Source organism: Scyliorhinus canicula, chromosome 1, assembly GCF_902713615.1.
Source record: "Scyliorhinus canicula chromosome 1, sScyCan1.1, whole genome shotgun sequence".
Taxonomy (NCBI): Eukaryota; Metazoa; Chordata; class Chondrichthyes; order Carcharhiniformes; family Scyliorhinidae; genus Scyliorhinus; species Scyliorhinus canicula.
The window spans coordinates 16,217,369-16,505,726 of NC_052146.1; the positions used below are offsets into that span (position 1 = coordinate 16,217,369).

Here is a 288,358-nt window from a genome sequence, read left to right on the forward strand (position 1 = left end):
CCGTCTGCATGGAGCTAATGCTGTCCATGATCTCTCCCAGTGCTAGTGGTGCTTCCAGATCCCGTTTTCTGCCCTCTCCCACGACTGGTATGTCCAGTCCATCAAGAAATCGGTTCATCCCAGCCTTCCCCATAGGATAAAGGGACTATAAACTCACGTTGTTCGGTGCTCCACACCTGGGCTGGTACCTGATGCCAGGAGTGGAGAATTTGTACGGAAAACTGGCTGGAGGATATTCGTTAACAAAGCTTGACATAAGCCATGCTTATTTACAGGTGGAATCCAGGAAATCTGGGCCCATAAACACTCATGGGGGTTATTTGAATACACTTGTCTCCCGTTCCATTGACCCCGACGATTTTCCAGCGGGTAATGGAAAATATCTTGCGGGGCCTGCTGATGGTGGCCGTCTATCTGGACGATGGACACTACGGAGAAGGGGAACATGGACAACCTGCAGGAAATGCTCAGGCGGATTTCCCAAATAGGCGCCCGGTTAAGGAGGAGCTAGTGTGTGCTCCACGCTAGAGCGGTGACATATTTAGGTTACAGGGTAGACAAGGATGGCCTACATTTGGTGGAAGATAAGGTTCCGGCTATAAAACGGGTCCTGACTTCAAAGAACGTCACTGAATTCCAGTCCTTCCTAGGCCTGGTAAATTACTTTGGGAATCAAACCTGCCACTTTATTGGCTCCACTCCAGGTTTTGTTGAAAAAGGACGAGGAGTGGCTGTGGGAGTGCCTCACAGGACAAAACATTCACTGGAGCAAAAAAGCGTCTGTCGTCCAGACGGCTCCTCACTCACTATGATGCAGTTGGCCGTTAATCCTGACATACGATGCCTCTTCCGACTGTAAGGTTCAGCAACTTCATCAGCGGAACAAAAATGAACTGGACAATGTTGGAAAAGGCCAAATTCCATTTCAAAAGGGCAAACTGCTGTACAGACCATGGGCGGGATTCTCCAAAACCCCGGCTAAGTGTTGACACCGGCGTAAACACCTGAGTGCTTCACGCCGGAGTTAACGGACCTCTTGGCTCAGCGATTCAGTGGCCCACAGGAGGCCAGCACGGCCCTGGAGTGCGGCAAGCAGCTCTGGCGGCGATATGCAGGACGGAGAATTGGCGGGGGGACGGCGTGAATCCCGCCCCGCCGCCCCGGCCCCGGGGTTTTGGTGGAGGCAGGAATCACGCTGCGCCGGTCGACGGCCACTGGAAGCAGTCCCTCCCCCAGCGATTCCCCGGCCTGGGATGGGCCGAGCGGCCACCCGTTTCCAGCCGGTCCCGCCAGCGTAAATCAAACCAGGTCCGCACCGGCGGGACCTGGCTCTATGGGCGGCCTGCAGAGTGCTTGGTGGGGCGCGTGGGGATCTGGCCCTGGGGGGTGCCACAAGGTGGCCTGGCCCACGATCGGGGCCCACCAATCCGCGGGCGGGCCTGTGCCGTGGGGGCACTCTTTCCCTCTGCGTCGGCTGCTGTCAACCTCTGCCGAGGCCGGTGTGGAGAAGAATCCCCCTGCGCATGCGCTGGGATGATGCCAGCACACGCTGGCGCTCCCGTGCATGCGCCAACCTGCGCCGGCAGGTGGAGGCCCATCGGCGCCGTTTGGCGTGGCGCCAATCCTGCCGGTGCCAGCCTAGCCCCTGAAGGTGCAGAGGATTCCGCATCTTCCGGGCGACCCGACGCCGGAGTGGTTCACGCCAGTTCTCGGCGGTGGTACGGCCCGCCCCACCGGGTAGGGGAGAATCCCGCCCCTGATCTATGTCATCCTGTCAGCAATCAAGAGGCCCTTGTCCTGGAACTTACCTGTGGCAGGGGTCAGTCCGCTCCATCCAGGCTTTTTGCCCTTAATAATAAGGGACTCTGGAACTGTTTTAACCATCTCCTGTTTGGCGCACATTTCACCTGCTGGGGACAGACCACGAAGACCGGAGTGATACCAGCCACACAGATCACCAGCCACACGGAACACCAGCCACACGGAACACCAGCCACACGGACCAGCACCCACACAGATCACCAGCCACACGGACCACCAGCCACACGGACCACCAGCCACACGGACCAGCACCCACACAGATCACCAGCCACACGGACCACCAGCCACACGGACCACCAGCCACACGGACCAGCAGCCACACGGAACACCAGTCACACGGAACACCAGCCACACAGAACACCAGCCACACGGATCACCAGCCACACGGAACACCAGCCACACAGAACACCAGCCACACGGAACACCAGCCACACGGAACACCAGCCACACGGAACACCAGCCACATGGACCAGCAGCGACACGGATCACCAGCCACACGGAACACCAGCCACACGGATCACCAGCCACACGGACCAGCAGCGACATGGAGCACCAGCCACACGGATCACCAGCCACACGGAACACCAGCCACACGGAACACCAGCCACACGGACCAGCAGCCACACAGATCACCAGCCACACGGACCAGCAGCCACACGGATCACCAGCCACACGGATCACCAGCCACACGGAACACCAGCCACACGGACCAGCAGCCACACGGATCACCAGCCACACCGACACAGCACACACCGACACAGCGCACACCGACACAGCGCACACCGACACAGCACACACCGACACAGCGCACACCGACACAGCGCACACCGACACAGCGCACACCGACACAGGGCACACCGACACAGCGCACACCGACACAGCGCACACCGACACAGCACACACCGACACAGCGCACACCGACACAGCGCACACCGACACAGCGCACACCGACACAGCGCACACCGACACAGCGCACACCGACACAGGGCACACCGACACAGCTCACACCGACACAGGGCACACCGACACAGCTCACACCGACACAGCGCACACCGACACAGCGCACACCGACACAGCGCACACCGACACAGGGCACACCGACACAGCACACACCGACACAGCGCACACCGACACAGGGCACACCGACACAGCACACACCGACACAGCGCACACCGACACAGGCACCACCGACACAGCGCACACCGACACAGCGCACACCGACACAGGCACACCGATCACCAGCGACACGGACCAGCAGCCACACGGATCACCAGCCACACGGAACACCAGCCACATGGACCATCAGCCACACAGATCACCAGCCACACGGACCACCAGCCACACGGAACACCAGCCACACGGATCACCAGCCACACGGAACACCAGCCACACGGATCACCAGCGACACGGACCAGCAGCCACACGGATCACCAGCCACACGGAACACCAGCCACACGGATCACCAGCCACACGGACCAGCAGCCACACGGAACACCAGCCACACGGAACACCAGCCACACGGATCACCAGCGACACGGACCAGCAGCCACACGGATCACCAGCCACACGGAACACCAGCCACATGGACCATCAGCCACACTGATCACCAGCCACACGGACCACCAGCCACACGGAACACCAGCCACACGGATCACCAGCCACACGGAACACCAGCCACACGGATCACCAGCGACACGGACCAGCAGCCACACGGATCACCAGCCACACGGAACACCAGCCACACGGATCACCAGCCACACGGACCAGCAGCCACACGGAACACCAGCCACACGGAACACCAGCCACACGGATCACCAGCGACACGGACCAGCAGCCACACGGATCACCAGCCACACGGAACACCAGCCACATGGACCATCAGCCACACTGATCACCAGCCACACGGACCAGCAGCCACATGGACCACCAGCCACATGGACCAGCAGCCACACGGAACACCAGCCACACGGACCAGCAGCCACATGGACCACCAGCCACATGGAACACCAGCCACACGGAACACCAGCCACACGGAACACCAGCCACACGGAACACCAGCCACACAGATCACCAGCCACATGGAACACCAGCCACACGGAACACCAGCCACACGGAACACCAGCCACACAGATCACCAGCCACATGGAACACCAGCCACATGGAACACCAGCCACATGGAACACCAGCCACATGGAACACCAGCCACATGGAACACCAGCCACATGGAACACCAGCCACATGGAACACCAGCCACACGGAACACCAGCCACACAGATCACCAGCCACACAGATCACCAGCCACACGGAACACCAGCCACACGGAACACCAGCCACACGGAACACCAGCCACACAGATCACCAGCCACACAGATCACCAGCCACACGGAACACCAGCCACACAGATCACCAGCCACACGGAACACCAGCCACATGGATCACCAGCCACATGGATCACCAGCCACATGGATCTTCCTGGGAACGGTGAGCATACTCCCTCAACCCACAGAAATTCCCAATTGGTGCAGATTGTTGAGGTTTTGGGGTGGGTGAGTGGATGTATCTATGTAGCTATGTTTGGGGGCGTTAAAGTAAATTTGTGTAACAATAAAAAATTTTGATGCGCCATTTAAGCCTCTTGGTTTTATACATCGTATTTCATAACCGGTGTTTGTGTGTTATAGTCTGAGTTGTGGAGGACAGAATTCTCTTGAATAAAATTATTTAATTTTAAATTTACCATTGCTGTGGTCTCACCTTCCTTTCACTGGACAATAATTGTCAGGACAGAATTCCGTAGTCAAGGACCCAAAAGGAATCCAAGTGCTTTGAACACGCTCACTCAAGAGAGGCTACTGGTAAGGAATAAACAGTGGTCCCTCTTTCTCTCTCTCTTGTGAAGTTGCCATAGTGGGGCACTTCCGGGTGACATTTCACCATCACAGGAGAGAGACTCACACAGACATAGGTGGCAGTCAAGGTAACTGATGTGGCATAAGGACAATTCCACTGGTTAGGTATAAACTATGAGATTTACATGGAACATAAAAAATACAGCACAGAACAGGCCCTTCGGACCACAATGTTGTGCCGAACTTTTGTCCTAGATTAATTTACACGCCATCATTCAACCGTAATCCATGTACCTATCCAATAGCCGCTTAAAGGTCACTAATGTTTCCGACTCAACTACTTCCACAGGCAGTGCATTCCATGTTTGTAGTCTTGTCTTTGTTTTGCAGTGTGCTGTGGCATTGTCCTTCATGTGCAAAGTTGTACCATGTTGTACAGGTCGTTGTTTCATTGCTGGTGTTTCTGTCTTTGTTGTTTTCGTTGTTGTTCTTGTTGTGTTTGTTGTTGTCTTTGTTAGGCTTCTTGTTGTTTTTGTTGTTGTGCTTGTTGTTTTTGTTGTTGCTGTTGTTGTTCTTGTTTCTGCGGTGCTTCTTGTGGTTTTTGTTGTTCTTGTTGCGCTTCATGTTGTTTTTGTTGTTGTTGTTGTTGTTCTTGTTTCTGCTATGCTTCTTGCGGTTTTTGTTGTTCTTGTTGCATTCAATGAGTATTCCGTGTGGATAATTTGAGTCATTGTCAGTCATTGGTGTGAGTGTCCTTCCCTCTCTCTTGCGAAGTTGTCCCAGTGCGACACTTCCGGGTTGTGGTTTCAACACCTGCAGGAGAGAGACACCCGCAGTTATCTGTGACGTCCAATACCAGCCTGTTGTGGAGTAAAGGAAACCCTTTTCCTTACACTACAACATTGGGGCGGTGATGGCCCACGGATGTAATGATGGCAGAGAAGGCCCCATCGCTTTTGCTTTGAGAACCCCGGTGGACGCTAATCGACATTATGCCTCCGGGCGCTCCGGTTTCCTCCCACTAGCCCCGAAAGACGTACTTGTTAGATGAATTGGACATTCGGAATTCTCCCTCTGTGTACCCGAACAGGCGCCGGAATGTGGCGACTCGGGGATTTTCACAGTAACTTCATTACGGTGTTAATGTTAGCCTACTTGTGACAATAAAGATTTTTATTATTATGTTAATTTACAGTCACCAGGTTTGGAAATTGAAACAGAATTACTGTTTATTTATAACAAGCTTATTAAGGGTGAAATACAGAGCAGATACAGTTAATTAAATATTAATAAGTACCTAACTCCTGCTGTAACCTGTCTCCATCAACCTTATACACACACACACACACAAGACAGACAAACACAGAGGTGTGCAAAGGGGTAAAATTAATAAGGATGAAGGTCAAAAGATAAGGGTCAATCCTCTATCCATGCTAATACACTACCCTCAACACTATGGGGTCTTATTAATAAGTCTTCTATGCAGTACCTAGCTTGGCTATAGTGCCCAGTCTTGGGTACAGAACTTTAGGAAGGATGCAAAGACACTGGAAAGGGTGCAGAAAAGATTAACGAAAATTTTTGCAGGCATGAGGAACTTCAGTTATACATTAGAAATACGTCGTCGGGACTTTGGTGGGTCGGGAGCGGAGAATGGCGGGGCGGGCCTCAAGCAATGGCCGCAAGTGGTGGATACGCAGCGCGGTGTACTCCCCGAGTACACTGCTTTTCAGGGGCAGGAGTATCAAGGAACCAGCGTCGGTCCTGGCCGGAGAAGCTGGATTCTCCAACCCAGCGCTGAACGCGATTTCGGCGTCGCGGTGTGGGGAATCCAGCCCCAGAACACGCTATACCGCAAGGAGGAATTGATGCAAAGAGCGTTGTTGCTGTTCGCAGGAAGCCAGATAAATGCAGCAGAAGGAGAAAGGAATGTGTGGTATCCGAGTGATTGCCGACCACCAGGTTTGAACGACAAGCTTTTATTTGGAATAACTATGGCTGTACACAGAGTTCTGGGAAGTGCGACCGACATCTGCAGCTCCAGGATTGATTCTGCCCGGGAACGCCTGCACACGCTCAGCCCGGGCATCCGTGCTTCAGGGCCCAAATTGGCCAATTTAGTCACATGACCTTTCCCGAAACCCCCCCCCCCCCCCCCCCCCCCCCCCCCCTAAAAAGAGCTCCTGCTACCACAGAATGGAGGATATAGCTGAGGAGTGAGAGGAAGAAGTTTGGGAGAAGGCTTGGGTGTACAATAAACATGGATCAGCTGGGTTGAGTGGGTCAGCTTCCGTACTGTTACTCTGTCTATGTGCGAGCCTAAACCTCCAGAGGCGATCCATCCATTACCCATCAATCCATCCTGAGCCATTTCTCCCGTTGACATGGGCCCTGATGTGGCAGGGGGAAACAAAAACAGGAGAGAGGGACATCATCGAAGACGCTCGGGAGGGCTGTGAAACTGGGAGCAGCAACTCCTGGTCCGCTTGTATCGGCATCAAACTTATTTTCTTGACCAGGCGACTATTTCAATGGCAGCGGCTTGTGAGGCCTCATCTACACCAGGAGAACCTGCACATTCTCTCTGAGGAAGATGAAAGCAGTGTAGTGATATTCAGATATCAATATACATGATCAATGTATGTAAATGTAGTACAGTCATTTCAACACTAGATGGCTCACAGTCAGATACTATAAGAACTGATTTCCCACATTTTCTAAGTCAGATGACATGATGACATCAGAACAGTGAACAAGCAAGACATAGAAAAGCTAGAGTGAGAGAAGTTAGAGCTAGTTTGCTATAAAAGTGTATTGTTATATAGTTATCTGTATTGTACTTTAATTTTTTATTGTTAGTTTGGTATTGAGTAAAAGGACTCGCAGTTTATTATTTTATTATTTATTAAATAGTTCATCTTTCAACAAGAAGACTATTGGTAATTTTATCATCCTGGTGGATTCAAGAGTAATATATATATTTTAGATAAGTAATTATTTAAAATATAACAAGCAGGTCCCTTCTTTATCAGTTGGAATAATAATAATCGCTCATTGTCACAATTAGGCTTCAATGAAGTTACTGTGAAAAACCCCTAGAAGCCACGTTCCGGCGCCTGTTGGGGGAGGCCGGTACTGAATTGAACCCACGCAGCTGCCTTGTTCTGCATTACAAGCCAGCTGTTTAGCCCACTGTGCTAAATCAGCCCCTAAGCAGATGGAGAAGAAGAACAATATGGGTATCTACTTGTGACAATGAACAATTTTCATTTCATTTCATTTTTCACATGGCCAGAGGGTATCGTGCAAGTGACCTTTGAACTAAAAAGCTGGATAGAGCACCCCCTTATTCTCCCAAATTGAATTCTAATGTATTTGAACATTCCAATTTTAATTATTACGCAAACTCTGTCCTTTTTTGATTCCTTCCCGTGCATTCCAAACTGGAGGAGGCTTTGAAAGTTCAATTCATCACACTGGAAAATTAAATTGTTTGTCTTGAAAGCAAGAACAGAGGAGTTTGAGTTCACCGACAAAAGTATTGCATACGAGCGGAATTAAATTCGCTCAATGCATCGGTCTGGTAACAAAATGAAATGAAAATCACTTACTGTCACAAGTAGGCTTCAAATGAAGTTACTGTGAAAAGCCCCTAGTTGACACATTCAGGTGCCTGTTCGGGGAGGCTGGTATGGGAATTGAACCCACGTTACTGGCCTGCCATGGTCTGCTTTAAAAGCCTGTGATTTAGCCCTGTGCTAAACCAGCCCCTAAACATTGGGTTGGTTTAATTCCACATTAAGACTACTGGGGTCCAGATTGTTTGTGTATAGACTCAAATAGATCAGGCTCCATTTTAAAATTCACCATTAGTTCAGTGATTACCTGTTTGTTAGTAAATTAGCAATAATTTGCCTTTATGTTGAGAATCGCTAAATTGAGTGAGGGGGACATCTGATCAATCCAGCTGTCCTGATGCGAATGGTAAGCTGTTTCAAGGATAGTCCATGTTTGTGGGCAGCACGGTGGGGTAAGTGGTTAGCACGGTTACCTCACGGCGCCGAGGTCCCAGCTTCCATCCCGGCCCTGGGTCACTGTCCATGTGGAGTTTGCACATTCTCCCCGTGTTTGCGTGGATTTCGCCCCCGCAACCCAAAGATGTGCAGTGTAGGTGGATTGGCCACGCTAAATTGCCCCTTAATTGGAAAAAATGAATTGCATACTCTTAAATTATATTTAAAAAAAGGTAAGTCCATGTTTCAGCGGGTGGATTGAAAGTTTGGCTGCGACTTCTCTGGTTCAATACACGCTATTTGAAATGAAATGAAAATTGCTTACTGTCATAAGTAGGCTTCAAATGAAGTTACTGTGAAAAGCCCCTAGTCACCACATTCCGGCGCCTGTTCAGGGAGGCTGGTACGTTTCCCTGGGTACAAAAGAGCAAAGGGTTTCAGAAAGAAAGAGAAGGATTTGCCTTTACATGGCGCCTTTCATAATCTCCGGACGTCTCAAAGTGCATTACAACCAGTAATGGATTTAGTTTGAAGTCCGCTGAACCACTCCCATTGTTTCTCTTTCTCATCTAAGTTTAGATATTATCAACTGCAGGAGCCAAAATTGCTCAGAGCAAGCTTCAACAAACACCAGCATAATAACGACTTGATAATCTATTGTTGTGATGTTGATTGAGATTGAAATATTGGCTAGGACATGTGGGATAACTCCCCTTCTTAAAAATAGTTAATGGGATCTTTACATCATCCAATTTAAACTCTCATGCAAAAGACATTGATGGTGCAGCCACTCTCTCATACTGCACTGGAATGTCAGCCTTGATTATATCCTCAAATGCCGTTAAAGCCCCAAACCTCTGGCTTAGAGCCAGGCGTGCAAACAACTGAGTCATGTCTGACACCTAATGATTCAAGCTGTGTAGCATCAAAAGATCTTTTGTGTTGTATAACTTCTTTGGAAATATAATTCTTCACAAGTTTTTTGAAGGCTGCACCTCGGTGTATGTGGAATGACAAACACTGCAGTTGGAGATCAGAGTGTGCAGGCAGGTTGCTTTCATTCATGGCAGGGTGGACCGCGCTGGGTGGGTGTGACGGGGTGGGCCCCGCTGGGTGGGTGGTGTTGTCTGTATGGCGGAGGGTTGGGCGCCCAAGCCACACTTTTATGGAGAAATCCCCGTGTGTGCGCGGGTTTCCTCCGGGTACTCCGGTTTCCTCCCACAGTCCAAAGATGTGCAGGTTGGGTGGATTGGCCATGATAAATTGCCCTCAGTGTCCAAAATTCTATGATTAACCTAGGACAAAAGTTCGGCACAACATCGTGGGCCGAAGGGCCTGTTCTGTGCTGTATTTCTCTATCTATCTATCTCTAAATCCGTCTCCTGCTGGCCCCTCAAAAATAAATGGAAAATTTCCCCTTTTGAGGTCTCTCCAGCTGCTGCAGGCAGGGCCCCAGGTCGGAACAAAAATGGAAACTGGAGGTCCTCTGTACTCATAGAATTTAGAATTTACAGTGCAGAAGGGGGCCATTCAGCCCATCGGGTCTGCACCAGTCCTTGGAAAGAGCACCCTACCCAAGCCCATGCCTCCACCCTATCCACATAACCCAGTGACACCACCTAATCCTTTGGACACTAAGGGCAATTCAGCAGGGACAATCGACCTAACCTGCACATCTTTGGCCTGTTGGTCAGTTGGGCAAGGTGACCAATGTGGCGTCACTTTGACAACAGTGCAACTGGCTACCAGCACCAAGTAAAAAGATGGAATTCATTCCCAATTCCCTGGAGAGAAGTTGGCGCATGTTGCTTTGTCCCAACTGCAAATGTTCTGCCCCTTCCCATTCAATCCAATTCCTTACGTGAACCGCTCCTCCCCCACCCCCCCCCCCCCCCCCCCCCCCCAAGCACCCCATGTAGTACCATTCACTTGGCCCCTGGCATCGTCCACCCTCAACCAATCAGTGACCTGGTATGTCCTTTTACATATTAATGGGCATGCCTCCATTTTGTTTCCCCTTTGACACAACAATTACCCCGATATATCGCCCCTCTAACAATGTAAAATGCCCCAAGCTGCTTCGCAGGACCGACATCAAACAAAAAACCCGATACTGAGCCACACAGGACATGTGAGCAAAGGTGTCGGTTTCAAGGGGTGCCTCAGTGGGGGAAAGGAAGGGGGTAAACATGGAGAGAAAGGTGGAAAGATTTTGACAAGGAATTAAGATGAACGGCAACGGGGCAGTTTTGGGTTGCAGTACATTGTGAACCTCCGATTCGTATGTCAAAGAGAACTGCAGCTAGACTCAGGCCTGGGGAAGATTTAGCTCAACCAGAAACATGGAGCAAAGAGCTATGGCGTAAGTCATTGGTTGCTATTATCAGGGTGTCCCCTTGACTGCCAGGCGGCCGGCCTGAAAATTCATTCCCGCATGCCCTTTATGTAGGAACTGGCCCACTTGTCACGAGAAGAATTTCCCTTTCGTAGTACCAAATAGCAGAAACCTGAGCCGAGAGTCTTCAAAAGAGAAGCACAGAACACATGCTGACAAGTGCCAAAGCTGATCCTCCGCCAAGCAGTGCTAATCCTCGGAGAGGTGACAGAAACTATGTTGAGGAGACAATGTTCTTTTTTGTTAGCCTCTGCAAGCTGCATGTCACAGCTGTCATATGGAGAACCATCACTCATCTGAGTAATAAAATCTCAGCCCGCATTTCAATGCAGCTGTTCACGTTGTAATAATATATAGGAATCAGCACCTGTGTGCAGAAATTCATCATGACCAAGAATGGTGGGACACGGAGAGGCGTTATGGTTGCCTGCATGTTAATTCTTTCGTGATCTCCTTTTATTCACCACACAGGTATACCTATGGAGACAAGAGAGGTAGCGTATCTCAGGTGGGAAGAGAAAATCGGAGTACAAAGCATTCCATACTTTGGATGCACTCTTCATTGTACTCATTGAGTTGGGAAATTCAAAATTCATCACCTACAGTGGATCACCACTACTGACCGAATTGCTCACATCCTGAAGGACAGTCCAGGACTGTTGCAGGTGGTGAGAGAACCAACATTGGCATAGATGGTAAAACAAGAGGAATAAACCTATTTGACCTCCCCCTCACCAACCTACCTGGGGCTGATGCATTAATCGGTGACAGTATTGGTGGGAGTGAGCGCTGCCCAGTTCTTGTGGAGAGGAAGTCTTCACTTCCTTCAGGCTGTCCATACCCCCCATCGTGTTCTGGGCATTATCACTGCGCTACAGGTCTGCCAAATCAAAACTCGCAGTGATGAGGCTCTGTAAGGCTATCAGTAATGAGCGTTATGTTACACTACAGTCTCGTAATATCAAGGACTGGCATTTGCCTCACTCCAGTACGAGCGTCAAGTCAAAGGATCTGATGAGACCTCAATTCACGAGACACGGGCTTTAAGATATGAATAGTGGTTTTAATCTACTTACAACAGAGCCAGCCTGTAACATGATGAACCCTGGATGAACTGGTCGGCTTGCTCTGGGCATCGATCTTTATACAGCAGTCCAGGGGGAGGAGCCGTGGGCGGAGCCAAGGGTGGAGCCCTGTACAAACTCCTATGCATTCCCAGTGCTACTCCCCCTAGTGGTCAGGCAACGCAACTGCGCTTACAATAATATGGTATCATATATATTACAGTGTGAATTACATTCACCACAGGATCAACGTTGGTTCAATGAGGAATGCATAACACTATGCCACGAGCAGCACCAGGCCCACCTCAGAATGAAATGTCAACCTGATGAATCCACAACACAGGGCTACATGTATGTTATACAGTGGATGCAGCACACAATACATTGAGCTAAGTGACCCCACAACTAATGGATCAGATCAAAACTCTGTGGTACTGCCACACCCAGTCATGAATGATGAAACAACTAATGGGAGGAGGAGGCCACACAAACATCCCCATCCTCAATGACGGGGGAGACCAGAAAATGAGTGCAAAAGGCACGGCCGAAGCATTTGTGACCACCTTCAGCAAGTAAGGTCATGCGGATGTCCATCTCGGCCTCCTCCTGAAGGCCTCAGGTTTTCAGCCAAATCAATTCACCCTGTGTCGTCAAGAAATATCTGAGTGTACGGGACACAGGAAAGGCTTTTAGACCCAATAACATCGCAACTGCACAGCTGCTGATTTGCGCTGCAGAACAACATCAGCTAGTACCGCTGCAACACTGGCATCTGCTGAACAACGTGAAAGGTCGCTCAGGCATGTCCTGCCCAACAATAGAAAATACCAGGACAAATGCAATCTGAGAATTAAATTTGCCATCAGTCTACTCTTAATCATTTGGAAAGTGATGGGGAATGTCGTCAACGGTTACTGATCAACAATTCACTGATGCTCATTTCTGCCAAGACCACTCTGCTCCAGGTTTCACGACAGCCTTGATCCAAACATAGACAAAAAAAAAAACTGAATTCCAGAGGTAGGGTGAGAGTGACTGCCCCTGACATCAAGGGCGAGTTAACCAAATGTGGCATCCAAGAGCGTAGTAAAAACGGAAGTCAATGAGAAACGATGAGAATATGCTCCATCGGTTTGTGTCATATCTGGCACAAAAGTATGGGCGGCACGGTAGCACAGTGGTTAGCACTGTCGCTTCACAGCGGCAGGGACCCAGGTTCGATTCCCAGCGTGGGTCACTGCCTGTGCGGTGTCTGCACGTTCCCCCCTGTGTCTGCGTGGGTTTCCTCCGGGTGCTCCAGTTCCCTCCCACAAATCCCGAAAGACGTGCTTGTCAGGTGAATTGGACATTCTGAATTCTGCCTCAGTGTACCTGAACAGGCGTCAGAGTGTGGCGACTAAGGGCTTTTCACAGTAACATCATTGGAGTATTAATGTAAGCCTACTCGTGACACTAATAAAAATTATTATTATTATTGTTATTAAATAGGCAGTTGTGGAGGATAATCATCTCAGCACCAGGAGGGAGACTCCCAGCTGCTTTATCAATGATGTTCCCCCCATCATAAGGTCAGGAGTGGGGATGTTCGCTGATTATTGCTCAGTGTACTGTTTCATTTTCGAATCCTCAGTTAATGGTCCAGTCGGCGGTGTACACATGCCACAAGAGGTGGATAGCATTCAGGTTCGGCTGCTAAATGGCAGGTAATGTTCACGCTACACAAGTGCCAGGCAATGAGTATCACTAATAAGAGAGAATCTAACCATCAATGCAATGTTAGCATTCATGTCAAGAGGGGGCTGGAATACAAGACCAGGGATGTACTTCTGAGGCTGTATAAGGCTCTGGTCAGACCCCATTTGGAGTATTGTGAGCAGTTTTGGGCCCTATATCTAAGGAAGGATGTGCTGGCCTTGGAAAGGGGTCCAGAGGAGGTTCACAAGAATGATCCCTGGAATGAAGAGCTTGTCGTATGAGGAACGGTTGAGAACTCTGGGTCTGTACTCGTTGGAGTTTAGAAGGATGAGAGGGGATCTTATTGAAACTTACAGGATACTGAGCGGCCTGGATAGAGTGGACGTGGAGAGGATGTTTCCATTTGTAGGAAAAACTAGAAGCAGGCGACACCATCTCAGACTAAAGGGATGATCCTTTAATACAGAGATGAGGAGGAATTTCTTCAGCCAGAGGGTGGTGAATCTGTAGAACTCTTTGCCACAGAAGGCTGTGGAAGCCAATTCACTGAGTGTCTTTAAGACAGAGATAGATAGGTTCTTGATTAATAAGGGGATCAGGGGTCATGGGGAGAAGGCAGGACAACGGGGATGAGAAAATATCTGTCATGATTGAATAACGGAGCAGACTCGATGGGCCAAGTGGCCTAATTCTGCTCCTGTGTCTTATGGTCTTCCGGTCATTCAATGGCAGGGCAATAACTGAGTCCCCCGCTATCAAAATTCCTGGAGGTTGTCATTAACCAGAAATTTAATTGGGCCAGCTATATAAATACAGTGGGCCCAAGAGCGGGTCAGAGGCCGGGAATTCTGGGATGAATAATTTACTCCCTGACTCCCCAAGAACTTTCAACCATAAACAAGGCATAAGTCAAGGATGCAATTGAATACTAGCCACTTGTCTGGATGAGTGCAACTCCAACAATTCTTAACAAGTTCAACACCTTCCAGGACTAAGCAGCCTGTTTGATTGGCACCACCTTAAACATTCGTTCCATCCACCATTGACGGACCGAGGCGGTAGTGTGCATCAGCCACAAGATCCACTGCAGCAAATCACCAAAGCTCCTTCAACAGCACCTTCCAAATCCATCGGCAGATATTTTGAAGTTGCCTGCAGTCAACCTCACCCATCAAGATGCCCTGCCCTTCAGTCAATGCTTTTGAGATTGTAAGGCAAGTAGGGCTGAACCATCTCTGGCTGCAAGGCGGGCTGGAAAGTGTGATGTACCATATCCTTTTTTATTCACTCCATACAGAACAAGCACGCAAAGCAATCCCTCTGTGCCTTTCATTCGATCTGTTACCTTGCCAACACAGATTGTTTTTCAGGTCGACAATGGGGAGGGCATTTTAGCCCACGAGGAGATATCCTACCTTGGAGATGTACTGCATTTTGAGAAATCGCTTTGCACTCGTGGCCGACAAAGAGAGGCAGACTCCTCAAGAGCTCGGAGCTCTACACGTTTCAAAGAGGCGGCAAACAAAAAGGGTGAATTTGTCGATCTTTCGACTCCTGCAGGAGGTGCTTTTGAAGGGTTGCTGCGTTGTTTGGTTGCCTTGTCTGCGATCCGCACTGACACGGAGTAGATTGCTGGCAAGAGCAAAGGTGAGCCAAGTACCTGCAATTACAGTGGGTGATATCGGTGGGCTCAGTCTTGACACAGGTCAGACAAACATGGCTGTCATTTTAACACGAGGGGTGTAGTGTGAAGCGTTAACATCAGAAGCATACATGCTGCGTATGTAATAATAGTGTCAGATCACAGGACTGAGAAGTAAGCAACATCTTGAAAGGAGCAAAAAGCCTTGTGTGGAGGCCCAAAAGTGCAGACACTTGCTGTAAATAAATATCTCTGGTTAAAACGCTATGGACTCGAGCACGAGACATTTGGGAAACTAGACAATCCCCAAATGCCAACCAAACCCCAACCAAACAACAAAATAAAGGTCAATCCATTTATTTTAAATGGTTTGTCAAATCTGCTAAAATATTAAGCAGAGAAGAATGACGTTGGCACATTCAATAATATCATCAACAGTGAATTTCCAACAACATTACCTCATTGGATCCAGCACGTTGATGAAATTGTAAGGAACTGGCTAAATCCAGTGTCTGTTTCGTGTTTCTCTGTTTAATCCCTTTCCCTGCAACATTGCAGATTTTGCTTTAAATTGCAAGCTTTGGCCAAACTGAAAACACCCCTGGTCTAACGTACTGGCCCAGGCCTCTCCCTTGATGCTCTGCGGCATAGCTCGTGATGTCATTTTGATGGACTTGGCTGGCAACAAATTAACTCCATTGCAATCCCGGGCGAAGCAGATCCTGGGTGCGGATTGGTGCTGTTTATTCTGGAATGCCCTGCTGGCTGACTCTCTGTGTGTTTGATCTCAGTTTTGTTTTTTGGGGGGCAGAGCTAAAGAAGGCTTTAAGTTCTCTCTCCCAGAAGAGAGTCAATCTCTGTCTATAACCCCAGTTGAGGGCTGTGTTTGCTCCTCGGCTGAGCTGAAACGCTTGAATCCTCTCTCAAATACCAGCTGGAACTCCCTTCAGCTAAACGGAGTCATTAGTGAGCATTCAAAGCCTGAAGACAGAGCTGGGGGAGAGGGTTATTTCTGGATTCCTCGCCCATTAAAGGCACCAGATTAGTCCAAGGCCTTGTGAAAACTGCTGCTCTGATATTATGTTGAACTGAGACAAGCTGTTGGTGAGTCTGCTGAAGCTGACCACATATCAGAAACCGAGCAGACCTGAAGGTCATCTTCCAAGGGTAAGACCCAGCTCAACACAAGTTAGAACGTATACCTAGAGGGGATCCCAGAGTTTGAGTATCCAGCCTGCTTGGCCCAGCCTTAAGTTCCTAACCCACTGGCCGTTCAGCACCACGCAGTCTGAAGAGATTCCCACCTACAAAGACCTCAACCCCAGCAGCGAAGATCCTCAAATATCTCACACCCAGTTTAAACCCCATTATTTGGACCCTGCCCCTGTCCCCTATGTATCTGGATTGTGGGCATGTGAGTGGATGGCGGGACGGTGTTTGGAGAATAGTTAGAAGAGAAGTACATTGTTCCAGTATTTTCATTAAATGCCTATCTTTAATGCTTGTTATAAATAACCAGTTTTTTAATGTTTTACTTACAAATCTGATGCTGGGAACATATTGGAGCAGTAAAGGGTCAAAGATCCCGGGAAAATACATGAATTGTTGGGGAATTCACTTATGTTGGGACTCTGGGGTCTGTGGGACTGGAACTGACTGCGCAGCCACCCAGGGTGTTGTAACAAAATAAACATTCAACTTGTTTAACTGCATCTAAACATTGTGAACATGTCTTGCTCAGTGAGCATGTGTTATTGTAATGGCTTTCTATTGTCCACATTGTCAGTATTGTGTACTTACTTCTGTCACAGAGGCTCCTACATCATATTCACTTATGTTGCAACTCAACTCAATAAACTTGAGCCTTCAAGTAGACGGATAATTGTTTTGATATATAATTCATGTCCAAACTAACATTTGATATGATTTTGTGTGGAAGCCATTGCTCACTTTGCACAATTCTCATGGCAAAGAATCATTTTCACAGTGCCTTTACTAAATAAAATGCTCCAAACTGCTTCACACAGGAGAGCAAAGACATTGAACTGTAATAAAAGTGCTGGGTAATATGATTTGGGGAGAGAGGACAAAAGGCAAGGGGGAGAGATCCAGGAACCGGGTTTTTAAATGCCCGGGGTGGGAGGGGGAGGAAGAGGGTTGGGACCTGGGCAGGGATACGGTTTGAAGAGCACTGTCCATGAGGTTGTCCCAGGGTTCCAATACCCCTGGGACAGTTTGAAATGTTCATACGATAAGCTGGGGATAAGAAGTGAAAACGTACCGCCAATGTTTTCTAAAATTCATTTACGTGATGTGGGCGTTGCTTGCCACGCCCAAATTTATTACCCATCCCTAGTTGCCCTTAGAAAGGTGGCGATGAGAACAAAGAACAAAGAACAAAGAAAAGTACAGCGCAGGAACAGGCCCTTCAGCCCTCCAAGCCTGCGCTGACCATGCTGCCCGTCTAAACTAAAATCTTCTACACTTGTGGGGTCCGTATCCCTCGGAGTTGTCATCTTGAACCCCACAGTCCCTGTACACGCACAGTGCTGTTGGGAAGGGTGTTCCAGGATTTTGACACAGTCACCCTGTCGGAATGGCAATGTATTTCCAAACCAGGATAATGAGGGGAACCTCCAGGTGGTGGCATTCTCAGGTGTCTGCTGCCCTTGTCCTTCTAGATGGTAGTGGTCATGGGTTTGGAAGGTGCAGCCGAAGGAGCCTTGGTGAGTTCCTGCAGTGCAACATGTAGATGGTGCACACGGCTGCCAGAGGTCGCCATTGGTTGGAGGGAGTGAATGTTTGTGGAAGGGATGCCAATCAAGCGGGTTGGATGGTGTTGAGCTTCTTGACTGTATTTGGAGCTGCACTCATCCAGACAAGTGGAGCATATTCCATCACGCTCCTGACTTGTGTCTTATAGATGGTGGACAGGCTGTGGGAAGTCAAGAGTAGAGATACTCGCCACAGGATTCCCAGCCTCTGACATGCTTTAGCAGCTGCAGTATTTGTATGACTAGTTTTTGATCAATGGTAACCCCCAGGTTGTTGATTGTAGGGGACTCAGCGATGGTAATGCCATTGAATGTCAAGGGGTGAGGGTTGGATTCTCTTGTAGGAGATGGTCATTGCCTGGAATCTGTGTGGCACAAATGTAACTTGTCACTTATCAGCCCTAGCCTGGATATTGTCCAGGTCTTGCTGCATATTGGGTAGTCATCAGCAAAGATCCCCATTTAGAACATGGAACATAGACCATACAGTGCAGAAGGAGGCCATTCAGCCCATTGAGTCTGCACCAACCCACTTAAGCCCTCACTTCAACCCTATCCCCTTAACCCAATAACCACTCCAAAACCTTTTGGACATGAAGGGCAATTTATCATGGCCAATCCACCTACCCTGCACGTCTTTGGACTGTGGGAGGAAACCGGAGCACCCGGAGGAAACCCACGCAGACACGGGGAGAACGTGCAGACTCTGCACAAACAGTGACCCAGCAGGAAATCGACCCTGGGACCCTGGTGCTGTGAAGCCACAGTGCTAACCACTATGCTACCATGCTTCTGGCCTCTCTGCTCCTTTCGGAGTTTTCCGAGGGCCCTGTGTGGTCAGGAATGAAATTTTTAGTCTTCATTTTGGTGAACCGTACAGTCTGATGCACAGCCATTGGGTTCACCGAGGGACCAAAAGAAAATACATCTCGTGTCAGAGAAGGTTATCTGGCCCTCAGGCCATCATTGCAGGAATGTGAGGCAGGCTCTGGTTTAGCCCGGTCACCTTCCAGAACAATCATTTATCCTTACGGCTTTCTAAGGAACTGCCTGCTCAACTCAGCAAGGCACCAGCATTCCCAAACATGGCTGTCGTCTGCCTTTGTCACTGGTCCCAGGCAGGCAGCTCCTGCCTCCTTGAGGTGCTTGGTGCCTCGAAATGGACATTGTGGTCACCTCCAGGTCAATCGGTCATTTACATTTGGGAATTGCATCATAAGCGTGATGCTGTTGTGGTGCAGGGTCAAGATCCCGAATTAATCCAGTCGTTGGGTTCCCATCAAAAATTTGATCCCGGCCAAGCCTCGAGGTTGAAGGTTGTGCCATTGATGGAGCATCAATGGAAATAGTTAATGCAGAGAAAGCCGACATTAGAGATCGAGGATCAGGTTAAAGGGTGTTCAAGCTGATCAATTTTCTTTCCACTTTATTTCCTCTATCGTGAGTTAGTTAATTAAGGTCAAGTAGGGGCAGCACGGTGGGGGGCAGCACGGTGGCCTAGTGGTTAGCACAACCGCCTCACGGCGCTGAGGTCCCAGGTTCGATCCCGGCTCTGGGTCACTGTCCGTGTGGAGTTTGCACGTTCTCCCCATGTCTGCGTGGGTTTCGCCCCCACAACCCAAAAATGTGCAGAGTAGGTGGATTGGCCACGCTAAATTGCCCCTTAATTGGAAAAAATAATTGGGTAATCTAAATTTTAGAAAAAAAAAAGAAAAAAAAAATTAAGGTCAAGTAAGATTCTAACATATGAACTTGACGGGCATACCCCAATACCACAATGAATGAAAATGAAAACCGCTTATTGTCACGAGTAGGCTGCAATGAAGTTACTGTGAAAAGCCCCTAGTTGCCACATTCCGGCGCCTGTCCGGGGAGGCTGGTACGGAAATTGAACCGTGCTGCTGGCCTGCTTGGTCTGCTTTAAAAGCCAGCGATTTAGCACAGTGTGCTAAACCAGCCCCAATGGCTGGATTATCAAGATTAGATGCACTTCCTCCCCCCCTCTCCCCCACTCTGATCACCCCTACCTCTCCACTCTCACATCATCCCTACACCCACAACCAAGTATCTTCCTGGGAAAGGTAAAAGGCCCCAGGAAAAACCCGGGACCAATAAAAGGCAAAGATAATCTGGGAAATTCCTGTCTGACCAGATCAGCGAGAGGCAGAATGACAGAGAGGAAACTGGCCACACTGGAGATGAATGTTTGAGTAACCTGTTCATTGCTGCACATTTTTCATTGTGATTTTCGACACTGAGCGATTATCATTTTTCATTTTCATTGGATCGTCAAAATGTAGATTGATACAAGGCAGGAGCAGGCCATTTGGCCCAACATGTCTGTTCTGCCTCAATGAAAGGACGATTCAATTAGACTTGACGCACTTGCTCAAAAGCAGAAGATATTTTCTCTTTACTGTTTTGGGGACATTGAGGCCACTGATCTAAACTCCACTGTTAAGGCAGCTTGATTCTGTTAACACAATCCAGAGCAAAGGTCCAAACTTGGACCCAGTCCACATTCTATCTAACTCAATCTCACATTATGGGTGAGTTTACCCATTGAGGACACTCTTGTGATGTTTTAAACCTTTTAGGGTTTGAAATTAAATGAAATGAATGAAATGAAAATCGCTTATTGTCACGAGTAGGCTGCAATGAAGTTACTGTGAAAGTCCCTAGTTGCCACATTCCGGCGCCTGTTCAGGGAGGCTGGTATGGGAATTGAACCGTGTTGCTGGCCTGCCTTGGTCTGCTTTAAAAGCCAGCGATTTAGCCCAGTGTGCTAAACCAGCCCCTTTTCATCCTCGTTGCCAGTCAGCTCCTCTGAGGCGTGGTATTGTTTGAATTCTTCAACAGCACAGCTGTCTTAGAATAGCTCCCTCACTATCTACACCGGCATGGTCATGGTGCGGCCATTAGTTTCCCATCTACTCGCAAGAATCAACTCATTTTATCAAGGCTTTTTTTAAAAATAAATTTAGAGTACCCAATTAATTTTTTCCAATTAAGGGGCAATTTAGCATGTTCAATCCACCTACCATGCACATCTTTGGGTTGTGGGGGCGAAACCCACGCAAACACGGGGAGAATGTGCAAACTCCACACGGACAGTGACCCAGAGCCGGGATCGAACCTGGGACCTCAGCGCCGTGAGGCGGTTGTGCTAACCACTAGGCCACCGTGCTGCCCATATTTTATCAAGGCTAACGGGAATAGGCAAAACGTCCTCTTTGAAGGGAATCAGAAGTGAGCAGTCTTGTGCCAGTGAGGAATTTTAGAACCAAGCATTTTGCTGCACACTCCGACAGTGACGAGATCGCCTTGGTCACGTCTCCGAGTGCTGTCAGCCACAGGGCAGTGTGAGTGCTAGAGCCAATTCCAATGGGTCGCAAACCTGTCGTTGTGCTTAATTAATCACCAGGTTTAACAAGAGGAAAGTAATCTGATACTCTGTTTCTCGACGGAGAGTGTGAATCATGGCACAGAATCATAATCACGTACCTCTACAAGGCATAGATTGGAAAGTAAATAGAGGGGATGATTTTTCAGGTCACTTCGCCAAGGGTGCAAATCCCCTCGTGACCTCAAAATGTCATGAGAGGATCATAACGGGAGGAGGGACAGGGAAGGTGCAATGAAGGGAGGAGGAACGGAGAGGTTGTGAGCGATGGGGAACGGGGTAATACATGGTGGGGGGTGGTATGGAGAGGTGGGACAGGGCAGCAGAGCTACCAATGGCCAGGCCTGTTAGTTGGCAAATCGTGAGTTGATGAGGATGTTCCGTATGTGGCGGCCTTGAAGCACACATTGGGCATTCTGCCCTGCCCGCCCAAGCTCCGCGCCAGGTTATTGCTAGACATCCTCTTCATCCTCCTTGCCAGTTGAGGCCTGCCGTTCTTCTGCCTCCTTCAATGGGTCCACCTTCTGCTGCGCGCGGGTCTCAGCTGGCAGCACAATGTTAGAGGCCCTCCTGGGGCTATATTGGAGAGCCCCACCAGAACGGTCCAGGCATTTGAAGGACATTATGAGGACTGTGAAGCTCGGCTCAGTGATGCTCCTGGTTGCTGCATGGGCGTCATTACACCAAGTCTCCATTTCGGTCTGGGGCCTCCGGACAGGCCTTAGCCAAGTCTTTAGTGGCTAGCCTTTTTTCACCCTAGAACCAAACCCTCACACGAGGGAGCGCCTCGAAGGTGCCGGGAACCTCAGAGTGCGTCAGGATGTAAGTTCCTGTGCGCTGCCTAGATATTGGGCGCAGATGTGCAGCTGGTGGTCACACACCGACTGCACATTCAGGGAGTGGAAGCTCTTGCTATTAATGAAGAGCACCCCCTGATGAGCCAGTTCTCGTAGGAGGACATGCGTGCCATCAACCATACCCTGGACCGAGGGCATGCTAGCGATGGCAGCCAATCCTGCTCGCTGTGCATTCTGGTGTGCTTAGTCCAGAATGAAGTTTATATAGTCCACTGCCCGGGTACAGAGGGGATCCATACCAGCACAGATGCACCTCTGTGTTTGGAAGTCTGCGAGACCCCAGATACGTCCCTGCTCGACCTTTGTATGGCACAGATGGTGCATGGTTTCCCTGTTTAACCAAAGTTGGGAGCAGCACATAGAGTCACAGAATCATACAGCACAGAAAAGGCCCTTCGGCCCATCGGGTCTGCACCGGTCATACAGTTCGGCAGCTCCTCGGAGGTCAGCCATCGATGATTTACACGGACCCTGACGTGGTGCCTCCTTTTTACCTCTTCGGCCTGTTGGATGGCAGGCACTCAAGCTTCACCAGCTGGCTCCTTTGGGCACCCCCTGCCTGATCACCACTGCACAAATAATGCCAGATTGGCATCCTGGCAGTGCCAACCTGGGCACCTTGGCAGTGTCTGGCTGGCATGCACCCAGCATACCACCCAGCCCAGGGGGCAAGCACATAGGGGCCTCCACTCCCCTGCGAGACCACCATGAGTATCAGTGGGCGGGATTCTCCGACCCCCCAGGATTCGGCAGGGGTGGGAATCGCGCCGCACCGGTCGGCGGGCCCCCCGCAGCGATTCTCCGGCCTGTGATGGGCCGAAGTCCCGCCGCTGACAGGCCTCTCCCGCCGGCGTGGATTAAACCACCTATCTGACTGGCGGGATTGGCGGCGCAGGCGGGCTCCGGGGTCCGGGGGGGGCGCGGGGTGACCTGACCCCGGGCGGTGCCCCCACGGTGGCCTGGCCCGCGATCGGGCCCACCAATCGGCGGGCGGGCCTGTGCCATGGGGGCACTCTTTTCCTTCCGCCCTGCCATGGCCTTCACCATGGCGGAGGCGGAAGAGAATCCCCCCCCTGCGCATGCGCCGGTATGACGTCAGCAGCCGCTGACGCTCTGGCGCATGCGCGGACTTACACCGGTCGGCCATGTCCTTTCGGCCCCGGCTGGCATGGCGCCAAAGGCCATTCACGCCAGCCGGCAGAGTGGGAACCACTCCGGCGCGGGCCTAGCCCCTCAATGTGAGGGCTTGGCCCCTAAAGGTGCGGAGAATTCTGCACCTTTGGGGCGGCCCGACGACGGAGTGATTCACGCCACTCCAACACGCCGGGACCCCCTGCCCCGCCGGGTAGGGGAGAATGCTGGCCCAGTTTTTCTTTCAAAAAATATACTTTATTCATAAAATTTATAATAAACCTAACAGAACATTTCAAATTGTCTTGACTGTACATTTCCATCAAAGTTACACATTCACTTTCAATTGGGATGACATTACACACATATCCCGCTTTACGTTACAGTTCTTTCTTAAATATTTACATTGTCATGTTTCTTTTATACATTTGAATGCTAATGACCCAGACCGAGGGGTTTTACACTGTTACCCACCCCTCGGTGTACAATTGCTGGTCAGACCTTACACAGTGGTCTTTCCCCATTGCGCCTTGGCAGCAGCTGCCCCAAGCTTGAGTGCGTCCCTCAGCACGTAGTCCTGGACCTTGGAATGTGCCAGTCTGCAACACTCGGTCGAGGACAATTCTTTGCACTGGAAGATCAGCAAGTTTCGGGCAGACCAAAGAGCGTCTTTCACCGAGTTGATGACCTTCCAGCAGCAGTTGATATTTGTCTCGGTGTGTGTCCCTGGAAACAGTCCGTATAGCACAGAGTCCTGAGTCACAGAGCTGCTCGGGATGAACCTTGACAAATCCCACCGCATCTCTCTCCAGACCTTCTTTGCAAAGGCACATCCCACAAGGAGGTGGGCGACCGTCTCATCTGCCACACAGCCACTCTGAGGGCAGCGTGCAACAGTGCTGAGACTTCGGGTGTACATGAAGAATCTGACCGGGAGGGCCCTTCTCACCACCAGCCAAGCTGGGTCTTGGTGCTTGTTTGTAAGTTCTGGTGATGAGGCGTTCTGCCAGATGACTCTGACAGTCGGCTCAGGGAACCATCCAACGTCCTCCACAGTCTCCTTTTCCCTGAGGGCCCCGAGGACATTACGTGCTGACCACTGCTTCATTGCCTTGTGGTCAAAGTTGTTTTTCTTCAAAAATGTTTCCACGAGGGACAGAATCTCGGCCCAGTACTGATCAGGGCACACGCGAGGTCTCTGAGGTGAAGGGGATAGATCCCAAAGCCTTGGGTGCCTTGGGAAACTTCATATTTCAGTGAGAGCTGTCTGGCTCTCATATGCAGATTTGCCAAAAAAGTGATCACGAGGCAGCAGTGCTAACCACTGGGCTACCATCACGGTTATGGGTGATGACAAAATATAAAAAGGCATTAAATATATTTTTAGAATGGCTGTTTAATTTGAAAATAACTAGGTTTCCGATGGCGGTTTTGGCTGGAAGAATAAGGATGCGCACACTGCTTTGACAATAGAGATGTGACTGGGGTACACAAAAGAAAAAGAATCTGGAGTACAGACACATATGTCATTAGAAGTAGTGTGTGGGCTAATAATGCCACTGAAAAACAAAACCAAGCATTGGGTTTATTTTGAGAAGGATATAATTGGAACGCAGGGTAAAAACCTTGGTTAGATCTTGGAGTATTTGGAATACTGTGCCCCATCCTGGTCTCCACGTTATAAAATAGGTATATGAAATAGGTATACAGGCATTGTTGAAAGTGCAAGAAAGATTTACAAGAATATCGCCTAGCTGAGGCTTCAATTTAGCCAGGAAAGACGGAAAACGCTGGAAATCTTTGCATTAGCACGGAGAAGGTTGATAAAGGTTTTTTGAAATCATTAAGGAATTTTAATAGACAAAACGATTGGGCTAGATTCTCCGTCTCAGCGGCTAAGTGCCGGCTCAAACAGAGAATTCGCGGCCGTTTTACAACCTGAAAATCAGACGCAAAATCCTTACCGATTCCGGGACGGGTGAGGGGCTAGCAGCGGTGCCGAGTGATACTCCTGGCTCCCACACCGCAAACAGCCGGAGAATGGCGGGGTCCGTGGCTGTGCATGCGCACGGCTGACAATCTGCAGCGGTCGCACCGTACAACATGGCGCCGGCCGTGCGCGGACCCGGCCCGCCATGCACGACCCCACAGGCCACCCTCTGGCCACCCCCCTGGCCATCGCCCACCAGTCCCTCCAGCCCTCGTGGAAGTCCCCCCCCCCCCCCCCCCCATCAGCGGTACGGGTCCCAGCCGAGTGAGGCGGCGCTGGACAGCAGGGCTCCTGACCGCCCAGACTACACGTCCCCCCGCGCGCTCGGTAACCCGTCCCATTGGGGGCGGAGCATCTCGGGAGGGCCTGCCAATGGCGTGCCAACGCCTTTGCAATGCCGTGCAGCGCTCAACGCGATTACGCCACTTCCAAGGGGGTCGAGCATGGCTGACTGGCATCAAACCAGCGCCAGCCCTGATTTGGGTTTCGGAGTGGATTCTCCGCCCCATCGCCGATTACGATATCGGCGTCGGGCAACGGAGAATCCCGCCCAATATGTTTCCACTTGTAAGGGGCTTAAAAACTAGGAGCCATAAATAAAAGATAATCACAAATTTATCCAAATTGACCCAAAGGGCGAGAAACCTTTGCACAGGGAGTGGTGAGATTGTGGAAGTCAGTACCCAAAGAAGCAGTTGTGGTAAATAACATGGATTTATTTAATGGAAAGCTGAATAAATACATGAGGGAGAAAAGAATAGAAGGATACCAAAGGGACGAGTCTTCGCAGGAACATGATCAGGTGGAACATAAACTCATTCACTGTTCAGCCTTGTTTTTGTGCTGTAGATCTATATAATTCAATTTAATGTTTAACCTTGATAACAGGAATGCATTTTGGTCCTCAATTCTCATGAAGTACAAAATTCTGCCAAGTTACATCAGCTAACCATTCATCCGTATGATCCATGTTTAAAGATCAAGGTACCACAAAGGAATGATTTTCTGAATCTAATTATTCCCCTCAGGTACTAAATATGCTTTCAGCAAAAAAAAGTATCCTTATTTAGACTTCGAAAAGATGCGGAGCTGATTTAGGAGGTTGTTGGCAGGGATGAGGGACTTGAGTTCTGAGGAGAGGTTGGAATTGCTAGGACTGGTCTCCTTGGTGCTAAGAATGCCAAGAGGTGACCTAGGCCAGAAAACTCCGACCGCGGGAGTTTCCTTGTGACGTGGGGTGGCTTCAATGACAATTCCCATTGACAGCGACGGGAGCAGGGAATCTCACCGCCGGCGAACGGCGCACCGCGTCCCACTGCCAAGAAACACGCGGCTCGGAGGCCTGAGAGTCCACCATAGTTGAGATATTCAAGATGGTCCGAGGGTTTGATGGAGGAGACGAGTAACAGATGATTCCCTTTGGAGAAGGCTCAATAGCTCGTGGTCATAGTTTCACAATTGTTTAGAAGTGATCCAGAGAGACGATGTGGGAAAGTTTGTTCAGAGTGCTCTCGGGTTCTGGAACATTCTACTGAACAGCTGGCGGAAACTGACTGCGTGAATAATTTAATGGTGGAGGAGGATGAGGGGTACTTGAGAATAAGGAATTTACAGGATTAAGAACAAAAATGGGGAATGTGGGAGTATTGATCTCCGGTTTCTCAAAGAGCCATCGCAGGTTCGATAAGTCGGATGGCCTCCTTCTGAACTGTAATTTTGATTCTACGGCTCTCTTAATACTGAAGTAAAGGCTGATTGAGTAGTGATAGGAAAAATGAGATGGCACATCATAACAGAGCGTAAAATGGCTCTGGAATTAGTGAATACCTGTATATTACGCGTTACTTCAAAGTGACAAACTTAAGCTTCTTCGCATGAGGACAACTGGTTATTGGAACAGAGTGGCAGCTATTGTAATGTAACGAATGATGTTGCACACTCGCACAATTAATACCACAGGAAGACGGAGCTCCATGATTGATGGAACTGTTTATGGTTGATGAGTCCCCTTCAAAAGTGAAATGATGCTCAAGTTTATAGAAAAATCAAGCACAGACATTGGAGGGGCGAATGCAATGGTGGCGGTCTTATGTAATCTCACCCGTTCCATAGAGAAATGAGAGTTAATGCTTCAGGTCAATGACCTTCTGTCAAAACTGGAAGAAGTTAGGTACTTATCAGATTAGAAGTATAAGGCATGGTAGCAAGGGGCAGCAGGGTAGCATGGTGGTTAGCATAAATGCTTCACAGCTCCAGGGTCCCAGGTTCGATTCCCGGCTGGGTCACTGTCTGTGCGGAGTCTGCACGTCCTCCCCCTGTGTGCGTGGGTTTCCTCCGGGTGCTCCGGTTTCCTCCCACAGTCCAAAGATGTGCGGGTTAGGTGGATTGGCCATGCTAAATTGCCCGTAGTGTCCTAATAAAAGTAAGGTTAAGGGGGGGTTGTTGGGTTACGGGTATAGGGTGGATACGTGGGTTTGAGTGGGGTGATCATGGCTCGGCACAACATTGAGGGCCGAAGGGCCTGTTCTGTGCTGTACTGTTCTATGTTCTATGTCCATGTTCTATCTTCTAAAACGTTGAAGATGCCGGGGGCTGGAGGAGAGATGAAGAAAGGGGAAGGTCGGTATTGAGTGAGGTGGAGGATAGGTTTTGTTAAATGACAAAGGAGATGCAAGGCAAAATACAACTTTCTGAAGGCCGTAAACAACAATAAAAGCGGAATCCAGAGGACAAATGAATGGTAAAAGCAGAAACATTACCCTGACCCAAAATTTGAGACGGTGGGAGTGGCGTTCGTGATTTATAGTTGCCGGAAGTTTAACAAGCTAATTCTCTGATCATCCCAGTAGTTAATTTATCAGCACCGCCTGCTTTCTTTTTTCAATTTTATGCACCTGCTTTTGTGAATTTTTTTCTTCTTGTTGCACTGAAAGTTAAGATGCATATTTGCAGGCGAATCAACATGATTTTTCATCTATTGATACCAAGTGCAGCATGCGCTACATGTATAATTAACCTGACTTTATGTTGCCTCAATAAATGCTGAACTTCAGGGAAACGTGACCCAAATGCATATGTGCGAAATTGTAAATCAACACACCAGGAAGTGTGGGTTATTGTGAGGTTGGCTTCAGAGATGTGCTGACTCATTTTGTTTTATTTTGGGGGGGGGGTTCACTTGCTGGGTGATATTTATAGCACTCTTGTTAACCGCTGTAGAAGTTCCTGTCAGCGTGAATTTATTGCTCATTGTGGAGCTGAGCCCTCAATACCATTTTGCTATTCATTCATGGGATGTGGGTATTGCTGGCTAAGCCAGAATTTATTCCCATCCCTAATTGCCCCTGTGAAGGTGGTGGTGAGCTGACTTCCTTGAACCGCTACAGTCTCTCAGGTGCAGGCACACCCACTGTGCTGTTAGGGAGGGGCACCCACAGTGACAGTGAAGGAACGGCGACATATTTCCAAGTCAGGATGGTGAGTGGTTTGGAGGGGAATTCACAGGCACAGGTGTTCCCATGCATCTGCTACCCTTGCCCTTCTAAATGGGTTTGGGAGGTGCTGTCAAAGGTAAGTTTCTGCAGTGCATCTTGTAGATGGTACACACTGCTGCTACTGTGGGTCAGTGGTGGAAGGAATCAATGTTTGTAGTTCAAGTGCCAATCAGACAGGCTGCTTTGTCCTGGATGGTGTCGAGCTTCTTGAGTGGTGTTTTTGGAGCGACACTCATCCAGGCAAGTGGAGAATATTCCTTCACACCCCTGACTTGTCCCTTGCAAATTGTGGACAGGCGTTGGGGAGTCAGGTGGTGACTTACTTGCTGAAGGATTCCAGCTGCTGACTTGCTCTCGTAGCCACAGTATTTATATGGATAGGTTAGTTCAGTTTCTGGTCAATGGTAACCTCCAGGATGTAGATAATGCAGGGATTCAGTGATGGTAATGCCGTTGAATGTCAAGAGGTGATGATTTGATTCTCTCTTGTTGGAGTTGGTCATTGCCTGGCACTTGTGTGGCTCGAACATTACTTGCCACTTGTCAGCCCAAGCTTGGATATTGTCCAGGTCTTGCTGCATTTGGATACGGACTGTTTCAGTATCTGAAGAGTCACAGATAGTGCTGAATATTATGCAATCATCATCAAACATCCCCACTTTTGATTGACATTGATGAAGCAGCTGAAGATGGTTGAGGAATCCCTGCTGTGATGTTCTGGAGCTGCTATGATAACAAGTCCCGAAAGACATACTGTTAGGTAATTCGGACATTTTGAATTCTCCCTCTGTGTACCGAACAGGCGATGGAATGTTGCGACTAGGGGCTTTCACAATAACTTAATTGCAGTCTTACTGTCAGCCTACTTGAAATGAAAAATGAAATGAAAATCGCTTATTGTCACGAGTAGGCTTCAATTAAGTTACTGTGAAAAGACCCTAGTCGCCACATTCCGGCGCCTGTCCGGTTATTATTATTTTAAAAAACACAGCCATCTACTTTTGTGCCAGGTACAACTCCAAAGAGAGGAGGGTTTCCCCCTGACTCCCATTTGATTCAGATTTGCTGGGAATCCTTGATGCCATACTCAATCGACACTTGATGCCAAGGGCAGTCACTCTCATAGAACCCATAGAACCTTATGGTGCGAAGGAAGCCATTCGGCCCATCGAGTCTGCATGATCTTCGAAAGAGCACCCCACCTAGGCCCTATATCCCGTTCTATCCCTGTAACCCCACCTAACCTTTGGACACTAAGGGATCATTTAGCTTGGCCAATCCATCTAACCTGCGCATCTTTGGACTGTGGGTGGAAACCAGAGCACCCGGAGGAAACCCGCGTAGACATGGGAAGAAAGTGCAAACTCCACACAGTCACCAGAGGTCAGTATCAAACCTGGGTCCCCGGCGCTTTGAGGCAGCAATGCTAACCATGCCATCAAACCTCTCGCCTCACCTCTGGATTACAGCTCTTTTGTTCATAGTTGAACCAAGGCTGTAATGAGCTGAAGAGCTGGGTGACCCTGGAGTAACCCATACTGAGCATCAGTGAGCAGATTATTACTGAGTTAAATGCCATTTGATCGCACTATTGATAACCCCTTCCATCACTTTGCTGATGATCAAGATGGGAGAGGTGACTGACTGGATTGGATTTATCCTGTTTCTTGTGTACAGGACCCTCCTGGGCAATTTTCCACATTGCCGGGTATATGCCAATGTTCTAGCTGTACTGGAACAGCTTGGCGAGGGACACGTGATAGATTCCGGAGCACAAGTCTTCAGTACTATTGCCGGGATATTGTCAGGGCCCATAGCCTTTGCAGTATCCAGTGTCAGGGCCCATAGCCTTTGCAGTATCCAGTGTCAGGGCCCATAGCCTTTGCAGTATCCAGTGTCAGGGCCCATAGCCTTTGCAGTATCCAGTGCCTTCAGCCAGTTCTTGACATCACATGGAGTGAGACGTATTGGCTGAAGACTGACACCTGTGATGCTGGGGAGCTCCAGAAACGTCTGAGATGGAGTACCCATTCAGCTCCATTGGCTGAAGTTTGCAGCACATTTGACTTGCACATTTGGTGTTGTTAATTCAGAGGTAAAATTCACAATGTAAACCCAAATGCAATGAGGAGCAGGGCCTCAGGCTCAGAGGTTAAAGGATAGTTTAACTTATTTTGCATGGAAGCTGATGCTCGCTGGGGCAGTGATGGCAGGTGATGGTGAGAGCTAGAGTGGAGTCAGATAACAAACTTAAGGGGGTCCTGTTAAGGAAATCAATGAACACCTATCTGAGGGTCAGTGCAGTATGAAAAGGGAAGACTGAGGGGCGATCTGATAGAGGCCTTTAAGATTATGTTTGGAATTGTCCCACACTCCCAACCCCTCCCCTTGACACTGGTGGGAATCGTGGTGGGCGGGGTGGGGTGGGGGACAATCATGCTGGAACTGTAAAATCAGTTTCCCGACAGCGGGAAAGTACGGCTGCAACATTGTGGTCCCGACAACCACGCTGATGCGACCATCAATTCAACCAGAGACACGAGTTGGAGTAAACTGTGGCTTTAATCGGCTTACAACTGAGCCTGCCTGCGACTATGCTGAACTGAAAGCGGACTCGCAGGACTGCAGCACTTATACTTCCTGAAGGGGGTGGAGCCGAGGGCGGAGCCCTGTACATGCTCCTCATCTCCCCCTGTGGGCAGAGCCACCCAACGGCTCACAGATGGAGCCCACAGGGACACAGTAATGTACAGTGTGAATTATAGTGGTTACACATTCACCACACACGCGGGATAATTACAGGTCACCATTACTGCCAGTGACCATCAGGAAGACCTTTTGTGTATTAATGTCGGGGTGCAAATGACCCCTCGACTGGAATTGTCCCCCACCGGCCATTGTCCCTTTTCCCACTTCACCCGCGCGATTTCACACCAGTCCAGAGCATGGCCAGACCAGTGCCGATGCCAGGATTAACTGGATGGAAATCTGGGGCAGCTTCCAGAGATTTAAAGAGATGGAGGCCTCCAGCGACCTTGGACCTGGAAGATGACCTGCTGCAGTGGGTGGGTGGATCCTCGAGCTGCAGGTGGTTCCAGGACATGTCTGGGCACCTTGACATGGGCAATTTCCTGGGCTGGCTCCTGGGCTGGGGCATCCTTTTTTTTCCTATTACGTAGAGTTGAATCATCTGTGAAGAAATGTTTAATGAATCCCAGTGCGATGGTGATTGTTTATAGAATTTATTAATACTCAGAAGGTGTGGACTTTCTGCCTGCAGCGCAGAGGGCAACCGCTATCAAAGATGCCTCTGTTCTTTTTCTGACCTCAGTGAAAATTGCCATGCCAGTGCAGGAAGAGATTGGGGCCCCATTTGTAAATGCCCCTTTGATCTCTTGAAAATCCCCCTCCCCCCCTTGACACCCCAGCTCCACCTCCGGCCCCCACAATGCCCCAACGTACCTGTAACAGGGTCCTTGCGTCCTTCCTCACCCCACCTCATAAGGGCAAGGCAACCCTGGGCGATCCCTGGCATGGGCAACCTGGCACCGAGATCGTTGCACTGCCGACCTGGCACTCTGGCAGTGCCCCTACCATCCTGTCAGTGCCATTGGGCACCTGGGCGCTCCAAGCGATGCATATCTGGCGAGAGGGATTTAACGGTCTCGTCATGGGAATGAGTTGGGTGCGATGAGGTCATTCGATCGCACTCATGGGCAGAAACCCACAGGATAAAACAAAATGATAACATTGTTGGGATCAAAACATTGCAGCAACTAAGCTTGCTTTTGATTTGTACTGCATCAGTTTGATCACTCCAGTACAACATCATAAGCAGAAAAGTTCAACGCAATCCAGCAGCGAGCAGCTCTTTATGGATTCAACCTCCCTGCATGTGATCAAAAGCTACGTTGACTGCGAGCATCGAAACTGGCACAAATATGCGAACAAAATTGTCAAGTAATTGTCTCACCATAGAAAGCCGCATAACCCAGTGTCCAACCTTAATTATTTATTGCAATCTTGCTGCAGGGTTTCTGCAGACCTCTGTCGTTCAAAAGAATCTCTCGCTGAGGTAGGGGTTCCAGGGCGGCTGTGGGGTGGGAGGGAGAGATTTATCTTCGATCTGCCATTCTTAATCCAACCAACTCACTGTAACCGAAGCACGGGAGGGGGCTCTATCAGTCCAGATACTTAGAAGGGAATCACTCCGTCAGAGGCAAATTGGATGCCAGGATTAAGTTCACCTGTAACCCTCTGCCTTCATTCCATACCCACACCTATTCCACAAAGCCTTCTATGTTTCAAATACTTATCCAATTTGCTTTTTCGTGACGCTACTCTCTCCGCTTCAATCCTCATTTGTGGAAGCGAATTCTGTGTTCCAATAACTCTCTCAGTGTAAAGGTCTTTCCCTCCTTTGCTCCCAATCCTGAGGCTACACCCCCCTCCTCAATCGCAACACAATCACAATTTAGGTGAGAGCCGTGGCCCAGCACGTGTCACTCTTGCCTCGGAGTCAGAGGTTTGTGGGTCCTGAGTCCTACTCGAGAGACTTGAGCACCGAACCCGTGTTTGACGCTCCAACTAGGCACCGAGAGAGAGCTACACTGTTGACGGTGCCATGTCATGGATGAGACATTAAATCGAGGCCCTCTCTAGCCCCTCGGGTGGATGTGAAAGATGTTGAACTACTTCCATTGGCTGTAACGTTCTTTGGAACATCCTGAGGGCGCAAACGCTGCTACATAAATGCAAGCCTTTCTTCCTTTCACAATGACTTTCTCCCGGCTGCCCTGTCAACTTGCTCACATGACTAAACTAAACTCAAAGAGCCGAAGAAGATAAAAAAAATAGGAGCATGAGTAGTCCATTCAGCCATGAATCCCACTCTACAATTCAGTGAGGGGATGGCTGATCTTTTATTTCAACATCATTTTCCTGCACTCTCCCCACATCCCTTGACGTTTTTAATATGTTGAAATCTATTGATTCCAGTCTTGAACTTCCAAAACTTTAAAAATAAATAGTGAGGGTACTTTTCGAACTTTCTGTTTTGCAAAGCCTGCAGCTAATGGCCCAATTGGCTGATGAAATATAGTTCCGGCACAGTGGTTGGCACTGCTGTCTCACAGCGCCGGGGACCCAGGTTGATTACAACCTCGAGTGACTGTGTGGAGTTTACGCTTTCTTACCGTGTCTGCATGGGTTTCCTCCGGGTGCTCCGGTTTCCCCTCTCAGTGCAGGTTAGATGGATTGGCTATGCTAAATTGTCCCAAGGTAGGGTTGTGTTGGGTGCTCTTTCAGAGGGTCGGTGCAGACTTGATGGACCGAATGGCCTCCTTCTGCACTCCAGGGATTCCATGGATTCTATGGAAGATTACTCACAAAGTAACAGTGAGGTGATACCAAGATTTGTTTTTTGTTTAAGATCTCCGAGACCATCGAGAGAGGGGAATATTGAGGGAGGTTTAAAGGTCTCCGGTTCCTGTGAAACAAGGCGGACGGCTTTCCACTCACTGTCAGAGTCTAAAGCCACGTTATGGATTGACTGCCTATCATAATGACCATCCAGTCCTCATTTGTATTGATTTTGAATTGCAAAGTTATCCTAATGAGTAAGAACAGGCCAGGAAGGGCCTGATGAGTAGTGACAATGAATAAATAAATTGCTGATTTCGCTGCTGTGGGCATTAAACTATTCAAAAACCAGGTGAAAGAAATAACCTATGCGGACATCGGAGCAGGAGTAGCCCATTCAACCTGCCCTCCCATTCAAATAGATTGTGGCAGGTCTGTGTCATAACTCCGTACACCTATGTTGGTTGTTTTAATACACTTAACGAACAAAATTTGAACAATTCCATTTTGGGACCTGGAGTGCTTTTCATGTCACAGGTTGGTGTTTTATGTTCCGGTCACAAAGGGGCTGGGGGCCGGAAATTGCTGCGGGCTGTTTATTGACTTCAGCGGCATGGTACATTCATACATGTAAGAACTGTAAGGGTTACTGCCACTTGAGGGACCGAGACTGTCATGTGGGAATCCCTTTCAGAAAAGTGTGTTTTATCAAATGGCTGCAGTGATATCATTGTGTCGGGGGAGCTGGAATGTGTCGGCTTTTTACTTTCGTTTCGAGCTGGAAGCTCTTTTTGGCTCTGTGTTTTCATTTTGCTTTCAGTTGGAGAGCTGCACTCAAACAAGAAGGTGTATATCCCTCTCTCTCAGGGCAGCACGGTGGCGCAGTGGTTAGCACTGCAGTCTCATGGCGCCGAGGTCCCAGGTTCGAATCCCGGCTCTGGGTCACTGTCCGTGTGGAGTTTGCACATTCTCCCCGTGTTTGTGTGGGTTTCGCCCCCACAACCCAAAAATGTGCAGGGTAGGTGGATTGGTCACACTAAATTGCCCCTTAATTGAAAAAATGAATTGGGTACTCTAAATTTTTAAAAAATCTTTCTCTCTCTAAAGAATGTCTCCAGATCACTTGATGATTTCAAAGTAATACCTGTTTCTGTAAGGAAAGCAAACCTACTGTCTATGTTAAAAAGGGTTTGTTGACTTGTGGATGTTGTCAGGAAAGTTACTTAGGGTTACCTGTGGAGTACTGTATCATTGGGGACAGAGTATTTGTGTTGATAATTCATAAGATGTTTACTGTGTGTTTATAAAATGTTAACTGGATTCATAGAATAAACATTGTTTTTGTATAAAAATATTTAGTTGTCTGTTGCATCACACCTGTAACGTGGGCCCTTGTGCTCCCCATAACCAAAATCTATTGAAAATTGTGGGTCAGGTGAACTCCATGGCCCATAATAAATGTTGCAAGTATATAAGACATTGATGCTAAGCCTTGTGGGGAGTTAGCTAGAGCATAGATTGAAGGAAAGATAGTGTGAGTAAGGGAAAAGAAAATGCTGGAAAATCTCAGCAGTTCTGGCAGCATCTGTAGGGGGAGAAAAGAACTAACATTTCGAGTCCGGTGACTCTTTGTCAAAGCTAACAGACAGAGAAATTGGGAAATATTTCTACTGTGGAGTGAGAATGAAAGATGAGTCATAGCCACAGAAACGCAGGGAAGCAGGGTGCTAATGGCCACAGAAACAAGGAGAAAGAGTGCTAATGGCATTCCCCAGAGAGAACAAAAGCTGTGAAAGGCCAAACAGCAGAGAAACTAACATCAGAGGGTGAACTGTAGATGTGGGGGGAGGGGAAGGGGGAAGCAAAGAGGAGAAAAGGTGGATAAGATGGGGGGGTGTTTAAATATATATTAAGAAAGACAAGAAAGAAAGAATTGGTAAAAGACAGTTAAAATGAAATGGGATGAAAACAAATGGGTCAAGGTGGGGTAGAGCTAATAGTGTGAGTGAGAGCAGATCATAGTTTATTACAGTGTAGAGATTAGTTGTAGATGAGTGTAGATTATTTAGTAATTATCAACTGTATTATTTAGGAGTACGCGTTGAATCCAAATTAGCAGTATTAATAAATGTATAACTTTGTTCAAATTGAAGCTATTTTGTGGTCTTTGTGAACACTATGCCAACCATTCTGAATTTAACAACATAAAGAACACCACAAGCGGGAGAGAAAGATACCACCAGTGGGAGGGACCATAAAGTTCCACCTTGGGTCATTTTGAAGTGTACAGTTATTCTGCAGGCAAATTCAGAAGCTAATACCCTGCGAGCAAGTGTTATGGGAGCGGCGTTTTCAGAACCCCAAAATGTATCATGGAGTTCAACCAACCTCTCACTTTAATGGATTGTTGCTTTTGAAGCACACGGCTTGGTCTCCAGGTGTGGTATTACAATTATGGACATTTGGGTTTTTAAACACAACACAATGTTTATTCCATGAATTCAACTTAACCTTCTTAAATAAACATTGGATCCCTTAACACCCCTTACTTAAAACAATACAACACTAAATAATCCCTCAAAATGTTCCTTCAAACCTCCAAAAGACTTAACACCTTTAAACAGAAACACATCAGGTTAAAGACATTACTATTATGAGTTTAAATCACCCAAATCAATCAGAGATATTCTTTCCTGGCAAAGATCACAGCAGATCCAGCTCACTGCAAACACAGACACACCCAAGCTCTTTTCCTCAAAACTGCTTTCTCCTTGCAAAACAGCTCACAGCCAACCAGCCAGGCACTTTTCAGCTGCTTTCTCAAACTGAAACTAAAAGCAGAAAAAGCAGAAGTGATCTCAGCTCAGCTCCCCCCCTCTGACATCACTTCAGTAATATGAGCTGCCCTATTTATTAAAGGTACATTGCTTAAACATCCATTTCTTAAAGATACTCTCACTTGACAGCAAGGTCCCACCAACAATGAGATGACCGATCAGTTTACCTGCTTTGGGTGGGACTCATTGAGGAATAAATGTTGAGCAGGACACGAGAATAAGCTTCTTGCTCCTCTTTGAATTGTGCCATGGAATTCCCACAGTTATCCGAACAGGCAAACAGCAAGTCAGCTTAACTTATGTTCTGAATGTCAGCACTGAAATGTGTCAAAAGCAAATGACTGCAAACGCTGGAATCTGAAACAAAAAAAAACGGAAAATGCTGGACAATCTCAGCAGGTCTGACAGCATCTGCGGAGATAGAAGGGAGCTAACGTTTTGACTCTTTGTCAAAGCTGAAAGTGTCAGCCTGCATTATGTGTACAAGTCCTGGCAGTGGGACACAAAGCCTTTATCTTCTTCCCAAAGGCAAAAGTGCGATTGCTCAGAATAAATTGACACTAATTGGTGTTGCATACCATGATTCTCTCTGACCCTGTCGCAGAGTTACATATATTTCAGCCCCAAATTATCTGTTCTGCCTCAAGCATTGGACTCCACTGGCTGGCAAGGGCTTTGATGATAACAATTGGAGGGTCCTTGACTTTGTACCTAGTGGCTTGTGATTCTTCTGTCAACTCATTTTGATGGATGAAAAACAATGGGCTGGCAAGCCGAGAAACAGGAAAGCCCGACCGACCATTTTCCAAGCGGACTAATCCTTCACTCACGACAGAGAATGGAATTAATCTGGATATTGTTTTTTTATGTCTCTCTGGATCATTGTTTTGGCCTGGAACACATCGCATGAAAGGGGAATAGAAACAGATCCAATAGAAAATTGCATATATATTTGAAAAGAAATACATTGCAGAGTTATGGTGAAAGAGTGGGGCTGCAGGACTAATTAGATCGCTCCTCAGAAGGGCTAGCACAAATGTGATGGGCTGAATAACCTCCTCCTGTGCTGTGTGATTCTTTGTGATTTTACATGCTGTTACATATTTATAATAGGATGTGTGCACAGATAAAACAGTTGCACTGAGCCTACAGCACAGTTTAAAGAATAAATTGAGGGAGAGGAATATTGGGCGTGACTCAACAGGAAAAAAGAATCCATTTTTGGGCGTATTTAGTGGGGTGTTTTTCAGCGACTGCTGTGTCGAGAAACACCCCACTGTTCAACGCCACTTTACCGTTTAGTTGGCCTCAATGAGGAATGCCCCATGGAGGCCGCACTTACATCACTGACGAGCTCAGTTCGGGGTGAGACCTGACACCTGGTCAGTGCTCCTGCCAGCCTAGCAGTGATAGGGGGGGTCCTGCCAGGGTGTGAGGGTGGCATTTCCTAGGTGCCTGGGTGCCCAGTGGGAGCGCCAGGGTGCCCCATGCCCTATCACCTGACCACCCGTGGGGTGTCCAATGACCTTGGAGACCCCTCCTCCAACTGCCATTACGACTGACCCACATTTGTATGGGCCAGTGCTAAATGGCGCCTGGTCAAGGCCTCGCTGGGGAGGCCGTTAGTTCCTGGCGTCAGGAGAATAGGGCGAGCACATATTTAAATGAGCCGAATGGATCATTAAAAAGCTTGGTTGATGTCTCGCGAGATTCGGTTGAATCTCATGAGACGTCTAAAGCGTCGTGAGAGGCCTCTCGCGAGATTCAACGGCGTCGTGTCATCACCAAGGCTGGTAAATCTCACCCTGAAAATGAAGATGGATCTCCAGGAACATTCTGAGGCCTGGGCACGGTCCCCAGGACATATAACCTGGAACGTTCACCTGCATGTGCACCCCCCCTCCCCGCCCCCGACCCACTGTTCCAGGGTCGAGCGCTATGTCGCCCTCCATCCTGAACCCTGGAGGCAGACCCAAGCATTGTTCAGATGAATCCCGACATCTGCACACCACGTCGTTCCGAATGTATTTCACACCGGCGTGTTTGCCTTCCGGCACCGCGGGGAATCCACCGTGGGGCTTCGGGCTTTCATTTCTACCCAAATGAGATTCACGCCAGCCTCTGGGAGCATTTCCAACCCACCATGGAGGGCAGCAGTGAAAGATTCCACAGGAAATTCACACTGTCCTGAAAATGGTTTCTGGGCCTCCCGCCATATTCTTCCCTCACACCCGCCATCGTAATTGCCAGCGGGTACTTGGGTGAAATTTGTATGTTGGGACGGCTTCAATGTTGTTATGTTGACCAAGTAGGGGCACATAAATAATTGCTGCAGGAATTTGGGTGGTGCACAGTGCCATAACAATGGTCTTTCAACTCAGGGACAATGGTCGAATTCAGCCGAGATCGCCGGGTTGAAGACATCTTCAAGGCTTCACGTAAAATCAGTGGAGTGCTGGCCCATTCCCACTCCAAAGTCATGTGTTCTAGGGAGGAGATGCTCAGGCTGATTTTGCAATCCTGCTCTTGGTCTGTAACATTGTAGATGAGGAACATACCAGCCATGATAGAATGGTGGAGTAGACCCGATGGGCCAAATGGCCTAATTTTGCTCCTATAACTTATGAACGATGCACAAATTGGCTCAAATTGCGGACTTTTTCTAATATAAAAATTTAGCGCACCTAATTCACTTTTTCCAATTGAGGGTTAATTTAGCATGGCCAATCCACCTACCCTGCACATCTTTGGGTTGTGGGGGCAAAACCCACACAAACACGGGGAGAATGTGCAAACTCCACACGAACAGTGACCCAGAGCCGGGATCGAACCTGGGACCTCGGCGCCGTGAAGCAGCAGTGCTAACCAGTGCGCCACCGTGCTGCCCGAGCTCAAATTGAGGATTGATTACCCAAGCAGTTTCATTTCTCAGTTGTCGCGTTCTCATCTTGAGGGAACTAGTTTGTAAAATAACCATTGACATGTTAATTGATACTTCTGGAAGAAACAGTTTTCCCTTGTTCAGCCACCATCCTCATCCTCTTGTCCGCAACTATTTCTTTTTTTTTAAATTAAGGGGCAATTTATCGAGACCAATCCACCTAGCCTGCACATCTTTGGGTTGTGGGGGCAAAACCCACGCAGACGCGGGGAGAATGTGCAAACTCCACACGGACAGTGACTCAGAGTCGGGATCGAACCTGGGATCTCGGCGTCGTGAGGCTGCAGGGCTAACCCACTGCACCACCGTGCTGCCCCATCCACAACTATTTATTGCAGTGAAACAATGTTTGCACTACGTTTAGAACATAGAACAGTACAGCACAGAACAGGCCCTTCAGCCCTTGAGCAATGATCACCCTACTCAAACCCACGTATCCACCCTATACCTGTAACCCAACAACCCCCCTCAACCTTACTTTTTTAGGACACTACGGGCAATTTAGCATGGCCTATCCACCTAACCCGCACATCTTTGGACTGTGGGAGGAAACCGGAGCACCCGGAGGAAACCCACGCACACACGGAGAGGACGTGCAGACTCCGCACAGACAGTGACCCAGCCGGGAACCGAACCTGGGACCCTGGAGCTGTGAAGCATTTATGCTAACCACTATGCTACCGTGCTGCCCTAATGCTACCGTGCTGCCCTATATTCATTAATACTGAAGAAAGATCTGACAAAGTGATGTAACGCGGACTGGCCAGGATCCACTTGCAATCAGCGGGAGATTATTGTACACGGAAGTCTACCTCTAGGACTTTGCAATTCCTATAATTTCAATGTCAGAAGAAAACATGAGAAAGATCTTCTCACCCCATCGAATGTTATCCATCTGGTACATTCATTCTCCCATTGTGGCATCTAATTGTATTCTGAATGAACTTGGTCGATTGTTTGAAACATTTTGTGAAGAATATTGAAATGAAATTAAAATCGCTTACTGTCACGAGTAGGCTTCAATGAAGTTACTGTGAAAAGCCCCTAGTCGCCACATTCCGGCGCCTGTCCGGGGAGGCTGGTACGGGAATCGAACCGTGCTGCTGGCCTGCTTGAAAAGCCAGCGATTTAGCCGAGTGAGCTAAACCAGCCCCTAGTATTGTCCCAGTATCTATTTTAAATTTTACTTCGAACTCATTTCCATTTCGTCCTCTAGGCTGGTTTAGCTCACTGAGCTAAATCGCTGGCTTTTAAAGCAGACCAAGCAGGCCAGCAGCACTGTTCGATTCCCGTACCAGCCTCCCCGGACAGGCGCCGGAATGTGGCGACTAGGGGCTTTTCACAGTAACTTCATTGAAGCCTACTCATGACAATAAGCAATTTTCATTTTTCATTTTTCATTTTCTTACTTCTTGGTATTTTTTTCTATTAATGTGGGTTTATCTATGCAATGCAATATTTTGTAGGCTTCAGTGAGATTCCCCTTTAACCACCAAAATTCCAGATTATAAAACCACAGCCTAGAAGCTTCGGATTTCAGATAAACACATTTGAGGTCAAAAGGCAGGCAAATCATTGGCCCGGATTTTCGTCTCGGATTTGGGAAGCTCATTCCTGACTTCCAAAATCCGAGAGCCCACCAAACCCAATTCCCACCATATTTTCCCTCACTGAGAGATAGGAATGGGAAGGGGGTCGGGTATTATGGGCCTTGATGTAGTGCGGGAGGAGTGTGGGTGCAGGGGTGAGCTGGTAAGAAGGAAAGGTCTGTTCCCGGGGAAACAATCCCGGCTTCCAACATTGCGCTTGTGCGCTCATAGAATCCAACTCTCACCCTCCCTCTTACCCGCTATCTACCCTATGCCCACTCCATGCCACCTCATCCTCCCCAAGTCCCCTCCATGCTCTCTCTATGCCCCCCCCCCCCCCCCACCACCTCCCCCCATGTAGTCTCCAAAGCCACTCACTCAGCATCCACCATGGACAAACATAAGGAGCCATGGGTAGAGTTTAATGGTGGCCAGGCGGGCACTCCAGACTGGAAGACGTTAAGAAGACGCGGGCATGCATTCCGTCACCATTGTTGCACTCGCACAATATTTCAATATTCAGTCCCAGGCGAGGGAGGGACATGTACCCGCTGACAATTAGAGATATAATTGAGGGGATTGAAACACCAATTGACCGGAATTTCACGCCGCCCGCGTGGTTTTACGCCCGCTGCACAGGCAACGTGAGCAGGTGGGCCATCCGAATTCAGTCTTTTCTCATTCAAGGGCGGGACAAAAAGACTTGCTGAGGAGTTAGGTGTTTGTAGGGGTGAGATGAGTTGGTGTTCTGGAGTGTTGGTAGAGGATTTTCCATGTTGGGTACATCAGAGTGTGGAGCTCGAACGAGATTACTGTTATCTGGCACCGGAGGTTTGGGTCTCTCTATCACCCTTTGTGCCCGGGTGAGTCTCAATAGGCAGCCTGCTGATGGGTCCTGCCCACTCAGCAGGGAGCACTGCCTCTGAGGAGGAGAGGGAACAAAGATTGAAAAGGTCTGGTGGTCGCAGGCGTCCCTCTTGGGGGCAGAGGCCCAGGCACAGGATGATCAGGGCCAGCAGAGAGGGCAAGGAAACTGCCCGAGAGCAGACATCTCTGCTCGCTACCAGGAGTACAGGCAGCGGTCAAACTGCCTTGACATGACCGATGTCCAATGTTGCAAGAGGCTCTGGTTTCAGGTGGAGCCATGACAAGCATGTGGCAGGTATTTCCTATCCTCTAGAGGAACACCCAATGCCTGTGACTCTGAAGGTCGCAGTGGCACTAAACATTTATACTTCCTGATATTCCAGGGTGCTGTGGGTGATCTTTGTGGCACCTCACAGTCAGCTGCACACAGCTGTGCCAAGCTGGTCACTGACGCCCTGTTCAGGCATGTGAGCAGACTCAGGACCGGCCAGGTCAGTCAGGTCAAGCAGGCCAGAGGATTTGCAGCCATCGCAGAGTTCCCCTGCATTCAGGGTGCCATTGATTGTGAGGGGTTTTTGCTAGATGAACGTTTTGGACTGTGTGTGACCACAAGACCAGGTGTGTGCAAGGTACCTGGGCACCTCGCATGATGCGTACATTCTTCGCCATCCACAGTCCGCCAGGGTCTTCGCTGCTCCAGCTCATCTAGATGGGCGGTTGATTGGCGGCAGGGGTTCCCCACTGAAAAGGTGGCTGTAACGGATTCCTGGAGACTAAGAACAGATGCTGAGGAAAGATACAACCACCGCCAGAAGAGGACTATTGGGCTGCTGAAGATAAGGTTCAGGTACCTTGACTGATCCAGGGGGGCACCCTGTAGTAGATGCCAGATTGAGCATCGCTCATTGGGGCTGCCTGCTGCGCTCGTCACAATCTCGCGCTCTCCGTGGGGGAACCTCTTCAACAGGAGGAAGATGATGCTGTGTTACCTGCCTCAGGCTTGGACACTGACTGTCTCAAATGCTGATGCCGGGCAGCCAGAGCATGAGGATGGCGAGGATGCAATGTAGATCCTGCAGGGGGTTATGGACGGACTGATTCAGCGGTTCTTCAGATCGGTTGGCATGCCATGCCTTCCCACGCCACCAGTGGGAAATACCGTCATCCCAGACAAATGTTACCCATCCATTCCATGAGGCCAATCCCACCAAATATAGTTTGAAACTCTGGGTAACTCTGAACAGGCAATGATTAGCCTGACACCAATGTATAACAACTGGAAGACATTAAGAACATTGAGTTGTAGGTATTGCAACATTTCAGGGTTAAAAGCCTGGGGTGAGAGTGTGTTTGACTGCGGTGGTCATGTTTTTTCAAAATTCCATTTTGCAGGGCTTGGGTCTTTTAGCAGCCAGAAGGTGAAATTCTTTTTCGTTCTGGGCTATTGGACTATGGCTTGATTGAGGAAGTCCCTGAGGAGTTAATATGCTTTGCAGCCAGCAGAGATCATTTGATTTACAGCTTGGGGAGATGAGGTCATCGCTGGGTGGAACCAAGGAATGCCGAGAGACATTTTGAAAAGTTTTAGAGAGGCAGTTTTTGGAGAGCGTCTTGGAGAGAGGAGTTGAATTCTGATCTGCCTGACACTGAGTCCACAAATCTCCCTCAGTAAGATAGATTGAGAGCTGTTTGTTTCCTTTCTTAGTGTTTAATGGAAAATTGAGTAGTAGTGTTTAAGGTGTAAACTGTAAGCTGTATTTTTTCAGGTGTGAATTGAAAAAGTTTATTATTGTATTCATAATTAAGTTTTGTTTTTATAATAACCAAGCCTTATTTCTTCACGCAGTCACTCCTGGAGTGAATTATTGTTTCCACACAGTATTTCAAATAAACTAAAAGATTGAGGTTACAGCCCAGTATCCCTAGCCTCGGTTGGGGTCTGGTCTGGGATTGTAATAAATGCAACACACAGGAGACATCTAGATTGAGCCGAGGATATTTAAAGTGATAAATTTAGAGATACACTAAAAAAAAGTTCGATCCACCTGGATCATAAACAGAACTTTTGAATTTCCAATTAATCAATAGCACCCATTGTAGGATTAAGCAGTGACTGGGAGGGAGATGGAGGGGCTGGTGCCCTCATCCGGGGCTCCGCGAGAAGAGTCCACGCAGATGACAGCTGCCTCGTCCACCATTTTAAGGTCAGTCTTCACTTTACTTCTCACCAACGAAGGATGGGCAACCATGGGTGATACTGGTTGGCGCCTCTTTCTCCCATTGACCGCCTGAGGTCAGTGCCTGTGTGAAGGCTTGCAGATCCAAGCGCAACCTCAGTAATGCGCCATTGTGCCCCCCCCCCCCCGGGGCTGTCTCTCCATTACATTCACCACTCTCTCAATGTAACAACCACATACTTGTTTGTAGCCATGGTGGCCACCTTCCTCAGTACCCCTTTCAGCAAACACCCATCCAGTTGTTGTCCCTGCCAAGCAGAGAATGTCACTGACCCTTACCCAGCACTGGATCCAGGTTCCCCGGACAAGGTCATGCCCATTGACCTCCGCTGCCACCTCGGTCCATGCCTTCTTTGTAAGGTGATTTGGCCCCCTCCTCCCACCCCTCGGCATCAGCACATCCATCCTGGTGGAGGTAGCATGAAAATGAAATGAAAATTGCTTATTGTCACGAGTAGGCTTCAATGAAGTTACTGTGAAAAGCCCCTAGTCGCCACATTCCGGCGCCTGTCCGGGGAGGCTGGTACGGGAATCGAACCGTGCTGCTGGCCTGCTTGGTCTGCTTTAAAAGCCAGCAATTTAGCCCAGTGAGCTAAACCAGCCCCTACCCAGTGACTACCTCCACCAGAGCTTGGAGACAGTCGTCCGGCAAACGGGCCGTTTGCTGGCTGCCCCCAACTTCCCTCCCACCTGCTGTTACCTTCCGCTGCTGTCATTGCTCTTACAGGCATCCTTCTGCGACCTGTGGAGGCCACTTTTAAAGTTCACAGTGGGCACAGCGCCCGTCCGCCCCTGCCAGCCCCGCTTGACCAATTCAGCCGCACTGTGTCAGCCAGCATAATATACAAAGTTTCAATTGGATTCAGGCGGGACAGGGATTCGAGGCTGCTTCCACATCAAGGGCAAGATTTCACCCCATGGGGAAAAAAATCTGTTGTAAAAAAAACCTAACATTTCATCATTTATGACATCAAAGATAACTAATCCTTTAATAACCACTTTAACTGATCAAAAAACTACGAACACAGCCCCTTCCTAAGATAAGTGGTTCTGGGACTTTTGAAACTCAGCCAGGCATCCATATTAGCCCCAGCTAATGAAACAATCCCTTGGATGTAAACCATTTTATCCATTGAAGAAGAAAAATGGATGGCCTATTTCTCTGAGCTACAGATGGTGTATTTTAACGTCAAAGTAGATTGTCTGGCGATCAATAGAGCTGTTGCCTTTTTGGTGTTCCACTGCAGTCTAATTAGGCCTCTTCTGGTTCTCAGACAATAAAGTATCTCAATATTAGAAGCTAGTTTCTGTCACATGATTCAAGGCTATTGTGTAACCAGAATGGTTTAAAGCTGCAAGGCCACTGACATTCAGCGACAGGAAATAAATGGAAGCCATTTTCACGTAACTTGTCGGTAATTGGTATCTTCAGCATTCTTTTGCTGAATTGCAGTCCTGGAGACATAAATTACATAGGAGGGATTTTCTGGCCTTTCCTGTGGCAGGATCCTCCAATCCCGTCAAAGTTGATCCCCTTTGATGGGCAACCTGGCAGTGGACTGGACCATCATGCAAATTGTTATTGATTTTCATGGGATTGGAATATTCCGCCAGTGGGAAGGGTCAGAATGGGGCTGGTTTAGCTCACTCAGCTAAATCGCTGGCTTTTAAAGCAGACCAAGCAGGCCAGCAGCACGGTTCAATTCCCGTACCAGCCTCCCCGGACAGGCGCCGGAATGTGGCGACTAGGGGCTTTTCACAGTAACTTCATTGAAGCCTACTCATGACAATAAGCGATTTTCATTTCATTTTTCAGACAATAGAGCTCATAGTGTCTATGGGGGGGGGGGGTGAATGTCTGCCCCCATTTTCAGAAGACATGAATGGCAGAGGGGGTGGAGAATCAAGGAGGAGTCCCAACAAGGCTTTTACGTCAACAGGATTTCTGCGCTCGATTGTCCCCCATCTCTCCACCAGTGACAAAATGGAAATGCCAGGAAATCAATTTGAATACACTTTAATAGAATTAGTGGGCCTCCGTTGAAAAGTGGCAGACACCGAGAAACACTCCGCTAAATGCGCCATTAGGCGGACTTTAACTCATGTCCGCTGAATCGCACCGTGTATTTTGAGTAAGCTTTGGACAATGGCAGACATGAATTCCAAAGACAACATTTGTCTTGGTATGTCTATTGAAGGGGGGGGGGGGGGGGGGGGCTCCCATGCTTTTTAAATTCACAACTTTGCCATAAGTTTGATGGTCTGTGTTAAATACGCAAAGGTCATCTGACCCCCTTGGCAGCCATCTTGATAGTTCATCATTTGTCCTTTTTCAATAAATACAGAACAGTTGAATAATCTTGTATATGAGCTAAGTCCATGTGTAAAGGTGTGAATGTGACATGCCTTTACCGGCATGACCAGACCCATTAAAATTTTGAAGGACTCCAAGAAATCTCAAGCGTAGCTTCTGCTCTGAGAAAAAACAATCCGACCTTCTTCAGTCTCTCCAAATAACTGAAGTCCCTTATCCGTGGTATCATCCTCACAAACCTCCTCTTCACTCACTACAATGCTAACCAGGGATTTGCAAACGTTTTGCATAACTGACTTGTTGTGTATTTGTTATTAGGTAGCACAGTGTTTAGCACTGTTGCTTCACAGCCCAGGGTCCCAGGTTCGATTCCCAGCTTGGGTCACTGTCTGTGCGGGGAGTCTGCATGTTCTCTCCGTGTCTGCGTGGGTTTCCTCCAAGTGCTCCGGTTTCCTCCCACAAGTCCCGAAAGACGTGCTTGTTCGGTGAATTGGACATTCTGAATTCTCCCTCTGTGTATCTGAACAGGGACCGGAATGTGGCGACTAGGGGCTTTCCACAGTAACTTCATTGCAGTGTTAATGTAAGCCTACTTGTGACAATAATAAAGATTATTATTATAATAATCACTTATTATCATAAGTAGGCTTCAATGAAGTTACTGTGAAAAGCCCCTAGTTGCCACATTCTAGCACCTGTTTGGGGAGGCAGGTTCAGGATTTGAACCCATGCTGCTGCCTTATTCTGCATGACAAGTCATCTATTTAGCCCACTGTGCTAAACCAACCCCAGTCTGCCCTTACTGCGGGCAGCACGGTAGCATAGTGGTTAGCACAATTGCTTCACAGCTCCAAGGTCCAGGTTTGACTCCCGGCTTGGGTCACTGTCTGTGCGGAGTCTGTACGTTATCCCCGTGTGTGCGTGGGTTTCCTCCGGGTGCTCCGGTTTCCTCCCACAGTCCAAAGATGTGCAGGTTAGGTGGATTGGCCACGCTAAATTGCCGTTAGTGTCCAAAATTGCCCTTAGTGTTTGGTGGGGTTACTGGGTTCTGGGGATAGGGTGGTGATGTGGGCTTGGGTAGGGCGCTCTTTCAAAAGAGCCGGTGCAGACTCGATGGGCCGAATGGCCTCCTTCTGCACTGTAAATTCTATGATTCAGTCCTTACGTTCCAGCCCCAGTACTTACATATTATTACAAGAGGTATCGTATAATTTTCATACCCATATTCCCGAAATTTAATTTCTCAAAGCTCATTTTTGACTTCGAATCAGTCTGGTGAAAAAAAGAGAAAACGATTTACATTCATGTAGCACCTTTCCCGGGCACCAGACATCTCAAAGGGTCATTGTTGTAATGCAGGAAACTCAGCAGCCAATCTCCGAACACCAAGCTCCCATAAACTGCAGTGGGACAGTGACCAGATTATCTGTTTTTGATTGGCCAGGACACCTTGGGGAACTCCCCTGCTAACCTTCAAAATGGTGCCACGGAATCTTTCACCTCCACCTACCAGGGCACACAGGGCCTCAGGTCAACGTCACATGCAAAGGACAGCACCTCCCAACAGTACAGCACTCCTTCAGACTTACACTTGGAGCATTAACTTTACTCACCTGGAACCTGGAACCTTGTGACCCAGGTACCAGCGTGCTATGAGCTGAGCATAGCTGAAGCAGTTGGATGAATCTTTGACTTCACCACTCGGGCAGTAGACAGGCAGAGCCGACTTGTTATAGAGCCAGCTTGATGTTCGTACCTTACTGGTTTCGAGCAGTGGAAGTGAAAATTATCCATCGATTTCTTTTTTTCTGCATCCTTTCCAACACAGATGCATCTTTATTCATTGCAACCGTCAAAACTGAACACAACAGTGGTTCAACCTGGAGGTGACAGAGGTGTCTTCATTTGAATAACGAGCCCAATCTCCCAACAGGGTTTTGGCCTTGTGCCAGCAATGAGTTCAATTGAGGAATGTGCAAACATTCACTTGGCAGCTCATATTGAAAGGGAAATGGATGCTTAAAGATAAACGTGGCTTTATAAAGCTTCAAAATGAATTGCCATTATTTGCCGGATTTTACCAAAACTGGGAATGTTGAAACCCACACTAGAGAAAAATGAAAGTGAAAAGGAAAATCAATGCTGGAGAATAAAATGGAGGATGTGGGCACCTGATGGATCAGTCCATCTCTCAACAACGATGGCTATCACTCCAGTCTGATTGTTGCTACAATGAGAATTCTGTTGAATGAAGCTGATGCAAGGAAATTATCCTGTTTGGCATTTTGTGCAACCTCTTACCATAGAAGCATAGAAACACTACAGTGCAGAAGGAAGCAATTCGGCCCATCAAGTCTGCACCAACCCTCTGAAAGAGCACCCTAACCAGGCTCCCGCCCTATCCCTGCAATCCATAACCCCACCTAACCCACCCATTCCTGGGCACTAAGGGCAATTTAGCATGGCCAATCCATTTAACCGGCACATCTTTGGACTGTGGGAGGAAACCGGAGCACCAGGAGGAAACCCATACATACGCGGGGAGAATGTGCAAACTCCACACAGTCACCCGAGGCCAGAAACGAACCCGGGCCCCTGGCGCCGTGAGGCAGCAGTGCTAACCATTATGCCGCCGTGCCATCCTTTCGAGTTTGAAGCGGCTTGCCTGCTTAGAGTCTGCAGCTGAGATTAAAGGCCTGTGCAATTATTGAAAGCCATCAACCCTTCTTCTAGTGAGAAACTTACGTTGCCCTTGCAAACTCTATTTCATGCTTGATACATCTGTCGGCAAGCGACTAAATCAGAATGCAGCACAGCCGGTGGCTCGACAGCAGTTTAAAAGGGGGGAAACACGCTTACATCTATAAAGTACTTTTCACCACATCCCAAAGTGCAACAACAGGATTGGATTCTGTTGCAAACTGTGCAGTGCCAAAACTCTGTCATGCACAGAAAGCCCAAAAATCACCTACGAAGTCAAGATGTGGAGATGCCGGCGTTGGACTGGGGTGAGCACAGTAAGAAGTCTTACAACACCAGGTTAAAGTCCAACTGGTTTGTTTCAAACATGAGCTTTCGGAGCACTGCTCCTTTGAGCAGTGCTCCGAAAGCTCGTGTTTGAAACAAACCTGTTGGACTTTAACCTGGTGTTTTAAGACTTCTTACTACGAAGTCAAGACTGCAAGACACAGCTTTTTGGTGTGAGGATAAAGATCTTAGTTTCTCATTCTGGAATGTGGACACTTCAGTCAACAGGGATTGAACACATTTTAAATTAGACACAGACGACGGCATAACAGACCTACTGGACAAGGAATCATAACTAAAAGACCTCTGGCTTTGAACAACAGACACACGATTCCATAGTCCAAGAGGAATCGAAATTCCAATCATGATTCTGGAACGACCATGGTGCGGCGTCAAACAAATCTTTGAGGTAACGTGTCGTCCTTAACCAGTCTTTCGCTCTGTTGAGCCGAAATACCGGTGTAGCCCTGTATTTCCTCAAAATGGCAGAAGATCTACAAGCAACCACTGTCATTAATCATACAGAACTGCAAGTTCCTATGTACTCAAACAAAAACAAAAGAGCATCCTGACGGGGATACAACTCTGAACTGTCTTTTCTCTTTGTGGAGGAGGTTTGTCCATTCTTGTTACAGGCACTGGAAAACCTTCAATGGTCAGACCAGCCAACAGTCCAGGAAGTAACTGCAAAGCTTCCAGTGGTGGAAGGAAAAGAGAGCGACCAGAGAGGTCCAATGAGTTTCGACCTCAGCTCCTCCATACAGCAGGTCAACACTGCAATCATAGCGAACGGTTACAGCTCCCAACCAACATGCCGAAGCCACAGATGTTGCCCTGACCCACACTGTGATGGAAGAAGTGGAAGAAATGACAAGGAGACAGATAGAATGTTCGTCCATCCAGCAAGAATAGACTCAGAGCAGCAACCACTGATCAACGATATAGCCGAACCGAACAAGTGCAGTTCGACATGTGGGAATGGGAGAAAAGGCTGAAAAGGGACCCAGATGCTCGCTCAACCCTCATACAAACAGGAAGGACCAGCGACGACTGAGTCTGTGACTCCCCCCGACGTAGTACAATGAGATATGGATGTGTTGTAAAGCCTCCAGGCTGCCGGACCCTTTGAATTCAGGGACTTGACGAGGAGAGATGTGGTGGTGATAATGTAGTAATACTGATAATGTAGTAATAACAATGTAGAAAACATGAAGAAAACTAGTACAGGAAATTGGATGAAAACTTGGGTGAGGTGCAGTATAAGGATCTGGCATGTCTTGGGTTAATATGCGATTGAGTGTAGCCCAGCCCATACAGTGACGTAAGAGTACATGGTCCACAGCTCGGGGGTAGTGTGGTATCGGACAGAGCCGTGTGTACCAGCAAACATGGAGCCAGCTCTCAATATATACCCTTTACTTTATATTTTTAAATAGTTCTAACACTTAATAAAGTCTAATATTAACCCGCTAAAGATTATGAATCCTTAATTAAACTGACCGAGATGTAAACAACATTAGCCAACCTATTTGTATTTTACGTGCCGTCCACTGAAAACACGCTCCATGGGGGGGGGGGGGGACATCAAATCCAACCCATTGGCTATGACACCAGGTCGCTGACGTGAACTGTTAACTCTGTTTCTCTCTCCACAGATGCTGCCTGACACACTGAATGTTTCTCGCACCTTCTTTTTTCAGATCTTCCGGCAGCACGACATTTTGCTGCCTCGGTAAAATAATTTATTTTCTGGTTCTGAGGGGAAGGTTGGAGAGAGACAACTGACCTTTTGAAATAATCGAGGAAGTGAGCTCCACAATAGGCCATCATGCTTTGGAACATTCGCATGAGCTCAATCGTCATTTTTTTTATTATTATTCGTCTCCTCTCCCCTCCTGGGTGTTAGGTTTAGAATATGAAGAGGAGACAGACAGAAAAAAAACGTCGCGAGCTGTTATCACACATTGTGTTTCGAAGATAATTGAGATAGATCCAGTTTGTTACCATATCACGACACACCATCTAGCCTGTAAATTACAGCAATTATATACAGCAATGAAAAACGAATTCACCATAATTTGTGATCATTAAACTAATGATAAGTGAGTTATGACTAAATTAGAAACTTTAACAAGCCACAAGGAAGATGTTGGTTTGAATCTGAAGATTTCAATATATTTGTGATGGTAGAGGCCCAGAAAGCAGTGACAGTAATTCAACATGAGTGCTTTATAAAGGGAGGAAGATTTGTATTTCTACAACACCTAGAAGAAGTCTGAAAACATGGGGCAAGATTCTCTGGCCGCCTCGCGGTGTGCTTCTTGGGAGGCGGTCAGCCATGGGCCGGATCATCTGGTTGCCCTGCTGTCAATGCGATTTCCCATTGAATCCACCCCACGCTGCCGGGAAACCCATGCCAGGGGGTGGGACCAGAAGATCCCGCTTGCGTGAACAGCCGGAAGATCTTGCCCACAGTTACTATTGGTGGTGCGGTAGCAGAGTAGTTAGCACTGTTGCTTCAGAGCGCCAGGGTCCCAGGTTCGATTCCCGGCTTGGGTCACTGTCTGTGCGGAGACTGCACGTTCTCCCCGTGTCTGCGTGGGTTTCCTCCGGCTGCTCCGGTTTCCTCCCACAAGTCCCGAAAGACGTGCTGCTGGGTAATTTGCACATTCTAAATTCGCCCTCCATGAACCCGAACAGGTGCCAGAATGCGGCGACTAGGGGCTTTCCACAGTAACCTCATTGCAGTATTCACGTAAGTCCACTTGTGACAATAAAGATGATTATTATTATAATGAAGAAAATTCAGTTGGAAATTTGCACACACTGACAACCCACAAACAGCAAAAGTGATAATGACTAGCTAAACTCTTCATAGTGATATTGGGTGAGGAATGCACATTGGCCTGATTCTTCTTCAAAACAGTGCCATCCGATCTTCTGCTTCTCAAAAGCTGTGTTGCTGGCCCGGTGCCAGGGTTAAGGACATATTCTCATGTCTGGAGAGGAACTTGGAGTGGGAGGAAAACGATCGACCTCCCAGGGTCCACATAGACAACACAACATGGATAGGATTAAGAATTAACCCTGATAAGCGTGAGGTGATTCATTTTGGAAGGACAAATTTGAATGCAGATTACAGGGTCAAGGGCAGGGTTCTGAAGAATGTAGAGGAGCAGAGAGATCTTGGAGTTCATGTCCATAGATCTCTGAAAGTTGCCACCCAAGTGGATAGAGCCGTGAAGAAAGCCTATAGTGTGTTCGCATTTATTAACAGGGGGATTGAGTTTAAGAGCTGTGAGGTTATGCTGCGACTGTACAAGACCTTTGTTAGACCACATTTGGAGTATTGTGTGCAGTTCTGCTCACCTCATTATAGGAAGGATGTGGAAGCATTGGAAAGGGTGCAAAGGAGATTTACCAGCACACTGCCTGGATTGGAGGGTAGGTTTTATGAGGAAATGTTGAGGGAGCTAGGGCTTTTCTCATTGGAGCGAAGGAGGATGAGAGGTGACTTAATTGAGGTATATAAGATGATTAGAGGGATAGATAGAGTGGACATTCAGAGACTATTTCCTCGGGTGGATGTAGCTGTTACAAGGGGGCATAACTATAAGGTTCAGGGTGGAAGATATAGGGGGATGTCCGAGGTTGGTTCTTTACTCAGAGAGTGGTTGGGGCGTGGAACGCACTCCCAACTGTGGTACCGGAGTTGGACACTTTTGGAACTTTCAAGCAGTTATTGAATAGGCATATGGAGTACACTAGAATGATTGGGAGTAGGTTGATTTGATCTTAGTTTCAGACTAGTTCGGGAAACATCGTGGGCCAAAGGGCCTGTACAGTTCTATGTTCTATAAAGAGGTTCTGCTGAGGATTTATGAGCAGCTAGCGGTTGAGCTGATAAAGCAGCCAGAAAGGTAATTGTAGCCTGGATCACCACCAGGAGCAAATTGGCATATTCATAGAATTTACAGTGCAGAAGGAGGCCATTCGGCCCATCGAGTCTGCACCGGCTCCTGGAAAGAGCACTCTACCCAAGGTCAACACCTCCACCCTATCTCCATAACCCAGTAATCCCACACAACACTAAGGGCAATTTATCATGGCCAAACCACCTAACCTGCACATCTTTGGACTGTGGGAGGAAACCGGAGCACCCGGAGGGAACCCACGCACACGGGGAGGATGTGCAGACTCCGCACAGACAGTGACCCAAGCCGGAATCGAACCTGGGACCCTGGAGCTGTGAAGCAATTGTGCTATCCACAATGCTACCGTGCTGCCCCATAGGGGCCAGAGAGATTGACGTGGAAGATTCATGGGGCACTGTATATGGAAAGAGGAAATTGTGCCATCAGTGCTGCCTTTATCTGAACCACATGAGGACCAGTCTCTCGCCGAATCGTGTAATTTGGGCCGTAGTAAAGGCTTTAAACTTAACAGTGGTGAGGGATGTTCAGGTGAGGGGAGATTTGGAAAGTTAAGGAGGGAAGGCAGGAGAATGGGGATGAGAAAATATCAGCCATGATTGAATAGCGGAGCAGACTCAATGGAGCTGAGTGGCCTAATTCTGTTCCTATGGTTTATGGTCATATGGAGACCAATACTGCTGGGTAGTGATACGAGCAATGATAACTGGAGTGTGACAGAAAGGGACAGAGTGAACAGATAGGAGACTACACCAGCAAGTAAGGTGAGAGCAGGGACAACCTCTCTCTGAATGCACACAGGGACAACCTCTATCTGATTGCACACAGGGACAACCTCTATCTGAATGTACACAGGGACAACCTCTCTCTGAATGTACACAGGGACAACCTCTATCTGAATGTACACAGGGACAACCTCTATCTGATTGCACACAGGGACAACCTCTATCTGAATGTACACAGGGACAACCTCTATCTAAATGCACACAGAGACAACTTCTATCTAAATGCACACAGAGACAACCGCTATCTGAATGTACACAGGGACAACCTCTATCTGAATGTACACAGGGACAACCTCTATCTGAATGTATACAGGGACAACCTCTATCTGAATGTACACATGGACAACTTCTATCTGAATGTACACAGGGACAACCTCTATCTGAATGCACACAGAGACAACCTCTATCTGAATGTACACAGGGACAACCTCTATCTGAATGTACACAGGGACAACCTCTATCTGAATGCACACAGGGACAACCTCTATCTGAATGTACACAGGGACAACCTCTATCTGAATGTACAAAGGGACAACCTCTATCTGAATGCACACAGAGACAACCTCTATCTGAATGCACACAGCATTCATAACAAGATGGATGGATTGAGAGCGTAAACATAAATAAATGATTATGATATGGTTGCCATTACAGAAACATGGGCCAGGGCTTTCTGGCCACATTGTGCAGTAATGCAGGCGAGCCAGCCCTAAGCCCATTGCCTTCGGTGGGATGGCAGATCCCGTCCTATTACAAAGTGACCACGGCTGCGAGCTGTAAGTTCAAGAGTATTTGCCAATTTGGAGGTCCAGGAAGAAAGGGAAAGGGTATGGGGTAACTTTGGTAATAAAGAATGAGAGCCATACAATAGTGAGGAATGATCTTGGTTCAGAGGACCAAGATGTGGAATCAGTTTTGGTGGAGATAAGAATTGGCAAAGGAAAGAAGACATCGGTGGCAGACGCCATGCTGTAAGGCACAGTATAAATCAATGTATAATGAGAGTGTGTAAGAAATGTATTTCAATATTCATGGGAGAGTTTAATCTTAATATAGATTGAATGACTCAAATTGGCAAAGGAACAGGAGGATGAGTTGATAGTGTATTTGGAAGAATTTCTTGCAACAATACATTCTAGAAACAGGAAACAAGCTATTTTAGACATGGTAATGTGTAATGAGTCAGAATTAATTAACAATAATTGCTTATTGTCACAAGTAGGCTTCAATGAAGTTACGATGAAAAGCCCCTAGTCACCACATTCCGGTGCATGTTCAGGAATTGAACCTGCGCTGCTGGTCTTGTTCTGCATTGCAAGCCAGCTGTTTAGCCCACTTTGCTAAACTAGTCCCTAATGGTCTCAGTGAAGGATTGTATAGGCAAGAGTGATCATAACATAATAGAGTTTCACCTTAAGTGTGAGGGTGAGGAATGTGGGTTTGAAAATAGACTGTTGGAAAATATGAGTTTGTTCACTTCTGCAGAATGAATAGAAAAGCAGAGCAGTATTCAATTGAGGGGACTAAAGAATACTGCTGCAGACAGGGATCTGCGTGTCTTTGTATATAAATTACAAAAAGTTATGATCTGGAGATGCCGGCGTTGGGCTGGGGTGAGCACAGTAAGAAGTCTTACAACACCAGGTTAAAGTCCAACAGGTTTGTTACAAACACCGAGCTTTCGGAGTCTTGCTCCTTCCTCAGGTGAACATACCTCTTCATTCACCTGAGGAAGGAGCAGTGCTCCGAAAGCTAGTGTTTGAAACAAATCTGTTGGCATTTAACCTGGTGTTGTAAGACTTCTTACTGTACAAAAAGTTAGCATGCAGGTCCAGGAGGACAAATGGAATGTTGTAATTTATTGCAAGGGGAGTGGAGTATCGAAGTAGAGAAGTTGTGTTACAACTGTGCCGGGCATTGGTGAGACTGTGCTAAAGTACAATTTTAGTCTCCTTACTTAAGGAGGGATATGCTTACATCGGAAGCAGTTCAGAGAATGTCCATTTGTCTGATCCTGTGATGAAGGTTGGACCTTACGCTTTGCAGTTTAGAAAAACACAGAGGTAATCTGCATCACAAGCCAGCTGTCTAGCCCACCAGCCCCTTAATAATCTTTATTGTCACAAGTAGGCTTACATTAAAACTGCAATGAAGTTACTGTGAAAAGCCCCTAGTCACCACACTCCGGCACCCGTTCGGATACAGAGGGAGAATTCAGAATTCTCAGCTGGTACGGGAATTGAACTCGCGCTGCTGGCCTTCTTCACCTATTGCTAATCTTATTGAAACGTAGAAGATTTTGGAAGGGCTTGACATGCTGAGACAATGTTCCGCCTCATGGGATTCCTGGCTTAGGTCACTGTCTGTGCAGCGTCTGCACGTTCTCCCCGTGTCTGCGCGGGTTTCCTCCGGGTGCTCCGGTTTCCTCCCACAAAGTACCGAAAGGCGTGCTTGTTCTCCCTCCGTATCCAAATAGACGCAGAGTGTGGCGACTTGGGGATTTTCACAGGAACTTACTTTCACAGTAACTCATTGCAGTGTTAATGTAAATCTACTCGTGACACTAACAAAGATTATTATTATTATTATCCAGAGCCGGGGTATTTAGAGGGGCTGATCCATTGCTTAACCGGTAAAGTTTACTCTGTGGCCAATGTCAGTTGCTAGCATTGGCCCTCCAGGAACCTAACCTGCAACACAATCAATGTAAATAAGGAACTTGATAACAGTGAAACCGGGAGTTCATGGCCTGCTGGAGTTCAAAGTAATTTAGCTCCAGGCTTTGTCAGAGGCCCTGCTGGTTATTCTGCTTCTGAAGAGGCTAGCGTATGACTAGCTGACAAAATGCATGTCACTCACACCCCGGAGGGTTGATGTGCAAAAGCAGAGAGCTCACTGTAACCATGGGGATGTGAATTTAACTGGTTTTATAGAGTCGCCCTATGTCAATGAATATTAACGAGCCTCTGAAGAAGAGGAACAATCTCAGGGGTGGGCGCCAGCATTTGGGAGGAAATTGAGGTTTTATTTTTCAATTCGTGCTTGGAGAGATGATAATATGGAATATATAAATATACCGTGTTCCTTCTTTTGATTTAAGCAATAAAATAATAGTTTGTCACGAAGTCTGTCATTAAATTGATCGCAGAATTGCCACCAGTTTTAGATTGAACAGAAATCTCTGAAACATGATTTTTTTTTTGCTTCTGTCTTCAGGAATCGTTCTTATGAAACGCATAAGAATGTGTTTCACTGAGAGTAAAGAAGGCACCAGAACCTATCCCCTTCTCCCCACTCCACCTCCCCACTGTCCACTTTCAGAAACAGTGGCATCTAGCTTTGGTCTGAGTAATGTGTCTACTATAGAGGGTACAGAGGGATATGACACAAGGGAGTGCTGAGGGTTCTAGCAAAGGATGGCATCATGACCACTACAGGCTTGGAGGGCCAAAAGGCCTGTTCCTGTGCTGTATTAGTCACTGGGCAGAATTCTCTGACCCTGGCCGGGTCGGAGAATCGGCGGCGGGCCGCGCGAATCGAGCCATGCCGCCCCGATACCGGAGAATCGGCGCCATTGGGGCCAGCGTGGTCAGCACAGCAGTGCTCACAGTATGCGCCGATTCTCCAGCCCGAAGCGGCCGTCAACAAAAAGCCGAGTCCCTCCGGAGCCGTTCTAGCATCCACAGAGCCGGCGGGACCTCGGCGTTGAAGGGTCCGGGCTCATCGATTGGCGGGCCGGCCTCTCTGTCGGGGGGGGGGGGGGCTCCTTTCCTCCACGCCGGCTCCTGTAGCCCTGCGTCATTTGGCGTTGGGGCTGGCGCGGGGAAAGAAGGCTACTGTGCATGCACTAGTTGGCGCCGGCCCAACTGCGCATGCGCGGACCCCGGGGTTCAGGCCAGGATCAGCAGCTGGAGCGGGATAGGTCGCTCCAGCGCTGTTCTATCCCCCTGTGGACCGCAGAATGGGGTCCTGGAACGGGCTCCAACGTCGAGTAAAACACTCCCATTTTTACTTTGGGGTCGGCACTTAGCCGCCCGATGGGAGAATCCCGCCCACTGTTCTTCATTGGAGTTTAGAATAATGAGAGGTGACCTTATTGAGACATTATAGTGTTATGGGAGCGGCGTTTTCAGAACCCCAAAATGTATCATGGAGTTCAACCAACCTCTCCCTTTAATGTATTGTTGCTTTTGAAGCACACAGCTTGGTCTCCAGGTGTGGTATTACAATTATGTACATTTGGGTTTTTAAACACAAAACAATGTTTATTCCATGAATTCAACTTAACCTTTTTAAATAAACATTGGATCCGTTAACACCCCTTACTTCAAAGATAACCCCGAAAATAATACAACACTAAATAATCCCTCAAAATGTTCCTTCAAAACCTCCAAAAGACTTAACACCTTTAAACAGAAACACATCAGGTTAAAGACATTACTATTATGAGTTTAAATCACCCAAATCATTCAGAGATAGTCTTTCCTGGCAGAGATCACAGCAGATCCAGCTTACTGCAAACACAGACACATCCAAGCTCTTTTTCTCAAAAACTGAAACTAAAACTCCCAAAAAGCAGAAGTGAGCTCAGCTCAGCTCCCCCCACCCTCAGACATCACTTCAGTAATATGAGCTGCTCCATTTCTTAAAGGTACATTTCTTAAACATCCATTCCTTAAAGGTACTCTTACATGACAATAGGATTCTCAGTGGGTTTGACAGGGTAAATGCTGAGAGGATGGTTCTCCCTGTGGGAGAGTCTGGGACCAGAGGGCATCATCTCAGAGTAAGGGAGTCGCCAATTTAAGACCGAGATGAGGAGGAATTTCTTCTCTCCGAGGGGAGTGAATCTGTGGAATTCTTTACCGTAGAGGTTGGGCGATTAGGTATGTTCAAGGGTAAGTGTCATGTGAGAGTGCCTTTAAGAATTGGATGTTTAAGAAATGTACCTTTAAGAAATGAGGCTGATCATATTACTGAAGTGATATCACGAGGGAGCTGAGCTCACGTCTGCTTTTTGGGAGTTTTAGTTTCAGTTTGAAGAAAGCTTGGATGTGGCTGTGAGCTGCATTGCTGGTTATCTCTGCCATGAAGGACTATCTCTTCCTTTGGTGAAATCGGAATTGTAAAAAGGTCTCAGTATTGAATATAAATCTAATGTGCTTCTGTTTGAAGGATTTGTTAAGTCTTTTGGATGTGTAAAGGAACAGTTTGCAGGATTGGGTAGTGTTGTATTATTTTCGGAGTTATCCTTGAAGTAAGGGGTGTTAAGAGATCCAATATTTATTTAAAAGATTAATTTGAGTTCATGGAATAAACATTGTATTGTTTTAAAAACCACGTGTCCATAATTGTAATGCTACACCTGGGGAACAAGCTGTGTGCTTCAAATGCAACAATTCATTAAAAGTGGGGGTTGGTTGAACTCCATGATACATTTTGGGGTTCTGAAAACACCTCTCCCATAACAGTAAGATAGACAGATTTTTAACCAGTGAGGGAATCGAGGGTTATGGGGACAAAGCGGGAAAGTGGAGTTGAGGATTATCACATCAGATCAGTCATAATCTCATTCAGTAGCGGAACCGGTTCGATGGGCTGAATGGTCTGTTTCTGCTCCTACGTCTTATGGCCTTGTGTTACATAGGAGCAGAAGAAGGATTAAGGAGTAGGCCATTTGGCTCTTTGGCCTACTCAACCATTCATTAAAAGCATGGCTGATCTGATTGCAATGTCAACCCCACTTTCCTATATGTCCCATATTTCCTCCCTTATCTATGAAAAATTGTAAAAATTCTTCCAATGATCCAAACACTAAGGTTAGGAATTAAGATGTTATAAATCTTTTGTTGCAGTGCAATGGTGACAAAGACACATGAAGCCTTGATATGATAAGAAGTTTGTGTTAGATCTTGCAAAATGCACAGTAACTTATGCAAACATTTGCAGATGCCACTTGTCCTGCTTTCTCCCTTTCCACTTGTGGGTCGGTATCGAATTGAAGCCACGTGGTTCTTGCCCATTGGCTGGAGAGTTGGTGAGACCTCCACGTCACCTACTTTCAGGAAAACCTGTTGGAACTGGGCGTTGGCGGGGCTTCAACAGGATCAAGGAGCCTCAGAGTGGGAGGAGGGTCCTGCTGACTGAGAGCTCCAGCCAATCAGAGATAATGCACCCGCCGGAGGACCAGGATCATCAAGGATCCGGACCACAGTTGAATGATAGCGGGAGGGGGGATCACAGGGTCCGAGCAAGGGGAGGGAGCAAGGACAGGTGTTTGTTTCAGTAGATAGCCGCCAGAATCCACCCCCCCCACCCCCCCCCCCCCCCCCCCCCCCCCCCACCCTTCCCGATACCAGGTTCTACACCCGGGCCTGAGTGTCCTGAATGAGGGTCACCCAGAGACCCAGCAACAACCCTGAGAGGATTTGCTTTTCAGGCTTCCCGTATGGCAGCCTGCTGTTGGCCATTGGGTGGACACCAGAGATGATGAGTTGAGGCCTTTAAGTGGGCACTTAATACCCATTTCAATGCCTATATTGGTGGCAGTACGGGCAGGCTGCCCACGGGTGTCCTGCCACAGATTTAGTTACACGGAGGCGGAGAGGTGGCAAAGTTTCCACCCTCCATCCTCCTCATCTGAGGTCCATTTACCCTCTAAACTCACCATTTTCTTCATGGGTAAGGGCAGAAAGGTGAGAGAGGGAGGTGACTGGATGGCAATGAAACAGAGTCCTGTGTCGGGTGCGTTTAGCCAGGTGTTTCCCAGCGATTGCAGCGTCGAGGAAAACCCCGCTCTAAATCGGGACTCTGCTTCATTCCAGGACCTCGGTGAGGAACGCCCCTCCGAGCCTGCCCTCAGTCCCATTTCCTGCATGAATGAACTCTGCTCACCAGTGCAGGAAGAGATCCAGGCACCATTTTTAAATGGCGCCCCATTCTCAGTGGCCAATGGATTTAATAACTAATCTATCAGGGAGAAGTTTAATTGTTCAAGCTCCACACACTCACACCCCATGCTTTCCAAATTGCATCATTTAAAGAAAGGGCGGTACAGTAGCATAGTGGAGAGCACGGTTGCTTCACAGCTCCAGGGTCCCAGGTTCAATTCCCGGCTTGGGTCACTGTTTGTGCGGAGTTTGCACGTTCTCCCCGTGTCTGCGTGGGTTTCCTCCGGATGCTCAGGTTTCCTCCCATGGTCCAAAGATGTGCAGTTTAGGTGGATTGGCCATGCTAAATTGGCCTTTCATGTCCAAAAAGAAGGTTAGGTGGGGTTGCTGGGATACAGGGATCAGGTGGAGGTGTGGGCTTGGGTAGCTCTTTCCAAGGGCCGGTGCACAGTCAATGGGCTGAATGGCCTCCACCTGCACTGTAAATTCTATGATTCTATGATACTATGCACAGATTTACCACTTCTGAGTCCTTCTCTGCCCTGTTTAGTTTTCTTCCTGTCATGTTGCAAATCAATGCCCGGTTCCAGTGAGTTCCATGGTTAAAGAGGCACCGTACATATGGCTGCAGACACTCAAGTACAGATCTCTGATGCTGTCCGATCTCTGGAGGTTAGGTATATTTAAGTGGGCGGTGAACAGCGGAACTGTCTTGTGTCTGCTGCAATCCATCAAGGTGAAATGGCCTCTCATTTAACCAGCTGCATTCTGTCCATGGTTCTCGGTGCCAAATAAGAATTCTGTTAAAGGTAGGGCACAAAAGGAGGCCATTTTTTGCTTTACCAGTCAGACAGTAACATGGCCGAGTGGATCACCCGTCCTTTGTAAAAACACAGCCAATTTTTGACTTATTGATTTCAACTGTGAAAACATGAATAAAAGGCACATAGAACATACAGTGTAGAAGGAGGCCATTCAGCCCATCGAGTCTGCACTGACCCACTTAAGCCCTCACTTCCACCCTACCCCTGTAACCTAATAACCCCTCCTGACCTTTTTGGTCACTAAGGGCAATTTATCATGGCCAATCCACCTAACCTGCACATCTTTGGACTGTGGGAGGAAACGGGAGCACACGGAGGAAACCCACACAGACACGGGGGAGAAGGTGCAGACTCCGCACAGACAGTGACCAAGCGGGGCATCGAACCTGGGACCCTGGTGCTGTGAATCCACAGTGCTATCCACTTGTGCTACCGTGCTGCCCACACGTGCTGCATGATCATGTTTTATCAACAAGTGTAACACCTTGGTTCATCGAATTTTCAAAGCGGGTCGTACTTGTAGGGAGAGCTTTAACCTGAACTGCCCATTGGAGAAGCAGAAAATTTGGGGAAATGTTGGTTTTATACCTCCTACTATTTAAGTCTGCATTGAAATCAAAGAGATTAATCTTGGCTGTGGTATAATACTGGGCTTGGGCCCAACCCAGTAGGAGTCATCTGTAAGGGGCAACAAAAGGACCACAACGAATTGCAGAGAAAATCAACATGGCTGGATTCTCCCAAAATGTCCCCCCGCGGCGAAAAACTCCAGAAATTCCTAGAAACACGTTGAGCTAAATCAATGCCCTGCAGGGGGCGAGCAGGGACTCGGAGTAAATCTCGCAGATTTAGCTGCGGATACGGGCCCCCGCATTTCCGGTTTGGAGTCCGCGCATGCGCAGGGCGGTGGCCTCCAGCGACCGTGCCAAACGCCATGGCGGACTCGGACCACGGAGTCACACACAGAAAGGAGACCTCTCTCCAATCGGCCGTGCGCTCGAGCACCAAACCGCGCACATCTAACCCCCAGCCGTCTGTAAGGCCCCCCCCCCCGGTGTCCAATCCCCCCCGCCCCCGACCAGGGCGGCTGCGGGCTGAGTCCGCAGCCACTACGCCAGCATCCCAACCAGCAGTAGGTGGTTAGTTCCACGCCATGGGGAACTCGCCCTGTCAGGAGTGGAGGTTTGCTGGGCGGGCCTCTATCAATGGGCCCTCCGCTGCACGGCGTGCTCCACGTTCACGCTGATTTTAGGGTCCCGTAGAATCACCGAACCGGCGCTGGGCCCGATTACAGCGTGAAAGTGGATTCTCCGTCCCCGTGCTGGCCGCGATTTCAGCACGGGGCCGCGGAGAATCCAGCCCAAGAATTTTTATTTAACACGTTAACTATATACACAGCTGCAGTACTTCCTGACTGGGTCTTCTCTAATCGTTGCCTGACTGGACAACTCTATTTATACAATGGTACATTGCCTTAGTTAAGGGTCCCCTGCTCCCTTATTGGGGGAATTTGTATTCTGCAAGCTCCATGGGGTAGTGGATCATTCCGACTACCCTGTGTTTGTTGTAACGTGTTCAGTTAAAATTACCAAGACTCCTTCAACAGCCCCTTCCAAACTCCCAACCTCTGCCACCCTGAAGAACAAGAGCACAGGCACAGTGGAGCAGCACCATCTCTAAAGACCCTCTTAATCACACAATACCATGAATTGGAAATATACCAGCGTTCCATCACTGTCGCTGACTCAAAGTCCTGGAACACCCTCCCTAACAGCACTATGGGTGTACCTAAGTGCAAGGACTGCAGCAGTTCAAGAGAGTGGCTTTTCAAGGGCAGTTAGGGATGGGCAATAAATGTTGACCTTACCAAGGACACTCACGTCCAGTAAATGAATAATAAAACTTTGTCTATCGTTATTTATTTTAATGATTAAAAAGTTTATAACTTACATTTATTTTTAGAATAAAAATACTCCCACAATCGTTGGAAAATCAGTTCAAATAAATCACAATCAACATCCTGTCCATTTGAATGGTTACACATGAATGCTGGAATGACAAAAGGCCATTTGTCACATCGAAGTCTGTCCTCCACGACATGGGTGTCATGTCATTGGAAACCTTCCTCACAGGACAATAAATGAATTATGGTCCAGGTACTTGGCAGCAGCACAGCCCTGAACCAGACAAGCCTCAAAAGACCGAGGCTCAAATCTCGGACTGCGTTGAATTGTGTAAACCTGCCTTAAGCCGGGGCAGCATTCCTGGGTTATGTGGTGATTGTGTAACCACTATAATTTACATTGTGCATTACTGTGTCCCTGTGGGCTCCATCTGTGAGCCGTTGCGTGGCTCTGCCCACAGGGGGAGATGAGGGGCATGTACAGGGCTCCGCCCTTGGCTCTGCCCCCAGCAGGAAGTATAAGTGCTGCGGTCCTGCGAGTCCGCCCTCAGTTCAGCACAGTCACAGGCAGGCTCAGTTGTAAGCCGATTAAAGCCACAGTTTGACTCCAACTCGTGTCTCTGAGTGAATTGATGGTCGCATCAGGTTACAGGGGGATAAAGGTCGGCCGATGTTTCATCTCGTGAACTGCGACCTCTTTCGAATGTCCACCAGTGCCGGTTCTGTGGAGGAATGGAACCAGGCTTGCACGTACTCAGAGCCTGAGCTCCTGACTGTTTGAGAAGGTACTGCGGATTCACAGGTACCAGTGACGACAGCATCTTCCTGACAGCTGGGGAGAAGAGGGAGAATGTTGGAAAGAAACAAGAAGCATTATTTTCGTTTTGGGACCTGTATATAAGGGCCTGTGTCCAAAAGGAAGACAGTGAAGATCCAATAGGTTGGTTCTTGTGATTAGGAGATTGCCCCATGAGGACAATATTCTCTGGCATTTAAATGAATGAGAATTGAACTAATTGAAAGATGTAAAATTCTTAAAGGGGCTTTGAGAGGGATGATGCTGATGAAATTGATCCCCTGGCTGGAGAATCGAGAATATGGGAGTCACAGGGCTGGATTCACCGATTTGGAGGCTACGTGCTGGCGTGGGAACTGTGGCATTTTACAACACCAAAATCGGCGCCGAACGTTCACCGATCCTGTAACTGGTGAGGGGCTAACAGCCGCGCCGGGAATACTCCCGGCTCCCTCAACAAAACTGGAGAATGGCCGGGTTCGTGGCTGCGCATGCGTGTGGCGATGACCTGCAGTGGTCGCGTCGTAAAACATGGCGCCGGCCGTGAGCGGACCCGATCTGCCAAATACTGTCCCCTTGGCCACCCCCTGGCCACCCCCCACCAGTCGTTCCAGCCCTCGCGGAACCGCTCCCCCTCCCCACGGCCTGCAGCATGGCTCCCGGCTGACTGTGGAGGTGCTGGGCACAGTTCGCTGCCGCCACCCCGGGATCCCGACCGCTGAGACCACACGCCAACCGCCGCCGTCGCGAACGCGGCCCATTGGGGGTGGAGCATCAGGGGAGGGCATTCAGGTGACGCGCCAACTCCACTCCAACGGCGTGCGGTGCGCATCGCAATGATGCCATTTCAGAAGGGGTGGAGGAGAGAAATCCGGCGTCAAACCAGCGGCGCCCACGATTTGGCCGCCGGAAGGGATTCTCCGCCCGATCACCGATTACAATATCGGCGTCGGGCAACGGTGAATCCCGTTCACAGTCTCTGAATAAGGAATCAGTCGTTCAGGACTGAGATGAGGAGACATTTCGAGTAATTCTCTTTCTGTGATTGCTCAGTCACTGAGTACACTCAAGGCAGAGCTTGAACGATTTCTGGACATTTGGGGAATTAAGTGACGTGGGGTTGGTGTGGGAAGATGAACATTATGCGGAAAATCGGCCAAATGCAGCTTCCGAATTTCTGTGATTTCATGTTTCTTGTATGCCCTTGACGAAAGAAAGGATTAGTTTCCAAATGACATTGCTAATGAAACTTTTCATAAGTAATTTATGAAAATAACAAAATTCAAAGTACCCTGAAGCAAGGTTGTTGAAACAATAATAGACACCGCAGGGCGTCTGTGCAAAGATAATGATGTTCGAGAGCAGTGAAATATGCTGAGGTGCAATTAAGGCATTTATCATTGGGGAGCCAGATTTACACTGAACGTATTAACCCCCATGGCAACTGTTATTGTTATTATGTGCTACCTATCCAAAATAGAATTTTTCATCTTGTAATAGTAACACTGCGTTGTCTATAGCAACCTGTGGAGGTAGGTTGTTTGGGAATAAGGTAGCAATGCTATTAAAGGGGGAAGACAATTCAGACCATTTCATAATTACACCATGTTTCTCATTAAACTGGCGATTTCTCCTTCTGGCCTTCCCGTCGCAGACACTGCCTTGTGCTGAGTTCAGAGTTCCAGCTGTCAGCCGTAAATATGCTGCTTCATAGGATAAACTAACGTTTTTGAGTCCTTTGTCAAAGCTGCAGCTAGCTCATTTCCCTCTCTACAGATACTGCCAGACTTGCTGAGATTTTCCAGCATTTTCTCTTTTGATCTCAGATGCAGAAGCAGTCCCTGTCCAAATGCAGCAAGACCTGGGCAATATCCGGGCTTGGGCTGACAAGTGGCAAGTTGCATTCGCGCCACACAAGTGCCAGGCAATGACCATCTCCTACAAGAGAGGATCTAAACATTAACCTTTGGCATTCAACGGCATTGCGATCGCTGAATCCCCCACAATCAACGTACTGGGGGATACCATTGATCAGAAACTGAACTGGACTAACCATATTAATACTGAGGATACCAGGACAGGAACAAAGGCTAGGAATCCTACAGCGAGTAACTCACCCCCTGACCCCTCCGTGTCGGGAGCACGGGAGTTCTCCCCGGAGTGCGGTGAGACACACAGCACGGAAGAGCTGCTCAATGTCCCTTTTAGGACTGAGTTTAGGAGGAACTTCTTCATCCAAAGGGTTGTGAATCTATGGAATTCCATGCCCAGTGAAGCAGTCGAGGTTCCTTCATTAAATGTTTTTAAGGTAAAGATAGATAGTTTTTTGAAGAATAAAGGGATTAAGGTTTATGGTGTTCGGGCCGGAAAGTGGAGCTGAGTCCACAAAAGATCAGCCATGATCTCATTGAATGGCGGAGCAGGCTCGAGGGGCCAGATGGCCTACTCCTGCTCCTAGTTCTTATGTTCTTATTGTTCTTATCCTTGTAATAATAATCTTTATTATTGTCACAAGTAGGCTTACATTAATACTGCAATGAAGTCATTGTGAAAATCCCCTTGTCGCCACACTCTAGCCCCTGTTCGGGTACACTGAGGGAGAATTCAGAATGTCCAATTCTTCTAACTTGTGGGAGGAAAAGGAGCCGCCGGAGGAAACCCACGCAGACACGGGGAGAACTTGCAGACTCCACACTGACAGTGGCCCAAGCCAGGAATCGAACCTGGGACCCTGGAGCTGTGAAGCAACATTGCTAACCATTGTGCTACCGTGCCGCCCTAATAAGTCCCTGATTGCCAGTCATTGCAACCCAGTACTTTCTGCAACAGCAATGTTGGGGGAATATTGGATCCTTCAAGTGTGAGGTCGCTGGAGGTGTGTGGGGCAAGCGTATCTTGGGGCATGGAGCTATGATCAGCAGGCGCAATTGATGTTCAGATCAGGCATGATCCAACTGTATGGCGGAACAGGTTCGAGGGGCAGAATAGCCTCCTTCTTTTCCGTTGCTCGTAAATAAGTACGTGGCATGTTGTACCATCAATAGTCTGCGAGCTCAGTGCTTTCTGTTCACATCTATATTTGAGCAGGAATGGAGAGGCTGAATGTCGAGGCTTGTTGAACAGTGGTTTGAGGGCTGGAATACACAGGTTCTGCAAGATTAGTCACTTCAGGGAACTGAAGAATAAATATGTGTTTACATGTACCCCCTGGCTGACAACTAATTTGTTTTGCAAATTTTCCAGACAGGAAGGTGATTAGCCCATAGCTGCTGGTGGCATGCAGCAGGTCCGTGGTGTTGCTCTGAATTCCTGAATGAATGATCACTTCAATGTAGTTTCTCTGCAGACGCCATCGCACGGAGCAAGCTTCGAGATAAATGCCGCCTTGGTGCTCCTTTCTCTGAGAAATGGAAATATTTTCTCCGTCTCCCCATCTGGAAATCAGCAGGAAATGTGAGAGGCCACAAACGCGGGCTGGAGCTGAGCCTGAGAATAAAACCATTGAAATGGAGCACTCACCTTTTGAGAACTGCTTCATCCCCGGGATGAAGCAACACTTAGCTTTTTGGGGGGCTCAGTTTAGTTGGATATATTTTCAGTCTCCCATTTTTCACCACATTGGGCGGAGTTCTCCATTTATGAGACTAAACGCAGTGTCGGGCGGTTTCAGCAACGTCCGACCTTCTGGTTGAAATAGCAGGGAACCCGCGTCCGATTCAGCGCTTGGAAGCGCATTAATTATCCACAGGCGAGTATCGGGCCCAAGGAGCCGGTGTGTCCGCAGCTGATTCGGCTTCCTGTCGTCAGTTGGCGAGTTCAAATGTCCGGGCGCCATGTTTAAGCGCCAAGCCTGTGCAAACACGTGACTCTCTCCCACCCACCTGTCTTCAGGAAGCCGCCGCAGGTGCCTGGCAAGCAGAAGACTCGGGCGTGCGCCCCGCTTCACCCAGCGGGCCCTGGAGGCCCTGATCACAGGGCCGCGACAACACGGGCGGATCCTGTATCCCGGGGATGGTTCCAGGAGCCACACCAACCTTATGGCGCCGGCCTGGGAGGCTGTCGCAGAGAAGGTCAGCTGGCCATGCCTGCAGCGCTATCCAGTGCCGGAAGGGCTGAACGATCTCGCCCACTTGGCCATGGTTAAGTCGTCCTCCAGCTCATGCAGCCAAACGGCCACTCTCCTCATGGCTCTCCCCTTGACCAATTGTGAACATCTGGGGCCTCACGGTAGCATGGTGGTTAGCATCAATGCTTCACAGCTCCAGGGTCCCAGGTTCGATTCCCGGCTGGGTCACTGTCTGTGTGGAGTCTGCACGTCCTCCCCGTGTGTGCGTGGGTTTCCTCCGGGTGCTCCGGTTTCCTCCCACAGTCCAAAGATGTGTGGGTTAGGTGGATTGGCCATGCTAAATTGCCCGTAGTGTAAGGTTAATGGGGGGATTGTTGGGTTACGGGTATACGGGTTACGTGGGTTTAAGTGGGGTGACCATTGCTCGGCACAACATCGAGGGCCGAAGGGCCTGTTCTGTGCTGTACTGTTCTATGTTCTATGTTCTATCTCACTGTAATCTCACTGTAATGTCACAGTAATTGCTGCGGTTTCAAACACACACGATTTGGACCCCGATTTATAATAACCATCGGTTTGTATCGGGTAGGCTAGATGGCGGATTCCGGAGTTAGCAGAGGGCAGGAATTAGAAGGATGAGGGATCTATTTATAGATGGGAGCTTTCCCAGCTTGAAAGCTTTGGAGGATAAATTTAAATTGCCAGCAGGGAATGGTTTTAGGTATTTGCCGATGTGCGACTTCCTGAGAAACCAATAACTCTCTTCCTCTACCACAGAGGGCATCACGATTGCCCACGAGACGGACTATCAAAGAAAGAGACAAGGAGATGAGCACCATGTTCATACACCTCGCAAGAAACGAGCAGCAACCGCTGATCAATGCAAATGCCAAACCGACCAAGTGCGGTTCAACATGAATGAATGGGTGAAAAGGCTGAAAAGTGTCTGAGATGCCAGCTCAACCTCTAAACAAACCAGAAGATACAGCGACAGTGAGTGACAACAGATCGTACCACTCCCCTGACAAGGAGGACAGGGAAGGGTTCCAAGGTTCCCTAGGGCCACGTAAGCCTTTATGTTCACAGAATCATAGAATCATAGAATTTTCAGTGCAGAAGAAAGCCATTCAGCCCATCGAGTCTGCACTGGCTCTTGGAAAGAGCACCCTACTCAAGCCCACACCTCAACCCTATCCCCTTAACCCAGTAACCTCACCTCACCTTTTTGGACACTAAGGGCAATTTATCATGGCCAATCCACCTAACATGCACGTCTTTCGACTGTGGGAGGAAACCGGAGCACCCGGAGGAAACCCACGCAGACACGGGGACAACGTGCAGACTCTGCACAGACAGTGACCCAAGTCGGGAATCGAACCTGGGACCCTGGAGCTGTGAAGCAACTGTGCTTACCACTGTGCTACCGTGCTGCCCACAGAGTGGATAGTCAAGGACCTGAAGATGTAAAGTTCGGGTGATGATAATGTAGCTATACTGAGAATGTAGTAATAACAATATAAGACATGACATAAACTAATAAATATATTGGACAAAGACATGGGAGAGGTGTAGTATAAGGATCTGGTACATATAGAGTTAACGTGTGACTAAATACAGTTCTGCCCATGCTATGATGTAAGAGACCACATGATCTAAACCCTGGGTCAGTGTGGTATTGGTAGAGCCGTATGCAGACCCAGACGTGGGGCAGCTCCTAGAACAAACAAAGGAAAGTACAGCACAGGAACAGGCCCTTCGGCCTTCCAAGCCTGCGCTGACCATGCTGCCCGTCTAAACTAAAATCTTCTGCACTTCTGGGGTCCGTATCCCACTATTCCCATCCTATTCATATATTTGTCAAGATGCCCCTTAAACGTCACTATCGTCCCTGCTTCCACCACCTCCTCCGGCAGCAGGTTCCACGCACCCACTACCCTCTGTGTAAAAAACTTGCCTCGTACATCTCCTCTAAACCTTGCCTCTCGCACCTTAAACCTATGCCCCCTAGTAATTGACCCCTCTACCCTGGGAAAAAGTCTCTGACAATCCACTCTGTCTATGCCCTTCATAATTTTGTAGACCTCTATCAGGTTCCCCCCAACCTCCTTTGTTCCAGTGAGAACAAACCAAGTTTATTCAACCTCTCCTCATAGCTAACGCCCTCCATACCAGGCAACATCCTGGTAAATCTCTTCTGCACCCTCTCTAAAGCCTCCACATCTTTCTGGTAGTGCGGCGATCAGAATTGAACACTATGCTCCAAGTGTGGCCTAACTAAGGTTCTATACAGCTGCAACATGACTTGCCAATTTTTATACTCAATGCCCCGGCCAATGAAGGCAAGCATGCCATATGCCTTCTTGACTACCTTCTCCACATGTGATGCTCCTTTCAGTGACTGTGGACCTGTACACCTACATCTCTCTGACTGTCAATACTCTTGAGGGTTCTACCATTCACTGTATATTCCCTACCTGTATTAGACCTTCGAAAATGCATTACCTCACATTTGTCCAGATTAAACTCCATCTGCCATCTCTCCGCCCAAGTCGCCAAACGATCTAAATCCTGCTGTATCTTCTGACAGTCCTCATCGCTATCCGCAATTCCACCAATCTTTGTGTCGTCCGCAAACTTACTAATCAGACCAGTTACATTTTCCTCCAAATCATTTATATATACTACGAACAGCAAAGGTCCCAGCACTGATCCCTGCAAAACACCACTAGTCACACCCCTTCAATCAGAAAAGCACCCTTCCATTGCTACCCTCTGCCTTCTATGACTTAGCCAGTTCTGTATCCATCTTGCCAGCTCACCCCTGATCCCGTGTGACTTCACCTTTTGTACCAGTCTGCCATGAGGGACCTTGTCAAAGGCCTTACTGAAGTCCAGATAGACAACATCCACTGCCCTACCTGCATCAATCATCTTTGTGACCTCCTCGAAAAACTCAAAAAACTCGAAAAACGAAAAAATCGAGTTAGTGAGACACAACCTCCCCTTCACAAAACTGTGCTGCCTCTCGCTAATACAAGCTTGTAACCTTTACTGTATCTTTGTAAATAGTTCTAGGAGTTAGGGATGGACAGACATGGTGGCCTAGCCAGCAATGCCCACATTGTGTAAAGGAATAAAAAAACTGAAGACGTACAGTTAACCGGTATATGACTGTGAAAATGTCTTCAGATCTGCCGAACTGTACCCAATAATCTATAACAACTGCCACCCCCCACCTGCCAGCCGATCCTACAGTGATCCTGCCCTCTTACTCACTTACCTTCCCCCTGGAACTTTTCAAAGATGCTTTGTGGCAGTTCAACACCTACTTAGTGGAATATGGCAGCTAGTAAAAAGAGGGTGTGGCCTATGCGCGATTCCCTTGCTGATGTCCCCTAGGTTTCCTGCAATGACTGAGTTCTGCAGGATCCTCCATTGGAAGATTGGCCAGAAATATCTGAGGCAGGAAAGTGGGCACATTCCTGCCCCACCAGAGGTTCTGACTCGCATCGATGTTTGAGCCTTAACGTTCACCTCTGGGTTCAAATCCATTGCTAATTGATGCATTGAAAGTATGGTACAAAAAGAGCTTCAAAGTTGAAAGGTATGGATCGCAATAAATATGAAGCAAGCGTTTCGCCTGCAACACTTGGAATGAGTTTGAAAAAAATGAAATGAAAATCGCTTATTGTCACGAGTAGGCTTCAATGAAGTTACTGCGAAAAAACCCTAGTCGCCACATTCCGGTGCCTGTTTGGGGAGGCTGGTACGGGAATTGAACCGTGCTGCTGGCCTGCCTTGGTCTGCTTTCAAAGCCAGCGATTTAGCCCAGTGTGCTAAGCAGTCTTAGTCTAGTTCCGAGTGTGCATGATCACAGAGCAAAACTGCCCTAATTTGACACAAATTTGTGATGTCACTTAGACAGGCTTGGGGTTAAAAGGTAGATTCTTGTAAGTTTGGGGGCAGGGGAGTATATCTAGGGCAGGGAACTTGACTCTGCATCTCGCTGTGCGTGTCCATGACCACTGGACAGAGACACTAACAGTCCTTACCACAATGAGCGCAAAGGTGGCAAATCTGAAGCACGGATGTCCGGAAATTGAAGAGTGGCAGGATGGTGTGGGAGGAAGCATAGGTTCAAACCAGGATAGATTTCAGGAATTGTCCATCCGATACAACAGTGGAAGCAAAAACAACTTCTTAAAGAACAAAAGATACTTAATTTGGAGAAAACTAGCATTGATCAAAGGGAACTGAATAGGTTATGAGAACATAAGAACTAGGAGCAGGAGTAGGCCATCTGGCCCCTCGAGCCTGCTCCGCCATTCAATGAGATCATGGCTGATCTTTTGTGGACTCAGCTCCACTTTCCGCCCCAAACACCATAACCCTTAATCCCTTTATTCTTCAAAAAACTATCTATCTTTATCTTGAAAAAATTTAATGAAGGAGCCTCAACTGCGTCACTGGGCAGGGAATTCCATAGATTCAAAACCCTTTGGGTGAAGAAGTTCCTCCTAAGCTCATTCATAAATCTACTTCCACTTATTCTGCCTCAAAATAAGATAATCAGATTATCTGTGACAATCTAAAAGAGTGTCAAAATTACAGAAATATTGCTTGATTTAGCTCTTCCCAGTGTGAAACATCTAGTCACACTATGGGCTATTTCAGTGGAAATTGACATTATCACTTACATTGCCATCATCATCCAAATCCGAGTGTCCCCTGTGACTAGTAATGTCATCTGTGTGCTGCAGTAAGTATATTTTATTAATTATCTCACAAGTGTAATACTCACCTTCAGGAAGAGTCACCTTTAGACTTTTGCTAAGATCATCATTTTTTGGCTTTGTTGTCACCAGGGTACGATGCCACATTCGTTAGCAGATGTCAAGTACTTCAAGCCCATTCTCTGAGATCAATCACTCAAATCATTCAGAATCACTTGACCTCTTGGCCAGTTGTGAACATCTCACTGTAATGTCGCAGTAATTGCTGCCGTTTCAAACACAGTCTTCATGGGTAGACAGTAAGTTCATGCAGTTCGCATCGCGTAATTGCTCGGCATGCAAGTTCAAAGTAAGCTGGGTAATTACAATTTAGCGATGTTTGATGAGACTGGTCGATACCACTCACCACTAACCAGCACTAACTTGGTAAGCTTGATCAGAAGAGCCACATGGTCGCCTGGGGTGAGGAGCAGGTGTTGCACTGGTGCAATAAAGGTGGCGAGGTTGGCTACAACGGTAATTATCAATTAATAATTAATTATTATTACTGTGGGGGGAGCAGATGAGCTCATAACTCTGCCCCTTATTGGAGCTGATCTGAGAGAGCTTGATGCTGACAGTGGCAGAAAAAAAATGTTTGTTTCCCAACATAGCTCACTCAGTGTCTTCGCTTTGCAACCCCTAGTTTAGAGGCAGGTTTAGCACCAATATTATTCAGTCGCAGGTCACTCCTCAGCTATTCATATCGGAAAGAGTACACAGCATATTGCTCATTATGGATGGTTTCCTGCAGTGTCTGTAAAAGTAACATAATGAAATGAAATGAAATGAAAATCGCTTATTGTCATGAGTAGGCTTCTGTGCCTTTCTCATTAAACAGGGGCATTTTCTGAGTTAAAATAATGTATCATTTATAAAGTGTCTCCTACATTGCTGAACCAAATCCCTAATTGACAGTCCCAGATGACCATCGGCTGGGGAGTAGTTGGCTGGTGGTGATTTAACCTGAGTATCGTCACACCTCAGGCGAGGGGCATGGTTGAGAAGGCGGGGCCTTTGTGAATAACCTCAGATGGTATGGGGAACCAGCTCACAGAATCAAAGAATCACAGAACTGTTATGGTGCAGAGGGAGGCCATTTCATAATAATAATAACCTTTATTGTCACAAGTAGGCTTACATTAACACTGCAATGAAGTTACTGTGAAAAGCCCCTAGTCGCCACATTCCGGCGCCTGTTCAGGTATGCAGAGGGAGAATTCAGAATGTCCAAATGACCTAATAGCACGTCTTTCGGGACTTGTGGGAGGGAACCGGAGCACCCGGAGGAAACCCACGCAGGTACGGGGAGATCGCGCAGACTCCACACAGAGAGTGACCCAAGCCGGGAATCAAACCTGGGACCCTGGCGCTGTGAAGCCATAGCGCTAACCACTATGCTACCGTGCTGCACTCTGTCATGGTCCATCACGTTTGCACAGACTCTCTATGTAGAGATGTGAGAATCGGTGCACGCATTTCCTGCAGGCCTGTGGTCTTAGTCTGTTGAATAACCCCCTTAATTCTACATTATTCATGCCTCTCGCCATTTTAAAGGCTGGCATCACTGGCTTTGCTTAATCTTCTTTCCCCTCCAAGTAGCAGTTCTGTGAATCTCTGCTATTGGTAAGTTAGATCCTTAAAATTTGCTATCACTCTTGTTGGACTTTATTGAACACATTCCTGTGTTCCTTTGAAGAAAGGATGCCCAAAATTGCATATAATTTTCCAACTGTGTCTTTTGTGAGGTTCCTTCCTGTTTATTCCCTTACTTGCCCTCGCTTTTATTTTGTCGTTATCATTTTTGATCCATGGGTTATTAATGGACATGTGTCTTTAAGTCAAGCAGCAGAGAGAATGAGGAATTCCAGAGGTTACAGGGGAGAACCCTCTGCTAGTTTGAACGGGAGCTCAGGTTGAGTCCTAGACACAGAAATACAAGGACCTGCTTTTCCCTCCCTCCCCGGAAAGGCTGTGAGTGCTGTATTCCTGAAGCTGCAGAGAGCTTGAATGAATGAATCTACAGGAAAACCATTACAGGCCGCAAACAAAGGCCTGGACCTGCTCTCTCTCTCCAGAAAGGCTGTGAGTGCTGCATTGCTGAAACTATCGACACCTGAATAAATCTACAGTAAAACCATTGACTGAAAGCAAAGTCTGAAGAGGAGCAAGGTTCTAAAACAACCAACATCTGAAACAAAGACTCTTTATTCCTTTTACTTATGATTTTTTTTTAACCCTCTTCTTCCTCTCTGTGTTTGCCTGTCTTGTGTGTGCGTGTGTATAGAGGGTGGCGGGGGTGGGGGGAGGGGGGAGATTGGTTAAATTATGGAACTAGGAATTATATAATAGTTAGCCGGTTGTATTTGCTACATATTTAATGATAGTTCTTGTGATGAATAAAATATTAATAATATAACAATAATAGTAAAAAAGTAAAATAATAATTTTTTTTTAAGTAATTGTGTTTACGAACCTGGTGAATGTAATTATTGGGCAGCCAAGGACCAAAGGCTACAGGTATTTGTCTCAGAATTGTTAGTTAATTCAGCTGTGTTGTGACTCTGGGTCAAGTGGGGCTGGGATTGACCGCGAACTTCGTAACACTTTGTTGATGAGAACTGTAGCTCAAAATTACATGTTTGGAATCATCAAACGCCCTTGAGTACTATTCGTTAGCCTTGTTATTAACAGCATCATATGACACAGGTACTTTGAGTGAATAACCAATAATCACAGACAAATCATTGTCATTCGTCAGTTTTTCTGATACGAGACCTGCTTAATTTGTAAATACTTCAATAACAACTCACATTTCAACAGCGCTCTTCAAGGTCAGAAGAACATCTGAGAGCCACCCAGTCAAAGGATGGTATCTAAGGTAAGGATTGAGGAACATGTCCAAAGAAGGCTTTTGCTAGCAGGAAAGAAGGAATTTAAATACAGCGAGATGAGCTTTCAGAGGATAAGAGAGAGGTGCTTGAAGATTCTGCCCCCAATCATGGACTAGAGGAAGCATACCATTTAGCATGCCAACATGACTAGGATTTCACATAAAGGCTCAAATTTTAACGGAGACGAAAGGGCCCTGCACCTTCGTCAAAATGGTGCCTGTACCCTAAATCCCACTCCTGTAGCCGGCGCCCACCAGGGGAACAGGGGCCGGGAGGTATTTCACACATCTGCGATTCATGGAGGCAGTGGCAATTTTTAAAGTGCGGCTTCCTTTGAGCAGAAGGCATTTTGGTCACCCGGGTGAACGCGACTCGTGAGCTTTAGAGATTTGAGCAGACGATCTAAACGTACATACATGGTGGCACAATGGTTAGCACTGCTGCCTCACAGCGCCAGGGGCCCGGGTTCAATTCCAGACCCGGGTGACTGTCTGTGTGGAGTTTGCACGATCATCCCGTGTCTGCGTGGGTTTCCTCCGGGTGCTCCGGTTTCCTCCCGCAGCCCAAAGATGTGCAGGTTAGGTGGATTGGCCATGATAAATTGCCCTTAGTGTCTAAAGGTTAGGTGGGGTTACTGGGTTACGGGGTGGGGTGGAGGTAGGGCTTAAGTAGGTGCTCTTTCAAGGGCTGGTGTAGGCTCTATGGGCCGAATGGCCTCCTTCTGCACTGTAAATTCTATGATTCTATGTACCCGTGTTGTGGGGTTCTTAAGAGTAGAAATGAATGTGCATAAAATGTGGATAAGGTCTGTGGAACCGTCAATCTGTCAAGTCATTTAAATCCCTTGCTTTTTCAATTAACAAAAAAGCCTGCTGAATCTCTCAGTTGAACAATCAGAGCTTGCAATTTTAATAGATGTTTGTTGATATAATCCTGAAAGATATCATTATAGTAATACTGCTGCTTGTCCGCTGTCACAACCTGCCAATATCAGAGCAGGTTGGGGGGAGGAGCTGTAAAACCACAGTTTGATTGACAGCTCCAAGTGGTTATAAAGGGGGTGACTGACTTTGAGGTGCCGTTGATGGGGGCATGGGAAGTGTGTGCGGTGAAGGAGGGCTAGAGGGCTAGAGTTTTTATTATAACTTTTATTATAATTGGAGCACCAAGAGCTCCAAGGTAAGCCTTGTATCCAGCCCCCTCAGCGCTCAGCAGTGCCTGTAGCTGCCTGTTTCCAGGGACGACAGGTCTGACGCAAGTTAGCCCTCACATTGCCTCTAATGGGAGAAGTAAATACACTTACAGCAAACCTACCACCCAAAGATGGCTTCCAAACCCATAACATTTTGCCCATTTGTTTTTCCCTATCAATGCATGCATGGATAATCAAGCATAAATGGACATCCAGGGTAACACATTCTTTGCTTCTGCACACTACTGGGGGCTCGTTTAGTTATTGAAATTAGTTCAATGTAGAGGCGGCACTGTGGCGCAGTGGTTAGCACTGCTGCCTCACGCCGCTGAGGACCTGGGTTCGATCACACTAAATGGCCCCTTCATTGGAAAACAAATGATGTGGAGATGCCGGCGTTGGACTGGGGTGAGCACAGTAAGAGCACAGTCAGGCCTGAGGAGACTCCTGAGGAAGGAGCAGTGCTCCGAAAGCTAGTGTTTGAAACAAACATGTTGGACTTTAACCTGGTGTTGTAAGACTTCTTACTTGGAAAAAAAAATAATAGGATGCTCTAAGTTTATTTTTAAAATTGATTAGTTCAATGTGATCTTTAACTTGATCAGGCTACAAAATGGCGGATGCTTTCAGGAACTAAAAATGTCTTCTGTGCATACACTTTGGAAAATGTTTCGCCATCAATGTAATTAGGATGTAACTTGTTCCATAGTATTGTTTTTGCATAAGAACACATCTCCAGCATCGATAGTTTAAGTCTGGAAACTTTACCTGAGGTTAAACTACAGCAGCAAACACTGGGCGTGATTCTCCGCTCCCGCGCCGGGTGGGAGAATCGCGGGAGGGCCGCTCTGGCACCCCCCGCGATTCTCCCCCCCCCCAAAATGGCGTGTCGCGTTTTGCGACATGCCACTCAGAGAATCGTGGGCTGCCGTTTTTCACGGCGGCCCGCAATTCTCCGACCCGGATGGGCCGAGCGGCCTGCCGTTCCCGACCGGTTCACGCCGGCGGCAACCACACCTGGTGGCTGCCGGCGTGAACATGGCACCGACAGCTGTTTTGTGGCTTGTGGGGGGTGGAGAGGGGAATGAGCACCACGACCGTGCTCGGGACTGGCCCGCGATCGGTGCCCACCGATCATCGGGCCGGCGTCTCAAAGGGACGCACTCTTTCCCCTCCGCCGCCCCGCAAGATCAAGCCGCCACGTCTTGCGGGGCAGCGGGGGGAAGACAGCAACCGCGCATGCGCGGGTTTGAGCCGTCATCCGGCGTGACGTCAGCCGCGCATGCGCGGGTTGGATCGGCCAACCCGCGCATGCGCAGCTGACGTCATTAGGCGCGTCGGCCGTGTCATTCTCGGCGTGCCGAGATTCATGGCCCTCTTAGCCCCCCGGCGGGGGGAGAGTAGGGGGCCAGGAGCAGCCTCCGACGCCGTCGTGAACCTCTCCGGGTTTCACGACGGCATTGGGCCTGGCGGAGAATTCCGCCCACTCTTTGTGGATGGTGGAAATTGACTGTATGGGGTTAACTCACTATTAGCATTTTAAACTGTGAATTTGAGGTGCAGAGAGGGCAGAATGCAGTTTTGTTTTCATTTCTGCGACCTGTGTTGAATCTAGTATGATAGCTTCCTCTCCCTGACAAGTGTGGGTCCCCAGTGAAATGAGTTTGACCCCATTTCAACCCAATTCCTAGCAAGTGGAGCTACAATGCACAAAACGTCATAATTCACGGCAGAATTTGACAATGGATTAAAAATGTAATTCAGAGGGGCTGGAGAGGTAGCTGGCAGGAGAATGGAAATGCCACTTTGGTGCAGTCATCAGGTGCTCTATAAGGGGATGTACATCTTGCATTTACGCCATGCTCTCTCTGACCTGCAAGTGCTTGATGGAGCGGAGCGCAGACTGGAAAGTAGAGAAGGGTTCCATTCTCCTATAACTGTCATCCTCAGCTGGATGAGGACACAAATTGCATCTGCATCTGCCTTAAGAATATCTGTCGACTGTGAATCTGCATGGCCAAATGAATGAGGCGCACCATGGATATAATTATACACAGATGACACTCGTTCATTCGATCTAACAGGCTGAGGCACATTTCACCAGAAAAGAGAAGATGAGGAGAGCCCTGATGGATTATAGAACATAGAACATAGAACACTACAGCGCAGTACGGGCCCTTCGGCCCTCGATGTTGCGCCGACCTGTGAAACCATCTGAAGCCTATCTGACCTACACTATTCCATTTTCATCCATATGTCTATCCAGTGACCACTTAAATGCCCTTAAAGTTGGCGAGTCTACTACTGTTGCAGGCAGGGCGTTCCACACCCCTACTACTCTCTGAGTAAAGAAACTGCCTCTGACATCTGTCCTATATCTCTCACCCCTCAATTTAAAGCTATGTCCCCTCGTGTTGGTCATCACCATCCGAGGAAAAAGACTCTCACTGTCCACCCTATCTAACCCTCTGACTATCTTATATGTCTCTATTAAGTCACCTCTCAGCCTTCTCCTCTCTAACGAAAACAACCTCAATTCCCTGAGCCTTTCCTCGTAAGACCTTCCCTCCATACCAGGCAACATCCTAGTAAATCTCCTCTGAACCCTTTCCAAAGCTTCCACATCCTTCCTATAATGTGGTGACCAGAACTGCACGCAGTACTCCAGGTGTGGCCGCACCAGAGTTATGTACAGCTGCAGCATGACCCTGTGGTTCCGAAACTCAATCCCCCTGCTTATAAAGGCTAGCACACCATATGCCTTCTTAACAGCCCTATTAACCTGGGTGGCAACTTTCAAGGATTTATGTACCTGGATGCCGAGATCTCTCTGTTCATCTACACTACCAAGAATCTTGCCATTAGCCCAGTACTCTGCATTCCTGTTACTCCTTCCAAAGTGAACCACCTCACACTTTTCCGCATTAAACTCCATCTGCCACCTCTCAGCCCAGCTCTGCAGCTTATCTATGTCCCTCTGTATCCTATAACATCCTTCAGCACTATCCACAACTCCACCGACCTTCGTGTCATCTGCAAATTTACTAACCCATCCTTCTACACCCTCTTCCAGGTCATTTATAAAAATGACAAACAGCAGTGGCCCCAAAACAGATCCTTGCGGTACACCACTAGTAACTGAACTCCAGGATGAACATTTGCCATCAACCACCACCCTCTGTCTTCTTTCAGCTAGCCAATTACTGATCCAAACCGCTAAATCACCTTCAATTCCATACTTCCTTATTTTCTGCAATAGCCTACCGTGGGGAACCTTATCAAACGCCTTACTGAAATCCATATACACCACATCAACAGCTTTACCCTGATCCACCTGTTTGGTCACCTTCTCAAAAAACTCAATAAGGTTTGTGAGACATGACCTACCCTTCACAAAACCGTGTTGAGTATCGCTAATCAACTTGTTCTTTTCAAGATGATTATAAACCCTATCTCTTATAACCTTTTCCAACATTTTACCCACAACCGAAGTAAGGCTCACAGGTCTATAATTACCAGGGTTGTCTCTACTCCCCTTCTTGAACAAGGGGACAACATTTGCTATCCTCCAGTCTTCTGGCACTATTCCTGTCGACAAAGACGACATAAATATCAAGGACAAAGGCTCTGCAATCTCCTCCCTGGCTTCCCAGAGAATCCTAGGATAAATCCCATCTGGCCCAGGGGACTTATCTATTTTGACATTTTCTAAAATTGCTAACACCTCCTCCTTTTGAACCTCAATTCCATCTAGCCTGGTCGACTGAACCTGAGTGTTCTCCTCGACAACATTGTCTTTCTCCAGTGTAAACACTGACGAAAAATATCCATTTAATGCTTCCCCTATCTCCTCTGATTCCACACACAACTTTCCACTACTATCCTTGATTGGCCCTAATCTTACTCGAGTCATTCTTTTGTTCCTGATATACCTATAGAAAGCCTTAGGGTTTTCCTTGATCCTATCCGCCAACGACTTTTCGTGTCCTCTCCTCGCTCTTCTTAACTCTCCCTTTAGGTCCTTCCTGGCTAACTTGTAACTCTCAAGTGCCCTAACTGAGCCTTCATGTCTCATCCTAACATAAGCCTTCTTCTTCCTCTTGACAAGTGCTTCAACTTCCTTAGTAAACCACGGCTCCCTTGCTCGACAACTTCCTCCCTGCCTGACAGGTACATACTTATCAAGGACACGCAGTAGCTGTTCCTTGAAAAAGCTCCACATTTCGATTGTACCCATCCCCTGCAGTTTCCTTCCCCATCCTATACCTCCTAAATCTTGCCGAATAGCATCATAATTGCCTTTCCCCCAGCTATAATTCTTGCCTTGCGGTATATACCTATCCCTGCCCATTGCTAAAGTAAACATAACCGAGTTGTGATCACTATCACCAAAGTGCTCACCTACATCTAAATCTAACACCTGGCCGGGTTCATTACCCAGTACCAAATCCAATGTTGCCTCGCCCCTTGTTGGTCTGTCTACATACTGTGTCAGAAAACCCTCCTGCACACACTGCACAAAAACTGACCCATCTATAGTACTCGAACTATAGTATTTCCAGTCAATATTTGGAAAGTTAAAGTCCCCCATAACAACTACCCTGTTACCCTCGCTCCTGTCAAGAATCATCTTTGCAATCCTTTCCTCGACATCTCTGGGACTATTCGGAGGTCTATAGACAACTCCCAACAGGGTGACCTCTCCTCTACTGTTCCTAACCTCGGCCCATACTGCCTCAGTAGACGAGTCCTCAAGCGTCCTTTCTACCGCCGTAATACTTTCCTTGATTAACAATGCCACACCCCCCCCTCTTTTACCATCTTCTCTGTTCTTACAGAAACATCTAAATCCTGGAACCTGCAACAACCATTCCTATCCCTGCTCTACCCATGTCTCCGAAATCGCCACAACATCGAGATCCCAGGTACCAACCCATGCTGCAAGCTCACCCACCTTATTCCGGATGCTCCTGGCGTTGAAGTAGACACACTTCAAACCAGCGTCCTGCTTGCCGGTGCCCTCTTTCGAACTTTTAACCCTATCCCTGACCTCACTACTCTCAACATCCTGTACACTGGGACTACAATTTAGGTTCCCATCCCCCTGCTGAATTAGTTTAAACCCCCCCGAAGAGCACTAGCAAATCTCCCCTTCTATGTTTGAATCATAGAATTGTTGCGGCGCAGAAGGAGGCCCAATGGGAAACCAGGGAACGAGGACCATAGCACCCTCCGAGCTGATGCTAAACCAATTTCTCCCTGTAGGCGGAGGGAAATCCCCCACCCACTCTTGGGCAAAATTAAGGGTGAAATCGAGAACCTGCTACAGCAAGGGGTTATCCCATCCGTGACCATGCCAACTTTCCGGAATGGGCACAGGCCCAAAACCAACCGGCTCCATATGTGTCTGAAAGGATTTAGATCAACTAAACAAATTTGCGGAACATAGGATCCAGCCAAAGGCCTCAGCAGATGAGAAACTTGTCAACCAAGAAAGAATACTCAGTAGACCTTGGCAGTTGCCTCTGGACAAAGAATCTAGTATATGGCCACATTTATAATGCCATCGTATCAGTATCATTTCAACAGATTGCCATTTTGAATCGCGTCCAGTCCCGAAATTTTCCAAGGCACAATGGGCCGGATTCTCCGACCCCCCACCAGTCGGAGAATCGCCGGGGGGGGGGGGGGGGGGGGGGTGTGAATCCCACCCCCGCCGTTTCCCGGAGTCTCCGGAACCAGAGACTTGGCAGGGGTAGGAATCGCGGCGCGCCTGTCGGCGGACCCCCGGCGATTCTCCGGCCCACGATGGGCCGAAGTCCCACTGCTGTCATGCAGGTCCGCCGGTGGGAATCAAACCACCTTCCTTACTGGTTGGACTGGCGGCGCGGGCGGGCTCCGGGGTCTGGGGAGGAGGGGCGATTTGGCCTTGGAGGTGCCCCTACGGTGGCCTGGCCCGCGGGGGCACACTTTTCCTTCCGCGTTGGCCATAGCTTTCACGATGGCAGACGTGGAAGTGACCCCCCCTCCCCTGCACATGCGCGGGGATGACGTCAGCAGCCACTGACGCTCCGGTGCATGCGCGGACGTCCGCCGGCTGGCGAAGTCCCTTTGGCCCCGGCTGGCATGGCGCCAGCCGGCGGGGCGCCAACCACTCCGGCGCGGGCCTAGCCCCTCAAGGTTAGGGCTTGGCCCCTAAAGGTGTGGAGAAATCCGCACCTTTAGGGCGGCCCGACGCCGGAATGGTTCATGCCACTCCATCCCGCCGGGTACCCCCGCCCCGCCGGGTAGGGGAGAATCCCGGCCAATGTCTCAAAGTCTAATAGGCATGGAAGGAGTGATATGCCATATGGATGACATTCTTATACATGGCTCCGCGAGTGGAATGCATGGTCGCAGAGTCAGAGCAATGGGAATCTTACAGGATGCAATACGGAATGAAAACCGTGCATTGGCCAAACCTAGGATTACATTTCGAGGTCACAAAGTACAAGCCACTGGAATCACAGTTAATTCCCACAAAACAAAGTCATCAGAGAGCGTCCACAACCCAGGAACATTACTGAGTTTCAGAGATTCTTCAGAACGGTCAACCAAATACGGAAGTTCCGACCAAATTTGACAGGTCAATGAGCCTTTTTTAATAATCTTTATTATTGTCACAAGTAGGCTTACATAAACACTGCATTGAAGTTACTGCGAAAATCCCCAAGTCGCCACATTCCGGTGCTTGTTCAGGTATACTGAGGGAGAATTCAGAATGTCCAATTCACCCAACAGCACTGGCGGGATTCTCCAACCCCCGCCGGGTCGGAGAATCCCCGGGGGGCGGCATGAATCCTACCCGGTCGCCCCGACGCTGGCTGCCATATTCTCCGGCGCCATTTTTCAGGCGGGGGCGGGGTTCACACCACGCCGGTCAGAGACTGTTGGCAGCTGCCCCCCCCCCCCACCCCGGCAATTCGCCAGGCCCCGATGGGCCAACCCCATGTCCGTCTTTGGCCGGTCCCGCCGGCATGGGTTACGCATGGTCACACACGGCAGGTAAGTCGGCGGGGGCAGTCCTCGGGGGTGCGCAGGGTGATCCGACCCGGGGGGGGGGGCCACGGTGGCCTGGCCCGCGATGGGGGCCCACCAATCTGCAGGCGGGCCTGTTCCGTGGCGGCACTTCTTCCTTCCGCGACCGGCCATTACGGAGCCCTCCAGGGGCCAGCGCGAAGAGAACCCCCCGCGCATGTGCTAAAATACGCCGGCCAGTCTGCACATGCGCGGAACAACGCGGGCCCTTCGGCGCATGCTCGAACTCGCGCTGTCTCTTCGCCGCTGGCTGGAGCAGCAGCAAACCCTCCGGCGTCCACCAAGCCCCCAAAAGTGCGGAGAATTCCACATATTCAGGTGCTGTTGACGCCGGAGTGGTTGCGCCGGAGTGGTTGGTGCCGGTTCTCCTGCCGGCGTCGCAGAAGGGAGAATCCCGCTGTATATCTTTTGGGATTTGTAGGAGGAAACCAGAGCACCCAGAGGAAACCCACGCAGACACAGGGAAAATGTGCAGACTCCGCACAGAGAGTGACCCAGCGGGGAATCGAACCTGGGACCCTGACGCTGTGAAGCCACAGTGCTAGCCACTTGTGCTACCGTGCTGCCGATAAAGAAATGTTGTCAGCAAAGTGCTCAGGTGAAACATTCTCAGCCTCTGTGATGTAACAGCAGTTCAAAATTGAAACTGACTAGAAGCCACTAGTCAATCTTCTGAACATGATAGACATTGCAAAGATTCTGACTAGAGTCCAATGGTTCAGATTAAGGTTAATGAGATATGACTCCATAACAGAGTATGTTCAAGAGAAGTATCAAATGACAGCAGACATGCTGTCAAGAATACCATCAGAAAGAACCAGCCAAGAGGATTTAACCTTTGTCATGGAAGTGGAAGCATATACATCCCCGCTTACTGAACATTTACCAGCTACCGTAGAAAAGTTGCAGGAAATAAAAGTTGCAGGAAGTAAAACAAACAGAGCAGCCAAATGTGGAGTGCCCTGAGATAAGAGAATATCATCTGGAAGAATGACCGGAGTAAATTTCCAGTAATCCAGGAATATGCCAATACTTTGAACGGTGCAAGCATCTCACTTCAGCTTGATATTCTTTGAAGACTTGGTGGGCTCTCGCATGACTATTCTGAAGTGAAAGTCTGGTGGCCAAGCATTATGTCTAATTGTCTGACATGTGCAGTAAACAGCCATGAGCAAAAAGAACCACTATTACCGTCTACTTTTCCATGGACTTTGCGAGCGCCAGGGAATGGACTTACTTTATTTTAAGGGAAACAGGTTCATTCTTGCCATTGATTATTGCTTAAGATGGATGGAAGTAGGGGCAGCACGGTGGTGCAGTGGATAGCACTGCTGCCTCACGGCGCCGAGGTCCCAGGTTCGATCCTGGCTCTGGGTCACTGTCCGTATGGAGTTTGCACATTCTCCCCGTGTTTGCATGGGTTTCGGCCCCACAACCCAAAGATGTGCTGGTTAGGTGGATTGGTCACGCTAAAATTGCCCCTTAATTGGGAAAAAAATGAATTGGGTACTCTAAATTTAAAAAAAAAGATGGATTGAGGAGTTTGCATCGCATTACAGCAGAAGTGATCATTCAATCACTGAAGAGAATTTGTGCAACACATAGAATTCCAGACATTCATAGAATTGTGGGATCCCTGCAGTGCAGAAGGAGGTTTTTTGGCCCATCGAGTCTGCACCGACATGCTAAGAGAGCACCCTCCCTAGGCCCAGGTTCTTACATTATCCCCGTAACCTAGTAACCCCACCTAACCTTTTGGACATGAAGGGGTAATTTTAGCATGGCCAATCCACCTAACCAGCACATCTTTGGACTGTGGGAGGAATCTGGAGCACCCGGAGGAAACGCACAAAGAGAATTTACAAACTCCACACGATCACCCAATGCTGGAATCGAACCCGGGTCCCTGGTGCTGTAAGGCAGCAGTGCCGACCATTGTGTTACCGTGCCGTCTTACCGTACCACCATGCTGTACTGTGACACATTGTGGTGTCAGACAATGGACTGCAACTTCCCAATGAATTATTCAAAGTTTTGAAAAGGAATACAGATTAATTATTCATTGTGTTATTCCCGAACAAATGCAGGAGCGGAGAGAAGAGGTTTGAACCATTAAAAATTTGTGAAAGAAGAATGACGACCTTAATCTAACCAAACCTCGCCATTTGTCACCATCAGAGTTATTGAAGGAGATGGTGAACATAACGTTTGTTTCTAACACGGAGGGTGCGATTCACCGGGAAAATGTCTTTGTCCGGTTTCGGGTACGTTTAGTGCGGTGTTTTAACCAACGGCTCCAGCACCGAGAAACAGCTTGCCGTTCAATGACACTTTGCCATTTCTTTTGGCCTTGAGGCGTTTCTCCTCACTGAGGCCTCAGTTAGAGTGATTTCCTGATGGTGAGGTGAAGCTCGCCAGCAGGAAAGGCTCCTCGCAGATCGGGACTGTCCCAATCTTTCCTCCCCATCTCTGTTTTTGACTAACCCTCATCCCCCTTATTTTGGGTAGGCCACTGGGTACTACTCCTTACCCCCCTCTACCTACCTGGTAAGGCCCCTCCGGCCTGATTCCTGGCATTGCCAACCTGGCATCAGGCACCCTGGTTCTGCCAGTCTGGCACCTTGGTAGCCCCCCCTGACAACCTGGCAGTGCCACCCAGGCACCCTTGAGAATGCCAGGGTGCCTGGGTGGCACTGCCTGTGCCTGGGTGCCACCCTGCCCTATCCCAACCACCCGGAGGTCACCAATGGCCTGGGACACCTTTACCCGAGGTGCCATACGCCTGGTCCACATTTGTGTGGACCAGTACTAAACAACGCCCTGGCGTGGTACCCCAGGTGTGGCTGGTGAGTCCATATGACTCATTTAAATATGCTGACCCGAGTCACGTCCAGTGAGGGCGAGATCCAGATCGCGATGTCTCGCCCGATTCTGTTTCGAGTGACGCAGATCTCGCAAGAGGCCTCTCGCGAGTTTCAATGGCCTTGTCCCGACACCGAGTCAGAATCGCGCCCAGAATCCGAAACCCAATATCACCACAAACAAGCACGGGAGGGTAAAACAGCACGGAGAAGAACAGACTTTTAACCACAGGCACAGAGCACCTGAGTTACCCAGAGCCCAGGGAGACAGAATGGTTACAGAAACAACAAAGTTCAGGCACAATCTTTGAAAGAACTCTGCAACCAAGATGGTACATGACTGAGATAGACCAGGGTAAAATAAGGAAAACCTGCAGCATCCTAATATCCTTGGAAAGAAAGCCATCGCTCACGACTCAGATAGGAACATTGGAGTAGATGTAGGCCATTTGGCCCGTCAACTCTGCTCCATCATTCAATCATTCACATCTATGCCATTTTTCTCCATTATCGCCACATCCCTTTAATGTCATTGGCATCCATAAATCTATTTCTGTCGTGAACATGCTCAATGACTGAATATTCACTGTTCTCTGGGGTAGGGAATTCCAAAGATTTGCCACCCTGAGTGAAGAATTTCCTCTGAATCTTAAATGGTCTGACTCTTACTCTGTGACTGTGCTGTATGTGTTATCAGCCAGGGGAAACATCTTATCCACATCGACCCTGGGGGAATTCTGCAAGTGTCAACGGGATCACCTCGCATTCTTCGAAAATCTATAGAACACAAGCCCAATTTCCTCAATCCCTCCTCACAAAGTAATTCTGCCCGGTCAACCTCCATTCCATTCCCTCTATGGAAAGTGTATCCTTCCTGAGCAAAGGAGACCAAAATTGTACACAATGCGCCAAGTGGGGTAGGGCCAAGGCTCAATACCAATTGTAGCCAATGTTGCAGCAGAATCATAAAGAGAAAGAAGAAGTGAGACAAAGCTCTATTGCCACCCAGGAGAAGACACGCACCAACAGAAGGGAGGGTACAAATTGGGCGGGATTCTCCGTTTGGGAGGCTACGTTCTCCCACTAGAGCTGAATCATATCTGATTTGCATTCACGCTGGGAGCGCAAATCAGGAAGCGAGTCCCAATCCTTAGCCATGCAGTTTATGCATGACGAGGATTGCAAGGGATTGGGGAGCCCGCTATCAGGCTGCCATTTTGTGTGGGCAGCCTAATAGCAAGGCCCAGAAGATCGGCCCTCTCAACCTCCCATAATGCATCTTCAGCCCCCCCCCCCCACGGGATTGTTTGGGTCACTGCCCTCCCTCCCTCATCACATATGAAGGTGACCCGACCCCCCTCCCACCAACCCCCCCACCAGAGACCCCCCAATTAGAGAGAGACTCACCAGAGACCCCCTAATTAGAGAGACCCCTACCTTAGACCTCGTAACTAGAGAGAGCTCCCCCAGATTCCCTACTTAGGGACACTCCTGTTTGGAAGCCCTGCATAAGAGAAACCATGCATAGCAGATCTCCATAAGAGAGACCCCTGCTTGGAGCTATGGAGCAGTCCAGACAGAGGCTGTGGAAAAAAAATCACTGCTTTTAACTCACCTGTGCAATACACCTGCTGGGTCAGGCAGAGGAAACAGCACCTGTAAATTACCTGAAAGAGAAAACCAGTCGGCTCTGTTTAAACCCCGTCAGATCTTTGATCTGCAAGCCATTCATTCATATCTCTGTGAAATTGCTTTCACCAGGCTGAAATTGACAGCGTCCACACACTCTCAGCTGTCTTCATTATTTCATTCATCTTCTTTCACTTTTCAGTGGCTTTGAAATACCCAGCGGTGAAACTAACCACAATGTTTGTAGACATCTCGCAATGACTGACAGATCCTGGACCATATCGAACACAGTTAAGTGTTTTCTGCAAAGGAAAAGAGGAAATGAGAGCACTCAACTGCCACCATGATGGGAGGAGAGGTCGCCCTCCGATGGATTTTGGGGACAACTTCCTTCAAGAGTTACCCCCTTGGCCCACCACGAGGTCCATTGCGTCAGGTCCATGTTTGTCAAGACCTGCACCAATTCTTGCCCACGTAATTCCTGGAGGATGGAGAATCACATGGGCACGGAGAATATTGGGCGGGATTCTCCAACCCCCCCGCCGGGTCGGAAAATCTCCGGGGGTAGGCGTGAATCCCGCCCCCACCGTCCTCCAAATTCTCCGCCCCCCCCCCAAAAGTCTGCCCTGCGTGAATCGCGCTGCCCGCCTCGGAGAATGGTGGGGACTGGCGCGACTCAATGGGCCCCAGGGCTGCCCGAATTCTCCTGCCCGCGATGGGCCGAAGTCCCGTCCGCTTTTTCCCAGTCCCGTCAGCGTACATTGGAGTAGGTCCTTACTGGCGGGACCTGGTGGCGCGGGCGGCCTCCGGGGTTGTTGGGGGGGGGGGCGCGGGGGGATCTGGCCCAGGGAGGTGCCCATACGGTGGCCTGGCCCGCGATCAGGGCCCACCGATCCGTGGGCAGGCCTGTGCCATGGGGGCACTCGATTGTTCCGCACCGGCGGCTGTCGCAGTCTGCCATTGCCGGTGCAAAAACAAAGCCCTCTGAGCACATGCTGGCGCTCCCGCGCATGCGCCAACTCGCGCCGGCTGGCGGAGGTCCTTTGGCGCTCGTTGCCGGGGCGCCAAGCCCCTTTCCCGCCAGCCAGCAGGGCGCAAACCACTCCGGGGTGGGCGTAGCCCCTGAAGGTGCGGAGGATTCCTCACCTTTGGGGCGGCCTGACGCCAGAGCGGTTCACGCCACTCCGTCCCGCCGGAGTTGCCCGCCTCGCCGATTACGGCAGAATCCCGTCCATGGTGTCTGGGCACCCATTCTGTTTTTTGCCCGTTGCTGAATTCTCCGCTGCATCGGGAACTCCGTTATGGTGCCGGGCAGCGGGGAATCCAGCCCATATCATCAACCTCAAAAGGAGATCAGATCAAGATCAGTGACTTTGGTCATGTCTAACCCTGGGAAGTCTGAGGCTTTGCAGGGGAAATGGAGGAAGATGTAAATATGATAGGGATAAAGACTTGGGTAAATGTAGAATAAAGGGTCAACGTCAGAAGCACACGATGCTGATGTAAACGTGATGTGACATCACATGATTGTGTAACAGATATCTGGTTAGACGAGAAGTTCCGACCTTGTGCAAAATTTCTAGTATGTACATAGTAGATGTAAATAAAGAGTAAGTTTACTGTCAGAGAATAGACCAGTTCCAAAAAAACTCTCTCCAGACCCTAAACATATAACAAAACACATTAACATCCTGCAAATGGTCGATTCCAGGGAGCTTACAATGGATTACATATTTGGGTATTTGTCATGTATTTCCCGAAACTTATCGGAGGCAAAGAGATTCACCTCTGGTCCAAGCTTTCAGCATTCAAAAATAAATAAATTTAGAGGACCCAATTCATTTTCTTTCCAATTGAGGGGCAATTTAGCGTGGCCTATCCACCTACCCTGCACATCTATGGGTTGGGGGGGTGGGGAGGGGGAGGAGGGGGTGAGACCCACGCAGACACAAGGAGAATGTGCAAACTCCACACGGACAGTGACTCGAGGGCGGGTCCTCGGCGGCGTGAGCCAGCAGTGCTAACCACTGCGCCACCGTGCCGCCCAAAAGTTCAACATTCGAAAGATAATCCCCAAAGTTATTTGTGACGACTCCATCTGTCTCCAATGTGTGCTGGACAACCATCTCAGTAATGAGCCACAAAGCCAGCCTTAAGCAAAAGCGTTGACCTACAAAGAACTATTATATTTGCACGGGATGACATTACATATCGAAAGCCGTGCACCTTTGGGTCAAACACTTGATTCCTTCCTGTACCTTTGCCGCACAGTCTGAGTAATTTAAAAGAAACAAGTTATTTACTGGAAGCCACTTACTTGGTGTGTGTTTCTGGTATAGTGGACTTGGTTCAAGCAGAAAGTCTGATCCCCATTTGGCAGGAAGTCAATATCCCCAATAGGTACTCACTTTATCCGACAGAATAAAGGTCACTCTTTATTTTTTTTCCCTTTATTCTTTCATGAGGTGTGGATGTCGTTGGCTGGGCCAGCATCTGTTCTCCATTCCTAATTGATCTTGGACTGAAAGACTTGCTGGGCCATGTTCGAGTTAAGAGTCAATCACATTGCTGTGGGTCAGGAGCCACACTGACGTTGATTGAGGTGGAAATATTGGATGGAACTTCCCTGCTCCTCTACAAAAGAAGGCACAAAATATTTTGCTTCCATCTTCAAGGGCAGCTGAGACGTCGCTCTAATGAACCATGTGGAAAATGGCATCGCCAACAGGGCAGTGCCAGGATTGCAAACCTATGTCGGCGAATTGGAATTAGTGGGCTGAATCCTCAGGCGCAATCTACCAGCCGCTTCCCGCCGGAATCGTGATGGGTCATGACCGGCAGATCCTGCGAGACGCCTCTTCCGGCATTCCCGACGGTTATTCCTAATGGGATCTCGTGAGACGTCGCAATCTGTAACGCACCCACAATGGGCGGGACCCAGACTTGCAGAGTTAAGTGAGATTAAAAGCTCATTTAACTCTGCCGACCGACAGCAGATCAAACCATCCAGCGGCCTCACTGAGGAGACCCCAGCACAAATGGGGACCAGGCGGAACGGCACTTGGAGGGGTGGGGGGCTCCCAGGTGATTGGAGGCCTCCAGGTGGTTGGTATCTGGGGACGGTCACAGCCTGGCACTGCCAGCCAGGTACCTTGGCAGTGCCAGCTTGGCACCATGGAAGACTGCCCAGGCAGCTTGACAGTGCCACCCGAGTGCTGGCCTGGCACCACCAGGGTGTCCAAGTGGCATTTCCAGGCTGGCAGGGGGAACTGCCAGGGCGCCAGGCTGGCAGTGCCATGGTGCCAAGGTGGCATTTTGCCCACGCCGGGGATCGGGACCGGAGTGCCCTACCCGCCTGAGGTGGGGTGCGAGGGCTTGAAAACCCCCCAACAGGTGAGTTGGGGTGTTGGGGGGTCTGCTGGGGGTTGCGTCCGGAGGGGGGGGGTGGGGGGGGGGGCTGTCAAGAGATCAGGATGTTATTTTAAAATGCCGGTCCGATCTCTTCCTGCGCTGGCGAGCGGAACTCCTCCATGCAGGATATGCGACTGATGGCAGGGGTATGCGACTGTGGGCAGCACGGTAGCATAGTGGCTAGCACTATGGCTTCACAGCGCCAGGGTCCCAGGGTCGATTCCCGGTTTGGGTCACTGTCTGTGCGGAGTCTGCACGTTCTCCCCGTGTCTGCGTGGGTTTCCTCCGGGTGCTCCGGTTTCCTCCGACAGTCCAAAGATGTGTAGGTTAGGTGGATTGGCCATGATAAATTGCCCTTAGTGTCCAAAATTGCCCTTAGTGTTGGGTGGGGTTACTGGGTTATGGGGATAGGGGGTGTAGCCACCTGGATTGGCCACTTCCCAATTCCAAAATGGATGCCCGCAAAGAATACAGGGAAAATTGACCCAAAAAACAAGCAGGTGCAAGGTTTCCTGTGTATTAAGACTTGCAGAACCCAGACAGAACCGAAACCAGTAGCCATCTACATATTAATGAGCAATCCCCAGGAACAATTAGAAACATTGAAGCAATCGGGACCAAGACAGACTCCCCGATGCCAGCGGGAGCCAGGACAAAGGAAGGCCAACGGACACATAGGAACCGCCCAGCGATCAGGGAACAGCTCCAGTATTGGAGAAATCGATTGAAACGATTGGGACTTGGTCCAATCAATTGGGACCAGGTCCGGGGTCCGCCCAAAAGAGCACGAAACCCCTGGGGACTATAAAGTAGAGTCCCCAAGGACAGTTCGATCTTCTTGGCAGGTTCTCTTAGCAGCTCTAAGGAACTCATGACCGTGACTCTCAACAAGGAGAGACCTGCCTAGCAGCTGCACCAACTAAGTAAGTCTCCAGTCAACGCACGCTACGAGATAGGCGCTCCTAACTACTATTCCATACCAGCTTGAAGCCAGCAGATTAGACCCGGACAAAGGCCATTGTTCCTCTGACCTGGTGGGCCATTTGAAAGCTAAAACAGGCCTTTAGTTGTAGTGATAGCCTAGTAAGTAGAGTTTTATGCATGAATAGTGATTGACTGTGTGTATAATAAATGTGTTTTGATTTGAAACTTACTAACTGGTGTATCGAGTTATTGATCAGCACTTGGCTTTAAACCTCATGGTGGTATCAGAAAGATACCTGGTGACTCTAGAGCAAAGGTTATTAAAACAGAGCAATTAAGTAAAAGCACACCGAGCAACAGGGGGAGGTGTTGACCTTGGGTGGGGTGCTCTTTCCAAGAGCCAGTGCAGACTCGATGGGCCGAATGGCCTCCTTCTGCACTGTAAATTCTATGATATCAGCCATGATTGAATAGCGGAGCAGAATCAATGGGCCGAATGGCCTAATTCTGCTCCTATGGTTTATGGTCTTATGGAAGGGCACAGTGTACTCATTAATCATTAATATTTCACTGACTGTGAAGTTTTTTATGAGGTTGTGTAGGGCGCTATGTAAATGTAAGTTTTTGCTTTTTCTCTTACCATTGCACAATGAATCATTGCGATTTTTATATCTAAATAAACATACCATAACGCATGTGCAGTGTTACTCTATTTAAATCAGGGACACATTAACTAGTTTAGTTTTTGTTTTTAATTATGAAACACATTTTCCATTGAAATAGTTGTCAATGACATCCTTGGCTTGTGAGACTTTGCCATAATCCTTGACAACAACATAAGTGCAGCCTACAACCTTGCGAGATTATCCTTCTCGGTCTATTTTGCACAGGCCCACCCATTCACCAGGTTTTTTTTGTTGTCATCAACCTTAACCAGGTTGATCCGATACTCTGCATGGCCTCTTAACATGCTGTGCCTCATCACAATTGCCTGCCAGGTTACACAAGTGACGCTTGTCCAGCACCTGGACAGCTTCCCGGAGACCACAACACAAGCCATCATGGATGGATGCAGTTTTAAGCACTTCCTGAAGTGACGTGTTAACATCCATGACACGGCCTGCATTTATGCATTCCTCGGCCTTTGTACTGCTTACTGCCCCGGATCAGGGGGGTTTCCTGCACGAGCCCGAGGACGGGGACACATTAACAAATGGATCACAGTATCCATTTACCATGGTCAAAGGGTTTGTGAATGGAGGGTGCAGGCTTTGAGGTTCAGTGTGAAGAGCACAGTTCCCTCATGGGGTATAAATGCAGTCAGCCATCATTGTACCGTCGAGTCAGGGAACAGACTTCAGCTGGTGCTGGGTCTGCCACACACAGAAGCCAGAAGCAAGACTGTGCCAGGAGTTCATTGAGAGGCTGGATCTCTGACTGGAGCCAGGAGTTGGAAAGGAGATAACAGCTGGAGCTTGGGGTGGGGATGAGGGAGAACGAGAGAGAGAGAGACCACCAGACACACAGTTAGAATTTTTGATTTAAAAAAAAATTTAGAGTACCCAATTCATTTTTTCCAATTAAGGGACAATTCAGTGTGGCTAATCCACCTAGCCTGCACATCTTTGGGTTGTAGGGGTGAGACCCACGCAGACGCGGGGAGAATGTGCAAACTCCACACGGACAGTGACCCAGAGCCGGGATCGAACCCGGATCCTCGGAGTCGTGAGGCAATAGTGCTAACCATTTTGAAAATGAAATGAAAATGGCTTATTGTCACAATGAAGTTACTGTGAAAAGACCCTAGTCGCCACATGCCGACACCTGTTTTTTCGGGAACTGCAGTATTAAAGGGTTAATAAAGTGCAGGGAATTTGAAGTTGCAGAAACCTAGGACGGAAGGAGGACACTTTCCGACCTTTGACATGCTGGCTGAGATGATTACTGAAATGTAATGAAGCAAAACATAGGTATTCATTTGAAGATTAAGTGCTTTATTCCCTTTTTAGAGAGGGCAGGCTCAGGGTTAAGGCCAGCACTGTCCACACCCACAGTTCCTTTCTTCAGCCAGCTCCTGTGCCACAGAGATATAAGAATTGCCGCAGCGTCAATCCTCACACAATGCCATGTGTATTTGAAATTCTGGAAATCGAGTTGCGAAAAGCATTTGTGGATAAACCGTTTAACCGTAGTTAAATGGCTTTACCTGCAGCTTCATTATGTCCCTGAAGTCTGGTCGTAACAAAGCCGGGCTTTGGACTTGCGATTTCCTCGTTTGAATGGCTTTTGTCTTCAATCTTTGTTTTGTGATTTTACGATCATGTCAGTGAAAGTTGATTGACTCCAGTTTGTTTACACGTAGACCTGCACCGTCAATCCCTTCCCAAGTCTTCAATCTATCCACGTGAACCCAGGTAGCAAACATAGAACATAGAACAGTACAGCACAGAACAGGCCCTTCGGCCCTCGATGTTGTGCCGAACAATGATCACCCTACTCAAACCCACGCTATACCCGTAACCCAACAACCCCCGCCCCCCCCCAAACCTTACTTTTAAGGACACTACGGGCAATTTAGCATGGCCAATCCACCTAACCCGCACATCTTTGGACTGTGGGAGGAAACCGGAGCACCTGGAGGAAACCCACGCACACACGGGGAGGACGTGCAGACTCCGCACAGACAGTGACCCAGCCGGGAACCGAACCTGGGACCCTGGAGCTGTGAAGTATTTATGCTAACCACCATGTTACCGTGCTGCCCCGTCATCAGGTTAATGAAGTTCCATTGCGATGTTAAACTGAGCCTACCTGCCTCATGCTCAAATGGATGTAAAAGATTCCAGGGCACAATAAGACCATAAGACCATAAGACATAGGAACAGGATTGGGCCATTCGGCCCATCACGTCTGCTCCGCCATTTAAACATGGCTGATATTTTTCTCATCCCCATTCTCCTGCCTTCTCCCCATCATCCCTGATCCCCTTATTGATCAAGAACCTATCTATCTCTGCCTTAAAGACACCCAATGAAATGGCCTCCACAGCCTACTGCGGCAAAGAGTTCCACAGATTCGCCACCCTCTGGCTGAAGAAATTCCTCCTCATCTCTGTTTTAAAGGAAAGTCCCTTCAGTCTGAGGCTGTGTCCTCAGGTTCTAGTTTTTCCTACTACTGGGAACATCCTCCCCCCAAATCACTCTATCTCGGCCTCGCAGTATCCTGTAAGTTTCAATGAGGTCCTCCCTCATCCTTCTAAACTCCAACGAGCACAGACCCAGAGTCCGCAACCGCTCCTCATATGGCAAGCTCTTTGTTCCAGGGGATCATTCTTGTCAATCCTTTCCAAGGCCAGCACGTCCTTCCTTAGATACAGGACCCAAACTGAGAGAGAGAGAAAGAACACTGAGTTTGTGGGATCATATCGAGTCAAGATAGAACACTGTGTAAAAAGTAACTCACCACACACACATATATATATATAAAGATTTCAACAGCCCAGTTAAATAGACTACGTTGAACAGGTAATTGAAACTTTTTACACAGTGTTCTATCTTGACTCAATATGATCCCACTCACTCAGTGTTTTCTCTCTCTCCCTGTAACTGAAAACATACAATGGAGAGTGTGTTTGGCATGTCGGAGAGGGTTCAGAGAAGGGCAACTTCCATCACTCCAGGTTGCAAAGCTCTCAATTACGATGGGGATATTGTGTTTGCTTTCCAATCTCACATTTCACTTTGTAACTTTAATACCCGTGTCCTCCAGTTCTGCCTTCAGTTCCAGTTCACTAGCACCTATTCCTTTCAGCAATTTAACAACACGGATCACGCAGCCTATCTCCTCTTAACCGCCTTCGCCCCAGCGGGCATAAGGTCAGCTCTGTCGGCACTGACAATAGCAGCAACTGGCAATGATACACTAAATCTAACCCTGCACAGCATCGCGAGCTGCTTCACAGGAGCACTGGGCTGAGTTTTTCTGGGTCCCCCAAGCGGTGGTGCTGGGAAGAAGTGACGGTGCTCCATCGGGGTGGCTATCTGAATCAAGTCCGCCATAGGGAAATTCCCCAGGGATGAGCAAGAACCAGGATCGACTGCCCGCCCCACTGAGTTGACGGGGGCCTCAGTTTAACATTTCGTTTATACGTATCGTCACAATAATTTCTGGGGTTTCGTAAAATATTCATAGAATCCCACAGTGGCGTTTAAGGGGCATCTTGACAAATACATGAATAGGATGGGAATAGAGGGATACGGACCCAGGAAGTTTAGAAGATTTTAGTTTAGACGGGCAGCATGGTCGAAGGGCCTGTTCTTGTGCTGTACTTTTCTTTGTTCCTTGTTCTTTGTTCTGGTGCCCATTCGGCCCATCGAGTTTGCACTTGACCCTCCAAAGGGGCGCCTCGCCCAGGCCCCCTCCCCCACCCTATCCCCGTGAACCCAACTAATCTTTTGGACACTAAGGAACAATTTGGTATGGCCAATCCACCTAACCTGCATATCTTTGGACTGTGGAAGGAAACCTGAGCACACGGAGGAAACCCAGATGGACACGGAGGGAACGTACAAACTCCCCACAGACGAGGCCGGAATCGATACCAAGATGTATTGTTAAACTCTCTTAACCTGCGGTATTTTATGAATTAGGGTTGATTCAGAGGGTTCAGTTGCGTTTCGCCACTGGTGGAACTGCCACCCCACTGCATGTGGAGGCCACCAGAGGGCAGTAAGCGTGTGACAATGGAGGAAGTCATTGAAGTCCATCCTTCACGGAGGAGGCTGTGGCCAGGAAATACAGTCCCCTACGGTCTCAACTATCAAACTTAATGGATTTCCTCACCGCGCCAAGGAGCCTGCCAACCTTTGACTTAACAATTTAATTTTACACTTTTGAGGGCACTACCATTTTGAGCTCTCTCTCTCTCTCAAGGTCTCCAACCTGCCTCAGCAGTGGCCACTTCACCTGGGGTGTGTCATAATATCCACTCATTTATATAATGAGATGCAGACAGGCAGTGATTGACACATAGGATGACCAATGAACACACAACACAGAACAACCAATCACCAAACAAGACACCACCACTATAAAGCCCACAGGGCATTAAGACTCCCGCTCTTTTCGGGACCCAGACACACTGAGACAGTCAGAGTGCACAAGTCAGTGGACATTATTGTCATGTGGTAGCTAGTAGGTCTGGTCGAACCAGTAAGAGATCGTCAGTAGGATTAGTAGGGTGTCAACCCACAGCTGAACATGTACAGCCGTTCCCGTACCAGCCTCCCCGAACAGGCGCCGGAATGTGGCGACTAGGGACTTTTCACAGTAACTTCATTTGAAGCCTACTCGTGACAATAAGCGATTTTCATTTCATTTCATAGTTTAAATAAAACCGTGTAGGATCATCTCCGGTGTTAGACGTTTGTTTCTCGCTTCCCTGCATCCAGTTGCAGTCAACGTCAAACCAACCCGCCTCACACATCAGTGGGATGGCAAATGTTGCAGAGCTGGCAGCGCTCTGCGTGTGTCTGGAGCTTTTACAGCACAGAAGGAGGTCATCCACCTCATTCTGCCTTTGCTGATTCTGTGATCGTATTGAATGGCAGAGCAGGCTCCTGAGGCTGAATTTCCAACTCCTGCTCCAAGTTCTTCTGTACCATATAGCCACCCAATCAATCCCACTCCTATAATCCTGGAAATGTGTTTATCTAATCCTCTGCTGAATGTGACCAATGAATCTCTACCATCAAGCCGTGTGTTCCAGACTGTATCAACATTATATGTTAAAACAAAATTATATCAAGTCACCATTGGTTTGTTTGCCAATCACCTTAAATTTATGTTGACAGGAATCCCCTGCCACTGGAAAAAAATTGTCTTTATTTACTCTATCAAAACCATTCGTAATTTTAAACACCTCTATCAAATCTCCTCTAAAGATTCACTGCCCGAAGGAGAATACCCCTCACTTCCCCAGGGGTCTTTGCCGAACTGATTCCCGAGTCCTGGCTATCCCCATTACCCCAATCCCCATCATTCAAATAAATCTCTAAAGCCTTCCTAAAGTGCTGCGCGCATTATTAAGTTTAGTATACTTCAGCCGATACCTGACCGGCATTTCATAAATGTCACCTTCTTCATATTGTTGTTGTCTCTCTCCTCACACCTATGGGTTCACACGGCAGGCTTCTGTCCATTCCCAGGTCGCTAGGTTGTCACCAGAGACTTATAGCTTGAGGGACACCATAGATCATAGAATTTACAGTGCACAAGGAGGCCATTCGGCCCATCGTCTGCACCGGCTCTTTTGAAAGAGCACCCTACCCAAGCCCACACCCCTACCCTATCCCCATAACCCAGTAACCCCACCCAACACTAAGGGCAATTTTGGACACTAAGGGAAATTTATCATGGCCAATCCACTTAACCTGCACATCTTTGGACTGTGGGAGGAAACCGGAGCACCCGGAGGAAACCCACGCAGACACGGGGAGGATGTGCAGACTCTGCACAGACAGTGACCCAAGCCGGGAACCGAACCTGGGACCCTGGAGCTGTGAAGCAACAGTGCTAACCACCATGTTACCGTGCTGCTAATTCCGCATCAAATGTGGCTGACCAGGTATCTCTCTCGCTCTTATCTCAAGCCGCTGGCATACCGGCAGGATTTTGCAGGTTGATACTCAACCTGTCGGCTGCGTTAAGGCCCGATCCTTCCCCGTGGCACTGCCAGGAGCAGTGCCGGGGGGGCAGTGACCGGAACCTGCCAGCAAGCAGTGCTGGGACCAATACTGGGAGGGGTACGCCTGTTGGGGAGGTTCGGGGTGGCCATTCCTTGGCCACCAAGTCCTGGGTTGGGACTCAAACTGGAGCTTCTGACGGGCCACCGCCCATTGTGTCACATGATCTTTATATTAGAAGCCATTTTTTTCAGTAACGTCACCCTGGAGCATCTCATAGTGACTGGAATTCTCCGCCGTTGGCTGGCGGTGGGATTCTCTGGATCCTCCAGCAGCGCACCCCCTCCCACCTGTTTCCTGATGGCGTGGGGGGGGGGGGGGGGGGCTTCAAGGGGAGTTCCCATTGACAGCGGCACTGTGTCTTTCTCGATCAAAAGGGAAATGGTAGCAAATCGATAGCGTTCAGAGGCTGATGATCCAGAGGCCTGAGGTCATGGCCTGGAGACATGGGCCAGGATTTTATAGCCCCTCCTGCCTGGCGGGCTATTATATTTCCACGAATCTGAACGGGAATTTAAATGGCCTGCTGCATTCACGGGCTGGGGCGGGGGGGGGGGGGGGCGGTAAGGGCATGCGAGCCGCGGTAATTCTGTACAATCCTGGCCATGAGTTCAAATCCCAGTGTGGCAGCTGGTGGAATTTGAATTCAATTAGTTGATAAATATGGAATAAAAAGCTAGTCTCAGTAATAGTAACTATGAAACGACTGAATTGTCATAAAAACCCATTTGGTTCATTCAAGTCCTTCGGGGAAGAAAATGTGTGTCCTTAATGACCTGCCCTGGCTGATAGAGGCTCGCAGCAATGTGATTGACTCTTAACGGTCCACAAATGGTCAAGCAAACCATTCAGTTGTATCAAACTGCACTGCGGCCAGATGGACTGCCGAGAGTTGGGAAGGTGGCACACCACAGACCACATCCTGGAATCAGGATGGACAATAAACACCCAACCTGCCACTAATGCTCACATCCCTTGAACGAATAAAAAAACATAACTGAAGTTATTTTTTGGTGCAGGTCTGCACACTTGCCAATTGAGACAGCAGTGGAGTGCACTCTCCTGGAACCTTTAGACATCTTTCTGGCACATTACTGAAGACGAATTGCATTCTACCGAATTGTCAAGCAATTCCACCGACACACAGTGGAAGCAGTGTGCACCATCTACAAGATGCACTGCAGTAACTCCCTCCACCACCGACACACAGTGGAAGCAGTGTGCACCATCTACAAGATGCACTGCAGTAACTCCCTCCACCACCGACACACAGTGGAAGCAGTGTGCACCATCTACAAGATGCACTGCAGTAACTCCCTCCACCACCGACACACAGTGGAAGCAGTGTGCACCATCTACAAGATGCACTGCAGTAACTCCCTCCACCACCGACACACAGTGGAAGCAGTGTGCACCATCTACAAGATGCATTGCAGTAACTCCCTCCACCACCGACACACAGTGGAAGCAGTGTGCACCATCTACAAGATGCACTGCAGTAACTCCCTCCACAACCGGTACACAGTGGAAGCAGTGTGTACCATCCACAAGGTGCACTGCCGTAACTCCCTCCACCACCGACACACAGTGGCAGCAGTGTGCACCATCTACAAGATGCATTGCAGTAACTCCCTCCACCACCGACACACAGTGGAAGCAGTGTGCACCATCTACAAGATGCATTGCAGTAACTCCCTCCACCACCGACACACAGTGGCAGCAGTGTGCACCATCTACAAGATGCATTGCAGTAACTCCCTCCACCACTGACACACAATGGTAGCAGTGTGCACCATCTACAAGATGCATTGTAGTAAATCCCTCCACCACCGACACACCGTGGAAGCGGTATGCCACTACAGTGTCCTACAAGATGTACTACCAAAATTCACCCAGGTTCCTTCAACAGCATCTTCCAAACCTGAGACATCTACCACATAGAAGGACAAGGACAGTAAATGCAAGGGAGCACCTCTGTCTGCAAATCCCCCTCCAAGTCACACTCCGTTCTGATTTGGAAATGTTTTATATTTTATTTCTTTTTTTTTCATTAAAAAATTTAGAGTGCCCAATTCATTTTTTTTCCAATTAAGGGGCAATTTAGCGGGGCCAATTCACCTACCCTGTACATATTTGGGTTGTGAGGGTGAGACCCATGCAGAGGGTGAATGTGCAAACTCCATACGGACAGTTACCCAGGGCCAGGATTGGACCTGGGTCCTTGGCGCCATGTGGCAGCAGTGTTTAGCACTGTGCCACCTTCCTGCCCATATGATTTGGAAATATACCATCCGTTCCTGCACTGTCGCTGGGTCAAAATCCCTGAACATAGAAACTAGGAGCAGAAGTAAGCAATTCAGCCCTTTGAGCCTGCTCTACCATTCAGTCAGATCATGGCTGATCTCTTCCTGGTCTCAAAGCCACCTCCCCACCCGTTGCCCATTAACCCTTTAAATATATCTATCTCCTTCTTGAAACCATTTAATGGCTCAGATTCCACCGCAGTATGGGGCAGTGAGTTCCACAAATTCATCACCCTCTGCGAGAAGTAGTTCTTCCTCATCTCAGTTCTAAATCTACCGCCTCTCAACCTATATCCGTGACCTCTAGTTCAAGATTTTCCTACACGGGGGAATATTTGGTCTACATTTATTTTATCAATTCCATTTAGTACTTTAGACATCTTGACCAGATCCCCTCTCATCCTTCTAAACTCTCTCCCTAACAGCACGGTGGGTGTACCTACACCAGATGGATATCAGTGTTTCAAGGAAGTAGCTCACCACCACCCTGTCAAGGACAATTAGGGATGGGCAATAAATGCTGGCCTCACATCGCATGAACAAATGAGATTTAAACATCCGGCTGAGAGGCAGATGGGGCCTTAGTTTATCTGGTCTGAATCTCACAGGGCACCTCCGGCAGTGCAGCACTCCCTTCGCACTGGAATGTCTGCTCAGATTTGATGCTCAGGAACCTGGAGTGGGACGTAAATCCACGGCTTTGCAACTCAGAGGTGAGATATTCACACTGAATCAAAGTTGAAACTTCAACCGTGAAAGTCTGAAGGGGAAATTTACAGATTTAATCAGAACTCAATCAATACTTGTTCCTGATCCAACCCAACCAACTCGATCAGAGTGTGTTGTGGCACAGACAATTCATGGGGTCTGAGATGGGAAAGGAAACTTTTATCACCTCAATTGCACAGGAGGATACTCATGCGTTCATGTGAAACTTCATCCCACCGTCATTGACCCGTTTACATTTTCTGTAAAATCGTGAAGAGAAATTTCGGATCGACACATTAGAATTCAAAAAGCAAAAAAATTCCAAGGCAAGGAATTCAAGTACAAAAACAAGCGGCGGGATTCTCCGTAGGCCGACGCCAGAAACGCGATTAGACGGAGAATCGATTTTGATGCCAAAATCGTGGTGGACACCAGTTTTACACCAAATCGGAACTCGCTGTCGCCACAACAGCAGCGTCAATGCGCCACTCTACACATACAGTAAGCGGCATTGGCATATCATTCGCAGGCCTGACCCAGTATTGTCCAGGGCCTCCCCGATTCTCCGCCTTCACCGAGGGGGCAACTCCCGATGGAGATGTTCACTTGTGCTTTTAAAAAGCGTGAAACAGGCGCCGTGTCTGCTGAGGGAGAGAGAGGGGGTACGGAAAGTGTCCAACATCGCCATAGTTTGCTGAGAGTTGTGCCGCTCGCCGGGGCTGGGGGGAGTACCGGGGAATGGCTAGGAAGTGGGCAGTGGGGTCAGAGTGGACGGGCACGGAACACCATTGTCACAGCCGGCACGGCAGCCATGCAGCTATGCACGTTGCTACGCACAGCACACTGTTAACTTAGGGTCATGGGTCATATGGGCGTCCCCCCAATCCATCCCCATTAGGTACCCTCTGGCCCCAGCCGACCCCAATGGAATGGGCACACTCCAGCACAGCTAGCGCTATATTGTTGGCTAGGATGAGTGTGTGTGGGGAGTACAGCGCTAATATGCGGCTGCAGCTTGTCAGCCTATTGAGTACTAATCCCGCTCCTGGCGAATCCATTTCTCATTGGAATCTATCGTGTTCCACGTGGCATCAGTGCCAGCCCCTTAACGGTCGGTGAATCAGTCCAGGTACGGCACCAGTTTTGATGTCGTAGAATTCCACTAATCCTACCCAGGTGTCAACACCTCAGGAACGGACAATCTGGCCCAAGGAAGTTATGCTAGACTCTTATAAGACACTGGTTATAATGCTCTTTATTGTCACAAGTAGGCTTACATGAACACTGCTATGAAGTTACTGTGAAAAGCCCCTAGTCGCCATATTCCTGCGCCTGTTCGGGTACACGGAGGGAGAATTCAGAATGTCCAAATGACCTAACAGCACGTCTTTCAGGACATGTGGGAGGAAACCGGAGCACCCAGAGGAAACCCACGCAGACACGGGGAGAACGTGCAGACTCCGCACAGACAGTGACCCAAGCCGGGAATCAAACCCGGGTTCCTGATGCTGTGAAGCAACAGTGCTAACCACTGTGCTACCGTGCTGCCCGTAGGTTAGACCTCAGCTGGAGCTTTGTGTCCAATTCTTAATCATCAGAATTTAAGAAGAATATCAGGCCCTTGGCGATGTTGAAGAAGTGATTTATTGGAATGCGTCCTGGGATGAAGGGCCTCAGTCTTGTGGAGAAATGAGAGAGTAGAATGGTTCCCCTCGGGGCTGAGGAGATTTAATCAAGGTATTGAAAATGATGACGGGTTTAGCAGGTAGATGGGTACAAAAAGGATGCAGTTTTAAGAAATTGATTCTGGGCTAATGAGGAGAAATGTGTTTTCGCAGCAATGTTGTACTGGATCGCACGGCCTGTAAGGTCACGGAAGCAGATTCAATAATCACTTTCTCAAGGGAGTTGGATAAATACCTGAAGGGGAAATCTTTGCCGGGCTATCGTGAAAGGACAGGAGAATTAGATGAAGTGGAGAGCTCCTGCAAAGGGCTAGCACAGGCTCAATGGGCCGTATGGCCTCTTTCTGTGCTGCATCAATGTGTGATTAAACAACCGTGTAATCTTAGGGGCCAAGCTGTTTGGCCAAAGTTGTCAAGGGCAGAAAGTATATTGCCAGCTCCTTCTGCCGCCCTAGGCCACGGGAAAGGTTGGAAGTGAATTCTGTTGAAGCAGATTGAACCTTCAACCCACTCATCTGTAAAGATATGGGCCGGGATTCTCCCCTACCCGGCGGGGCGGGGGCCGGCGTAGCCAAGTGGCGCCGACCACTCCGGCGTCGGACCTCCCCAAAGGTGCGGAATTCTCCGCACCTTTGGGGGCTAGGTCCGAACCAGAGTGGTTGGCGCCACGCCGACTGGCGCCAAAACCGGCGCCAGCGGCCTTTGACACACGTCAGCCGGCGTCGGGGCTGGCCGAAAGGCCTTCGCCGGTTCACGCATGAGCCGGTGCGTCAGCTGCCGCTGACATCACCACCGACGCATGCCGTTGGGGGATTCTCTTCCGCCTCCGCCATGGTGGAGGCCGTGGCGGCGGCGGAAGAAAAAGAGTGCCCCCACAGCACTGGCCCGCCCGCCGATCGGTGGGCCCCGATCGTGGGCCTGGCCACCATGGGGGCACCCCCCGGGGTCCGATCGCCCCGCGCCCCCAGGACCCCGGTGGCCCGCTCGCGCCGCCAATCCCGCCGCCACCAGAGGTGGTTGAAACCATGGCAGCGGGTGAGGCCTCTCAGCGGCGGGACTTCGGCCCATCGCAGGCCGGAAAATCGCCGCAGGGAGCTTGCCGATCGGCGCGGCAGGCACGGCAATCGGCGGGGCCTGATTTCCGCCCCCGCCAATTCCCGGGTGGTGGAGAATTTCAGCCACGGCGGGGGTGGGATTTTCGCCGGCCCCGGGTGATTCTCCGACCCTGCGGGGGGTCAGAGAATTTCGCCCATGGGCCAGAATTCTCCGGTCATTGGAATTCACTTTTCCCGCCGGCAATGCGGGTTTCCTGGTGGTGTTGGGTGGTTGCAATGGGAAATCCCATTGACAAGTGGAGGGAAGATAAAATCCCGCTACCATCCCACGAATGGCATGCGGACAATCCCCACCCTTGGCTTCATTTAGTGCATTGTGTGAATGGGGCAGGTCTCCTGTTGAAAACACAGCAAACGTTCACTCACTTGCCCCTCCTGGTGGCTGGTCTCAAAGCTGCATGGACATCTACCTTCCACTTCCCGCGATTAAAATAAACCTTGAAACATTTCACAAAACCTAGGCCGGCACTCCAGTGCAGTGCTCCCTCAGTCAGAACTTCCATCTTTTAGATGAGGTGAGTGAGCCTAATGTATTCCAGGACACTCTTTCAGAGGAGATCCAAAGGCCTGGCCAATATTTATTCCTCAGCCAACACCACCACTACTTTTGTCATTCCAGAAGTAGGGGTCCCTGTTTAAAAATAAGGGGTTGTCCCTTTAAGAGAGGGATGAGAAGAATTGTTTTTTCTTCGGGGGCAGTGAGTCTTTGGAAGTCCTTTCCTCAAAAAAGCAATGGAAGCAGAAGGGGCCCTTCCCACCGGTGGGAACTTGCTTGAGTCGACCAGTGCCACAGCCACTGGCGGCCGAGCTTGGCAAAACATAGTACATAGAGTAAATAGAACATACAGTGCAGAAAGAGTCAAGTCGGCCCATCGAGTCTGCACCGACCCACTTAAGCCCTCACCTCCACCCTATCCCCGTAACCCAATAACCCCGCCTAACCTTTTTTTTGGTCACTAAGGGCAATTTATCATGGTCAATCCACCTAACCTCCCACTTTTGGACAGTGGGAGGAAACTGGAGCACCCGGAGGAAACCCACGCAGACACGGGGAGAGCGTGCAGACTGTGACCTAGCGGGGAAGCGATCCTGGGACCCTGGCGCTGTGAAGCCACAATGCTACCCACTTGTGCTACTATGCTGCCCTTAAACACCGTTGATTTCGCCAGGACAGGCCTACAGAAATGGTGAGCGACCTCCTCCACGGGAAACTCGCCACGTGGGGCGGGGCTGGGAGGGGGCTGGAAAATTTCAGCCGGTGTCTTAGAATGTTTTTAAGGCAAAGCAAGATAGAATGCAGCAAGGGGGGGGGAGGTTATCGGGGTTAAGCGGGGGGTTACGGTCGTATCAGCCATGATCTTAATGAATGGTGGAGCAGGTTGGAGGGGACGAGTGGCCTACTCTTGCTCCTGACCAAGATGTACGTATGTTCATATGTATGACAGGAAATGTTTGGATTTTATGTTTTACTTTGGATATCCATTCAGTCCAACATCACTAAAACAGGTTACACCATCATTGTCACAGGACTGCTCATGGGGCCTTGCAGTGAATAAATTGTTTCCTCCATTACAATAGCAAGTGCACTTCAAACGTGTTTCATTCAATGTCAAGGATGTCCTGAGGTTCTGAAATGCACCATATAAATACAAGTCTCTTTTGCCTTCAGATGTAATATTCAGCACACTCTCCTGTCTTGTTCCATCTATATCCTCAAGAACATAATGCTGCCTTCCTTTGCAAATCATTGCAAATCTGTTAAACAAAGATACGCAGTCACAACAAGGACAGGACTGGTGACCTTTTAGTGTGCTTGGCTACAAAAGATATGTCACGGATAACAGCTCTCTTATTAAACTTCAAATTAGTCTCAATCTTTCAGTCTTACACAGAAAACCACTCATCCGAGACCACGAGCTGAGCTTGGAGAATGTCGCTGCAAATACTGTTTTTCGTAAATCCTGAATAATTGACCAGAGGGCAGCTCATACCACAGGAATGAAATGGAAGAACAAGCTCTTTAGTCAAATCAAGAAGCGATTTAACACCTTGGCGCCCAGCACCTGGAGATTCCCAGACAAGGAATTGCCATAATGGTCAGGGCGCAGATGGCACTACTATTGACTACTAAGCACTTCACCTTCTGTCAGTAGTACTATTTGTACTCCGGTACCTGAGCCATCTCTGTATTGTGGCATGATTGGCAACTGACTGGCCTTTCAGAGGTATTCAAGGACAGTGCCCAATCAGCGTTGGCTTTGTTGGTCGCACTTTGACCTTTGAGTCAGAAGATGTTGCGTTGGAGTCTCACTGCTGAGACATGAACGTGTAATTTAAGCCGACAGCCCTGTGTAGGATTGAGGAAACTCCGCGGCACTGTTGGACCTTCAGAGTTTCAGGGAAAAGATTCAACCCATGTCTGCCCTCCTGAAAATGAAATGAAATGAAATGAAAATCGCCTATTGTCACAAGGCTGGCTTAGCACACGGTTAAATCGCTGGCTTTTAAAGCAGACCAACGCAGGCCAGCAGCACGGCTCAATTCCCGAACCAGCCTCCCCGAACAGGCGCCGGAATGTGGCGACTAGGGACTTTTCACAGTAACTTCATTCTGGGGCTGGTTTAGCTCACTGGGCTAAATTGCTGGCTTTTAAAGCAGGCCAGCAGCACGGTTCGATTCCTGTACCAACCTTCCCGGACAGGCGCCGGAATGTGGCGACTAGGGGCTTTTCACAGTAACTTAATTGAAGCCTACTCGTGACAATAAGCGAATTTTCATTTCAAGTAGTCTTCAAATGAAGTTACTGTGAAAAGCCCCTGGTTGCCACATTCTGATGCCTGTCCGGGGAGGCTGGTACAGGAATCGAACCGTGTTGCTGGCCTGCCTGGTCTGCTTTAAAAGCCAGCGATTTAGCCCAGTGAGCTAAACCAGCCCCTGGGCAGCACGGTTCCATTGTGGATAGCACAATGGCTTCACAGCTCCAGGGTCCCAGGTTCGATTCCGGCTTGGGTTACTGTCTGTGCGGAGTCTGCACGTTCTCCCCGTGTGTGTGTGGGTTTCCTCCGGGTGCTCCGGTTTCCTCCCACAGTCCAAAGATGTGCAGGTTAGGTGGATTGGCCATGATAAATTGCCCTTAGTGTCCAAAATTGCCCTTAGTGTTGGGTCCAAGTCCAAGAGCCGGTGCAGACTCGATGGGCCGAATGGCCTCCTTCTGCACTGTAAATTCTATGAATTTAGCGTGGCCAATCCACCTAACTTGCACATCTTTGGATTGTGGGGGTGAAACCCACGCAAACAATGTGCAAACTCCACACGGACAGTCACCCAGGGCCTGGATTCGAACCTGGGTCCTCAGCGGCGTAGTCCCAGTGCTTTCCACTGCGCCACCATGCTGCCCTATAATGTGCCCTCATGATGCACACAGAGAGCTTGCTCCAGGGTTCTGAGGCAGCCACATTGAAGCAACAATGATGTAGTTCCAGGTTAGGATGGTGTGTGACTTGGAGGGGAACCTGGAGGGGGTGTTGTTCCGATGTGAATCTTGTGGAGGTGACAGATTTGAAAGCTGCTTTTGGAGAAGCCTTTGGCAATTTCTGCCGTGCATCTTGTAGACAGGAGACACGGCAGCCATGGGGCACTGGTGGTAGAGGGAATGAATGTTTATTACTTAACCAGCCATCACTAAAAAAAAGATTATCTGGTCATTGTCACAATCCTGTTTAATTAATGCTGCTCATCAGTTCACGCTTACGGAATCAGATCTATCTCAAAACTTAATTGCCTTTCCTCAATGCTCGGAATATTGGAATTATAATTTTACTGTCAATTTATGGGGCTCTCTGGCTATTGGTTAAAAGCAATCATCATCCTTATCAGTCCGGATTTTCATGAAATTACAGCTTTGAATAATTGACGCAACTTTTTTGTCAAACTTAAACTTAACTTTTGGAGACGCGTTTCATTAATTTTCAAATGCCGGATGGGATTTGCACAAATCTACGTAAGCTTTCAGAAACTGAACATTTCAAAAGGATTGCATAATGTATATTTAGGCAAGGGTGCAGTCACACAATGCCAGCTTGAGTCAGTCGCTAATCTTCTTGTCTCTCAATGATAAAGTTGTAAGGCTGGATTTTACAGCCTGCCAACGGACGTGTTTCTGGCAGAGAGGTGGGTGTACATCACATGTGGTTCGCACTGCTGCCTCACAGTGCCAGTGACCCGGGTTCAATTCCAGCCTTGGGTGGCTGACCGTATGTAGTTTGGAAGTTTTCCCCGTGGGTTCCCTCCGGGTGCTCTGGTTTCCTCCCTTAGTCCAAAGATGTGCGGGTTAGGTGGATTGACCATGATCAATTGCCCCTTAGTGTCCAAAGGTTCGGTGGGGTTACTTGATTATGGGGATAGGGGCTAGGTGAGGTGCTCCTTTGGAGGGTCGGCGCAGACCTGATGGGCCGAATGGCCTCCGACTGCCGTGCAGGGATTCTACATAAAACATGAGGGGTGCCGAACCCACCACCTTCCCGCCAGCCAATTGGGTGAGATTGCTTACGGTGGGCGGCCCGGTAGCACAGTGGTTAGCACTGTTGCTTCACAGCACCAGGGTCCAAGGTTCGATTCCCAGTTTGGGTCACTGTCTGCGCGGAGTCTACACATTTTCCCCGTGTCTGCGTGGGTTTCCTCCGCGTGCTCTGGTTTCCTCCCACAGTCCAAAGATGTGCGGGTTAGGTGGATTGGCCGTGCTAAATTGCCCTTAGTGTCCAAAAAATGTTAAGTGGGAGTTACTGGGTTACGGGGATAGGGTAGCTTGGTGGGCTTCAGTCGGGTGCTCTTTGTAAGGGCCGGTGCGGACTCGATGGGCTGAATGGCCTCCTTCTGGACTGTAAATTCTATAAATTGGACATTCTGAATTATCCCTTAGTGTACCCAAACAGGCGCTGGAATATGGCAACTAGGAGATTTTCACAGTAACATCATTGCAGTGTTAATGTAAGCCTACTTGTGACAATAATAAAGATTATTATTATACAGTGCCGGACAATGCATGGTGGAATTTAAATGCAATTAATTAATGCATCTGGAATTGAAAGTTAGCCTCAGTAATACTGAGCATAAAACTATCATCATAGAACATAGAACAGTACAGCACAGAACAGGCCCTTCGGCCCTCGATGAGCCATGATCACCCTACTCAAACCCACGTATCCACCCTATACCCGTAACCCAACAACCCCCCCCTTAACCTTACTTTTTAGGACACTACGGGCAATTCAGCATGGCCAATCCACCTAACCTGCACATCTTTGGACTGTGGGAGGAAACCAGAGCACCCGGAGGAAACCCACGCACACACGGGGAGGACGTGCAGACTCCGCACAGACAGTGACCCAGCCGGGAATCGAACCTGGGACCCTGGAGCTGTGAAGCATTTATGCTAACCACCATGCTACCGTGCATGGCGCACGGAATCAGTTGTCATTATATTGTTCACTAATGATCTTTTGAGAAGTTCTGTCATTATTACCCAGTCTGGTCTATTATGTGAATCACGTCGACAGCAATGCCCTGTGAAATGGCCAAATAAGCCACTCAGTTGTGAGAATTAGGCCCAAGTAACAAATGCTGGCCTTACCAGAGATGCCCACACATCTCTTCCCCACCTCAATTTGTCTGCTGCGGAAATCCTTGCCCATGTTGGGTTTTTTTATCTCTGGTTTGATGATTGCAGACCTCCCACCTCCTACTCGGCATAAGCTTACTCGCACCTGGGGCGGTATTCTCTCAGCCCGGGGCTAGGCCGGAGAATCCCAGAGCGGAGAATCGCGGCGCGGTTGGGGGCCGCTCTACGCGGCCGGCCCGCCGATTCTCGGCCCGGGATGGGCCGAGCGGACGTCGTAAAAACGGCAAGTCCCGCCGCCGCCGTCCATACCAGCTCTCAGCCAGCGGGAACTCGGTGTTGAAGAGTCGGGGGGGCCGGCCTGTGGGGGGGCGGAGGGGGATTCCGACCCAGTGGGGGGGGGCTTCCGATGTGGCCTGGCCCGTGATCGGGGCCCACCGATTGGCGGGCTGGCCTCTCCGCCTGGTGGCCTCCTCTCTTCCGAGCCGGCAACCTGTAGTCCTGCACCATGTTGAGTCGGGGCCGACACGTTGAAGGAAGTCACTGCGCATGCGGGCGTCGGTGCCGGTGCCACTGCGCATGCGCGGATCCCGCGGCGCCCAGTTCGCGCCGGGATCGGCAGCTGGAGCGACGACGTTTCCAACGGCGTCAACACTTGTCCTCTGGATCACAGAATCCCGCCCCAGGCCCCTGGTCATCCTTGACTGCTCAATGACCTACATTGGATCAGTGGCACATTGATCTTCAAATTCTCACCCTTGTTTCAAATCTCTCCGTGGCCTTATTCTCCCCCGTCACTGTAACCTCCTCCAGCCCTACAACCTCCCTCGATCCCTGCATTCCTCCAATTATGGGGGAGCGGTGCATCCCCCATTTTTATTCCTCCCACTTTTGGTGGACGTGCCTTTAGCTGCCTGGCTCAGGAATTTCCTCCCTAAGCCTCTCCACCTCCCTACTCTCTCGGTTCCCTTTGTGAGACTCCCGAAAACCCAATCTTTGACCAAACTGTGGGTCACTTGTCCTAATGTCTCTCCATGAGACTGACTGTCAAATTTTGTTAACTAATGCTCTCGAAAGGAAACTTGGAATGTTTTACTTTGGTATAGGCGCTATATAAATGTTGCCGTGAAGGGTGCTCCACTGACATTTGCTGGAATAATCTGAAAGGTGGCTATTAAGAAACAGCAATCAACAAATCTGAGCAAGAAGAGATCAGGGTCAGTAATTAATTAATCAAAATGAGAAACTGTCTGCAGTTCGCACCTTCTCCCCGTGTGTGTGTGGGTTTCCTCCGGGTGCTCCAGTTTCCTCCCACAGTCCAAAGATGTGCAGGTTAGGTGGATTGTTCATGCAAAATTTGCCCCTTTAGTGTTCAAAGATATGCAGCTTAGGTAGGGCTACGGGGATATTGCGGGGGGGGGGGGGGGGGGGGAAGGTATGGTGCTCTTTCAGAAGATCGGTGCAGACTCGATGGGCGGAATGGCCTCCTTCTGCACTGTAGGAATTCTATGAAATACAAATGCTGAGGAGATCAGTTGATGTACAAGGGGGCACAGAGGTTAATGGACGAATTGTTCAAGGAAGCAAAGGATTTGACATTCCCGCTGAGCTGATGAGTAGACGCGGAGAGGTAGCACCTATCATTAACTCTTCAGATAATGAAGCAGTCCACGTGCAAATGCAGCAAAACCTGGACAATATCCAGGCTTGGGCTGACAAGTGGCAAGTTACATTCGTGCCACACAAGTGTCATCTCCTACAAGAGAGTATCTAACCACCGCCCCTTGATATTCAATGCAATTACCATCGTTGAATCCCCTTCAACCAACATCCTGGGGGTTACCATTGATCAGAAACTGAACTGGACTAGCCATATAAATACTGTGGCTACAAGAGCGGGTCAATGGCTAGGGACCCTGTGGTGAGTAACTCACCTCCTGACTCCCCACTGCCTGTCCACCATCTACAAGGCACAAGGCAGGAGTGTGATGGCATACTCTCCACTTGCCTGGATGGGTGCAGCCCCAACAACACTCAAGAAGCTCAACACCATCCAGGACAACGCAGATCACTCGATTGGCACTCCTACCACAAGCATTCAACCCCTGACCACCGACACACAATAGCAGCCGGCTGTACCATCTACAAGATGCACTGCAGCAACTCACCAAGGCTCCTTAGTCAGCACCTTCCAAACCCATGACCACTACCATCTGGAAGGACAAGGGCAGCAGACACATGGGAACCCCACCACCTGGAGGTTCCCTTCCAAGCCATTGACTGGGAAATATATCGCCGTTCCTTCATTGTCGTTGGGTCAAAATCCTGGAACTCCCTCCCTAATAGCGGAGAAGGCTTACCTCCACCACAGGGACTGCAGTGGTTCAAGAAGGCAGCTCACCACCACCTTTTCAAGGGCAATTAGGGATGGGCAACAATTGCTGGCCTAGCCAGTGACATCCACATCCCATTACAAATGAATTTTAAAAAAACTAGGGTGTGAAGCAGGGATGTGGTGGGAAACAGCGTGGGGCACGGGGGCATGGGGGTGTGTGGATTGAAAAGCTCTGGAAAGTTGTCAAGGTGTGACTTTAGTGGATGCAAGGTATTTTCCCACTAACCACTAACCTGCCCACGATGTTGTGTCGAACTTTTGTCCTAGATTAAGAACAAATTAACCTACACCCCATTATTCTACCCTAATCCATGTACCTATCCAATAGCAGCTTGAAGGTCCCTAACGTTTCCGACTCAACTACTTCCACAGGCAGTGCATTCCATGCCCCCACTACTCTCTGGGTAAAGAACCTACCACTGACATCCCTCTATATCTTCTACCATTCACCGTAAATTTATGTCCCCTTGTAATGGTTTTTTCTACCCGAAGAAAACGCCTCTGACTGTCTACTCTATCTATTCCCCTGATCATCATATAAACTCTATCAAGTCTCCCCTCATCCTTCTCCATTCTAATGAGAAAAGGCCTAGCACTTCACCTTGGTGAGTTGGGCAGCACGGTAGCATGGTGGTTAGCATAAATGCTTCACAGCTCCAGGGTCCCAGGTTCGATTCCCGGCTGGGTCACTGTCTGTGCGGAGTCTGCACGTCCTCCCCGTGTGTGCGTGGGTTTCCTCCGGGTGCTCTGGTTTCCTCCCACAGTCCAAAGATGTGCGGGTTAGGTGGATTGGCCATGCTAAATTGCCCTTAGTGTCCTAAAAAGGTTAAGGGGGGGGGGGGGGGGTTGTTGGGTTACGGGTATAGGGTGGATATGTGGGTTTGAGTAGGGTGATCATTGCTCGGCACAACATCGAGGGCCGAAGGGCCTGTTCTGTGCTGTACTGTTCTATTCTATTCTACCCTCAACCTTTCCTCGGAAGACCTACTCTCCATTCCAGGCAACATCCTGGTAAATCTCCTTTGCACCTTTTCCAAAGCTTCCACTTCCTTCCTAAAATGAAGCGACCAGAACTGCACACAGTACTCCAAATGTGGCCTTACCAAGGTTTTGTACAGCTGCATCATCACCTCAGCTCCCGTTGAACGGCAGCAAGTTGGGTGAGAGCTCACACAGTGTCAGGCTAATGGCCATGGATAATGCCATAACACCAGGGTATGTCTTCAAGAGAGGACAAGGTGTGAGAAATGGAAGAGAAAACAGTGGAAGTTGCGGCTCATGCCGAAAGTGCCGCCGTAATGAACCACCACCACACCGACTGCCAAAATAACTTTCTTCTTGTCGGAGCAGCCTCTGTTTAAAATGCTGATGCCTTCATGTTTTCAACTTAAGTCAGCTTCTGCAGCTTTTTGGACACTGCCAGTTTTCCTACAACAAAGAATTCGACTGATCTTAGCGAGTGGGGGGAAAAAAAAATCACATCAATAGCAATTCATTAACAGATGTAATGGTTTGCTAACATGCCTAAACTTTGGCATTTGCACCTCAAGCTAATTTAGCATTAGCTGATCTGATTAAATGTTATGGTACCACCAAGTCTATGTTATTCTCTAAGTCTGAATAAAGATTGTAGACTTCCAGTTAACATAAAGGGCGAGATTCTCCGCAAATGCGGAGAATCGTAAAGGCTGCCGTAGGACAGGCCGTGACCCACGGCAGCCTTCACGCCCACTTCCGGGGCTGATTCTCCCCCCCCCCCGGGTGGGACTAGGAGCGCGGCCCTGTGCATCACGGTGGCGCAGCCTTGATGACGGTCGTCAAGGCCGCACGTCAAGCGTCACGACGGCTGACGCGGCCGATGACGTCAGCCGCGCGTGCACAGGCTGGACAACGGCAACCCGCGCATGTGCAGTTGCCGTCTTTTCCCTCAGCCACCCCGCAAGGCGTGGTGGCTTGATCTTGCGGGGCAGCGGAGGGAAACGAGTGCGCCCGTTACGGACACACGGCCCGCGATCGGTGGGCACCGATCGCGGGCCTATGCCCCCGTTGGCATGGCCGTGGTACGGCCGTGCCAATCGGGCCCCCAGATGCCCCAAACGGGCATCTGGCGCCCGTTTCACGACGGCAGCGAGCAGGTGTATTTGCTGCCATGTTGAAACGGGCGTGAAGGCCCAGCCGCTCGGGCCCATCGGCCTCGGAGAATCGCCGCTCGCCGTAAAAAACGGTGAGCGGCGATTCGTGCCGTGGGTCGGGCGTGGGGGGGGAGAATAGCGGGAGGGCATGAAAAATGTCGGGAGGCCCTCCCGCTATTCTCCCACCCGGCGTGGGGGGGGCGGAGAATCGCACCCAAATACTTTATTCAATGGGTTTGTTCTGTTTACAGAGCTTGACTAGGTATAATACAGTCAAGAGGTATGACCAGTGAAGTTAAGGTAAACTGCCTATGCTGAGCTGTCTCTGTCTGCTGCTGCTCACCAACCCTGTGCTTCTGAAAGAGGCGGATCCTCCCTTGGGCTGGACCCGTCTCTAGTTATAATCATTGAGGTGGGATGTTTTGGTCCGCCCCATCCCCATTTCCTTCACCCCACCCCCCGTGACGTCTTTTGAGGTGGCAGAGACAACCCCGCCACCCCCCCCCCCCCCCCCCCCACCCCCCCACCCCCCCCAGCAACCAGGACAGGAGTATCCTGACATTGTCAACAGGGTTTACTGTTGTTTGCACCCTCTGCCACTGGGGAACCAGTGGGGGTAGGGAGGGGGTGGGAAATCCCGCCCACTATTTAATGGCGGCAAGGTAGTACAGTGGTTAGCACTGTTGCTTCACAACACCAGGGACCCACGTTCGATTCCCAGCTTGGGTCACTGTCTGTGTGGAGTCTGTACGTTTTCCCCGTGTCTGTGTGGGTTTCCTCCGGGCGCTCCGGTTTCCTCCCTCAAGTCCCGAGAGACGTGCTTGTTAGGTGAATTGGACATTCTGAATTCGCCCTCTGTGTACCCGAACAGGTGCCGGAGTGTGGCGGCTGGGGGATTTTCACAGTAACTTCATTGCAGTGTCAATGTAAGCCTACTTGTGACAATAATAAAGATTATTATCTGGGAAATGCAGCGAGGCCCTACAACCCTGGTGGAAACTCTAGATAAACAATGTAAATATTATCATCACCAATCTTCCGTTCAATTCCTCGTATTCTGGACCAGTGGGCAACCTGTGACCCGGGTTGAGGGGGGTTGGGGGGCATGAGACCCATCTGGGTTCTGAGTGCGACCCACGAGACATTTTGTTGACCGTCGCCCATGTGCGGGGTTGCCACATACCGCTGGCATCCATCCGTGTGGCTGAAGCGATTCTCACTTAACGCGAAGGCAAGTGAAGTGAGGTGTGTGCTGATTGCTCACAACACTGACTGTGAGAGCCGTGCACTTCCTCTGCATCCAATCAAGCGTAAACATTGATTTTGCTTTTACCACTTGGAGCTGATGACAGTTCTACTAGTACATAAATGATTAAACATTTTCTACAACTCGTTATGAAATACTCGGAGTGTATTCAATGTATTCAATCCTGTTCAAGGAGCCTTGGATAGTGGACATGCCCGAATTCAATCTTGCAGCACACCCAGCTGCCGATCCCTGTTCCGGGGCTGTGCTTTCTGAGCTGTACTGTTAGAGTACACGTTGTCGAAGGTGTGCTCATAAAACAAGCTAGTTGGCCAAGCTTTTGGTCAGCATCCCTTTACGTTGCTCAGTGTCAAATTTTGTTTGATAATCATTCCAGTGCGGCCCCTTTCATAAGAACAGAACATAAGAACTAGGAGCAGGAGTCGGCCATCTGGCCCCTCGAGCCTGCTCCACCATTCAGTGAGATCATGGCTGATCTTTTGTGGACTCAGCTCCACTTTCCGGCCCGAACACCATAACCCTTAATCCCTTTATTCTTCAAAAAACTACCTATCTTTCATTATGATGAGGATGCTATATAAATGCAAGTTATTGTTGTTGATTATTAAACCGTTTGTGGGGACGCAAAATATCCCGAATGCTTTATTTTTTAAAAAAGGAACAGGGAATTTCCGCTGGTGCCCTGACCAATCGTGCGGCACGGTAGCACAATGGTTAGCACTGTTGCTTCACAGCACCATGGTCCCAGGTTCGATTCCCGACTTGGGTCACTGTCTGTGTTGAGTCTGCACGTTCTCCCCATGTCTGCGTGGGTTTCCTCCGGGTGCTCCGGTTTCCTTCCACAAGTCCCGAAAGACGTGCTGTTAGGTGAATTGGACATTCTGGATTCTCCCTCCGTATACCCGAACAGGTGCCGGAGTGTGGCGACTAGGGGCTTTACACAGTAACTTCATTGCAGTGTTAATGTAAACCTATTTGTGACACCAATAAAGGTTATTATTGTTGTTCATCCCTCAACTCACAGCACGAAAAAAGACCCCATTGCTGTCTGTGGAGCCCTGCCCTGTGCAATATGGCTGCCGAATTTGCCCGCGAGAGACCAGTCGCTCTGTTCCTGAAGTAAATCTTTGCCTGCAAAGCACTGCGAGACACCCTTGGGATATGAGAGACTGTGTGAATGTCCGTGCTTCCTTATTTTTCCATAACAGTCACAGCACTTCAAAACTAATTAATTGCTTGATGTGATTTAGGATTCCTTCTCTTCAAGTTACTTGCTCCCGCGTGTGCATAATTGAAATGTAATTCTCTTCCCCGTTTACTTGTGTCCTGGGCGGGATGAGAGCTATTGGATATTGCTTTCACTCTGTCGCACAGAACGTCAGCCGTCGCAAAGGGAGAGACACTTGGGAAAACCCTTTGGAGGGACGTCTGAATCCGTGGGCTCCGAACCCCAGCTGGTCAGGGGAGAGAGTGGGAAAGATTCATCCGAATCTATCGATCTTTGTTGCCAATACATTTAGGAGCTGCTGAGAATAATTGCACGACAGCAGATGGGCATCTTCACTCGATTCGTGCTCTGTGAATTGCAGCAAGGCAAATAAGCGATGGTTTGTATTCAGAAACGTAGCGGGATTCCGCATGAGTCTCATTCAGAGTCAAGAAAGCTGACAAACCGTGAAGGCCACATTCTCCTTCCCTCCAGATAAGATGCCGCGTGTCACACGTGTAATGCTTCCTCTTACACTTAGACGCCGTGTCGAGTTGATACACCCGTGAGATTACCCAGCTTCTTGTTTCAAACGTTTAACCTCACTCGTCACAAAGTTCGGGAACATTTCCAACATTGTCTACAATTTGAAATACTTCACTGGCTGTGAAGTGCTTTGTCGGCATCCAGTGGTGGGGAAAGAAGCAGTTTTGGTGTCCTTATCTGAGGAAGGATGTTCTCGCCATGGAGGGAGTGCAGCGAAGGTTTACCAGGCTGATTCCTCAGATGGCGGGACTGTCAAGTGAGGAGGGACTAAAACATTTAGGATTATATTCATTGGAGTTTAGGAGAGTGATAGGGGATCTCATAGAACTTACAAAATTCTAACAGGGTTCGACAGGGTAGATTCAGAAAGAATGTTCCCGGTGGTGGGGGAGTCCAGAGCTAGGGGTCATAGTTCGTGGTTAAGGGATAAACCTTTTAGGACTGAGGTGAGGAGAAATTTCTTCACCCAGAGTGGTGATTGTGTGGAATTCACTGCCACAGAATGTTGAGCCCAGAACGTTATATAATTTCAAGAAGGAATTAGATATAGCTCATGGGGCTAAAGGGATCAAGGGATATATATGGGGGGAAGGTAGGATCAGGGTATTGAACTTGATGATCAGCCATGATCATAATGAATGGCGGAGCAGGCTTGAAGGGCTGAATGGCCTCCTCCAGCTTCTATTTTCTATGTGGCCTGTTCTGTGCTGTACTGTTCTATGTTCTATGTTCTATGTATGTTTCTATGTGTATCAATTTAAGTTAATCGTGGCTCTGATAAAACATAGCTGCACAGGCATGGATTTTAGCCTTGAGATGAGTTCTGCGTTTGTGGGGGTTGGGAGGTGAGTTTGAGAAATACAGGAGCGGGTTTCACAAGGGTCCCCCCCCCCCCCCCAATTAAACTGAAAAGCCTCTGTGATTCTACCATTCTTGGGTCCCTGCCCACTTTCGACCCGAATGACAGATGGAGGCCTTTAGGGCAGGGAGCCTGTTCCACAAGGCCAAACTCTACAAGCCCAGCAAAGTTTATTTGGGGGAATAAAAAAGGAGCTGAATTATCATGGTGTTGGAGCAGGGTAGGTCAATCCGGGGGAGTGGGGAGTGGTGGGGGGGAGCTGATCATGCTCAGATCAGAGATTAGATTTTGAGATTGGTTGGGTTTTCTCAGATGCAGTGGTATTCAATGTCTGCCAGGAGGGAATGGACAGGCCATGGGGGGGGGGGGGGGGGGGGGGGGTGGCTTACTGGCCTTTTTGTAGGGATGAAGGAAAATGTTCCTTCTGGCCCACAAATAGTTCTGCAAAGAATTAATTCAGCTCTTCTCACCTTCATTTTAGTGTCCCAAGGCCTGGGAATGTGGCTGAAGATACAGGGCACAAATCTCCCCCAAAGTTTTGAAGTGTGGTTCCTGGCAGGGATGCACAATTCAAATCGCAATCCATCCATTCATAGAAATGTCTTTGGACGATGAGGTGACTTGAAAATGAAAATCGCTTAATGTCACGAGTAGGCTTCAATGAAGTTACTGTGAAAAGCCCCTAGTCACCACATTCCGGCGCCTGTCCGGGGAGGCTGTTACGGGAATCGAACCGTGCTGCTGGCCTGCTTGGTCTGCTTTAAAAGCCAGCGATTTAGCCCAGTGAGCTAAACCAGCCCCTCACATCTTGCGCAATTATTGGGTTATGCAGGACCTAAAGCAAGACTCCTCAGAGATTGGGGTGCCTATTTTTAAAGTGTGCCCTGATCTTAAGGCAACCCCACAGGATCCCTCCCCCATTTTCCAACAAAGACCCCTACAATCTCTGTTATCAAACCCACCCCCATACTATGGGGTCACCAAAGGGCACCCCCTCCACTGCTTTTCAGGACCCCCTCCTCAGTAACCTCCCCTTCAGGTCCCTCCCTTCAAACCCCCTCTTCAGTTCCCCCCCCCCCCCCCCCAACTCCAGGCCCCCTCTTTGAAGCCTCCCCGTCAGTCCCTCCTTCAGGCCCCACCATTTGGCAGTGCCAACCTGGCACTGCACCCAGTGGATACAGCCAGGTTGGCACTGCCAGGGGACAGTGCCAGGGCCCTTTCCAACCACGTCCTTGACCACCCGGGGGGCTTCATTGGCCTCCGAGCAACCCCCTGGTAATGTCATCACATCCGGTCTCCATTTTTGGAGACAGTAGTGATTCCTGCCGGCTTCACATTGCGCCAGTGGGTGGGAAAATTGAAGGGGCCTGGTGAAGTCAGCTTTAAGTCATACTTTAAGTTTAAGCTTTAAGTTTAAATCTGCATACTTAAATTACAATGTAAATATGCTAATCTGCTTCACACCGAGCGAGGGCATGAAACAGATTACATTGCCGGCTGGGGGAGGGGGATGAATCTCAAAATGCGCTCTCGCTGGCGCAAATTGCATTGTGGTCCTCCCGCAAGAGCCTGCGGCCTAGCATGCGAGCGGGGCTAGAGAATCACTCCCATGATGTCTGCGAAAACGAAAGCGGGCAGTTTAGTTAGAATAATTTACTGGCCGACGTACTTGCGGCAAGTGAATCGGTTTCTTGTCCCGCGTCCCTCCCTGTTAAAACCAGACGAGGGGGTGTTCGAAGAGAATTTTGTTTGCATTTTAACCTGCGACATGACCACAGCTCAACCAGGGTGATCAGGTTAAGTCCACTAAGGGTGAAAATCCGATGCTGCCTGTGCTGGTCTGAGCTGAAATTTTTCGAAAGGATTTCCGTAATGCCAACTAAAGCCAACAACTTGATCATACACAATGGAGGAATTGTTGTGTTAATTAATATACAGAGACAGGATCGCTTCTGCAGTCTGGAATATTTCATCCTGTTGTGAGGAAGGCAGCAAGTGGGAATGACAGCTCAACGGTTTGAGCCCCTCCCTCATTGGCTGAGCACTGGGGAGGTGCATTTGGGAAATGGTGAGGATCCAAAGGATTTAGCCTCGTTCCAGTCTCTGACAGCGAATGGTCCGTGTCTGATAACAGTACCAAGTAGTCACATTGGTTTTAACAAACTGAGCCAGGTTTGCTTTGAGACACTCACCTCGCATCAGTCAGCCCATGGTTATCGAGTTATCCTGCTGCATTTTTGTATTATTAACAGAATACAGAGGAATTGATTCAACTCACTGTGAAAATTGTAGACTTCTCATTCCTGTCATTATATGTCAACCACATGATGCTTTTTGACATTGTCTCACCCCCTTAACGTTGCCAGTTTTGCATTGGCAGAAGGATTCACATGGGGGTGTGCCCTATATCAGTAGCTGGCGTCCGGAGGCAGCATTCCCTGGAATGATTTCCGGAGTTACTTGGACGTTGACAGACAAAAGGTTAACCCCGGATTGTCACAGCAGGTCAGTTTACCGGAGTGACCAGTGGAATTGAGCCCAAGATAATGAGCTGCGGAAAAAAAAGAAAGGTTAGGGGGTGTTGTTTGGGTCTGTATTATAGTTACCCAGAAGTTAGAAGTTTAATTCTTCTAACTTTTTCTGGGTAAGCATTGATGCCACACGACCGCAACCATTCAAAGTTTGCTGTTGAAGTCACATTTTCGGAATGTTCCCAGTTCAGGACAGTTGCCCAAGGAACGTTTGCACTTCCAGGTAATTACCATGCAAATGCTTACCTGTGAACCTCCCGAGGGGGGATTCCCCAGTGCATCTTTGGCGTATTCCACCCCCCTCCCCCCCCACCCCAGCAACACACCCCCTCCCCATACGACACCCTGGAGCTCAGAGATTACAGCCCAATGTGAAAGTGCTGATCAAGTAGAGTCGGTCTGAAGGCTGGTGATGTGGGCAGCACGGTGACACAGTGGTTATCACTGCTGCCTCACAGCGCCAGGAACCCAAATTCAATTCCAGCCCTGGATTATTGTCTGTGTGGAGTTTGCAATTTCTCCCCGTGTCTGCGTAGGTTTCCTCCGGGTGCTCCGGTTTCCTGCCACTGTCCAAAGATGTGCAGGTTAGGTGGATTGGCCATGATAAATTGCCCCATAGGGATGATCATGTGAGGTGGGGTTATTGGGTCACGGGGCTAGGGCGGGGGAGTGGGCCTAGGTAGAGTGCTCTTTCAGAGTATCGGTGTAGACTTGATGGGCCGAATGGCCTCCTTCTGCACTGTAGGAATTCTAACTGCCGCTTATCTATTTTCTCAAAAGCATAATTAGAAAATTCTTTCCATGCAGCACTTTCATATTGTGACTATTACATTATATTATAACCAAGATGGTGGTCGATAATTACCAATCCATTTGAATAAAAATGGTCCCTGAACCAAAAAAGTTTGAAAACCACTGCTGTACAGAAGAGCTTTTTAATTTATTCATGGGATGTGAGCATTCCTCACATTTGTTATCCTTCCATAATTTCCCTTGAGAAAATGATAATGAGTTCCCTTCTTGAACTGTTGCAGTCCATGTAGCAAAGGTACACCGACACTGCCGTTATGAAGTGGGGTCCAGGATTATGACCCAGTAACAGTTGAAAGAATGGAAATATATTTCCAAATCAGGATTCTGTGTGACTTGGAGGGGAACTTGCAGGTTCCCTTTGGAACACACACTGGGCTTCACAAATAAGCTATGTTTTAAAATGTCTCCTTTAACTGAAGGTGAGACAGTGAGTTCTGAAATCACCCCAGCTCAGGAGACATGCTGATATGATCTGGTCGCCATGGGGAAGAAACTCAAACAGAAACCCATTGAAATATCAAGCAACAGTTTCCACAATGACTCACAGTGAAGGGACAAGTGGGGTTTTTATCGATACAGAAGAAGAGTCAAAGCAGATGTTGTTGTGCGGAGGAACAAAGAAGGCGGAGAAGCAGGATGCTTTCGTAAGTTGGTTCCCTGTTTGAAAATAAGGGGTCAGAACCACCAGGACTTTTGGGGGATTTAAGGAACAAGGATGTCGCTGAGATGGACCTGGTTGGTGAAAGATCTGGGGGACTTAGGCTGAGTGGAACGACTTTCGAAGGACACTGGAAGTTTCAGTCTAGCACAGCAGGAAGAAGGGACATGTGAGCCTGCTTGAGAGTGGGGAGTAACATTGGACTCGCTCTTGCAATGCTACATTTCTGCCAAAATTGTGGGACATGGAAGAAGGGTTGTAAGACATATCTTGATTGTGTTAGTTCATGCAAAAGTACCTTTTCTTGAGTTCAATGTATTAGTTCCCTGTTAAGTAATGTTTGTTTTTTTGGTGATTTTATTTCTCTGTTACAGTAATAGTCATAAAACGTAAAATATTGCACTTTGGTTATTTCTGTTGGTTGATTGGGAAATTATTAGGAACATAGGAACATTCAGCCCATCGAGCTTGCTCCCCCATTCAATGCGATCGTGGCTGATCAGATACTTCAATGCCTTTTATGCCTACTATCTCCATAACCCTTTAAGTTAGAATATAGAACAGTACAGCACAGTGCAGGCCCTTCAGCCCACAATGTTGTGCCGACCATTTATCCTAATCTAAGATCAACCTAACCTACACCCCTTCAATTTACTGCTGTCCATGTGCCTGTCCAAGGGTCGCTTAAATGTCCCTAATGACTCTGACTCCACCACCTCTGCTGGCAGCGCATTCCACACACCCACCACTCTCTGTGTAAAGAACCCCTCTGACATCTCCCCTACACCTTCCGCCAATCTCCTTAAAATTATGTCCCCTTGTGACAGCCATTTCCACCCTGGGGAAAGTCGCCGGCTTTCCACTCTATCCATGCCTCTCATCGCCTTGTCCACCTCTATCAAGTCACCTCTCTTCCTTCTTCGCTCCAGTGAGAAAAGCCCCAGCTCCCTCAATCTTTTTTCATAAGACATGCTCTCCAGTCCAGGCAGCATCCTGGTAAATCTCCTCTGTACCTTCTCCAAAGCATCCACATCCTTCCTATAATGAGGCCACCAGAACTGGACTCAATATTCCAAGTGTGGTCTAATTCGGGTTTTATAAAGCTGCAGCAAAACCTTGTGGCTCTTATGTTATTGTCAATCAGAAATCTATCAATATCTGCTTTAAACATACTCAATGACTGAGCTTCCACATCCCTCTGGGGCAGAGAATTGCAAACATTTACAATCCTCTGCATCAAGAAACTTCTCCTCATCTCTGTTCTAATTGGAATCGTCCATATTATGAAATTGTGCTGCCTGGTTTTAGACTCCCCAGCCAAGGGGAACATCTGCATCTACCCTGTCTGTTATTTTCAGTATTTTGCAGGCTTCAGCGAGACCACCTCTCATTCTTTGAAACTCTAGTGAATACCGGCCCAGTTTACCCAATCTCTCCTCATCGGACAGTGCCACCATCCCCGCCAACCTTCATTGCACTCCCTCTGCGGCAATAGTATCCTTTCTTTGGTAATGGGACGAAAACTGCTCAAAGAACTCTCGGTGCAATCTGATCAAGCTCATTTACAATTAAAGCAATTCATCTCATTTAAAAAGTTAGCGATCTCTATGGAAATTGTAACACCATGCATTTGCTACCGCTGTACCTCTAGGTGCAGGAGATGGGTTTGGAAGGTGCTGTTTTAGGAGCCTTGGTGAGTTGCTGCAGTGCATCTTGAGGATGGCCCACAGTGCCAGCAATGGGGGAGGGAGCGAATGTTTAAGGTGGTGGATGGGGTGCCAATCAGGATGGTTGCTTTATAAAATAAATATCATGAATGTTGTGCAGGTACTGGGGCTGGTTTAGCACACTGGGCTGGCTTTGAAAGCAGACCAAGGCAGGCCAGCAGCGCGGTTCAATTCCCGTACCAGTCTCCCTGAACAGGCGCCGGAATGTGGCGACTAGGGGCTTTTCACAGCAACTTAATTTGAAGCCTACTTGTGACAATAAGCGATTTTCATGAATGTTGTGCAGGTAATGTTATTAAAAACCCTGGAGTGTCAGCTAAAGCTGTAATGAACGAGCCATAAACGGTGAGGTAACGATTGATTCCAACCACTTGCTTGCTTACAGATAAGAGGCTAATGGAAGTGTTTTTTCCGGAGTTTGCACGCATCCACTTCCAGTCAAAAATGTGGTATCCCTTTGACCCCTCTTGTTTGTTCGCGTTTTTTTTATATCCATTTACGGGGTTTGAACATGGCTGTTTTTTTATATCCATTCATGGGACCTGGACATTGCTCATCCCCAGTTGCTCTTGAGAAGGTGGTGGCGGGCAGCCTTCTTGAACCGCTGCAGTCTCTGTGATGTAGGTACACCCGCAGTGCTGTTAGGGAGGGAGTTCCAGGATTTTGACTCAGTGAGAGTGAAAGGGGGAATTCAGAATGTCCAGTTCAGCTAAAAGCACGTCTTTCGGGACTTGTGGGAGGAAACCGGAGCACCCGGAGGGAATCCACACAGACACAGGGAGAACATGCAGACTCCCACAGACAGGAACCAAGCCGGGAATCAAACCTGGGACCCTGGCGCTGTGAAGCAACATTGCTAACCACTGTGTCGTCTGTTTCAAAGGATCTCAGGGGATTTTATGTCCTGTATGCTTCACCCGATGCCGGTGTTTATGTAGTTACATTGTGTACCTTGTGTTGCCCTATTATGTATTTTCTTTTTTTTTCATGTACTTAATGATCTGTTTGAGCTGCTCGCAGAAAAATACTTTTCACTGTACCTCAGTACATGTGACAATAAACAAATCCAACCATCCACTTAACGTTGTTGAAGGGGCCAGCAGCTGTCAATCATAACAAGAATGTTTATCAACATTGCAGTTGAGATCAATGGGGGGCACTTCAGTTGCATTCAAGCGTGAAGGGAAAGATAAATAAATAAACCTTCTGCCAGTTGTGGTTCAACCATTAATCTGCCAATCAAAGGCCAGTGAAAGCCTTTGTGAATTGAATGAATAATAATAATCTTTATTGTCACAAAAAAAGGGATGGTGTAGATGGAGTCAATGGATGGGAGGCAGGTTTGTGTGATGGACTGGGCTGTGTTCACGACTCTCTGTAGTTTCTTGCGGACCTGGGCCGAGCAGTTGCCATACCAGGCTGTGATGCAGCCAGATAGGAAACTTTCTATGGTGCACCGGTAAACGTTGGTAAGAGTTAATGTGGACTTGCTAAATTCCCTTAGTTTCCTGAGGAAGTATGGGCACTGTTGTGCTTTCTTGGTGGTAGCATCGCCATGGGTGGACCAGGACAGTTTGTTGGTGAAGTGCACACCCATGAATTTGAAGCTGTCAACCATCTCCACCCCGACCCCGTTGATGCATGCAGGGGTGTGTACAACACTTTGCTTCCTGAAGTCGATGACCAGCTCTTCAGTTTTGCTGACATTGAAGGAGAGATTGTTGTCATTGCACCACTCCACTAGGTTCTCTATCTCCCTCCTGTATTCTGACTCGTCATTATTTGAGATCGAACCCACTATGGTTGTGAAGTCAGCAAACTTGTAGATGGAGTTGGAACCAAATTTTGCCATGCAGTCATGTGTGTACAGGGAGTATAGTAGAGGGCTAATTACGCAGCCTTGTGGGGCCCCGGTATTGAGGACTATCTCAAGAATCTCAAGACTATCGCAAGTAACTTCAGAGAGTCGTGAACACTGCCCAGTCCATCACACGAACCTGCCTCCCATCCATTGACTCCATCTACACCTCCCGCTGCCTGGGGAAAGTGGGCAGCATAATTAAAGACCCCTCCCACCCGGCTTACTCACTATTCCAATTTCTTCCATCGGGCAGGAGATACAGAAGTCTGAGAACACGCACAAACAGACTCAAAAACAGCTTCTTCCTCGCTGTTACCATACTCCTAAACGACCCTCTTATGGACTGACCTCATTAACACTACACCCCTGTATGCTTTATCTAATGCCGGTGCTTATGTAGTTACATTGTATATCTTGTGTTGCCCTATTATGTATTTTCTTTTATTCCCTTTTCTTCCATGTACTTAATGATCAGTTGAGCTGCTCGCAGAAAAATACTTTTCACTGTACCTCGGTACACGTGACAATAAACAAATCCAATCCAATCCAATCCAATCATGGAGGAGGTGTTGTTGTTTATTCTTCCTGATTGTGATCTGTGGGTCAGAAAGTCGAGGACAGGGGCAACATGGTAGCACAGTGGTTAGCACAGTTGCTTCACAGCTCCAGGTCCAGATTCGATTCCCGGTTTGGGTCACTATCTGTGCGGAGTCTGCACATTCTCCCCGTGTGTGCGTGGGTTTCCTCTGAGTGCTCCGGTTTCCTCCCACAGTCCGAAGATGTGCAGTTTAGGTGGATTGGCCATGATAAATTGCCCTTAATGTCCAAAAACGGTTAGGTGGGGTTACGGGGATAGGGTGGGGGTGTGGGTATAGGGTGGAGATGTGGGCTTGGGTAGGGTGCTCTTTCCAAGGGCCGGTGCAGACCCGATGGGCTGAATGGCCTCCCTCTGCACTGTAAATTCTATGATCCAGTTGCAGAGTGAGGAGCCAAGTCCTAGATTTTGGAGTTTTGACGTGAGCTAGGCTGGGATTATGGTGTTGAAGATGGACCTGTAGTCAATAAATAGGAATCTGATGTAGTCCTTGTTGCCGAGATGCTCCAGGGATGAGTGCAGGACCAGGGAGATGCTCAATGCTTCACAGCTCCAGGGTCCCAGGTTCGATTCCCGGCTGGGTCACTGTCTGTGTGGAGTCTGCACGTCCTCCCTGTGTGCGCGTGGGTTTCCTCCGGGTGCTCCGGTTTCCTCCCACAGTCCAAAGATGTGCGGGTTAGGTGGATTGGCCATGCTAAATTGCCCGTAGTGTAAGGTTAATGGGGGGATTGTTGGGTTACGGGTATATGGGTTATGTGGGTTTAAGTATGTTCTAAGTAGGGTGATCATTGCTCGGCACAACATTGAGGGCCGAAGGGCCTGTTCTGTGCTGTACTGTCCTATGTTCTATGCTGTGGACCAGTTGCGACGGTATGCGAATCGCAGTGGATGAAGGCATCCTGGGAGTATGGAGTTGACGTGCTTCATGACCAACCTCTCAAAGCACTTCATTACGTTTGATGTCAGGGCCACTTGGACGGTAGTCATTGAGGCACGTCGCATGGTTCTTCTTTGGCACCGGCATGATGGTAAGTACTTTCTGCGGTAAGAAACGATAAAGTGAAACCAACTGGCTGAAGATGGAGGGGCCTGGGGAGGAGGCTGGGAGTGTGCTGAGGGGGAGGGGGCTGAGAGGGAGGCAGCGCGGTTCGGGTGGAGGGAGAATTGGGTCACCGCCATGCTTGCGTGGAGTGGGGAATGACCCAATATTCCTGTGGTGGGTGGGGGAGGGAGGATGCCCCTCCTTGCTGAGGGGTTGGGAGTGCTCCCCTTGTCAGGGGGGGGGGGAATCAGGGGGGCGGTCCACATTTGCATTGTGGGGGAGGAGGGGGCCTGCTGCTGGATGCTGGGATTAGGCCACCCATTCAAAATGGTGGCCCGAGACTGGGAAGAGAAATCGGCACATTTGCCATCATGGATACATTCGCATGGCACTTAGATTCCTGGACAAAGAATCCCCCCCATGGAGAAGGTGTTTACAATTGTGGAGCAGAACAAAACTAAATTAGTATTCACTCTAAATCATTAATAAATCCAACAGGGATCTCTGGAGAAACATCTCTAAGTCGAGATCAGTTGGAATATGGAACTATAAGATGAACAGCATAGATGTATGTAAGGTTAAAGTAGACAAATATATGAAGGGGAAAGGAATAGAAGGATATGTTGATCAGATTGGGACAAGGCTCTTGGTGGACCAGCAGGGACCAGTTGGGCTGAATGGACTGTTTCTGTGATGTAAATACAATGATTTATCAAGACCATTATCACCCTGGCAGAACAATGTCCAGCATTGCTATACATAGATCCCTGAAAGTTGCCACCCAGGTTGATAGGGCTATTAAGAAGGCGTACGGTGTGTTAACTTTTATTGGTAGAGGAATTGAGTTTCGGAGCCATGAGGTCATGTTGCAGCTGTACAAAACTCTGGTGCGGCCATATTTGGAGTATTGCGTGCAGTTCTGGTCGCCGCACTATAGGAAGGATGTGGAAGCATTGGAAAGGGTGCAGAGGAGATTTACCAGGATGTTGCCTGGTATGGAGGGAAGATCTTATGAGGAAAGGCTGAGGGAATTGAGGCTGTTTTCGTCAGAGAGAAGAAGGTTAAGAGGTGACTTAATTGAAGCATACAAGATAATCAGAGGATTAGATCGGGTGGACAGTGAGAGCCTTTTTCCTTGGATGGTGATGGCTAGCACGAGGGGACATAGCTTCAAATTGAGGGGAGATAGACACAAGACAGATGTCAGAGGTCGGTTCTTTACTCAGAGAGTAGTAGGGGCGTGGAATGCCCTGCCTGCAACAGTAGTGGACTCGTCAACATTAAGGGCATTTAAATGGTCATTGGATAGGCATATGGATGGTAAGGGAATAGTGTAGAGGGACTTTAGATTGGTTTCACAGGACGGCGCAACATCGAGGGTCGAAGGGCCTGTACTGCGCTGTAATAGTCTATTGTCTATTGCGCGTCTCTCAATCGGCTCACTTATTCAGAGAATCATTTGTGAAGGTTATTCGTTCAAATCTATGGATTGGGGCTTCAACCCACAACTTTCTGGGTCTGGGACAGGGGGCCGGAATTCTCTGGTCCCACCCATTCCCACCCAAAGCCAACAGACTTTCCAAATTCTCCTATTGGGCCAGGATTGTTACAGAGTCAGGCAAAGCTGACACCTGAGTATACAGTGCAGAAGGAGGCTATTCGGCCCATCGAGTCTGCCATCCTTTGTTTCAAACCTTTTAAACTTGAGGCAGTGGTTTGGTCTCTTTTTAAACATTACTTATTGAACAAAGACCTTTGAGGCAGCCAACCACTTTCCAACCCCATTTCAGAGGGAAAAAAAACAGGTGATTTAGATTTGACTTACCTTTCTAAAATAAAACTGCCCGCTTAATGTGAGTGTCTTACTCTTTGGGCAGCACGGTAGCACAAGTGGATAGCACTGTGGCTTCACAGCGCCAGGGTCCAAGGTTCCATTTCCCGCTGTCTGTGCAGAGTCTGCACGTTCTCCCCGTGTCTGCGTGGGTTTCCTCCAGGTGCTCCCGTTTCCTCCCATTGTCCAAAGGCGTGCAGGTTAGGTGGATTGGCCATGCTAAATTGCCCCTTAGTGTCCAAAAATGTTAGGAGGGGTCATTGGGTTTCGGGGATAGGGTGGAAGTGAGGGCTTAAGTGGGTCGGTGCAGACTCGATGGGCCGAATGGCCTCCTTCTGCACTGTTTGTTCTATGTTCTTTCCATCCTTTGTTTCGAACCTTTTAAACTTGAGGCAGAAGTTTGGTCTCTTTTTCAACATTACTTTAATTGTTGGACCCAGTGAACCATTGTGGGAAGAAAGGAGCAAAACATTCTGAAATCCCAGTCTAATATTTCAAAGTTGGTTCACTTGATGTCAAAACGTGCCTCTTCCTGTTGAAAGATAAAAGCTTGAACAGTGCAACTGCCCTCATCAAAAGCGCGCCTCTTGAAGGATTCACACCATCCCAGAGGATGTGAAGAAGAGGTAAACACTCTGGGGCTTCTCGAGAAAGTTCAAGGCTGAATCACAGCCTGAAATGCTTCACTGAGTAAAGTCATTATCTGGCTGTTACTGAGGGTTCTAAAAGGACCTATTTCCAGCATCAAAATTCTCAGCCTGTCTTCTGCATAGAGCACCATGAACTCTTTCCCTCCTTCTATGCTCCGCTCCACTACTCAAGGGGCAGTCTTCAAGCTTCTTGGACCCGATCATTGGAACCTGTTGCAATGTTGGTTTGCAAGGGGATTCAGCGTTCCTTACACACGCATGGCAGGAAGTTAACATGAAGATCGATCAAGCCTTTAGGAAGGGGAATGGTAAGGTGGCACGGTGGCGCAGTGGTTAGCACTGCTGCCTTACGGCGTCGAGGAACCCCGTTCGACCCTGACCCCGGGTCACAGTCCGTGTGGAGTTTGTACATTCCCCCCGTGTCTGCATGGGCCTCACTCCTACAACCTAAAGATGTGCAGGGTAGGTGGATTGGTCACGCTAAATTGCCCCTTTTAATTGGAAAAAAAACTCTAAATTTTTTTTTAAAAGGAAGGGGATGGTGAGTTATCTTTTATGGCAAGGAGGTTGCAACAGTAAAAGGAGGCTTTGCTGCAATTGTGCATAGCTTTGCTGAGAACATAGCTGACCACCTCCCCCAGCGGTTGGGGTGGGGGTAGGGGGGGTAGGGGGGGTGGGGGGTGGGGGGGGGGGGGGAGGCAGTATCAATCAGAATATCAGGATTCCCATCTGCTGGTTTCTATCCTGTGATTCCCTTGGAAATTCCTGGACATCTGGATGTCAGGCAAGGAACACAATGACGCTCCTCCAACATTGAAAAGCCGCCAATACTCACTGGGCAGGATTTTCCGACCATTCTTGCCAGTGGGCTCACCCCCCCCCACTTTCATGGACCCCTTTGTGGCTGGTGCCAAATGTTGGGAGAATGGCATTCAGTTTGAGTGGCAGTGAGGCTCTTAAAGAATCAAATCAAAATAGATCAAATGGAAAGTCAACATTTTTTTTACAGGCTGACATCAGGAAAGTGAAGAGTCTGGATTGGAACAAATTGTTCCCTTTGCCTCATTTGTCCCTGCTTGCAGCAACATTGACTAATCACTTCATTAGAGGCCCTGTTTGTCAGTTGATTAGCGATTGATACCTGGTAATGAGGTTTAAAATGACTTGGCCAGTTGCTTGATTGAGGCAGGAGAGAACCACCCTGATAGTATCTGGCGCTGAATGGTGATAACAACCCCCCCTCCCCCCCACCCCCAACTTTCTGCCCCGTCTCCCACCCTCTCCCCCTCCATCATCTATGGACTGATGAAGGCAGCACACAATCGATTGTGGTGCTCAGCAAAGCCTTGTACCTGCCTTGATCATCTGCTCCTGTTCAATATGAGCCGGCAATACCACACAGCAGCTAATTAGCACAGTGGTTGCACAGCGCCAGGGTCCCAGGTTCGATTCCCGGCTTGGATCACTGTCTGTGCGCAGTCTGCGCGTTCTCCCTGTGTCGGCGAGGGTTTCCTCCGGGTGCTCCGGTTTCCTCCCACTAGTCCCGAAAGACGTGCTGTTAGGTGAATTTGACATTCTGAATTCTCCTTCTGCGTACCCGAACAGGCGCCGGAGTATGGTGACTAGGGGATTTTCACAGTAACTTCATTGCTGTGTTAATGTGAGCCCACGTGTGACAATAATAAAGATTATTATTATTGCCTGATATTTTCCAACACGAAAGTTCAAGTTCATAATCTGAGATGGAAAGAGGGAGAAATAATTAATACATTTATATATTTCATTCCTCATTCTGGCTACGTCCCGGAGTAAGAATGTGACATGCATTGAGTAGTTGTGAGGTACCTCTGCTTCTCAGGTGATTTGGCACGACAGTGAAAAGTAGCTCCCGAGAGGGCGGGCACTATTTTCTGCTCAGGTGAGGTCTCCATCCTGCTAACCAGTGATGCCAGGCTCTGGCATGATGGGCAGAATGGAATCCTGCTGTGACGCTTCATCCTACGCTACGATGTCGCTCTCCTGTGGCCCCTTTAAGCAGCTGGGACATGAGCAGTAACAAAAGAGAAGGAATCCTGCTCACCTTAACTTACAGAATGAAAGAGGGGAAGAGTTGTTGCTCTGTAAAACCAACTGGAGCAGTTTGTAGAATCCGCTAAAGCAGCACGCATTAATCAGGCAGGTTTATATAAGCCTACTTGCGACAATAATAAAGATTATTATTATTATTGCCTGATAGTTCCCAACACGAATGTTCAAGTTCATAATCTGAGATGAAAAGGGACTGGGGCTGGTTTAGCACACTGGGCTAAATCGCTGGCTTTGAAAGCAGACCACGGCAGGCCAGCAGCACGGTTCAATTCCCGTGCCAGCCGCCCCGAAAAGGTGCTGGAATGTGGCGACTAGGGGCTTTTCACAGTAACTTCATTTGAAACCTACTCGTGACAATAAGTGATTTTCATTTAATTTCATTTCATTCAGGTAGAAAACCAAGGTTATGTTTATTCATGATATTGCACTCTGAAAGGTCTGCCTCCCTGATCTGCTCCCAGGTCGGGGTTTTTATACTTGAGGTGTGATTAAGGGGGAAACCCCTCCCTCCCCCCCGCCTCCCCTCATTACCGGGGAGCTCATATCCAGAGGGGGTCACTAGGAATCTAATTGTCCTGATACCGTGACCTCCTTGAGGGTTATATCATCATGTTACTTGTTTTACTTGTTCCCTCTCTCCTAAGCAACAAGCTTCCTTATAGGTCGCACCTTTGACAATGTGGGGCTGGCTATTAAATGCCCTCGCTTAGCGTAAATGAGATGGCAATGGAATGAAAATGGCGTTGAGTCACTGGCGCTGTTTCCAATGGCACTCTGTCCACTGGCATTTTGAGTGGTGTCCTCTGTTGGGCCATCTGCCTGTTTCCGACCACAAATGGCTGACCTACGATGTATAACAACAATACAGTAAAATGTTTTCTGTTTATGATGCAATTAGGAGCTTCGTCATACAAAATATGATATGGTGCCACAGAAGGAGATGTGAGGTCAGATGAACAAATGTTTGGCGCCAAAGTGGTAGTGCCATGTGAGAGTCACTTTAAGAAATGGGTGTTTACTACTGCAGTGATGTCAGAAAGTGGGTGGAGCTGAGCTGTCTAGGGTTTAAGACCCAGACAACTGAAGGAATGATCACCAATGGCAGAGGGATTAAATTCGGAGATCTCAAGAGACCAGAATTAGAGGAGCGCAACTCAGAGAGCTGTGGGGCCTTGAAAAGATTCAAGACAGGGAGTGAGTAAGACTGAGGAGGGATTTGAGGCGGGAATTTTAAAATCAAGCCACTGTTGACTGGGAGCCAATGTAGATCAGCGGGCACAGGGATGATTGGTGATCAGAACTTGATGTGAGTTCTGAGAAGGTCAACAGTATTTTTGCTGACCTCAAGCCAGCGGGGGCTGGTTTAGCTCACTCAGCTAAATCGCTGGCTTTTAAAGCAGACCAAGCAGGCCAGCAGCACGGTTCAATTCCCGTACCAGCCTCCCCGGACAGGCGCCGGAATGTGGCGACTAGGGGATTTTCACAGTAACTTCATTGAAGCCTACTCGTGACAATAAGCGATTTTCATTTCATTACGGTCAGTAGAATGTGGAGGAACAGACAGAAGTGGAATAATCGCGCCCAGGAGTAACCAAAGTATGAATGAAGGTTTCAGCATCAGGTGAGTTGGGACAGGGTGTGACATTATGTGAAATATTCAGAATACAAAGGATTCATGTCATATCATAATTAACCACTAGATGGAGCTAGATGCAGAACTATATAAAGCACTGACTCACAGGCTTCTGGGAGAAGGCTGGAGAGAGTGCAGAGGAGCGGTCGAGAGAGTGTAGAGTACAGTTATCTATAGAGTGTGGAGACTCATGTTAGTAGAGTGCAGATTGTAGATTACTAGATTATTGTTTACTGTAGGAGTAAGTAGTCGAGCTTTGATAAGTAGTGTAAGTAAATGTTCGCTTTTGTTAATGAACTTAGCTTCTGTGGTCTTTGTGAACAATGCAACATCCATCCTGATTACAGAATCACAAAGAATACCACACAGGGGTGAAGGCAGACAATGTTACCGAGGTGGAAATAGGTGCTCTTAGCAATGGCACGTGTATGTAGTTGGAAGCTCACTTGAGGGTCAAATGTGAGAGCGAGGTTGCAAATGGACTGATGGATTCACAGATTGTTGCCAGAGAGAGGGATGGAGTCCGCAGTTTAGGAATGATGTTTCGAGCAGGGTCCAATAAAACAGGAGGAATTTGATGCTCGCCCGATACTAGATGTCCACGAAGCAGTCAGATAGTTGGTGGAGGATTGAAGAGAAGCAGTGGTGGGGTAGAGCTGGGTGTCATCAGTGTACATATGATGACGAGCACAACGCTTTTGGATGATGTCACCAAGGCGCAGCATGTGGATGGGACATGAGAGGGTGGGGGTCAAGTGTAAATCCTCCGGGGACACTAGAGGTACCAGTATAGGAGTGGGAAGAGAAGCCTGTGACGATTGGGTCGATGCGAATGGAACCACACGACTGCAGTCCCACCCAGCTGGACGGCACTGGAGACGTGTCGAAGGAGGCTGGCATGGCAACCCGTGCCAGAGGCTCACACAGCTCTACAAAGACGAGGAGGGAAATCTATCATTTGTCACATTCACGTAGAATGTAATTTGTGACTCTGATAAGAGCCGATTCGGAACCGTGATTGGCTACGTAAATTCATTAGTTCCCAGTTTGTAATTCTGAGGTGAAAATGGCAGGTGTACAAGAACATTAGCTTGCATTTATAGAGCACTTTCTAAAGAGCACAAGCAGCCACGCCGGAGTATTATCAGATGAAACTGGACATCGAGCCACAAAAGGAAATATTCAGAAAGGTGACCAAAACGTAGGTAACTTAAAGGAGGAAAGGGGGAGAGGCAGGTGGAGATATTTAGCGAGGGAATTCCAGAGTTTTTGACCTTGGATGGTGAAGGCAGACTAACCGTTTTACCTGTACATATATATATGTCAGTGTTGAGAAACCATACCAGCAGTCCCTAGACGCTCCACTGCAGGATGCTCAAAACGCACAGAAATGTTCTTTTTTCTGCATTCATGTGGTCAAGAGCAGAGGAATAACTACTCCCGCTCCCTAAAATGCAACTCCAATACCCTGCAGCCTTCCCCTGCCCCACCCTGACTCCCTCAGGCAGGCAGGCCCCGCTGGGTATGAAGGAGCCAATTTAAGTCTGACCAATTGGCAAGCCACCATGGAGGGCCGGTTTAGTACGTCCAGTCGTTGCCTGTGTGTGAACAAGGACCTGGGCCTCAAGAGTGGCCCAGACCTCACGGCAGTAGCAATAGGCAGGCAACAGGGGGAGATGTACTCTTCAGCATGGCCCAATGCACTCAGGACAAGAGGAAGAGAGGGGCCAAAATAGGCAGTGGCTGTAGGCATGGGGAAGCAGAGGAGAAAAAAACAGTCTCTGACATATTGTAAACAATGCAAAGCGGTTGACAGAAATGCAGATTATTTTAACAGGGTAATTTTGGAACTCTAATAGCATTGAAACCACTGAACTTCAATTTAATTACTGCCTTGTATCTCACTGACAACCATTGGAAAAGAATAACATTTACATAATACTTTCCGTAGCCCTAAAGCGCTTCAGGCGAATGAATAATTTTTGATGTATTCCGCGCTGGACAAACTTGGCAGCCAATTTGTGCACAGAAAGATCCCACATTGAGTGACCAGTTAATATACCTTGGCTGAGTTAATTGACCAGGTCAGTGGGAGACCTTTCCCCCTCTTAAAGATAATAAAATATCCACACAGACACCTCATCCAAAAGGTAACCCCTCCAACAGTCCAACATTCCTTCCGTGTTGCTCTGAAGCACCAACTTGTGTAACGCCTGGGGTAGGGCTTGTACCCACAACCTTTTGAAGGAGGGACAAGGCTAATCCGAAGTGGAACTCAGTTTCTTGTTACATGTATTTGCAGTGAAGACTGGTCCTATGCATTATAGCAGCAGGAAGAAGAGATGTCTTGCTGTTCCCACTGCCTCAGCTAGATAGTTATTCAAAGTGGGTATTGGCACTATTGTGTCAACCATATAAATGGGAGATGGAGCGAGATTTGCGCAGGACTTACTGTAGCAAACAAAGTGTATTTACTCAGCAAGCAGCAAACAGAAGCTATTTGAGCAGTCTTTACAAACTATGGCTAAACTAAAGCAACAGCAAAGATTGGCAGTAACAGCAGGGGTATTTTTCAAGCATATTGAGGAGATGGTGATGCTGTGGCAATGTACCATAGAATCCCGGCAGTGCAGCAGAAAGCCATTTGGCCCATCGAGTGGGCAACAACTCTATGAAAGAGCACCCTACTTAAGGCCCACTCTCCCACCCTATCCCCGTAAACCACGGGCGCGATTCTCCCAAAGGGGACAAAGTGCCGACGCCGGAGTGAAAACAGGAGTGTTTCACTCCGACGTCGGAGGCCGCTCCTCGCCCCCTATTCTCCCACCCCCAGGGGGCTAGGAGCGGCGGTGCATCAATCTCGCGTGCCGGGCCTTGGCGCCCGCATCAAAGTGGCGCCGCCTGAATGACGCGGCCGGTGACGCCTAAATTACGTCACCCGCGCATGCGCGGTTGCCGTCCTCCCCTCTGCCGCCCCGCAAGACATGGAGGATTGATCTTGTTGGACGGCGGAGGGAAAAGTGTACGTCTTTCAGAGACGCCGGCCCGACGATCGGTGGGCACTGATTGCGGGCCAGACCCCTCCTGAGCACCCCCCTGGTACTCGACCCTCCCTCCACCCCCCACAGGCCCCACATGCAGCGGTCGCACGCTGTTCACGCCGGCAGTGACCAGGTGTGGTTGGCGCCGGCGTGAACCGGTCGGATTAGGCAGGCCGCTCGGCCCTTCCGGGCCGGAGAATCACCGCTTGACCGGAGCGGCAATTCTCTGAGCGGCCTGTCGCAAAACGCGACATGGCATTTTGGGGGGCGTGGGAGAATCGCGTGCGGGTGCGGATATATATTTGAATTACCCCAGATCAATGTAGAGATTATTTTTTTTTAAATTTTTTTTTTTTTATAAATTTAGATTAGCCAATTATTTTTTTTAATTAAGGGGCAATTTAGCGTGGCCAATCCACCTACTCTGCACATTTTTGGGTTGTGGGGGCGAAACCCACGCAGACACGGGGAGAATGTGCAAACTCCACACGGACAGTGACCCAGAGCCGGGATCGAACCTGGGACCTCAGCGCCGTGAGGCGATTGTGCTAACCACTAGGCCACCGTGCTGCCCTGAATGTAGAGATAAAGCCAGATTCTAAGTCCAGGTTTGCTAGCCCCGCACAGCAGGTTGTCCCACAGTAATGGCTTGCCATTGTCCGCCGGTGGCATCTTCCAATCCCACCGAGGTCAACGGCATTGTGCATGGATCGCCAACCTGCCGCCGGAAACCGGGTGTCACCGTCGGTGGGACTGGAAGATCTCGCTGTGGAAGGGCCAGGAAATCCCTCCCCCTTCTGTGCAATAGGCTTACTTACCATGTTTTAAAATATCTCCACCATCACAAAGTGTCTGCACTCATACTTGTCCCAGCTCCAGTTTCCAGGTTTTTCGATTTACTTTGTCTCTGAGTCATCACCCAGGCTCAACCAATCAAGCACAGTGAGCGCAGATCAGTTAGCCAACTCTCATCATCAAAAACAGGTCAATTGAACAATTTAACGCTACAACCATATAGTGGAAGATTGCATTTTGTCTGTCTCATTCAAGAGGCAATCATTGCTGTGGATATGGCATCACATGGATGCCAAGCATTGCAATCAAGCCAAGCTTTACTATCAGTGGCAGCGGAATTCAATACCTTGAATTTGTTTTTTTCTGCACTTGACAGATTTCCCAATATTAAATGAGCATTTAAACCTTACCCAATGCATTACAATCTATCATGAAGCAATGTTAATGATTTTTCTCTCTGACACTGCTGTATGCTCATTTGCATTTTACTGTTATTGCCTCAGTTCTGAATGGACCAACTCTAAGCAGCCGCTTGGCACTGTAACATTTTGGCACAGTCCAAGTCGTCTGTCAACGTTGGGGCTACTAAAGCATGGTTTTCCCTTTCAGCCATTGTTAATCTGTCCAGACATAAGCTGCACCCATTCTGACCCGGAGCTGCACATTTCAAGTTACCTAGGCAAGCGGGGTTGTTCTCCTTATAACAGTGATGGTTAATTTAATAATTTACTTTCATGGGATGTGGGCATTGCTGCCTGGACCAGCATTTGTTCCAACGTCCCTAATTACCCTCAACAGAGGGCATGTCTTGCCACACCATTTCAGAAGGGCAGTTAGGAGCCAGCCACATTGCCATGGGTCTGGAGTCACATGTAGGCCAGACCGGGTAAGGACGGCAGATTTCCTTCCTTAAAGGGCATTGGTGAACCAGATGGGTCTAACTAAATAATCTTTATTGTCACAAGTAGGCTTACATTAACACTGCAATGAAGTTACTGTGTAAAACTCCTCGTCGCCACATTCCGACACCTGCTCGGGTACACAGAGGGAGAATTCAGAATATCCAATTCACCTAACAGCACGTCTTTCGGGACTTGTGGGAGGAAACCGAAGCACCCGGAGGAAACCCACGCAGACACAGGGAGAATGTGCAGACTCCACAAAGTGACCCAAACATTTTTATGACAATCGACAATGGTTTCATGGTCATCATTACAGAGCTGTGGAGATGCCGGCGTTGGACTGGGGTGAGCACAGTAATAAGTCTTACAACACCAGGCTAATGTCCAACAGGTTTGTTTCGAATCACTAGCTTTCGGAGCACTGCTCCTTCCTCAGGTGAATGAAGAGGTGGGTTCCAGAAACATATATATAGATAAAGTCAAAGATGCAATATGATACTTTGGATGCGATTCTTTGCAGGTAATTAAGTCCAGACGGAGCAACTGGAGAGAGGGATAATCACAGGTTAAAGAGGTGTGAAGCCAGGACAGTTGCTAGGATTTTGCAAGCCCAGGCCAGATGGTGGGGGGTGAATGTAATGCGACATGATTCTCAGGTCCCGGTTGAGGCCGTACTCATGTGCAGAACTTGGCTATAAGTGTCTGCTCGGCAATTCTGCATTGTCGTGCGTCCTGAAGGCCGCTTACCCGAAGATCAGAGGCTGAATGCTCTTGATTGCTGAAGCGTTCCTTGACTGGAAGGACTCGGAAAGATGCCCTCGTACGAACGCGATATGGCGCTCGACTCATCGATCAACAGTTCCAGCGCGCCACAGCAAAAAACCGCACTGACCTCCTCAGAAGACAAACACGGGCCACAACCGACAGAGTACCCTTCGTCGTCCAGTACTTCCCCGGAGCGGAGAAACTACAACAACATCTTCGCAGCCTTCAACACATCTTCAATGAAGATGAACATCTTGCCAAGGTCATCCCCACACCCCCACTACTTGCCTTTAAAAAACCGCGCAACCTCAAACAGACCATTGTTTGCAGCAAACTACCCAGCCTTCAGAACAGCGACCATGACACCACACAACCCTGCCATGGCAATCTCTGCAAGACGTGCCAGATCATCGACATGGGTGTCACCATTACACGTGAGAACACCACTCACCAGGTACACGGTACATACTCTTGCGACTTGGCCAACATTGTCTACCTCATACGCTGCAGGAAAGGATGTCCCGAAGCGTGGTACATTGGCGAGACCATGCAGACGCTACGACAACTGATGAACAGACATCATGTGACAATCTTCAGGCAGGAATTTTCCCTTCCAGTCGGGGAACACTTCAGCAGTCACGAGCATTCAGCCTCTGATCTTCGGGTAAGAGTTCTCCAAGACGGCCTTTCGGATGCGTGACAACGCAGAATCGCCAAGCATAAACTTATAGCCAAGTTCCGCACACATGAGTACGGCCTCAACCGGGACCTTGGATTCACTTCGCATTTCATTCACCCCCCACCATCTGGCCTGTGCTTGCAAAATCCTACCAACTGTCCTGGCTTGAGACAATTCACACCTCTTTAACCTGTGATTATCCCTCTCTCCAGTTGCTCCGTCTGGTTCTGTAATGATTTAATTATCTGCAAAGACTCGCATTCAAAGTACTGGCTTGCATCATTGACTTTGTCTATATATATGTTTCTGGAACCATCATTCACCTGAGGAAGGAGCTGTGCTCCGAAAGCTAGTGATTCAAAAACAACGTGTTGGACTTTAACCTGGTGTTGTAAGACTGCTTACTATCATTACCGAGGCTAGACGGCTGGTTTAGCTCAGTGGGATAGACAGCTAGTTTGTAATGCAGCTGCGGGTTCAATTTCTGTACCGACTGAGAATTCTGAATTCTCCCTCTGTGTACCCGAACAGGTGCTGTAATGTGGCGACTAGGGGCTTTTCACAGTAACCTCATTGCAGTGTTAATGTAAGCTTACTTGTAAATAAAAAGATTATTTATTCATTAACTTTCAATTCCAGCTTGATTGCCACTATCTCCCCCGATTATGCAGAAATTTTTCAATAGAAATCATGAAGGATTTTGAAGGAGGGGCTGTTTGCATTGACAGGAGGACCTGTAGCCAGAGGACACCAGGAGAAACAGAGGGGAGATGAAGGGATTTTTTTTTTTCAGCTATGAGTTGATATTGTCTGAGATGCATTTGAAGGGTGGTGGAAGCAGATTCAATAGTAACTTTCCACAGGGAATTGAATATTAAAAAAAAATGTTTTTATTGGAGTTTTCCGTTTATGACAGGCAAATTTAACAAACGAATAGTTAGAACATAGAAAATACAGTGCAGAAGGAGGCCATTCGGCCCATCGAGTCTGCACCAACCCACTTTAAGCCCTCACTATCACCCTATCCCCAGAACTCAATAACCCCTCCAAACCTTTTTAGACACGAAGGGCAATTTATCCTGGCCAGTCCAGCTAACCTGCATGTCTTTAGACTGTGGGAGGAAACCGGAGCACCCGGAGGAAACCCACGCACACACGGGGAGAACATGCGGGCTCCGCACAGACAGTGACCCAGCGGGGAATCGAACCTGGGACCCTGGCGCTGTGAAGCCACAGTGCTAGCCACTTGTGCTACCCTGCTGCCCTATGTTCAATTACATAGTTGCCTCAATCTTAACAGTACGTTATAAATGAATTATACCATTTCACCGTACATACCCGAGGTGTGTTACAAATTTACACTTGTGTTTAAAAAAAATTTACAAAAGAGAAAAGAGACAAGTGATCTATTTTCATTGTTCCAACAATTTCACTTTCTCCCCGCTCTAGTGTGGCTGTTCCCTACACCACCATACAATCTCCTCCCCCCCCCCCCCCCCCCCACCCCGTCGCCTTGTCCCTTTTCTGACTATTCTCCCCCTGCCACCACTCACCGCCCCTAGTTGTTGGTCACGAACATGTCTTCCAAGAGGCCGATGAATTGCTTCCATGTGTAGTGGAACCCTTCCTCTGATCGCCTGATGCCAAATTTTATTCTTTCTAGCTTTAGAGAACTCCGCTAGGTCAGATAGCCAGTCCAAGGCCCTGAGTGGCGCTGCCAATCTCCATCTGAGGTCCAGGAGTCTCTGCCGGGCAATCAGGGAGGAAACCCACGCACACACGGGGAGGATATGCAGACTCCGCACAGACAGTGACCCAAGCTGGAATCGAACCTGGGACCCTGGAGCTGTGAGGCAATTAAGCTATCCACAATGCTACTGTGCTGCCCAAACTGATGGAACACCTCTGTTTTTGAACACTGCGAGTCAGAGAATCAGTGTCACGATGTTCTAGGTCTATCTCCAACCTATGGTGCATTCAAGCAGATTCCCTCGTTGGGAAGTTAGACGCTTTCGCCTCTTATCAAGCAGAAATATCACACCCCAGACAAGACATTTTTTATTCATGCTAAGGTTGTGGGTGGATGACGTGGGTGGGCTGGCATTTATTACCCATCCTTAATTTCCCTTGACAAGGCAGTGGTGAGCTGCCTTCTTGAACCTCTGCAGTCCATGCAGTGTCGGTACACCCATTGTGCTGTTAGAGGGGGTGGGGAGTTCCATGATTTTGACCCAGCGACAGTGAAGGAACGGCCATTATATTTCCGAGTCAGGCTTACAGGGAAACATCCAGGGGGTGGTGTCCCATGTATCTGCTGCCCTTGTCCTTCTAGATGGTAGTAGTCACGGGTTTGGAAGGTGCTGTTGACAAAGCCTTGGTGAGTCCCTGCAGTGCATCTTGTAGATGGTACAGACTGTTGCTGCTGTGCATTAGTGATGGAGGGAGTGAATGTTTGCGAATTGGTGCCAATCAAACGGGCTGGTTTGTTCTGGATGATGTTGAGCTTCTTGAGTGTTGTCGGAGTGCACCCATCCATGTAAGTGGAGAGTATTCCACCACACTCCTTTTTTTAAAATATAAATTTAAAGTACCCAATTCATTTTTTCCAATTAAGGGGGCAATTTAGCATGGCCAATCCACCTACCCTGCACATCTTTGGGTTGTGGGGCCGAAACCCACGCAAACACGGGGAGAATGGGCAAACTCCACACGGACAGTGACCCAGAGCCGGGATCAAACCTGGGACCTCGGCGCCGTGATGCAGCGGTGCTAACCACTGTGCCTCCGTGCTGCCCTCTATCACACTCCTAACTTGTGTCTTGTAGGTGGTGGACAGGCTTTGGGGAGTCAGGAGGTGAATCAGTTGCTGCAGAAGATTTTTCCAGCCCAGGGTGGCAGACTCTGGGGCCTCGCAACTGGCAAAACAGTGTAGAGTTGCCACTGCTTTCCCGCCAGGGGGAACGTTTTGCAGAGGTGGGCCTGGAATGCGGATAGCCACCAGTTGAAGAAAGGCAGACAGACAATCTTTTCAATTAAGACCACTCTCAGGGGCAATTTAGAGGGCCGACCAGTGATTTGATGATGGTGGAGTGGACCCCGTGGGGAGGCTGCCACCTCACTTGGGACCTCGTCACTGAGACTGTCTGGGGTCCATGGAAACCCGAGGCCCCATCCCCCAAAGAGAGGCTGCCAGTGGCAAAGGCCACACTCATCGATGGGCCGCCTAGGCTGTAGCATTCCCGGCGCTGTGATTGGGACTGCAGCATCAAGTGAGCATCAGCACCCTTAATTAAATGGCAAGTGAGAAGGTGGACAATCAAGAGGCAAACGCCAGGAAAGTAACTCTCAGGGCAGCACGATGGCGCAGTGGGTTAGCCCTGTGGCCTCACGGCGCCGAGGTCCCAGGTTCGATCCCGGCTCTGGGTCACTGTCCGTGTGGAGTTTGCACATTCTCCCCGTGTTTGCGTGGGTTTCGCCCCCACAACCCAAAGATGTGCAGGGTAGGTGGATTGGCCACGCTAAATTGCCCCTTAATTGGAAAAAATGAATTGGGTACTCTAAATTTATTTTAAAAAAAGGAAAGTAACTCCCAGTCTCGCTGCTGGAACAGGCAGGCCTGGAACCTCCAAATGCTCCTGACATTGGGGTCCTAAAACCTGTGGTTAAATCCTGCCCAAACACATTGAAAACAACCAGAGAGTAGGAATAGATATGGGCAGGTTGTTTCCACTGGCGGTTGAGAGCAGAATTAGGGGGCATAGCCTCAAAATAAGGGGAAGTAGATTTAGGACTGAGTTTAGGAGGAACTTCTTCACCCAATGGGTTGTGAATCTATGGAATTCCTTGCCCAGTGAAGCAGTTGAGGCTCCTTCATGAAATGTTTTTAAGATAAAGATAGATAGTTTTTTGAAGAATAAAGGGATTAAGGGTTATGGTGTTTGGGCGGGAAAGTGGAGCTGAGTCCAAAAAAGATCAGCCATGATCTCATTAATGGTGGAGCAGGCTCGAGGGGCCAGATGGCCTACTCCTGCTCCTAGTTCTTATGTTCTTATGTAATAAAGAGCAATTTTTGGATTAATGGGCTGTAACAAGTGAGGTACCAGAAGGATCAGTGATTGGGCCATAACTATTTACATTCCATATTGACTTAGATGAGGAGGCTGAGTTTATCATATCAAAACTCGCTGACGAGACAAAGCTAAATGGGAAAGTGAACTATGAGAAGGGGGCAGAGGGACATCGACAGATTAACTGAGGAGGCAAGAGTTTGGTGAGATGGAATATTTACTGAAGAAATGTAGAGTTATCCATTTTGACCAGGAAAATAGTGAAGCAGAATATCTCTTGGGGCAGCACGGTAGCACAGTGATTAGCACAATTGCTTCACAGCTCCAGGGTCCCAGGTTTGATTCCCGGCTTGGGTCACTGTGCGGAGTCTGCATGTTCTCCCCGTGTGTGTGTGGGTTTCCTCCGGGTGCTCCGGTTTCCTCCCACAGTCCAAAGGCGTGCAGGTTAGGTGGATTGACCCTGATAAATTGTCCTTGGTTTCCAAAATTGCCCTTAGTGTTGGGTGCGGCTACAGGCTAATGGGTATAAGGTGGAGATGTGGGCTTGGGTAGGGTGCTCTTTCCAAGAGCGGGTGCACTCGATGGGCCGAATGGCCTCCTCCTGCACTGTAAATTCTATGAAAATTTCTTGAAGATTAGGAAGCATTTCATAGAATCATAGAAATTATAGTGCAGAAGAAGGCCATTCATCCATCAAGTCTGCACCGGCCCTTACAAAGAGCACCCTACTGAAGCCCACATATCTACCCTATCCCCGTAACCCAGTAACCCCCACTTAACATTTTTTGGACACTAAGGACAATTTAGTACGGCCAATCCATCTACCCACACATCTTTGGACTGTGGGAGGAAACGGGAGCACGGGAGAACGTGCAAACTCCACACAGACAGTGACCCAAGCCGGGAATCAAACCTGGGATTCTGGAGCTGTGAAGCAACTGTGCTAACCACGATGCTACCGTGCTGCCCATGGAAGGAGGCCATTCAGCCCATTGAGTCTGCACCAGTCCTTAACCCCACCCTATCCCTGTAACCCAGTAACCCCACCTAACCTTTTTGGACACTAAGGGCAATTTATCATGGCCAACCCGCCTAACCTGCACATCTTTGGACTGTGGGAGGAAGCCGGAGCACCCGGAGGGAACCCAAGCAGACATGGGGAGAACGTGCAAACTCTGCACACTTAAAGAAGGGTATACTTGCTATAGTGACCCAGAAGCCCCGGGAAAGAACGTTCATTTTAGTTTATTATAAACTTGACAATTAAGGCCGCTACCACAACATACAACGATAGGGTCCCAATGGGGTACTAGCGAAGCCCTGGTCCCCGTATTTAAAGGACTAAGTAACAAACCCCAGCTGGGCAGACCTCCGCCCACTAACGGGGAAGCTTGTATTCTATGAGCCCCACAGGGAGTGTAAGGTTCATTAGATAATAAAATAATCTTTATTAGTGTCACATGTAGGCTTACATTAACACTGCAATGAAGTTACTGTGAAAAGCCCCCAGTCGCCACACTCCGGCGCCTGCTCGGGTACACGGAGGGAGAATTCAGAATGTCCAATTTACCTAACAAGCCCGTCTTTCGGGGACTTGCGGGAGGAAACCGGAGCACCCGGAGGAAACCCTCTCAGACACGGGGAGAACATGCAGACTCCGCACAGACAGTGACCCAAGCCGGGAATTGAACTCAGGAACCTGGCGCTGTGAAGCAACCATGCTAACCACTGTGCTACCATGTCGATTGACACCTTGGGTGAAGGGGTTGTGCTGGAAGACAGATTGAGAGATTCCCTAGATTTAAAGAAAATAGAGGTGATCGCATCAGTTCCCTGGAAGAGTCCTATTGATCTCTTGTTGAGTTTTTCCAGCGCTTTCTGTTTTTAATTTTAACGCTCAGCACCTGAGTTTCTTTCAGCTGTTGGACATAGTTACTGTGGTCATAGGGCGTGACCTGTAGGCCTCGTCGCACCCAGCTCGGGACGTGTTAATGTAAGCCTACTTGTGACACTACTAAAGATTATTATTATTATTATTGGGAGTAAGACCATGGAGAGATTGATACTAGGAAAGATGCACACAGACTTTGGAAGATACCCTCTACTCAGCTGTAAGGAGATATTTCCTGCTTCAGTCTCTCAGGGTTCTCTGAGAGCACCACAGCAGAAAATCGTCCCTGTAGCCTTTTGCATCTCTGCGTCTGTCCCCATTGCAAACTTCAGCACAGTTCCCAGAGGTACGGTGTGTCATGGCTGATCTTCCAGCTGAACTGCCCCCCCCCCCCCCCCCCCAGCCCACCACCACCACCACCCCCCAGAGCCAGGAGCTGAAATGTGCTGTCCGTTTTTTGTCCAGTGAATGATCATGAAAAATTCAATGTAAACTTGTTTAAAAGTGTTTGATCTGCTTTAACAACTCCTGGCTCGCTCAGCTTTTCTGCTGGCAGTACCCGTTGTGAAGTTAACGGGGCACCGATTGTACTGAGCCCACCCTGCCAACCTCTAAAATGTGAGTTTTAGCTGGCTCAGCACATACATCGCCCCAGTCTGAGGGTCGTTAAACAAAAGGCATTAACGCAAGTTTAGAATGGCCGTTTTAAAGCTTCTCAGCTCAGCATTAAACCTGCCCACGATTTTGTTTTGTGCAGACCAACTAAATTTAGGTTTAGTTTTAAATTTATTGTCACGTGTACCGAGGTACAGTGAAGAATATTGTTTTGTGTAAAGTCCAGACAGAAAATGAAGTGTTAGATAGCCAGACACATGCAGTACAGGGAGTGGGTGGTTAGTCTCCTCAGTGGCCAGGGCACCCGGCCATGGCGGCCGGTATGGGTGCCGGAATGTGGTGCAGGGTGGGGTTCGGTCGCCCGCTGGGCGGGGATCAGCTTCGGGGTGTGCAGGATAGGCGTTGGGGTCAAGGGGCACCCTGGCCGCCCTGAGGAGGCGGTGCCGTTTTGTTTGGCACTGCTGGCCGGTCTGGATGGTGTGGCTCACAGCGCTCACTGCCACCTGCGCCCAAAGCACGGTGAACGGCGACGCCTGGCAGCGTCCTTCCCGGGCTAGGATACAGGGTGGCCCGCCTTTTCTCCACGGCATCCAGGAGGGTCTCCAACTGGGTATCCGTGAAACGTGGGGCCGCGCAGCGTGCTGCCATCTTGCTGGCTGGGTTGGTGTGTGTGTGGGGAGTCTGTATATGCGGCTGCAGCTTGTCAGCCTCCTGAGTGTCAATCATGGACCTGGCGAATCCGGTACCGTTTCTCATTGGAATCGATCGTGTTCCACATGGCGCCGGTACGAGTCCCTTGACAGTCGCTGAACCGGTCCGGGTGCGGCACCAATTTTGCTGTCATGGAACTCCATAAATCCTGACTCGACATCAACACTTAGCCTCAGGAACGGAGAAACCCGCCGGGGGTGCTTTCTGTGGTGCATCTGTAAAAATTGTTAAGAGTCAGTGCGGACATGCTAAAATTCCTTAGTTTCCTGAGGAAGTATAGGCGCTGTTTTTCTTTCTTGGTGGTAGCGTCGACGTGGGTGGACCAGGACAGACTGTTGGTGAGGTGCACAGCTAGGAATTTGAAGCTGTCAACCACCTCCACCTCAGCACCATTGGTGCAGACAGCTAACAGATGTTAGGCCAGATGACAAGCAAACCTGCATCGATATAACATATTTCCCAATCACAGATCTCCCAAGAGCACTTTGCAACTAAATAATTAAACTTTTTGAAGTCTCGTCAGAACGGTAATGTTGGAAATCGGTGTTGGTATTTTAACTGTGGTGTAAACTGTTTGGGTGGAATTTTGAGATGGCGTTAGCCGTCAGCGAGAATGACGACAGGGGCAAAAGATATGGTGAGAATTGGGAAAAGCGTTTCTCAGGGCGCCATCACCCTCCAGGCTGCCGGTCACAGAGGGGCAACTGAAAGAACACGGAGTATCCAGATCATTTCAACCGGGGGAGGGGGGGGGGGGGGGGGGGGGGGGGGGGGGTCAGTATCGACATATCGGGGGTTGGGTTCGCTCGCAGACCTTAGCGGCCTTTCATTGCTCTCAGCTATTAAATTTAAAGGAGTTTGGTGGCTGGTTTGCAGGCACCCTTATCTCCGTGCTGGGCTGGTGGTGATATCACCGCTGAGGGGTTAGCCTTCCAGAGTGGCAACTGGAAAGTGGGTGGGAGGAGGTGAGAGCACAGGGTCAACATTGGGGGCGACTGGGAAGATCATGAGCAGAGCGGGGTCCCGTGAGATGCCAGGCGACATGGGCAGAGTGGGGGGGGGGGGACTCTGAGAAGGGGTGTTTTGCAGCTTCATGAGGCCTGGAGACCCGAACACAGTGGGGAGGACATCCGCAATGAGAATGAGCCCTCACACTCAGGCAGCCAGGGGGCGTGTGATGCCTGGAAGTATGGAGGCCAGGCTGTCAGGGATCAGTGTCTGGGTGGCTGGCTTTTCAAGTTAGATGGCTCGCTTAAACTGAAGCCCTTGAGAGCTGGGCAAAATGAGGGCGCCCTCTAAGAATGAAGTTGAAATGCTGATTTCAGTCTTCACACACATCAGGTGTGCCTGACTAGCAACGAGGGGGAGCCAGTTGCCCCATCAGGTCCCTGACCCTTCCTTGATGAGGCAATTCAGTCAACATTGCAATACTTGAGCGTGCCACCCAATTATTCAATAGCTCAGTTGGGAGAGTGTTATACTGAAGATCTAAAAGTCTCTGGTTCAATCCTAGGTCTTGGCACAAAGCTGCATGTGGATTTTCCCTGCCATCAGCTAAGTAGTTGGAAGCATTGAGCAGTGCCCTATAGAGGAATGGGGAGGCTGGGCCCTTTGCACTTCCGTGGGCAGAGCTGCAGATGGTGCTTCATTCACTTGAATCCTTTACAGATCCTGAGGAGTGTTTGTTGGCAGCTCTAGCTCCTTTTCCTCTCTGTTTTTTTTTTTCGGAGGCTTTAATGATAATCTGAAAGTGTTGTTGCCGGTTCTTTCTCTACACATGCCTGGCATGACGTTGGTTCCGTACTGGGGTGCGGTATATATGTAACACCCCTTTCGAACTGGGCTTCTCACGTATTTTCCTTGTTTGAGCATAAAGAATCTGTGGTTGGTTCCTGCATGGGTGCAGACGGGGTTGGCATCCTTGGAGATGAGTCTGTGGTGCATCATTGGCGCCTCTGGTACTGCAGGAGTTGAGGGAGATATACGTTGGTGCGCGTCCGAACATGCCGGGGAAGATTTATCCTAAAATCTAGTGGTAATTGCGAGCAGACGGGTGGTGGGAGGGAGGGTGCAGCGTTTCACTGTGTTTTCATTGCTGCATCGTGTTCCTCCATTGGTCTCTGCTGGGGCCTATAGAGCATCTAGCTGTGTCTAATGATTAAGCCAGGTGCAGTATTGTTCTCCTGTTCCCCTCTGTATTCATGTGTTAAGCCGTTTTTCTCCTGGCTTACTGCGATGTATTTATTTTGTAATTTTGTTGCGCTGTTTACAGAAACCTAAAATCCAAATAAATATGCTTTAAAGAAAAATTACAGGGTGCGTTTTTCTGTCGCCAGCTCCGATGTGCTCACCTCTAGTCTCCCCACCCCACAAACGGCTAACATGTCATCCTAAAACATTCCTAGTCCTCATTTGCCCCCCCCCCGAGGACGCAATCCTTCGCATGAAGACAGCGTTCAGATGTAGGCTGACGATGCCCAGCTGGGCCTCCCTGATCGCCAATCCCGCAGCTTTCGCTGCACTGTCACACTTCCAGCCTCCCCGAACAGGCGGCAGAATGTGGCGACTAGGGGTTTTTCACAGTAACTTCATTTGAAGCCTACTCGTGACAATAAGCGATTTTCATTCCATTCAGTTACGAATGAGCTGGGATGTCTCACAGCAACAATGTCTGAGACCGTCCCCTCTGGGCCCGGCCGGAGCCCACCGTCCCTCCCCCCCCCCCCCCCCTTAGCCCGGCATTATCATTGCCTCGGTGTCCTGCTCGACCCTGAATTGAGCTTCAGACTCCGAACCAACGTGGCCTGTCCACCTCCAGTTGCAGATAATCCCCCTGCCCCCAAGTTGCCTCATCTTCTCATTCCAATCGTGCTGTTGAAAACCAAGGATTTATTTCAAACAGTGCGCAAATTATTCTCACTGAGGCATAAGATCATCAGAATTATGAGTGGGATTAGGCCATTTGGCCCATTGAGCCTAGTCCACTATTCAATAAGATCATGGCTGATCTTCTACACACTACTTTTTCACACTATTCCCATATCCTTTGATAACCTGTGGCATGGGATAGTGATACCGCGATTAAATACTTTTCCATGACCACTACCAAGCTTTGACCAGTTACAGATGTCATCTTTTTTTTTTAATAGTCTTTATTATTGTCACAAGTAGGCTTACATTAACACTGCAATGAAGTTACTGTGAAAATCCCCTTGTCGCCACCTTCCGGCGCCTGTTCAGGTACACGGAGGGAGAATTCAGAATGTCCGAACAAGCACGTCTTTCGGGACTTGTGGGAAGAAACCGGAGAACCCGGAGGAAATCCACACAAACACCGGGAGAACGTGCAGACTCCGCGCAGACAGTAACCCAAGCGAGAATCGAACCTCGGACCCCGATACTGTGAAGCAATAGTGATAGCCACTGTGCTACCGTTCGATAGCAAATAAGGTTGGCTCCACTCTGGCTCAAGCCCGACCACAGAAGATGTAATGACGCACTTTCAGAGACTTCATTAATGAAGAGCAAAAGATTTACTTACAAGGACCTACAAGGGCAGCAGTACGTCTGCCGCTAGTTTTGGAATGCCTCCGCTAAGAGAACTCCTCCCCTGGGGGGAATCCCAACTCTAAGTCCCGATTGGTCACCCAGGCCAGGTGACCCTTACTCTGCTGTGTTGCCCTTAAAGAGACAATCACCATGGAGGAGCAACCATTGCATTACAAAACGACCGTTCAACTTCCATGCAAAAGCTTATCCATGTGGCCTCCTTCAGCAAAATTGCTTAAGTTGAAAGACAGTCTCACACCATGTCAGGACGCCTACTGGAAAATGGTTACCGCTGACAAACCTACAGCTGACAGAGAGAGGCAACTTACAGCCCAGCAGTCAAGGGCCCCGAGAAGGAGGGCGGCATGGTAGCACAGTGGCTGGCACTGTTGCTTCACAGCTCCAGGGTCCCAGGTTCGATTCCCTGCTTGGTTCACTGTCTGTGTGGATTCTACAAGTTCTCCCTGTGTCTACGTGGATTTCCTCCGGGTGCTCCGGTTTCCTCCCACAAGTCCTGAAAGACGTGCTGTTAGGTAATTTGGACATTCTGAATTAACCCTCAACGTACCTGAACAGGCGCCGGAATGTAGCGACTAGGGGATTTTCACAGTAACTTCATTGCAGTGTTAATGTAAGCCTACTTGTGACAATAAAGATTATTACAAACATGCACCAAATAATGATACTGAACGACTTCATCTAGCAAGAGTGGCAAGTTGAGAACAAATTAAAAAGAAGAAAGACTTCATTCTGCTATATGCATACAGCAATGTCCCAAAAATCTTCACAGCTAGTGAAGTAATTTTTAGATTGTAGTCACCGTTGGGATGTATAAAATGCAGCATTCACTGTGCACAGTAAGATCCCACAAAGTGCAATGAGATAATGACCAGATAGCCTGTTTTTAGCAATATTGATTCAGGAATAAATATTGGCCAGGACACCCAGTGAAACGGTCCCACTCTACTTAAGAAACATGTTTATATCTGCGTGGGAGGGCAGGTGGAACCTCTCCATGTCATCCCATCTGAAAATTGGCACCATCAATCATGCAGCACTCCCTCAGTACCGCACTGGAATGTCCTGGAGCTCAAACCGACAACCTTTGGACATGGTGGCACAGTGGTTAGCACTGCTGCCTCACAGCGCCAGGGACCCGGATTCGATTCTGGCCTAGGTGACTGTCTGTGTGGAGTTTGCACGTTCTCCCACTGTGTGCGTGGGTTTCCTCCGGGTGCTCCGGTTTCCTCCCATAGTCCAAAGATGAGCGGGTTGGGTGGGGTTACAGGGTTACAGCGGGGGGAGTGGACCTAGGTAGGGTGCTCTTTTGGAGGGTCGGTGCAGACCTGATGGGCCAAATGGCCTCCTGTACTGTAGGAATTCTGTGAAATACAAATAGGGCATCACTGGGCCCAATCTCCACGGTGCAGAAAATGGCAGCTTGGCACTGCTAGATGATAATGCCACCTGGACACCTTGGTAGTGCCAGGCTGGCACCCAGGTGGCACTGCCAGGGTCCCACCCTGCCCAGAGAGCAAGCTCCTGGGGCCTCCAATCCTCTGGGAAACCCCCACAAGTGCCGTTCCATCTGTTCGTGAAGACCAGCACTGAATGGCCCTCGCCCGAGACCTCCAAAGCAAAGAGCATAGATCCCAATGTCTTGGTTACCTCATGGAACTGCACATTTGAGTGAGGTTAACTGTCTCTGGGCCACTATCCGTGTGGAGTTTGCACATTCTCCCCCAGTTAGCGTGGGTTTCACCCACACAACCCAAAACGATGTGCAGGCTAGGTGGATTGGCCACGCTCAACTGCCCTTTAATTGGAAAAAATGAATTGGGTACTCTTAATTTATAAGAAAAAAAGAAAATCCATATCAGAACAGTGGGAGTCATTCAAACAGGAAATAGAGAGAGTACAAAGCCAACATGTTCCCGTAAAGGTTAAGGGTGCCATGAAAGGTAAAGGGACCATTAGAGACCAAAGTGGCAACCTGTGCATGGAGCTGAAAGACATAACTGAAATAGTAAATGAGTATTTTGCATCTGTGTTCACTGTGGAGAAGGACCATGTGGGTGTAGAAAGCAGGGAGACGGACTGTGATATAATTGAGTTTAGCATTGAGAGAGAGGAGAAGTTAGCGATTCCAATGGGCTTAAAAGTGGATAAATCCCTAAGCCTAGCTGAGATATATCTGAGGTTGTTGTGTGAGGCAAGGGGGGAGATTGCAGGGGCTCTGATGCTAATTTTCAAATCATCTCTAGCCACAGGAGAGGTGCCAGAGGACTGGAGGATAGCTTTTATTATTTTTTAAAAATAAATTCATTGTGCCCCATTCTTCTTTTTTCCAATTAAAGGGCAATTTAGCGTGGCCAATCCCACCTACCCTAGGGTGTGGGGGCGAAACCCACACAAAAACGGGGAGAATGTGCAAACTCCACACGGACAGTGACCCAGAGCCGGGATCGAACCTGGGACCTCGACGCCATGAGGCAGCAGGGCTAACCCACTGCGCCACCCTGCTGCCCTCACTGCTCCCATTTCTTATGTTCTCACATTCTAACTGTCATGGTAGAGTGCAGAGTTTAGTAGCATGGTGTGGTGAATGTATTCACCAGATAGGTGATATGCCTTTAAGGTTTGGTGTGACATGCCTTTAAGGCTTGGGTTGGAACCCCGGTGGGCTCCGCCTCTGGCTCCGCCTCCCCGGGGCTGTATATCATGTTGCGTCCAGTGGGTGGCGCTCAGTTTGTACTGAGGTCTCTGGCTAGCCACGTTCTTTGCGTATTAAAGCCTTCATTCACTTGATCTCACTCTCGTGTCGTAATTCACATGGTAGCAGGGTAGCATGGTGGTTAGCATAAATGCTTCACAGCTCCAGGATCCCAGGTTCGATTCCCGGCTGGGTCACTGTCTGTGTGGAGTCTGCACGTCCTCCCCCTGTGTGCGTGGGTTTCCTCCGGGTGCTCCGGTTTCCTCCCACAGTCCAAAGATGTGCGGGTTAGGTGGATTGGCCATGCTAAATTGCCCGTAGTGTCCTACAAAAAGTAAGATTAAGGGGGGGGTTGTTGGGTTACGGGTATAGGGTGGATACGTGGGTTTGAGTAGGGTGATCATGGCTCAGCACAACATTGAGGGCCGAAGGGCCTGTTCTGTGCTGTACTGTTCTATGTTCTATCACATGGTAATAGATGTATTTTGTCAATGGCACATAACGATCCAAAGTGTCTTTCAACTCAATTATTTAAACAAAGGACATCTTTCCAACGTGTTTTTCCTTGATCCTATTACATCTTTGAGACCACCGCACATTCTGTCTGTGTCTTTGCACCAGTGTTGGGGGCAGGGATAAACATCGCTGATGTACAAGACTGTAAACCGAAGTCTCCTTTAGCGGAACTAAATAACAAAACAATAAATATACATATCAGTGGATTGTCACTATATGCTCATTAGCATTTTAATAGCACTCTGCAAGCATTCAAGGTTTCCTCAGGTTTAGCTTCTGGAGATTTATGCCCTACAAGTCACTTAGCTTTTTGTGGTAATTTGCAATCTGATGTTTTTATCTATAAAAGAGGAAGAATTCAACTGGCAAAGTGTCTTCCTTCCAGCAAAGATTTACAGATAATTAACGAAGAGATCGCCCAACTCATCCACAATTTGAGGACAACATTCTCATCTATATTTTAAAATGTGCACCCATGTATCTTCTTGCTTCTGTTCATTTTGAGTCAGAGATTATTGTGGTGATATGATCTGCATACTCGTCTGCCATTGGGCCAGAACGTCGGCTTACCATTGGCCCTGGTCGGTCATGTGCCTCTCGACCGATTGGCCGAGAGGCTGAGTTAACCACGCCTCTATTAACGAGGTATAAATGGTCAGACGCCTGACGATCGTCCTTTCCATTGTAGACGATCGCAGAGCTGTGTTCTAGTCAATTAAAGCCAGACTTTGGTAAATCACTCGCCTCGCGTACAATTGATGGTACATCAATTATTTGAAAGGTTTACGCCAAATCAGGGCCTAAAGCTGTCACCGAATCCTCAACAAATCGGGCATCAGCTCATACCTTTGGCACTTTGCCGAGTCCTCACTCCTCGGTTTGGAGGGTCTGAAACTCTTGTCACGTCCAATTTCTCAATCAAAGTGAAGGATGATAAGTGAAATGATGAAAGGGTTTAATAGGACAGGTCTGCAGAAAATGTTTCTTGTGGGGGAGGCCACAATTAGGGGCCACAAATATCGGACAGTCACTCAATTCCATAGAATTTACAGTGCAGAAGAAGGTCATTCGGCCCATCGAATCTGCACCGGCCCTTGGAAAGAGCACCCTGCTTAAGCCCACACCTCCAGCCTATCCCCGTAACCCAGCAATCCTACCTAACCTTTCTGGACACTAAGGGGCAATTTAGCACGGCCAATCCACCTAACCTGCACATCTTTCACGACTTGTGGGCAGAAACCGGAGCACCCGGAGGAAACCCACGCAGACACGGAGAGAACGTGCAGACTCCGCACAGACAGTGACCCAAGCCGGAAGCGGACCTGGGACCCTGGCGCTGTGAAGTAACAGTGCTACCCCTGTGCTACCGTGCCACCAAGTATATCCAGAAGGGATTCCGGTGAAACTTCTTTATCCAGAGAGCGGCCAGGACTTGGAACCTACTCCACAGGGGATGAGCATAGATGTACTTAACAGGAAACTAGATCAGTACAGGGAGAGAAAGGATTGGAATGATGGAGTTAAATGAAGGATGGGAGTGGGGAGAGAGTTTGGTGTGGGGCAAACACTAGCATGGACTCTGATGGGCTAAAGACCGGTTTCTGTGCTGGTCTGTGACTTGATATCGTGGCCAGCTGTAGAATTAGAGGAGAATGCTGTATGGTAGAAAGTACTGCCCTTCGGATGTGCATCAACTAAGGATCCAGGCTATTCATTCTGTTGATACAAGTGGATGTTGAAGACCTTGATACAAAAGTCTGAGAACACGCACGAACAGATTCAAAAGCAGCTTCTTCCTCGCTGTTACCAGACTCCTAAACGACCCTCTTATGGACTGACCTGATTAATACTACACTCCTGCATGCTTCACTCGATGCCAGTGTCTATGTATTTATATTGTGTACCTTGTGTTGTCCTATTATGTATTTTCTTTTCATGTACTAAATTACCTGTTTGAACTGTACACAGAACAATACTTTTCACTGTACCTCGGTACACGTGACAATAAACAAATACAATCCAATACAATCCAACCCCTCTAAGGGCCATGCCAACATTCCTTCTTTAACCAGCGCTTGAGGAGATACAAGATGCTGGACAAATGCCAGTCCGTTTTTTTTTTAAAGCTCTCTTTATTTTACTTTAATAATGTGGCTACTTCCTCAATCTCAGAAAAGAGATTCACTGATGTGTCAGTTTCCACGATATCTGTGCCAACAGCCTTTGCGAGTTGAAATTGCGAATATTATGCCACTTCACGCTGAGATGTGAGTATTTGTATGCTGTGGCCGCGTACGCGCTCAAAACTGAATTGACTGCCCAAAGCCATTTCCCCTGAGGTTTGGACAGCTGGAGAGACAGGACTGGAAGAGGCACTCACCTTATCAGCATGGTAGCACAGTGGGTAGCACTGTTGCTTCACAGCTTCAGGATCCCAGGTTCGATTTGCGGTTTGGGTTACAGTCTGTGCGGAGTCTGCATGTTCTCCCTGTGTCTGCGTGGGTTTCCTCCGGGTGCTCCAGTTTCCTGCCAGAAGTCCCGAAAGACGTGTTGTTAGATGAATTGGTTATTCTGAATTCTTCCTCTGTGTACTGTCATGTGAGCGTACCTTTAAGAAATGGGTGTTTATAAATGGGTGTGTATATAAATATCTGTAATGAGAGTACCTTTAAGAAATGGGTGTTTATTACTGCAGTAATGTCAAAGGGTGGGTGGAGCTGGGCTGTCTGTCAGCTTTTTACTTTTGCTTTAGGCTTTTTACTGCAGGGTGGGTTTCAGTTTAGGTTTGGAGAAGCTGCAATCACAGTAGGCTGTGTGTAAATCTCTGCCAGCTTATGAATGTCCATTTGCTGATTTCAACATGGTAACTGTTCTCAGTAGTGAAGTTAAACCTGAGGTGCTTCTGTTAAAGGTTTTGTTTTTAACTCCTGTGGATGTTAAAAGGAAAGCTTAAAGGATTACTTAGTGTTGTATTCTTTGGGGATTGTATGTGAAGTAATGGTTGCTAAGATTTTCACTGTATGTTTTAAGAAGGTTAACTTGAGTTCATAGAATAAACATTGTTTTGTTTTAAAAAATACTTTTCCATTTCTGCTGTACCACGTCTGTAGAGTAGGCCGTGTGCGCCCCATACCACAATCTATTAAAAGTTGTGGGTCAGATGAACTCCATTATACACTTTGGGGTTCTCTAAACCCTGGCCCATAACAGTACCCGAACAGGCGCAGGAGTGTGGTGACTAGGGCATTTTCACAGTAACATCATTGTAGTGTTAATGTAAGCCGACTAGTGACACTAATAAAAATTGTTATTATCAATCTTGACTGGACTCAACCCCGGGATGCTGAGGTGAAATAGCAGGGCGCCAAACCACTGTGCCACACCAGCATTGATATATATATAATACAGTCGCTTATTGTCACAAGTAGGCTTCAGTGAAGTTACTGTGAAAAGCCCCTCGTCGCCACATTCAGGTGCCTGTTCGGGGAAGCCGGTACGGGAATTGAACCTGCACTGCTGGCCTTGTTCTGCATTACCCCCTGTGCTAAACCAGCCCCAGCTCATGAAACCACGGTTAAATTGTTAATGAAGTGCTGGGGCAGCAACCGATTTGCCCTGTGCCAAAGAAGACAGCTCACCTCCAGTGTACCCCTGGTCCCGCAGACTGCCAGCCGTAATAACGGAGCTGGATTTCATTGAGGAGCCAGTCCAAGAGCACCAGTCACCCAGCGCAAGTGGCGGTCAAAGCAGCATTTTGTGTTTGTGAACAGTGCGGCGGGATCACAGTTGGCTCGAGGAAACAAATCTCGATTAATCTAAGTCCGGAACCTCACCACTGATTGGTGTTTAGCGGTGGCCACTGAGGCAAATAAAATCGAGGAGGTTATGAACTGTGAAAAAGTCAAAAATAAAAGTTGAAGAAAGCAGCAGAATGGGGGGGGGGGGGGGGGGGGGGGGGGGGGTGGAATCCTGAACCTAATCTTGTAAAGGCAGCCAACAGTGCTGGTAGCACATTACATCAGAGATGCAGTGTGCCCAGGAAACAAGCCCCCAGATGCTATTTGACTGCTTGAAGCATTTGCAATAACACTTCAATTTCTTTTCCATTTCAATCCAGAAACATTCCAGCTCAGTTGATTTCCCCTGATGCTGACAAACCAGTTGATAAGATTGAGGAGGTGGAACAGTTTGCAAGTCTTTAACACCAGTAATTTCAGAAGATGAACACAGTTACACTTCACAAGCTCCCGGAACATCGCTGGCTGATCGCTCCATTCATTCCACCCCCACAAAGTCCTGCGCCAGATCCTGCCACTCTCTGGCCTCTCGCTAATTCTTTGTCCTTCAGTGTGAAAGATTGGAGGAATCCAGCTGGGCTTGTCCGAGATACACAACGAAAATCTGTCCCCGAGTAGTCATCATCTGAGGAAACAGCAGTGCTCCGAAAGCTAGTGATTTGAAACAAACCTGTTGGTCTTTCACCTGGTGTTGTAAGACTTCTTACTGTGCTCACCCCAGTCCAATGCCGGCATCTCCACATCATTGCTCTCAAATGTACACGTCGGCTCAGGCGTAAGGATAGGTTTGCTGCCTTGTAAAGGGCCTCGATATGAACTCAGAATCCTTTATCCGACACTTTCAACGCAGTCAAACATTCTAAGACTCTTCACAAGAATGGAATCAGGCAAAAACTAAACGTTCAGCCAAGTATGGCATTAACTTTTTAAAAAGTGGGGGAAGCAAGGTGCAACTTCATCCTGCGGAGCTCACATAATGTTGAGGAAATCCAGAGTCCAAGGTTTCTAAAGACTAACCTCACAGGTTGAAGGTCATTTGAAGAGTAAGATTTTGAAGATGAAAGATTATGGCTGGCATGGTTCCCTTTTTTGAATTTTTTAAAGACTTCATAAAATTTGGTGGTGCTTGTGTTTAATTGTAATCATTTGGCCGCAAGGTCCCTTTACGGAGACTAATCCCCGGTCTGGTAATGCGTGAGATAAATGAAGCATATTCTTAGATCTGTTTCCTGTAGCTTGATTTTCCTGAACAAGTCACTAGCCCAAAGATAAAGCTTGAGGAGCAGCACTCCACATAAAGCATGGCCGACTAGGGGACACGCTCACTCTTATGGCCGTCCCACGTATGTTGACAATCAGCCTCCTTGGCAACATTAATAATGATATAAATAATAATAATCTTTATTAGTGTCACAAGTTGACTTACATTAACATTGCAATGAAATAACTGTGAAAAGCCCCTAGTCGCCACATTCCGGCGCCTGTTCGGGTACACGGAGGGAGAATTCAGAATGTCCAATTGACCGAACAAGCACGTCTTTCGGGGAGGAAACCGAACCACCCGGAGGAAACCCGCGCAGACATGGAGAGAACGTGCAGACTCGGAATTGAACCCTGGTCCGTGGCGCTGTGAGGCAACAGCGTTAACCGCTGTGCTACCATGAACATATATCCTGTGACCGTCACGTCCTGGCTTCCCAGCCTTTTGGCTAAGATCAAGCGTAGGATCAAGCCCGAGGTCAGGTGTAATGCCCGCTCTTGCCAGCTTCGATATGGTGTGTTTCTAACCTGCACATCTTTGGGTTGTGGGGGTGAAACCCACGCAGACACGGGGAGAATGTGCAAACTCCACACGGACAGTGACCCAGGGTCGGGATTCAAACCCGGGTCCTCAGCCCCAGTGCTAAACACTGCGTCATCGTGCTGCCCCAATTCAATTTGAATTTGTATTGGTTTCTTGAGCAAGGACGTAGATGGATTAAGGGATTGCCCCGTCCCCTCTGAAGCCTCTGGGAGGATGTTCAAGAGATGCTGAATCCTTTCCTACTGGCCCCACATGCAAGTGGGGTAACCAAAGAATCACTTTGGAGGATATGGTCCTGGTGTAGAGAGGCGTGACCTCTTCCCGAAAGCAACTGTACCAGCAGGCGCCAGTAACTTCACAACAATATTTGAAGGCCTGTTTAACCCTGAAACTTGATGGTTCTTCTTGACCACCCCTGACACAGCAAGCCCTGCATTATTTAGCCCTGCATGAAAAAGGTCCTGTCTAGGTGGTCAGGAGCCCAAATGTTCTGATTGGTTCTCAACCGGCAAGAATGCATGAAAAATGTCGGGAGCCTTGGATGACAAGGGATATTGTGAACTTCGTCAAAAAGGAAAAGGAGACTTTTGTATAGTCTAGAAGGGTGGGGGCAGTCGAAACCCTTGAAGAATATAAAGAAAGTAGGAAGGTACTGAAGCGGGAAATTAGGATGGCTAGGAGGGGTCATGAAAAGTCCTTGGCAAGTAGGATTAAGGTGAATCCCAAAGGTTTTTATTTGTATGTAAGAAGCAAGAGGGTGGACAGGGAAAGGATTGGACCACTTAAGGAAAGTGGGGGGAATCTATGTGTTGAGCCAGAGGAAATGGGAGAGGTACTAAATGAGTACTTTGCATCAGTGTTCACCAAAGAAAAGGACTTTGTGGAAAATGATTCTTGGGTAGGGTGTGTGGACAGTCTGGGTCATGTTGACATTGAAAAGACGGGGTTATTGGGTGTTTTAAAATATATTAAGGTAGATAAGTCTCCTGGGACGGATGGGATTTACCCCAGAATACTGAAGGAAGCAAGAGAAGAAATTGTTGGGGCCTTGACTGACATCTTTGTATCCTCATTGGCCGAAGGTGAGATCTCAGAGGGCTAGAGAATAGTTAATGTGGTACCGCTGTGTAAGAAAGGTAGCAGGATCGCTTAGAACATAGAACATAGAACGATACAGCGCAGTACAGGCCCTTCGGCCCTCGATGTTGCACCGACATGGAAAAAAAAACTAAAGGCCATCTAACCTACACTATGCCCTTATCATCCATATGCTTATCCAATAAATTTTTAAATGCCCTCAATGTTGGCGAGTTCACTACTGTTGCAGGTAGGGCATTCCACGGCCTCACCACTCTTTGCGTAAAAAACCCACCTCTGACCTCTGTCCTATATCTATTACCCCTCAATTTAAGGCTATGTCCCCTCGTGCTAGCCACCTCCATCCGCGGGAGAAGGCTCTCGCTGTCCACCCTATCTAACCCTCTGATCATTTTGTATGCCTCTATTAAGTCACCTCTTAACCTTCTTCTCTCTAACGAAAACAACCTCAAGTCCATCAGCCTTTCCTCATAAGATTTTCCCTCCATACCAGGCAACATCCTGGTAAATCTCCTCTGCACCCGTTCCAAAGCTTCCACGTCCTTCCTATAATGAGGCGACCAGAACTGTACGCAATACTCCAAATGCGGCCGTACCAGAGTTTGGTACAGCTGCATCATGACCTCATGGCTCCGGAACTCAATCCCTCTACCAATAAAGGCCAACACACCATAGGCCTTCTTCACAACCCTATCAACCTGGGTGGCAACTTTCAGGGATCTATGTACATGGACACCGAGATCCCTCTGCTCATCCACACTACCAAGAATTTTACCATTAGCCAAATATTCCGCATTCCTGTTATTCTTTCCAAAGTGAATCACCTCACACTTCTCCACATTAAACTCCATTTGCCACCTCTCAGCCCAGCTCTGCAGCTTATCTATGTCCCTCTGTAACCTGCAACATCCTTCCGCACTGTCTACAACTCCACCGACTTTAGTGTCGTCTGCAAATTTACTCACCCATCCTTCTGCGCCCTCCTCTAGGTCATTTATAAAAATGACAAACAGCAACGGCCCCAGAACAGATCCTTGTGGTACGCCACTCGTAACTGAACTCCATTCTGAACATTTCCCATCAACTACCACTCTCTGTCTTCTTTCAACTAGCCAATTTCTGATCCACATCTCTAAATCACCCTCAATCCCCAGCCTCCGTATTTTCTGCAATAGACGACCGTGGGGAACCTTATCAAACGCTTTACTGAAATCCATATACACCACATCAACTGCTCTAACCCTCGTCTACCTGTTCAGTCACCTTCTCAAAGAACTCGATAAGGTTTGTGAGGCATGACCTACCCTTCACAAAACCATGCTGACTATCCCTAATCATATTATTCCTATCTAGATGATTATAAATCGTATCTTTTATAATCCTCTCCAAGACTTTACCCACCACAGACGTTAGGCTCACCGGCCTATAGTTACCGGGGTTATCTCTACTCCCCTTCTTGAACAAAGGGACCACATTTGCTATCCTCCAGTCCTCTGGCACTATTCCTGTAGCCAATGATGACCTAAAAATCAAAGCCAAAGGCTCAGCAATCTCTTCCCTGGCTTCCCAGAGAATCCTAGGATAAATCCCATCCGGCCCCGGGGACTTATCTATTTTCACCTTGTCCAGAATTGCCAACACTTCTTCCCTACGCACCTCAATGCCATCTATTCTAATAGCCTGGGTCTCAGCATTCTCCTCCACAATATTATCTTTTTCTTGAGTGAATACTGACGAAAAGTATTCATTTAGTATCTCGCTTATCTCCTCAGCCTCCACACACAACTTCCCACCACTGTCCTTGACTGGCCCTACTCTTACCCTAGTCATTCTTTTATTCCTGACATACCTATAGAAAGCTTTTGGGTTTTCCTTGATCCTACCTGCCAAAGACTTCTCATGTCCCCTCCTTGCTCGTCTCAGCTCTCTCTTTAGATCCTTCCTCGCTTCCTTGTAACTATCAAGCGCCCCAACTGAAACTTCACGCCTCATCTTCACATAGGCCTCCTTCTTCCTCTTAACAAGAGATTCCACTTCTTTGGTAAACCACGGTTCCCTCGCTCGACCCCTTCCTCCCTGCCTGACTGGTACGTACTTATCAAGAACATGCAATAGCTGTTCCTTGAACAAGCTCCACATATCCAGTGTGCCCAACCCTTGCAGCCTACTTCTCCAACCAACACATCCTAAGTCATGTCTAATGGCATCATAATTGCCCTTCCCCCAGCTATAACTCTTGCTCTGCGGGGTATACTTATCCCTTTCCATCACTAACGTAAAGGTCACCGAATTGTGGTCACTGTCTCCAAAGTGTTCACCTACCTCCAGATCTAACACCTGGCCTGGTTCATTACCCAAAACCAAATCCAAAGTGGCCTCGCCTCTTGTTGGCCTGTCAACATATTGTGTCAGAAAACCCTCCTGCACACATTGTACAAAGAACGACCCATCCAATGTACTCGAACTATATCTTTTCCAGTCAATATTAGGAAAGTTAAAGTCTCCCATAACAACTACCCTGTTACTTTCGCTCTTTTCCAGAATCATCTTCGCCATCCTTTCCTCTACATCTCTAGAACTATTAGGTGGCCTATAGAAAACTCCCAACAGGGTGACCTCTCCTTTCCTGTTTCTAACCTCAGCCCATACTACCTCGGAAGAAGAGTCCCCATCTTGCATCCTTTCTACCACCGTAATACTGTCCTTGACTAGCAGCGCCACACCTCCCCCTCTTTTGCCCCCTTCTCTGACCTTACTAAAGCACCTAAACCCCGGAACCTGCAACAACCATTCCTGTCCCTGCTCTATCCATGTCTCTGAAATGGCCACAACATCGAAGTCCCAGGTACCAACCCATGCTGCCAGTTCCCCTACCTTATTTCGTATACTCCTGGCATTGAAATAGACACACTTCAAACCACAGACCTGAACACTGCCGCCCTCCTGCGAAGTCAAAACTGTGCTCCTGACCTCTCTACTCTCAATCTCTCGCACCCCAAAACTACAATCCAGGTTCCCATGCCCCTGCTGAATTAGTTTAAACCCCCCCAAAGAGTACTAACAAATCTCCCCCCCAGGATATTGGTGCCCCTCAGGTTCAGATGTAGACCATCCTGTCTATAGAGGTCCCACCTTCCCCAGAAAGAGCCCCAGTTATCCAGAAATCTGAATCCCTCCCGCCTGCACCATCCCTGTAGCCACGTGTTTAATTGCTCTCTCTCCCTATTCCTCATCTCACTATCACGTGGCACGGGCAACAACCCAGAGATAACAACTCTGTTTGTTCTCGCTCTGAGCTTCCATCCTAGCTCCCTAAAGGCCTGCCTGACATCCTTGTCCCCTTTCCTACCTATGTCGTTAGTGCCAATGTGGACTACGACTTGGGGCTGCTCCCCCTCCCCCTTAAGGACCCGGAAAACACGATCCGAGACATCACGTACCCTTGCACCTGGGAGGCAACATACCAAACGTGAGTCTCTCTCGCTCCCACAAAATCTCCTATCTGTGCCCCTGACTATTGAGTCCCCAATTACTAATGTTCTACTCCTTTCCCCCCTTCCCTTCTGAGCAACAGGGACAGACTCCGTGCCAGAGGCCCGTACCCCATGGCTTACCCCTGGTAAGTCGTCCCCCCCACAAGTATCCAAAACGGTATACTTGTTACTCAGGGGAACGACCGCAGGGGGTCCCTGCACTGACTGCTTCTTCCCAGTCCCTCTTACAGTTACCCATCTATCTCCAGTCTTTGGTGTAACTACTTCCCTGAAGCTCCTATCTATGACCCCCTCTGCCTCCCGAATGATCCGAAGTTCATCCAGCTCAAGCTCCAGGTCCCTAACACGGTTTTTGAGGAGCTGGAGTTGGGTGCACTTCCCACAGATGAAATCAGCAGGGACACTGACGGCGTCCCTCACCTCAAACATTCTGCAGGAGGAGCATTGTACTGCCTTCCCTGACATCCCCTCTAGATTAAAAAAAAAACAAGAAAAAGAAAAAGAAAGGAAGAGCTTACCTGATATTACCTCAAACCCTGATCCCGCTGAAAGGTAAGCAAATTTAAAGGCACTCACTCACCTTCACGACAGGCCCCTGCTCCCGCTTCCCAACCACCGTGGGGTGGGGGGGGTTGGTTAGAGGAGGAGGTAGGGTGGGAAACACTCACAAAGTGTTTCGGGTTTAACTGTCACTTGCCAACAGCCCCTCCACAAACCACCTTCAACTTAGGCTGACCGCACTGCACGTATGCAAATTTCCCCAGAACAGCTGATCAGTAGCTCTGCTTCTCGGCTTTTGGCTAAGATGACTGTGAGGCCAGGATCTGGATGTCTCTCTTGTGGGGACCATGAATTGGATTTAATTTGAATTGTTTTTAGAACAGGCAAGGAGCAGGATTAGGGGTTTGTCTCTGTCCACACTCTGAGCTCTGGCTTTGCAACTCTGATAAAGTAAAAAAAAAAATAAGAATGGTAGCAGGGATGATCCAGGAAACTATAGGCTGGTGAGCCTCACGCCGGTAGTAGGTAAATTATTGGAGCGAACTCTCAGGGACAGGATTTATGCCTATATGGAAACAAATGGACTCATAAGTGATAGAAAGCATGGGTTTGTGAAGGGGAAGTTGTGCCTCACTAACTTGATCGAGTTTTTTGAGGACGTGCCAAAGATGATTGAGGGAGGGCGGTGGATGTTGTTTACGTGGACTTCAGTAAAATCTTTGACAAGTCGCCTCATGGCAGACTGGTACAAAAGGTAAAGTCATTGAAGTCAGAGGTGAGGTGGCAAGATGGATACAAAACTGGCTCAGTCACAGAAGGCAGAGCGTAGCAATAGAAGGGTGTTTTTCTCAATGGAAAGTTGTGACTAGTGGTGTTCCACGGGGATCTGTGCTTTGGCCTCTGTTGTTCGTAGTATACATAAATGATTTGGAGGAAAATGTAGCTGGTCTTATTAGTGAATTCGCGGATGAAACCAAGATTGGTGGAGTGGCTGATAGTGTTGAGGATTGTCAAAGGATACAGCAGGACATAGATAGGTTGGGGAATTGGGCAGAGAAATGGCAAATGGAGTTTAATCCGGTCAAATGTGAGGTAATGCATTTTGGTATGTCAAACATAGAGGGGAAGTATACAATAAATGGCAAAACTCTTAGGAATATAGAAAATCTGAGAGATCTGGGCATGCAGGTCCACAGATCTTTGAAAGTGGCAACACAAGTTGTTATGGGAGAGGTGTTTTCAGAACCCCAAAATAATACAACACTTCCCAATCCTGCACACTGTTCCTATACACATCCAAATGACTTCACCTTCACAAAAACAGTAACACCAGGTTACAAGTTAATATATATTTTCTGTTGGAAGGCAAAGATATATCAGCCTGCAGTCCCAGCACATTTTCATGCATCAAACAGCCAACACAGGCACTTCTCAAAATGCTTTCTCAGGACTGGCTTTCTCCTTTCAAACAGCTTTCAGCAAAACACACAGACGCTCCCAGCTTTCTCCTCAAACTGAAACTTCAAAATGGCTGAGCTAAAGCCCAGCTCCACCCACACTCTGACATCACTGCATTTCTTAAAGGTATATTGCTTAAACATCCATTTCTTAAAGGCACTCTCACATGATAAAGTGGACAAGGTAGTCAAGAAAGCATACGGAATGCTTGCCTTCATTGGACAGGGCATCAAGTATGAAAGCTGGCAAGTCATGCCACAGTTGTATAGAACATTGGTAAGGCCGAACTTGGAATATTACGCACAATTCTGGTCGCCACACTACCAGAAGGAAGTGGAGGCTTTGGAGAGGGTGCAGAGGAGGTTTACCAAGATGTTGCCTGGTCTGGAGGATGTTATCTATGCAGAGAGGCTGAATAGACTCAGACTGTTTTCATTAGAAAGACGGAGATTGAGAGGTGACCTGATAGAGGTCTGCAAGATTATGACGGGCAAGGATAGAGTGGATGGGCAGGCACTCTTTCCCAGGGTGGAAAGGTCAGTCACCAGGGGTCACAGGTTTAAGGTCTGTGAGGCAAAGTTTAGAGCAGAGGTGCAAAGCAGATCTTCTACACAGAGGGTGGTGAGTGCCTGGAACGCGTTGCCAGGGGAAGTTGTGGAAGCAGATACATTAACGGCGTTCAAAAGGCAACTTAACAAACACATGGATCGGGTGGGTATAGAGGGATACGGCACAAGGAAGTGCTGAGGGTTTTGGCCAAAGTTGGTATCATGACCTGTACAGGCTGGGAGGGCCGAAGGGCCTGTTCCTGTGCTGTATTGTTCTTTGTTCTTTTGTCTTTGTTCCTCCAGCTTTCAAATATGCCTTCAGTTGGCATCGAAAAGTGGTTGACTGCAAAGCTGCTCCAAAATCCGCCCATGGATTCACGACTGCGCCTCAGAGCTTCCAATCCCCTTCACTTGTGCCTGCCACTTCTTCATTCCCAGTCCCTTTAGGCCCTGACGAAGGCCTGCCAAAGAGCAGCGATCCTTTCTGAAGCTCCTCCAAAAACATTTTGATCTTTCTTTCATCTGTCCATTCCCTTTAATTGTCGCCAGCACTTTCAAGTGGAATTGCACTTTCCCTCTCCCTTCACTTGAGTCATCTCTGCACCAGATGCCGCAAATAATTATGCAAATAACTTTAGACTAGAGCACTGACTGCTACATTTCCTTTTTTTCTTTTGATGGGACTGTGTAGCCCTTAAGCTCTGTGGATGGAAGTGTAAATTCTACTGATGGTGTGAAATGGGTCATTGGAGCCCATTAAACATGCTGGCCCATATAAAGTCATTGGGAAGGGAAGCGAGCTGTGGTGTATAAAAGGCAGCTAATTGCACATTTTACCTAACTCCCCATCGGGACTGGTTCAGCCTGAATTCAGCCCCCTGATGGTCTGGTAATATTTAGTAGCAGTGGTGTTAAACACCGGAGTAGTACAAAGCGGACAAAGCTTTACGGGGCCGGATGTGCTGACCCTCAATGGAATACATAGATACATAGAAGATTGGAGCAGGTGGAGGCCTTCTGCCAGGCATTGTCCAACTCACAACCTTAAATGCCCTTGGCCTATTGCAGACACAGCACTTGTGGGTTAATGAAGTAGTCCGGTTTAATCAAGCTGAACTGCTGTTGATTATTTCCTCTCAGAACATTCAAATTGGGGCTTATCTTCCCAATGATGCTGTCAAAACTGCTCGGAGAAGCTGATGGCTTATTCCTTCCTCTGTCACCTAATAAATTTAAAGTACGCAATTCATTTTTGCCCAATTAAGGGGCAATTTAGCGTGGCCAATCCACCTACCCTATGCATCTTTGGATTGTGGGGATGAAACCCACGCAAACACGGGGCGGATGTGCAAACTCCACGCGGTCCTCGGCGCCATGAGGCAGCAGTGCTCACCACTGCGCCGCCGTGCCGCCCCTACCTAAATCACTTTCTCTTAACCCCGCAGCCAGAGGCGGGTTCACAATGAAGCGCGCCCTGCGGCGGTACGGGGCTCCCAAAAGAGAGGGGGGGGAGGCTGCAAAATGAGTAGGCGTTGAACTGTTGGACGTGGGATATTTCAGCTGAGATGCTGCACTGTGCACGGAAACCCTCCTGGATGTTTCCCCCTCCATCGCCTCTTTTTATGAACCCTTTAGGGGCTAGGTGGTGCGAGTCCTGAAAATGAACGAATGTTAATTTAATACGATGTATCATTTCATGCAACCCCCGATAGGAAATTATTGTGCTAAAGAATACTTTGCATTGCACGTCAAACTGTGTAAGCTTTAAAATCTTAAATAGGTGATGAGCAAAATTCTTCATTTGAATTCTCGGACGGGGTAGATCAGAAAGTAAAGTTGGCCCGTTTTCTGCATTGAAGAGCCCCGCCCGCTGTATCTCCTCAGTGCAGCGAGAGATGCCCCGAACCCCCCCCCCCCCCCCCCCCCCCCCCCCCCCCCGGCCAAGCCCAAACTCACCATAAGGGGGTCCATAGGCTCCCCACTCACCCCAGACCCACGCACTGCCCCTCCCCTACCCATCACCATCACGTGAACAAAGCCAGCTTGGCAGCACCAGCCTGCCACACTGGGAGTGCCACATGGGCACCTTGGCACTGCCAGGGTGCCAAGCTAGCAGTGCTATGGTGCCCAGGTGCCACCAGCAGTGTCAGGGTGCCACTCTGCCCAGGGGGCATGCACATGGTGGCCTCCAATCCGTGCGAGACCCCCCCCCCGTGTGTTTTCTTTTCAAAATATATACTTTATTCATAAAATCTATAATAAACATTACAGAACATTTTGGATTGTCTTGACTGTACATTTCCATCAAAGTTACACATTCCCTTGGCATTCTTCCATTCAGTTGGGATGACATGACACATATATCCCTCTTTGCATTACAATTATTTCTTAAATATTTACATTGTCATGTTTCTTTTATACATTGGAGTGTTAATGACCCAGACCGAGGGGTTTACACTGTTACCCACCCCTCGGTGTACATTTGCTGGTCAGACCTTACACAGCGGTCTTTCCCCATTGCGCCTTGGCAGCAGCTGCCCCGAGCTGGAGTGCGTCCCTCAGCACGTAGTCCTGGACCTTGGAATGTGCCAGTCTGCAACACTCGGTCGAGGACAATTCTTTGCACTGGAAGATCAGCAAGTTTCGGGCAGACCAAAGAGCGTCTTTCACCGAGTTGATGACCTTCCAGCAGCAGTTGATGTTTGTCTCGGTGTGTGTCCCTGGAAACAGTCCGTAGATCACAGAGCCCTGTGTCACCGAGCTGCTCGGGATGAACCTGGACAAATCCCACTGCATCTCTCTCCAGACCTTCTTTGCAAAGGCACATCCCACAAGGAGGTGGGTGACCGTCTCATTTCCCCCACAGCCACTCCGAGGGCAGCGTGCAACGGCGCTGAGCCTTCGGCTGTACATGAAGAATCTGACGGGGAGGGCCCTTCTCACCACCAGCCAAGCTGGGTCTTGGTGCTTGTTTGTAAGTTCTGGTGATGAGGCGTTCTGCCAGATGACTCTGCCAGTCTGCTCAGGGAACCATCCAACATCCTTCACAGTCTCCTTTTCCCTGAGGGCCTCGAGGACATTAAGTGCTGACCACTGCTTCATTGCCTTGGAGTTAAAGGTGTTTTTCTTCAAAGATTTTTCCACGAGGGACAGGTGGTACGGCACGGCCCAACTACTTGGAGCGTTCCACGGCAATGAGGCCAGGCCCATCCTTCGTAACACCGGGGACAGGTAGAACCTCAGTATGTAGTGACACTTGGTGTTTGCATACCGGGGGTCCGCGCACAGCTTGATGCAGCTGCACACAAAGGTGGCCATCAGGATAAGGGAGACATTGGGTATATTCCTCCCTCCTTTATCCAGAGGTTTGTACATGGTGTCCCTTCGGACACGGTCCATCTTGGATCTCCAGATGAATTTGAAGATGGCCCGGGTGACTGCTGCGGCGTAGGGTCGGGTAATGGGCCAGACCTGCGTCACGTACAGTAACACCGAGAGTACCTCACACCTGATGACCAGGGTTTTACCCGCAATGGAGAGGGTGCATTGCTCCCACCAGCCCAGTTGGTGTCTTACCTTGGCAATGCGCTCCTCCCAGTTTTTGCTGCAACGCCCCAGCCGCTCCGAACCATATACCCAGCATCTTCACGTAATCTGATCTGACAGTGAAGGGGACAAAGGATCGGTCGGCCCAGTTCCCCAAGAACATGGCCTCGCTCTTGTTGCAGTTTACCTTGGCTCCCGAGGCCAGTTCAAACTGGTCGCAGACATTCAAGAGCCTGCGTACAGGCGCGGGATCCAAGCAGAAGTACTGAACTATACTCGCCTGAGCTCTCCAAGGTGGAGGGATTAGATCCCAACGCCTTGCTTGCCTCGGGGAACTGCACATTAGAGTGAGACTAGCTGTCCCGCTCAAAAAAGCAGATTTTCCAAAACGTGATCCCGCCCAAAATGGTTGGGCTTCACATCGAGACATCTCGCGAGATCGCGTTAGACCCGGCTTCGATTCCCGGCTTGGGTCACAGTCTGTGCGGAGTCTGCACGTTCTCCCCATGTCTGCATGGGTTTCCTCCGGGTGCTCCAGTTTCCTCCCGCAAGTCCCAAAATATGTGCTTGTTAGGTGAATTGGACATTCTAAATTCTCCCTCTGCGTACCCGAATAGGCGCTGGAATGTGGCGATTTTCACAGTAACATCATTGCAGTGTAATTGCATTGCAGTAAGCCTACTTGTGATAGTGATGAAGGTGATTATTATTATAGTTCTTGCGAAGCGCACTGTCACACACTCTCACACACTGTTTTCGAGGACGACCCCAGGATGACGGGTTGGTCTTGGGGGATTAGGGGTACCGACTCAAGTCCTGGCTGATGACGCCAGTGCGGAGGGCCGGAGACCATGGCGGAGCCTAGTCTGAGGAAGAGGAGGAGAAGTCAGACCAGGATGGGTGGAGAACAGGCATGGGAGGAGTTGCAGCAGGAGCAGGAGGATAGAGGACAGGCAGCGGCAAGGGTCCAGCATGCCCAGGGGAACAGGGAGACCCTCATCTTTGCCCGATTCTCATTGGACAAAGCTTTCTCCATCAGCACACCCCCTCCCCCCCCACAATCAATCTTTCCCCCGAATCCTCTCCTCCCCCCTTCATTCCTTCCACCAATACCCCCCTTCTCCCCAATCCCTCCAGCCTCCACATCCCACCTTTCCCCAATCCCCCTCTCTCTAATCCCTCCTTCTATTCAATACCCCTCATTCATTCCACTCCTTCCTCCCCATTTCCCTCCTACCCCCAATTCTCCAGCCCTCTCACGCATCCCACCTGCCCCACACACTTCCCCGCCTGGCTATCCTATTCCACCCTGCAAGATGTAACATCAGCCCAGGATGATGGGCCTGTGACGACACTGTCAGCGGGTGAATATACAAGGCCGGGGTGTGGTGATCGCCTGCTGAGGTAAGCTCTGGTGCTCCTCATTCTTTGCCAAAGTCTGACTCCCAGCTTTCTGCTGAAACAGGTTCACCACCATCGGAGTGAAGAGATTTCTCCTCACCTCAGTCCTCAATGGCCTACCCCGGATAGTGAGACTGTGACCCCTTGTTTCAGACTCCCCTCCCGCCAGAGGAAACAGCAACCCGGCTGTGGTAGTATGACTAGAGGTACTACAGTACCTGGGAGTGTGAGCCACCATTGGTGGAGAAGGCTCGCTGCTCATTGGCCCAAGTGTTTGCATTTCATTGGCCGGAACGTAAGGTAGCTCCGCCCAGTGAGGCGGGGTATAAGAACCCGTGTGTCCCAGCAGCCGGCCTTCTTTCTGTACTCGAGCTGCTGGGGAAACATCTTGTTGATTAAAGCCTTCAATTCGGACTACATCCTCGTTTCAGTAGTTATTGATCGCGCATCACCGGCATCCAGTCTGTCCCACCCAGCCAGGGTTTTATACGTTTCAATTAGATCCCCTCGTATTCTTCTGAATTCCAGTTACTATTGGAAAAACCCAACTTCTCCTCATACTACAATCCTGCCGTCCCAGGAACCTGCCTGGTGGACCTTCGCTGCACTCCCTCCATGGCCAGTATATCCTTTCTTATGTAAGGGGACCAAAACTGCACACAGTACTCCAGGTGTGGTCTCCAGACAGTTCTATTAATATATAATAATTAAGCATTTTCTGCAACTCATTAGGAACTATTCGGCATGTATTAAATGTGTTGAGTCTTATTCATGGGGACATGGTTAGTGAACAATCCTGATTTTAATTTTACGGCCACTGAGGTGAAGAAGGGCTACTCATGCGGCCCATTGACCAGCCGAGGTTGTAATTCTAGTTCAAGGACAACTGTGAAGGATCCATGTGGGACAAGGTTTAAATGCTGCAATTTCCAAAATAACCAATGCCCCATAGTCTTGGGGTTGTGTCTGGGGTGGGGTGAGGCACGATACAAATCTAGGTTGTTGCTGTTCCACTCAATTCTGATTGCTTGACCACCTCTCGCCCGCATTCAAACTGCAACCCCCACCAGACCCCTTCAACCGTGCTTTTGGTTACCTCGGCAGCCTCTGTATTCCCTATCCCCCTATCCCCTGCCTGGTGTTACCCTTTTCCTTCTATTCTTACCACAAGGGTTTAATGAAAATTGACATTGGTTTGATGGTCATCATTGGACTTCGACATGGGTGGCACGTTAGCGCAGTGGTTAGCACCATTGCCTAACAGTGCCAGGGTCCCAGATTCGATCCCGACTTGGGTCACTGTCCGTGCGGAGTCTGCACGTTCTCCCCGTGTCTGCGTGGGTTTTCTCCGGGTGCTCCGGCTTCCTCCCACAAGTCCCAAAAGGAATGCTGTTGGGTGAATTGGACATTCTGAATTCTCCCTCAGTGTACCCGAACAGGCGCCGCAATGTTCAATTCTGGTCGCCACACTACCAGAAGGATGTAGAGGCTTTAGAGAGGGTGCAGAAGAGATTTACCAGGATGTTGCCTGGTATGGAGGGCATTAGCTATGAGGAGCGGTTGAATAAACTCGGTTTGTTCTCACTGGAACGACGGAGGTTGAGGGCGACCTGATAGAGGTTTACAAAATTATGAGGGGTATAGACAGAGTGGATAGTCAGAGGCGTTTTCCCAGGGTAGAGGGGTTCTATTACTAGGGGGCGTAGGTTTAAAGTACGAGGGGCAAGGTTTAGAGGAGATGTACGAGACAAGTTTTTTACACAGAGGGTAGTGGGTGCCTGGAACTCGCTGCCGGAGAGGGTGGTGGAAGCAGGGATGATAGTGACATTTAAGGGGCATCTTGACAAATACATGAATAGGATGGGAATAGAGGATACGGACCCAGGAAGTGTAGAAGATTTTAGTTTCCTTTTTTTTTTAAATAATTTTTATTGGAATTTTTTGAAATTATATATCAACAAAACAATAATAACAATAACAATAATAATAATAAACACCCCCCGGCACCCGTAACAACACATATAACAAACCCCCCCACCCCCCCAACCCCAATAAACAACAGAATAAATTAACAATAAGCAAATTAACTTAAACACTATCCCCCTAAACCCCCCCCGCCCCCTGTTCCCCCCTTCCCCCCTGGGTTGCTGCTGCTGCTGACCTAGTACCTTATCGTTGAGCCAGAAAGTCGAGGAAAGGCTGCCACCTCCTAAAGAACCCTTGTACCGACCCCCTCAGGGCGAACTTAACCCTCTAATGAATCCCGCCATGTCATTAATCCAGGTCTCCACACTCGGAGGTCTCGCATCGTTCCACTGCAGCAAGATCCTCTGCCGGCTACTAGGGACGCAAAGGCCAAGACATCGGCCTCTTTCGCCTCCTGCACTCACGGCTCCACCCCAACCCCAAATATCGCGAGTCCCCCAGCCTGGCTTGACCCTGGATCCCAGCACCCTCGACACCGTCCTCGCCACCCCCTTCCAGAACTCCTCCAGTGCCAGGCATGCCCAGAAACATATGGGCATGGTTCACTGGACTCCCCGAACACCTGACGCAACTGTCTTTGCCCCCAAAGAACCTACTCATCCTAGATCCGGACATGTGGGCCCGGTGCAGCACCTTGAACTGGATGAGACTAAGCCTCGCATATGAAGAGGAGGAATTCATGCTCTCCAGGGCGTCCGCCCATGTCCCCTCCTCAATCTGCTCCCCCAGCTCCACCTCCCACTTAGCCTTCAGCTCCTCTACCGACGCCTCCCCCACCTCCTGCATTACCTGGTAGATGTCAGACACCTTCCCATCCCTGACCCACACCCCCGAAAGCACCCTATCCCTTACCCCCCGCGGGGGCAGCAAAGGGAACCCCTCCACCTGTCGCCTAGCAAAGGCCTTGACCTGAAGGTACCTGAACATATTCCCCGGGGGGAGCTCAAACTTCTCCTCCAGTTTACCAAGGCTCGCGAACCCCCCGTCAATAAACAGGTCTCCCAGCTTCCTGATGCCCGCCCTGTGCCACCCCAGGAACCCGCCATCCATGTTCTCTGGGACAAACCGGTGGTTCCCCCGCAGCGGGGCCTCCACCGAGCCCCCCACTTCCCCCCTGTGTCGCCTCCACTGCCCCCAGATTTTGAGGGTGGCCGCCACCACCGGGCTCGTGGTGTACCTCGCTGGAGGGAGTGGCAACGGAGCCGTTACCAGTGCCTTCAGGCTCGTGCCTCCGCAGGACGCCATCTCCATCCTTTTCCATGCTGCCCCCTCCCCATCCATTACCCACTTGCGTACCATCGAGACATTAGCCGGCCGAATAGTACCCAGAGAGGGTTGGGCAGCGCCAGCCCCCCTCTATCCCTGCCCCGCTCCAAAAAGACCTTCCTTACTCTCGGAGTCCCATGCGCCCAAACAAATCCCAGAATGCTGCTGTTCACACCTCCTAAAAAAAGGCCCTCGGAACGAAAATGGGGAGGCACTGAAACAAAAACAAAAACCTCGGGAGCACCGTCATTTTAACGGACTGTACTCTACCCGCCAACGACAGCGGCAGCATGTCCCACCTTTTAAATTCCTCCTCCATCTGCTCCACCAACCTAGTAAAATTGAGCTTGTGCAGAGTCCCCCAGCTCCTAGCCACCTGAACCCCCAGGTACCTAAAATTCCTCACTGCCCTCTTTAGCGGGAGCCTACCAATCCCCTCCTCCTGATCTCCCGGGTGTACGACAAACAGCTCACTCTTGCCCAGGTTCAACTTGTAGCCCGAGAAACTCCCAAACTCAGCAAGAATCTCCATCACCTCCGGCATTCCCCCCACCGGGTCTGCTACACACAACAGCAAGTCGTCCGCATACAGCGACACTCGGTGCTCCTCCCCATCTCGCACCAAACCCCTCCACCCCCTCGACTCCCTGAGCGCCATGGCAAGAGGCTCTATTGCCAGCGCAAAAAGCAAGGGGGACAGGGGGCACCTCTGCCTCGTCCCACGGTGGAGCCTGAAGTACTCGGACCTCCTCCCATTTGTCGCTACACTCGCCATCTGGGCCTCGTACAGCAACCTCACCCATTTAATAAACCCACCCCAAACCCGAACCTCTCTAACACCTCCCACAAGTACCCCCACTCAACCCTGTCAAAGGCCTTCTCTGCGTCCAATGCCACCACAATCTCCGCCTCTCCTTCTGCTGCCGGCATCATTATCACATTTAACAGCCTTCGCACGTTAGTGTTCAGCTGCCTCCTCTTCACAAAACCCGTCTGATCTTCATGTACCACCCCCGGCACCCAGTCCTCTATTCTAGTGGCCAAGGTCTTCGCCAGCAACTTGGCATCTACATTCAGCAGTGAAATCGGCCTGTATGATCCGCACTGCAAGGGGTCCTTATCATGCTTCAGGATCAAGGAGATTAATGGCCGAGACATCGTCGTGGGCAGAACACCCCCCTCCCATGCCTCGTTGAAGGTCCTGACCAACAGGGGGCCCAGAAGGTCCGCATATTTCTTATCAAATTCAACTGGGAACCCATCCCGCGATGTACCGAAGTCCCGCCGCTGTCAGGCCTCTCCCGCCGACGTGGTTTAAACCACCTCTGGTGCCGGCGGGAGCAGGCGTCGCGAGCGGGCCCCGGGGTCCTGGGGGGGGGGGGGGGCGCGGGGCGATCTGACCCCGGGGGGGTACCCCCACGGTGGCCTGGCTCGCGATCGTGGCCCACCGTGCCCACAGCCCACGGCCTGTGCCGTGGGGGCACTCTTTTCTTTCGCCACCCGCCACCCGCCTCCACCTCCAACGCGCATGCGCCGGGGTGACGTCAGCGACCGCTGTCGCTCCAGCGCTTGCATGGACTCACGCCGACCGGCGAAGACCTTTCGGCCAGCTGTGGCACCGGTCGGTGGGGCACCAAAGGCCGTTCGCGTCGGTCTGCGGAGCGGGAGCCACTCCGGCACCGGCCTAGCCCCTAAAGGTGCGGTGATTTCCACACCTTTGGGGAGGACCGACGCCGGAGTGGTTCTCGGCACTCCGGTACGCCGGGACCCCCCACTCCGCTGGGTAGGGGAGAATCCCGGCCCAGGTTCACCCTCCATCTTCTGCAAATGGATCAGAACAGACTATTTTCAGACTGGCTTTGCAGAGAATCCCCCCCCCCCCCCCCCATTCCATTACCACCCCCCCCCCCCTCCCCTAACACACACAGACAATTTTATTGTGTGTCACCAATGTTTAGATGATTAATAACCAGCAATGCATTTCGGATTTAAATTATTGACATTTAAAATCTATTGCAATGTGCAGCAAATCGAGGCGGAGAAGATATTATCCATCTCTCGAGTTACGGGTAACGGATTCAGAGCTTTCAATAATGGTAGACGTAAGGGCTGCAGTAACATAATGGAAAATGTAAGGCCCATGCAATTAAAGATCCTGGCCTTCAGCATCTATTCCACTTTCAAGGTGATAAATAAATCAGCATCATCCTACGGTCAAGTGGTCATTTCAAACTTTTATTGAATCCAATCCCTTTTATCAGGGAACAGACAATTTGAGAGAGAAAATTAAAGATAGAGAATAAAGATGTGGTGGCAATCGGAACTAATAGTCTCAGAGTGGCCCACAGTTCTTCGCAGGCAATTAAAATGCTTGAAAATTGCTGCTTCTTAGGCAAACGCAGCAGGCCCACGTCAGGAAGGTTTCTCGCGTGGGAAATGGAAAGTTTCACTCAAGGGTCACAGGAGTTGTTTTATCATGAGGTGAAAGTTCAGGGTAAAATCCATCTCGGGCTGGGGGGAGAGAGACAGCTGCTTGTTTACACTCCACCAGACTGTCTTACCTACTTTGATGACAATTTCACCCTCCCTGTCACAGCAATGGGGCTTCAGTCTGGATCTAGCCGTGAACCTTTACAATACATTGCCCTTTCCCCAATGTTTGGGATTTTGGCAGATTTTATTGCACCTCACGGCACAGATTCTAGGTTTTTCTTTAGTTACAAGCGATACGTAAAAGAGATTGCAGCAAATGCTAATTCACACAATGAGATGGGCCTGTTCCCTCGCCTCTCCATCCAGACCCTCCACCCTCCATCCAGACCCTCCACCCTCCATCTAGATCGTCCTTCCCCTCCATAGAGACCCTATCCCTCCCCATACAGACCCTCCTTCCCCTCTCCATCCAAATCCTCCTCCCCATTCCATCCAGACCTTCCTCAACCTCCATACAGAACATCCACCCTCTACTCTCCATACTCCATACACACCCTAATCCTCCCCATACAGACTCTCCCTCCAGACCCTCCTACCCCTCTCCATAAAGACCCTCCTCCCTCCATACAGGCCGTCCTCTCCCTCCACCCAGATCCTGCACCCACTCCGTCCCGACCCTCGCCCCTCCATACAGACCCTCCTCCCCACTTCATCCAGACCCCCCTTTCCATCCAGACCCTCCCCCTCGCCATCCAAACCCTCCCTCACTCTCCATCCAGACCCTCCCCCTCTCCATCCAGACCCTCCCCCTCTCCATCCAGACCAGGGGTGGGCAAACTTTTCCGTGCAAGGGCCACATTCAGAAATTCACAATTTTAAAGGGCCGCATAGTATATTAATTAATAGTCCCGGTTGCAACCAATTAGCGTGCGGCATATACCTCAGCGCTTCCCCCGGCGGCATCCTGCCTTTAGCCCTCTTTTTCTCTACTTTTCAGAAATGGCGCTTCACCCGGTTATGATTCTGGGCGCCTCATATAGAACATAGAACAGTACAGCACAGAACAGGCCCTTCGGCCCTCGATGTTGTGCTGAGCAATGATCACCCTACTCAAGTCAACGTATCCACCCTATACCCGTAACCCAACAGCCCCCCACATTAACCTTATTAAAAAAAAATTTTTTTTTTTAAATGTTTTAATTTTTTTTATGACTTGATCTTGGTGGGCCGCATAAAGACCTTTGGCGGGCCGCATGTGGCCCGCGGGCTGTAGTTTGCCCACCCCTGATCCAGACCCTCCCCCTTCATCCAGACCCCCCTCTCCATCCAGACCCTCCCCCTCTCCATCCAGACCCTCCCCCTCTCCATCCAGACCCCCCCTCTCCATCCAGACCCCCCTCTCCATCCAGACCCTCCCCCTCTCCATCCAGACCCCCCTCTCCATCCAGACCCTACCCCTCTCCATCCAGACCCTCCCCCTCTCCATCCAGTCCCCCCTCTCCATCCAGACTCCCCCTCCCATCCAGACCCCCCCTCCCATCCAGACCCTCCCCCTCTCCATCCAGACCCTCCCCCTCTCCATCCAGACCCCCCTCTCCATCCAGACCCTCCTCTCCATCCAGACCCTCCCTCTCCTTCCAGTCCCTCCCCCCCTCCATCCAGACCCCCCTCTCCATCCAGACCCTCCCCCTCTCCATCCAGACCCTCCCCCTCTCCATCCAGACCCCCTCTCCATCCAGACCCCCCTCTCCATCCAGATCCCCCTCTCCATCCATACCCCCCTCTCCATCCAGAGCCCCCTCTCCATCCAGACCGCCCTCTCCATCCAGACCGCCCTCATCCATCCAGACCCCCTCTCCATCCAGGCCCCCCTCTCCATCCAGACCCCCCTCTCCATCCAGACCCCCCTCTCCATCCAGACCCCCCTCTCCATCCAGACCCCCCTTTCCTTCCAGACCCCCCCCTCTCCTTCCAGACCCTCCCCCAGTCTCCATTCAGACCCCCCTCTCCATCCAGACCCTCCCCCTCTCCATCCAGACCCCCCTCTCCATCCAGACCCCCCTCTCCATCCAGACCCCCCTCTCCATTCAGACCCCCCTCTCCATCCAGACCCCCCTCTCCATCCAGACCCCCCTCTCCATCCAGACCCCCCTCTCCATCCAGACCCCCCTTTCCTTCCAGAACCCTCCCCCTCTCCTTCCAGACCCTCCCCAGTCTCCATTCAGGCCCCCCCTCTCCATCCAGACCCTCCCCCTCTCCATCCAGACCCCCCTCTCCATCCAGACCCCCCTCTCCATCCAGACCCCCCTCTCCATCCAGACCCCCCTTTCCTTCCAGACCCTCCCCCTCTCCATCCAGACCCCCCTCTCCTTCCAGACCCTCCCCCAGTCTCCATTCAGACCTCGTTGGGAAATGTTAGCGGTCAAGCTTTTGGAGCACCATCTGGTGAGCACTATACTGCTGCCAACCCTAAACCCCAGACAAGGCAGCGGTCGGCAGCCTGCTGGATACCAGGACCCAGCTGGGTCCCAGCCTGATGCTGAGCCTGTGGAAGAGGTAATCCCAGAGCTGATGGAGATGATAAGGAGCACTCAGGACATTCAGAGGGAGATGTCAGTGACACTCCAGCAGATCCAAGCCCGATTGGAGGAGTTGCAGAGGCTTTGGGTGCAGGAGATGGCGCTGGCAATACGTGGCACTGAGACCAACACTGCTTGAGTGGCGACAGCAATGAAAAGCCTGGTGCACGATGTCGGCACCATTAGTGAAGGGTCCAAGGCGTCCTACAGTCAGTAACGGCCATGGCTGAGGGTCTCTGCAGAATGTCTGACTCAGAGGGAGATTAGGGTCACCCAGTTACCAGGCCGACCTTGATGAGGTTCTGTGGGACTTGTCCCAGTCGCAGGTGGGCATTGCCGAGGTGCCGCAGAGCACGGCCCAGTCACTGAGGAGCATTGCCGAGGGCGTCGACATGATGGTGCAGACCATGGGCAGAGCCAAATGATGAAATGAAATGAAAATCCCTTATTGTCACAAGTAGGCTTCAAATGAAGTTACTGTGAAAAGCCCCTAGTCGCCACATTCCGGTGCCTGTTCGGGAAGGCTGGTACGGGAACCGTGCTGCTGGCCTGCCTTGGTCTGCCTTAAAAGCCAGCGATTTAGCCCACTGTGCTAAACCAGCTGGCCAGGGCTCAAACCAGCTACCCCTCCGTTCCAAGGTCAACCCCAGGGCCCTATGGGAGGAGGGGGCACTGGGTGCGAACCTGGATCCGTCCCATGGAGTGGTGACAGTGGCCACCAGCTCCCCCAAGTTCCTCCCCGCTGATGAGGATGTGTCTCACAGGCAACACCCGGAACAGGGTGACACGGCTCTGCATGTGCCACCAACAAGTGCGCCAAGGCCCTCCGCCCTAGAGCTCCCAGAGGACGGCAGGCAGGGGCATCGAAGGCCACGGAACGAGGTAAACAGCTGGCTGCCCCCACCTCTGATGTGCATCCTAGGGACACACGTGGGTGTCGCGGTAGAGCTAGGAAGGCAATGCACAATGGATTGGATTGGATTGGATTTATTTATTGTCACGTGTACCGAGGTACAGTGAAAAGTATTTTTCTGCAAGCAGCTCAACAGATCCTTCAGTACATGGGAAGAAAAGGGAATAAAAGAAAATACATAATAGGGCAACACAAGATATACAATGTAACTACATAAGCATTGGCATCGGGTGAAGCATACAGGGTGTAGTGTTAATGAGGTCAGTCCATAAGAGGGTCGTTTAGGAGTCTGGTAACAGCGGGGAAGAAGCTGTTTTTGAGTCTGTTCATGCGTGTTCTCAGACTTCTGTATCTCCTGCCCAATGGAAGAAGTTGGAAGAGTGAGTAAGTCGGGTGGGAGGGACCTTTGATTATGCTGCCCGCTTTCACCAGGCAGCGGGAGGTGTCAATGGAGTCAATGGATGGGAGGCATTGAGGATCACCGAGTGCACCGAGGGTGGGGGACACCATCAGGAGGGTGGGACATTGTCAAACACAAAAAACACCCTTGTGCACAACCAGTATGACGTCTCTGTCACTTTCTTCCCCCAATGTGGCCCGACCTCTGAACCCTTGGTACATCTCTCCAGCCATCCCTCGGTCCCCAGGCACAATACGTGCAGGTGATGGGTGTGAGCAGGCACTCAACAGACAGGTAGGAGTCAGACTGTGGCATGGATTGAAGAGCACCAGCACTCAGCTCTCTGCGAGTTATTATCAACCCTCTTCCCTCGACAGTGACCCGCTGACGGTGCCGACACAGTCCCAGCACCCTGGAGTGATGTGACACAGAACCTGGGAGAGTGGGAGATGGGAATGGGGGGATGGGGAGGGTGAAGGACCAGGCCCCTGTCCCACGTGAATTGGGAGAGTGAGGGTCTCTCTGGCCCTCTGGGCTTGCCGGAACTTTGCCGCTGCCGTTTATCCTGCAGCCTCCGGCTGGTCCTCCCTGGTCTCACCTTCCAGCCCCCGCTGGTCCGATGCCACCTCATTATCCTCATCCTCCTCGGAGGGTTCCTCATCACCGACCTCCAGACCGTCACCCCGCTGCTGTGCGAGGTTATGGAGCCTGGCGCTGTGAAGCAACAGTGCTAACCACTGTGCTAGAGAGAGAGAGAGAGAACTCCTCCTTCTTTGAAGGTCTAATAACTTCTTTCCTCCTCTCTCAGAAGCACAGGAACTAAACAGTGACTGTTGTCAGCCAGAGCACTGTCCCTGTCCAACTCATAGGTTTCCAGCCAGCCAGCCAATCAAACCGACTTCCTCCAAGGCTGGTTCTTAAGATGCATCCACTGCCGACAAATCTGTTTTCACCTCTCCAAAGTGCAAAAGCCTAGGAACACACTGTCCTGACGAACAGGCTGCATTCGTGTGAGCCCACTGTTTAAAGGCAAATAGCAATTCTGGGTCCACAGGCCGAAAAAGTAAAATGAAATGAAAGAAATGGGAACAAAGGAGAATCAAAAGGAAGGATTCTAACAACTTAAAATAACAGGAGGGGAGGACGATGATGGGGTGGAAAGCGGGAGATAATTCAGCGACAAAATGATGAGGGTCCAAGTTAAATGGAGAAAGTAAAGAAACAAAAGATAGCTCGAGGGGAGGTGTAAATGGCAGGATCATTACAAATACTTATTGTCTGGACAGAGCAGAATATGATAGCAATTAAATAAAAATATTTGTTAAAAAATGCAGGTGATTGTTGAGAATCAGGGTTAGTTGCAAAGACTAGGCCACTGCAGTTTAATATGATTTTTCTCTCTCCCGTCCAGCAAATCTGGCTCCATCTTTGGTTCAACTAAACTTGTTATTGTACCTGTTGAAAGAGTGGTGTAAGGCGGAATTCCACAAGCGGAATGCCAAACCATTGCAACACCCCTGTAATCATTTGGAGACACACTTTGAAAAGCAGCAAATGCCATGTGAATGTCAGGCCAGACGAGATAATCTATCCGGTGGGGTACATCAGCGAGCAGAGGCTCTGCATGTAAAATTATATCAAATCTTACAAAATCAATTCCTTTAACATTGAATGTTTTTTTTTAAATTTTAGAGTCCAATTAAGGGACTTTTTAGCATGGCCAATCCACCTACCCTGCGTACCTTTTGGGTTGTGGGGGCGAAACCCACGCAAACACAGGGAGAATGTGCAAACTCCACACGGACAGTGACCCAGAGCCGGGATCGAACCTGGGACCTCGGCGCCGTGAGGCAGCAGTGCTAACCACTGCACCACCGTGCTGCCCTTTTTAACATTGAATGTTGAATTGAAATGAATTCTAAAACAAGCTCAACATTAAACCAACACTGTCCTTTCCATAACTCCAGATTTCATATTTTTATTCTTTCGTGCGGGCAAGTTTCGCATTTATCGCCCCTCCCTAAGTGCCCTTGAGAACCAACTACATTGCCGGAGATGTGGGGTCGCACGTTGGTCGGACCAGCCTGTAGGGGCATTAGAGAACCAGATGGGTTTTGACAACAATCAATGATAGTTTCATGGCACAATTACTGAGACCAACTCTCAATTTCAAATTTGTTTTAAAAATATATTGATGGAATTAAAATCCTGCCAATTGCCGTGGTAAGGTTCGAACCCATTAAGCCTGCGATTCTAGGTTACTATTGTGTGATCAGAGCTCCACTCGCAAAGAAGCATTTTTAAAATTCAAAGCTGCTTTCATCTACCGTGACTGCAACCATTAAATTTGGTCTTGGAATTTCTAATGACCCTGTATTTGTTAATGTTTTTTAATCTATAATGAGAGAGAAGTGTGGCGCCATCGATCTTAATCTTTCACGGGTCATATAATTTTTTGCTCTCTCTCACTTATTACTTTTCCTTCTTCATGTTTGATTCTAATCAATACCCTACCACTTCTCAATGACAAAAGCTGCCATTGCTCCTAATTTATAGCCCTTGTTTTCCTCAAATCAATACAAACTTATTCTTAATCTTAAAGGATGTAAAGTAAAAATGACAGCAGGTACCTCTTAATGTTTGCTGGATTTTGACTCTCTCTCTCCTTTTCTCCCCCACCCACCATCCTCCCCCACCCCCCAACATCCGCTTCCCCCCCCCCGCAAAACCAGGGGCTGGTTTAGCAAACTGGGCTAAATCGTTGGCTTTAAAAGTAGACCAAGGCAGGCCAGCAGCGCGGTTCAATTCCCGTACCAGTCTCCCCGAACAGGTGCCGGAATGTGGCGACTTGGGGCTTTTCGCAGTAACTTCATTTGAAGCCTACTCGTGACAATAAGCGATTTTCATTTTCATTCATTTCATTTTCATTTCATTTCATTCACCACTCCATGGCCATGCGCCATCTCCTCTCCCAACAACTCGCAATTATCTTGCCCCTTTCATGTAGTGACGTACAAGCAGACGAACAAGGAGCAGGAATAGGCCATTCTCCCCTCAAGTCAGCTCCGCCGTTTAATAAGGCATTGATCGATAGTAACCTCAGTTGTGTATCCTGCACTATCCACCGCTGCCTTTAAAGTATTCAAAGACTCTGGCCGGGATTCTCCTAGCCCGCGCCGGGTCGGAGAATCGGCGGAGGGGCGCGTGAATCCTGCCACGCCGCTCTAACGCCGGGCCACCGATTCACAGGCAACAGGAGAATCAGTGCCAATCACGCCGGCGCGGTCGCCACGACGCTGGTTGGGGGCCATTGAAAGCGGCCCCCGTGGTGATTCTGCACGCTCGATGGGCCGAGTGCTCGCCGAGTTCCACCGGTGTCGTTTGCGTAAGGTCCCACACAGCGGAAACGACACGGTAGCACAAGTGATTAGCACTGTGGCTTCACAGCGCCAAGGTCCCAGGTTCTATTCCCGGCTTGGGTCACTGTCAGTGCGGAGTCTGCACGTTCACCCCGTGTCTGCGTGGGTTTGCTCCGGGTGCTCCGGTTTCCTCCCACACTCCAAAGACGTACAAGTTAGGTGGATTGGCCATGATTAATTGCCCTTAGTGACCAAAAAGGGTTAGGAGGGGTTATAGGGTCACGTGGATAGGGTGGAAGTGAGGGCTTTGGTGGGTCGGTGCAGACTCGATGTGCCGAATGGCCTCCTTCTGCACTGTATGTTCTATGTTCTATGAGGTTAGACCGGGCAAGTGAACAGGCCGTGCGTCCCAAAGGTCAGCCAATTGGCAAAAGTGGGTCCCGGGGGAAAAAGTTTGAAAAACACCGTTCTAAACGCCAGCGCATGCAAACCTAGCCCGAAGTAAAAATTCCAAAGGTGCTTCACAGCAGTGTAATGAGGTAAAAATTGTCATCGAGTCAAAAAAGGAGGAATTCAGTCAGGTGACTAATTGTTCGATCATAAGAGGTTTCTTGAAGGGCTTCAATTGAAGAGAAAGAAACATGCCGTTTAGGGACGGAATGTTAGAGCGGTCGGCTTAAACAGCGGAAGTCAGGGTCACCAATGATGGAGTAAAGTGAGCCTCTCTCTCTTCCTTTTTCTCAGGCCCTTTATAGGTGCCGACAACAACACGGCAATGAAACTAATCTCAGCGCTCAAGGTTTTCCTTCATCGTGTGGACAAGCATGTTCTTTCTCTTTCCAAAACGCTGATCATAGATACTTGGGGCTGTTTAGCACACTGGGCTAAATCGCTGGCTTTGAAAGCAGACCAAGGCAGGCCAGCAGCACGGTTCGATTCCCGTAACAGCCTCCCCGAACAGGCGCCGGAATGTGGCGACTAGGGGCTTTTCACAGTAACTTCATTTGAAGCCTACTCGTGACAATAAGCGATTTTCATTTCATTGTATCATCCTCTCGTTTCAACCTTTCTGGCAGAAGGTTCAGACATAATCCGTGCCAATGTTACCATCAGGTCATTCTGAATGAATCTTTCCAAGTTCTAGGCAAGGCATAAAAGATGGCAATAACAATCCAGTGTTGTAAATTAGTTCATAAGCGTGTGATTCTCCGGCTTCGTTGCGCTCTTTCTCGAGTGAAACGAAGTCGGTGAATAGCGGGAGAGGCTGAAAAAGAGAAATGCACCAGGAGCCAGTTTGTGATGCCCACTCCCGAAGGCGAAATCGGGATCTCACCGTAGCATGGCGAGAAATTCATTATCACAACTTAAGCCCAATTTTCATATCCAACGTCCTCCCGTCATTCAGCTGTTATGGGAGTGGCGTTTTCAGAACCCCAAAATGTATCATGGAGTTCAACCAACCTCCCCCTTTAATGTATTGTTGCTTTTGAAGCACACGGCTTGGTCTCCAGGTGTGGTATTACAATTATGGACACGTGGGTTTTTAAACACAAAACAATGTTTATTCCATGAATTCAACTTAACCTTTTTAAATAAACATTGGATCCCTTACCAGCCCTTACTTCAAAGATAACCCCGAAAATAATACAACACTAAATAATCCCTCAAAATGTTCCTTCAAACCTCCAAAAGACTTAACACCTTTAAACAGAAACACATCAGGTTAAAGACATTCCTATTATGAGTTTAAATAACCCAAATAATTCAGAGATAGCATTTCATGGCAGAGATCACAGCAGATCCAGCTCACTGCAAACACGGACACACACAAGCTCTTTTCCTCAAAACTGAAACCAAAACACTGCAAAATGGCTGAGCTAAAAACCCAGCTCCACCCACACTCTGACATCACTTCAGTAATATGAGCTGCTTATTTCCTAAAGGTACATTGCTTAAACATCCATTTCTTAAAGGTACTCTCACATGACACAGCGGCCTTTCCAGCAAGTGGTCACGCTGGCGCCGATTAGTACTCCTTTGGAAAAACGTGAACCAGGCTGAAGGGAGTCTGTGGGGAGCTGAGGAGGTGAGTAGCCACCTTTGCTCAGGCAAGGAGCCCGGGGGTGCTGAGCTTGCCACCCCACTGCTCAGCGGGGATTGGGGGACCCTTGGCTGCAGATAGGGCACCCTTCGTAGGGGTGGGCCGCCATGGGCGGGTGGGAGGGAAGTGCTGGGGGAGCAACTGGGGAGCAACCATGCGCATCACCGGCATGCCAATGTGTACCCATTCCAGGGGCAACCCTTGTCCCTGCCCGTCTGCCCCATCAACCATCCATAAACCCCGCCGACTGCCGAAGCCTCTGGCGGTGGGAATAGGCAACTGTGATTAAGTGAGCATTTCTCACAACCCAAGTGGAGCCTCGTGGGCGGGCAGGCATGTAGTGTGTGGGAACCATTGCCTAGCATCCCAATCAGACCATGATTCCTGGAATCATGCCTAAAAACTGTGGGAAGCAACATCACACATGCAGCAGCTAACATCTGAACACCCAGGGGATGGGACAGAGCTCTGGGAACATATCCACGATCGGAGGGTGGCTGAGTGCTACAGGGAGGGGATGAGTGTCCGGTCCAGGTGACGTTATGAGATGGTGTCCAGGGTCCAGGGTCTGGTGTCTGATGGGGGGGACCCGCTGCGGCAGGGAGTGCATGGGCAGGGCGTTGCAGGTGGAGGGGGGGGGATCAATTGGGGAATGGAGGGTCCCGGAGTGGGGGCCACTGCTGTCTGTCTGTCTGCATGGTAGCATTGTGGTTAGCACTGTTGCTTCACAGTGCCAGGTATGCGGGTTCAATTCCCAGCTTGTGTTAGTGTCTGTGTGGGACCTGCACGTTCTCCGCGTGTCTGCGTGGATTTCCTCCGGGCGCTCCGGTTTCCTCCCACAAGTCCCAAAAGACGTTCTGTAAGGTGAATTGGACATTCTAAATTGGCAGCAGCAGTGTCTGGGGATGCTCGAGGCGACGGCCTATGAGCCGGATCCCGCTCTACACCTTGAGGACCCGGCCAGCTATCATGCCAGGGTGAGACCCAGAGGGGGAGTCCCACGATGAGTCCCGCGATGGCCCGGGGGTTCAGGCATCGCTGGTCGTTTGAACAGATGATGGACAGCGCGTGCCGCAGGAGGCTCCGCCTCAACAAGGTGACGGTGCGACACCTGTGCCACGCCCTCACACACTTGGCACCACGTGGAGGAGGAGGACACCTGCTCCCAGTAGCCGTCAAGGCCCTGAGCTTTTACACTTCAAGCTGATTACAGGGCTCGAGCAGGGACCTGTGTGGCATCTCGCAGGCCATCAGCCCAGAGGTGTATCCGACAGGTCACGGACGCCCTGTTTGCCCGGGCGGGAAACTACATCAACTTTGACATGGGCCAAGCCCAACAAATGCCCCAGGCAGCAGGTCTCTCTGCCAACATCGGGATGCCCCAGGTCCAAGGGTAATGGATGCCACGCATGTTGGCCTGCGCTCACTTGACCATCTGGGGGCTCCCTATGTTAACAGGAAGGGGCTCCACTCCCTCAACATACAGCTCGTGTGTGACCACCACATGAAGATCATGCGCCTGTGTGCACCCTTCCGGGAACGTGTCCACGTCAGCCTCATCCTGGGGCAGACGGTCATCCCCAGCCTCTTCGAGGAGCACCCCAGGATGGGCGGCTTGGTCTTGGGGGATAAGGGGTACCCGCTGATTACCTGGCAAATGACGCCAGTACGGAGGCTGGAGACTGAAGCGGAGACCCGGTACAACGAGGCACATGTGGCCACCTGGGCTGTGATTGAGCGGCGCATCAGTCTGCTCAAAATGCGGTTCTGATGCCTCGATGGCTCTGGTGGTGCCCCCTGCAGTACACAATCCGGAGGATCCACACAGACAGTCACCCAAGGCCGGAATTGAACCCAAGATCCTAAAGCTGCCATGATTTGTCCCTTCACAAATGTGAAGCGGTTATTATTCAGGCTGCCTTTCCAGTTGCACATTGTGGGCAGGATTTATTTTAAAGCGGGTGGCTATTTTGAAGCATCCTTGAGCATTGTAGGTTTGCATAAGAATGGTGGCCTGCTTAGAGTTTGGATGATCCATGTCTTAAAACCAAGAAGGCGTCATTGGCAGAGGTCACAGAATTATAGAATGATACAGCCAAGAAGAAGGCCACTCGCTCCATTTTTCTAGGTTCTATCTCTTTGGTGGAGATATCCAATAGTCTTGCTCTCCAGCTCCCAGCGTCTCCAGTGCCTCCCCATCTGAAGACCTTCATCCCGAGTACCACTTCTGCTGTGTGGCAACATTTAACTCCAACAATCTATAAGTTTGCGGATGATACGACTGTGGTGGGCCGCATCTCAAACAACGACGAATCAGACCACAGTAGGGAGATAAATCACTTGGTTGCATGGTGCACCAAAAACAACCTCTCTCTAAATGTTGCCAAGACCAAGAAACTGATCATCGACTTCAGGAAGCGTAGCATGACACACACTCCCGTCTGCATCAATGGCTCCGAAGTGGAAATGGTCGATAGCTTTAAGTTCCTGGGGGTCACCATCAACAACAGTCTGTCCTGGTCCACTCACGTTGATGCAACAGTCAAGAAGACTGCAGACTGTGTGGTGAACTCAGCGCAACGCATCCCACAAACTTGCCACCCCCACATTGATTCTGTCTACATCTCTCGCTGCTTCAGGAAGGCAGACAGCATTATCAGAGACCCCTCCCACCCAGGCATTGCCTTCTTCCAGACCCTTCCATCAGGCAGAAGGTACAGAAGTCTGAAGACTCGCACATCCAGACATAGGAACAGCTTCTTCCCCACAGCTACAAGACTCCTCAACGACTCCCCCTCGGACTGATCTGTTCCCTGTAAGAACACCATTCACGACGCCCTATGCTGCTCTTGCTCATGTATTTGCTTTGTTTGGCCCCCTTGTTCCGCACTGTAACCAATCACTGTTTGTCGATGTACCATTTGACAATGTACCCTGTTGATTATCCTTATGTCTACTATGTACGTACTGTGTACATTCCTCGGCCGCAGAAAAATACTTTTCACTGTACTTCGGTACGTGTGACAATAAATCAAATCAAATCAAATTCCGCCAAATCTCGATCATCTCCACCCCACAAAGGCCTCGACAGCCTTCCCCAAGTCTCGCTTGCAGAACAGAACTCAATTCCTGCGAGGCTGAACCAGTGTTATATTTAAAAGGTCTGGCTTCCTCACACTCTGTTCCTCTATTAATAAAACCTGGGCTCCCATATGTCTTTTTAACAGCCTTTTCAAATGGAGAAAATTGGAGAGAAAAGTAAAGACCTTAAGATGCCCGCGCTCTTCACGGCAATTTGTCAGCTCATTCAAAGATGCTGTAATCCAATGAAAGTGTTACAGCCCCCTGCATCTTCACACTCGCAGGTCAGCTACTTAAAAGAAAATGAACCACGATCCTTGAGTTGTACACTCTCTCACTGTTAATTATTTGAAATAAGCAGTTTGGTAAAATTGCATTCAGGAGATCCAGTCAGTTCACAGTCAGGGATTAAACACTTTGGGGCAAAGCAGCAGTTTCCAAGGAGCTGCGAGACAATGTTTCAATTGCTGCTTATGGTCTGCTTACTCACACCATAACCGACAGTAATTTCGTTGCTACAGGGGCTGCTGTTTCCACTGTAATGTGACATGGAGTTAAATACTCATTTCTTAAAAACAATTTTCGCTAATTTTATCATTAAATGGGCAAAGGCACATAGCTCTACATCACCACTTTATTTCAAAAATCTGTTATTTTGCTAACAACAGCTTGCATCGATATATTGACTTTAACATGCTGACATCGTCACAGATTATGTACTGTACCGAGGTATTTCCCAGATTTGCCTGAGTGTATTGGTGACGCGTTTTTGAAAAAACGTTTTTTTAAATTTAAAGTGCCCAATTATTTATTCCAATTAAGGGGCAGTTTAGCATGGCCAATCCACCTAGCCTGCACATCTTTGGGTTGTGGTGGTTTGACTCACTCAGCCACGGGGAGGATGTGCAAACCGCACACGGACAGTGACCCGGGGCTGGGATCGAACTCGGGCCCTCGGCAGCGTGAGGCAGCAGTGCTAACCACTGCCCCACCGTGTCGCCGCATATTGGTGATGGGTTAACAAGGGGAGGAGGCAATAACTTGGCTCAAGAAGGTGGTAGACTTCCTATTTGCGAATCACAAGGTAGTGGGTTCAAGTCGCACTCCAGCATAGAGTCTCGGCTAACACTTCAGTGTGAAACTGAGGGAGCGCTATGTTAATGATAATAAAACAAAGGCTCTGATTCAGTTAAGGTGGACATAAGTAACGCACGGAATGAAGAATGGGGAACTCTCCCAGTGTCCAAGCCATCAGCACTCTCTGCACGGACAAACCCAAATGAACTGGTTCATCATTTATCTCAATTCCATCCTGTGTACAAATTGTTTACGGCATTTATTCAAGTAACACCAATCAGCACACATCAAGAAGTTGTTTATTGGATATGAAGTGCTTTGAGAGATACGAAAAGGTGAGATATGAAAGTACATTTTTCATCATTGCTGTGGCATTGAGCAATGCAGACAAGAAATGGCCAGATCAGGGCAGCTCGGTGGCGCAGTGGGTTAGCCCTGCAACCTCACGGCACCGAGGTCCCAGGTTCGATCCCAGGCCTGGGTCACTGTCCATGTGGAATTTGCACATTCTCCCCTTGTTTGCCTACGTCTTGCCCCCACAACCCAAAAAAGATGTTCAGGATAGGTGGGTTGGCCATGCTAAATTGCCCCTTAATTGGAAAAAAATTAATTTGGTACACTAAATTTATTAAAAAAAAAAGAAATGGCCAGATCGACTCTGGTACACTCCACTGATCTCCACAAGCGCACCATTTGGGAATTCTTTCCAATAGTTCACACGGTGGAGTAATGACCACCATCAAGAGCTCCTAATCCTGAGTTGCTTCCAGTGACACTGAAAGATGCCTATGGGCCTGAGTCACGAGGTCAGGGCAAAGTTCATGTCCGGCACCCCATTGTGGTTGGCCGACAAGACGCACGTGAGAACAGTTAACCAGTTGGCTGGAACATCAGAGGCCAATTGGTTCTTTTGAATCCAGAACCTCTTCAACATTCAACACCTTCCAGAAAGGGGGAACGTTTATTTTGTGGAATAATAATAACAACTTAAATTTAGATAGCACCAGTGGTAATAAACCATCCCAAGGCATTTTAAATGACTTATAAAACGAAACACAACACTGAGTCAGATAAGCAACTGTTAGGTGAGGTGACCAAACCCTTGGTCAAAGAGCGCCTTAATTCAAACTCCACACGGACAACTGGGACCTCGGCGCCGTGAAGCAGCAATGCTAACCACTGCGCCACCGCGCTGCCTTCGGGATGATATTCCTCAGCAATTAAAGGTGAAGGCACAAATGGTGGAGCAATTAAAGCACAAAGATGAAGACATTCACAACCAGTTTAACAATATCAGCAGATGCCTCGCTCTTAATTTTTGCTAATTATAGAGACCATTCGTCCCCTCCCCACACTCCTCCACCACAAGCTGAGTGGGATCCCCGTGCTGACTAAAGACAGTGTTATATTGGTTGATGCCGAGTTGAGTAACTCAGGCCTGGTCCATATTAATATTGGGGTCAGTTTTGGGCTATTTCCCACCTTGCCAGCATGAAGAATCAGCATGGGCAGCACGGTAGCACAGTGATTAGCACAATTGCTTCACAGCTCCAGGGTCCCAGGTTCGATTCCCGGCTGGGTCACTGTCTGTGTGGAGTCTGCACGTCCTCCCCGTGTGTGCGTGGGTTTCCTCCGGGTGCTCCGGTTCCCTCCCACAGTCCAAAGATGTGCAGGTTAAGTGGATTGGCCATGCTAAATTGCCCTTAGTGTCGAAAACTGCCCTTAGTGTTGGGTGGGGTTACTGGGTTATGGGGATAGGGTGGAGGTGTTGGCTTGGGTAGGGTGCTCTTTCCAAGAGCCGGTGCAGACTTGATGGGCCGAATGGCCTCCTTCTGCACTGTAAATTCTATGATAATCTATGATTAATCTTGGACAAAGGTCAGGCACAACATTGTGGGCCGAAGGGCCTGTTCCGTGCTGTATTTTTCTATGTTCTAGAACATGTGTGACCAATGTTTGCCCTCGACACAATCAGCGTACAATCCAGAGCGAGGAGAAGCCCTGAGGCTAATTTAAGTTGGCCACAGAGCCGAAGCCTTGCCCCACCTCGAGACCTTGGCCCTAATGAGGTGCAAACCACTCAATCTTCCCACATCATTTGAATACAATTACGATATCAAATTATTCACAGGATGCCTTTTACGAGGCGCCATCAGACTATCAACTTTATGGTATAATAACAGTTAAATTACAGCACAGAATTCCATTACAAAGCATTCCATTTTGCCTCTTTTATCTCACCCACTTGCCTCGCAAAACATATAAACACACTTGGTTACCCAGACGAGACCAAACATTGAATGTTTCAATTCTGGATCTCATAAATCTGGTGCCAATCTCATTTGTCTTTCGCCCTGCTAAAGCCTTAAATATGACAGTAACTAATAGAAGTTAAAGATGATGACTTGCCTTAAAGTTGGCCGGTGTACACGACGTGCAGGTATGAGACGGCGATAAATCAAGTCCTTCAGGTGAAGCACCAACATATTTAGCTTGTGATTGCACATTCACCTTTCGCGTCAATCAGATGAGCAAGTGGCAGACAACAGAACCGAAGCTTCTGCCTCCTGCTCCCCTAATGGCGTGTCCTCTGCTTGGTGAGCCATGGCTCAGTCAATAGCACTCCTGCCCCTGGGTCAGAGGGTTTCAGAGGCGTTCAATTCCAATACGGGGACCTGAACACAAAATCTGGGCCCACAATCCAGTACAGTGCCTTAGAGTTTAAAATATATATTCAGGAAACTGCTATCTTTGCCTGTTCGTTGGTTGGTGCTATCATCCCCTCAGAATATGGACTGCCATGCGCCACCACTTCTGTCTGTCCTGTACGTCCGTGGTACAAACGTGTTACTACTGGCTGGGAAGATCGCAGAATGGAACCCTGGCTCAAAAGAACTTCTGTTTAGAAAATGTGGAGCTACAGGGCTGCCTGTTACATTTTAACAATAAAAGAAAATTCTTCACACGTGTGCACAGATTTTAAGAATAACACAGCTCACAAACGCTACCCTCTGCTGTGATGTTCTCAGTGAACACACAGTCCCTGTAACCCAATAGGCTATCCGTGGTCAGGTACACCCACTCCTAAACCAAGCGGCAGGTGCCACCCAATCGATCTTCTGTCGATTTGCCCTCAAATCCCTCCCAGATGATTATTACACCGTGAGCCAACTGATCTCACTGAACTCTCACTGAACTCCGCATGAGCGATTCCAAACCCCACTCTTGAACAGATAAGCCTTAGAATCTTCTTTCCAACAATGTTTTCCCTCAGCCGTTTTCAGCAAGGATCTGCCTCCAGGATTTCCAACTCTCTTTTCAGTGTTCCTTTGTCCTGAATAGCCATAAGTGTTCAGGTTTTTCACACAATCTCTCAGGTAGTTAGTTGGCAGCCGAATACTATTGCTCCAAAAACTGGAATGTGGACACCAGCCTTCTGATGGCTTCAGATATCTCGCTTTTCTCTCGACAATTTCACAGAGTCTGCCTTTTCTAGGTCTGTCAATGAGCAGTGCCCTGTTCCAATTCCAGTTCCTGTTTTCCTTTTTACTTCAATCTTCCTGGAAAATTATTTTCGTTCTCTAGTTTACAAAACTGACTGCACTTCAGTTTCTGGGCTTGCTTTGTTGCCCATTACCCCATGGTATGACTTTTCTTATAGCAAAGATGAGAGAGCTGTTCCCTCTCTAGTTTCCCAGCTCCAAAACTATGATGGGTTCAGTTAAATGCAAAACACATGGGGTGCAATGTTCCCAAAATTGCAGTGTTGGATCGGGCAGGAAAAGCTGTGTGTAAACTGCCGGCTTCACAGCTGCCTTTTCTCGCCTGATTTAACAGCACTGTCAGCAATTTCAAAGGACTGGCGTGGATCACACAGCTGGAAGGGCGGGGCTTAAACACGCTGACAACACACATTAAATTTCAGGCTCCCACATCAACAGATATAGGGACCACCTGTCGAATAAGTGAAACATGCTCTAAACCACACATGTAGAAGGGGAATCACTGAGTGGAGGCACTGCCAGGGGGTACTGTTATGGTACCTGGGGTAATGCCTAGGCATGTCTTTCAACCCTCAGTGGTAACAGGCATCTCTGCACTCCCAGCATGTCCATCCAGATTGCTTTAAGCTTTTGATAACCAGCAGTGATTTGTAATGGTGTGACATCACGGTGTGGTGACCAGAATTGCACACAGTACTCCAGCTGTGGCCCCACCAAAGTTCTAAACAACTCCAACATAACCTCCCTGCATTTGTAATCTACGCCTCAATTGATTAAAAACAAGTGTCCCATTTGCCTTTTTCACCACCCTATTAACCTGCCCTTTGTGGGCAGCACGGTAGCATTGTGGATAGCACAATTGCTTCACAGCTCCAGGGTCCCAGGTTCGATACCGGCTTGGGTCACTCTCTGTGCGGAGTCTGCACATCCTCCCCGTGTGTGCGTGGGTTTCCTCCGGGTACTCCAGTTTCCTCCCGCAGTCCAAAGAAGCTCAGGTTAGGCGGATTGGCCATGATAAATTGCCCTTAGTGTTGGGTGGGGTTACTGGGTTATGGGGATAGGGTGGAGGTGTTGACCTTGGGTAGGGTGCTCTTTGCAAGAGCTGGTGCAGACTCGATGGGCTGAATGGCCTCCTTCTGCACTGTAAATTCTATGATTCTATAAATTCTATGATTCTGCCTTCAGAGATCTATGGACAAACACACCAAGGTCCCTTTATTCCTCGGAATTTCCCAGTGTCAGGCCGTTCAATGTTGTCTGAGGAGCCTCATTGAGTTTCTGCAGTGCATCTTGCAAATGATGCACACGGCTGTTACCGTACATTGTTGATGGCGGGAGTGAAGGCTGGGTTGCAATCAAGTGGGCTACTTTGTCTTGACTGATGTTGAGCTTCTTGAGCATTGTTGGAGCTGCATTCACCCAGGCAAGTGGAGTGTATTTCTCACACTCCTGACTGGCCTTGTAGATGGCGGCTTTGAGGAGTCAGGAGGTGAGTTACCTGCCAGAGGATTCCTAACCTCTGGCCTGCTCTTGTTGCCATGGTACTTAAATGGCTAGCCCAATTCAGTTTCTGGCCAATGGTAACCCCCAAGGTGTCGATAGTGGGGGATTTTGCTCCTCCTCGTGTGTCTCATCTGAATCTCTCTGGCAAAGATGCCTACCAATTGAGAGGCAATGGGCGGAATTGTCCGCAAACCGGCGGGGCGGGCCACTCCGGCGCCAAGGAGTGGCGTGAACCACTCTGGCATCGGGCCGCCACGAAGGTGCAGAATCCTCCGCACCTTCAGGGGCTAGGCCGGTACCGGCGTGTTTGGTGCCGCGCCAGCCAGCACAGAAGGGCTTGGCGCCATGCCAACAGGCGCCGAAGGCCCACTGCCGGCCGGCGCATGCACAGGAGCACCAGTGTGTGCTGGCGTCATCCCAGCGCATTCACAAGGGGGTTCTACTCTGCACCGGCCATGGCAGAGGTTGACAGCTGCCGGTGCAGAAGGAAAGAGTGCCCCCACAGCACAGGCCCGCCCGCAGATCAATGGGCCCCGATTGCGGGCCAAGCCACCGTGGGGGAACACCCCGGGACCAGATCCCTCCATGCCCGCCCGAGGACTCCAAAGGCCATCCATGGAGCTGGGACCCGCTGAAAATAGGCGGCCACTCGGCCCATCGTGGGCCGGAGAATCGCCGGGGGGCCGCTGCCAACAGCCACCGACCAGCGTGCCGCGATTCCAGCCCCCGCCAAAACCCCGGCGTCGGAGAATTCGGCAGTTGGCGGGGGCGGGATTCACGGCGCCCCCCCCCGGTGATTCTCCGACCCGGCAGGGGGGGGGTCGGAGAATCCCGCCCAATTTGTGTGAAAGTAGGGGTTCATATTTTGCTCAGCTCTTGCTTACCAATAATATCAAGCCATTGCTGCATGCCTTTTGTGAGGGTCATGAAGAGTCCAGCACAAGTCTGTAGAGTCAAACGGGAAATATTATTACCTACAACAATATGTACACCGGGCCAATAGTTCACTATTGGTTCCCTCACTAGCCGGTACCACATTGGCCAGCTCTATTTATACAGCTGTACTGCTAATGATTGCCCCATTCCACCCCACTGCCCCCCCCCCCCACCTCCGACCACCACTACCACCACATTGAGGGAGCTCATAGTCCACAAGGAACATGGGGTAACCAATTGTCCCCAGCCAATATAACCGGGCAGATTATAACAATGTCCGTTGTAGCTGTCATATATAGAATACATGGAAATATTTACAGCACAGAAGCAGCCCATGGGCTGAATAGGGTTTTGCATATGTTTATACCCCAGACATGCTTTTTCCCATCCTACTTTATTTCATCCTATCCATTAATTTCTACCCCGGGTACCGGCTTCCCTCTAAATGGATCATCGCTATCGCCTCAATCTCCACACATTGTTGTGAGCTCCACAGTCTCTCTGACTGAAATTCTTTATTGGGTTTATCAGCGACTAAGCCCATTGTGGGATATCCTCAGGTTGCAAAAGGTGCTAAATAAATGCAAGGCAAGAAACCGTCAGAAAAAATGACAGGTGGGTGCAACCCATGATTTCATTTTTAACAAAATGAAGACTCAAAATGTCTCAAAGTCCTTCATCTGCAACAAAGTGGCTTGAAGTGGAGTTATGTTCAATAAGCGAGCACAGCATCCATTTTGGATCACCGAAGCTTACGCAGAGAGCGATGAGATGAATGATGAGAGGAATTATTTTAGCTGGTATTTGGCAAGAATTTCCTTCAAAGTCTCCCTCAAAGTCTTAAATGCTGTCATTAATGTTTTGAACTATGGAATGAGCAGACTTCAGATTAATATCCTAAATCATCCTGAAGGCGCTGCCTCGGTAGCGTACCACGTTTTCAGGCTCAATTATGTTCTCCAGTGCTGTGGGAATTGAGGCTCAGAACTGCTTACATCAGACTGCAGCCTTTGAAGCACATCCATCAATACACGCTGCTCAGTTTCATGTGAAGTTCTTCTGTTCTGTTATTTTCTTTTCTCCTGTTTCCTCCCTTACTGTCTGGGCGGCACGGTAGCACAGTGGTTAGCACTGTTACTTCACAGCGCCAGGGTCCCGGGTTCGTTTACGGCTTGGGTCACTGTCTGTGCGGAGTCGGCGTGTTCTCTCCGTGTCTGCGTGGGTTTCCTCTGGGTGCTCTCGTTTCCTCCCACAAGTCCCGAAAGACGTGCTTGTTCGGTGAATTGGACATTCTGAATTCTCCCTCCGTGTACCCGAACAGGCGCCGGAGTGTGGCGACTAGGGGATTTACACAGTAACTTCATTGCAGTGTTAATGTAAACCTACTTGTGACAATAATAAAACATTATTATTATCAAAGCAACAACTAATGTTAAGGTTTCAACAATGTCTCGGTTATAAGATTCTCAAACTTGCTCAAATTCCTCCATGGTCTCACTCCTCTCAATCTCAACAAACTCCTGCAGCCTACAACTCTGCAAGACATCTTTGCACTTCCAAATCAGGGCCTTGAATTCATTCTTCCCTCGGATGTGGGCATTGCTGGCACGGCCTGCATTTGTCACCCATCCCTAATCCCTTAGGGGCTGGTTTAGCTCACTCGGCTAAATCGCTGGCTTTTAAAGCAGACCACGCAGGCCAGCAGCATGGTTTGATCCCCGTACCAGCCTCCCCGGACAGGTGCCGGAATGTGGCAACTAGGGGCTTTTCACAGTAACTTCATTGAAGCCTACTCGTGACAATAAGCAATTTTCATTTTTTTTAATTGCCCTCCTGAGTAGCTTGCTGAGGCTATTTCAGATGCTAAGTGAATGGTCAATCACATTGCCGTGGGGCTGGAGTAACATGTAGGCCAGACCTCGTCGGGAAGGTCAGATTTCCTTCCCTGAAGGACATTTATGAAGCAGATGGGTTTTTACGAAAACTTATGGTCATTATTACTGAGACTAACATTTTTGCATATCTTCAATTATATTCACTCCACCATTGACCGCCTGGGCCCTGAGCGCTGGAATACCCTTGCTACACCTCTCCACCCCTCTTTCCTCTTTAAAGACTTGCCTTAAACTCAAACCCTTTGACCCAGCTTTTCATCAACTGCCTTGATGTCTCTTTATGTTGTTTGACACCAACAGTGGTTTGATAACCCTCCTTTGAAGCACTTTGGGATGTTTTACTTTGACAAAGTTGTTGTACAGATATAAGGGTCAGATTTCTCTAACCCCCCGCCAGGTCGGAGAATCGGCACGGCGCGGCGCAAATAGCAGTTGGGACGCAATTCTCCGCAGAACCCGGGCCCGAATGGGCCGACACGCCGATTCTCGTGCTCGGATGGGCCAAGCGGCCATCATAAAAAATCCGAGTCCTGCCGGGCGCCGTTCTAACATCCTCTGAGCCGGCGGGACCTCGCCGTTGAAGGGTCCAGGGGCGGCCTGTGGGGAGGGGAAGGGGGTATCCGACCCCGGGGCAAGCCTCCATAGTGGCCTGCCCCACGATCGGGGCCCACCGATCGGCGGGCCGGCCTCTCTGGCTGGGGGCCTCCTATCGTCCGCGCCGGCTCCTGTAGCCCTGCACCATTTGGCATCAGGGACGGCGCGGGAAAGAATGCCACCGCGCATGCGCTAGTTGGCGCCGGCCCAACTGCGCATGCGCGGACCCTGTGGCACCAGGTTCACGCCGGGATCGACAGCTGGAGTGGCATGGTCCGCTCCAGCGGCGTGATAGCCCCCTGTGGCTGGAGAATGGCGTCACGGAACGGGCGCCGACGTCGGAGTAAAGCACTCCCGTTTTTACGTCGGCGTCTACACTTATCCGTCCAATGGGAGAATCCCGTCCAACATGTTGTTCACTTTCTCCTGATTCCTCCATCAGGTGACTATTCGTCTGTATGAGTCTACACAATGAGTGTTACTAATCGATGTTCAACTGTGGTAGGGGGGCAGCATCCCCAACATCAAGCTTCTCCTCCCCCACGCTCACATAGCTTAAAACAGTAGTCACTAAATAACTTTCAGCAACAAGATGGCCTTGCCCAAAGGCGCCCAACTGCAATCCACAAACTCAGTCTAGGCCACAGACTGATCCTTGGAAATTTCTGGTGTGTTGGCCTCTGTATCTCACTGAACAGTGCACATGGGAAATTATACAACACTGTTGGGGGAATAAAGCTTTTAAATAACTCATAAGTGTGCTGATGATTGCAAAGAATTTAGCTTCAATTGTTTTGAAACTTTTATTGGCTATACAAATGCAACGTTTTACACTTCTTGCGGCACGGTAGCCCAGTGGTTAGCACTGTTACTGCACAGATTCAGGGTCCCAGGTTTGATTCCCGGGCCACTGTCTGTGCGCAGTCTGCACGTTCTCCCTGTGACTTTGTGGGTTTCCTCCGGTTTCCTCCCACAAGTCCCGAAAGACGTGCTTGTTAGGTGAATTGGACATTCTGAATTCTCCCGCCATATACCTGAACAGGCACCGGAATGTGGCGACGAGGGAGTTTGCGCAGTAACTTTATTGCATTCTTAATATAAGCCTACTTGTGACACTGATAAAGATGATTATTATTATTGTCTTTAACGCGAGATGGTCCTTATCACTCGTGTTTCTCTCTTTGCTTTTTGTTCATGAGTGCTTTGTCATTTATGCATGCCGCTGGATTGTCAATGCTAGCGTCATAGGCAGCACGGTGGCGCAGTGGGTTAGCCCTGCTGCCTCACGGTGCCTAGGTCCCAGGTTCGATCCCGTCTCTGGGTCACTGTCAATTGGATATTCTAAATTTATTTTTTTGAATGCTAACGTTATCAACCGGCAGTTATTGGGTTGCCAGCTACATCCAATGTTCATTATATTGTGCTTCATCCAAGATAAGGATTACAACAGAGCAACGGTTTACAGTTGTAATCTATTTCTTTTCATTGTCTTGAATCCGTCCCGACTTTCCAGGTAGCCTGGGTTGATTGATTTTGAACACAAACACAAAATAAATGTTCCATTGCAATAAACAAGACACAGTCTAAAGGATATTGCAATTTTAACTCCTTCTCAACGAGTTACCTGACGTGGTGATTTATTGGGATCCCTTGAAATGATGTGTGTGTGGAGCACAATACTTTATTTTGGGTGTGAATGCTTCATTGCAAGAGGAGAGTGCCGTCCATATGGTGCTCACTGATTTGATTTAATTTGATTTATTATTGTCACGTGTATTAGTATACAGTGAAAAGTATTGTCTCTTGCATGCTGTACAAACAATGCATACTGTACATAAGGAAGGAAGGAGAGACGACAGAATATAATGTTACCGTTATAGCAAGGTGTAGAGAAAAAATAAACTTTATACGAGGTAGGTCCATTCAAAAGTCTGATGGCAGTAGGGAAGAAGCTGTTCTTGAGTCGGTTGGTACGTGACCTCAAACTTTGGTATCTTTTTCCTGACGGAAGGAGGTGGAAGAGAGTATGTCCGGGGTGCATGGGGTCCTTAATTATGCTGGCTGCCTTTCTGAGGCAGCGGGAATTATAGATAGAGTCAATGGATGGGAGGCTGGTTTGCGTGATGGACTGGGCTACATTCACGACCTTTTGTAATTTCCTGCGGTAGAACATAGAACATAGAACAGTACAGCACAGAACAGGCCCTTCGGCCCTCGATGTTGTGCCGAGCAATGATCACCCTACTTAAACCCACGTAACCCGTATACCCGTAACCCAACAATCCCCCCATTAACCTTACACTACGGGCAATTTAGCATGGCGAATCCACCTAACCCGCACATCTTTGGACTGTGGGAGGAAACCGGAGCACCCGGAGGAAACCCACGCACACACGGGGAGGACGTGCAGACGGGCAGAGCAGGCTCCATACCAAGCTGTGATACAACCAGAAAGAATGCTTTCTATGGTGCATCTGTAGAAGTTGGTGAGGGTCGTAGCTGACATGCCAAATTTCCTCAGTCTTCTGAGAAAGTAGAGTCGTTGGTTGGCTTTCTTAACTATAGTGTCGGCATGGGGAGGCCAGGACAGGCTGTTGGTGATCTGTACACCTAAAACTTGAAGCTCTCGACCCTTTCTACTTCGTTCCCATTGATATAGACAGGGGCATGTACTCCACTACGCTTCCTGAAGTCAACGATAATCTCCTTCGTATTGTTGACATTGAGGGAGAGATTGTTGTTGTCACACCAGTTCACCAGATTCTCTATCTCATTCCTATACTCTGTCTCGTCATTGTTTGAAATCCGACCCACTACAGTGGTGACATCAGCAAATTTGAAAATCGAGTTGGAGGGGAATTGATAGGTGTATAAGGAGTATAGTAGGGGGCTGAGGACACAGCCTTGTGGGGCACCGGTGTTGAGGATGATCGTGGAGGAGGGGTTGTTGCCTATCCTTACTGATTGTGGCCTGTGGGTTAGAAAGTTCAGGATCCAGTCGCAGAGGGAGGAGCCGAGGCCAAGGCCACGGAGTTTGAAGATGAGTTTCATCGGAATTATGGTGTTAAAGGCTGAGCTGTAGTCGATAAAGTGGAGTCTGATATAGGTGTCTCTGTTATCTAGGTGTTCCAGGGTAGAGTGCAGGGCCATGAAGATGGCATCTGCTGTGGACTTGTTGCAGCGGTAGGCAAACTGTAGTGGATCAAGGCAATCTGGGAGGCTGGAGTTGATTCGTGCCATGACTAACCTTTCGAAGCACTTCATGATGATGGATGTCAGAGCTGGGGAGCTGAGACCGGGACTGTTCTCGGTAAAGTGGGGCGGCGAGGGTGTTGCCGGAGTTTGACATTGTCTGGCTTTAAAGTTGCTCAAATAAGGACAAGTCGATTACACAGAATCAACCCATAGCATCCTGCAGCAAAGAAAGTGGCCATTCGACCACCAGCTCTCCAACAGCTGTCGGCTCTGTCCCACTCCGCTGCCGTTGTCCAAATGTTCATCCACTTTCTATCTAAAGGCAATGTTTGATTCTGCTTCCCCCGGTGTTTATGGTGGGACGTGTCCTCTCAAATAGCTGCATAAAAACATAAGAAATAGGTGCAGAGTCAGCCATGGGGCTCCTCAAGTCTATTCCGCCATTACATAAGATCATGATAGACCTTCAGACTCAACTCCACCTTCCTGACCTGTCCCTAAATTCCTTAACTTCCTTAGTGTTCAACAACCTATCGGACCCTGCTCTCTCGGATGGAGAATTCCAAGAATTCACAACCCTCTGATTGAAGACATTTCTCCTCATTCCATTTGGTCCATCGAGTCTGCTCCTGACTGATCTGAACTGATAATCTTCAAGTCCACTTTCTGGCCTCTCTTCACAATCTCTCCCCATGGCACAGCCCTCACTGCCCAGGGATCAATCTAACAAACCTTTGTTGTGCTCGCTCAAAGGTATCTCCTTCTTTGGCAAATTATTGACAGAAGTTAATTTGAACCGGTGTGATGAATTGTATGATGAAGAAATGTTATATTTTATGTTTGATGCAGTAATGTTATTTACGATGCATACAACCAGTCAATCTGCTAAAGCTGTGACCAAAGGGGTTGTCAAAGTGAGGCATTCGTTGATTTTAACCATTTACTTGTTTACAGATATTGGGCGCATGAAATATTGTCTTGGGTTTTGGAGGATCCCCGGAGTGTAGATAATTTATGAGGGATTGTGTTTTGATACTGACTAACCAGACCATGGGACATCTTGTGGGGGGAGGCAGTAGAATGCCCGATGCTTAGGGTAGAGACGATGAAATTAGGGGGATGAGCCAGGTCTGGCAGTAGTATCAGTTTGCCATAGGATTATAAATTGAACAGAAGTGTCTTGAGTTTGCTCCTGAAATGTTCTCTTCAGGGTCCCGGCGCAGAGAAAAGCAAGTAAACCCGATTGTTAACTTTATTTATAAGTGATCTTTGAACTATATTGACTTGTTAAATTGGAATGTAGTTGTAGGAGGTAAGTTAAAGTTTTTCCTTTTATTTAAGAAGTGTGTTAACTGTTAAATATAGAGCTATTACTTTGTTGCTGATGATGTGGAGATGCTGGGGTTGGACTGGGGTGAGCACAGTAAGAAGTCTTACAACACTAGGTTAAATTCCAACAGGTTTGTTTCAAACACTAACTTTCAGAGCACAGCTCCTTCCTCAGGTGAATGAGGAAGGAGCAGTGCTCCGAAAGCTAGTGTTTGAAGCAAACCTGTTGGACTTTAACCTGGTGTTGTAAGACTTCTTACTTTGTTGCTGATGTGATTGGTTTTGTGTTTAAGACAAAGTTTGTTTTAACACAGAAGGTACCTATTGGTCAGTGTTATCACTCCTGCAGTGCAATCGCCTTTCCTCACAGTTTAGCATATTGATAATAGTTGTGCACTCATCTGGGATCCTAACCCAGTCAAATGAATAGTTGGCAGAGAAAAGGATTGGTGGCTATGACAGCATGAATGGGTATTTAAACTTTGGGTCTTGTGACATAAATTACATTCTGTGAATTCCTACTTACCCCATCAAACAAAACAAGGTGCATTCTAATGGCCTTGGATTAATCAAATCAGCAGTAGTTAAGATTAACTAACTCCGCAGGAAGGTCTCAAGGTCTTTGTCCAACTTTGTTAAACACTGTTATTTAAATATAAGGCAAGTTCATATCTTTCCATTTCTTCATTCACTTCTCATGCCTAGTAAAGGGATGGATAGATAACCTGCCCCAAGGCCTCATCCACAAAATCCCAGACTCGCAGGATGGTAATAGCATCAAAGGAAGCCATTCAGCCTATCGTGTCTGTGCTAGCTCTATGAACAAGCCTTCCCCCCGTCACCCTGCACATTCCTCCTTTCCTGTTAATAATCAGAATCCCTCTTGCGTGCCCCGATTCAATCTGCCTCCAGCACATTCTCAGACAGCGCATCCGAGACCTTAACATTCGCTTCTTGAAAATGTTGTCCCTCATGTCTCCATTGCTGTTCTTACCAGTTATCTTAAATCTGTGCCATCTCATTCTCACTCTTTCCCCCAATGAGAACAGCTGCTCCCCCTCCACTCTGTCCTGACACCTCATTATTTTGAAACTTCTATGAAATCTCCTCCCGACATTTCTGTGCCAAGAAAAACAGCGCCGGCTTCTCCGCTCCATCTCCGTAACTGAAGTTCTTCATCCCGGTAACCATTGTCATGGACTTTCTCTGCACTCTAATATCTTCACTTCTTTCCTGAAGTGTCGTCCACACTAATCACAATACTCGAGCTGAGGCCAAACCAGTGTTCTAGCCAGGTTTAACATGACCTCCTTGCTCTTGTACTCCATGGGCGGGATTCCCCGACCGCCCACCGGGTCGGGGATTCTCCGGGCCCCGATGGGCCGAGCGGCCATCCATTTTAGGCCAGTCCCGCCGGCGTGAATTGCTCAACTCACATACCGGCAGGACCTGGCAGGTAAGCCGGCGGGGCAGTCCTCGGGGGGGGGGGGGGAACCGACGCCGGGTGGGTACCCCCACGGTGGCCTGACCTGTGATCGGGGCCCACCGATCTGCGGGCGGGCTTGTTCCGTGGGGGCACCCCTTTTTTTTTAATATATAAATTTGGAGTACCCAATTTATTTTTCAAATTAAGGGGCAATTTAGCGTGGCTAATCCACCTAGCCTGTACATCTTTGGGTTGTGGGGGCGAAACCCACGCAGACACGGGGAGAATGTGCAAACTCCACACGGACAGTGACCTAGAGCCGGGATCGAACCTGGGACCTCAGTGCCATGAGGCAGCAATGCTAAGCACTGTGCCACTGTGCTGCTTGGGGGGGGGGGTGGGGGCACTCTTTCCTTCCATGCCGGCCCCTGTAGGGCTCCACCATGGCTGGCATGGAGCAGAGAACCCCCCGCGCATGCGCCAAAATACGGCAGCCGGTCTGCGCATGCGCGGAATCGCACCGGTGGTTCCGTGCATGCGCGAACTCGCGCCGTCCCTTCGCCGCCAGCTTGTGCGGAGACTTTCGGAGGCTGTTGATGCCGGATTGGTTGGCGCCGGTTCTACCGCCGGCGTGGGGATTTAGTCCCCAGAAGGGAGAAACCCGGTCCATGTCCCTGTTAATACAGACTAGGATACTGTATGCTTTATTAAGTGCTTCCTCAACCTGCCCTGACACCGTCAATGACTTATGCACAGAAGCACCCTGCTTCTGCACCCACTTTAGAACTTAGAAAATCCGATTTGAAAGGGACCACCAGGAGAAACAATGGGGTGGCTCTTCAATTAACATTTTTCTCCCTATGAAGAAATAGCTGCTGCATCATGAGGATGGTCTTGGGAGGGAAGGTATAAAGCAGAGACTCCAACACTATATCAGTGCAATATCCTTAGAATAAAAATAATGTAACATGCGTGACGGTTGGTCCAGTGTTCTGGTGGGATTCTCCGAGCCTCTACCGGGTCAGAGAATCGCCGGGAGTGGGGGGGGCTTTGGCGGTGGGGGGGGGGGCATGAATCCTGCCCCGTCCGGCTGCCGAATGCTCTGGTGCCGGGGATTTGGCGGGGGTGGGAATCGCGCCGCGCCGGTCGGGGGCCGTTGGCAGCGACCCCCCTCGCCCCGGCGATTTCCCCACCCGCGATGAGCTGAGTGGCCGCCCATTTTCGGCCATCCCGCCGGCGTAAATTACAACAGGTCCTTACCAGCGGGACCTGGCTCCACGGGTGACCTCCGGGGTCCTCGGTGGGCGCGGGGGGAATCTGGCTCCAAAGAGCAGGAGCAGCAGCAACATTGAGAAATGCAGAAAAGATGCTTAATCTTGATCTGCCAAAAAATTACCCATCTATTAGGCTTTTGTCAATAAACTAATAGATGTTAAAAGCAAAATGTATCTTCTTGATTGTTGTCGTAAATTTATAAATTGGAAGTCTGCAAGACGAACATTGCAGTCAAACTACTCTGTAATTATCTGACAATAGTGTTCTGACTCATATCCCTCGAATTTGTGCGTTCTGTTGATTCATAAACACAAGAATGGAAGGGAACAACAATTACCAGTTCATTAGGAAAAAGGACAAACCAATTAGACAGCGGCAACAAAGTGCTTGGACCTGGCTAGCAGGCCAGGCTATCGCCAGAAGGAAGTCAATTTGAGTCAGTTGAGACTGACGTGCGCCGCAGGGTGCCAGGCAAAGGGAACAGAATTTTGCTGACCCTTCGGAGGCAGAATGGGAAGGCTGGAAAACCCGTGAGCAAAAAGGGGTCGGGAGGGAAAGCTGTGCCTTGCCCAAGCCACGACTTATTGTGAAAGGGGTGCACAGCAACAGCTCGAACGCCTGCCCACCAGAGGCCAATTCAAGTATTCACCCGGTCTGTTAAAGTCCATTTCATGCTCCTGCCAGCAGTTTGCAGGCATCGGCACAGCCACCTCTGTCATGTGGGCACGTGGTCAGGAACGTCCTTGGGACCTCCAACTGACCTCCTGGTGGCGGGGGGGGGGACTCTGAATCAAAATGGCTGTTAGGGCTGGGTTAGCTCAGTTGTCTAGACGGCTCGCGCGTGGCTCGGAATAAGGCCAACAGCGTGGGATTCAACCCCCCATTCCGGCTGAGGTCGACTTGGTGCCTGCCTCCTCAGCCTACCCTATACAAATCACAGCATGAGCTACTGGCAGCCCTCGAAGAGTCGAGGATGCCGCCTGAAGAAAAAGAAGGAAACGGCTGATGGCATCGCCATCACAGAGATTGCCTGTGCCCGGCTTAATGGGCTCCGATTACTGCCGCTACCTTTGGCAGAAAGCTCAGCAACTCCTGCTGAAGTGCGGTGGCGTTCACGCCCCTCTGCTCTGCCGGGTTGAGGTTTGGGATTCCGGCTCGGAATATTCATCGTCTGCCGAATCCTCTGCACCCTCCTTTCCGAACAATCTCTCCAGCCGTTGTGGCTGCCTCTCCGGCTGCTGCTTTCCCTTTTCAAGTGGCAACCCACTTGAGGAGACGATGGTTTTAGTGGTAGTGCTGGCAGCCCAGAGGCCCAGGCTAATTCTCTGGTGACGTGAGTTCAAATACCAGCATAGCAGTTGGTGGAGTTTAATTTAATTAATAATAAATCTGGAATATTAGGATAGACTCTGTAATGGTGACCATGACAACTATCTTATTGTTTTAAAAACCCAAGTGGCTCATGACTGTCTGTGCGGAGTCTGCACATCCTCCCCGTGTGTGCGTGGGTTTCCTCCGGGTGCTCCGGTTTCCTCCCACAGGCCAAAGATGTGCAGGTTAGGTACATTGGCCATGATAAATTGCCCTTAGTGTCCAAAATTGCCCTTAGTGTTGGGTGGGGTTACTGGGTTATGGGGCTAGGGTGGAGGTGTTGACCTTGGGTAGGGTGCTCTTTCCAAGAGCCGGTGCAGACTCGATGGGCCGAATGAACATAGAACATAGAACAGTACAGCACAGAACAGGCCCTTCAGCCCTCGATGTTGTGCCGAGCAATGATCACCCTACTTTAAACCCATGTAACCCGTATACCCGTAACCCAACAATCCCCCCATTAACCTTACACTACGGGAAATTTAGCATGGCCAATCCACCTAACCCGCACATCTTTGGACTGTGGGAGGAAACCGGAGCACCCGGAGGAAACCCACGCACACACAGGGAGGACGTGCAGACTCCACACAGACAGTGACCCAGCCGGGAATCGAACCTGGGACCCTGGAGCTGTGAAGCATTGATGCTAACCACCATGCTACCGTGAGGCCTCCTTCTGCACTGTAAATTCTATGAATGCCCTTTAGGGAAGGAAACGCCGTCCTTACCCGGCTTATGTGTGACTCCCGGCCCACAGCAATGTGATTGACTCTGAACTGCCCCTCTGAAATGGTCCAGCACGTTACTCAGTTCAAGAGCAATTAGGGATGGGCAACCAAGTGAGCGATGTCCATATCCCAGGAAAGAATAAAAAATGTTCCCCTTTACATGTTAGTGCTGAAGCTAACGATGGTTAGAAACCACTCAAAATCAGTCCTTAGAGCAATGAAGGGCTCAAGAACAAAATAAAAATGTGTGGTGGGCTTCTCCATCCGTTCACGCCAGCGGGATTCTCCCTTCCCGCGGCAGTGGATGGGAGATTTGGCTGAGCGCCAAATTCCCCGTCCTCGCGAACAGCGGCGGCGGGGCGGCCTCGCAAGTGGAAAATCCTCGGCCATGAATGGCCCAAAAGTACTGGCCTTAAAGCAGTTGCCAACTCTGGCTGGGCGTATTCTGGACGCGCAAGGTGGAAGCGACATCATAGAAGGTGCGAGTGGGTTCCAAGGGAGATGCGAAAGAGCAAAACCAACCAATTTAAATGAGGCAAATGTGATGAACTTGCAGCGAGGACATCGCTCACTTTGTTGCCCATCCCTAATTTGCAGCGATTGAAGGTTGGAGGAAAGAAAAACCTTTTCTCACTCTTAAGTTTCTCGACGCAAAGTGCAATACCCTGCTTTCAAACAGGGATATTAAAAGATATTGAAAGATGCTAGAAATTATGCAGAAAAGAATATTTTTTTCTCTCTCTCCATCCCTGTGTTTTATTGAAATGAAGTGGGCAGAACCCCTATTCATGCCTATCACACTCAGATTCATACTTGTTCTTTGAGCACAAATGTCGTGTTATGTACTCTGGGATAACACAGGCTGCAACTGGATGCAGCTTTAACCAAAAGATACTCCAGACATTGAAGTTAGTTCAATCTGATTTATTGAACCAGTTCTCTATAAGTTTGACTCTCTGCTAACCTAAGTTTGGTTACTCTGTCTGACTGAACCAGACTAGCTCTTAGCCACGTGCTGGAGGTGTGATACTGTACATACACCCTGACTCACTCTGTAGGTGTTCATCAGTGGAAAGAGGCGGAGTGTGTGTGCCTCATGCCTTTTATAGTGAGATACCATCTCTGAGTGTCCTGCCTGCTCATTGGTCATGTCCTGTTCTCTGTGTTCATTAGCTGCCTGTCTGTGTATCATTATCTGCATCTCTGCATATCATGACATCTCCCCCCCTTTTTTAAAATTTTTTGTTGGCACATGGGAACATACTTACATGAGGTGGCATATATTAACATATTTACATGTGAAGACAGCTGTCTAATGTGAGAAAACAGAACATAGCAAACAAAACAAATGTTCATAAGTCCAGTCTCTGGGGCTTGCGTCTGATCCTTGTCGACCGCCAGAGAGGTGGTAGTGGGGACGACGGCGCCTTGGCAGGCGGGATGGAAGCCTGATTCGTGGCCTCGTAGTTCGAAATATCAGGAGGTGGCAAAACAATGGACGGAAACGGAGAAGAAAGCGGAAGCGGGCAGGCAGCTTTGCGTAGTGCCCGTCTGTTTCGTCGCACAACAGAACCATCAGCCATACGTACAACATACGAGCGGGGCGCAGCCTGTCGAACAACGACAGCTGGAGCAGACCAGCCACCATCCGGCATCTTGATCCTGACAGTGTCTGCCGGGGATAACACGGGCAAATCGGTGGCATGAGCATCATAGCCCTGCTCTTGCTGGTTTTGGAGCTGCTGCACCCCAGTACCGGGAGGTGATCCAGGTTGGGCAAGTGTATGGCTGGAAGTGTCGTCCCTGTTCATCAGGAGTTGAGCCGGCGACATGCTAGTGGACAGTGGGGTCACCCTGTATGCAAGCAGTGCGAGGTAGATGTCAGAAGCAGAATCCGCGGCCTTGCAGATGAGCTGTTTCACAATGTGCACCCCTTTTTCAACCTTCCCATTGGACTGCAGATAGTGTGGGCTGGAAGTGACATGTTTGAAATGGTATGACTTGGCAAATATAGACCACTCGTGGCTGTTGAAGCACGGGCCATTATCACTCATGACAGTGAGTGGAATACCATGCCTGGAGAACGTCTCCTTACAGGCCTTGATGACGATCCGAGATGTGAGATCTGAGAGCTTCAGGATAATTGGAGAAATAGTCAATAATCAACACGTAGTCTCGACCATTCGCACAAAAGAGGTCGATGCCAACCTTGGACCATGGGGAGGTCTCGATTTCATGCTGCTGGAGCATCTCCTTGCTCTGCACTGGCTTGAAGCATTGATAGATCGCACAGTTGAGGACCATGTTCGAGATGTCCTGGCTGATACCGGGCAAGTAGACAGCCTGACTGGCTCTGCGTCTGCACTTCTTGACGCCCAGGTGTCCCTCATGGATTTGGCAGAGCACCAAGCTCTGGAGACTGAGTGGAATGACAATCCGGTCCAGCTTGAGGAGGATACCATCAATCGGCGTCAGGTCGTGCTTTACATTGTAAAATTGAAGGCATTGCCCTTTCTGCCGGCCATTGGCGAGGTGGTGCATGACACGCTGCAAGAAGGGGTCCTTGGCTGTCTCCTCGCGGATACCAACCACCTTCTCATCAGACACCGGGAGGGTGCTAGCACACAGCTGCACCTGTGATTCAATTTGCCCGATGATTTCCAGCGGTTCATTAGGCAATGTGATGGAGCGGGACAATGCATCACCGATGATGAGCTCCTTGCCAGTCGTACCTTCTGAGTTTGAGGAGGATGCGCTGCAACCGAGGCGTCATGTCGTTCAGGTCCTTGTGGATAATGTGGACCAGAGGCCTATGATCCGTCTCGACAGTGAATGTCTGCAGGCCGCAGACATAGTCGTGAAACTTGAGAATACCAGTGAGAAGACCCAGGCATTCCTTCTCTATTTGCGCATACCTTGTTTCGGTGGGTGTCATGGCCCTCGATGCGTAGGCTACCGGTGCCCAGAATGAAGTGTCATCGCGTTAAAGCAGCACCGCACCGATGCCATCCTGGCTCGCATCTATTGAGATCTTCGTCTCCCTGTCTGGGTTGAAAAATGCCAAGACTGGTGCTGTGGTGAGCTTGGCTTTCATCTCCAACCACTCTGCTAATGTGCTGCCTTCCACTCAAAGGCAGTGGGCTTTTTACTAGGTTTTGTAGGGCCATGGTGTGTGAGGCCAGGTTTGGGATGAACTTGCCCAGAAAATTGACCATGCCCAAGAAGTACAACACCGCCTTCTTGTCTTCAGGGACTTTCATGGCTTCGATGGCCTTGGCCTTGTCTGTGTCCGGGCGCACGCCCTGCTGAGACATCTGGTCACCTCGGAACTTGAGTGTCGACATGAAAAAAGCAACATTTGGCCCTGTTCAGCTTCAGGCCATTGGCATGGACACGGCGGAATACCTGCTGGAGACGGGAAACATGCTCCTCAGGGGTCGTGGACCATATGATGATGTCGTCCATGTACATGAACCCCTTCAATGCCCTCCATCATCTGCTCCATGATGCGATGGAAGATCTCCAAATGGCATGCGATTATAGCAGTATCTGCCAAACGGTGTGTTGAAGGTGCAGAGCCTTCTACTGGACTCTTCCCGCTGGATTTGCCAAAATCCATGTGACGCATCTAACTTGGTGAAAAAATGTGCGTGTGCCATCTGACTGGTGAGTTCCTCCCGCTTCGGGATGGGGTAGTGTCTACCCATTATATTCTGGTTGAGATCCTTGGGATGAATGCAGATGCGCGGGTCTCCCGAAGGCTTTCTAACACATACCATCGAGCTGACCCAGTCAGTTGGGTCGGTTACCTTGGAAATGATGCCCTGTTGCTGAAGATCCTTGAGCTGTGCCTTCAGGTGCTCCCTCAGCGGAGCTGGGACCCAGCGTGGTGTGTGGACCACTGGCTTGGCATCAGGGCTGGGATTCTCCCCTACCCTGCGGGGCGGGGTGTCCCGGCGTGTCGGAGTGGCGTGAACCACTCCGGCATCGGGCCGCCCCAAAGGTGCGGAGGTCTCCTCACCTTTAGGGGCCAAGCCCTCACATTGAGGGGCTAGGCCCGCGCCGGAGTGGTTTCCACTCCACCGGCTGGCGTGAACGGCCTTTGGCGCCACGCCAGCCGGGGCCGAAAGGACTTCGCCGACCGGCGTAAGTCCGCGCATGCGCCGGAGCGTCAGCGGCTGCTGACGTCATACCGGCGCATGCGCAGAGGAGGGGGTCTCTTCCACCTCCGCCATGTTGCAGACCATGGCGAAGGCAGAAGAAAAAGAGTGCCCCCACAGCACAGGCCTGCCCGCCGATCGGTAAGCCCTGATCACGGGCCAGGCCACCCCCCAGGGTCAGATTGCCTCGCGCCCCTCCCAGGACCCCGGAGCCCGCCCGCGCCGCCAATCCTGCCGGTCAGGTAGGTGGTTTAATCCACGCCGGCGGGAGAGGCCTGTCAGCGGTGGGACTTCGGCCCATCGCGGGCCGGAGAATCGGCGCGGGGGTCCCGCCGACCGGCGCGGCGTGATTCCCACCCCTGCCAAATCTCGGGGGGGTAGAAAATTCGGGTCACGGCGGGGCGGGATTGACGCCGGCCCCAGGCAATTCTCCAACCCGGCAGGGGGTCGGAGAATCCAGCCCCAGGTCGTAGCAGAATCTTGTATCGATATGGCAGCGTGCCCATCCCATCGAACACATCCAGATGTCGTCAATGCCGGCGTGAAGATCCACATTGGAGGATGTCGTTGTGTAAACCCGCTGCACGAGGTTCAGCTGCTCTCAGGCATGCGCGCCAAGTAGGGATGCTCTGTCTGGCTTGACAATTTCAAAACGTAACCGTGCATGGGTGCCCCGGTTGGAGATGAGTAGATGGCAGGATCCCAGTTCCGTGATGGCATTTCCGTCGTAGTCCAGGAGCCTGCAGGCTGCTGGAAGGACATTGGGGGGCTTCTTGATGCGTTTGAAATCTGCCTGTGAGAGGAGGTTGGCAGACCAGTGTCCAGCTTAAACTGTGCACACAGACCGAAAGTCTTGTGACTTAGTGCCATTCCCCTGAATTTTCCCCACATGCCTGCACATTGTTTCTATTCAAGTAATCATCGAGTGCCCCCTGGAATGCCTCAATGGAACCGGCCTCCACCACAGTTCCAGGTAGTGTATCCCAGGCGAACCCCTCGATGTGACTGATGACGAATTATGGGGCTGATTTGTTCAGAGAACCCCTTTAAAATATCCCACGTCAGCACGGTGGCGCAGTGGTTTGCACTGCTGTCTCACGGCGCTGAGGACCCGGGTTCGATCCTGGCCCCAGGTCACCATCCGTGTGGAGTTTGAACGTTCTCCCCGTGTCTGCATGCAGAGGCTTGTCTCCTCAACACTGGGGAGACTAACCACTTTGCGGGACATCTTCACTCAGTCCACAAGCATGACACCGACCTTCCTGTTGCGTGCTATTTTAACTCAGCACCTTGCTGGCATGTCCACATGTGCATCCTCGACCTGCTGCAAAGCTCCAGTGGAGCCCAACGCAATATAATAAATGTTAGTGTCACAAGTCGGCTTACATTAACACGGCAATGAAGTTACTGTGAAAAGCCCCTGCTCACCACATTCCGGCTCCTGTTTAGCTTCACAGAGGGAGAATTCAGATTTTCCAAATTACCTAATCTGGAGGCGCAGCGTCTCATCTTCCGATTGGGCACGCTACAGCACTCAGGACTCAACATTGAGTTCAACAACCTTAGACTGTAATCTTTCTCCAACATCTTTTCAAAAAGGAATTCCATATGTTTATTGTTTCAATGCATAAACCCTCCCCTAACCCCACACCGGGCCATCTGCCTGTTGTTCTTAAGGTTGCTCCACCTTGCTGCCATCTCTCCCAGCTACTGTTTACTATCCAGCACATTTTCCCTCTCTTTAGTCTTTAGGTCTGGTGAAGGGTCACGTGGACTGGGAACGTTTTCTCTGTTTGCTCTCCCCTCAGATGCTGGCAAAAATGCCGAGTTTCTCCCGCGCTCTCTGTTTGTGTCTTCACGAGAGACTTAGCTGATTACAACCGATGGTCCTTTCTAAATACCGATACTGCAGCCTTCCTCCCAAATTTCACAGGGTGGGGTGGTGTTAGGGGCCGATAAACCATGTGTCCCCCCCCCCCCCCCCCCCACCCCCCGTCCCTCCCGTCCCCCCCCCACCGACAGTAATTCCACAAATTCAGGCGCAGAACAGCTTATTACTACACTTTAATGAGGCCAATTTCAGGCCGTTGCCAGGGATATCGAATGAATATCCAAACCAATATGGTGACACCATAAACTTTAACCTCACCCCCTCCCATTATAATCCCCTGCCACCGCCCCCCCCCCCCCCTCCCCCCCCCTTTAGTTTGCAGTAAACAGAAATAAGTTTTTTAAAAATGTATTGCCAATTTTTAGAAAGGTAAACTGAGGTTTAAGAATAATGTTTCTTTTTTTATGACGGCACGGAGACGCAGTGGTTAGCACTGCTGCCTGTTGGCGCCGAGGACCCGGGTTCGATCCCGGCCCCCGGGTCACTGTCCGTGTGAAGTTTGCACATTCTCCCCGTGTCTGCGTGGGTCTCACCCCCACAACCCAAAGATGTGCAGGGTAGGTGATCGGCTAAATTGCCCATTAGTTGTAAAAACACAATAACTGGGTACTCCAAATTTATAAAAGGAAAAAAAAAGAATAATTTTTCTTTACTTGTGGCATAAATGCCCAGACACAATCCTTGGGGGAAACAAACCGATCCTTCCAGAATCGGGCAGTCAGAAATCGTGCTTCGCTGTGCGTGGGCAAACTTTACTCTTCGCTAGCATGTTTGCACAAGACGTTCCCCCCACCCGCCCCCTCACTCCCCCGCTTCAAACCCTGGGAGATGGGGGGAAGGGGGTGGGCGTAGTTGGAGGGGATCAGTCTCCGCATTGCACATTACAGACAGGCAGGAGCTGGAGATTGACACATTTGAAGTGTTTCTCGCAGCGAGACATCACTTGTATCATTCTCTGCCACCATCAAATATTTAACAGCCCAGGGAAATTGGTCTGACAGAGAAGGGCGAAGGGAAAACAAAATTAAATGGATTTCTCAGTCATTTGCTGATTCCCTTGAAAAAGAAAAGGCCCCCCCCCCCAACCCCCGCCCCCGTCGTCCGACCTTCCCTAAGGGTAGGGAACAAAAGAAAATATTTTCTTTCAACAGACCAGATCTGCACTCATTATTCCCGGAGCTGCTGTCAGTAAGTTTCAGAAGGAGACATGCCGAGCGAGACTCTCCAGTCTTCAAAGATGAAGAGTGGATTTGAAAGGGTCTTTATTCTTTCTTTTACCCCCTAGCTCTTAGCGAGAAGAGTCATTGAGGGCGCATGGCAAAGTCACTAAATTAATTTAAGACGAATTTCATCCCTCCAATCACTGGGAAAATCTGAAGGCGCATTTAATGGTCAAAAGAGTTTGGCTTATTTTGTTCCTATGGACTGATGGTTCTGTTTGTAGCTGGGCAAAGTTACAGATCAAATCAAGAAGTTCTAAAGCGCCTTCCAGCACAGAAGGAGGCCATTCGATCCATCATGTCTGGGCCAGGCCACTTCGAACAGAGCCTGTTCCAGTTGTCCTGGGATCTTACAGGACAGGACGTTGCAGTTCAGTCCATTTTCCTGTGCCACTACTTCAGTAGAATTATCCAATTAAACCCATTCCCTTACTGTAATGACCCCCAGGAGACCAATGGGGATGACCTTGATCTCCCCTTACGCCTCGTGGATCCCCTGCTGAGGGGCAGAGTTCTATCAGCGGGGCTCATTAAAACCCATCGATTAGGGCCTACCAGGAATGGAACCAGCATCTTCGGATGGTCCCAGCTGGAACTAGATGTATTTTCCGTCACTTCCCCCCCCCCCCCTGCGGATCCAGAGAAGGTTCACCAGAATGATCCCTGGAATGAAGAGCTTATCATATGAGGAGCAGTCAAGGAGTCGGAGTCTGTCCTCGTTGGAGTTTTGAAGGATGAGGGGGGATCTTATTCAAAGTTACAGGATACTGCGAGAGTGGACGTGGAGAGGATGTTTCCACTTGTAGGATAAACTAGAAGCAGAGGACACCATCTCAGACTGAAGGGACAAACCAGTTAAAACAGAGTCGAGGAGGAACTTCTTCAGCCAGAAGGGGGTGAATCTGTGGAACCCTTTGCCGCAGAAGGCTGTGGAGGCCAAATCTCTGAGTGTTTTTAAGACAGAGTTAAATAGGTTCTGGATTAATAAGGGGATCAGGGGTTATGGGGAGAAGGCAGGAGAATGGGGATGAGAAAAATGTCAGCCATGATTGAATGGCGGGGTAGACACGATTGGCCGAGTGGCCTACTTGTGCTACTATGTCTTATGGTCTTTACGGCTTTGCTTTGGCTTTTTTAATAAACCTATCTGTTTGAATCCTTTTGGCACTGCTGTGATTGTAATACTGGCGATGAGGAAAAATGAACTACAGGGGGCGATTCTGCATTCTGGATTCTCGTTACATAGGAGCAAGGTCAGAACAGATCAGAAATGCCGCTCTTCTGGAGGCTCGATGCTTTTGACTGAACAAAGAACAAAGAACAAAGAAAATTACAGCACAGGAACAGGCCCTTCGGCCCTCCCAGCCTGCGCCGATCCAGACCCTTTATATAAACCTGTCGCCTATTTTCCATGGATTTACTTCCCTCTGTTCCCCGCCCGTTCATATATCTGTCTAGGTGCATCTTAAATGATGCTATCGTGCCCGCCTCTACCACCTCCGTAGGCACCCACCACTCTCTGCATTAAAAACTTTCCACGCACATCTCCCTTAAACTTTCCCCCTCTCACCTTGAAATCGTGACCCCTTGTAATTGAAACCCCCACTCTTGGAAAAAGCTTGTTGCTATCCACCCTGTCCATACCTCTCATAATTTTGTAGACCTCAATCAGGTCCCCCCTCAACCTCCGTCTTTCCAACAAAAAAAATCCTAATCTACTCAACCTTCCTTCATAGCTAGCACCCTCCATTACAGGCAACATCCTGGTGAACCTCCTCTGCACCCTCACTAAAGCTTCCACATCCTTCTGGTAATGTGGCGACCAGAACTGCACACAGTATTCCAAATGTGGCCTAACCAAAGTCCTAAAGAACTGTAACATGACCTGCCGAATCTTTTACTCAATACCCCGTCCGATGAAGGCAAGCATGCTGTATGCCTTCTTGACCACTCTATTGACCTGCGTTGCCACCTTCAGGGTACAATGGACCTGAACTCCCAGATCTCTCTGTACATCAATTTTCCCCAGGACTCTTCCATTGACGGTATAGTCCGCTCTTGAATTTGATCTTCCAAAATGCATCACCTCGCATTTGCCTGGATTGAACTCCATCTGCCATTTCTCTGCCCAACTCTCCAATCTATCTATATTTTGCTGTATTCTCTGACAGTCCTCCTCGCTATCTGCAACTCCACCAATCTTAGTATCATCTACAAACTTGCTAATCAGACCACCTATACCTTCGTCCAGATCATTTATGTATATCACAAACAGTGGTCCGAGCACGGATCCCTGTGGAACACCACTAGTCACCTTTCCCCATTTTGAGACACTCCCTTCCACAACTACTCTCTGTCTCCTGTTGCCCAGCCAGTTCTTTAACCATCTAGCTAGTACACCCTGAACCCCATAAAACTTCACTTTTTCTATCAACCTGCCATGGGAAACTTTATCAAACGCCTTACTGAAGTCCATGTATATGATATCTACAGCCCTTCCCTCATCAATTAACTTTGTCACATCCCCAAAGAATTCTATTAGGTTTGCAACACATGACCTTCCCTGCAAAAAACCATGCTGCCTATCACTGATGTCTATTTTCTTCCAAATGTGAATAGATCCTATCCCTCAGTATCTTCTCCAACAGTTTGCCTACCACTGACGTCAAGCTCACAGGTCTATAATTCCCTGGATTATCCTTGCTACCCTTCTTAAACAAAGGGACAACATTAGCAATTCTTCAGTCCTCCGGGACCTCACCCGTGCTCAAGGATGCTGCAAAGATATCTGTTAAGGCCCCAGCTATTTCGTCCCTCACTTCCCTCAGTAACCTGGGATAGATTCCATCCGGACCTGGGGACTTTTCCACCTTAATGCCTTTTAGAATACCCAAAACTTCCCCCTTCCTTATGCCGACTTGTCCTAGAGTATTTAAACATCCATCCCTAGCCTCAACATCTGTCATGTCCCTCTTCTTGGTGAATACCGATGCAAAGTACTCATTAAGAATCTCACCCATTTTCTCTGAGTCCACGCATAAATTCCCTCTTTTGTCTTTGAGTGGGCCAATCCTTTCTCTAGTTACCCTCTTGCTCCTTATATATGAATAAAAGGCTTTGGGATTTTCCTTAACCCTGTTAACCAAAAATATTTCATGACCCCTTTTAGCCCTCTTTATTGCACGTTTGAGATTTGTCCTACTTTCCCAATATTCCTCCAAAGCTTGATCAGTTTTAAGTCGCCTAGATCTTATGTATGCTTCCTTTTACATCTTAGCTAATCTCACAATTCCACCCGTCATCCATGGTTCCCTAATCTTGCCATTTCTATCCCTAATTTTCACAGGGACATGTGTGTCCTGCACTCTAATCAACCTTTCCTTAAAAGACTCCCACATTTCAAATGTGGATTTCCCCTTAAACAGCTGCTCCCAATCCACATTCCCTAGCTCCTGCCGAATTTTGTTACACTTGGCCTTTTCCCAATTTAGCACTCTTCCTTTCGGATCACTCTCGTCTTTGTCCATCAGTATTCTAAAACTTACTGAATTGTGATCGCTATTCCCAAAGTAATCACCGACTGAAACATCAACCACCTGGCCGGGATCATTCCCCAATACCAGGTCCAGTATGGCCCCTTCCCGAGTTGGACTATTTACATACTGCTCTAAAAAACTCTCCTGGATGCTCCTTACAAATTCTGGAGGACGGGGCCCAGAATGCTGAGTGAATGCGCTACTTTCTTAAGGCGGCACTATTGTAGGGGGTGATCACCAGAAGGCGATGCTCCTGACCGCCTGTGGGGCTCCGACCTTTATTTTGACTTTATTCTTTCATGGGTTATGGGCACCCACCATTGTTGCCCATCACTAATTGCCCTGCAGCCAAGTGGCATTTTCAGAGTCAACCACATTGCTGTGAGTCTGGAGTCACAAGTCGGCCAGACCAGGTAAGGATGGCAGATTTCCTTCCCCAAAGGTCATTCGTGTACCAGATGGGATTTAACAACAATCGACAATGGTTTCACAGCCGACATTAGGCTTTTAATTCCGGATTTGGATTTGGCCAATTCACCCAACATCTTTGGATTTGTTGGAGGAAACCGGAGCACCCGGAGGAAAACCCACGCAGACACGGGGAGAACGTGCAGACTCCACACAGACAGTGACCCAGCGGGGAAACAAACCTGGGACCCTGGAGCTGTGAAGCCAACAGTGCTAATCACTGTATTACCGTGCTGCCCACTTTCTAAAGTGCAGAAGGAGGCCATTCAGCCTATTGTTCTGCCACCTTCAAAGATTTGTCTACATACACCCCCCAGGTCTCTCTGTTTCTGCATTTTGAATTGGCCAATGTACTTAATATTGCTTCTCCTCATCCTGCCATTCAAAATGTATCACTTCAGACTTTACTGCATTACATTGCACCTGCCACATCTGCTCATTTCACAGTCCCCCTTAAGTCTAGTCTAGATTTAGATTTATTGTCACATGTACCGAGGTACAGTGAAAGGTATTGTTCTGCGTACAGTCCAGGCAGTTCACTCCATACATGAAAGCATAGCACATACGATAAATACACAATGTAAATACATAGACATAGACATCTGGTGAAGCATATGGAAGATAGAGCTACAATTGGTTTACAGGTGCAACAGGTGATTAAGAAGGCAAATGGAATTTTGTCCTTCATTGCTAGAGGGATGGAGTTTAAGACTAGTGAGGTTATGCTGCAACTGTATAAGGTTTTAGTGAGGCCACACCTTGAGCATTGTGTTCAGTTTTGGTCTCCTTACCTGAGAAAGGATGTACTGGCGCTGGAGGGTGTGCAGAGGAGATTCACTAGGTTAATCCCAGAGTTGAGGGGGTTGGATTACGAGGAGAGGTTGAGTAGACTGAGACTGTACTCATTGGAATTTAGAAGGATGCCGGGGTGACTTTACAGAAACATATAAAATTATGAAGGGAATAGATAGGATAGATGTGGGCAGGTTGTTTCCACTGGCGGGTGAAAGCAGAACTAGGGGCAGAGCTCAAAATAAGGGAAGTAGATTTAGGACTGAATTTAGGAGGAACTTCTTCACTCAAAGAGTTGTGAATCTATGGAATTCCTTGCCCAGTGAAGCAGTTGAGGCTCCTTCATGAAATGTTTTTAAGATAAAGATAGATCGTTTTTTGAAGAATAAAGGGATTAAGGATTATGGTGTTCGGGCCGGAAAGTGGAGCTGAGTCCACAAAAGATCAGCCTTGATCTCATTGAATGGCGGAGCAGGCTTGATGGGCCAGGTGGCCTGCTCTTGCTCCTAGTTCTTATGTTCTTATTATGGAGAAGATGTGTAGAAATATCAGTTCAGTCCATAAGAGGGCCATTCAGGAACCTGGTAACAGCAGGGAAGAAGCTGTTTTTGAAACTGTGTGTGTTCTCAAACTTTTCTATCTTCTGTCCGATGGAGGAGGTTGGTAGGGAGAAAAATCCAGGTGAGAGGGGACTTTGATTATGCTGCCCACTTTCCCAAGTCAGCTGGAGGTGTAGACAGAGTTAATGGATGGGAGTTGGTTTCACATGATGGACTGGGCTGTGTTCACAACTCTCTGTAGTTCCTTACAGTCTTGGGTCGAGCAGTTTCCATACCAGGCTGTGATGCAGCCAGGTAGGATGCTTTCTATGATGCATCTGTAAAAATTGGTAGAGTCAATGTGGACATTCTGAATTTCCTTAGTTTTCTGAGAAAGTATAGGTGCTGTTGTGCTTTCTTGGTCGTAGCGTCGACTTGGGTGGACCAGGACAGATTGTTGGTGATGTGCACACCTCAGAATTTGAAGCTGTTAACCACCTCCACTTCAGCACCATTGATGCAGACAGGGCGTGGATGACACTTCACTTCCTGAAGTCGATGATCATCTCCTTAGTTTTGCTGACATTGAGGGAGAGATTGTTGTCGTTGCACCATGCCACTCGGTCCTCTTTCTCCCTTCTGCACTCTGACTCATCGTTGTTTGAGATCCGACCCACTAGTCGTGTCATCAGCAAACGTGTAGATGGAGATGGAGCAGAAGTTTGCTGCACAGTTGTGTGTGTATAGGGAGTATAGTAGGGGGCTACGTACGCAGTCTCCTAACTGCTCACTACATTTCCAAGTTTAGCATCACTTTCATAGAACATAGAACAGTACAGCACAGAACAGGCCCTTCGGCCCTCGATGTTGTGCCGAGCCACGATCACCCTACTCAAACCCACGTATCCACCCTATACCCGTAACCCAACAACCCCCCCCCTAACCTTACTTTTTAGGACACTACGGGCAATTTAGCATGGCTAATCCACCTAACCCGCACATCTTTGGACTGTGGGAGGAAACCGGAGAACCCGGAGGAAACCCACGCACACACAGGGAGGATGTGCAGACTCCACACAGACAGTGACCCAGCCGGGAATCGAACCTGGGACCCTGGAGCTGTGAAGCATTTATACTATTCAAATTATGTCCTGCATGCCCAAGTCTTGGTCAATAATAAATATCATAGAAAAATATCCAAAGGTACTTCATTGGAATGTCATCAGACAAACTTTGACAAAATAACCCCCCCTTTGCACTTTGGAGTAAATTCCAGACCAACACAAAACTGCATTTTGCAATGGGTTGCTGCTTAAAAGTGGAAACAGTAACTTCAGTCTCTGTCTGCAGTCTCTCGCTGCGTGCCAGGAGTGGGAGCAGAGGCACATCCTTGTCTATATCGCCAAAAGCACCATTGTTCCTGATGCTCAGCCACCAGGAGATTATATGACACATGCTGTGCCCGACTCCGCAGCACCAAATGACAGCTCTACACGCGGAACTGAAGCAAAAGCCTTCTCTCGTTTACCTCACAGGGATGGCATTGTCTGCAATACTGTAAACTATATGCAGCCATACACAAAGAATGGTATGGCAACTGCTCGGTCCAAGATCGCAAGAAACTGCAGAGTGTGGTGAACTCAGCCCAACTCGTCGCACAAGCTTGCCACCCCCACATTGATTCTGTCTACACCTCCCGCTGCCTCAGGAAGGCAGACAGCATTGTCAGAGACCCCTCCCACCCAGGCATTGCCCTCTTCCAGACCCTTCCATCAGGCAGAAGGTCTGAAGAGTTGCACATCCAGACACAGGAACAGCTTTTACCCCACATCTACAAGACTCCGCAACGACTCTCTCTCGGACTGATCTGTTCCCTGTAAGAACACTATTCACGACGCCCTATGCTGCTCTTGCTCATGTATTTGCTTTGTTTGGCCCCTTGTTCCGCACTGTAACCAATCACTGTTTGTCAATGTACCATTTGGCAATGTTCTCTGTTGATTATTCTCTTTGTCTATATGAACGTACTGTGTACGTTCCCTCGGCCGCAGAAAAATACTTTTCACTGTATTTCGGTACATGTGACAATAAATCAAATCAAACCAAAATCAAATCAAATCAAAAACCTGCATTTGTTTGGCACCTTTCACAACTGCAGGACGTTCCAAAATGCTTCCCAGCTAACAAAGGATTTTTGCTCACTTTCATAATGTAGAAAACATCAATTCGCTCACAGCAAACCCCCACAAACCCAATGTGACAATGAGCAGATATCATGATGAAAGTTCAGGGACAAACATTGCCTCGAATGTCCCTTTTCGCTTCAAAATAGTGCCTTTAGTTGTTTTATGTCGACCCTAGATAATCCTTGATCTTATCCAAAAGATGGTACCTCTGCCAGTGCAGGTGTGTCTTGCTAGAACTTGTGCTCATGGCACTGGGATAGGGTTAGAACCCGCACCCTTCCACCTCAGAGAAAGAAAGAATGACTTGCATTTATGTAGCACCTTTCATGACCACTAGATGGCCCTCGGGGCTTTATATCCAGTGAGGTCGTTTTTGAAATGTCGTCATTGTTGTCATGCCGAAAGTCAATTTGCACACAGCAAGACCCATAACCTGGTGATGTTGATTGAGGGGTAAATATTGTCCAGGACATGGGGGATAGCTCCCCTGCTCGTCTCCAAGATAGACCCGTGGGATTTTATTTCCATCCTGAGTGGGCAGATGGGGCCTACGTTGAACGGCGCCACGGAAAGACAGCAGCTCCGGCCGTGTGGCACTCCCTCAGTACTGCGCTGGAAGGTCAGTGTTGACGTTGGTGCCCCACGGTCTGGAGTAAGGGGGTGGGGGGGTGTGGGGTGGGGGGCTTGAACCTCAGACCCTGTGGCTCCGAGGTGAGAGCGCTGCCAAATGTGCCGTGAAATTGTTTTAGGAAAGCCTTCTCTCTCCACGAAATGAAGCAGGGGTGCTCAGTCGATCAATCTGTTGTCCCGTGCAAGCTCTGCAATGTTAAATTTGCTGCTGCTGAGACAGCTTTGGAGATCACACACATCAGCTTGTGTTCCAGGAACAGTGACACTTCTCTTTTTAAAGAAAAGAGCTGGTCCCTGAGACACAGAGCAGAAAATCACATGCCCCAATTAAATTTGAAGTGCCTCAGCTTCAGCTGAAGTTATGCCAAATGTTCCAAACGATTTTAGAAAAAGTCTGAATTGCCTCCGCGGGTCGTCGGAGTAATATCTTGGCAGAGTTCTCCATGAAATGGGCCATAATTGAATAATTCAAACTTATTTTCTAGCTGAGGAGCATTCTTTTTCTGTCCTCTTATCTCAGTTGGTATAACAGTCTGTGCTGAGGGGGGTGATGCACGATCAATTGCACAAAGACTTGAGTTGGATACAACTGAGGCTTTATTGCTCTAAGATGTGTGGCCTCCCACAGCAGCTGGCAAGATGGCTGCAGCATGGAGGACACACATATTTATACTCCGCCTACGGGGCGGAGTTAGCAGGCAGGGACTACCAACGTACCTGTAGTACAGGTCCTACCATACATCCTCTAATAGAGGCGGGGGTGCTTCTGCTGGCCGCAGAAGTAACATACGCCATACCTCATATGCCAAAGGCTGCTAGAAGGGGCCACGCTTTGGGTTTGAATAGTTTAACCGCTCGCACACCCCGCTCATGAACTCAAAAAGAATATGCTGATCGGGCAAGGATTTATTGATGAACATGTATTTCCTTAGCCATGCGGGGTGCGGGTGTTGGGGTGTTTGGGGGGGGGGGTACGGGTTGTCCCAGTGCAGGTGGGATTTGAAAATCGAGTTCCCAGAGATCACCTCGGGATCATCATCGAATTTACAGTGCAGAAGGAGGCCATTCAGCCCTTCGAGTCTGCACCGGCCTTCGGAAAGAGCACCCTACCCAACCCCACACCTCCACCCTATCCCCATAAACCAGTAACCCCACCCAGCACTAAGGGCAATTTTGGACACCAAGGGGCAATTTAGCATCTTTGGACTGTGCGAGAAAACCGGAGCACCCGGAGGAAACCCACGCACTCACGGGGAGGATGTGCAGACTCCGCACATACAGTGAACCAAGCCGGGAATCGAACCTGGGACCCTGGAGCTGTGAAGCAATTGTGCTAACCACCATGCTACCGTGCTGGGATCCTGGCACCCAAGGGACAGATCTAAATTTTCAAATGGTCGGTTGGGTGGGGGGAATGGGAAGCCAATTAATGGCCCATTAGCCCCCCACCCTCCCCCGGGAGCTTGTTAAGGGGCCTGTGGGGTTGCGAATGTGATTTTTAAAATTCAGTTCAACCAAGTTGGACAGTCTGGTGCACATTAGACCAAGAGAACCTTTCCTTCCATTTATTCAAAGCTGACCTTCCCTGCATCTCCTTTCCCTAGTACCTGCACCCTCGCCTCATCTCGCCTGCATGCCCCCTTACAGTGCCACGGTCACTATCACCCTGTAAGGAGCTTCTCCAGGGTAACACATTTCTCGGGAAATATAATAAGGGATGCTTTGACCAATGCATCATGGCATCAAGGGATTGGATTGGATTGGATTGGATTTGCTTATAGGGGCTGGTTTAGCACCTGGGCTAAATCGATGACTTTGAAAGCAGACTAAGGCAAGCCAGCAGCACGGTTCAATTCCCATACCAGGCTCCCCGAACAGGCGCTGGAATGTGGCGACTAGGGGCTTTTCACAGTAACTTCATCAAAGCCTACTTGTGACAATAAGCGATTTTCATTTCATTTGTCACGTGTACTGAGGTACAGTGAAAAGCATTTTTCTGCGAGCAGCTCAAACAAATTATTTAGTACATGAAAAGAAAATACATAGTAGGGCAAACATAAAATACACAATTTAAATACATAGATACCGGCATGGATGTAGCATACAGGAGTGTAGTATTAATCAGATCAGTCCATAAGAGGGTCATTTAGGAGTCTGGTGACAGTGGGGAAGAAGCTGTTTTTGAGTCTATTCGTGCGTGTTCTCAGACTTCTGTATCTCCTGCCCAATGGAAGAAGTTGGAAGAGTAAGTAAGACGGGTGGGAGGGGTCGTTATACATAGTTTACATAGAATTTACAGTGCAGAAGGAGGCCATTCAGCCCATCGAGTCTGCACCGGCTCTTGGAAAGAGCACCCTACCCAAGGTCAACATCTCCACCCTATCCCCATAACCCAGTAACCCCACCCAACACTAAGGGCAATTTTGGACACTAAGGGCAATTTATCATGGCCAATCCACCTAACCTGCACATCTTTGGACTGTGGGAGGAAACCGGAGCACCCGGAGGAAACCCACGCAGACACGGGGAGGATGTGCAGACTCCGCACAGACAGTGACCCAGCCGGGAACCGAACCTGGGACCTTGGAGCTGTGATGCAACAATGTGATGCAACCAGGCAGGATGCTTTCTATGGTGCACCTGTAAAAATTGGTAAGATTCAATGTAGACATGCCGAACTTCCTTAATTTCCTGAGGAAGTATAGGTGCTGTTGTGCTTTCTTGGTCGTAGCATTGACGTGGGTGGACCAGGAAAAATGTTTGGTGATGTGCACCCCTCGGAATTTGAAGATGTCAACCATCTCCACCTTAGCCCCATTGAGAGTGAGGTTTAGAGAGGTTGGGGGAAGGTGGGAGTGCTGTTGGTGACCAAAGCTGTTTGATATACTTTTGGTGTGGTCATTGCCTTCTGTTATGCATGACCTATCTTATCTAGAGACACTGTTTTTACTCTGGTACTTGCTTCAAACTAATTTATTACCATTACATATGCTTAGTTTCAGAGTAAGTATTTCTCTCCTGAGTACAGTGTTCTATCCTCTCTCCCGAGACTCGATCTCAAGGCTGCTGATGCCACTGGGACATCATGATCTACATCACTCATTAGCATAGCTATTCCATTAAGCCATTAAACTATACTAATGTCCGGGGATGTGGGGAGGTGGGAGGGTGATGATGCAGTTTGAAGCAACTAAAACTTGCAACTTCCCTTGTGGAGTGAGATACCCTCAATCACGACACAGGAGAGAAGATAGATGATTCAAAGGCTTTAATCATCTGAGAACTGTACAGCAGCCGAGAAATGTGCTCATCACATGTTGCCTGAGTGAGCCTTATCTTATATACCGTTTCCTGGGGGCGGAGCCAGAGGCGGAGTCCCCCAGGGTTCCAAGCCCGGTCTTAAAGGGCCAATGCATTAAAGGTAAGCTACTGATAACATTCATCACATTGAGTCACAACGTAATCATCTCTCTGCCGGCTCTGACTGCCTGCTCTAATTGGCGAGGGACCAGCAGTCCCCAACATGGCTGCCGTCTGCCTTTACCTCCGGTGGCAGACAGGCAGCTCCCGCCTACTGGAGATGATCAGCATCTCTAAAGTGGGTGCTAAGCCCACCTCCTGTCCAATTAGGCTATTTGAATTAAAAAACTCACGTCATGAGCGCGACACTGTTGAGGCACGTAACCCGGGATCAAACGAGATGTCGGGTTCCTGGTACCACTGTATGCAGTAGAGTAAGCAGTAGGGAAGCCATGTTTGCATTCTGAGTCTCTACCCTTACTTCCGATTTTGGAAAACATTCAAAAAACAGCAACGGAATTCTCCATTCCTGTGTTGACGCTGGGGCAGGATTCGTGGACTTCCACGACAGCAAAATTGGATCGATTCAGCTACTGTTGAGGGGCTAGCACCGGAGTGGAACACAATCGATTCCACCAGCGACAAGAACAGCAGCATGGACAGCAGCCCTCCTCGGAGCTCAATTCTGGGGATGACACAGATTTCCCGTCACAGCTGTCCCCTACACCCTCCACCATCCCAGAGACACTCATCTCGGTCGGGCACTTCAGTGAAGCGGCTCCTGGGAGCCCCTTTGGTGGCGACACACAGCTGACCCGGTACAGAAGTTGGAGGGCGGAGCATCTGAGGGGCAGGACGGTCGGAGGGCGAGCTGACCCCAGGGACGAGCTACCGTCCAGACGGGTTTGAGGATTCTGGAATGGACAGTCCCACCGATTGTGGATGCAGTCACAGAGCCAGGGACTACATGACGGGTTGTCAGCGAGCATCCAACACCTGCAGGCGCCTTTGAGTAGACCATGTGATTCCCCTGGTTGGCAGGTGCCGGCAGGTTGGGTGGGGAGGGTGGTATGGCAGAGGGTAAGCGGAGGGGGTAGGGTGGAGGGTAGGGGCTGGGGTGTGGGGGTGGGGGCACTCATGTGACTGGTGTCACTCTGCAGGAGCCAGGGTGAGTGGTCACAGGGGTGTGCAGAGAAATGGCTGCCTTGCTGGCTGTGGCAATGGCAGACAATGCCCGGGCACTGCCCAGTCCCGTGATGGGGATCATTCAGCCACATGGCCCGTTTCCCCATCATCCCCCCCAGCTGCCCTGCCCAGCCCTGGCAGAGCCCCCTGCCTCACCGACCCTAGCCAGCCCGGCCAGTGTCTGGCCCAGCAGCCCTCAGTCGCGCCTCTCCGGGTACTGCCTCCTCTCTCTCTTCCTCAGCAGCCCCGATGACGATTTCACGGTTTTTAAAAGCACAAGTGAACCTCGCTGTCGGGAATTTGGTCGATCGGAGGCGGAGAATCGCGGAGGCCCCGGAGAATACCGGGCCGGGCCCACTAATGATATGCCAAGGGTGTTTACTGTACGTGCGTTCTGGAACACATTGATGCTGCTGTTGAGGCAATGGGAAATTTTGATTTGCCGTGAAAGTGGCACCCGCCACGATTTCAGCTCCGGAACCAATTCTCTGCCCAATCGCGTTACCCAATTTCAGCGTCGGCGAACGGAGAATCCACCCTAGTTCTTTCATAGGCTGGAAAACACACATACAAACACACACATGCACACACACACATTGTGGCAGCACGGTAGCACAGTGATTAGCACTGTGGCTTCACAGCGCCAGGGACCCAGGTTCGATTACCGGCTGGGTCACTGTCTGTGCGGAGTCTGCACATTCTCCCCGTGTGTGCGTGGGTTTCCCTCCGGGTGCTCCGGTTTCCTCCCACTGTCCAAAGACGTGCAGGTTTGGTGAATTGGCCATGATAAATTGCCCATAGTGTCCAAAAAAGGTGAGGAGGGGTTATTGGGTTACGGGGATCGGGTGGAAGTGAGGGTTTAAGTGGGTTGGTGCAGACTTGATTGGCCGAATGGCCTCCTTCTGCACTGTATGTTCTATGTTCTATATTGATGGGTGGAGAGACAATTGGATGATGCCTTACACAGTTGAACAGTCTGTAGATTGGGTTGCCTGCAGCTGTGCTACTGCCCCCATTGCACGTTGAAGACAAAGATTAGTGGGGGAGATAAACTGGTGACAGTAAACAAAAGAATAGATGTTATGGTGAATGGGAGGCAGACGTCACATGACGGTTGGGAAAAAACAATGTCTCACAGCTGAGTTCAAATCTTGTCAAGTGAGGCATAATCTCAACCCTTCTTTATGGGGCATGCGATTGAGCTGCGCCAACCTGTCCTCTTCTAATGATTCCACCTTTCTCCATCTTGTGTAATTTGACTGTGAATTAATCTTGTATGTGGATCTGGTAGATAAATTGGCATACTTGCAATCTGGTTTGGCACAGTGGGCTAAGACAGCTGGCTTGTAATGCAGAACAAGGCCAGCAGCGCGGGTTCAATTCCCATACCAGCCTCCCGAACAGGCGCCGGAATGTGGCGACTAGGGGTTTTTCACAGTAACTTCATTGAAGCCTACTCGTGACAATAAGCGATTATTATTATTATTATCTCCTGCAGGTGTAATAGTGCAGCTCCCTTGAAACCGCCAATTTTGTCAAATCATTCAGGATGTTTCCATCCTCGGTCATGAACTGAGATAATTGGCAAAGTTACTGAGGGCGAACTGCCTTGTAATGTTTGAATGATCCCATGGATTGTTACTAGTTTGAATGCTCAACTCGCCTGTAGATCTGGAATCACTGGACCCATAGTTTTCACAATGTAGAACATCTATGACACCCAGGACAATGGATTCTGCATATGGAATTGGTGAACCATTGCGTGCTGAAAGTTTTCACAGTGTAGATTTCATTATGACCTTCGATGTCTGTCGATACATGTCTTTTAGAATCCACTGAGGTAGTATATTGGCACTCTCCCCTGTGTCAATCTTGGCCAATGCCGAATCGTTACCAACTTTCTTCAAGCAGATAACTTGAATCTTGGCGAACACTTTGGACTGTGTGATGGCGTCTATGCTTTCCACAAGTCTGATAGTGTGAACCATGTGCTCACTTCTTCCTCTCTTTCTGTGCATCATCACAGGGGTTCGATTCCCCTCTCGGGTCACTGTTTGTGCGGAGTCTGCACGTTCTCCCTGTGTCTGCGTGGGTTTCCTCTGGGTGCTCTGGTTTCCTCCCACAGTCCAGAGAAGTGCAGGTTCGGTGGATTGGCCATGATAAATTGCCCTTAAGTGTCCAATAAGGTTGGGTGGAGTTACTGGGTTACAGGCATAGAGTGGAAGTGTGTGGGCTTGGGTAGAATAATCTTTCCAAGGGCCGGTGCAGACTTGATGGGCCGAATAGCCTCCTTCTGCACTGTAAATTCTATGATCACCATTTTCTGGTTTGTCGATCGCCTCACGTGTATCTTTCTGTCGAGATACGGGGTGGTCATCCATTGTGCATGGCTCTTTGTAGCTGCCTCATCCTTTGCTTTAATTCACTGCTGCTGCCAATGGCCTGTACCTGGGGTGAGCGTCAATTTAGCCATATTCATGCCTTTCACCCAGGAAGACAAGTTGTGGCTGGAACCCACCATGGATTGGATTGGATTGGATTTGTTTATTGTCACGTGTACCGAGGTACAGTGAAAAGTATTTTTCTGCAAGCAGCTCAACAGATCATTCAGTACATGGAAGAAAAGGGAATTAAACAAAATTCAAGAAAATACATGAGAATACATAATAGGGCAACACAAGATATACAATGTAACTACATAAGCATTGGCATCGGATGAAGCATACAGGGTGTAGTGTTAATGAGGTCAGTCAATAAGAGGGTCATTTAGGAGTCTGGTGACAGTGGGGAAGAAGCTGTTTTTGAGTCTGTTCATGCGTGTTCTCAGACTTCTGAATCTCCTGCCCGATGGAAGAAGTTGGAAAAGTGAGTAAGCCGGGTGGGAGGGATCCTTGATTATTCTGCCCGCTTTCCCCCTGCAGCGGGAGGTGTAGATGGAGTCCATGGATGGGAGGCAGGTTCGTGTGATGGACTGGGCGGTATTCACAACTCTCTGAAGTTCCTTGCGGTCCTGGGCCGAGCAGTTGCCATACCAGGCTGTGATGCAGCCCGATAGGATGCTTTCTATGGTGCATCTGTAAAAGTTGGTAAGGGTCAATGTGGACATGCCGAATTTCCTTAGTTTCCTGAGGAAGTATAGGCGCTGTTGTGCTTTCTTGGAGAAATGGAACCTGTGTTTTATATTCAATTTACTGTTCAACAACTCCCAAAGCCAGCCCAGTATAATCTCAACCTTCTCTGGCTTGATTTTGATGACTTTATTTTGCGAGTCTCCCTTGATTGCTATCGGTCCATTTGCGAGACTCCCTTGATTGCCAACGGTCCAGTCCACACCCAAGTCAGTCGCCATTCCCAGCGAAGCTAATCCGGTCCTCTCGATGCGCTGTGCCGCTGATGGAACTGACAGGCTTGTAAGCTACGATGTCACCGTGAGGGATCCATCTGCTCTTTACATGAACACTATCTCGGTGCTGTGTCTTCAAAGCTTTACTTTACAGTCACCCGCTGTGTTTTCAACACTCCCCAATGCTGCGACTTCGATACGGTCTGACAAAAACATCGCATGCCATATAGAATAGCCAAGGCTGTTCATCATAATGTACCTGAAAAACAGAAAGGAAGGCGATTATTTCAATGGTGATATATTTTTTATGAAGTGAGGATGTACAAAGGGGTCTGGCTGCCCTTGTACACCAGTAAGTGGAAGTGGAGAGGCTGGTGAATCAAGCAGTTAGGAAGGCAAATGCTATGTTGGCCTTCATTGATCGAGGATTTGAGTTCAGACGTCGGGACATCATGCTACAACTATACAGACCCTTGGTGAGACCACACCTGGAGGATTGCCTGCAGTTTTGGTCTCCCTAACTAAGAAAGGATACACTTGACAGAGTGGGAGTGCAGCGGATGTTCACTAGGCTGATACCGGGGTTGGCGGGATCATCCTATGAGGAGAGATTGGTTCGACTAGGCTGTCTTCCCTCGAGTTCAGAAGGATGAGAGAAGATCTGATTGAAACATATAAAATTCTAACAGGGATGGGCTGATGCAAGGGGAGGATGTTGACCTTGTTGTAGCAGGGGCTGGTTTAGCACAGTGGATTAACCAGCTGGCTTGTAAAGCAGAACAAGGCCAGCAGCGCGGGTTCAATTCCCGTACCAGCCTCCCCGAACAGGCGCCAGAATGTGGCGACTAGGGGCTTTTCACAGTAACTTCATTTGAAGCCTACTTGTGACAATAAGTGATTTTCATTTTCATTTTGTCCCTGGTTGGGGAATTTAGAACAAGGGGACACAGTCTCAGGGTATGGGATCGACGAGGTTGAGGAAAAATGCCTTCATTCAAAGGGTAGTGAAGCTGTGGAATTTGCTACCACAGAAGGCCGTGGAGGCCAAGTCGCTTAATGTATTCAGGCCAAATGGCCTACTCCTGCTCCTAGTTTCTATGTTTCCAAGTTTCCTTGTTAACCTTGTTGCCAGGCTGTTTGAACATTGTTGAGGAATATGTCATGTTTTTGTATTAACAAGTAACTAATCACTCATCAGGGATTGGGGAAACACATTGTGGGTTCATTTATTAAGGCGAGGCACAGGAGAACAGATTTATATATATATAAAGGTATAAAGCTTGAATACATCAGAACTGTGTGTATGCTCTGCTCAAAGCAAAAGTGAAACTAAGACTGGATTTCATGACACACTTTCCTACTAGTGATGTCATGCTGATACCCCTTTATGGCATATTACAACAGAACATGTCCACCACAGCTGTCCGCCGACATGTCGGACAGCCTATGGGCTTCTATTGTTTAAGAGACAGTGTGGCACTTCACTCTCTCAGCCCTGAACCTGCATCTACCCGTGTTCCTTGCCACTCATATAGTAGATTTCAGCCTCCTCCAGCACCCGTGGCATCCACCCACATCTCACATCAGGGCAACAGCAGCAGGAGATGTACTGAAACTCGCTGAACACATTTTCAGAGGTCAGGACATGGTGCACTGCAAGTAAAGGCTTGCATGATGCATGGACAGGCAAGACACCCACAAATGATGACCAGTGCTTAATCGTGCATATGTGGGATAATTGAGTATTCACTGTGTTGATAATGTAAGTGGAGTGACTCTGTAACAGTTCATTATTGGACACTGATGGCATCCCAAATTCTACACCCTTAAACGCCCGCAACCATTATAGCAACTAGTAGCAAGATAGAAATCAGGAAACTTCCAAACAGTGCAAGTGAACATATATTTACAAGTGCCAAAGCTATATAAAATGACTGCACACATGTGTCACCTGTGTGCTTTCAATACTTCTGAATCTTTCTTTGGTTACCATGTGATGAATGCAGGAAATTGTTATATATCATGTTTTATATTTATTGCAATAATGTCATTAAAGCCCCTGGTTTAGGATACATACAGGTAGTATGTCTGCTAAAGCTGTGATTAGCGGATTGTAAAAGTGCGATAATCATGATTTTAACCATTCTCTTCTTTACAGATACATACAAGATTCCTATTGGTCAGTGTTGTGACTCCTGCGGTGAAGTATCCTTTCCTCACAGTTTTACGAAGTAAAAACTGTTGGGTTCTCATCTGAGATCCTAACAACCACCATGTCTAGGTTCAACCCCAATATCTGCAGCTGAGACAGAGGGTATCCTTAGAGTGAAAAGTGAAAGTGAAGTGAAGTGAAGTAGAGTGTCCTGCGATTAAGACTCAGAGAACCTGGCTGGCATTTTTAAAAAATTCATTTACGGGATGTGGACGTTGCTTGTGGATGTGACGTAGGCCAGTATTTATTGCCCATCCCTAATTGCCCTTCAGAAGGTGGTGGTGAGCTGCCTTCTTGAACTGCTGCAGACCTTGAGGTGTAGTTACACCCACCGTGCTGATAGGTCACTGTCCGTGTGGGGTTTGCACATTCTCCCCGTGTCTGCGTGGGTTTCGCCCCCACAAACCAAAGATGTGCAGGGTAGGTGAATTGGCCACGCTAAATTGCCCTTCGGTGGAAAAAATGAATTGGGTACTTTGGGTGGGATTCTCCGGTATCCGGCAGGCGGGCCGCACCTTCGGGGGCTAGGCCGGCACTGGAGTGATGGCCGCCACGCCAATCGGCGCCGAAAGGCCTCCGCCGGCCAGCGCGAGTTGGCGCATGCGCAGAAGCGCCATCGTGTTCCCAGAACTCACACCGTCCCCCCGGCAATTCTCCGGCCCGGCGGGGGGGGGGGGGGGGTCGGAGAATCCCGCCCTCTTAATTTAAAAATAAATAAATTGAACAGTGCAAGATTGCCCACCAGCAGGAATCATTCCCACTTCCGTGACCCCAGAATGAAATATTCCGCCAATTGTTTCAAGTCCGACATGGCCCTTCCTTCAAAGAAGAGCTACCTTGGTCTCGAAGCGTTAACTCTGTTTCCCTCCCCACAGACCCTTCCAGACCTTTGACCTTTTTACACTGTGGAGAACATCCCAAGCCTGCTTCAAAATCGTGCACACGGGATCCTGAGCAGGCAGACAGGACCCGAGCTCTCTCCCTGTACTGCACTGGAGTGTCCGCTTTAACTGCTGTGCCCAAGTCTTGGAGGGGGACTTCAACCTGGAATCTTCGGACTGAGAAGCAGGAACGTGACCAACTGCACCACACTGACACCTGATGGAGAGAGGAACGGTTTACTCCCAATTGTGGTCAAACCAGTGTTCGATACAAGTCAGTCCTATACTTTTGTGAAACCCAATGGGCGCGATTCTCCGCTGCCCACGACAGGTCGGAGAATAGCGGGAGGGCCTTCCCGACAATTTTCACACCCTCCCGCTATTCTCTCCCCCCCCCCCCCCTCCCCACGGCCGCCCCACGACACGAATCGCTGCTCGCCGTTTTTTGCGGCGAACAGCAATTCTCCCCAGGCCAGTTTCACGGCAGCCTTTACGACTCTCCGCATTTGCGGAGAATCGCGCCCAATGTTTGGCTCGCATTAAGAAAAAAGAGACCGAAAGGTTTGGAAAGAGGGGATTGTCACACACCCCACCCACTCCTAAAACCTGGCTTCAGAACCGTACTTGAAACAAATCACTTCCCCTCATAATGCCACACAACATCATCTGATTGATTCCACTGGCAGGCTGATGTTTCGCACAGCAGAGAGACCTGGGGCGGGATTCTCCGACCCCACGCAGGGTCGGAGAATTGGCGGGAAGCGGCGTTATTTCCGCTCCCGCAGGTTTTCGAATTCTCCCACCGGTAAAAAACCGGCGATGTGCAAATCCCGCCGGCAGCCTGTGAAAACAGGTGGCGCCGGCGGGATTTCATTTTATTTGCACTGACCTTAAATCTCCGGCCCGGATGGGCCGAAGTCCCGCCGACGTGGCCACGGGTCACGTCGGCGAAAATCACAGTTGATTTAAAACGGCGTCAACCATTGATGATGGTTGACGCCGTTCAGTGTCGGGGGTGGGTTGCGGCATGGGGGGGGGGGTGGGTTGCGGCCATCGGGGGAGTGGGTTGCGGCCATCGGGGGAGTGGGTTGCGGCCATCGGGGGGGGGGGGGTGGGTTGCGGCCATCGGGGGGGGGGGTTGCGGCCATCGGGGGGGGGGTGGGTTGCGGCCATCGGGGGGGTTGCGGCCATCGGGGGGGTGGGTTGCGGCATCGGGGGGTTGCGGCCATCGGGGGGTTGCGGCCATCGGGGGAGTGGGTTGCGGCATGGGGGGGCATCGGGGGGGGTGGGTTGCGGCCATCGGGGGGGTGGGTTGCGGCCATCGGGGGGGGTGGGTTGCGGCCATCGGGGGGTTGCGGCCATCGGGGGGGTGGGTTGCGGCATCGGGGGGTTGCGGCCATCGGGGGGTTGCGGCCATCGGGGGAGTGGGTTGCGGCATGGGGGGGGCATCGGGGGGGGGGGGGGGTGGGTTGCGGCCATCGGGGGGGTGGGTTGCGGCCATCGGGGGGATTTGGGGGCAGCGGCGGGCAGAGAGGGGGGGGGCGACGGATGCCCGGGGCCAACGCAACGTCGCCCCCCCTCTGTACGCCGCTGCCCCTACCCTAACCACCCCCCCCCCCACCACCCCTACCTCCCTCCAACGCCCCTACCCACCTCCCCACCACCCCTACCCCCCTCCAACGCCGCCCCCCATCTCTCGCAACGCCGCAACCCCCCCCCCCCCCTCAACGCCGGGTCCCCCCCTCAACGCCGGGTCCCCCCCCTCAACGCCGGGTCCCCCCCCCTTCAACGCCGGGTCCCCCCCCTCAACGCCGGGTCTCTCTTCCTCCCCCTCCTCCCCCCCAACGCCGGGTCTCTCCCCCCCCCCAACCCCGGGTCTCTCTATCCCCACCACACAAACGCCGGGAATCGCCACTTCCGCAGCGGGTGAAACTGACGCGTATCGCGTCAGTCCGCTGCTGGCCCTTTCGGGAACGGAGATTACCGGCTTAAAAGAAGGTCCTGACGCCGGAGTCATCCGCACCGCTTTATCCCGCCGGAAATTGGCGTCACGTCGGTCTGCGGAGAATTTCGCCACTGGAGTGAAACAGAAATAAAATTGATGTCAGTTAAAGCGCAAGGGAAAAGAAGCAAAAATAAAAAAATTCACCTGTCCTCGGTTCTCCACAATGTGGAACAGAGTCGAAGCTTTCCAGCAATAATTGGCCTGAGCTCACGATCGCGGAGAATGCTGTTTCATTCAGAGGATATTGACTTAAATTGAAATGAGGTGAACTCGAGAGCCCGGTGCTTAATGTCCCCAAGGTCCGTTCAACCCCAATCTCAGATCTCTGCGAGAAAAGTCGATAACCAATTACACGCCGCTAAAATAAAGGGACTCATTAGCACCGATCAGCTGTAACACTGAATTGAAGGAGCATAAGGCGGTGGCCTGTCACAAATTGATATCACCGCAACTCAGTGTTGTTTTATTTAGCCAAGTCTGAAAGTGCTGGAAATATTCATCAGATCAGGCGGCGCCTGTGGAGGACGAAACAAGAATCGAGGGCCAGGATTTTTTTTTTTTTAATTTAGATGTTCCATTGTTAAGCACATCAGATGCGGTGCCAGTGCTGGTAGATGACGTTGGTAGCTGTATTACACAGTTGGGGAACTTGTACACAGTATTGTGTTGGTAGCTTCCTCAGATAAAACTGCAACTAATTCTGAACTATGCGGTACAGTGCATCATTTACCCCTTTAGTAATGTATAGAGACAACATACCCAAACCCAATTAAATGTGGACCGTGACTCTCCCTTCAGAAGAAAGGCTCTCTGTCTCTCTCAAAGTTGTGTCCAATTCTTGACTGGCTCCACTCTGAACCCGGAAGTGATCATTGGATCTGCAGAATCCCGATAGTGCTTTTCCACATTGTGGAGAACAGAGGACAGGTTATTGTTTTAGACTTTTTCCAATTAAGCATCCAGCTGAGGAAGGAGCAGTGCTCCGAAAGCTAGTGTTTGAAACAAACATAGAACATAGAACATAGAACATAGAACAGTACAGCACAGAACAGGCCCTTCGGCCCTCGATGTTGTGCCGAGCCATGATCACCCTACTCAAACCCACGAATCCACCCTATACCCGTAACCCAACAACCCCCCCCTTAACCTTACTTTTTTTTAGGACACTACGGGCAATTTAGCATGGCCAATCCACCTAACCCGCACATCTTTGGACTGTGGGAGGAAACCGGAGCACCCGGAGGAAACCCACGCACACACGGGGAGGACGTGCAGACTCCGCACAGACAGTGACCCAGCCGGGAATCGAACCTGGGACCCTGGAGCTGTGAAGCATTTATGCTAACCACCATGCTACCGTGCTGCCCCTAACATGTTGGGCTTTAACCTGGTGTTGTAAGACTTCTTACTGTGCTCACCCCAGTCCAACGCCGGCAGCTCCACATCATGGTTTCCAATTAAGGGGCAATTTAGCGCGGCCAATCCACCTACCCTGCACATCTTTGGGTTGTGGGGGCCAGACCCACGCAGACACGGGGAGAATGTGAAAACTCCACTCGGACAGTGACCCAGAGCCGGGTTCGAACCTGGGACCCTCGGCGCCGTGAGGCAACAGGGCTAACCCACTGCGCCACCGTGCTGCCCCTTATGGGGGGGGGGGGGGGGGGCAGGATTTTACGCCTGACGGGACATTGGAACCCCGCCAAATTAAACGGCAATGTGAATGGCCTGCCTCGTCCACTGGGGTGCGAGACACGGTGAGGCGAGGGCCTGTAAAATCCTGGCCAAAGGTTTCAGGTCGACAGCTGGTCGTGAGCTTCTCGCCAACAACTGAAAACATTGGGCAGGATTTCCCGGGCCCGTCGAAGTCTGTGGATGCTCACCCCATATCGCCACGGGGAAACCTGCCATGGAAGGGTCTGAAACTTCAGCCAGTCAATTATTATTTCTGCCTGGCCAGCTGAGTATTTCCAGCACGGTCCCTTTTTACTTCAAATTTCCAGCAACACCTGTGTTTTGCTGTTCCGTGCTTATAATTTATTCATCCTGACTGTCATTGAAGAACTTTGGAGGCTGACCTTGACTATATTTAGAATTGGAAAACCTCGAATAGGTTATCCCCAAAGAGAATTCGAGATGATCTCCCATTTATTTTGTGCTCCTGCTCTGTGAAGAAATCTGCCGCAACCTATTATTAGATTATTGAAGGGATCACACAGTGGTTGGCACCGCTGCCTCACAGCACCAGGGACCCGAGTTCAGTCCCAGCCTCGAGTGACTGTCTGTGCGGAGTCTGTATGTTCTCCCCGTGGGTTTCCTCCGGGTGCTCCGGTTCCCCCCCCCCCCCTCGGTCCAAAGACGCACAGCTGGTTTGAAATGAAATGAAATGAAAATGGCTTATTGTCACGAGTAGGCTTCAATGAAGTTACTGTGAAAAGCCCCTAGTCGCCACATTCCGGCGCCTGTTCGGGGAGGCTGGTACGGGAATTGAACCGTGCTGTTGGCCTGCCTTGGTCTGCTTTAAAAGCCAGCGATTTAGCTCAGTGAGCTAAACCAGCCCCTCATGCATCGGGGATCGTGCATGCTGACCAAATTGCCCCTGAGTGTTTATGTTAGATCGGGTTACAGGGATAGGATAGCCTAGGAAGGGTCAGTGCAGACCCGATGGGCCAAATGGCCTCCTTCTGCACTATCGGGATTCTACGGATCCAATGATCACTTCCGGGTTCAGAGTGGAGCCAGTCAAGAATTGGACACAACTTTGAGAGAGACAGAGAGCCTTTCTTCTGAAGGGAGAGTCACGGTCCACATTTAATTGGGTTTGGGTATGTTGTCTCTATACATTACTAAAGGGGAAATGATGCACTGTACCGCATAGTTCAGAATTAGTTGTAGTTTTGTCTGAGGAAGCTACCAACACAATACTGTGTACAAGTTCCCCAACTGTGTAATACAGCTACCAACGTCATCTACCAGCACTGGCACCGCATCTGATGTGCTTAACAATGGAAAATTAGCCTACAGCTGCCACCATGCTGTGCTTTGCTTCTTGTGTTTACTTAATAGATAGACATCAAGTCAACAACGATACATAAGGGACGGGTTAACACAGAAAAACCATTTAATAAGTGTTGGAGAAGTTGGTAACAGCATTACAGAGATGGAGAACTTATTCTCAAGCCTGAGATGGCAGCTTCCTCAGAACAAACTGTGACAAAGTCTGAAGCACATGATGCTTTGCATCAATTCGCCTCGAGTGATGTATACAGAAAACGGAACCACTAAAACTTAACGGTGGGGGGGCGGGGGAGGGGGCGGTTGATGGGATGAGTAGTCACATCCCTCCATTCCTCAAAGGTCCATGGTTGCCACCCTGTTTGGTTTCCAGGAGTTAAAAAGCTAATCTGTGAGGCACGGCTGCAAGCGAAGACGGAAAGAAAACAGTTTGGACCAGAATTCTAATTTTACAGTTATTTTCCCTCTGGGAACCCAGGAGAAAAATCATTGAGACATCAAACAAATCTTGTGTTCATTGTGAATTTTGATGGACACTTTCATCTTATAGTCCTTGTTGAGTACACCACAGCAGCATGCATGAGACCGGAGCTAGAAAACGATGAACAAGGTTTATTAATAATACAATCACACTCTGCACTCCCGGAAGCGACTCCCTCCTTCACTTGCACCCAGGGCAGGGTTTTTATACCAGTGAGGGAGCCCCTCGTTAAAGGGAAGCCTCGTTGCCTCATTACCAGGATGTTCATATTCCATGTAGGTCACAGGGAGTCAGATTGTTTTTGTTCCTTGACCTTCGGGGGGGATTCTTCCCTGCCCCCCCCCCCCCACATCCGGAGTGATGACCATGTTGGTGGACTGACACAGAGGGTCTGTCAGCTTCCATGCCTGGGGGGTGGCGTGTCCTCGAGGAGCGCCTGGGCAGCGCTGGCAGGGATGACTCGGTTGCGGAACCTGGTAAGACAGACTCCAGTGGGGGTAAAATATCCATGTCCGATTTAGAGTCAGAGCTGTGCGGGACTTCATCCGGCATCTCTGACCTCGGTGTTCGTGCTATCGATGACTGGAAGCGGAGGAAGCGGCGGCAGTGGTGGCAACAAAGGCGGGAGAGGGTTCCGGATTGGGGCTTCTGGAACTGTGTCCGGCACGGCGGCAACACGGCAGCAGAGATGATCCAAGTGCCAATTGGACTCACGGCCCTGTGCCCGCACCCAATATGAAACCGGTCCAGTTTGTGGCAACATGACGCCTGGAAGCCATGTGGCGTCTTCGCAGGATTTCCAGACGTGCTTGAGATCACCTGGGGCAAAAGTGCGTAACGGTGAAGGCCGGCCTGCTTCCGCCTCGGCCCTGTCCTGCCCACACCCGACTGTCCCGGCAAAGTCTGGGATGACCAAACTCAGACAGGCGCGGAGGCGGCAACCCATCAGTAACTCGGCCGGTGTGGCTCCCGTTGTGGCGTGCGGTGTTGTGCGGTAACAAAACAAGAAGCCTGGCAGTCGAGTCTCCCAGGAACCCGAGGTCTGAGTTTAAATGTCTGAACCGCCCACTTTGCTCGTCCATGTGATGCTGGGTAGAACAGGGCAGTTCATGTGTCGAATGCCGTTCGCATGAGTGGCCCACGTTCCATACTTGGGAACGCTGTCCCGTTGTCGGAGACTAGCCCCTCAGGTATCCAGTGTGTGCTGAATTTTGATGCAACCGTTCGACTGTGGCCCAAGCGGTCGTCGCCTGCTTCCTGTGGACCTCCATCCGCTTTGAGTGAGCATCCAGGAGAATAAGGAACATTGCCCCCTGGAAAGGTCCCGCAAAGTCGATATGGAGGCAGGACCATGCTCGGCCTGGCCATTCCCATGGGTGGAGTGGCACCGCCGGTGGGTGATTTTGGTGCTCCTGGCACTGTGTGCAACATTGGGCCAGTTTTTGAATGTCAGCGTCAATTCCTGGCCGCCACACATACATGCTTGCCAGCATCTTCAACATTGACACGCCAGGGTGTCTGTTGTGCAATAGCAGACCGCGCCCTCGTTCTCGGTCCACCAGGCGTGTTTCCCACACGATAACGCCGCCTTTGCCACTTAACTCCTGTACCTTGGAAGCGTACATCTTCAAATCACCTGGCGAAGCGCGGTGTTGGGCTCCATACAGTATGAGGCGTTCGACGGGGGACAATTGCGGCTCCATCTGGGTCCAGCCTCGGATGTGGCACGCCAGCAGGGAGTCCAAATAATGGAGGGCCCAAACCATCCTGGAAAACGGACAGAAATCTCACCAGAACCCCTTTCTGAGCCGTGCGGGTGAATTCAGCAGATCCGCTGCCAATCCAACATAGGTGGCGCAACCAGTCCTGCCCCAGCAAAAGTGGGGCACTACCACCAAAGGCAAGTTAACCAACTGCTGCCCATATTCAACTGGGAACGTTGAGGTGCGCGCGATGGCCTGCGGTTCCCCCGTGTAAGTGGGAAGGCTGGTGTTGGTGTCTCGAAGGGTCAACGTTTGGTAGCAGATCACGGCTACCATGGCTCCAGTATCGAGCTCCATCTGAATCGAATGCCCATTTATTTGATGGGCCGATTGGCCTCCACCTGCACTGTAGGGATTCTATGAAGGATGTACTTATTGAAGTGCTGTAACTGTTGGAGGGAATGTGGTGGCCAGCTTGTTCATAAAAAAACTTCTACAGACAACAAGGCAACACTGACCAGGTGTGGTCTCTCCGGCCCTCCAGCTGTGTGTTCCTCGGCCGCACGCATCGTTCACTGGCGGCGGATTTCCTCCCGCAACCTGGCAATGGAATTTCCCATTGAAGCCACCGCATGCCCCCAGGCTAGACCAGATCTTCTTGTGAATTTAATTGAGAGGTAAATATTTGAGAAAGTATACGGGGCTCGTTTCTCCGCAGCCCGACGCCGAAATGTCAGCCAGCGCCGGGCCGCAGAATCAAGTTTGATGTAGAAATTGGGACCAGCACCGGTTCGGCGATTCTCCGGGCACCGAAAAGCGGCATCACCGGGGAATATGCCGCGCCACCAGGGGCCATTGCCAGAGACCCGCTCCAACATCCTCCGCACCCGACCGGCCGAGTTCACGACGGCGTGGATCTAACCTGTTATTGCCGGTCGGGATACTCGCGTAGCGGCTGCGGACTCAGTTCGGGGGTGGGGGTCGATCAGAGGCCGGCTGTGGGCCTTCTAGGCGGCCGGGGAGCGCTGGTGCGGGGTTCGAGGGTCAGGCATGCGGCCGATTGGGGGGTCTCTTTTTTGGGTCGAGGTCCGCGGTCCGAGTTCGCCATGGAGCACGGCGCGGCTGCTGACCCGGAGGTGTGGGGGCCATATCTGCAGCAAAAGCTGCGGGATTTACTCTGGGTCCCTGCTCGCCCCCTGCAGGGCCGGGAATTCATGTCCCTTTGAACCAGGAATTTCAGGAGTAAAACTCCTCGGTTTTGACGCCGGCGTGGGGACATAGTCCCAATAACGGAGTATCCAGCTCATTATTCCTCAAAATAAGGCCATACGATCTTTTACATCCACCTGAGAGACTAAAAAGAACCTCAGTTTAAAAGTCTGAATTGAAAGGCGGAATCCCCTTAGCACTCCCTCAGTACTGCCCTGGAGGATCAGCACTCCCTCACTACTGCACTGGGCAGTCAGCACTCCCTCAGTACTGCCCTGGAGGATCAGCACTCCCTCACTACTGCACTGGGCAGTCAGCACTCCCTCACTACTGCACTGGAGGATCAGCACTCCCTCACTACTGCACTGGAGGATCAGCACTCCCTCACTACTGCACTGGAGGGTCAGCACTCCCTCACTACTGCACTGGAGGGTCAGCACTCCCTCAGTACTGCACTGGAGGGTCAGCACTCCCTCACTACTGCACTGGAGGATCAGCACTCCCTCACTACTGCACTGGGCAGTCAGCACTCCCTCAGTACTGCCCTGGGCAATCAGCACTCCCTCAGTACTGCCCTGGAGGATCAGCACTCCCTCAGTACTGCCCTGGAGGATCAGCACTCCCTCAGTACTGCCCTGGAGGATCAGCACTCCCTCAGTACTGCCCTGGAGGGTCAGCACTCCCTCACTACTGCACTGGAGGATCAGCACGCCCTTAGTACTGCCCTGGAGGATCAGCACTCCCTCAGTACTGCACTGGAGGATCAGCACTCCCTCAGTACTGCACTGGAGGATCAGCACTCCCTCAGTACTGCACTGGAGGGTCAGCACTCCCTCACTACTGCACTGGAGGATCAGCACTCCCTCACTACTGCACTGGAGATTCAGCACTCCCTCAGTACTGCACTGGAGGGTCAGCACTCCCTCACTACTGCACTGGAGGACCAGCACTCCCTCAGTACTGCACTGGAGGATCAGCACTCCCTCACTACTGCCCTGGGCAGTCAGCACTCACCCAGTACTGCCCTGGAGGATCAGCACTCCCTCAGTACGGCAATGGAGGATCAGCACTCCCTCACTACTGCACTGGAGGATCAGCACTCCCTCAGTACTGCACTGGGCAGTCAGCACTGACCCAGTACTGCACTGGAGGGTCAGCACTCCCTCAGTACTGCACTGGAGGATCAGCACTCCCTCAGTACTGCACTGGAGGGTCAGTACTCCCTCAGTACTGCACTGGAGGATCAGCACTCCGTCACTACTGCACTGGAGGGTCAGCACTCCCTCAGTACTGCACTGGCAGATCAGCACTCCCTCAGTACTGCACTGGAGGGTCAGCACTCCCTCAGTACTGCACTGGAGGGTCAGCACTCCCTCAGTACTGCACTGGAGGGTCAGCACATCCTCAGTACTGCACTGGAGGATCAGCACTCCCTCAGCACTGCACTGGAGCATTTGCACTCCCTCAGTACTGCACTGGAGGATCAGCACTCCCTCAGTACTGCACTGGAGCATTTTGCACTCCCTCAGTACTGCACTGGAGGGTCAGCACTCCCTCAGTACTGCACTGGAGGATCAGCACTCCCTCAGTACTGCACTGGAGCATTTTGCACTCCCTCAGTACTGCACTGGAGGGTCAGCACTCCCTCAGTACTGCCCTGGAGGATCAGCACTCCCTCAGTACTGCACTGGAGGATCAGCACTCCCTCAGTACTGCACTGGAGGATCAGCACTCCCTCAGTACTGCACTGGAGGGTCAGTACTCCCTCAGTACTGCACTGGAGGATCAGCACTCCGTCACTACTGCACTGGAGGGTCAGCACTCCCTCAGTACTGCCCTGGGCAGTCAGCACTCCCTCAGTACTGCACTGGGCAGTCAGCACTCCCTCAGCACTACACTGGACGATCAGCACTCCCTCAGCACTGCACTGGAGGATCAGCACTCCCTCAGCACTACACTGGATGATCAGCACTCCCTCAGTACTGCACTGTAGGGTCAGCACTCCCTCAGTACTGCACTGGCGGATCAGCACTCCCTCAGTACTGCACTGGAGGGTCAGCACTCCCTCAGCACTGCACTGGAGGGTCAGCACTTCCTCAGTACTGCGCTGGACAGTCAGCACTCACCCAGTACTGCAGTGGAGTGTCCGCAATGATTTTGCACCCAAGCCCGGACGATACACAGCTATATGACTGAGGGACCAGAGTGCCAGCCACTGAGACGTGGTTTACAGATTCACTTGCTTCATTATTATCTTTGTCTGTTAGTTTCAGCGGGGTCCATGGCATGCGGCCCTCCCCTTATCCTTGTTCCCCTGATACGGCTGACCTTCAATATGATTTCAACCCAGGACGTCCTTCAGGCTGAAAAGCACCGTAGCCTGTCAGTTAATGTCGTGCTGGGATATCCGGGCATCTTGCGGAATCAGCCTTTCTGTACCATGTAGTTGAGGCAAACAGCACAGATGCATTTAAGGGTCGACTAAATATGTACTTTCAGGAGCGTTGAATAGCAGGATATATAAATGGGTAAGAGAAAATAAGATGGGTGGGCGCTGTTGTGGAGCTAAAGAACCAGTTGGGCAAGTTGCCTGTACACTCGATACAATAAACAACTTCTCCCCGGTGTGAGGGTGTCTTTTTTTGATGACCAATACAGACAGTGTCCCTGGCTTTGCTCTTTCCATCGGGTGGCATGGATGTGAACCTGTTCAGTTTGAGCAAGCAGTGCCCTCCAGTGGTAGAGCTGACAATCCCCGACACAAATGGTATGCAAGAGTTACACCCTCAACACAGAAGGGTTGCCACTTTCATCCGCAGCGCAGGCTGCCTCGTCTTTTCCGAAGTGGATCCGGAGCTGCAGGGAAGGTACCAAGATCTCGATTTGAGAATCAGTTAGATGTTCAGCGACTCCGTTGTGCCCGACGCAGCCCCGAGCGCAATGGGTGAATGGGCTGAGCGCCAAGCGCCGGGTCGATCTCCAGTCACCTGACTCGCTCTGCCCGGCGCGATCTGGATCTCGCCCTCGCTCCAGATCTGCGTATGTGAATGAGCTCTTAGTTTCAGTTAAATCCCCGGATGCCTGATGCACCCAGCCCCGAAAGTCAAAGTGAGACCTTAACCAGGTGCCGTTTAGCACTGGTCATGGGCCAGACATGGCAGTACCTCGGGGGGGGGGGGGCTCTCAGACAATTAGTGACACTCGGGTGGTCATGGACTGGGAAGGGTGGTACCCTGCCACTCCCCATGGGCACCTTGGCATTGCCAGCCTGGCACTCTGGCAGCAGCAGCCATTTTAGAGAGCCTGGCACTGTCCACTGCCAGGTGGCAGTGCCAAGGGGCAAGGCTGTCAGTGCCAAGCGTCAGACTCTGGGGGGGTGCCTTGCCCATAAGAACGGGGGTGAGTGGGGTTCAAGGGTCTTAGAACAGGTTGAGGGGTTGAAGGTTGGGATGGGCTGAAAGGGGGGTTTAGAGATCAAGGCAGCCTTCCAAAATGGTGCCCCGATCTGCAAGGAGGTTGTCTTGCTGGTGCGATCAGCTTGGCTGTGGTGGGTGGTGGGCGGCTGCCTAAGTGTGGCCTGGTCAGGGAGAAACTCCCCTGTTGTGTTTGGTCTTCTATACCTTGCAAAGGAATCCACAAAACACCTTGACTTGTCCAAACCAGGATCTTTATTGAATCACACGTGGTAAGAAAGTGATCTGTTACAGAGCAAGTTATCATGGAGCTTCTTTGTACTCCTCTGGGCATGACTGTGTCTGCACTGCCACCTACTGGTCGGAGGCCGCACTCCATCCATCTGTTATATTGCTTGTAGGCATACCACACACATCGCCGAGGTCCAAAAAAAACAGCAAAGTGCCGGTGAATAGTGGGGTGAATCTTGGTCTTGCAGCCGATGAGAAACACGTGTCAAACACGCCCAAAAGCGGACGTTAACTTTTGTCCGCTGAATCACGCCCCCAGACTTTGTCTGATTGTGATCAGGAGCGTGACTGCTATCGTTTGTGACTGCACCTCATGGAAGAGGGACCTTCAGTTGTTATTCTGGTTCAGAATCATACCTATTGATCGAGCAGCAATGTTTGTCAACGTGTTTCTCAACATTTTTCAAATCCTACCACCTCATCTTGAACATTAAACTTGGACTGAAGCCCCCTGAGCGGTGCTGAGAAAGTGTTGACTCTCAGGTGATGTTTCAAGCCAAAGTCTTTAGGGAAGGAAATCTGCCTTCACCTACATGTGACTCCAGAGACTCCAGAACCACAATAATATGATTGAATCTTAAAAAACGCTGTCTAAAATGGTCAGTTCATGAAGGGCAATAAATACTGAGCCACAAAAAACGTCTTCTCTTCGATGCGTGTACTACTTTGAAGATGAACAGGTGAGTTATTCTTGAAATGACAACATTATCTATGGAGAACACAGTTAGTTTCCAGGTATAACACCTCCACAGCTGCATAGTACTTCCACCATGGTCTGTTTCTTATTGTATCCTGTGTTGAGCTTTTATAATGATATAAAGGCCCGAATAATTCATTACTCATTGTATAAACACATTGTGGGTTTGTTTATTTAAACTAGGGATATGAGAGCAGACGTACATGGAGAGAAAGCTTGAAGACATCAGCAGCAGAGCTGTGTGCGCTGTGTTCTGCTCCAGACCGAAGTGAAACTGAGACTGGGTCTCTGACACACTTCCCTTCTAGTGATGACATGTCGGTATGTCTTAAAGGTATTTTAGAACATCTTGGCCGAGATTCTCCCCTACCCAGTGGGGCAGGAGGTCCCAGCGGGATGGAGTGGCGTGAACCACTCCGGCGTCGGGCCGCCCCAAAGGTGTGGATTTCTCCGCACCTTTAGGGGCCAAGCCCTAACATTGAGGGGCGAGGCCTGTGCCGGAGTGGTTGGCGCCATGCCAGCCGGCGGGAAAGGCCTTTGGCGCCACACCAGCCCGGGCCGAATGGACTTCGCCGGCCGGCGGAAGTCCGTGCATGTGCCGGAGCGTCATCGGCTGCTGACATCATCCCTGCGCAAGCGCAGGGGAGGGGGTCACTTTCGCGTCCGCCATCGTGAAGACTATGGCGAACGAGGAAGGAAAAGAGTGACCCCACGGCACAGGCCTGCCTGCCAATCGGTGGGCCCCCATCACGGGCCAGGCCACCGTGGGGGCACCCCCCAGGGCCAGATCGCCCTGCGCCCCCCCCGCCCCCCCAGGACTCCAGAGCCCACCCGCATCGCCTGGTCCCGCCGATAAGGTAGGTGGTTTGATTCCCGCTGGCGGGACCGGCATGACAGCAGCGGGACTTCGGCCCATCACGGGCCGGAGCATCGCCGGGGGGGGGGGGGAGCCCGCCGACAAGCGCGGCGCGATTCCTGCCCCCGCCGAATCTCTGGTGCCGGAGACTTCGGGAGACGCCAGGGGCGGGATTCACGCCGGCCCCCGGCGATTCTCCGACCCGGCGGGGAGTCAGAGAATCCCGCCCATTGCTTTTGAGTTATTCCTATTAAACTTTATTCCTCAAGCTATACCAAAATTAGAATATCTGATCACCTGTTTCGATTCTGTTTTGTGGGAGCTTGCTGCGTGCATATTAGCTGTTGTGCTGTCTACATTGACGTTTGAGTCTGAAGAGCTCTTTAGGATGTGCAGAGGTCATAAAAGACGCTATAGGAATGCAAGTCTTTGTTTCTTTAATGCAAGAGAGTGTGTGGTGCAGAGTATTTTGAGGGAAATCATGGAATGGACCTGCATATTTAAATCGAAGATGCCGATAGACTCGGGATGAATAGTAAAGTGGTTAAAGTACGGTGATTTCTTGAAAAGGCAAGTAAACAGAGCTAGAATTTTAGATTTGTGAATAGAGACAAGGACTACAGGAGCATAAAGATCATGATAAATTTCCACAGGGGAATAGTTAGCCACACATTGGCAACACAGTGCAGCTTTGAGGAACAGTTCCTCTATAAATGGGACACGGAACCTAAAAGAACATAGGTTCTATGTCAAGAACATAGATTAACCAGGGTAATGCCAAGAATGACATGCATTGTTGTTGCAAGAAGAGAATTGAGCTGGGAAGACCACAAGGAGAATTAATTGAAGTTTTAATAATTATTCAAGCATTTTGATAAGGTCAGCAAGCAAACATTATTTCCCTGGTTCCTCCACAGCTGCTGAAACCCTAATCCACACTTCCGTTACCTCAAGGGTTGATGCGAAATCATAGAGGTTTGCATTGCTGAAGGAGGCCATTCGTCCCATTATACCGATGCAAGCTCCTTATAATCGAATAATCCATACTTGATCCCATTACCCTGTACTCTCCGCATAAATCCACAAGTTCCCCTGCCTCAAATATTTATCCACTTCTCCCTTAAGTGTGTGCAATAGCCTCTCCCTCAACTATTCGCAGAGGCAAAACCTTCCATGCTCCATCCTCCCATGAAGACATTTCTCCTCATCTCTTTCGTCACTCTCTCAGTCACAATGTTACAGCGACAAACTCTCATCACCACCTCCTCAGCCAGGGCAAATCATTTTCTCCATTTACCTTTTCAAAACCCTTCACAATTTCCAAGCCTTCACACAAGTGTCCTCTCAGCTTCCTACGATGCCAAGGGAACAGAATGAGTTGGGCCCAATTTTAACCCGGTGTGCGCGTCTGAGCTTAGGACACGGAATCTGGGCTGATGCTTCTGTCCACAGCGCTGAGGGAGCGCCGCACCGCCAATGGTGCCATCTTTTGGATCAGACCTTAAACCCAAGGTAGACCTTGGAAGATCCCAGGGCACTGTTTCAAAGAACAAGGGAGTCTTCCCTGGTGCCCTGGCTAATATTCATCCAGCAACCAACAGGTTAACAACATGTTGTCTGATAATTTGTTTGATTTTGCTGCTGTGTACAGATTTAGCACAATTTCCCAAATTGCATCAGTAATTTACCCCTTTCTTCCCCTCTGTGTCTGTCTGTCTTGTCTGTGTGTGTGTATAGAGAGGGGCAAGTTAGAATCATCGCATTTAGAATCATAGCATTTACAGTGCAGAAGGAGGCCATTCAGCCCATTTAGTCTGCACCGGCCCTTGGAAAGAGCACCCCACTTAAGCCCACCTCCACCCTATCCCCGTAACCCAGTCATCCCACCTAACCTTTTCTGGACACTAAGGGCAATTTAGCATGGCCAATCCACCTAACCTGCACATCCTTGTACTGTGGGAGGAAATCGGAGCACCCGGAGGAAACTCACGCAGACACGGAGAGAACGTGCAGACTCAGCACAGAACAAAGAACAAAGAAAAGTACAGTAAGAAGTCTTACAACACCAGGTTAAAGTCCAACAGGTTTGTTTCAAACACGAGCTTTCGGAGCACGGCTCCTTCTTCAGGTGAATGGAAAGGCTTGTTCCAGAAATGTTTATATAGACACAGTCAGAGATGCCCCGGAATGCGAGCACCTGCAGGCAATCAAATCATCAAAGATGCAGAGAGAGAGGTAACTCCAGGTTAAAGAGGTGTGAATTGTCCCAAGCCAGTTCAGTCGGTAGGCCTCTGCAAGTCCAGGCTTGTTGGTGGGGGCCGAATGTAATGCGACATGAATCCCAGATCCCGGTTGAGTCCGCATTCATGCGTGCGGAACTTAGCTATAAGTTTTTGCTCAGCAATTTTGCGTTGTCACGTCTCCTGAAGGCCTCCTTGTAGAATGCTGACCCGGAGATCAGAGGCTGAATGTCCTTGACTGCTGAAGTGTTCCCCAACTGGAAGGGAACAGTCCTGCCTGTTGATAGTCGCACGATGCCCGTTTATTCGTTGTCGCAGTGTCTGCATGGTCTCGCCAATGTACCACGCTTCGGGACATCCTTTCCTGCAGCGTATGAGGTAGACTACATTGGTCGAGTCGCACGAGTATGCGCCGCGTACCTGGTGGGTGGTGTTTCCACGTGTAATGGTGGTGTCCATGTCGATGATCTGGCATGTCTTGCAGAGATTACCCTGGCAGGGTTTTGTGGTGTTGTGGTTGCTGTTCTGAAGGCTGGGTAATTTGCTGCAAACAATGGTTTGTTTGAGGTTGCGCGGTTGTTTGAAGGCCAGTAGTGGGGGTGTGGGGATGACCTTGGCAAGATGTCCATCCTCGCTGATGATGTGTTGGAGGCTGCGAAGAAGATGTCGTAGTTTCTCCGCCCCAGGAAAGTACTGGACGACGAAGGGTACTCTGTCAGTGGTGTCCCGTGTTTGTCTTCTGAGGAGGTCGGTGCGGTTTTTTGCTGTGGCGCGGTGGAACTGTCGATCAATGAGTCGAGCGCCATATCCCGTTCGTACGAGGGCATCTTTCAGCATCTGTAGGTGTCTGTTGCGCTCCTCCTTGTCTGAGCAGATCCTGTGTATACGGAGGGCTTGTCCATAGGGGATGGCTTCTTTAATGTGTTTCGGGTGAAAGCTGGAGAAGTGGAGCATCGTGAGATTATCTGTGGGCTTGCGGTAAAGCGAGGTGCTGAGGTGACCGTCCTTGATGGAGACGAGTGTGTCCAAGAATGGAACTGAATTTGGAGAATAGTCCATGGTGAGTTTGATGGTGGGATGGAACTTATTGATGTCATCGTGTAGTCGTTTCAGTGATGTCTCGCCGTGGGTCCAAAGGAAAAAAATGTCATCGATGTATCTGGTGTATAGCATCGGTTGAAAGTCCTGTGTGGTGAGGAAGTCCTGTTCAAACTTGTGCATGAAGATGTTGGCATATTGAGGTGCAAATTTGGTCCCCATGGCTGTTCCGTGCGTCTGGATGAAGAATTTGTTGTCGAAGGTGAAGACGTTGTGGTCTAGAATGAAACGGATGAGTTGCAGAATTGCGTCTGGAGATTGGCAGTTGTCGGTGTTGAGGACTGAGGCTGTTGCAGCAATGCCGTCGTCATGGGGGATGCTGGTGTAGAGTGCCGAGACATCCATTGTGACGAGGAATGTTCCTGATTCAACTGGTCCATGGGTGCTGAGTTTCTGTAGGAAGTCCGTCGTGTCGCGACAGAAGCTGGGTGTACCTTGTACGATGGGTTTCAAGATGCCCTCGATGTGGCCAGAGAGGTTCTCACACAGGGTCCCATTGCCTGAAACGATAGGACGGCCTGGTGTGTTGGCCTTGTGTATTTTCGGGAGGCAGTAGAGATCTCCAATGCGGGGATTACGTGGGATGAGAGCACGTAGGGTGTTCTGAAGGTCTGGATCTAAGGTCTTGATCAGTCTGCTGAGTTGGCGGATGTGTTCCTTGGTTGGATCTGCGGGTAACTGCCTGTAGTGTTCCTGGTTGTCGAGTTGTCGGTATACTTCTTTGCAGTAGTCTGTTCTGTTCAGTATGACGGTGGCCCCTCCTTTGTCTGCTGGTTTGATGACGATGTTGCGGTTGGTCTTGAGAGTGCGGATGGCGTTGCGTTGTGCTTGGGTGACGTTTGAGGCTGCCTTGTGATTGCGAGTGATGAATCTGGCATTGACACGACTTCTGACGGCTTGAGCATACATGTCGAGTCTAGGGCAGCGGCCTTCCGGAGGGGTCCAATTTGACTCTTTCCTTTTCGGTTGCTGCACTGCAGATCTCGCGGTCTGCTGTTCCGGTTCATTGGTCGTGTCCCTGGGTTCGCTGTCGGCCTCTTGGGGTCTGTGGAAGAATTCCCGGAGCCTCATTCGCCTGATGAATTCCTCCGTATCTGCCGCGAGACTGATGGGGTCCATTTTGGTGGTGGTGCAGAAATTGAGCCCTCTGCTGAGGATTTCGATTTCGTCTGGTTGAAGGGTGTAGTCTGACAAGTTGACAATGGATTTCCCTGTATTGTTTTCGACTGTTGTACCGGGAGAAGCTTGATTGCTGCTGGTGGTGATGCCAAGTTTCTCAAGCTTCCTGTTCTTGGTGTGCATGTAGGTGGCATAGTATTGCTGTCTCATCTGTTTGGCGGTGTTCCGCAGCTGGTCTGCTGTGTCCTGAGCGCAAGTTGAGAATATGGCCTCTCTCTTGGTTTCCAGGTTGCGTCGACTGCTGTAGAGTTGGTGTACGAGGTGTTTGAGGAGTGTGACAGAGGTGCGGTGGCAGAGTCTTTCAGCGTAGTCTGTGTTGTAAGTCGACTTGAGTGGGTTTTTGATCTGTAGTCCTTTCGGGATCTTGTCTGCTTTTTTGCATCTTTGTAGAAACTGAATGTCAGTGTCTATATGCGCGATCTTCCTGGAGATCCTCTCCACTTTGAGCCGGCAGTTTGCGGTGTCAATGGTAGCCATGATGTGGAGATGCCGGCGTTGGACTGGGGTGAGCACAGTAAGAAGTCTTACAACACCAGGTTAAAGTCCAACAGGTTTCTTACAACACCAGGTTAAAGTCCAACAGGTTAACTTGGAGATCTCTACTGCCTCCCGAAAATACACAAGGCCAACACACCAGGCCGTCCTATCGTTTCAGGCAATGGGACCCTGTGTGAGAACCTCTCTGGCCACATCGAGGGCATCTTGAAACCCATCGTACAAGGTACACCCAGCTTCTGTCGCGACACGACGGACTTCCTACAGAAACTCAGCACCCATGGACCAGTTGAATCAGGAACATTCCTCGTCACAATGGATGTCTCGGCACTCTACACCAGCATCCCCCATGACGACGGCATTGCTGCAACAGCCTCAGTCCTCAACACCGACAACTGCCAATCTCCAGACGCAATTCTGCAACTCATCCGTTTCATTCTAGACCACAACGTCTTCACCTTCGACAACAAATTCTTCATCCAGACGCACGGAACAGCCATGGGGACCAAATTTGCACCTCAATATGCCAACATCTTCATGCACAAGTTTGAACAGGACTTCCTCACCACACAGGACTTTCAACCGATGCTATACACCAGATACATCGATGACATTTTTTTCCTTTGGACCCACGGCGAGACATCACTGAAACGACTACACGATGACATCAATAAGTTCCATCCCACCATCAAACTCACCATGGACTATTCTCCAAATTCAGTTCCATTCTTGGACACACTCGTCTCCATCAAGGACGGTCACCTCAGCACCTCGCTTTACCGCAAGCCCACAGATAATCTCACGATGCTCCACTTCTCCAGCTTTCACCCGAAACACATTAAAGAAGCCATCCCCTATGGACAAGCCCTCCGTATACACAGGATCTGCTCAGACAAGGAGGAGCGCAACAGACACCTACAGATGCTGAAAGATGCCCTCGTACGAACGGGATATGGCGCTCGACTCATTGATCGACAGTTCCACCGCGCCACAGCAAAAAACCGCACCGACCTCCTCAGAAGACAAACACGGGACACCACTGACAGAGTACCCTTCGTCGTCCAGTACTTTCCTGGGGCGGAGAAACTACGACATCTTCTTCGCAGCCTCCAACACATCATCAGCGAGGATGGACATCTTGCCAAGGTCATCCCCACACCCCCACTACTGGCCTTCAAACAACCGCGCAACCTCAAACAAACCATTGTTTGCAGCAAATTACCCAGCCTTCAGAACAGCAACCACAACACCACAAAACCCTGCCAGGGTAATCTCTGCAAGACATGCCAGATCATCGACATGGACACCACCATTACACGTGGAAACACCACCCACCAGGTACGCGGCGCATACTCGTGCGACTCGACCAATGTAGTCTACCTCATACGCTGCAGGAAAGGATGTCCCGAAGCGTGGTACATTGGCGAGACCATGCAGACACTGCGACAACGAATAAACGGGCATCGTGCGACTATCAACAGGCAGGACTGTTCCCTTCCAGTTGGGGAACACTTCAGCAGTCAAGGACATTCAGCCTCTGATCTCCGGGTCAGCATTCTACAAGGAGGCCTTCAGGAGACGCGACAACGCAAAATTGCTGAGCAAAAACTTATAGCTAAGTTCCGCACGCATGAATGCGGACTCAACCGGGATCTGGGATTCATGTCGCATTACATTCGGCCCCCACCAACAAGCCTGGACTTGCAGAGGCCTACCGACTGAACTGGCTTGGGACAATTCACACCTCTTTAACCTGGAGTTACCTCTCTCTCTGCATCTTTGATGATTTGATTGCCTGCAGGTGCTCGCATTCCGGGGCATCTCTGACTGTGTCTATATAAACATTTCTGGAACAAGCCTTTCCATTCACCTGAAGAAGGAGCCGTGCTCCGAAAGCTCGTGTTTGAAACAAACCTGTTGGACTTTAACCTGGTGTTGTAAGACTTCTTACTGTGCTCACCCCAGTCCAACGCCGGCATCTCCACATCAAAGAAAAGTACAGCACAGGAACAGGCCCTTCGGCCCTCCAAGCCTGCGTCGACCATGCTGCCCATCTAAACAAAAATCTTCTCCACTTCCGGGGTCCGTATCCCTCTATTCCCATCCTATTCATGTATTTGTCAAGATGCCCCTTAAACGTCACTATCGTCGCTGCTTCCACCACGTCCTCCGGCGGCGAGTTCCAGGCACCCACTATCCTCTGTGTAAAAAACTTGCCTCGTACATCTACTCTAAACCTTGCCCCTCGCACCTTAAACCTGTGCCCCCTAGTAATTGACCCCTCTACCCTGGGAAAAAGTGTCTGACTATCCACCTAACAGTGGCCTATCCACAGACAGTGACCCAAGCCGGAAATCGAACCCAGGTCCCTGGAGCTGTGAAGCAAGTGTGCTAACCACTGTGCTACCATACTGCCCTAAAGTTAAAGCACCTCATTGGCTGTTTGGTATTTTGGGATGTCCTGAAGTGGCAGAGGGCACTGTATAAATGCAAAGTTTCTTTTTCTTCATAACCATAGTTCGTTGTTCCTATGCTGAACCTGCACCAACAGGCTTTGTGTAGCTTTATTACTTTAATTGTACGCACAAACAAACAAACATGTGAATTAGGAACAGGAGTCGGCCACTTGGCCTAGCCAGTCTGCACCGCCATTCAATAAGATCTGACACAAGCCTAGTCTGCCCAACCTTTCCTTATAAGACAATCCACCAATTCCTGGTATTAGTCTCAACCTTCTCTGGACTGTTCTTAATGCCTTTCCACCCTTCCATCAATAAGGAGACCTATACAGTACACAGTACTCCAGATATGGTCTAATCAGTGCCCCTGTATAACTGAAGCAGAACAGAAGTGCCAATGGACATAAGACTTAAGGTAAGGTATTAAAGCATGCAGTTTAATCGTCACCTCGTATAAAAGTATCACTTCCTTGCTCTGGTACTCTCTGCACTGAATTTCATAGAATTTACAGTGCAGAAGGAGGCCATTCAGCCCATCGAGTCTGCACCGGCTCTTGGAAAGAGCACCCTACCCAAGCCCATACCTCCACCCTATCCCCATAACCCAGTAACCCCACCTAACACTAAGGGCAATTTGGACCCTAAGGGCAATTTAGCCTGGCCAATCCACCTAACCTGCACATCTTTGGACTGTGGGAGGAAACCGGAGCACCCGGAGGAAACCCACGCACACACGGGGAGAACGTGCAGACTCCACACAGACAGTGACCCAAGCCGGGAATCGAACCTGGGACCCTGGAGCTGCGAAACATTTGTGCTAACCACTGTGCTACCGTGCTGCCCACGGTGAGAGCTGCAAGCAGTGTTACGATACCCTGGGCTAGAGCGCGGTTAATTCCAGTCCTACGTGACCCGGAGTCACAACACAACTGAATTAACCAATAATTCTTAAGAAAAATACCCACAGTCTTTGGCCCTTGACTGCCCAATAATTACAGTCACCAGGTTTGTAAATTTAAACACAATTACTTTTTCTTTTTAACAAGAACTAAATGAAATATGCAGCCAAATACAACTGGTTAACTATTATCTCATTCCTAATTCCCCACTTTAACTTCTCCCACCCCCCACCCTCTATACACACACACAAGACAGACAAACAGAGGGGAAGAAAGTGGTAAAAAAAAATCATAAGTAAAGGGGAAAAGAGTCCTTGCTTCAGATGGTGTTTTTTTAACACGTAACTGCTCTTCAAACTTTGCTTTCAATTTGAGACTTTTACTGTAGATTCATTTGTGTCTGTAGTTTCAGCAATGCAGCACCAACAGCCTTGTTGGAGAGAGAGAAAGCAGGACCAGCCTTTGTTTGCGGCCTGTAATGATTTTCCTGTCGATCCATTCATTCAGGTTCTCTGCAGCTACAGCATTCGTAGCTGTTCTCGGAAAACACAGGGGAGGGAGAGCAGGTCCTCGTCCCTGTGCTTCCAGGAACTCCTTGGGACTCTGAAAATCATTCCACTGTGATAGCTACCAATCACCATCTGTTACCAGGCAGAGTACAGCCTTTTGGGCCAATGCATTGGCTCCGAGCCAATCAATCAAACCGAGTCCCACCACATCGCACTCCATCTGGTGCCGAAAACTCTTGTTCAAACTAGCAGTGACTAGCAGAGGGTTCTCTCCTGTAACGTCTGAATTCCTCATTCTCTCTGCTGCTTGACTTAAAGACACATGTCCATTAATCGCCCTCTCAAAAATGAGAACGGCGAAATCAAAGCGAGGGGAAGTAAGGGAATAAACAGGAAAGGACCCTCACAGCAGTGATGACCGGGGCAATCGAAGAAAGCACAATTGGCGGTCGATCAGTCATCGGGCTTTTAAAAAGAGCTTAGGGTGGATGGGGTTGGGGGTAACAGCATACTGGCCCCACAGAAACCCAGAGAGAGAGAGAGGCTTACAAAGCTGCGAGATTGTAATTCGGAACTGATCAGGGGCTGGTTTAGCACACTGGGCTAAACAGCTGGCTTGTAATGCAGAACAAGGCAGCAGCGTGGGTTCAGTTCCCATACCGGCCTCCCCGAACAGGCACTGGAATGTGGCGACTAGGGGCTTTTCACAGTAACTTCACTGAAGCCTACGTGTGACAATAAGCGATTATCATTATTATTATCTATGCAATGTTAAATTGAAGCCAGCCGAGAGTGCACTGCTGAAGTACTGCTGCTCTTGGTTACAATACATCAAGCTGAATAAATCTTAGGATAGCCCACTGCAATTTTGAAACATCATATTAAGCTGAATCTGTCGAGTGCCATGCTATAATTCTAAAACCCCAGATACTGTAGATTGTGTGTGACACATATGCTGACAATTGTAGTATTCTTCCCCGTGTCGAAATTATGAAATACTCTCGGCACAGTCTTTGATGGCTGAACTCAGAGGTAAGCGATGACTAGTGGTGTGTTGCCTTCCTGCTGACGGCTGAACAGTGGATTAATCAATATTAATCGAGTCAATTTATGTCGGCCGATTCCAGGAGCTATCATTATGCAGCACACGTAAAATTATAGACACCAAAATAAATCCTGATTCACTTTTCCTGCATAGTTTATTACATCAAACTGCTCACCAGTGTTAACTGCGAATAGACAATATTGCATAAGAAGCCATTATCCATTCGCTTACTTGAGTGTAATCAGCTAAAGCTCGCTGCGAATCTCGACAGCAAAGCGCAAAAATAGGCATTGCATCATTTTATGATTTGCGAAGAGTAGAAGGTAATTAGAGTTAAACACTCAAAGGAGGGGGAACTTAAAGGGGGAATCCATTTAATGTGGAGTGATTGATAGATCAGATAGCAATCTCCCATTATGGAGATTCTTTACATCTAATAAAACTTGCCTGTATATATTTTAGCTTCACTACCCGTATCCTGAGATGGCGGTTTATCAGATCTACCTGGTCCCTTTAGAAATTTACCAAAATCACCTTCATCCATCATCATTGTTGAGAGTTGTCCCTGTGTAATTTCTCTGTAACAGACACAGAGCTGGAAATGGAAGAATGTTACGGTATCTTAAACCAGACTGGGTTCAGAATCAGAGCAAGCTCGGAGTGGCATCCAGAGCTCTTTCTGTGAATTTCAGAACTTAACTGTGCTTAGCAAAATTTCCAGTTAAATATCACAGCCTAAAGTAAAAGGTCCTGGGACAGATAAATGAAAGGTGGGGGTGGGGGGGGGGGGGGGCTTGTGTGGGAGGGAGGAAAAGAGAGAGAGAATGACCAGGTTCGATTACGGCCTTGGGTGACTGCCTGTGTGGAGTTTGTACGTCATCCCCCTGCAGGGTTTTCCTCCGGGTGCTCTGGTTTCCCCCCCCCCCCCCCACAGCCCAAAGATGTGCAGGATAGGTGGATTTGCCAGGATCAATGTTACGGGGTTACGGGGATAGGGTGGAGGAGTGGGCCTGGGTAGAGAAAGAAAGAAATCTACGGTGAGGTGGCTGATTGCTACCTGGGCAGTCCTTCTGGTCTCTCACTGCGGGCTATGAAGGAGGGGAATTAGCTCGGGTCACGGTGTCTATTGGGATCCAGTGATACCCTGCTGAAAGGTGCGGCCGTCAGACGAGGCAAGGAGTTGGATGGGTCGCGATGCTTCCTCGAACGGGATAATTTCCGAATGCCCACTTTCTAAGGGCAACAATTTGCGTTTGTGCAGAAATTTTAATGTACCAATATGTCCCACGCAGAAGCTTTGTGAAACAAAATGTGGCACTGTGCCACGCAAGGAGATTTTAAGTCAGTTGACCAACAAGATCAAAGAGGTAGGATTTGAGGAGCATCTTAAAGGGGGAGAGAGAGAGGTGGAAACGTGGGCCGGTATGGGAGGAAACTGCAGTGACAACTGAGTTTATCCATGCCAAATGGTCATTCGGGTGGAATACTGGGTAGGCCCTTGTGGCAGTGGGAGATTGGAGAGAAAGAAAATTAACTCCTATGGAAATAAAAAATTGGGAGACTTGAAGTTCTAGGGACAGCAACAGACAGAGACATTTAGAATGAAAACCACTTGAGCTAACAAACTGGGAGCCATCTTATTTACTATTCCCTTCCAAGTAGACTCCTTCTGCTGGTACATGTGTGTACGGAAGCCTCAAGTGAACAAAATGCACGGTGCAATTTCCAATGCACTACACAGGAGATGTTAAATATCACAAGCAAATGGAAATAGAGACTCTCACACAAAGTCAAGGTTGAGTGAAGACTACGGGAGAGCATCTATGATAACGAGGGTGCAGGATAAAGTAGAATATCAGATGAGAAATGAATTCACAGGTAATAAATAACAGAGTGTTTATAGAATCCCCGTGCAGTTTTAAACATTAATAACTGAGGATGTGAACATGATGGAAGGAAACTGAAAATGGTAGATGAAAGCATAATTCATAATGTTCTCACGTTGGGTTGTTATGGACTTCAGTTCACTCCAACTTCCAGCCGAGACATGCTGACCTTGATGAACTTAGCAGTGGGCGAAAGCGTGCCAGCGGACAGATTGGATCGCTGCATGGTCATGCAGAGACTCTGTAAACAAAACACACAAATGCACCAAGGTGCAAGCCATTGGAAAATTAAGACACCGTCAAGCAGAAGAAAAAGGCGCTCCGAGCTGCTGAAGGTCTGCTTATTTTATACATTGAGATTTTCTCTGTTAAATAAGTAATAATGTGAGTCAAAGCAACAATCAATGCACAAGAGCCAGATAATTCACCAGGCCTAGATGTGTCATTTATTCATAGTCAATATAACTCACTGCATCAAGGTACAATGATCATTTCACATTCTGCATTGATAATTCAATAGTCCAGCAGAAAGGGAAACATCAGCTGTGTTTATGGTCATGATAATATTATAAAGCTGCTCCCTAATTAATAACAAGAGGAGGAGGTGGTGGCACCATTTATTCCCCCTGAGACTCATCGGCCCCAGATTGGCAGGTGGGGAAGGTGTAAGGAACAGTCTTTGTCCAGCCGAACTGAACCACGGGCTCTGTCATTTAAAGCAATTCTCTGTCTGCAGGCAGGCAGATTGAAAGTTGTGGCTGTCAGAGCCTAGCTTTAGGCCACAGCTGAGGATCTGGCATTGGCCGGAGAACTATTTGGGAGATGGAGAGGGATCTGGGAAAATAATAATAAAAATCTTTATTGCTGTCACAAGCAGGCTTCCATTAACACTGCAATGAAGTTACTGTGAATGGTCCCGCGTCGCCACATTCCGGCGCCTGTTCAGGTACATAGAACATAGAACATGCAGTGCAGAAGGAGGCCATTCGGCCCATCGAGTCTGCACTGACCCACTTCAGCCCTCACTTCCACCCTATCCCCGTAACCCAATAACCTCTCTTTAACCTTTATGGTCACTCAGGGCAATTTATCATGACCAATCCACCTAACCTGCCGTCTTTGGACTGTGGGAGGAAACCGGAGCACCCGGAGGAAACCCACGCAGACATGGGGAGAACGTGCAGACTCCGCACAGACAGTGACCCAGCGGGGAATCGAACCTGGGACCCAGACGCTATGAAGCAACAATGCTATCCACTTGTGCTACCGTGCAGCCTGGAGGTACATGGAGGAAGAATTCAGAATGTCCAATTCACGCTGTGAAGCAACAGTGCTAACCACTATGCTACCGTGCCGCCCTGGAGTTCTACATCTACACCCAATAACCTTTGATCCCCTTCACTTAACAAGATTCTGTCTACCTCCACCTTAAAAATATTCAGTGATCCCGCTTCCACCAGCTTCTGAGGGAGAGAATTCCAAAGTCACTCAACCCTCTGAGAGAGAAAAAAAATCTCGGGCGGAATTCTCCGACCCCCTGCCGGGAGAATCGGCACCACTGGGGCCGGCGTGGTCAGCGTGGCACCGGCCCGGGCCGGCGCGCCGATTCGCCGGCCCGGATGGGCCCAGCGGCCGTCAACGAAAAGCCAAGTCCAGCGGGCACCGTTCTAACATCCTCTGAGCCAGCGGGACCTCAGCGTTGAAGGGTCCGGGGGCGGCCTGTGGAGGGGGATGGGGGTCCAACCCCGGGGGGGGGGGGGGCCTCCGTAGTGGCCTGCCGATCGGCGGGCTGGCCTCTCTGTCTGGGGGTCTCCTTTCCTCCGCGCCGGCTCCTGTTGCCCTGCGCAATTTGGCATCAGGGACGGCAAGGGGAAGAATGCCACTGCGCATGCGCTAGGTGGAACCGGCCCAACTGCGCATGCGCGGACCCCGCGGTGCCGGGTTCACGCCGGGATCGGCAGCTGGAGCGGTGTGGGCTGCTCCAGCGCCGTGCTATCTCACTGTGGCCCAGAGAATCGGGTCTCGGAACGGGCGCCGACGCCAGAGTAAAACACTCCCGTTTTTACGCTGGCATCGGCACTTAGCTGTCCGATGGGAGAATCGCTCCCCTCATCTCTGTCTCATCTCCCACCTGGAAGGGAAACCCCATAGTCCTGGGCCCACCCAGAAGAGAAAACATGCTTTCAATGTCCAGCAGGTCAATACCATTCAGGATCTTAGGTACTTCAATCAAGTCACTCTTCGTTCTTCTAAACCATGGGGGGAGTTTCCACGGTCAGAGGGGGTCAGGCAGGTGTAGGATGAGATAGAATAGATGGTGGGGTTTTTATGCTTTGCTCGACAGTCCTTCTGACCTACAAGCAACACTGTAAATGCAATTAGCCCAATGATTTGATTCAGTCCTTCTGCATCCTTCAAACTGCTGGGTTTCCAGCGACGCAGGGGCTGGTTTAGCTCACTCGGCTAAATCGCTGGCTTTTAAAGCAGACCAAGCCGGCCAGCAGCACGGTTCGATTCCCGTACCAGCCTCCCCGGACAGGTGCCGGAATGTGGCGACTAGGGGCTTTTCACAGTAACTTTGTTGAAGTCTACTCGTGACAATAAGCGATTTTCATTTCAGTTTTCATTTCATTTCATTTCATTTTTTCAAATCCCGCTTGCAAGTTTAAAGGTGTTGACTCCGCAGTAGGCAGGACGCATAGACGGAAGTAGAAATTACAAAACGAGAAGGTTAGGGGCTGGTTTAGCTCACTGAGCTAAATCGCTGGCTTTTAAAGCAGACCAAGCAGGCTAGCAGCACGGTTCGATTCCCGTACCAGCCTCCCCGGACAGGCGCCGGAATGTGGTGACTAGGGGCTTTTCACAGTAACTTCATTTGAAGCCTACTCGTGACAATAAGCGATTTTCATTTCATTTATTTCAATGCAATTACAACACTCCTCCAATCTCCTGGGGCTCACCTTGCAACAGGGAAACACCTTCCCTTTAAAGGGGAAGGCCTGCCTGTCTTAAAGGGGAAGTTCACATTACATGGAGATCATGAGAAATCGTACAGTCCTGATCCCAAGACCTCCATTGGGGTGATAACAAAAAGTCACAAAAAGACTTTAACATGGCGGTACTCAGCTTCCTTGAAACGTTTTCGGGATCAGCTGACTTCCTGATTTGCCACCGTTAAAACCGGAATTGGGTGGGTTCAGGTCAGGTTAGTTTTTTTTTTATCTTGAACCTATATAACTCACTGAAAAGGTTTATAGGAGCACATCATTTACAATCTCTTCAGGTTGGTTGGGAACCTTGAAGAGAAATCCATTACAATCGCAAAGGCAGCAAGATGTCAGATTAGGCTTTCTGGCTTTGTGATTTAATGGGCCCGATTTTAACTCTGCAGAGTCCGTGGATTCTGAGTGAGTTAAAATCTCGTCCATAGTGGTGTGGGGGCCTGCTCAGGAAAGACAGCAAATGCCTTCACAGTGGAAGGGTTTCACATACCAAGCTGTCCCTTAGCCATTTGGAGGATGCGTGGGAAGCTGGCAACCTAGGCCAAACAATTGACTTCAGCAGGAAAGATCAGAGAGGCAATCAACAAATCTAAGGTCAAATATTTCTAAAATTATCATTCAGGCATGCAGGATAATCTCAATGTTTTATTCAATTAAAGAAACCTTGACTGGATTGAATTTGTACTTCAAGGAAAAATATTGGGGCCCAGTATGAGTGATCAAGGGTGGAATTGGCCCGGTTTGAGTCTAAGCGCGGTGGCGGGTGGCGGGTGGCTCTGGCGGTGCCTATCCTGCTGACCAATCTATTCTGGACGCCCAACACTTTCCAAACAGGTGCGCAATAGATCGGCTTCCCTGAGCCTGAAAAGCAGCGCAACATGGCTGACAGAAGCCGGGAGGCCCAGGTCCTGGGATCTATCTGGCTCCTAACGCCTCGATGATCTGAGGCGATCTCGCGGGAATTTGCGATGTGCATCACGCCAATTGTGGGGTGGGATCACTTTTTGGCAAATCTGTATATTTGAACGAAATAGCTAGTCTCACTCGAAAATGCGGTTCCCTGAGGTGACCAAGGCATTGGGATCAATCCCATTTACCTTGGAGACCTCGGGCAAGCACTGTTCGGTACTGGTCTCCATAAAAGAGGAGCAGATGGAACGGCACTCGTGGGGGTGTCCCAGGGGATTGGAGGCCCTCAGGTGCATGCTCTTTGGGCAGGATGATACCCCGGCACTTCCAAGGTGCCCAGGTGGCACTGCTGTCTGGCAGGGGTACTGCCAGGGTACCAGACTGACACTGCCAAGAGGCCAAGCTGGCAGGGGTACTGCCAGGGTACCAGACTGACACTGCCAAGAGGCCAAGCTGGCATTTTAAGCGGCGCAAGCGGACCGGGGGTGCCCTGCGGCGGGTGTTAGGGCGGGTTCTGGGGGGGCCTGGGGACACCCTCATTGTGAGTTGGGGCTTGGGGGGGAGGGTCGGAGTCACACTGGGGACTCCAGAGATCGGGTCACCATTTAAAAATGGCGTACACATCTCTCGCTACACCGAGGGCCTCCGGCGAGCAGAACCCCTCAGTGCAGAAAACAGGGGTGCCCTCAGCTGCCCATTCCCCGCTCAAACACCTTAAATAACCCGAGTGACATTTGATAGCGTTGTGTTTCTCATCCCTGTGAGCACCGAGAAACACGCGGCTAAACGCATTCACTATGGGACTTTGTTCCGATTTAGTTAAATCGTGCCCAATATGAGTGATCAAGGGTGGAATTCTCCAGTTTTGAGTCTAAGCGGGGTGACGGGTGGCCCTGGCGGTGCCTGTCCTGCTGACCAGAATAGCAAGATCCCGCGGCAGATTCTGCACTTGGAACCTTATTAATTCTGCACTGGCAAGTCCCCCTCCGAGTCTCCTGGTGGGCTGGCAGCTGATTTATCGGCCCGCCCTCAGCTGGTGGGCTCAAAGGTCCTTATTAAAATACCAGTCCAGCTCACTCATATACAGGCCATCGGTCTTCACCGAACGGTGCGGGATGTCAGAAACCCAGAGGGAAAAGACGTGCAGCCTGAAGATGAACTCTGTTCCTTGATTCAACCACCCTCGCTGCCTGAGCCCATCATCCGCGAGGCACCCAGGCCCCACTTGGACCTCTACCCATCGCATCTGGAGCCTCCATCCATCCCCTTCCACTGAACAACATGGTGTCCCTTTGACCCCCTTTATTGTGATCTATTCAGGTAAACCTGTCAGGATCCAGCTTCCCTCCCCTCGGCCTTCCCTCTTCCTTCTATTATTCATCTTCCTCATTCACCTCCCTGCCCCTCTGCATGCCATTGTGAGCCCACACCCTCCACTGCCCCCCCCCCACCCCTTGCACAGCCCTCCTTCCACATTGCACGCCCCCCCCCCCCGCCGGCTTTGTCTGTGCATCCCCACCCTCTGGTCTCACCTCACACCCCACCCCTGGTCGAACTTCGGATCTTCGTTGCGATGGCTGCAGTGTCTCCCAGGTAGACACTGGTGTGTGGCATCAGGGATAAGGAGATCCCTTTGGTCCCTCACCCCAGGCAGAGTATTGATCCCACTCGGTAACACAAGAGGGTGCATGGGTCCAGCAGCACGGTGCTGTCCACAAAGTCCCGTGGGGCATGGAGACGAAGACACCTGTCTCTGGCAAAGGGAAGACTGCCTTGTGCGTGCCACTCAATCGCAATCGGGTTTGATACTGACTCCGACTGGCAAAATTGGGAGAGCTGACGAAATGCCAGCTGGCAGCATTAAAAATGGCCAAATACAGATGCAAATAAATGCAAATAATGTTTGTACCACTTGCTAGTGAGAAGACCGACCCACCATTAACCTACCATTGGGCGAATTACAACAGGGTCTTACACCAACAGAGCTCCAATTTTTTGGCTCCTGCAGAATTACCGTGCCCCCCGCCACAAAACTCGCTGTGGACTGTTTGGAAGAAGTCCCCCCACCCCCACCCCCCCCCCCCCCCCCCACCCCCCCCCCCCCCCCCCCCACCACCCCCCCCACCACCACCGCAAACCCCAACTCTCGCGTGGTCCCCTGAGTATTCTCGTTAATGTGCCAGCATAAAATTCCTTTGTAGGGTCGTTTAATCTGCTTTCACTAATACAATGTTAAAATACTGCTCATGGAGTTCAATTAAATCATTTCCTCAAAATGGTTTGATTCCTTACTTATCCCTCATGAAACGGCCGTAACTAATTCAACAGGGAAACCTGATTAGTTTTAATTGAAATGTTATTGATGTTCTACCATACAAGAGATATACATACAGATTAGCAGATAATAATCCCTCTGTAGCACTAATAGACAAAAAGTCCTTTACGAATCGATAGATTGCAAAATGGAATGACCCTATTTATTACACCAGCTGCTTAGCAACAGCCCTCTTCGTCCTAATTTGCACAAGGCAGACACTTGTCAGTGTCTCAGCAAACACGTGGAGAGCATTATTCTCCCCGATTTGCTGCAAAGGGAAAGGATGTGGCAGGAGATTGAGTAATTCTGGCCTTGCCCAACGGCCAAGTGTTTGCGAGATGCCTGAATTATACCAACTAATGTCTGCTTCAAACAGAGAGGTTGAGTGACTCAGCTCTGCAATTCAGAGCTATATAAATGCAGATGGGCCTTCTGTCCAATGATTCACAAGCACTGCTTTCTCTGCCAGTTTTGAAAACATGATGAAGCGATTGATCTCTCTGATGCCTCGGCAGCAGGTTTTAGCTACGAGGCTGGGTGGGAGAAACCAAGTTGGTTCTCCTTGGAGGGAAGGAGAGTGATTGGGGTGTGCATGATAATGGCAGGATTAGGGAGGGTATGGGAAGGTCAACTGTTCCCAATAGCCGATGGCACAAGAATGAGAGGACACCCATTTAAGGTTTTGAGCAAGACATACGGAGTGGGGGAATGTGAGGAATAATTTATTTTTACGCAGTTGGCGGCAAATACCCAGAACTCGCAGTATATGAGAATAGTACCACAGAACCAGGCAAAGTCAGTAGTACCACAGAACCAGGCAATGTCAGTAATACCACAGTATCAGGCAATGTCAGTAATACCACAGTATCAGGCAGTGTCAGTAATACCACAGTATCAGGCAATGTCAGTAATACCACAGTACCAGGCAGTGTCAGTAATACCACAGTACCAGGCAATGTCAGTAATACCACAGTACCAGGCAATGTCAGTAATACCACAGTATCAGGCAATGTCAGTAATACCACAGCACCAGGCAATGTCAGTAATACCACAGTATCAGGTAATCTCAGTAATACCACAGTATCAGGCAATGTCAGTAATACCACAGTACCAGGCAATGTCAGTAATACCACAGTACCAGGCAATGTCAGTAATACCACAGTATCAGGCAGTGTCAGTAATACCACAGTACCAGGCAATGTCAGTAATACCACAGTATCAGGCAATGTCAGTAATACCACAGTATCAGGCAATGTCAGTAATACCACAGTATCAGGCAATGTCAGTAATACCACAGTATCAGGCAATGTCAGTAATACCACAGTATCAGGCAATGTCAGTAATACCACAGTATCAGGCAATGTCAGTAATAACACAGTATCAGGTAATGTCAGTAATACCACAGTACCAGGCAAAGTCAGCAATACCACAGTACCAGGTAATGTCAGTAATACCACAGTATCAGGCAATGTCAGTAATACCACAGTATCAGGCAATGTCAGTAATACCACAGTATCAGGTAATGTCAGTAATACCACAGTATCAGGCAATCTCAGTAATACCACAGTACCAGGCAATGTCAGTAATACCACAGCATCAGGCAATGTCAGTAATACCACAGTATCAGGCAATCTCAGTAATACCACAGTACCAGGCAATGTCAGTAATACCACAGTATCAGGCAATGTCAGTAATACCACAGTATCAGGCAATGTCAGTAATACCACAGTATCAGGCAATCTCAGTAATACCACAGTACCAGGCAATGTCAGTAATACCACAGCATCAGGCAATGTCAGTAATACCACAGTACCAGGCAATGTCAGTAATACCACAGTATCAGGCAATGTCAGTAATACCACAGTATCAGGCAATGTCAGTAATACCACAGTATCAGGCAATGTCAGTAATACCACAGTATCAGGCAATGTCAGTAATACCACAGTACCAGGCAATCTCAGTAATACCACAGTATCAGGCAATGTCAGTAATACCACAGTACCAGGCAATGTCAGTAACACCACAGTACCAGGCAATCTCAGTAATACCACAGTATCAGGCAATGTCAGTAATACCACAGTACCAGGCAATGTCAGTAATACCACAGTACGAGGCAATGTCAGTAATACCACAGTATCAGGCAATGTCAGTAATACCACAGCACCAGGCAATCTCAGTAATACCACAGTATCAGGTAATCTCAGTAATACCACAGTATCAGGCAATGTCAGTAATACCACAGTACCAGGCAATGTCAGTAATACCACAGTATCAGGCAATGTCAGTAATACCACAGTATCAGGCAATGTCAGTAATACCACAGTATCAGGCAATGTCAGTAATACCACAGCACCAGGCAATCTCAGTAATACCACAGTATCAGGCAATGTCAGTAATACCACAGTATCAGGCAATGTCAGTAATACCACAGTATCAGGCAATGTCAGTAATACCACAGTATCAGGCAATGTCAGTAATACCACAGTATCAGGCAATGTCAGTAATACCACAGTACGAGGCAATGTCAGTAATACCACAGTATCAGGCAATGTCAGTGATACCACAGTATCAGGCAGTGTCAGTAATACCACAGTACGAGGCAATGTCAGTAATACCACAGTATCAGGCAGTGTCAGTAATACCACAGTATCAGGCAATGTCAGTAATACCACAGTATCAGGCAGTGTCAGTAATACCACAGTATCAGGCAATGTCAGTAATACCACAGTATCAGGTAATGTCAGTATCATCACAGTATCAGGCAATGTCAGTAATACCACAGTATCAGGTAATGTCAGTAATATCACAGTATCAGGCAATGTCAGTAATACCACAGTATCAGGCAATGTCAGTAATACCACAGTATCAGGCAATGTCAGTAATACCACAGTATCAGGTAATCTCAGTAATACCACAGTACCAGGTAATGTCAGTAATACCACAGTACCAGGCAATGTCAATAATACCACAGTACCAGGCAATGTCAGTAATACCACAGTATCAGGCAATGTCAGTAATACCACAGTACCAGGCAATGTCAGTAATACCACAGTACCAGGCAATGTCAATAATACCACAGTACCAGGCAATGTCAATAATACCACAGTACCAGGCAATCTCAGTAATACCACAGTATCAGGCAGTGTCAGTAATACCACAGTACCAGGCTATGTCAGTAATACCACAGTATCAGGCAATCTCAGTAATACCACAGTACCAGGCAATCTCAGTAATACCACAGTACCAGGCAATCTCAGTAATACCACAGTATCAGGCAATGTCAATAATAACACAGTATCAGGCAGTGTCAGTAATAACACAGTATCAGGTAATGTCAGTAATACCACAGTATCAGGCAATCTCAGTAATACCACAGTATCAGGCAGTGTCAGTAATACCACAGTATCAGGCAATGTCAATAATACCACAGTATCAGGCAATGTCAGTAATAACACAGTATCAGGTAATGTCAGTAATACCACAGTATCAGGCAATCTCAGTAATACCACAGTATCAGGCAGTGTCAGTAATACCACAGTATCAGGCAGTGTCAGTAATAACACAGTATCAGGTAATGTCAGTAATACCACAGTATCAGGCAATCTCAGTAATACCACAGTATCAGGCAGTGTCAGTAATACCACAGTATCAGGTAATCTCAGTAATACCACAGTATCAGGCAATGTCAGTAATACCACAGTATCAGGCAATGTCAGTAATACCACAGTACCAGGTAATCTCAGTAATACCACAGTATCAGGCAATGTCAGTAATACCACAGTATCAGGCAATGTCAGTAATACCACAGTATCAGGCAATGTCAGTAATACCACAGTATCAGGCAATCTCAGTAATACCACAGTATCAGGCAGTGTCAGTAATAACACAGTATCAGGTAATGTCAGTAATACCACAGTATCAGGCAATCTCAGTAATACCACAGTATCAGGCAGTGTCAGTAATAACACAGTATCAGGTAATCTCAGTAATACCACAGTATCAGGCAATGTCAGTAATACCACAGTATCAGGCAATGTCAGTAAGACCACAGTATCAGGCAATGTCAGTAAGACCACAGTATCAGGCAGTGTCAGTAATACCACAGTATCAGGCAATCTCAGTAATACCACAGTATCAGGCAATCTCAGTAATACCACAGTATCAGGCAATGTCAGTAATACCACAGTACCAGGCAATGTCAGTAATACCACAGTATCAGGCAATGTCAGTAATACCACAGTATCAGGCAATGTCAGTAATACCACAGTATCAGGCAATGTCAGTAATACCACAGTATCAGGTAATGTCAGTAATACCACAGTATCAGGCAATGTCAATAATACCACAGTACCAGGCAATGGCAGTAATACCACAGTATCAGGCAATGTCAGTAAGACCACAGTATCAGGCAATCTCAGTAATACCACAGTACCAGGCAATGTCAATAATACCACAGTACCAGGCAGTGTCAGTAATACCACAGTATCAGGCAATCTCAGTAATACCACAGTATCAGGCAATGTCAGTAATAACACAGTACCAGGCAATGTCAGTAATACCACAGTATCAGGCAATGTCAGTAATACCACAGCACCAGGCAATCTCAGTAATACCACAGTACCAGGCAATGTCAGTAATACCACAGTATCAGGCAATGTCAGTAATACCACAGTACCAGGCAATGTCAGTAATACCACAGTACCAGGCAATGTCAGTAATACCACAGTATCAGGCAATGTCAGTAATACCACAGTATCAGGCAATGTCAGTAATACCACAGTACCAGGCAATGTCAGTAATACCACAGTACCAGGCAATGTCAGTAATACCACAGTATCAGGCAATGTCAGTAATACCACAGTATCAGGCAATGTCAGTAATACCACAGTACGAGGCAATGTCAGTAATACCACAGTATCAGGCAATGTCAGTAATACCACAGTATCAGGCAATGTCAGTAATACCACAGTATCAGGCAATGTCAGTAATACCACAGTATCAGGCAGTGTCAGTAATAACACAGTATCAGGTAATGTCAGTAATACCACAGTATCAGGCAATCTCAGTAATACCACAGTATCAGGCAGTGTCAGTAATAACACAGTATCAGGCAGTGGCAGTAATACCACAGTATCAGGCAATGTCAGTAATACCACAGTATCAGGCAATGTCAGTAATACCACAGTATCAGGCAGTGTCAGTAATACCACAGTATCAGGTCCACAATGCTGTCCGATACAAAATGATTTCTGTTTTTTAAACAGACCAAGGAAGGGCGGAAGGTTTTTTTACAAGTTGGGATATCATGATCGGCGCTGGCTTGGAGGGCCGAAGGGCCTGTTCCTGTGCTGCACTTTTCTTTGTTCTTTGTTCGTTGATGCAAATCATGGATTTTCGACAGAAATTAGGAAATGAGCACTGGGTGACTCGAGCCGAAACCTCTAAACAAGCTGAGATCGCAGCTGACTTGCAAATCTCCATGCCCTGTGTTAATACGGTGTTTCCAGCTGGCAACTCTCATTTCTGGTTCAAATTCATTCGACCTATTAGCTCAGCAAAAACACTTCAATGGATGCACAGTACTGCGTTCAACGCTGGCCTTTGCTGGACCCCACCCTGAGCTGTAATTGCTGAGGTCGCGACTGTGTGATCTCATTATGCCAATGTGTTTTATACCTAAGGCTGGAGGTTATGTGATAGGCAGGTTGGTTCGATGTGGATTGCACTCGATGCAGGGAAGTTAGAAACAGGCGTCTAACAGTGGAGAAGATCCAACACTATTTTATTCAACTATAGAACTGCTATACATATTCAGCTGTGGGTCGACACTATTCTGATCTGACTGGTGACCTTGTACTAGCCTGACCAGACTTACTAGCTACCGCATGGTGTTTGCACTTGCCAGCTCGTGGACTCTGAAGTTTCAGTAGCTGGGTCCATATAGAACGGGAAACCTAGTGCCCTCTGGCTCTATAGTGGTAGTGTCCTGCCTGGTGATTGGCTGTACTGTGTTGTATGCTTATTGGTCATCCTATGTGTCAATCACTGCCTGTCTGCATCACATTACATACATGAGTGGATATTATGACATCTCCCCCCTTTTTTAAAAATTAAATAAGTACTGAGGTATGTATACGTATATGCCTGACTATATACAAACGGTGCTTGAACAAACGTATATACATGGGAAGATGTCGATAGTGCAGATACATGGCAAACGAAGCAATATTTACAAAGGTTAAATCGATGAATTGAGTCACAAAATGTACAAGAGTTCAGTCTATAGATTTAGTCTTTGTGGTGGGCGACGAATTCTTGTTGATCGCCGCAGATGTGGATCAGGAGCCACCTGCACGTGGATAGGTGGGATCGCTGCCATCGCGGTGGTCTCGTGGGCTGGCAGGATCGCTGGCAGATCGGTGGCCTCGTGGCAGGGTATGTCCGGAGGAAGTATGATGGCCAGCGGAGCACTGCCGTCAGGTGGTGGGCGTGGAACTCTTCGCAATGCCCTTCTGTTGCGCCGTAGCAGGGAGCCATCAGCCATATGGACAAGGAAAGACCTTGGGGCAACTTGTTTGACAACAACAGCTCTGGCTGACCAGCCGCCCTCAGGCAACTGGACGCGAACATGATCGGCTGGAGCCAGCTCGGGTAGATGGGTGTCATGAGCATCAAATGTGGCCTTCTGTTGGGCCTGGGACTGCTGCATATTTTGTAAAACCGTGAGGTGGTCAAGGTCTGGAACATGGATGGCTGGAACTGTGGTCCTCAGAGTGCGATTCATGAGCATCTGCGCTGGAGACAACCCAGTGGATAGTGGGGTTGCCCTGTATGCCAGCATTGCCAGGTTCAAGTCGGAGCCTGAGTCTGCAGCTTTGCACAGCAACCGCTTGACAATATGGACCCGATTCTCCGCCTTCCCGTTTGATTGCGGGTAGTGGGGACTGGAGGTAACGTGACGGAAGTTGTAGGACTGTGCAAAATCAGACCATTCCTGGCTGTAAAAGCATGGACTGTTGTCGCTCATTACCGTGAGCAGTATCCCGTTCCTGGCCAACGGTTCATAGAACATAGAACAGTACAGCACAGAATAGGCCCTTCAGCCCTCGATGTTGTGCCGAGCAATGATCACCCTACTCAAACCCACGTATCCACCCTATACCCGTAACCCAACAACCACCCCCCTAACCTTACTTTTTTAGGACACTACGGGCAATTTAGCATGGCCAATCCACCTAACCCGCACATCTTTGGACTGTGGGAGGAAACCGGAGCACCCGGAGGAAACCCACGCACACACGGGGAGGACGTGCAGACTCCGCACAGACAGTGACCCAGCCGGGAACCGAACCTGGGACCCTGGAGCTGTGAAGCATTTATGCTAACCACCATGCTACCGTGCTGCCCGTGAAACCGCGCCCAACGTGGGGCATGAACCCACGACCCTGAAATTAAGAGTCTCATGTTCTGCCGACTGAGCTAGCCGGGTTCTTTGCAGGGTTTGATGACCGCCTTCGACGTGAGGTCGGACAGTTTTACCACTTCTGGGTAACTGGAGAAGTAGTCGACCAGGAGCATGTAATCACGCCCCTTGGCGTGGAAAAGGTCTACACCTACTTTGGACCACGGAGAGTGGAAAACCTAGTGCCCTCTGGCTTTATAGTGGTAGTGTCCTGTCTGGTGATTGGCTGCACTGTGCTATGTGCTCACTGGCCATCCTGTGTGTCAATCACTGCCTGGCTGCATCTCATTATATACATGAGTGGATATAATGACAGGAGGTAGTTCAGAAACTATTAGGGAAGTTCGTTGACTGCAATTAATGTAAATGAATGGTGGAGCTTTAATGGGATTTCCTGTCACTCTGAAGGACTTGTTAATTATTCAGGATTCTGAAAGAATACTTTGCTCTCTGTGTTTTCCAATTCTCGCTTAAATAAATAATTGCATTTACATGACGCTGTTTACCTGTGACCTCAGGCAGCAAGAGTGCTTTACAGCCAATGAAGTACTTCTGAACTGTAGTCCCTGCTGGAACGCCGGGCAACGCGACAACAAACCTCTGTGTAACCAGCTCTCAGAAGCAGCAATGCATTGATCTGTCTTAGTGATTATGGTTCAGGGATAAGCATTGGCGGGACATGGGGGAGAAATGCCTTGCTTTTCTTCAAAATAGTGAGACGGGATTTTTATATCCGCCGCTGAGCCTCCATTGAACGCCTTGTCTGAAAGATGGCACCTTGGACAGTGCAGTGCTGCCATGTTGTGGTCAACTGGAGTACTGCTCCACGGGCGTCTCGAGATCATTCTTCAAATGTGAACCGGAGACAGTGCACATTCACTTTCCCAGCCCAGCAAAAACTCAGGCTGCTTGTAGCACTTTCGCTGTTCAGCTAATGTGACGTCGAGCAAGCAGCTCCGAGACGGGCTGCCTTCGTAACCTAGAGGGACAGGGAATAGATTGGTGGGGAGTGTTCCCCTCCAGGCCCCCCCTCCAAGGCACACACCATTTTGGCTTGGATATATATGGGCCATTTTCGAAATCCTGAAACTCCCTGGGCAGGTATCTCCGTCGGCTGGAGCCGAAATCGGGAAAGGCGATTGGACGGAGGATTGGTTTTGATGGTGAAATCGCGGTGGGCGCTGGTTCACGACAAATCACAATTCTCCGTGACCTTGACAGCGGCACCAATGCGTTCTGGAACGCACATACTGTGAATGCCATTTGCACATCATTAGCGGACCCGACCCGGTATTCTCCTGGGCCTCCGCGATTCTCCACCTGCACTGGGGGAAGTTATCAACGGTGAGTTTCGCCTGTGCTTTTCAAAATCAAGAAACAGGCACCGTGGCTGATGATGGAGAGAGAAGAGGTAGGACACGGAGAGGTGCGAACGTGGGCTTCTGGTCCTGATACTGGCCACGCTGGCTGGGGGTGACCCCCATAGGACTTGACAGTGCCCAGGCATGGACCCCCATTGCTGCGGCCTGCGAGGCAGACATCTTGCTGCGCACCGCACTGACCACCCAACCTGGAGCCTGGTTCTACAACATGCCATCGGCCATATAGGTGCCCCTACCCCATTACCCTCGCACCCCACCCTCCACCATATCCCCCTCCCAACTGGCAGCCAACCCCCTACCGGTCATCACGCATCTGCCCCCTCGGCAGTCCCGACCTCCATCTGCTGTACTGGAGCATGTGTGTGATGCGCACTTCATAGTGTCCGAGGAACCTCTTCACTAAGGTGCCCAACCAGGGTGAGTGTCTCTGGGATGGTGAAGGATGTTGGAGATAGCTGTTAAGGGAAATATGTATCGGCATCGGAATCGAGCTCCAGGTGTCCTGGGACTCAGGTCAATGGCTCCTGTCAGTCTCGCTGTTGTCCTCATTGATGGTCGGCATCTGAGGTTCTGACTGTGGCAGGAGTCAGGAGTGGGGGTCACCAGAAGGGCCGACCCCATCACCTGCAAAACACAAGATAAATGCATACTTAGACCTCAGGCCAGTACGATCGGTGTCTCCTAAATGTTATCCCACTGACACAATCTATTTGGCAGACCTCATTTCCAAGAACCAGGTCCAACAGTGTATCCATTCTAGTTGGACTGGACACATACTGCGGTAGAACATTCACCTGAACACAATCTAGGACCACTTGCCCCTCTCCACCCTTTACACGACTGTTCCAGTCTACATTCAGGTAATTACAGTCCCTATTATAACTACGCTATAATGTTTGCATCACTTCCGCAGATTTGTTCACCTGCATCCTTCTTGCTTGTTTGCGGACTGTGGACTACAACGGGAAATTGCAGCCTTTTTGTTCCCTAGCTGCAGCCAAATTGATACTGTCCTTGAACTCTCTGCGATCTCCTCTTTCTCCAGCACTGCAATGCTCTCCTAAACCAATACGTCCACCCATCTTTCTTCCCTCTCCTTTTTGAACACCTTGTACCCAGGAATATCTAATGCCCGGTCCTGCCTTCCTTGAGTCAGGTCTCTGTTATTGCCACAACATCGTACTTCGACAAGGGGTTTTCATGGAAGACATGGTCAAGTGTGAAGCACGGTAGCATTGTGGATAGCGCAATTGCTTCACAGCTCCAGCGTCCCAGGTTCGATTCCGGCTTGGGTCACTGTCTGTGCGGAGTCTGCACGTGCTCCCCGTGCGTGCGTGGGTTTCCTCCGGATGCTCCGGTTTCCTCCCATAGACCAAAGATGTGCAGGTTAGGTAGATTGGCCATGCTAAATTGCTCTTAGTGTCCAAAATTGCCCTTAGAGTTTGGTGGGGTTACTGGGTTATGGGGATAGGGTGGAGGTGTGGACCTTGGGTAGGGTGCTCTTTCCAAGAGCCGGTGCAGACTCGATGGGCCGAATGGCCTCCTTCTGCACTGTAAATTCTATGAACTATGATAAGTATTCGCTCTGACAGCATTAGTAATGTAGGTTTACAGCATTGTGTTAAAATAGAAGAGGCGATCTGCGGAAGCTGGACGTGATTACCAAAGCTGTATCTAACATTAACTGTATCTCCAGTGTGGCTTTTTTTTAAACTAAATTGTGTTTAGTTTTGATTTTGATTTGATTTGATTTGATTTATTGTCACATGTACCGGAGTACAGTGAAAAGTATTTTTCTGCGGCCGAGCAACGTACACAGTACTTACATAGTAGACAAAAGAATAATCAACAGAGAACATTGACAAATGGTACATCGGCAAACAGTGATTGGTTACAGTGCGGAACAAGGGGCCGAACAAAGCAAATACATGAGCAAGAGCAGCAGGGCACCGTGAATAGTGTTCTTACAGAGAACAGATCAGTCCAAGAGGGAGCCGTTGAGGAGTCTTGTAGCTGTGGGGAAGAAGCTGTTCCTATGTTTGGATGTGCGGGTCTTCAGGGTTCTGTACCTTCTGCCTGATGGAAGAAGGCAAAGCCTGGATGGGAGGGGTCTCTGACAATGCTGTCTGCCTTCCTGAGGCAGCAGGAGGTGTAGAGAGAATCAATGTGGGGGTGGCAAGCTTGTCTGATGCGTTGGGCTGAGTTCACCACACTCTGCAGTTTCTTGCGATCTTGGACCGAGCAGTTTTAGACTAATTTGCATGTCTAACATGGATATTATTTGGAATTTTTGTTACCATACCAGAGCACCTGAAGTGGCATTGGCCCCAAGCACTGAAAACCAGGTGTAGGGATCCAAGGCAAGGCTGCTACCATGTTCAAGGTTTGATAAGATAATCCTCTGCAATGCAATTGCTGCAATATAACCACAAAAAAAAGAGGCCATTCTGGGCTGAATTAGAGGGGTCGTTCCCTGCGCATGTAGTCCCAGAAATGACCCCTGCAATCTAATTTTTGGGGTTTTTTGGGGTCTCAAAGGGGAACACCCCATCGAGGCCACACTTAGCCGCATTTCCTGCACTGAGGAATCCGATGAGGGAGCTCCTCAGTGTAAGTCAAGATCGGGGCGCCATTTATCTTTCGACAACTCGACATGACCCCTTGGACCCCCCCCCCCCCCCCCCCCCCCCCCCCCCCCCAATGCACCAACTCACGCTGTCATGTAAGAGTACCTTTAAGAAATGGGTGTTTATAAATGGGTATGTATATAAATATCTGTAGTGAGAGTACCTTTAAGAAATGGGTGTTTACTACTGCAGTGATGTCAGAGAGTGGGTGGAGCTGGGCTGTCTGTCAGCTTTTTACTTTCGTTTTAGGCTGTTTGCTGCAGGGTGTGTTTTAGTTTCATTTTCAGTGTTGGAGCTGAAGCCAGACCAAGCAGGCGTACTGCTGTTCTCTCTGCCAAGAAAAGACTATCTCTTGATCATTTGGTGGATTCAAAATTATAAATGTTTCCAGTCGTGAATGATGTGCTTCTGTTAAAAGGGGTCTTCTGGATGTTAAAAGGAAAGCTTAAAGGATTACTTAGTGTTGTATTCTTTGGAGGTTGTATGTGAATTAATGGTTGCTAAGATGTTCACTGTATGTTTTAAAAAGGTTAACTTGAGTTCATAGAATAAACATTGTTTTGCTTTTAAAAAATACTTTTCCTTTTCTGCTGTACCACACCTGTAGAGTGGGCCGTGTGCTCCCCATATCACAATCTATTAAAAGTTGTGGGTTAGGTGAACTCCATGATACACTTTGGGGTTCTCTAACCCCTGGCCCATAACAACACAAAGAGTCATCCTGACTCGAAACATTAGCTCCTTTCACTCATCACAGAACATAGAACATACAGTACAGAAGGAGGTCATTCAGCCCATCGAGTCTGCACCGACCCACTTCCTCACTTTCACCCTATCCCCGTAACCCAATAACCTCTCCTAAACTTTTTGGTCAATAAGGGCAATTTAGCATGGATGGCCAATCCACCTAACCTGCACGTCTTTGGACTGTGGGAGGAAACCGGAGCACCCGGAGGAAACCCACACAGACACGGGGAGAACGTGCAGACTCCGCACAGACAGTGACCCAGCGGGGAATTGAACCTGGGACCCTGGCACTGTGAAGCCACAGTGCTAGCCACTTGTGCTACCGTGCTGCCTAGATGCCGTCAGACCTGCTGAGAGGTACCATGGAGCATGCCCTGAGGGAGCGCTCAGCAATGATCACATGGGAATTGCCCAGAAAGTTTCAACTTCTGTTGGGCAGCTAACCTGTGTCTGCAACCCTCTGAAACTGATTTAAAGTCGGAGAATTTGCATGATTCCAATTTACTTAGGTAAAGAGTTAGAAGGATTAAAACCAGCTCTAGCTCCTGGGTAACTGTGTTGCCCCCTGACTACCCTCTCCCAACCTTCTGCCTACAGCTTAGAGAACCTTCCCCCCCCCCCCCCCCAACATCCCCATGACTACCCCTTGACCGTCCAAATATCTCCCTGACCCCATGACTACCACCTTTGACCCTCTGAGTAACGCCCAAATATCCTACCAAACCCCAGGCTTTCCTCTCGGACCTCCTGACTACTTCCTGACACCCCCTTCCCCCAGCTACCCCCAACCACCAGACTACCCTCCTAACCCCCCCAAAAACTTACACCCCAACTATCCTCCGGACACTCTTTGGACTATGGGAGGAAACCGGAGTACCCGGAGGAAACCCACGCAGTCACGGGGAGGATGTGCAGACTCCACACAGACAGAGACCCAAGTCGAAATCGAACTTGGGACCCTGGAGCTGTGAAGCAATTGTGCTATCCACAATGCTACCGTGCTGCCCTTAAGAAGTTAATCTACACTCCATTATTCTACCCTAATCCATGTACCTATCCAATAGCCGCTTGAAGGTCCCTAACTTTTCCGACTCAACTACTTCCACAGGCAGTGCATTCCATGCCCCCACTACTCTCTGGGTAAAGAACCTACCTCTGACATCCCCTCTATATCTTCCACCATTTATCTTAAATTTATGTCCCCTTGTAATGGTGTGTTCCACCCGGGGAAAAAGTCTCTGACTGTCTACTCTATCTATTCCCCTAATCATCTTATAAACCTCTATCAAGTCGCCCCTCATCCTTCTCCGTTCTAATGAGAAAAGGCCTAGCACCCTCAATCTTTCCTCGTATGACCTACTCTCCATTCCAGGCAACATCCTGGTAAATCTCTTTTGCACCTTTTCCAAAGCTTCCACATCCTTTCTAAAATGAGGTGACCAGAACTGCACACAGTACTCCAAATGTGGCCTGACCAAGGTTTTGTACAGCTGCATCATCACCTCACGGCTCTTAAATTCAATCCCTCTGCTAATGAACGCTAGCACGCCATAGGCCTTCTTCACAGCTCTATCCACTTGAGTGGCAACTTTCAAAGATCTATGAACATAGACCCCAAGATCTCTCTGCTCCTCCACATTGCCAAGAACCCTACCATTAACCCTGTATTCCACATTCATATTTGTCCTTCCAAAATGGACAACCTCACACTTGTCAGGGTTAAACTCCATCTGCCACTTCTCAGCCCAGCTCTGCATTCTATCTATGTCTCTTTGAAGCCGACAACAGCCCTCCTCACTATCCACAACCCCACCAATCTTCGTATCATCTGCAAATTTACTGACCCACCATTCAACTCCCTCATCCAAGTCGTTAATGAAAATCACAAACAGCAGAGGACCCAGAACTGATCCCTGCGGTAAGCCACTGATAACTGGGCTCCAGGCTGAATATTTGCCATCCACCACCACTCTCTGTCTTCTATTGGTTAGCCAGTTTGTTATCCAACTGGCCAAATTTCCCACTATCCCATGCCTCCTTACTTTCTGCATAAGCCTACCTTGGGGAACCTTATCAAATGCCTTACTAAAATCCATGTACACTACATCCACTGCTTTACCTTCATCCACATGCTTGGTCACCTCCTCAAAGAAGTCAATAAGACTTGTAAGGCAAGACCTACCCCTCACAAATCCGTGCTGACTATCTCTAATCAAGCAATGCCTTTCCAGATGCTCAGAAATCCTATCCCTCAGTACCCTTTCCATTACTTTGCCTACCACCGAATTAAGACTAACTGGCCTGTAATTCCCAGGGTTATCCCTATTCCCTTTTTTGAACAGGGGCACGACATTCGCCACTCTCCAATCCTCTGGTACCACCCCTGTTGACAGCGAGGACGAAAAGATCATTGCCAACGGCTCTGCAATTTCATTTCTTGGTTCCCATAGAATCCTTGGATATATCCCGTCAGGCCCAGGGAACTTGTCTATCCTCAAGTTTTTCAAAACGCGCAACACATCTTCCTTCCTGACAAGTATCTCCTCAAGCTTATCAGTCTGCTTCACGCTGTCCTCTCCAACAATATGGCCCCTCTCGTTTGTAAATACTGAAGAAAAATACTTGTTCAAGACCTCTCCTATCTCTTCAGACTCAATACACAATCTCCAGCTACTGTCCTTAATCGGACCTACCCTCGCTCTAGTCATTCTCATATTTCTCACATATAATCCAGCAGAGGGCAGCAGAGCAGAGCTTCTGATTGGCTGTTCCGGGGAGATTTGCATACGTGCAGTGCGGTCAGCGTAAGTTGAAGGTGCACCTGCATCAGTGACCCGAGGAGTTCGACGGAAGGTGAGCATCCAGCAGAGGGCAGCAGAGCAGAGCTTCTGATTGGCTGTTCCGGGGAGATTTGCATACGTGCAGTGCGGTCAGCGTAAGTTGAAGGTGCACCTGCATCAGTGACCCGAGGAGTTCGACGGAAGGTGAGCATCCAGCAGAGGGCAGCAGAGCAGAGCTTCTGATTGGCTGTTCCGGGGAGATTTGCATACGTGCAGTGCGGTCAGCGTAAGTTGAAGGTGCACCTGCATCAGTGACCCGAGGAGTTCGACGGAAGGTGAGCATCCAGCAGAGGGCAGCAGAGCAGAGCTTCTGATTGGCTGTTCCGGGAGATTTGCATACGTGCAGTGCGGTCAGCGTAAGTTGAAGGTGCACCTGCATCAGTGACCCGAGGAGTTCGACGGAAGGTGAGCATCCAGCAGAGGGCAGCAGAGCAGAGCTTCTGATTGGCTGTTCCGGGGAGATTTGCATACGTGCAGTGCGGTCAGCGTAAGTTGAAGGTGCACCTGCATCAGTGACCCGAGGAGTTCGACGGAAGGTGAGCATCCAGCAGAGGGCAGCAGAGCAGAGCTTCTGATTGGCTGTTCCGGGGAGATTTGCATACGTGCAGTGCGGTCAGCGTAAGTTGAAGGTGCACCTGCATCAGTGACCCGAGGAGTTCGACGGAAGGTGAGCATCCAGCAGAGGGCAGCAGAGCAGAGCTTCTGATTGGCTGTTCCGGGGAGATTTGCATACGTGCAGTGCGGTCAGCGTAAGTTGAAGGTGCACCTGCATCAGTGACCCGAGGAGTTCGACGGAAGGTGAGCATCCAGCAGAGGGCAGCAGAGCAGAGCTTCTGATTGGCTGTTCCGGGGAGATTTGCATACGTGCAGTGCGGTCAGCGTAAGTTGAAGGTGCACCTGCATCAGTGACCCGAGGAGTTCGACGGAAGGTGAGCATCCAGCAGAGGGCAGCAGAGCAGAGCTTCTGATTGGCTGTTCCGGGGAGATTTGCATACGTGCAGTGCGGTCAGCGTAAGTTGAAGGTGCACCTGCATCAGTGACCCGAGGAGTTCGACGGAAGGTGAGCATCCAGCAGAGGGCAGCAGAGCAGAGCTTCTGATTGGCTGTTCCGGGGAGATTTGCATACGTGCAGTGCGGTCAGCGTAAGTTGAAGGTGCACCTGCATCAGTGACCCGAGGAGTTCGACGGAAGGTGAGCATCCAGCAGAGGGCAGCAGAGCAGAGCTTCTGATTGGCTGTTCCGGGGAGATTTGCATACGTGCAGTGCGGTCAGCGTAAGTTGAAGGTGCACCTGCATCAGTGACCCGAGGAGTTCGACGGAAGGTGAGCATCCAGCAGAGGGCAGCAGAGCAGAGCTTCTGATTGGCTGTTCCGGGGAGATTTGCATACGTGCAGTGCGGTCAGCGTAAGTTGAAGGTGCACCTGCATCAGTGACCCGAGGAGTTCGACGGAAGGTGAGCATCCAGCAGAGGGCAGCAGAGCAGAGCTTCTGATTGGCTGTTCCGGGGAGATTTGCATACGTGCAGTGCGGTCAGCGTAAGTTGAAGGTGCACCTGCATCAGTGACCCGAGGAGTTCGACGGAAGGTGAGCATCCAGCAGAGGGCAGCAGAGCAGAGCTTCTGATTGGCTGTTCCGGGGAGATTTGCATACGTGCAGTGCGGTCAGCGTAAGTTGAAGGTGCACCTGCATCAGTGACCCGAGGAGTTCGACGGAAGGTGAGCATCCAGCAGAGGGCAGCAGAGCAGAGCTTCTGATTGGCTGTTCCGGGGAGATTTGCATACGTGCAGTGCGGTCAGCGTAAGTTGAAGGTGCACCTGCATCAGTGACCCGAGGAGTTCGACGGAAGGTGAGCATCCAGCAGAGGGCAGCAGAGCAGAGCTTCTGATTGGCTGTTCCGGGGAGATTTGCATACGTGCAGTGCGGTCAGCGTAAGTTGAAGGTGCACCTGCATCAGTGACCCGAGGAGTTCGACGGAAGGTGAGCATCCAGCAGAGGGCAGCAGAGCAGAGCTTCTGATTGGCTGTTCCGGGGAGATTTGCATACGTGCAGTGCGGTCAGCGTAAGTTGAAGGTGCACCTGCATCAGTGACCCGAGGAGTTCGACGGAAGGTGAGCATCCAGCAGAGGGCAGCAGAGCAGAGCTTCTGATTGGCTGTTCCGGGGAGATTTGCATACGTGCAGTGCGGTCAGCGTAAGTTGAAGGTGCACCTGCATCAGTGACCCGAGGAGTTCGACGGAAGGTGAGCATCCAGCAGAGGGCAGCAGAGCAGAGCTTCTGATTGGCTGTTCCGGGGAGATTTGCATACGTGCAGTGCGGTCAGCGTAAGTTGAAGGTGCACCTGCATCAGTGACCCGAGGAGTTCGACGGAAGGTGAGCATCCAGCAGAGGGCAGCAGAGCAGAGCTTCTGATTGGCTGTTCCGGGAAGATTGCATACGTGCAGTGCGGTCAGCATAAGTTGAAGGTGCACCTGCATCAGTGACCCGAGGAGTTCGACGGAAGGTGAGCATCCAGCAGAGGGCAGCAGAGCAGAGCTTCTGATTGGCTGTTCCGGGGAGATTTGCATACGTGCAGTGCGGTCAGCGTAAGTTGAAGGTGCACCTGCATCAGTGACCCGAGGAGTTCGACGGAAGGTGAGCATCCAGCAGAGGGCAGCAGAGCAGAGCTTCTGATTGGCTGTTCCGGGGAGATTTGCATACGTGCAGTGCGGTCAGCGTAAGTTGAAGGTGCACCTGCATCAGTGACCCGAGGAGTTCGACGGAAGGTGAGCATCCAGCAGAGGGCAGCAGAGCAGAGCTTCTGATTGGCTGTTCCGGGGAGATTTGCATACGTGCAGTGCGGTCAGCGTAAGTTGAAGGTGCACCTGCATCAGTGACCCGAGGAGTTCGACGGAAGGTGAGCATCCAGCAGAGGGCAGCAGAGCAGAGCTTCTGATTGGCTGTTCCGGGGAGATTTGCATACGTGCAGTGCGGTCAGCGTAAGTTGAAGGTGCACCTGCATCAGTGACCCGAGGAGTTCGACGGAAGGTGAGCATCCAGCAGAGGGCAGCAGAGCAGAGCTTCTGATTGGCTGTTCCGGGGAGATTTGCATACGTGCAGTGCGGTCAGCGTAAGTTGAAGGTGCACCTGCATCAGTGACCCGAGGAGTTCGACGGAAGGTGAGCATCCAGCAGAGGGCAGCAGAGCAGAGCTTCTGATTGGCTGTTCCGGGGAGATTTGCATACGTGCAGTGCGGTCAGCGTAAGTTGAAGGTGCACCTGCATCAGTGACCCGAGGAGTTCGACGGAAGGTGAGCATCCAGCAGAGGGCAGCAGAGCAGAGCTTCTGATTGGCTGTTCCGGGGAGATTTGCATACGTGCAGTGCGGTCAGCGTAAGTTGAAGGTGCACCTGCATCAGTGACCCGAGGAGTTCGACGGAAGGTGAGCATCCAGCAGAGGGCAGCAGAGCAGAGCTTCTGATTGGCTGTTCCGGGGAGATTTGCATACGTGCAGTGCGGTCAGCGTAAGTTGAAGGTGCACCTGCATCAGTGACCCGAGGAGTTCGACGGAAGGTGAGCATCCAGCAGAGGGCAGCAGAGCAGAGCTTCTGATTGGCTGTTCCGGGGAGATTTGCATACGTGCAGTGCGGTCAGCGTAAGTTGAAGGTGCACCTGCATCAGTGACCCGAGGAGTTCGACGGAAGGTGAGCATCCAGCAGAGGGCAGCAGAGCAGAGCTTCTGATTGGCTGTTCCGGGGAGATTTGCATACGTGCAGTGCGGTCAGCGTAAGTTGAAGGTGCACCTGCATCAGTGACCCGAGGAGTTCGACGGAAGGTGAGCATCCAGCAGAGGGCAGCAGAGCAGAGCTTCTGATTGGCTGTTCCGGGGAGATTTGCATACGTGCAGTGCGGTCAGCGTAAGTTGAAGGTGCACCTGCATCAGTGACCCGAGGAGTTCGACGGAAGGTGAGCATCCAGCAGAGGGCAGCAGAGCAGAGCTTCTGATTGGCTGTTCCGGGGAGATTTGCATACGTGCAGTGCGGTCAGCGTAAGTTGAAGGTGCACCTGCATCAGTGACCCGAGGAGTTCGACGGAAGGTGAGCATCCAGCAGAGGGCAGCAGAGCAGAGCTTCTGATTGGCTGTTCCGGGGAGATTTGCATACGTGCAGTGCG

The 288,358-nt window shown here is 49.4% G+C and overlaps 1 non-coding gene and 1 pseudogene across 1 annotated transcript; both read right to left on the minus strand.

The window, feature by feature from the left end:
• Positions 1-95,012: 95,012 nt before the first annotated feature.
• On the minus strand, positions 95,013-232,996 carry LOC119978272 (annotated as a pseudogene).
• Positions 232,997-276,568: 43,572 nt separating this feature from the next.
• On the minus strand, positions 276,569-276,641 carry trnak-cuu. Its single transcript has one exon. It is a non-coding gene; the product is annotated as a tRNA-Lys (tRNA).
• Between the last annotated feature and the right edge of the window lie 11,717 nt (positions 276,642-288,358).